The 288,358-nt window shown below is 43.2% G+C and overlaps 1 protein-coding gene across 4 annotated transcripts; it reads left to right on the top strand.

Moving 5' to 3' along the window:
• Positions 1-121,562: 121,562 nt before the first annotated feature.
• Positions 121,563-258,756, top strand: map3k7 (mitogen-activated protein kinase kinase kinase 7). Of its 4 annotated transcripts, XM_068025772.1 has the most exons (17): positions 121,564-121,845; positions 162,935-163,045; positions 168,834-168,899; positions 171,602-171,647; positions 192,147-192,285; positions 197,484-197,608; positions 199,411-199,539; positions 202,932-203,062; positions 204,220-204,301; positions 207,475-207,626; positions 212,470-212,635; positions 213,456-213,536; positions 236,718-236,782; positions 239,952-240,066; positions 248,506-248,567; positions 251,753-251,868; positions 255,596-258,756. In XM_068025772.1, the coding sequence occupies exons 1-17, from the start codon at positions 121,768-121,770 to the stop codon at positions 255,774-255,776; spliced, it is 1,845 nt and encodes a 614-aa protein (XP_067881873.1). In that variant the 5' UTR covers positions 121,564-121,767; the 3' UTR covers positions 255,777-258,756. The 4 variants fall into 4 exon arrangements, with proteins under 4 accessions (XP_067881880.1, XP_067881873.1, XP_067881878.1 ...); XM_068025779.1 differs by lacking the exon at positions 162,935-163,045 and having other exon boundaries at positions 121,563-121,845; XM_068025777.1 differs by lacking the exon at positions 213,456-213,536.
• The last annotated feature ends 29,602 nt before the right edge of the window (positions 258,757-288,358 follow it).

The following is a 288,358-nucleotide window of genomic DNA, read 5'->3' as shown; positions in this document are numbered from 1 at the left end:
GCTAAGCTTCGGGAAAATTCACAAACCTTGCTGGAGAGGTTGTTCCAAATAAGGAGCTAATCACATGATGAACCTGCTGGCCAACTTGGAGTTAATTAAATTGTGCTCACAGAACAGAAGGAAAGAGACATCAATTTGAAGACAACAGAGCAGGAAGGTCTCTCCCTGTCACTCTGTCTCATGCAGAGTTCCAGGGACCCACAGAAGTAACTTAAGCCTCAAGAAAGAAAACCATCAAAACAAGTTTGATAGCGTGCACTGGGCTCCAACGAGAACTGCAAGACTTAACTGCAATCAAAGACTTTACATCAAACCCAAAGCCAGTAACTGAACTCCAGCTATTGCTTCAAACCTTTTCTCTTTTGATTCTTTCTCCTTTTCTGTCTCTATTTGCATGTGTGTTTATCACGTATGTGTTGCTGCGTCACATATTTTTAGTAGTTTTAATTGAATTAGAGTTTTAAGGTTAATAAATTTGTACCTTTCCTGTTTAATTCTGAGAAAACCTGTCTGGTTGATTTCTTTGCCATTACAATTAGAGAGCAGTGAGCAAGGACTCACTGAGAGGAAAGATAAAACACGGTGTTTTAAAAGTTAAACCCTGTTATGGCCAAACCAAGAAAAGGCTGAGAGAGAACCCCGAGACTCCTTTCTCACCTGGTCGTAACAATGGGAAGAAGGATGAAGACCCAGCTTCCAACACTCCCAAGTACACTCAAACCACAAGTAAATGCAGAAGACTTGGAGAAAGTAAAGGAGAGAGAGGATAGAGAGCAGTCAAATCCATCAGAAAATTATGACAGACGTCACAGAGTAAGCAGCTTGTCAGACATGCAACTTAAGGGATCAGTTTGGGTTAAAACCCAAAGTCGGTTTGGAGAAATGATAGACAAATCACTACATCCACGATCATACATTGTCCAAACTGACCAAGGGATGATAAGAAGAAACAATAGGAGATGATACTAAAGAAGTAGCAAATACAAGAGTATCAATCACCTCAAAGGTTTGATGAACTGCTGCAATCATCAAGTAACCTGGCAACCTGAATGAAGAACCTGAGTCATCCAATCGTTCTACTCAAACACTGCAAAGTCAGAAGGAGGAGCGAGAAGACCTCAAACGCCTTTGAAAGAAAGAAGAATGCATTATGGCAGACTTGTGAAAATGCCACAGCGATTATCAATCTGAAGAGAAGTCAGAGACTTGGGGGAGATGTACCATAATGTATTATAAGGATGTTACAAGGCAGAATATGTAAATAGACTGAGCATCATTAGAGGAAGTGATGAAATGTAATCTGTACAGAACCTCATAGAAGAGTTGTAGTGGAAGCCTCAGAAACAAGACATGTGTAAATAAACTCCTGTAACTTTTACCCTCAGACTCATATATATATATATATATATATATATATATGTATGTCAATAGCTACCATAAACAGAGCTAAACAATCCCAAAACCAATGGATCAGATCAAAGCTCTGCACTCCTGCCACATCCAGTCATGAATGGTGGTGGACAATTAAACAACTAACAGGAGGAGGAGGCTCCACAAATATTCTCATCCTTAATGATGAAGCCCAGCACATCAATGCAAAAGAAAATGCTAAAGCATTTGTGACCATCTTCAGCCAGAAGTGCCAAGTGGATGATCCATCTCAGCCTCTTTCTGAGGTCCCCAACATCACAGATGCCAGTCTTCAGCCAATCCGATTCACTACACATGATATCAAAGCTATGGGTCCTGACAACATCCCAGCTGTAGTAGTGAAGACTTGTGCTTCAAAACTAGCTGCGCCCCTAGCCAAGCAGTTCTAGTACAGCTACAACATTGGCACCTAGCCAACAATGTGGAAAATTGCCCAGGTATGTCCTGTCCACAAAAAGCAGGACAAATCCAATCCAGCCAATTACCACCCCATCAGTCTACTCTTGATCATCAGTAAAGTGATGGAAGGTGTCGCCGACAGTGCTATCAAGCGTCACTTAAACAGCAACAACCTGCTCACTGATGCTCAGTTTAGGTTTCACCAGGCCACTCAGCTCCTGACCTCATTATAGCCTTTGTTTAAACTTGGACAAAAGAGCTGAATTCAAGAGGTGAGGTGAGAGTGATTGCCCTTGATGTCAAGGCAGCATTTAACCGACTGGGGCATCAAGGAGCCCTAGCCAAATTGAATCGGGGAAACAGGGGGAAAACCCTCCACTAGTTGGAGTCATACCTAGCGTAAAGGAAGATGGTTGTGGTTGTTGGAGGTCAATCATCTCAGTCCCAGGACATTACTGCAGGAGTTCCTCAGGATAGTGTCCTAGGCCCAATCATCTTCAGCTGCTTCATCAATGACCTTCCCTCTATCATAAGGTCAGACTGTACGCTGTTTAGTACCATTCACAACTCCTCAGATACTGAAGCAGTCCATGTCCATATGCAGCAAGACCTGGACAACATTCAGGCTTGGGCTGATAAATGGCAAGTAACATTCACACCACACAAGTGCCAGGCAATGACCATCTCCAACAAGAGAGAATCTAACCATCTCCCCTTGACATTCAATGGCATTACTATCGCTGAACACCCCAATATCAACATCCTGGAGCAGCCACATCAATACTGCGGCTAAAAAAGCAGGTCAGAGACTGAGAATTCTGCAACGAGTAACCCACCTCCTGACTCCCCAAAGCCTGTCCACCATCTACAAGGCACAAGTCAGGAGTGTGATGGAATACTCTCCACTTGTCTGGATGAGTGTGGCTACAACAACACTCAGGAAGTTCGACACCATCCAGGACAAAGGAGCCCGCTTGATCCCCATCCACCACCTTAAACATTCACTCCCTCCACCACCGACACAGAGTGGCAGCAGTGTGTAATATATACAAGCTCCACTGCAGCAATTCTCCACGCCTCCTTCGACAGCACCTTCCAAACCCGCGACCTCGTCCACCTAGAAGGACAATGGCAGCAGATGTGTGGGAACACTACCATCTGCAAGTTCCCCTCCAAGCCACACATCATCCTGACTTTGGAAATATATTGTCATTCCTTTAATGTTGCTGCATCAAAATCCTGGAACCCCCTTCCTAACAGCATTGTGGGTGTACCCGCACCAGATGGACTGCAGCGGTTCAAGAGGGCAGTTCACCACCACCTTCTCAAAGGTAATTAGGGATGAGCACCAAATGATAGCCTTGCCAGTGCCACCAACATCCCATGAAAGGAATAAAAAAGTCAGTATTTTCAGCAGACTTATTGACTGCACCTCAAAATATTTGTTCACTGCAACCTAGTACAACCTAGTCAATATGTTACAGGGAAAAGACCTAGGGGTCAATTTTAGCTGTACTCACCAGGCAGAAACTAGTTGGATAGGCAGCTCAATCAGTCAGGTGATTTAGCTGCTGATTTCTTGCCTGGATCTCACTGTCTTCCATTTTAACAAAAAGAAAAATAGTGCACATGCTGGCAATCTAAAATAAAAACAGAATGAAATGTCACTAAGCTGAAATGTGACTCTTACCTTCCTTTCTCCACAGATGTTACCTGACCTGCTGTGGACACATGTTTTTCTATGTGTTCCTGGAATTTAGGCAATACTGGCAAGAATGAACTTGCATTTATGTTACGCCTTTCACATTTTTAAGGCATCCCAAAGCACTTCACAGGCAATGAAGTATCTTTGAAATGCAGTCACTGTTGTTATATGTAGGCAAACTTGACAGCCATTCTGCATAGAATAAGGGCTCACAAACAGCAAAATGAGATCTATGGCCAGTTAATCTTCAAATTTTGAATAACACTTGCCATGGTGAGATTTACACTCATAACCTGTGGGTTACTAGTCCAGTGCTGTATCCACTGCACTTTTACACCCATAGCCTGGCATGTTAATGCTATTTTTTCTAGTTCATTGGAATAAAAGTAAATACACAAATATCAGGATTAAAACTCTCACCACTGCTTTTTGTATGCAACTCGGAGATGATGATATTCCCATATCTTTCTCTATGATAGAGATTGAAGGGAGGGAGATACTGTTGAAATAATCTTGATGAGTTGCTGCAGTGCATCCTATTCTCGAAGTGAATTTAGAGGAAGGTGGTTGATAAGATGTCTCACAGGAGGCTTTTTGCAGAACATCAGCTATATGGTATAAAAGGAAATATGGAAACATGGATATAAAATTTCTTGTTAAACAGGAAGTAAAGAGTTAGAGTTAGTGGCTATTGCTGAAATTAGAGAAAAGTTGGAAGTGGCTGTCACCCATGGGTCAGTGTTGGGTCTACTTTTGATCTTGGTAGATATAAATATTTTGGAGCTGCGAAATTTGCTGACACCACAGGAGGCAAGATGTTTGGCAAACAGTAAGGACCCTGTAAAAGCCTTCAGGAAGACATGGAGAGGTTTACAAAATAAAGAGACAGTGGCAGATGTAACTTAATAAATTTTGAAAGGAAAAACGAGAACTGGCAGAATGTGCTCAATCAATGGAAAGAGGTTGATGGCATGGATGAACATAGACACTGATAGCACAAAATTCGGATTGGTAGTATCTATTATGCATGCCATTTTGTGTCCAAAATGGTGTCTGTGGCATGCACACTTTTGGGACTAGTCTTGCTGGACGCCATATTGGTGAGGCTATTAACATGCACAGGGAACAGCCGCTGGAAGTGCAGAGCAGGCCGATCATGACGTCAATCAAAGTGCAACATTGATTTGACACCAACAGTGCCATTTTGGAGCTCAACTCTGCAGCTAACACCCTCTCTTTAAAAAAAGGAGGCTTATGGCAGATTCAGAGCGCTCAAAATAGCAGAGGCCCTAGAGGAGTATAGAAGGTGTTCGGGGGGTACTTAAAAAAGTAATTAGGAGAGTGAAGAGGGGGCATGAAAAATCACTGGCAGACAAGATAAAGGAAAATCCCAAGGCATTTTATAAATATGCTAAGGGCAAGAGGATAACAAGGGAAAAAGTGGAGCCCATTAGGGATGAAAGAGGCAATCTGTGTGTGGAGCCAGAGGACGTAGGTGAGGTTTTGAAAGATTACTTTTCATCTGTGTTCACTATTGAGAGGGACAATGTAGGTGTAGTGATCAGGGAGGGGGATTGTGATATACTTGATCAAATTAGCATTGAAAAGGAGGAAGTATGAGCTGTATTAGCGGGCTTAAAGGTGGATAAATCCCCAGGCCCAGATGAGATGTATCCCAGGCTGCTATGTGAGGCAAGGGAAGAGATTGCAGGGGCTATGACACAAATTTTCAAATCCTCTCTAGCCACAGGAGAGGTACCAGAGGACTGGAGGACAGTGAATGTGGTACCATTATTCAAGAAGAGTAGCAGGGATAAACCAGGTAATTATAGGCTGGTGGGTCTAATGTCAGTGGTAGGGAAATTATTGGAAAGAATTCTGAGAGACAGGATTAATCTCCACTTGGAGAGACAGGGATTGATCAGGGATAGTCAGCATGGCTTTGTCAGGGGGAGATCGTGTCTAACAAATTTGATTGAATTTTTCGAGGAGGTGACTAGATGTGTAGATGAGGGTAAAGCAGTTGATGTAGTCTACATGGACTTTAGTAAGGCTTTTGATAATGTCCCGCATGGGAGTTTTGTTAAGAAGGTAAGAGCCCATGGAATCCAGGGTAATTTGGCAAATTGGATCCAAAATTGGCTTAGTGGAAGGAGGCAGAGAGTGATGGTCGAGGATTGTTTTTGCAAATGTGGAGGCCTGTGGCCAGTGGGGTACTGCAGGGATCAGTGCTGGGACCCTTACTGTTTGTAGTATACATTAATGATTTAGACGTGAATATAGGAGGTATGATCAGTAAGTTCGCAGATGACACGAAAATTGGTGGTGTCGTAAATAATGAGGAGGAAGGCCTTAGATTACAGGACGATATAGATGGGCTAGTAAGATGGGCGGAGCTGTGGCAAATGGAGTTTAATCCTGCGAAGTGTGAGGTGATGCACTTTGGGAGGACTAACAAGGCAAGGGAACATACAATGGATAGTAGGACCCTAGGGAGTACAGAGGGTCAGAGGGACCTTGGGGTGCTTATCCATAGATCACTGAAAGCAGCAGCACAGATAGATAAGGTGGTCAGGAAGGCATATGGGATACTTGCTTTTATTAGCCGAGGCATGGAATATAAGAGCAGGGAGGTTATGTTAGAGCTGTATAAAACGCTGGTTAGGCCACAGCTGGAGTACTGTGTACAGTTCTGGTCACCACACTATAGGAAGGACGTGATTGCACTGGAGAGGGTGCAGAGGAGATTCACCAGGATGTTGCCTGGGCTGGAGCATTTCAGTTATGAAGAAAGACTAGATCGGCTGGGGTTGTTTTCCTTGGAGCGGAGAAGGCTGAGGGGGCACCTGATTGAGGTATACAAAATTACGAGGGACATTGATATGATAGATAGGAAGAAACTTTTTTCCTTAGTGGAGGGGTCAATAACCAGGGGGCATAGAATTAAGGTAAGGGGTAGGAGGTTTGGAGGGGAGGTGAGGAAAATTTTTTTCACCCAGAGGGTGGTTGGAATCTGGAACGCATTGCCTGAAGGGGTGGTAGAGGCAGGAACCCTCACAACATTTAAGAAGTATTTAGATGAGCACTTGAAATGCCACAGCATACAAGGCTATGGGCCAAATGCGGAAAAATGGTATTAGATTGGACGGGTGCTTGATGGTCAGCACAAGTGCATTGGGCCGAAAGGCCTGTTTCTGTGCTGTAAAACTCTATGACTCTATAACACGCATTCGACAGTGTGAAGGAACTCCACCAGCGCTATATAAAGGGATCCTCAACTACTTATGGGCTATATGCTGGTTGATCTCTTCTGGGTGCTTTGATTCTACAGTGTTTGGAGTTTTTTATAGTTGTTTCAAGTTGGCAAAGTCTACAGGGAATGCTCTAGGAGATGCTCAAGGAGTTCTGGCTGACTTCAAGACTTCTGCACAATCCAGTTGCACTAGTAACCATTCTCCTAGGAATACCACATGCCTTGAAGAAAGACAACGGCCACGCAGAGCAAAAGCTGTTGGAAGAGGGAGGAGGAGGATGAGGAGAAGGAGAGGCCATATTCACCTAGGGTGTTCAGGGAGTAGCTGTCCTACCTGAGCCTCAGCGAGGAACAATGTGTGGAACACCTGCACTTCAGTAAGGGCATCTTCACTGAAATTTGCCACCTACTGCAACCACAACTACAACCTCAGAGCAGGGCGCAGATGTCATTGTCAGTGGCTGTCAAGGTGACTGTGGCAATAAACATTTATATGTCTGTCTCCTCCCAGGCTGGATCTAGCGATACTTGCATCATCTCAAAGTTTTCCATCTACTGTTGCATGAGGGAGGTCACTGATTCTCTCTATTCATTGAGAGCCATCTACATTTCAGTCTCTCATGCCACACAAAAGTAGGCGGAGCAAGTATGTGACTTCTTTTAGGATTGCTGTGGTGCTGCCCATTGTGCAGGGTGTTATTGATTGCACACACATTGCTTATCCAAGCACCGCACATCAACTCTGCCCTATACTGCAACTGAAAGGGATTCGATTTCCTCAACATCCAGCTGGGGTATCAGTGTAGGTACTGAGTCATGCAGGTCAATGCCCGGTAGCCTGGCAGTAATCATGATGCCTTCATTCTACGGCAGTCCGCTGTGCCAGCTTCATTGGAACCACCACACCAAATGAAAGGGTGGCTATTGGGTAACAAGGGCTATCTGCTTACCACATGGCTGATGATTCCAGTGCACAAACCATGTGTATTATGCCACACAAAATGTGACAGAGCAGAGCATTAGCGCGCTAAAAGAGTGCTTATCTACCTGGACTACTCTGGACAGCCCTGCAGTACGCGCCAGAGTGAGTGTCAAGATTCATGGTGATCTTCTGCATGCTGCATAACCTCACCATCACGCGGGAACAGCCCTTGCCAGCAGCTCAATTGACAGGAGCTCAGGTGCAAGAGCACAGGAAGAAAGAGGAGGAGGAGAAAGAGAGGAGGCAACCTAGACAGCCCCTTTCTACCCAGGCTGGTGGTGAACTCATCTGAATGTGATACCACATTTCCTCATTCACTAACAGTCCCACACCTTCCCTTTCCTCTGTCATTGACCATCACAGCATCAACTTGGTCACATTGCAAAATCAAAGCAATCTCAAAGTAAACATTACAAACCAAATTTATATATGAAATCATGCCATATTGTATACCAAATCCAACCAATCACCCTTGTGCATTCCCTAGTGCCTGTCTTCCTTGTGTCTTTGCCTGTCCTAGTGCTCCTGCACAGTGCTACCCCAGTGGCTACAGCATAGCTGGTGGAAGGCTGCTGACTTTCAGTGGAGGAGACTGCAGATGCCCTTTGAAGACGATCTCCAGCAGCTCTGGAGCTAGAATGTCTGACTGCGATCTACACAATCTTGGCATGGGTAGCAGTAGTCTGGGCTAGCTGGCTGACTGGCAACAGCAATGGCACCGGAGTGGCTAGGTTGGGAGGACAAATGTTATCATCCTGAGAGAATACAAGAAGTTTGTGCTCCATGGAGCCAAAGCCACTTCCCCAGGGCAGCGCCACAGCAATCCTAATAGTGTGTTAGAGGAATAGATTGCTGGACTGCTGTAAAACCCTGCAAGCCCCTTTGCACAATGTAATCCACAACCATGATGGCAATAGTCTGAGCTTACAAGGCAGCAAGCTGACCTTGCATGACAGCAGTCTGAGCATCCACTGCAGCATTCAGACATACAGTGGAAGCTGAGATCTCGACCATCACATGATGAATCATGGTTCAGCCCACAAGTGTTCTCATGGAGTTGGCCACCATTTCCATGCTGAAAAGGATGGGCTCCCAGCTCTATGCAAAACCCTGTGCCAAGTTGATGCTATACACCTCCTTGTTCCTTGACAATGACCGCAGGTTTTATGGCAGGCTTCTGTATGCACCATTTAAATCTCCACCCCACTCCCACTTTGACCTCTGTCTTGAGCTCCAATGAAGCTCAATGCAAGTTCAACGAACAATACCACATTTTTCAATTAGGCAGTTTTCAGCCTTCCAGACTCAACAATTACAGATCATAAACTGTGACCCATTTTTCCACCCGGCAACTGTTAGTGATGATTCTGTTTTTCTCATTTACACCTCATCTAGATCCACCTTTTGCTTATTTATCCTATTACCATCTCTTTTTGCCTTGCACCATCCTCCCTTTTTTCTTTTAATCTCTCCTGCCTTCCACCCTATCAGGGACCTTCCCTTTTGTTCTTTCCCCCTCTCCCTGTCTCTGTACTTGCTTTAAACTTGTTACATCTCTAACTTTTAGCAGATCTGACCCAAAACACTAATGCTGTTTCTTTCTCCACGGACGCTGCCAGACCTGCTGAGTATTTGCAGCATTTTCTATTTTTACTTCAGATTTCCAGTAGCTGCAGTGTTTTGCTTTTGCACCAAGCATTTTGTTGTGCATACCCATCAGCCTTCTTCTGTAGGCTGCTCCATCGAAGGACTCTTCTGAATCCTCTGCAGCAGAACTCATGCATGACCTCACCCTCCTGCAAGATGGCATCTGTGCTATCCTTGCCCCCCTGCCCTGGCTGCAGGCCACTCATGGCCAATGCTTCACCACAGGCAGATCTCACCTCTTCTCTATCCTTTAAAAAGAAGTTACATGCGGAATCAGTATATGAGCTGATGGCTGCGAGTGTGAGTGACTGTGCTATATCTTCAATATCACTGCCCTCATGCTGTTCCTCCACTTCCTGGTTAAATTGCACTTCTTGGGTTTCTGAAAGGAGAAAGGCACAAGGGTAAGTTTGTGATGCAGGGGTAGGGAGAAAGTAACAGTTGCATGCTTGCACCATCAGCAACTTGTAATGTAGAAGAGAGTGTGAGTTGAGCGGGAGGTGGGATTTGTGAAGGACGATTAGGTGTGAGGATACTATCATCTTCGATGTTTTCAGCCCCACCAATGGCTACTGCCTCAGCAAGCAGGGTCCTAATAATGACCAGCACTGACTCCTCCACAGAACACACAGATTCACCTTTCCCCCACAGGTTAGCTACTGCTGCCTCTGGTTGTGCTCCACCTTATCCTGCAAGACAGAAGCAAGTGCATCAATGAGTAAGTGATGCAATCTGTTGGGCTGATGTGGCTGTTATGGTTGAATAGCTGGCAGTGTCTGCAAGCTTTGAGATGTGGGTGAGAGACTTGCAACAGTGCTAAGTATGTGAGTGTGCAGTGCAGCAGATGAATGTGACGTATGAATCCGGATTGATAGAGATTGTTGATGGGTGAGTGATGGGAATATGTTGAGTTGAGCAGTGTCGAGGCTAGTGGTGCAGGTGGTAGGATATGGCATTTGAAGATGCATTCACTGCCCTTGGCCACTTGCATGAGGGCATTGAACTTCTTGTGACACTGCATCCTGATCCTCAGGGCTTGACTCATGGCATTGACGTCCATAACTGCTCTCATTGCCTTCTGACCATGTATTTAGAGGGACTCCTCGCCCTCTGAAGATACAGGACATCTCCTACTTACCATCTCTTGCACCAAGGCCTCCAGTATAGTGTCCAAAATCCTTAGAGCCCACACTCTCCCATGCTATTTCACTCATGTCTTTCCCAGGTCAGATTTATCTCCCACAGGACTCCCTGCACCTGCTCCAGCCATAATACACCCTCCCTTTAACAATGCAGGCTAGTTTAAACTAGTGCTAGCCACTCCCAATATTGGCCACCTGATCAGGTGTCCAGCCAATCAACAGCCCAGTTAAAGCTGGCTGGCCACTGAATTTATTTAAAACAGCAGGCAGCAGAAGTCGGTGTGCTTCCTGCGTTGTAGTCAATGGGTGCAGGTTAAGCTTGCATCACAATCTCCGCACCCAGTGTCGAGTGCTATCGAATTCAGCCAAGTGTTCAAATACATAATCCCTTGAAATTGTGAGTGCAGGCACATAAGCCATAAAAAGATGTCAGCTGTGGCTCAGTTGGTAGCACTGACACCTCTGTGTCAAAAGGTTGGGGGTTCCAGAGACTTGAGTACAAATTTAGGCTCACACTCAAGTCTAGTACTGAGGGAATGCTGCACTGTTAGAGGTATCGTCTTTTGGATGAGATGTTTAAACTAAGGCACCATCTGCTCTTTCAGGTAAACGTAAAAGATTGCACGCCACTATTTAGAGAAAGGCAGAGAATTCACTCCAGTGTCTGGACCAATATTTATCCTTCAACCAACATCACAAAAACTGACTTCCAGCATTTCTTGTTTTTCTTTCACAAAAACTGATTATCTATTCATTATCACATTACTGTTTGTGGGAGTTTGCTGTGCGCAAATTATCTGACACGTTTCCTGAATTAAAACAGTGATTATACTTCAAAAGTACTTAGTGATGAAGTGCTATTGGATATGATGAGGTTGTGAAAAGTGTTAGATAAATGCAAGTTGTTCTTCCTTTTCCTTTTCTTTTTTTTATGAAAAGGCCAATAGTATTCTGGATTTGATGAATAGGGATATAGAGTTCATGCAAAAGAGGTAATGATAAATTTGTAAAAGTAATGTTTAGACCACAATTAGAGAACTGTGCACAATTTTGGCACCACATGATTGAAAGATCGTTAAACTAAAAAAAAGTTGCCAAAAGTGGTCTGTAAGGTGAATTTGTAGAATGCTTTTGTGACAGTTTTCTGGAACAATATGTTGTGGAACCAATTAGCGATAAAGCTATTTTGGGTCTAGTATTGTGCAATGAGGCAGGATTAATTCGTAATGGGATAGTAAAGGATGCACTGGCAAATAGTAATCATAATACATTGAAATTCCATATTAAGTTTGAACGTGCAGTGGAGGCAAATTCAAGCAAGGCTTTCAAAAGAGACTTGGATCATTATCTGGAGAGAAAAAAAAAGATGTTACGAGAGTGCTTTTTTTTCCGTAAAATATGTTTTAAGGACTGATAGTTGAATTATGGATATTGATTCATCTGGAAGAGATGCTGAACTTTGTGTTTTTTTAAAAAGAGGTTACCAGAAGACTTCCTGGACTTGGTTTGTAAACAAGCCTTTACTGGAAGGCACCTGTTTTCAGATAAAATACCAGCAGGAAGCTTGTTGTTTTGACTCAGGGAGATGTTTACAAAGAAGTGACAGGTCATGATTTATAGCGGTCGGGATACTTGACTTTTGGAATGTTTTTGGTTTCACTTTGAATTGTTAAAAATAAGAAAAAAAAGGGACTACTTTTCTGCTTTACGCTAAAATTCAAATAGTCTACAACGTATTGTTGCTCTGTTTAAACTTATCCCCTTTAAGGACCGCTGGTGAAACCACATGGATACCCAGTAATCCTGAATGCAGCAGGCCCGGTGCCGGATGCATTCAGGGCAGTCCAATTTCTGGAAAGGAGCCTTAAATTAGCGTTAGGCCTCCTATTTGCATATGCAAAAGGAATAACACCTGTGTTCCAGTTGCAGGTCCTAGACATCTATACTGGAGTACAGGAGCAGGGATGTCTTGCTGCAATTATACAGGGCCTTGCTGAGGCCACAGCTGGAATATTGTGTGCCGTTTTGATCTCCTTATCTGAGGAAGGATGTTCTCACTATAGAGGGAATGCAGCGAAGGTTTACCAGATTGATTCCTGGGATGGCGGGACTGATGGATGAGGAGAGATTGAGTCGGTTAGGATTATATTCGCTGGAGTTCAGAAGAGTGAGGGGGGATCTCATAGAAACCTAAACATTCTAACAGGACTTGACAGGGTAGATGCAGGAAGGATGTTCCCGATGATGGGGGAGTCCAGAACTAGGGGTCATAGTCTAAGGATACTGGGTAAACCTTTCAGGACTGAGATGAGGAGAAATTACTTCACCCAGAGAGTGGTGAGCCTGTGGAATTCTCTACCATAGAAAGCAGTTGAGGCCAAAACATTGTATGTTTTCAAGAAGGAGTTACATATAGCTCTTGGGTTTAAAGGGATCAAAGGGTATGGGGAGAAAGCGGGAACAGGCTACTGAGTTGGATGATCAGCCACGATCATAATGAATGGCGGAGCAGGCTCGAAGGGCCGAATGGCCTAATCCTGCTCCTATTTTCTATGTTTCTATGTTACCAATATGTCTGGCTGTGCACTCTTGGTATGGAATGCTTGCACTCATGCAGCCTGCCTTATTGGACAATTAAGGAGCCATTTTGCATCTGTAAAATGGACAGCGCATCAATGAATTTCTAGGCCATGGTTTCCAAGTGAGGTGAAGCAATCTCCAGCAGCTGCCACATTTATACCCAGCCTGCATTGTCCCCAGAGGACAGAACTGCCCATCAAAAATCAGAACAAAGGCACAATGACAAGTGTCAGCCTGCACACAATCTTGATTGCCAGTGGCAACAAAATCCTTGTGAGGTGTTTATCAATTGCTAAGGTAGGCTAATAAATTGCTTACAGTTTACAGTCTTTGGAGAAATAAGTTCAAAACCTAGATCATTAGTATTTTAACTTTTGTCTCAGTTCCTAATTTTGGAAAAACAGCCTTGTGTGTATGAATGCACATTGCTTCAAAGCACTGCTATTAATACTTTTCTCCAAAACCTTTCTGTGAAAATTCAGTCAAAAAATCCTGAAATATGACAATGCCCCTTCACTCTAAAAATGTTCACCATTATATGTAGCAGTGCCTGCAGTAGCATCTCCAAAGCAGAATCTTGCAATAGTACTGTTCTACTTCTGCTTTAGTTCTGCCATTTAAAAAAAAATGAGAACTCGATCGCAACGGTACAGAAACATTTCAGGAATGAAAACCTATTCTCACTTCTGAAGATGTTTATCGCAACTAGCCACATAAACAAAGACAAACTATAAGTTATTAGGAACAATTAGCATGAAGATACAAGTAGGTCCAAAGAAAAAAAGGCAGCAGTTTAAGCAGATTTTGGCAAAAGAAAATGGCAATCATGAAATTCCTTCCTCTGTCCGGTGATCTTACAGATATTCAATGATTGTGGAGCGGTGTCAAGTGTTATGTGCAATCAAATACAAACAGGAACTTACCTTTGGGATCCTCTTTGACCACGTATCCAGCTGATATAGGTTGGGTCATGCACAGTGCACGATATGCTCAGTTCAGACCAAAACTGTCAATTGGCATTGTACATGCACCATGAGGACTCCAATTAACATTTAAAATGGGCCGGTCACCTGAATCAGAGGACTGCTCTGACTATCCAGTGAGTTAGCTTTGCCACCGCCACAGAGCAGAAGGTTACTGCCCACTATTTTTGGAGTGCTGCCATCCCATTTCTGTTGGACCTGTGGCTTAAAATTTCAGCCCATTGCCACTAAAATTACCACCTTCATTAATTTTAGAAGAAAGTCCATCTCAGGAGATGATGGACTGTACCCGGGGTGTATGTCACTTCTGAGTTAAACATCGGCTGTTGTGGCTGTGGAAGCCGACTGGTGAGTGACAATCCCTTCCACAACTGGCACAGGTGAATATCGTTGGCCCGAGGTCGACTGATGTTTATTTTTCTTTCCACCGGGTTCTCTTTTCTGCCGACTGGTCATTTCTTTAGACCTTTGCTTTTTCCATGCCCTTCCTGACTGTCATTCTCCAGGAACTCCGGTCAGTAGCAAGGACTTCCCATGCAGCAACTGTGATCCCGGTCAACTTGAGGTTTCGCTTGCAGACGTCCTTGTATCACAGATGTGGCTGACCTGTTGATCTCGTGCCGACAGCAAGCTCTCCATAGAGCATGTCTTTGGCAATGTGACCGTTATCCATTCAGCACACACGACCCATCCAGCAGAGTCGCTGCTGACTTAAGGGGGCAAACACGTTGGGGATCCCGGCACACAGGTATATCTCTGATCCCTGCACACAGGGATACCTCTGTATTCGGCACTCTGTCCTGCCAGGAGATGCCCAATATCTGTCTTGGCTTGTGTAAGTTGTCCATGTTTTGCTACTATAGAGGGTGCTGAGAACACAAGCCTGGTACATGCTGAGCTTTGTATTTTCAGTTAGTTTGCTGTTGGTCCACACTCGTCTTCTCAATTTTGACATGACAGCTGCAGCTTTGGGAATCCTGGTGCTGATTTCAGCATCAAGGGACAGATTGCTGGTGATTGTTGATTCAAAGTTTGTGAAGCTGTCAACGACCTCCAAAGTGAGGTTGTCAATGTTGATGGAAGTTGTAGTCTCGACATCCTGGCCCATAACTTTGGTCTTCCTGACACTGATTGCCAGTTCAAACTCCTTGCAGGACCGGGAAAACCAATGCTGCAAGTGAACTTTATTATGGGATGTCAGCGTAGCATCATCAGCAACCAGCAACTCACGGACGAGGACCTTACGCGCTTTGGTCTTAGCATGCAGTCTTGCCAAGTTGAACAGCTTGCCATCAGCTCTGGCATGCAGATAGATACCCTCATTTAAGTCGCTGAAAGCTTACTATAGCAGCATGGGGAAAAATATGGCAAAGAGAGTTGGCACCAGGACACAGCCCTGCTTCACCCCACGGCTGATCTTGAAAGCCTCTGATGTTGCTCTATTGTAACCAACTGTGAAAGTTCTTGTGGAAAGAAGAGATGATGCCCAAGGGTCCAGGAGAGCAGCCTATTTTCCATAGCAGTTTGAAAAGTCCATGTCTGCTGACAAGATCAAAGGCATTGTGAGTCTATGAAGGCAATGTAGAGTGGTCTGCGCTGTTCCTGTAACTGCCGAAGTGAGAAAATCATGTTGACTGTTGATCTTCCAGCTCTGAAACTGCACTGAGTGCTGAAGGAGGGCACTATGGAGGACTCGAGCAGTGAGGCAATATGGGCAGAACTCAGAAATAGGAAGGGTGCGGTAACAATGTTGGGGCTGTACTACAGGCCTCCCAACAGCGAGCGTGAGATAGAGGTACAAATATGTAAACAGATTATGGAAAGATGTAGGAGCAACAGGGTGGTGGTGATAGGAGATTTTAATTTTCCCAACATTGACTGGGATTCACTTAGTGTTAGAGGTCTAGATGGAGCAGAATTTGTAAGGAGCATCCAGGAGGGTTTTCTAGAGCAGTATGTAAATAGTCCAACTCGGGAAGGGGCCATACTGGACCTGGTGTTGGGGAATGAGCCCGGCCAGGTGGTTGAAGTTTCAGTAGGGGACTACTTTGGGAATAGTGATCACAATTCCGTAAGTTTTAGAATACTCATCAACAAAGACGAGTGGTCCTAAAGGAAGAGTGCTAAATTGGGGGAAGGCCAACTATACCAAAATTCGGCAGGAGCTGGGGAATGTAGATTGGGAGCAGCTGTTTGAAGGTAAATCCACATTTGATATGTGGGAGGCTTTTAAAGAGAGGTTGATTAGCGTGCAGGAGAGACATGTTCCTGTGAAAATAAGGGATAGAAATGGCAAGATTAGGGAACCATGGATAACAGGTGAAATTGTGAGACTAGCTAAGAGGAAAAAGGAAGCATACATAAGGTCTAGGAGGCTGAAGAAAGATGAAGCTTTGAAAGAATATCGGGAATGTAGGACCAATCTGAAACGAGGAATTAAGAGGGCCAAAAAGGGTCATGAAATATCTTTAGCAAACAGGGTTAAGGAAAATCCCAAAGCCTTTCATTCATATATAAGGAGCAAGAGGGTAACTAGAGAAAGGATTGGCCCCCTCAAGGACAAAGGAGGAAAGTTATGCGTGGAGTCAGAGAAATTGGGTGAGATTCTAAACGAGTACTTTGCATCGGTATTCACCGAGGAGAGGGACATGACGGATGTTGAGGTTAGGGACAGATGTTTGATTACTCTAGGTCAAGTCGGCATAAGGAGGGAGGAAGTGTTGGGTATTCTAAAAGGCATTAAGGTGGACAAGTCCCCAGGTCTGGATGGGATCTATCCCAGGTTTCTGAGGGAAGCGAGAGAGGAAATAGCTGGGGCCTTAACAGATATCTTTGCAGCATCCTTAAACACGGGTGAGGTCCCGGAGGACTGGAGAATTGCTAATGTTGTCCCCTTGTTTAAGAAGGGTAACAGGGATAATCCAGGTAATTATAGACCGGTGAGCCTGACGTCAGTGGTAGGGAAGCTGCTGGAGAAGATACTGAGGGATAGGATCTATTCCCATTTGGAAGAAAATGGGCTTATCAGTGATAGGCAACATGGTTTTGTGCAGGGAAGGTCATGTCTTACCAACTTAATAGAATTCTTTGAGGAAGTGACAAAGTTGATTGATGAGGGAGGGAAGGGCTGTAGATGTCATATACATGGATGTCAGTAAGGCGTTTGATAAGGTTCCCCATGGTAGGTTGATGGAGAAAGTGAAGTCGCATGGGGTCCAGGGTGTACTAGCTAGATGGATAAAGAACTGGCTGGGCAACAGGAGACAGAGAGTAGCAGTGGAAGGGAGTTTCTCAAAATGGAGACGTGTGACCAGTGGTGTTCCACAGGGATCCGTGCTGGGACCACTGTTGTTTGTGATATACATAAATGATTTGGAGGAAAGTATAGGTGGTCTGATTAGCATGTTTGCAGACGACACTAAGATTGGTGGAGTAGCAGATAGTGAAGGGGACTGTCAGAGAATACAGCAGAATATAGATAGATTGGCGAGTTGGGCAGAGAAATGGCAGATGGAGTTCAATCAGGGCAAATGCGAGGTGATGCATTTTGGAAGATCCAATTCAAGAGTGAACTATACAGTAAATGGAAAACTCCTGGGGAAAATTAATGTACAGAGAGATTTGGGTGTTCAGGTCCATTGTTCCCTGAAGGTGGCAACGCAGGTCAATAGAGTGGTCAAGAAGGCATACGGCATGCTTTCCTTCATCGAACGGGGTATTGAGTACAAGGGTTGGCAGGTCATGTTCCAGTTGTATAAGACTTTGGTTCAGCCACATTTGGAATACTGCGTGCAGTTCTGGTCGCCACATTACCAAAAGGATGTAGATGCTTTGGAGAGGGTGCAGAGGAGGTTCACCAGGATGTTGCCTGGTATGGAGGGCGCTAGCTATGAAGAGAGGTTGAGTAGATTAGGATTATTTTCATTAGAAAGACGGAGGTTGAGGGGGGACCTGATTGAGGTGTACAAAATCATGAGAGGTATGGACAGGGTGGATAGCAAGAAGCTTTTTCCCAGAGTGGGGGATTCAATTACTAGGGGTCATGAGTTCAAAGTGAGAGGGGAAAAGTTTAGGGGGGATATGCGTGGAAAGTTCTTTACGCAGAGGGTGGTGGGTGCCTGGAACGCGTTGCCAGCGGAGGTGGTAGACGCGGGCACGATAGTGTCTTTTAAGATGTATCTTGACAGATACATGAATGGGCAGGAAGCAAAGAGATACAGACCCTTAGAAAATAGGCGACATGTTTAGATAGAGGATCTGGATCGGCGCAGGCTTGGAGGGCCGAAGGGCCTGTTCCTGTGCTGTAATTTTCTTTGTTCTTTGTTCTTTGTTCAAGCGGGCTGCTTTGTCTGGATGGTGTTGAGCTTCTTGAGTGTTTTTGGAACTGCACTCATCCAGGCAAATGGAATGTATTCCATCGCACTCCTGACGTGTTCCTTGTACTTGTTGGTGGACAGGTTGTGGGCAGCCCGGAGGTGAGTTACTCGATGCAGAATTCCCAGCCTCTGACTTGCTCTTGTCGCCACAGCATTTATATGGCTGGTCCTGTTAATTTTCTGGTCAGTGGTTAGCCCCCAGGATGTTAGCGGAGGGGTCAATAACCAGGGGGCATAGATTTAAGGTAAGGGGCAGGAGGTTTAGAGGGGATTTGAGGAAAACAATTTTCACCTAGAGGGTGGTTGGAATCTGGAACACACTGCCTGAAGAGGTGGTAGAGGCAGGAACAACATTTAAGAGGTATTTAGATGAGCACTTGAAACACCATAGCATACAAGGCTACAGGCCAAGTGCTGGAACATGGGATTAGAATAGTTAGGTGCTTGATGGCCGACACAGACACGATGGGCTGAAGGGCCTGTTTCTGTTTCTGTGCTGTATAACTCTATGACACTATGACTCTAAGTCTGAGGGTTGGAACTGTTTTAGAAACCATCAAAGGGCCACCAAAAAGTTGATAAAAAGGGAAAAAATAGAATATGGGAGCAAACTAGCCAGGAATATAAAAATAGATTGTAAGAGCTTTTACAAGTATATAAAAACAAAGAAAGTAGCTAAAGCAGAGGCAGGAGAAATTACCATGGCAAATACGGAAATGACAGTGACATTGAACAAATATTTTGTGTCTGTCTTCACAGTAGAAGACACAAATTACATACCAGAAGAAAGGGTAACCTAGGGGCTAATAAGGGTGAGGAAATTAAGGTAGTTAATATCAGCAGAGAAATAGTACTGGAGAAACACAAGAAACTATAATCTGACAAATCCCCAGGACCTGATGGCCTACATCCTAGGGTTCTAGAAGAGATAGCTGCAGAGATAATGGATGCACTGGCTATGTTTTTCCAAAATTCCCTGGATTCTGGAATGGTCCCAGCAGATTGGAAGTTAGCAAATGTAACACCACTATTCAAGAAAGGAGGGAGAGAGAAAACAGTGAAATATAGGCCAGTTAGCCTGACATCAGTCGTCAGGATAGTGCTGGAAACTATTGTTAAGAAAGTCTCAAAATGCACTGAGAAAAACATAGTATTATTGGAATAAGTCAACATGGTTTTATGAAAGGGAAATCTTATTTGATAAATTTATTAGAGTTTTTTGAGGATGTAACTAGTAGGGTAGATAAAGGGAAACCAGTAGCTGTTGTATATTTGTATTTCCAAATGGCATTCGATAAGGTGCCACACAAAAGGTAATATACAAGATAAGGGCTCATGGAGTTGGGGGTGTTATATTAGCATAGAGAATTGGTTAATGGACAGGAAGCAGAGAGTAGGGATAAATGGGGCATTTTCAAGTTGTCAGGCCACAAGGATCAGTGGTGGAGCCTCAGCTATTTATAATTTATACTAATGACTTAGACAAAGAGACAGAGAGTAATGTATCTAAGTTTCCTGATGATACAAAGCTAGGTGGGAATGCAAGCAGTGAGGAGGACATAAAGAGGCTGCAAAAAGATTTTGACAGGATGAGTGAGTGTGCAGCAAGGTGGCAGATGGAGTATAATGTGGGGAAGTGTGAGGTTATTCACTTTGGTCATCAGAATAGAAAAGCAAAATATTTTTTAAAAGGCATGGAACTTGTAATTGTTGATGTGCAGAGAGACTTGGGTATACTTGTACAGGGACACAAAAAGTTAGCATGCAGGTACAGCAAGAATTTAAGAAAGCAAATGGCATTTTGGCCTTTATTGCAAAGGGTTTGGAATTCAAGAATAAAAAAGTCTTGCTACAATTGTATGGAGCTTTGGTGATATCACAACTGGAATACTGTGTGCAATTTTGGTCTCCATATTTAAGGAAGGATATACTTGCATTGGAGGCAGTACAATGAAGGTTCACTAGATTGGTCCCTGGGATGAGAGTGTTGTCCTACAATGAGAGGGTCAATTGGGTCTATATTCTCTGGAGTTTAGAAGAATGAGAGGTGATCTCATTGAAACATTCAGAATTAACAAGGAGGGTAGATACTGAGAGGTTTTTTCCCCTGGCTCGGGAATCTAGAACAAGGGGGCACAGTTTCAAGATAAGGGCCAATTATTTAGGACTGAGATGAGGAGAAATTAATTCACTCAAAGGGTTGTGAATCTTTGGAATTCTCTACCCCAGAGGGATGTGGATGCACCATCGTTGAATATATTTAAGGCTGAGATAGAAAGATTTTTTGGTCTCTCAGGGAATCAAAGATATGGGGAGCAGGTGGGAAAGTGGAGTTGAAGCCCAAGATCAGTCATGATCATATTGAGTGACAGAGAAGGTTCATTGGGCCATATGGTCTACTCCTGTTCCTATTTCTTATGTTCCTATGTTCTTAAATCATAAAAGATGCACAAGGAGGATGCTGGGGTGAAAAACTACAGTATGAGGAGAGATTTGAGATACTGGGACTTCCACTTGAACAGAGAAGGCTAAGAACATAATTAACAGAGGTTTTTTAAAACTATGAAGTATTTTGATAGGATGAATAGTGAAAAATGATTTCCTCTGATTGAGAAGTCACTGATGAGGGATCATCAATTGAAACTATCACTAAGAGATTGAGGAGGCAGTTTAGAAACAATGTTTATGTTATAAGTTATTTGAGTATGGAGTGCTTTACTAGACACCATTGCATATTGTAAAGGAAAAATTGATATATATTTGAAGCAGAGTATGACAACAGGCTGTGAGGAACACAGGACAGCGAGATTAGTTTTGAATTGCTCTACCACAGAGCTGGCACAAATATGATGAGCCAACTGGTCGCTTCCCATCCCCTAAACTTCGAGGGCTCTACATAATTAGCATAGTGACACTTAAATAATAAACAATTTAAATAGGACAATATACATAGTTTTATGTTCCCATCTTCCTCCGTTTTATCAGAGGACTTTGACTGAAAATCTCCAGTAGGAGCCAAAATTAGTATCATCAGATAATTAGCAACTTTTCACCCAATTATATTCTTTTAAAGGTCTCATAATATACTGTTATGCCTCTAATTAGTAAATGTGCCAATTTGACAGGTGCTTTTGTCTCTAAAAATTTTAGAAAAATAAGGTATGCAGGCCTCACTTTGTATGATTTTCAACTGCCAACGAACCTGAGAACAGGATATTTCACTTGGTTGTCATGTTGTATGGGTTACTTTTCATAACAAAACTCTAACCAATTAAGCATACATTTGTCAACTCAATAATATGAATGGAATTGAATAATGATTGCTACAACAAAAAAAGAGAGAATGAAAAGCCATATGGTACACTCCGTTAATTAAAAAGCCATTCACAAATTCCATGTGGATCATAAATGAGATTAGTAACTTTTAATGGTTCCCATGCAAATATTATTTAATTTTAGCATGATAATACATACTGCAGAGTTACTGTGGGCAGATGTTTTCTGATTCATCGCCATTCCTCTGTGTTTGAACATAAGAACATAAGAAATAGGAGCAGGAGTAAGCCATACAGCCCCTCGAGCCTTCTCTGCTATTCAATAAGATTACGGCTGATCTGATCTTGGCCTTGCTTTCCTGTCTGTTCCCCATAACCCTTGACTCCCTCATAGTTCAAGAATCTGCCAATCTCAGCCTTGAGTATATTCAATGACTCAGCCTCCACAGCTCTCAAAACCCTGTGAGAGAAGAAATTCCTCCTCATCTTTGTCTTAAATGGGTGATCCCTTATTCTGAAACTATGTCCCCTAGTTCTAGTTTCCTCCATGAGGGGAAACATCCTCTCAGCATCCACCCTTGTCAAGCCCCCTCAGAATCTTATATGTTTCAATAAGATCACCTCTCATTCTTCTAAACTCCAATGAGTTTAGGCCCAAACTGCTGAGCATTTCCTCATAAGACAACCCCTTCATCCAAGGAATGAACCTAGTGAACCTTCTCTGAACTGCTTCCAATGCTAGTACATCCCTCCTTAGATAAGGAGACCAAAACTGTACACAGTACTCTAGGTGTGGTCTCACCAATGCCCTGTACAGTTGTCGCAAAACTTCCCTAGTTTTGTACTCGATTCCCCTCGCAATAAAGATAAACAATCCATTTGCCTTCCTAATTACCTGCTATACCTGCATGCTAACTTTTTGTGTTTCACATACAAGGACACCCAGGTCCCTCTGTACCGCAGATTTCTGCAGTCTCTCTTCATTAAAATAATATCTTGCTTTTCTATTCTTCCTATGAAAGTGGATAACCTTACATTTTTCCCCCATTATACTCCATCTGTCAAATTTTTCCCACTCACTTACCCCTATTTATATCCCTTTGCAGTCTCTTTGTGTCCTCCTCACAACTTGCTTTCCTAGTTATCTTTGCATCATCCGCAAATTTGGCTACAATGCACTCGGTGCATTCATCTAAGTCATTAATAAAGATTGTAAATAGATGAGGCCCCAACACTGGCACCCCATTAGTTACAGCTTGCCAATCTTAAATGACCCATTTATCCTGACTTTCTGTTCCCTGTTAGTTAGCCAATCATCTATCCATACTACCCCAACTCCATGAGCTCTTATCTTGTGCAATAATCTTTTATGTGGCACCTCATTAAATGCCTTTTGGAAGTCCAAATTCATTACATCTACTGGTTTCCTTTATTCAACCTGGTTGTTACATCCTCAAAGAATGCTAATAAATTTGTCAAAGACAATTTCCCCTCCATGAAACCACGGCCAGAATTTTACATTGGATGGGAGGTCCCTCCCACCAGCCAAAAAGTTGGGTGTGAGCCCGCCTCTGCCGAGCCTGGGAGCCACGCCAGGATTTTACGTGACCCAGGCCCTTAATTGGACTTGGGCGGGACCTCCACCCCTCTGAGGCGGGAAGCCCTGCCTCCAAGAGCTGCCGGCCAATCAGCAGGCTATCAGCTCTCAGTCCCAGCAGTGCTGGGACTGCACCCAGCCACAACAAGATCGTGGACACGACCCCAGAAAATAGATACGTTTTTGGGGCCTCGCCGGGGACAATCGGTCAGGCCCCGGCGAGGCAAGTGGGTCGGTTGGGAGGGGTGGACTTTATTTTAGTGGGGGCAGATGGGGCTTGCGGGGGTGGGGAGGTCCTCCATGGGGCACAGGGTACCCGATCAGGAGGGATCCCCTTAATCCACAAAGAGGCCGCCAGGTTTTAACTGGCAGCGTTCTGGGGGCCTGAGGTACCCACCAGCTGCTGGTAACGTACCTTTGATGGCGGGAGGAGACCCTTAAGTGGCAGTTAATTGGCCATTCAAGGGCCTTGATTGGCCTGCAGTGGGTGGGCCGTTTCTCGCCGCCGTCGCCGTCCCTGGTAAAATTGCAGCGAAGGCGGGAAGGCATCGGGAATGGCACCCCCTGCCTCCCACAAATTGTACGGCCCCCCCACCCCCCTCCCACCGACCACCACCAGCCCACTCCTGTGGGGGGGCGTGAAATTCCGGCCATGGCATGTTAACTCTGTTTGATTATATTCTGATTTTCTAAATGTCCTGCTAATGCTTCCTTAATAATGAGATTATTCCAGCATCTCCTTGATTTATATCACTCCCATTTCACCTCAAAGACAGTAGTTTTAAGTTGTTATGAACATGTGCCAAGTAGCATCATCTCAGTCATAGAGCTCAAGGCTCAGAGTACTCAGATTCTCCTCCTCCTGCCCTCCCCCCCCCGCTGACTTTTTAGTGCATTGCATTCAGTATTCTCATGCTCTAGGGAGTCAGTTTATACTGGTAAATCTGTGCAATTAATTGACAGCAATTAAACTGTTACTTGGAGCTTATGTAAGTTGACCACATTTTTTGTAAATGTAAAAATTCCTTGACACAAATTACATCAAGTGAAGATCTGAACATCAAAAATGTGTTATTACTCTAAAAACATATTCTGCGCTGCCTTTGCATTGAATTAATGAAAGGGAAACAAGATTTAGTCCTTGAAAATTATGCAAAATATTAAATTTTAATAAGGCAAGTTACATTTTCCATATCTCTGATAGAGATGTTCTAAGCCATGTAACTATGATACAGCCTATGAATCAATCTGGACTGTAAAACCATTTATTTTAAGCACCTGATGTGAGATGAGAGTGACTGTCCTTGACATCAAGGCAGCAAGGAGCCTGAGTAAAACTGAAATCAGTGGGGATCGGGGGAAAACTTTCCGGTAGCTGGAGTCATACACAGCTCAAAGGAAGGAGGTTGCAGTTCTTGGAGGCCAATCATCTCAGCCCCTGGCCATTTCTAAAAAATCTCCAACCGCTTCATCAATGTCCTTCCCTCTCTATCAAAAGGGCAGAGGTAGGGCTGTTCATTGATGGTTGCACAGAGCTCAGCTCTAATGGAAGTTCGTCTAGTAACAAAGCAGTCGATGCCTGCATGCTGCAAGGCCAGATCAACACCTATAAGGTACAGTCCAGGAGCGTAATGGAATACTCTCCACTTTCTTGGATGGGTACAGCTGCAACTACTCAAAAATCTTGACACCATTGCTACGATCAGCTGAGAAGAGGTCTAGGAGTACCCTCTCAGCCTTTTCCTGGTTTGGTCATAACAAGGTTTAACTTCTAAAAACACAGTGTTTTTAGCTTAACCCCTCAGTGAGTCCTTGCTCACTGCTCTCTAATTGTGATTTCAAATGAACCAACCAGACAGGTTTTCTTAGGTTTTAAACAAGGAATAGAAGTTTATTAATCTTAAATTCTAATCCGGTTAACAACTACGAATATGCAACCCGACCACACTAGCATGCCTTAGCGATACACACGCAGATAAAGACAGAAAAAGTAAAAGGAATAAAGGGGAAAAGTTTGAGGCAATATCTGGTAGTTACAGTCCTTTAAGTTCAATGTGGAGTCTTTGGTTGCCAGTAAGTCCTGCTATTCATTGGGGCCCAGTTCACGCTTCAGCTTGTTTCGATGGAGGAGTCATTTCTCTCTTGAGGTTTACATGTCTTCCGTGGGTCCGGTGGCTTGGGAGAAAGCGAGACAGAGAGAGGGGCTTCCTTGCTCCAGCTTCAGTTTCAATGGCCTTCTGCCTTTTTCTGTGGCACAATTCAAAAATCCCAGGTTGCCCAGCAGGTCAGTTATGTGACTAGCTGGTTTGACCACTTCTGTTTGTGGATTCTGCCATCTTAGCAGTCATCCGAGAATGTGAGCTTCCTCACCTTCAATGTCTGGTGATCGAAGTCCATTTTGGGTTAAGTGGACCAGGGAGCACTCCTTTTGTCTCTCCAAGCAGTGTCTGTTAGTATACAAATGTTTTTCCAGCCACTGCTGATCTGTTTAACATGTCATTTCCTCACTCCAGCAATTTTAAAATCAATGTTCATATGACAAAATTAAAATGCCTCATCCTTGGCAGGTGGGGCACCATCCATAATGAAGTAATCAATTTAATCAGCACTTCATCCACTAACCTAAATATCCAGTCCCTCCACCATCAGTCTGTCATGGCTGAAGTGTGTAAAGAATGCAGAAATTCTGACAGTTTTTCCACTTTAGCCCAGAGACACTGAGAGCTTTCAGTGGAGCACTTAGAACAAGGAAATTATCAGTTCCTGAAGCAAGAGTCTGTCGTCCCATGAAAGAACCATGTGGATAGATAAATATTTATACATATTATTCAGCATGTGTATTCTGACAAAATTACAAGTTTAATTAACAAGATTTTGGAATATTGGGGGGAATTTTATGATCTTCCCCATGGCAGGTTTGGAGGAGGGGAGAACATATAATCAGGTGGGATGGTGGCAGAGGAGGACACTGCAACCTTCCCACCTCCGCCAAAATTAAGTCCTGTGAACAGCCTCCCCACCTGCCACCAATTGAGGCCCTTACCTGAGCAATTAATGCCCATGTAAGGGCCTCATCCCACTGCCACAATTAACTGTGTGATGGGCAGCCTTGTCGCTGCATGGAAAGCACGGCAGGAAAAACCGTGCGGGCTGCTTCCTGGCTCCAGGGTGGTGGGGTAGGGCAGGGGCAGGTCCCTCATTAAAAGGCATTTAGTGCCTGAACGAGGGAGCCGGCATCAGGAAGTGGGGGGGGTGGGGGGGCGCTGAGAGCCAGCCCCCTGTCCTTGCTAACAACCCCCCACATCCACAACTCCCACCCTGCACGACCCCACCCGCCCTGACCTACCTGTGGCCTGGATCCAGCGCCTCTCCTGGGCCTTGGGTTGCTGCTCCACTGGCAGCAGCCAACACCTTCACGGCTGGCCTCTGATTGGCTGACAACTCTCAGAGGACGGGACTTCCGTCACCAGGGTCCTTGTTCCCATGGAAGGGCCGCTGCTGTCCAGTTAAGTGCCTAATTGGCACTTGATTTGGTGGCCCTCCCACAGAAGAGGTGACGCGGGCTTCTCGGTGCGCTTCTGCCGGATGCGAGACCCCCATTTGCCTGGATAAGATCCCAACCATTATGTGGGAAGCCATGTTGATAATTTAGACTTCATTTAATCACTCAAGTGAGACAGTTTATAGAATTGCAATGACTACACTTCAAAAGCAAATCATTGACTGTGGAGCGCTTTGGGGCATATTGAGAACATGAAAGGTGCTATATAAGTGAAACTTATGAAAATAGACCATCTCCACAGATATGGTAGCAGTATTCAGGTAGAATCACACAAACTAGAAAATTTGATCGCAGGCACTAAAAGTGAGATCAATTTTGCATTGTTAATTATGAATGCTTCCACTTTAATTGGCAGTCTTTTCATCTTTAGTATTTCATGCAAATTTGTCACAAAAGAAATGGCATGACAGATAATAGTTGATTATTTTACTAGACAATTAAGTAAAATTTAAGCTTCCCATCCGATGCCCAGCACTAAACATAAGCTTGCAGCTAAAAACTGGCAGTCTAGTAATCCCACACCAACGGATCAGATCAAAGCTCTGAAGTCCTGAAACATCCATTCGTGGTGGACAATGAAACAACTAATGGAGGAGAAGAATCATATAATCATAGAAAGTTTAAGGCACAGAAAGAGGCCACTTGGCCTATCGTGTCTGTGCCAGCCGAAAACGATCCTCCCATTCTAATTTCTAATCCCACCTTCCAGCATTTGGTCCGTAGCCCCGCAGATTAGGGCACTTGAGGTACATATCCAGACTCCTTTTGAATGAGTTGAGGTTTTCTGCCTCAACTATCCTTTCAGGCAGTGAGTTCCAGACCCCCACCACCCTCTGGGTGAAAAACATTTTCCTCAACTCCCCTCTAATTCTTTTACCAATCATTTTAAATCTATGCCCGCCAGTCACTGCTAATGTAAATAGGCCCTTCACCTCCACTCTATCCAGGCCCCTCAAAATTTTGTACATTTCATTCAGATCTCCCCTCAGCCTTCTCTGTTCCAAGGAGAACAACCCCAGCCTATCCAATCTTTGCTCATGGCAACATCCACAAACATTCCTATCCTCAGTGATGAAGCCCAGCAAATCATGAAAGCAAAAGTCAAGGCTGAAGCATTGGCAGCCATCTTCAGCCAGAGGTTCTGAATGGATGATCCATCTCGGCCACTTCTTGAGGTCCCCAGCATCAGAGAAGTCAGTCTTCCAACCAAGTGGAAAATTGCCCAAGTATGTTGAGTTCACAAAAAGCAGGACAAATCCAATCTGGCCAATTACCACCCCACCAGCTTAGTCTCAATCATCAGCAAAGTGACGGAAGGGGTCATCAACAGTGCTATCAAGTAGCACTTACTCAGCAATGACTTGCTTACAAATGCTCAGTGTCATGTAGGCCCCCACCTGCCAAGAATATGGCACACATTATTTCGCCACATGAACATCAAAACTTAAAATTGTTGCTGGGAAGAAAAGAGGGCCTATCACAAGGAATTGCCAGGCCCTTCACTGGAAAGACCTTTTTTGCATACTAGCAGACAGTGTTGGAACAAAGGAATCAGTCCCTGCTTCCCCAATACACAAATAGACATGGTCAGACCAGTTTAGTCACATGACTAACTGTTGGAGTTTTTTGAATTTGAACTTGCCACAGAGAATTTGAACTCAGAAATCTGTTTGCTCCTGGACTGAAAAGACCTCTCTCCTTCCTGTCTGCTCTCATCTCACTCTCACCAGTTTTGGAATCCATTGAAGACACAGGAACCCCAAGAGAGAAAAGTCTCCTATAGTAAACAAGGTTTAAGAAGAATACTGGGCCCCAATGAAAAGCAAGAATTACCTACAAAAGGACTACAGTGAGCTCGAAACACAGTAACAAGAAACTCTTCAGATATTGCCTCAAACCTCTCTACCATTTTGCTTCTCCTCTTTTCTGTCTCTATTTGCATGTGCGTATACATGCTAGCGTGGTGCACGGCGTGTATCCGTAGGCGTTAACCGAATTAGAGTTTAAGTTTAAGTTTTAATAAATTTCACTTTTTTTTAAACCTAAGGAAGCCTGTTTATGCTCATTTCTTTGCCTTATAATTGGAAAGTGGTGAACAAGGATTCACCAAGGGGGAGCTCAAAACACAGTATGTTTAACACAAAACCCTATTACAATAAGACCAGGTGAAGACTGAAAGAGACCCCTAGACAGCTTTCTCACCTGGTCGTAACATCGGTTTGGGTCCCACCACGACCACTCAGCTCCAGACCTTATTATAACCTTGGGCCAAATATCAACAATGGAGCTGAATGCCAGAGGTGAGGTGAGAGTGACTGCCATTGATATCAAAACAGTATTTGACCAAGTGTGGTATCATCGAGCTCTAGTAAAATTGAAGTCAATAAGAATCGGGGGAAAATTCACACTGGCTGGAGTCATACTTCGCACAAAGGATGATCATTGTGGTTGTTGGTGACTAATCATCTCAACCCCAGGACATCGGAGTTCCTCGGGATGGTGTCCTAAGTCCAACCATCTTCAGCTGCTTCATTCCTTCCATTATAAGGTAAAAATTGGGGATGTTCGCTGATGATTGCACAATCTTCAGTACCATTCGAAACTCCTCAGATAATAAAGCAGTCCATGCCCTCAGACAGTGAGATCCAAAAAACGTTCAGGTTTGAGCTGATAACTGGCAAGTAACGGACATGCCACACTGGTGCCAGGAAATGGCCATCTCCAACAAGAGAGAATCTACCCATCTCCACATGAAATTGAATAGCATTACCATCATTGAATCCCCCACTATCAACACCCTGAGAGAGGGGGTTCACCATTGACCAAAAGCCTTAACTGGATCAGCTACTTAAATACTGTGGCAACAGGAGCAGGTCAAAGGCTGGGAATTCTGAGGCAAGTAACTCACCTGTTGACTCCCCAAAGCCTGTCCACCATCCATAAGGCACGAGTCAGGAGTGTGATGGAATATTCTCCAATTGCCTGGATGGGTGCAGCTCCCACAGCACTCAAGAAGCTCAACACCATCCAGGACAAAGCAGCCCGCTTGATTGGCATCACATCCACCACCTTAAACATTCCTTCCCTACACCACAGTGGCAGCAGTGTGTACCATCTACAAGATGAACTGAAGCAACTTGCCAAGGCTTCTTTGACAGTACCTTCTAAACCTGCAACCTTTACCACCTTGAAGGACAAGGGCAGCAGACACATGGGAACACAACCACCTGCAAGTTCTCCTTCAAGGTACATACTATACGGACTTGGAACTATATTGATTGATTGTCACTGGATCAAAATCCTGGAAATCCCTCCCTAACAGCACTGTGGGAATAATTTCAGCACAGGGACTGCACCATTTCAATAAGGTGGCTCACCACTACCTTCTCAAGGGCAATTAGGGAGACACAATAAATGCTGGTCCTGCAGTATAATATAGGGAGATATAATGAATGCATGGAGAAAGAGAGAGAGAGAGAGAGAAAGTGACAGAAAGAATATGTGCAGACAACAAGGGAGACAAACTGAATTCTGCTAAATATACAGAACAGGCTGCTTAACAACAAAAAATTATAAAAGCAGATCCATAAACTTGAGAACTGGATTTATGTGGTAGAGTTAAGGACCGGGACCTCAAGTAACAACTACTAGCTTCATGCCAAAACCAGTCATGTGATATACTGTAGAATTGGACAGAACTAGTTTAAATCAGTTTGAGGCAAAGGAACAGCACATGATGATAGGGTTATATCATATCCCGTGACCAAAGCAGGCATATTATCATAAAAGTATAAATGTAGAATGCAATGGACCTTTTGGGCAGTACTTCTAAACAAGAACTGGCAAGGATTGATGATGCTCTTGATCCCCAACGGGTATCCTACTTGTAATAAATGTTTGCTTGTGATCAGTTATATGTTCAATAAATCTTGAAAATTAATTTGTCTCTATTGCCTGACCCTTTTTAGAACTAGAGTAGAATTCTTATATGGTATCAGTCCAACATTACCTTGTCCAAGGATGTTGAGATCGATTGTAGTTCCCTATTGGAGTTCAGAGCCAATCGACTAACTTAACACAAACTAGTGATCAAAACTAGGCATGGGCCAATGCCAGTTTTACTGAAAAGGTGTTAAGTTAAATTAGTAAATTTGAAGTAACATATGACATGGTGTTAAGAAAAGGTTAACAGATTTAAACTTAAAGCATAACTCAATTCAATTTATTCTAAATGGCTTAGGAAAATGGAAGAAGCCATATTTGAGATATTCGTAGCTATTTTCTATAGGTCATGGGGATGATTTCTAAGGATTGGAGGATGGTTTATATGGTCCCATTATTGACAAAGGAAAGACATTCGATCCTAGAAACTGGAGGTCATTGATTTTAACCTCAGTAGCAATAAAACATTTGGAAATTATTAAGCAATCTACTGTAAATAAACACTTCAAAAATAAAGCACTTATGGCAATTCTCGACATGGCTTTGGGAGAAACAAAATTGATTGAGTTTGTTGAGGAGTGAACGGTGAGTGAATGAAATCTAGTTAAAATTGTTTACTTGGATTTGTAGAAAGTTTTTGAAATAGTTCTGCATAAATGGTTATTAGAAAAAATGGGATATCGCAGTGGGGGTGAGGGGTGTGGTGGTGGTGAAATTCTGTGGGGGCTCTCCCATGGCCTGTGCGCCATTTTTTTCCTCGTTTCCATGGGTCTTCCACTATAGATACAATGGATCATTAGGAAAACGACAAATCGAAATTCACCCGCATGGTGCTTTTGGGGTAATAGTAGAATGGATTGGGTTTTGGTTAAAACTACATAAATGGATAGGGTTATTAATGGGAAGGTTAAGTTTGGACTGGATGACAAGCACAGTTCCTCAGGGCTTATTACTGAGTCTTTGGCTATTTTGAATGAACTTGAGTAGGATATCAATAATACTACTACCACATATTCAGATGATATAAAGGATATACTGTAAAATCCATCAGCTGCAGGGCCATTAACAGAAATTATGCAGAGAATGACAAAAACATTTAATTGACACCATTGAAAGACAAAGCTTTAACTCAAGACATTTAAGCTGCAAAATCCAACTCCACAGCACCATTGCTTTCAGCTCCACAGAAGCCAGGAGGTGAACAAAATGGCAGAAGGTGCACTCTCCACAACTTCCGACACGGCCAGCACCAATTGTGCTGGCAGCATGCAGAGTGGGCAGATTGTGACATCAGTCAGCGGCTAACACTGATTTGCCACACGACCTCAAAGCTGCAGCTGCAGAACAGGGTGAGTACGGCACTACCACTGACCATCAAGGTCACCATGCTGGCCCATTTCTACACCAGCACATCTTTCTAGGATGGAGCCAGTGACATCACCAACATTTCTAAATTTGCACGTGCATCGCTACATCCAGAAGGACACCAAGGCCCTGCATTCAAGGAGAGGAGGCAATTTTCTTCTCTCTAAGCAGTGAGAAGCACGAGGAACGGTCACATGGCTTTGCCAGGGTAGCAGTGGTGCAGGGTGCCATCAATTGCACGCATATGGCTCTTCAGGCATCACATTTCAAAGGGGAGATGTACTGCAGCAGCAAAGGGTTCCACGCCCTGAATGTGCAGGTGTGCAACCACGCAGAGTTCATCACGTTGGTCAAATCCTGTTTTCCTAGCAGCAGTCATGATGCTTTCATCCTGCACCAGCTAGCCATCCCCAACATCTACGAGCCACCATGTTGAAACAGAGGGTGGCGGCTCAGCGACATGGACTATTCACTGTACACTGAGCTAATGATACCCTCTGCCACCAGACCACATGTGGACAGTACTCATACAATGACAGCCATGCTGAGATTAGGGACATTGTGGTGCTGAACATCCTGAAATAATGCTTTCACTGCCTGGATTGCTTGAGAGGAGTCCTCCAATACTCACTAGATCATGTCTCCAAGTACAAAGTGGCCTGCTACGGCCTCTAAAACCTCACTCTCTTGAGGACACAGCCCTTGCCACCAGGCCTTCAGCCACTACCTCGGGAGAAGGAGTAAGAGGAGGAGGAATCCAGGATGTCATTGCCTCAGACAGGCTGTTCATGAGTGCCTCATCAGATTCATGTTCCCCTGAATAAATCCGCTGATCACCATTGCTCCAGACTTCCCCACCTTTCCATCCCACTGCTTTGGATCATCACAGCATCCTCTTGGCCAAAATCCTGAAAGAAAAGACACCACAAACCAACCATCCCATACTAACTTTATCCAACAACACTTCCAATAACATATATAAATAATACTCAACTATTGTGATTTCCCTTAGTGCCTGTCTTGCAGGTGCCTTTGCCTGTCCTACTGCTTCTACGCAGTACTACCCCAGTAGCTGCAGCATGGCTGGTTGAAGGCTGCTGACTTTCAATGGGAGAAACTGCAGATGGCCTTGATGGACATCCTTGAGTAAGTCTCGGCCTTGAGCACCCAGCTCCAGACTTCATCACCTTGAGATGGACAACAGTAGGGTTGGCTGGCTGGCAACATCAGGGGCCATAGCAGAATCGCTGTGGTGAGGTCATCTGAGACAGGACAGCAGTTTTGTGCACCACAGAGTCACTGCTACTCCCTCAGGGTGGTGCCTCAGCAATCCTAGTAATCTGCTGGAGTATAGGGAGCGTAGAACAGCGTGAGCAGTGGCAGTGCCAGTTGGGAGCAGGGACAAATGTTCCAGCACGGTGTGGGCATACTGCTTGAGTGCCATCCTGAGCATGCCACTTGAATGAACAGAGCAAGATTGAGGGGGTGGTGGTGGTACAGCTATCTACCATGGGCCTCATTCACTCAAACTTCGTGATCTTCAGTGAGGAGGAGCATCAGAGAGGGAGAGAGCTGCAGCCACAAGCAGCAGGCCAGCAGAAACCTGAGGGCCACCAGGAGCTTTGGCCTTGGAGGGGGCACAAAGGAGGAGGGTGCAGAGGGGGAAGCAACCAGCATCTTATGTGCAGAAAAGGTTAACCACCAGAGAGGTTCTACCGTCAGTGGTTCAACTTCCTGCAAATGTCAGAGCAGCAGTGTCACCAAAGACTGCACCTTTCCAGGGAGGCAGTCACCGAGCTGTGTGCCATGAGAGAGGGCAAACTGAGCACTATGGGAAGGGGTGGCCACCCAATGCCTGTGGCACTGAGGGTCACCATGGCATTTAATTTCTATGCCTCAGGATCATTCCAGGGATCTGCTGGACACAAGTTTGGGATCTCCCAGTCTGCTGCTCATCACTGCATCAAAATGGTCACCAATGCCTTCTCCAACAGATCCAGCCAATGTGTGCACTTTCGTATCAATCCAGAAAGTCAAGCTGAGAGGGCTATAGGGTTCAAGGCCATTGCTGGATTCCCCCAGTTGCAGGGTGTCATCGATTGCACCCATGTGGCCATCAAGGCTCCCTCGGATCAGATAGTGGCCTTCATCAACAGGAAGGGATACCACTCGCTCAATGTACAACTGGTCTACAGCCACCACAAAACGATTCCTTCAGGTGTGTACACGGTTCCCGGGAAGAAGCAACAATACCTATGTACTAAGGCAGTCCCAGGTGCCAGCCCTTTTCAGGCCCCCGACACACCTTCAAGGATGGATTCTGGGTGTTAAGGGCTACCCATTGAAGACATGGCTATTGACACCTGTATGGCACCTAAGCAGTGACGCAGAGAAGAGATACAACACCTGCGACAGGACAACTCGAGTGATCATCAAGCAGGCCACAGGGCTTCTGAAGATGCGATTCAAATGCAATTCAGTGCAGCCCTTCAGTATGTCCCAGCAAGGAGTTCACTTATCATGGTGGTGTGCTGTGCTCTGCACAACCTGACATTACAGAGTGGAGAGGCTTTGAACAATGAGCGCAATACTTCCTCCGAGGATGATGATATGGAGGAAAATGTTGACCAAGTGCAGCATGATGAAGAACCCCAGGCACTGTAGGCAAGACACAATGAGATATGCACAAGGGAGGCTCTTAATGCACTAATACAAGCACTTTTCAGATGATCCTTACTGACAGATCCATGCAATCCAATAACGTTCTGCAGCCCTGTTACCATTTCCTTGATAGCCCTTACCATTTGCCTGCACGCATTAACACACTAGACAGCGGAGTGGGGAATGTACTGATCTCATGCAGTGTGGTCCATCCCATTACGCCCTATGAGGGTGCTAGGGTAAAGGCCCAGTGGCTGTCAAGAAATGGAATGATTTCTCTTGCCTTGCAACGTTCCACATTTATTGGAAAGCACAAAGATTGCAAGGTAGTATGAATTGACAAAAAATAAACCCGTGAACCACAAGTGCAGCAAGGTGCTCTTTTGAAATTGCTTACGGATGCTCCTATGTGGTGCTCCTCCTGCACCGTCAGCTGAGGTCGAGGCAGGCTGCTTACCTTGGTGCCCCGTGGATTTCGATGACCTTGGCTGTCATCCTCTGCCTCCTGCACAAGTGAAGTACCCTCCTCTGTCATCGCGGCTACAAGAGGCGCCAGTGTCACTGGCAGAGGAGCTGAGGAACCACAGTCCACGCCAAGAGTGCCCTGAGTGGAGCCCCCGCATGCATCAGGCAGCCGCTCCTCTACCCTTTCAGGGCACACTTGTCCCTCCCTGCTCACCTGAGGAATCTGAGGACCTGACAGTGAGTCCAGGCACGCCCCCATCACACCCACACCACACATCCATTGCTCCATAGAGTTCATGCAGGTGGAGATGGCATGCAGGTCTGTGCACATCTCCGACTTACACTGAGTGCTACTGGATATGGCTCTCCAAGCTGGTTGCCATTCTCTCCATCGAGGAAGCCAAGCACACACACAACAGAGACATAGTGGCACTCGTGGCCTGGATGGACTCCTCCACCATCCATGCCAGGTTGTACATAGCCTCTGGAAGCTTCACCCACCTCATGCTGCAGCTCCAGCATCTGCCGCTTTGCTGATGCCTCCAGAGGCAAGTCATCAGCCTGAGGCTCATTGTTGCCCTGGCCTCCCACAGTCCTTCAAGTGTGAGTGGCCTCGGCTGTCACAGTCTCCGTCAGCTCCTCAAGCACAACTGTGGTGCGCTCACCGGGTTTTGACCCAAATCTATGCACAAAACAATACCCACCAATGTGACAGTATACACGCTGGTGTAGGGTGCAAGGGAATAATGTGATAGCGCACATTCTGAGGTCCCCTCCTCCTCCTCAGAGGTGGACGGCTGTCCTCCAGTCACTCAGCTGTCTGCTCTTGTCTTTCACCTACGTGAGAGGGAAGAGTGCTTACAGGGTAATGCGCATTCCATCACGCCCTTCACATACTCCTAGTATGGAGCTCCATGTGACCAGTGGTGTACACGTGAGCACTACGCCTCGCGGTCCCCAGAGGCTCTCGTGTGCCCATCTATTAGACCACTCACTCTCTCGGGGCCCCACTCCCATATTGTCATCAGCTATGAACTGGCAGCATGCTGGCCTCTGAGGTCCAGAGCCTCTTCCTCCATCGGCATCAGGAAGGCCAGGAAAGGGATGCCGCTGCCCGTCTTGGCCATTTCCTTTGTGTTTTGCACTGTCTTCTCCTGCAAGCGCATAAATGTCCATTGTTAGTCGCCCACAAAAGACATACACACGCCTCTGCTGGTGGCAGACTGACTGTCCATGATGGTACCGTAGGAATGCCTCCTACATGCAGCCACCCGGTAGCAATAGAGCAGGAGTCAACTCTGACTGACCAGAGCCCTTCACAAAGAGGCTGACATATCTCCGACAGGCAATGCTGCTGCCTTGCCATTGCCAGTGACTTGGTGGGTATGCCCTTTCTACCAATCTCTCATTCATGCCTAGTGTTACGACCTCAGTAGAGACCATTTACTTTAAAACACGAGATATGAACTTCCCAGACTGATCAAAGAATTACACGACAAGATTTCACATTTTAAGACTTTTATTATAACTAAAGATCAACATTAACGAAAACAGTACTTATTAGGTAGCTAATACACTAAATTACAGAGCAAGGTATTTATCATTAACTTATTAACACACTTGAAAACCCCACACCACATTTCTACATTACACAGTGTTGTCATCGAATCAGTATTGTTACGAACTCAGTGAGACCATTAATGTTAAAAAACGAGATAGGAACCCTCAGATCAATTTTGAGAATTACACAAGATTTCATGTTTTAAGACTTCTATTCTAATGGCTAAATTAAAAGAAATGCCCAGTAACTAAATACCCCTGCAGTCTCTGTTTCTTCAACAAAAGTCTTTGATCCATGTTTCCTGATGTCTTGGTAAGCAGAGTTGATGTGAGGTGACCTGACTTCTCTGACTCCATCTTAAACTTTTAAAAATCACAGTTTTTAAAACTTAATCATTTTACAAAGTCCAGCGTTCATAACAATATCTTTGCTGTTAAAAGTCCCAAAATACTTCCAGTTGCTATTGGTTAGATCTCCCAGTCCTTCTTAAAAACCAATGTCCTCTTCACTCACTTCTCCCAAGCACATTCAGCTTGGGCTTCTGATGAGAATGCAATCTCTTATGACCGCTTTGGTCTTTTCTTCTCCGCAAACCTCAACTTTTGAATCGGGTTCAAGTCTTAGCAGCCTTTTTTTGTATCAGTATCCTGAGAGCAGTTGTTTTCTCTCTCTTTCTCTCTCTCCCTCTCTCTCTCTTTGTGGCTGCCCATACTGGTCTTTGTCTCTTCCTTTCTTCCTGACAGCCTCTCAGACTTCGGAATTTATCCAGAATGAAAAGTTAATAGTTGTTTTCCTTTTACAATATTCAGAGTCCATAAGTCTGTCCTTACCACAACCACCTGGGCCTTCCTTTGTTTCCAAGTGTTAGCAATTGCAACTTGAATTTGCATTTCTCAAGCCCCTGGCTCCCTGTTTACAATCTGAGTGTCTGGGAGAGGGAAACCCATTGTCAGTCAGGTGTTACAACCATACTCTGCTTTCAAAAGAGTCTGTGATCTGGGTTTTTTGTTTGCATGGTAACCAACACCTCTGGCTTGTTTCCGGGCAGACTTGGTATGAGGTCATATGTCTTCTCTAAATTCTTTTCACACTGCATTAAAAATCACAGTTTTTTAAAACATAAACGTATTCCAAAATCCAGCATTCATAACACTAGTCACATGTAAGGCTGTAAGGTGAGCAATGTGTGGTGCACTCACCTTGGTGGATCACATGAGGTCATTAACCCTCTTGCGACACTGCTGTCAGGTTTGAGGGATGACCGCAGGACTACTGACCTCCTCTGTGATCTCCATCCAGGCTTGCTTTGTCTGCTGGGCTGGTCTCCTGCTCCGGTCCCAGGAACAGAGGGCCTCCCTCCTTACCTGTGCAGCCTGGATGAAACCTGCAGGGAGGCATCAGTAAACTGTGGGGCCAGCCTGGGTCGCCCTTCCTCGTGTTGCCTTGTTCTGCAGGGCTTCCCCTGTGCTGCCTTTGTGGATGGATTGTTTTGACAGAGTGCTGGCAGCCCTTTAAATATGGCTTCAGCACTTCCAGCAGTGTGATCTCACCCCACCCGTGCTGCCTGAGTGGACAGCATCTTCACACCCTGCAGTTAATTGGCCAGCTGTGAGAGAATTGCAGACACTAGCATGTCCCCACCTGCGCGGCAATGGCTCCCACTTCCAGTTCCGATGGCAGGACCTCAGGCCTTTCCAGACAATCCAGCCAGACTGCGGGATAAGGGTGAAGTAGGATTTCAGAAGGTGAATAAGGCCAGCAAAGGTGGTTGCCATGGCATCAGTGATGGCCGCTCCAATGACGGCGATCACTGTCTCCTCCAAGTGGGTAAGGACATGCAGCCATGCCAATCCCCCACTGGTTCATTGCTGCTGCCTCCTGTTGTGGGCCATATTGACTTCCAGGAGAGTGGGAAGAATGTCAGTGAGTGTGTGACAATGCGTTTGGGTGATGTGACTGTCATAGCTGAATAGATTGAAGTATGTGTAAGCTGCCAGCTGTGGATGTGAGGCATTCAGCAGTGCTAAGTATGTTGGGCAAGGTGGTGCATATAAATGTTATGCATGAGTCCTGATTGCTAGAGGTTGTTGATGGGTGAGTGAGGGGGTGTGGTTCACTGAGCTGTGTGTGAGTTTGATGGTGCAATGGGTAGAAAATGGCATTTGAAGACACGTTCACCGACCTGGACCACTCATGTGAGATCATTGAACTTTTTCCAGTACTGTATCAGGTCCACAAGACCAGACTCCTGGCATTGACCTCCGTGGCTATCTGCTCCCACTGCCTTCACAGCCTCCTGCCCCCTCCTGCAGAAAGATGACCTTTCCTCTCATTTCCACCTCCATCACCAAGGCCTCCAGCACTGCATCTGGGAGCTCTCTCTCTGGTCTGCTGTTCTAGCTTCTTCCTGCTGAGAATGTCTCTCCCATCCACCACCAGCACCTGCTGCAGCCAGAATGGACCTCCCCTTTAAGAGATGCAGACTGACTTTAAGAAGTACAGGCTAGTTTTAATTGGTGTTAGCCTTGTACGAACCACTGTGGAGCATGCAGTCACTTAGCATCATGCTTGATGCTGGGCTGCATCGAGATGATGAGGTAGTATGTAGCTTGCATGCTACTTGAATTACTTCCACTGGGCACGAGATAATCGCACATCGGGATCCCTGCATCTGCTAACGGGTCTTATCCAATTATTAGCCCTAAACTTTCACCATTTAAAGCAAAAGTGCTTCAGGTTTGTATATTGTATGAGCAAAATATCATAAAATCATAGAATGATACAGTAAAGCAGGAGGCCGTTCGACCTGTGCTAGCTCTTTGAAAGAGATATCCAATTAGTCCCATTCCTCTGCTCTTACTCCATAGCCTGACAATTTTTTCCCCTTCAAGTATTTATCCAATTCCCTTCAGACAGTGCAATCCAGATCATAACAACCCACTGAGTGAAAACAAATTTCCTCGTGTCGCCTCTGGTTCTTTTGCCAATTACCTTAAATCTGTATCCTCTAGATACTGTCCCTTCTGCTAGTGGAAACAGTTATTTACTCTATCAAAATGCCTCATAATTTTGAACAATTCCATTAAATCTCCCCTTTACCTTCTATGCTCTAAGGAGAATCAGATTCTCTAGTTTCTCCACATAACTATAAAACTAAAATTCCTTATCCCTGGTATCATGCCAGTAAATCTGTTCTGCACCATCTCCAAAGCCTGTCATCCTTCCTAAAGTGTGGTGCCTTAATTGGACACAATACTCCAGCTAAGGTCTAATCAGTAATCTAGAAAGATTTAGCATAGCTTCCATGCTTTCATACTCTATGCCTCTATTGATAAAGCCAAAGATCCCATATGCTTTTTTTAACAGTGTTATGACCAGGTGAGAAAGAGGTCTTAGGGTTCCCGTTCAGCCTTCACCTGGTCTTATTGTAAAAGGGTTTAATTTTAAACAAATCGTGTTTTAGCTCCCCCTTGGTGAATCCTTGTTCACTGTTTTTTTACGTTTAAAGAAGAAAAGTGAAATTTTTATTAAACTTAAACTCTAATTCGGTTAATGCCTAAGGATACACAACGTGCCCATGCTAGCATGTATACACGATACACACATGTAGAAAAGGACAGAAAAGAGCAGAAGAAAAAAAGTGGAAAAGTTTGAGACAGTATCTGAAGAGTTTTTGTTACAGTTCTTCGAGCTCACTGCAGAGTCCTTGCTTGTAGGTAGTTCTTACTTTTCGTTGGGGCCCAGTATTCTTCTTAAACCTTGTTCACTGTAGGAGACTTTTCTCTCTTGCGGTTCATGTGTCTTCAGTGGGTTTTTGGAGTTCCATGAAAAAGAGATGGGAGCAGGCAGACAGGCAGGAGGTCTTCTTCAGTCCAGGAGCATACAGCTTTCTGCCAGTTCAAACACTGTCTCTATAATTTAAAATTCCCCAAGTTGGCCAGCAGGGTAGTTACGTGACCGACTGGTATAACCACTTCTGGCTTTATGGATTGTCTTGTCCTTTCAAGCACCATCTGTTAATATGCAAATGCCTTTTTTCCAGCCAAAGTCTGGTAGTCCCTATAACAGGCCTACTCTTCTTCCCAGCAACAATGTCCATGTGGCAAAATTAATATATCTCATTCTCGGCAAGTGGGGGTCTGCATGACAACAGCTTTATCAACTTGTCCCGCTACTTTCAAGGATTTGTGTGTATAAATGTCTATAATCATCTCAAGCTAGAAACCAATATTAGAGCTTATAGTTCACAAAGCTATCACAGTTCTTTGGTTTTCTTAAAGCCTTGTCACAACATCTCACCCATCATGGCATCTTTAATTCTACATGTAACACTATTGGCTAATTGCTATTTTATAATTTCTACACAGCCAGCTGGCACTTTTACCTTTTCTGGAATATATGAACGAAGGAGCAGAACTGAAACCAAAGAAAGCTTTTACCTTAATACTTCAAAACAATAGCACCAAATTGCAAAAAGGTTTATCCATGGCTGTTCAATAGAAAGGCAAATGAAAGTTCAGAGATGTAAGCAGAATCTTGTGGACTTAATCCCTCCCAGAACAGCGGCACCATTTTCATGTTGGGAACCCGATGAGCAAATTTGTGTGCCTCATAGTGGCTCTTTCCAAGAGCAACTTAAATATCATCCCGCCTCCAGGTTCCCTCACCAATCAGGGAGAGTGGATGGCATGACAAGTGTAAACAAGCATTGAAGGATCTCTTTTTAAGGGGACCCTGGCAGGACTCACAATGGCAGCACCGATTGCAACATTGAGGACACCAGTGGGAAGGAGCAAAGAGCTGCAGAATAGAAAGAATACATGGAAAGGCTTCCCTATCATCCTCAGTCTCATCTCTGGAGGTGATGATTGATGCAGTGAGGGCACAGAGAAAATTTGTCTTCCTAAAGGATGGCAGGAGGAGACTAGCCACTGTCACCAATTACGTCACAAAGGCTATCAGCAGCAGGAGTGTGGTGAGAAGGACCTGGATCCAGTGCCGGAAAAGGTTTAACGACCTCATGACATATGGCAAGTTGAGTGTCCTACAACTCTCAGCTGGCATCCATCACTCTTTCACCTCCCTGGCATTCTCCTGCACAGCCCTCCTCTGAATGACTCACCTTGCTGTTACACACATTCCTTTCTCTCTAGCCACCTCCTCAAATCTCCATCTTAATAGACAACACTCACTCTCATCCTCATCCTGTTACCCTCTCGCACCCATTTCTTTCAGTTATCTTCCTCAAATGTTCACCGTCCATCCTCATCTTTCATTTCACTTGTCATACTCATAACTCTCTGCCTTTTCTCATTGCAGGAGAACAGAGTTCACAAGTCCACAGAACCGGGGTGAACCTGAATTACCCCGACCGCAATGGAGGAGGAAGCCCTGGAGCTCTGCAGGTTGGCAGCAGTACAGGCCTTTGGTGATGGAGTGAGGGGGTGGCCCAGAGACCTGGTGACAGCATTAGATGAAGCACTGCTAGTTGGCACTTAACTGTCACCAATACATTAAATCTCATGATCTGCACAATGGTAACTTGGAACCCAATTTCACGTACTTTCAGCACTAACTCATGTCTTTCATCTCCCATAGGTGCATTGCTGGTGCCAATGGAGAATATGAGGGAGGACCCTGAAGAGTTGGTTAGGCCACAACTTGAGTACTGTGTGCAGTTCTGGTCACCTCATTAAAGAACGGATGTAATTGCACTATAGAGGGTACAGAGAAGATTTACGAAGATGTTGCCAGGACTGGAGAAGTGCATCGATGAGGAAAGATTGGATAGGCTGGAGTTGTTCTCCTAGGAACAGAGAAGGCTGAGGGGAGATCTGATTGAAATGCTCATGGCAGTGGGACCTCTTCCCAAGGCACCCCCATTTTTCTGTCCTTGCCGTCCCCCGTCCCCCGCCCCCATCCCCACACAGACTGAGTCGCACACACTGCCTGCTGCCCCAAAGACCGAGTTTGCCCTGCAAGGATGCAGATGGGGCAGTCTTTCGTGGGGTTGCAGGTTCAAAAACCCAGAGGATGCCCAAGACCCAGAGGACACCCCCCAGAGGCATCTCATGAGTCAGAGAAGGAGAACGAGCAGCCTGTCTCCAGCTCGCTGAAGTCACAGGAGTAACACGATGTAGAAGTAATAGAAAGCATAGGAGGAAAATGTCTTGGTTGCATAAAGGGATTCACTTGGGTGCTTGTTACAGTGTTACTGTTTCATTGATGTTCTTTATTTGAATGAAAGAATGAGTTTATGTGAACTCCTCATTGTCATGGCCTCTACTTTGTTGTATCTGCCATTGACCCTGATCGGTTTCATTCAGGTGAATGAATGAGCGGCCTCGATGAGGAGGAAAGGGTGTGACTGTGGTAGTTGGCTGGGTGACTGTATGGAGGAAGTTTGTTGGGGGAGGGGTACGTTTGCACTGGGGTCTTGATGGAAAGCTTACAATTGAGCAAGCACACTTTTCAAGTGAAGCATGGCTGGATGAGGCTGGTGTGGGCTTCTCTGGCAGCCAGATGTGCAGTTGCAGGTACCAACAGCACATCTGGCTGCTCCTTCTCCTCATCCAAGGATGCTGGGTGCTCTCCATGTTCCTCCTGCGCCAGCTCCAGTCTTCTCTACAGCGCCATGTTGTGAAGGACCAGCACAGGCAGATGGGGCCTCGGTTTAACATCTCATCCGAAAGACAGCACTTCCGACAGTGCAGCGTCCCCTCAGTACTGTGCTGGAATGTCAGCCTTGATTTTTTTGTGCTCAAGTCCTGGAGTGGAACTTGAACCTATGACTCAGAAGCGAGAGGGCTACCAACTGAGCCACAGCTAACACATGCATGAGGTTCTTGTGGTGGTCATAGACCACCTGGAAGGAGCTCGACACGAAGAAATTGAGAGCTGTGGTCACCTTGATGGCCAGGGGCAATGCGTGGCCACCTGCTACTCTTAGGCAGTGGTCTGCTTCCAGCAGGCTGCAGATGTCTGCAACTACCTACCACAAGAGCCTGAGCCTTCGAAAGCACTGCTGTTCAGAGAAGTCAAGGAAACTGACCCGTGGCCTGTAGACCCAATGCTGGGGGCTTTCGTTTCCTTCTAGGTGCAGCCCTGAGTCCGTCCCCTCTGTTACATGTAGCTGCATGTGGCTGTGGAGAAGACAGTCACTTCTGCTGCTGCTGGAGTTGCTGCCCCTGTCACTGTTACTGCTGAACTGGAGCAAGCTGCACCTATTCCTCAGAGATCCAAATAATTGCACAATATGTAGCCCCCATAGTGTTGGGGGAGGTGGTGGTGTAGTGGTATAGTGGTAATGTCACTAAATTACTAACCTAGAAAGCCAGGCTACTATTCTGGTAATATGAGTTCAAGTCCCACCATGGTAGATTGTAAAGTTTGAATTTAATTAATCTAAGCTAGTCAAATGTTGAGCATGAAGCCACTGTTGTAAAAACCCATCTGGTTTATTAATGCCCTTTAGGGAAGACTCTTAAAATGGCCCAGCAAGCAATTCAGTTCAAGGGCAATTAGGGATGAGCAATAAATGCTGGCCTAGTGATTGATGCCCACATCCCATAAACAAATTTTAAAAAACTCACAGGCAAGATGTTGAGACTGACCTCAGTGGAATCCATGATGCTTGGTAAATTGGTGATCACAAAGAAATCAGTGAATTTAGGCTGAAAGACCTGCTCCTGTAAACACTAGCTGTGGCTCAAAACAAGCTTGCCAATTTCAGGCTTTATGCTGTTGATATCAGGTAGGTTTCACTCAACAATGACTTTCTGCTGTGCACTCGCCTTCTCCAACCTGGTGAGATGCAGACACAGCATGTGTGCTATGTGGGAAAGAGTGAATCCAGGGTTAAAGAGGCTCTGTTGCCTTTTTAACTGGCTCAGTTGGTTTCCCGCCTTCCCTGCTGGCCTCAGAACCTGCCCTGGCGAAAACCAGAAGAGGACGGAATGACATTGGGATCCCGAGCTGACGTCAATTTCAGGGATTTAACTCCCCTCGCACACCAAAGCTCACCTCCACTTGGCTGGGAAAATTTCCCCTATGATATCTAATGATATTATGAAGACTAACATTGTTTGTTCAAAAACCCCACCATTTACGTAAAGAAAATGCATTTAATCCAGCAGCTCGTGTGGGACCAACGGAGGTTATGTTGTTGAATGAGCCACTTTCAACCATTTCTATTTGATACTTTGGGCTGTTCATGGTTTAAAAAAGAAGCTGATATTTGTGCTGAATTTTCAATTAGTATGAAGGACTTCAATTTCATTGCTCTTCTCCCCTGCACACTGCGGGCTGAAATGAAAGCAGGCACACCAGAGACAGGGTAGGAGGCAGGGAAGCCCATAGAATTGTGACGAGAGGCGGGGCGTTGGGGGGGGGTTGCTGGTTGATAGAGGGCCCATCGCCATCCCGTCAAACTGGAATTTAGTTGGGGGTGGGATAGGCCAAAGACGGCCTTCCTGCCCAGAGGTTAATTCAGACCTATTATCAGACACTTAAGGGCCTCTTCCTGCCACTGCTGGAATTATGCCAGTGGCTTGGGGGTGGGGGGAGTACCTCCACCATGAGGGGAGGTTGCCCAGTAAAACCAGGTGACCTCCCTGTGGGCTTGGGGGAACTCTCCTCCATGGGCACCAGCAGAAAACCACCCACACCCCTGAACCCTCTTCCACCTGCACTCAATGTCCACCCTTCTTCCCCACATCGCCAGGGCCTGTCGGACTGGCCCCAGCAACCCTGCCTCACTTACCTCTGGTCTGGGACTCCAGCCCTGGGCCTGGTTCCAAGGCCTCTTGTAGTACTGGCAGTGACCACTGAGTTGCAGGCCCTCTGATTGGCTGGCAGTTCTGGGAGGCGGGATTCCCCCTCTTTGAAAGGCTGTTGATTGACCTGGCACCATTAAATAGAGCCGGGGAAGGTGGGTGGCTCCGAATGGCCGAGGCGGGGTTCCCACCGCCGAGAGCTTCATCAGCTGCACTAAATTCTGCCCTGCATTGCTGAATATACTATTAGGATTATATTTTTCTATCTATAAATCAGTATGTGGTACAGGATACATTTTATTTCAAGTACCAGATGTTAAGACTTTAGTTAGGATTCTTGGAGCATTGAAAGACTTAATTGTAATTCAGCTCCCCCAATTCAATTATTTTCAAAAACTCAATCCAACTAACATTGGGATGAAATTTGCCACTTGACAAGTTGATGAGCTCTGCAAAGTTATATATGGTACCAGTGGGATTCAGTGTGATATTGAGGTCCTATATTACAGGGGAAAAGAATGTAGTATCTTTTTAAAATTGCTTTAAACTCAGCTTTTCCATTGAATTCAAACTGAATTAAGAACTGGGAAAAAAACAAATAAATACTGTAGTGTTCCTTAAGTAAGACTGAAGGAAAATCAAAAGCTTATATTTCACCCTGCTTTAGAGATAATTTCAATTTATATTCTACCTATACAGACTGATTAAGAGTCCATCTCAATTTCTGTGTACCTCTGCCACCCTGATATTGCATATAAGTGTTGACACTTGCATTGCAGGTATCATGAGTGTTTCTCTTCCACAGTTGTTGAAGAAGAACTAAACTGGATTGTGTTGAGTGAAACTGTTTCCTTTAAAATAGAGAAGCCTACCATTACTAAAGAGTAGTGAACCACTCATATCTGACTCTCTCCTTTAAGGAGCAAGTTCTTTGATGTACCGTTTTGGATCCATTGCATTACTTCTAATTTGGATAATCGGTGGTACAGATGAAAAACAAAACATCAAAAGACTTGCTTTAAATGAAATTTAAAAAGTCAACGCATCCTGAACAGTTAATTGCAATCATAAATTGAAATTAAATTATCCAATATATTTTAATTGGTATCTTACCGGCCAGAATATTCTAATCTGCTAGTTTCTTGTCCAGTCCTGATCTTTCTTACCTGTATCAGTGCAAGTTAGTTGCTGTTCCAACATATTTTTGGTTGCTTTTAAAAGGGCACGCCAAAATCTAACTAAAATCCAAAGAAAGCTTTTCAATGGACAGCTCCTAAGTTGTTTACATGCCTAAAAATGAATGTACCTGTTGAATAAAAAAATTATAACATAAATGCTAGAAATATGAAAATAGAAAATGTGTGCACCTAAATTCCGTGTATGCGCAAAATTCAGTGTCCTGAGTGATAAAGATGAAAATGATCAAGATGGAATACTCTCCACTTGCCTGGATGGGTGCAGCTCCAACAACACTCAAGAAGCTCGACACCATCCAGGAGAAAGCAGCCCGCTTGATTTGCACCCCATCTACAAATATTCACTCCCTCCACCACCGACGCACAGTGGCAGCAGTGTGTACCATCTACAAGATGCACTGCAGCAATGCACCAAGGCTCCTTAGACAGCACCTTCCAAACCCGCTACCTCTACCAACTAGAAGGACAAGGGCAGCAAATACATGGGAACACCACCACCTGCAAGTTCCCCTCCAAGTCACACACCATCCTGACTTGGAACGATATCGCCGTTCCTTCACTGTCGCTGGGTCAAAATCCTGGAACTCCCTTCCTAACAGCACTGTGGGTATACCTACCCCAAATGGACTGCAGTGGTTCAAGAAGGCAGCTCACCACCACAATCTCAAGGGCAATTAGGGATGGGCAATAAATGCTGGCCTGGCCAGTGACACCCACATCCCATGAATGAATAAAAAAAAATGTACCCCAAACAGTACTTGCGAGAGGTATAATGCCTGAGTCTTTCGGAGTCAAGGCTGTGTTCATGCTATTTTTAATTGACATGAATGGCCTAGATACTGAAATCAATTGTAAGCTTGATATATAAAATCATGAAAAATAGACACAAAGACCTAGAGTTTCCGTTAGTTTCTAGAAATAGGTAAAACCACTGAAAACGATCTTGGAATTTTAAGTGCAACATTTATGTTGAGCATAAATCGAGTTTCTGGGATTTTTAATGCTGGTTTAAAAAAAACTGTGCTGGTATCTAGACCCACCCACAGATCTGGCCACGTCCCCAGATCAAAATAATGAACATTACGGGTTTCCACTAATTGTGCCCATTTGCGATCATTCAAGAAGAAATTTTAAATTATGCTGGATTTTTTAGGTGCAAAGACATTAGTAGGCACATTTTAAAGGTTTTAAATATTAAAAAATATTTAATTTACAAAGAAACTGGCTGCTGTACACCAATGAAATGAATAAATGTTTCAGTATATTTTTTTAAAGCCATTTTTAGTGTTTTAAAATCAGGTTATTCAGTGGTGGTGGAGTAGACACTCATTAAAAATGCTTATACTTTGTGAGAAACCAATTTTAAACTGTATTAATAAAACTGCATCGAGTTACCACTCCTAATTACATCAATGAATATTTTCTAATGCAAGGAGAAGAAAATAAACAATTACATCCTATTGCACTGCCCAATTGCACTGATACATTGAAGATTTCACATTTGTGTTTATGCAAATAAGTTTGAACAGAGATTTGAACCATAAGGTCACTTCAGAAAACCAGCATAGTTTCAAATGCAATTTGTGCCCAGATTGCCAATTGTGCTCAAAGAGGAAACTTTACCCCAAATTGTGCATAGAAAAATCTGCAAAGGACATGCAATTAAGCCGCCAAATGTTAAATGAAGCTTTATGTTGAAAAATGTAAAGTGCACATTGATTAAAATGTGTTTCATAATTGAATTTTCACAGGAATGTTTAAAAATGAACTTGGGAGCGATAGTAGGCTTTCCAACTCCACAAAATGTGGCATAGCAAGTAAAACAACTAATAGAATATTGGGATATATATATAGCCAGAACGGTAGAGGTTATGCTGAGGCTTTACAATGCACTGGTAAGAGCTCAGTTGAAGTATCAGTTCTGACCACCATGTCGTTAAACAGAAAAACAGATATCAAAAAAATTACATAGTTGACATATCCCACATACAAAGACATATCTCAAGCACAAAGAAGGTTAGCTCCCAGGAAAAATTAATGAAGTACATATTTTACATTCTAGAAGACAACTGAAGGGGAATTCATCAAGCGTTATGAAATAAAAACAAGAAATGCTGGAATCACTCAGCAGGTCTGGCAGCATCTGTGGAAAGAGAAGCAGAGTTAACGTTTCGGGTCAGTGACCCTTCTTCGGAAGCGTTATGAAATGTTATGTGTATGAATAAGGTAAACTCAGAATGATACCAGAGCTAAATTACATAGACAAGCCTGTTTTTTGCTTGAATATAGAAAATTAGGCAGTGACCTAATTGAGATGTTTAAGATGATTAAAAGATTTGATGGGAGTAGATAGAGAGAAACTATTTCCTCTGGGGGAATCCAGGAATAACCTTAAAATTAGAGCTATGCTTCTTCACACAAAGTGTAGTGGAAATCTGGAATTAGTGAAATGTACATTTTCAGACATTGTGATTTTTTTTTTACTCAGTGTCACGAACTTATGAACTATAAATATGAACTTAGGAAGTATAAACCCGAAATGGATACTTTCTTGTAAAACAAAATGGTGTTGAGAGGTCAGGCGACCTTTACTTTCCTTCCAATACACACGGAACTGCAAGTTAGTTTTCATGTCTGGACAAGTCTTGGTGAAGTCATTAAAATGCTAATGACCCATCCTGTGGTAATGGCTGCATTTTTCCAACTAATTAAAAACTGGGTTGCAGCCTCTTCAACTCCAAACTTGAAATCCAGAAAATGGGTGTGAAAAGCTCTATTTTATCAAGAAGGTATGTGGATGAGTGATACCCAGACTCCGTTGTCTTACAATAGCTGAACCACCAGAAACTATTTATGAAGACAATGGAAAGAGATGCTCTGGTCACATGACAGAAATGAGGTTTCTGATAAGGGGTTTTAATAGGGAATTTTCTGAGCAGACAGAGAAAGAAACATCTATGCCAACGAAGAGAAAAAACCCTGCCTAAGAGCACCAGCTTTAAGACACATGTAGGCAGAGACTGCAGTTGGCCTTGAACTCTCCACCTGAGGAATCGTAGCAGGGCTTTGCAATTGACCATTGACTGGGGTATAACAAGAGAAATGTGCTACTGTGAACATAATACAACAGCGAATCCATCTTCCTAGACCTCCAGAGCTTTTCTTCAGTGGACAAAAAAGGATTATAGGCCTGCATCGTTTCATGTCTTCATCCCCGGGAAAAGCAAGTGTACCAGAGAACTATTGAAATCGTAAGATGTTACTTTTATAATTGCAATCTTTTCTTGAGACTGCGTGCATCTGTATGAGTGTGAGAGTGGGCATAGTTGCGTATATTCGGGTGTTGAACATTAAACATTTATCTTTCTTTTAGAACTCATGAGAAAACCTGTCAGTTGTCTGTTCCTGATGATTAAAGCTCTCAGGAGTTAAAACACCTTTTTTAAAAGATGCTGTCGTCGGTCAGTCGAGCGGTGGAAAAGGGGGAGCCATCCCTATCATTTCTCATCTGTCTGTAACATCAGTAATAAATATTTGGAATAATCTGCCAAGCAGAGTACTAACAGACAAAAATATTAGAGATGCCCAAAATTATGTTGGATGCTATGATGGTGTTAGCGGGAATGAATCTAGAAGAATCACTCTAACTCAGGTCTGCTCCAATGTCAAACAGTTTATTACGCCAGCAGGGAGCAGGTCACTGGGCTGTCCAGATGCCTCTCCACCGAACAAAGGAAAATCATCCATACTTATACATTTTTCAAACAGTTACTCAGCCCATCCTGGCTGGACATGATCCAATCATAACGGTTATTGATTACATACATTACACATATTACCAATTAGATTACTCATTAGGCATCATGTGGCTACGTGATCAGCTCATAGCAGGCCCCCTGATCATCTTGTGATGTTTCCCAGACCCCCTTATCAACTATCCTTGAGTCTTCACAATGAATCCTTCTACCTCTATCAAGCTTGCATTCCTGATTGCTTCGTGCAGTCTGCAGTTACACAAAGCAGCTGTCTTATACACTGATATGAGGGGCCCTCCTTGGTCAGGCTAATTGCCTGTGCTAAGCAGTACCATGCTCAAGGCTGCAAGCTAACTAACTTGTCCCACAATGCCTTGGGTAAATACTCCATTTTGTAACAATACATGGCTATACTTTCATCTCATCTTTTGGGCCTCCTTATCTCGAGAGACAATGGATACGCGCCTGGAGGTGGTCAGTGGTTTGTGAAGCAGCGCCTGGAGTGGCTATAAAGGCCAATTCTGGAGTGACAGGCTCTTCCACAGGTGCTGCAGAGAAATTTGTTTGTTGGGGCTGTTGCACAGTTGGCTCTCCCCTTGCGCCTCTGTCTTTTTTCCTGCCAACTACTAAGTCTCTTCGACTCGCCACAATTTAGCCCTGTCTTTATGGCTGCCCGCCAGCTCTGGCGAATGCTGGCAACTGACTCCCACGACTTGTGATCAATGTCACACGATTTCATGTCGCGTTTGCAGACGTCTTTATAACGGAGACATGGACGGCCGGTGGGTCTGATACCAGTGGCGAGCTCGCTGTACAATGTGTCTTTGGGGATCCTGCCATCTTCCATGCGGCTCACATGGCCAAGCCATCTCAAGCGCCGCTGACTCAGTAGTGTGTATAAGCTGGGGGTGTTGGCCGCTTCAAGGACTTCTGTGTTGGAGATATAGTCCTGCCACCTGATCTCATCTTATATGTATATATATATATATATATATATATGTGTATTTATTTAGCTGCATCGGCCACAATTTGTTTCCTTCTACAATGGTCGAACAAGAAGCTGTAATGAGCCAAAATCCTTTTTCTCATCCTTGGCTTTTCTTGTAATTTCTGACCTGTTTTTGTAGTGGGGGAAGGAGGCAATCCAGATGCACAATGAGAAGTCAGTGAGGACGGATAACAGCTGAGATTAAGGTCAGGAGGACAGCCTCAAGGGCCCGGATGCAGAGATGCAAGAAGATTTCACACGAATGGTCAAGGTCAGTGAATGCATCTTCAAATGCCATATCCTACCAACTGCACCACTAATCTCAGACACAGTTCAATTCATCACACCATCACTCACTGACAATCTCCATCAATCAGGACTCACATCTAACATTCATATAATCCACTTCATCTTCACATAGTTAGCACTGTTGCAGTCCTCAACCCCCACCCCCACATCTCATAGCTTTCACTCACTGCCAGCTATTCATCTATGGCAGCCGCATCTCCCAAGCAGATTACACAACACTCACTGACACCCTTACCTCTCTCTTGCAGGAGAAGATGGCCGACAGGCAGAGGCAACAGGAACTAACCGGAAGGAGAGAGGCACGCCTGCATGTTCTAACCCCCCATGGAGGAGACAGTGCTGGTGATCATGAGAAGGGCCTTTGCTGAGGCTGTGCCCACCAATGGGGCTGAAGCCATTGAAAACCTCCTTAGTGAAGCACACATGTCTCAAATATTGTTCGATAATTTTCAGATAAGAAAACTGCTCCCCGAGCACCTTTGGCAGATATGGCCTCCTGTTGAGAATCATTCTCCATTTCCTCTGCCTCCCTCTTCTAGCAGCTTGTCCTGCTCTGTGTTACCCGTGCTCATTCTCCCTGCCATGCTCAATTCCAAGCGGAAGGGCCTACTTGGCTACCAATATCTGGAAGCAACTGGTTTGTGCATAAGCCTTTAAATTACCAAAAGGTACTTCAGCACCAGTCAAACCACTCCCTGTAGACTATTGAAGCTTAACAAATAACCATGTAGAATTGCAGCTACAGCCAGAAGAAATAAACCAGAAAATAACCTGTAAGTAGTTAATGATCCCTTTAAGATAGCTCTGGTGGGAGTCCTTCATGCCATTGAAGGCATGTTCAGATTTGAGAGATTAAAAGATGGCATAGGTTGGAGCATGGAGCTCCAAAATGGCAGCGCTGGTGTCAAATCAGCATTGCACACTGATTGACATCATGATCTGCCTGCTCTGCATACTTCCAGTAGACATTAGGTATACACAACTACCCCTTTACCAATAAGACGCTTGGCACATTTCGCATGTACACACTTACACTGCAGACGCCATTTTGGAACCTTAAGGGGCCTTGTAGAGCCCAGAAAATGGCGTGCTACCAAGTACAATTTTTCCTCTTGCAATAGTTAACATAAAACAGTAATGGGTTCAGCAGCATGTTGACTGCAACCCGACATGAGACTGCTAAGGATGAAGACCTAATATAAAGAATTAGGTTCTAAGTAAAAGTCATTTGATCTGACCTTTAAAAAAAGAACCAATATTGTTTTTTCACCTTTTGAGCGCAGATCACAACAATAAATTGAAAGTAGTTTTAAGTCACTTAAAAGTAAGCATTAGGTGAAGCACACACAAAGCTAAATTGAAAAACAGTGCTGCAATACCCAAGTATACTATTGATAGGACTCATGATACATGCATTGACTTATCAGCAGACCCTGGATGGTTCCCTGGAGAAGGAAGACTGTCAATAAGAAGATATCTAGGGTCAGTCATTGTACAAAAACAAGTCCATATCCTGTTCTTTTCCCCTTCCCAAGTACCTCTCCAGTGATTCTACTATACTGACAATGGGAAAGCTATTTCAACTGATATCACAGCAATCAACAGAAAATAAAAGAAACTTTTATTCAGCTTGTTACCCAGTCTGGAGGGTATTAGCTATGAGAGGTTGGATAAACTTGGATTGTTTTCACTGGAATGACGGAGGTGGAGGGGTGACATGATAGAGGTTTACAAAGTTATGAGCGGCATGGACAGAGTGGATAGTCAGAAGCTTTTTCCCAGGGTGGAAGAGTCAGTTACTAGGGGACATAGGTTTAAGGTGTGAGGGGCAAAGTTTAGAGGGGATGTGCAAGGAAAGTTTTTTTACACAGAGGGTGGTGAGTGCCTGGAACTTGCTGCCGGGGGAGGTGGTGGAAGCAACAAGTTCGATCGCGACGTTTAAGAGGCATCTTGACAAATACATGAATAGGATGGGAATAGAGGGATACGGACCTCGGAAGTGCAGAGGTTTTAGTTTAGGCAGGCATCAAGATCGGTGCAGGCTTGGAGGGCTGAATGGCCTTTTCCTGTGCTGTACTGTTCTTTGTTCTTTATCTATTAGCATTATTGAGGTCAATTGATGGATTAAGTAATTGTGTTAGATGCACAGCCATATTCTATGTTGAAGCCAGAAATAACAAATAACCAATGCAATCTTTGCAACCAAAAAACTATTTCCTTTTGCTTTACTTTTTCACATTCCATTATCTCCAATATCTGTTAAACTCTACAATGGCTGTAATAGTTGGAAAAGAGGTGAAGATAACTGACATACTCATGAAGTAGTTCAACATTTCATGAGAATCTGATCGCTGCACAATGGGTAGGATTATAAGAAGCCCTCAATGTCGTGATCCGTGGCGGGGGAGGGGGGGGGGCCTGAAGATGGCTCCGGATGAGGCCCACCATGGACCTCGATGCCAGCAGGGCCCGGCCCAATCCTCCCGTTGGCGGCAAGGCTCCATGGCGCACCCCACCCCATCCCCCGCCGCTGGACGATGGGACCACAATTTGAATATTCAAATCAATAAAATCAATTAATTTTCATACACTTACCTTAGATCTTGAGGTCCCGCTGTGATCTTCGTCACAGGGGCCGGCACTCCCGCACCTTCAGATCCCTGTCCGGGGAAACGAGGCATGACACTGGTGGGGAGCGGGAAGGAGGTAAGTTTGTCAGTGCGGGTGAGGTGCGGCAAAACAGGGTCAAATACATGTAATGGGTGCAGGGGATGATAAGACGTCTTGAACCTTAAATATTGTGCAGTTTGTGTGGGGGAGGTCAGATGTAAAAGGTAAGTGTTTTGGGGGGTAAGGACAAATAGTTATTATAATTGTTATTGTGGAGAGATGGTGCAGGAGGGAGGGCTTCAGATTTCTGGGGCATTGGGACCGGTTCTGGGGAAGGTAGGACCTGTACAAGCTGGACAGTCTGCATCTGAACAGGACTTGGACAAATATCCTTGCAGGAAGGTTTGCTAGTGCTGATGGGGATGGTTTAAACTAGTTTGGCAGGGGGATGGGAACCTGAGCGCAGTCTTAGATCGAATAATTTCAGGGCAGGGAACAGGAGGCAGAAAATTAGCGAGTAACTCTGAAAGACAGAAGAAGCAAAGGTTAAAATGTGTGCAGCACAGGAATTTGACAATGATAAAGGGTATTTATTTAAATGCAAGGAATATATTAACCTGAGGGCACAGATATATACATGGCAACATGATATCATTGCTATAACGGAAACTTGGCTTAAGGAGGGGCAAGAATGGCAACTCAACATCCCTGGATATAGAGTTTCCAGGCAGAATAGAGAGGGAGATAAAAAAGGAGGGGGTGTAGCATTATTAGTTAAGGAACCAATAACAGTTTTGAGGAGGGTGATATGCTAAATGAATTATCAAATGAGGCCAAATGGGTGGAGCTCAGAAATAAAAAAGAGGCAGCTACAATACTAGGAGTGTACTATAGATCCCCAAATAGTGAGAGGGAGATAGAAGAACAAATATGTAAGCAAATTTATGAGTGCAAAAATAATAGGGCAATAATATTTGGAGATTTCAACTACCCCAATATCAACGGGGATACAAGCAGTGTGAAGGGCACAGAGGGCACAAAATTCCTGAACTGCGTTCAAGAAAACTTTTTTAGCCAGCACGTAACAAGCCCAATGAGAGGGGGCGCAAATCTAGATTTAGTCTTCAGTAATGAAGCTGGGCAAGTGGAGGAAGTAACAGTGGGTGACCATTCTAGATATAGTGACCATAATACAGTAAGTTCTAGCCTAATCATGGAAAAGGACAAAGATAAAATAGGAGTAAGAGTTCTAAATTGGGGAAGGCAAATTTTAAGAAGCTGAGAGGTGACCTGGCAAAAGTGGACTGGATGCAGTTCTTCTTCTTTGGCCTCCTTATCTCGAGAGATAATGGATAAGCGCCTGGAGGTGGTCAGTGGTGTGTGGAGCAGCGCCTGGAGTGGCTATAAAGGCCAATTCTAGAGCGACAGGCTCTTCCGCAGGTGCTGCAGAAACATTTGATTGTCGGGGCTGTTACACAGTTGGCTCTCCCCTTGCGCCTCTGTCTTTTTTCCTGCCAACTGCTAAGTCTCTTCGACTCGCCACACTTTAGCCCCGCCTTTATGGCTGTCCGCCAGCTCTGGCAAACGCTGGCAACTGACTCCCACGACTTGTGACCAATGTCACAGGATTTCATGTCGCGTTTGCAGACATTTTTAAAGCGGAGACATGGACGGCCGATGGGTCTGATACCAGTGGCAAGCTCACTGCACAATGTGTCTTTGGGGATCCTGCCATCTTCAATGCGGCTCACATGGCCAAGCCATCTCAAGCGCCGCTAACTCAGCAGTGTGTATAAGCTGGGGATGTTGGCCACCTCGAGGACTTCTGTGTTGGAGATACGGTCCTGCCACCTGATGCCAAGTATTCTCCGGAGGCAGCGAAGATGGAATGAATTGAGACGTCGCTCTTGGCTGACACACGTTGTCCAGGCCTCGCTGCCATCGAGCAAGGTACTGAGGACACAGGCTTGATACACTCGGACTTTTGTGTTCCGTGTCAGTGCGCCATTTTCCCACACTCTCTTGGCCAGACTGGACATAGCAGTGGAAGCCTTTCCCATGCGCTTGTTGATTTCTGCATCTAGAGACAGGTTACTGGTGATAGTTGAGCCTAGGTAGGTGAACTCGAACCACTTCCAGAGCATGGTCGCCAATATTGATGGATGGAGTTACTTGAAGGAAAATCAGTGGCAAACCAGTGGGAGGCATTCAAAAGCGAAATTCTACAGGCACAGTGTAGGGATGTCCCCACAAAGATAAAGGGTGGTACTGCCAAAGCTAGAGTCGCCTGGTTATCTAGAAGTTTACAGGGTAAGTTAAAACAGAAAAAGAAAGCTTATGTTAATCACAAAAATCTTAATACTTCAGAAAAACTAGAGGAATATAGAAAGTGCAGGGGTGAAGTAAAAAGGAAATTAGAAAAGCAAAGAGAGGACATGAAAAATTATTGGCAGGTAAAATCAAGGAAAACCCAAAAATTTATCAGTTCATTTCGAGCAAGAGGATAACTAAGGAAAGGGCAGGGCCTATCAGAGATGTACAAGGGAACTTATGTATGGATGCAGAAGATGTGGGCAGGGTTCTTAATGAGTTTTTTGTCTCTGTCTTCACAAAGGAGAGGTTTGATGTAGACGTTGTAATTGAAGAGGAGGAGTGTGAAATATTAGATACGATAAGCATAATGAGAGAGGAAGTACTAGAGGATCTGACATCCTTGAAAGTGAATAAACCACACGGGCCAGATGGATTGCATCCCAGGTTGTTAAAGGAAGCCAGGAAGGAAATATTGGATGCGCTGAGGATCATCTTCAAATTCTCACTAGACACAGGAGAGGTACCAGACGATTGGAGGTCTGAGAACGTTGTACCATTGTTTAAAAAGGGTGCGGGGAATATGCCAAATAATTGTAGGCCAGTCAGTCTGACCTCGATGGTGGGTAAATTGTCAGAATCTTTTCTGAGGGACAGGATAAACTGCCACTTCGAAAGACATGGATTAATCAGGGATAGTCAACATGGATTTGTTAGGGGAAGGTCATGTCTTACTAACTTAATTGAGTTTTTTGAGGAAGCAACAAGGAAGATTGATGAGGGAAGTGCAGTGGATGTGGTCTACATGGATTTTAGTAAGGCATTTGTCAAGGTCCCACATGGCAGACTGGTCAATAAAATGAAAGCCCATGAGATACAGGGGAATGTGGCAGGTTGGATCCAGAATTGGCTCAGGGACAGGAAACAAAGAGTAGTGGTCGACGGAGGTTTTTGTGAATGGAAAGCTGTTTCCAGTGGCATTCCACAGGGCTCAGTGTTGGGTCTCTTGCTGTTTGTGGTATATATTAATCATTTGGACTTAAATGTGGGAGGCATGACAGGGAAATTTGCTGATGCCACAAAAATTGGCCCTGTAGTTGATAGTGAAGAGGATAACTGTGGATTCCAGAAAGATATCAATGGTTTGGTTGAATCGATGGAAAGGTGACAAATGGAATTCAATCCAGATAAGTGTGAGGTAATGCATTTGGGAAGGGCAAATAAAGTGAGGGAATACACAATAAATATTGAGAGGGGTAGAAGAAGTGAGAGACCTTGGAGTGCATGTCCACAGGTCCCTGAAGGTGGCAGGACAGGTAGATAGAGTGGTTAAGAAGGCATATGGAATGCTTTCCTTTACTGGCCGAGGTATAGAATTCAAAAGCAGGGATGTAATGCAGGAACTGTATAAAACGCTGGTTAGGCCACAGTTGGAGTATTGCATACATTACAGAAAGGACATAATTGCTCTGGAGAGAGTATAGAGGAGATTTACAAGAATGTTGCCAGGGCTCAAAAGTTGCAGCTATAAGGAAAGATTGGATAGGCTAGGGTTGTTTTCCATAGAACAGAGGTGGCTGAGGGGTGACTTAATAGAGGTGGAGAAAATTATGAGGGGCCTAGATAGAGTAGACAGGAAGGACCTGTTTCCCTGGTGGAGAGGTCAATTACCAGGGGGCACAGATTTAAGATGATTGGTAGAATGATTAGAGGAGACATGAGGAAAAACTTTTTCACCCAGAGGGTGGTGGGTGTCTGGAATTCACTGCTAGGAATGGTGGTGGAGGCAGAAACCCTCAATTCTTTTAAAAGGTACCTGGCCACCTGAAGTGCTGTAACCGGCAAGGCTATGGACCAGGTGCTGGAAAGTGGGATTAGATTGGGCGGCTAGTTTTTTCGGCCAGCACGGACACGACAGGCTGAATGGCCTCCTTCTGTGCCGTAACTTTTCTATGCTTCTATGGTTCTATGGGGATAGGAAAGGGGCAAAAGAAATGTATTTATTTAATATTGGTGTATATTTCTTTAAATATTTAAATAAGCCAGCAGGGCCGGTTGCCTTTAAAAATGGCGCCAGCGCCAGCACCTGCACACGGGCAGCTAACGCCATTGATGGAATGGACAGCCCAACCCCTCCATGTGAATGGGGGAGGGGTGGCAACCGCCCCGACTATTTAAATTATCCACTGCGCTTAAGTTCGCTTTAATGGCAGGCCACCATTTTTTCAGCTCTCCGCGGTGGACTCACAGAAACCAGCCCAATTGTTCACTTTATTTAACATTATACATCTGATAATCTACTACTGATTAACATTTGCCAGGCAAAAATCATACAGAACTTAATATTCTCCAACTTGTCCAGTCCTTCTTTGCTTTTCTGTTCTTTGTTATTTCACTTTTTTTTACTTCTTATTTAATTTTGCAATTATTTATCTTCTTTTTTCAATGTTCCCATTGCTGTTCATTATTTGCTGATTGAGGAAGCAGAGAAAAACACTTCCAAGATTTTGCCAGCTACAACTTTAAGCTTTAAATTTTGCAATGGTAGCACCAACACCATTCGGCGATCATCTTGGGTGCCTGCCTTTTCAAACATGCCAGAAAATCCAGTAAATGGTACTGTATCTGGTGGACAATGCTGGGAATTCCTCCAAAAGCCTAGTCATCCCGTTTGTAAGGAATTTGTATCTAAATAACAAAAAAAATGGCCTTACAGTTTCTTTGGAGCTGCAATTTAAAAAAATTCGAGGGAACATTGCACATGATCCCAGTTTAGCCCCTCAAGTGGCCTCTACATTTACCCTTTGGCAGGCTAGCACATCTGGTCTCACCAGAGGCAGCAAGTATGAATCCTGCCCCCATCGATTGCAAGGCCAGGAATGAGGGAAGTCCCAACATTGGGAGACCCTATTTCCTTTGAAATACGGGCCTGGTAAGGGATCAATGGAGGTTCCACTCTTTCCCAGACCCATGGATTCTTTGTCATTAGGCCCAGTCCCATCCTAATTCATGGCCATGTTCATAAACTCCCAGCCAAAGTTGCAGTTGGAGTGTACTGGAAAGACAAAGGATTATTGGCTCCAAGAAATTTAAAAAACAGTTGCAATTAAAATTCATGTCCCAGTCTAACTTAATATTAGCATTATGATTAGTTGCTTTTGACTTTCTAACTGAAAGGTCATAAGGTAGATCAGAGCCACTTTCAAATAAATACCTAGATCTCGAAATTCAATCGCAGTCAAAACAGGTACACGGAGGAAATATAAAACAAAAGCAAAATACTGCAGATGCTGGAAATCTAAAATAAAAACAAAAACATGCTGGAAATATTCAGCAGGTCTGGCAGCATTTGTGGAGAGAGAAGCAGAGTTAACGTTCCAGGTCTGATGAAGGGTCACTGACCTGAAATATTAACTCTGCTTTTCTCTCCACAGATGCTGCCAGACCTGCTGAGTATTTCCAGCACTTTTTTGTTTTTATTACATGGAGGAAATATGTTTGGTAACAGTGTAAATGGTGACAGATAATCTGTCAAATGCAGAGACTGGTGAGGTGACAGTTGAGGACAAGGGAGACCCTATCATGGTTCTGAAAGGGGAGAGGAGGGTTGACGGCAAATGGACGGGAAACAGGATAGACTCGGTCAAGTGTTCAGGGAAAGCCTTGGTTGAAGATAAAGGAGAACATTTCAGAAGGTCGGATGGCAACATCTGAGTAGATGTGAAGGAGACAGGGAATGGAGTTCTTCTAGGAAGCAAGCTGGAAAGAAGTGTAACCTAAATAGTTAGGAGGGTCAATGGGCTTCCAATAGATGGCAATGGATAGACTCTGTCCAAAGATAAAAATAGAGAAGTCCAGAAGGCAAGATTAAGAGATGGACCACTTAAAGGCACGGGAAGGGCATATATTTCAAGCAAGGTTAATGAAGTTCTGTAGATCAGAGTAAGAACTGGAAGTAGCACCAACATAGTCATCAATGTAACAGAAAAAGAGATCAGGGAGAGAATATGAGGACTGGAACAAAGACTATTCAACATATCCTACAAAAAGGCAGGCATGGCTAGGATTCCTCTGAGTTCCCCTAATGACACCTTTTATTTGGAAAAAATGATGGGGTTGAAGGAGAATTTGTTCAAAGAGAGAAAAAGTTCTGCCAGGCACAAGAGGGTGGTGGTGGATGAGGACAGATTGAGCTTTTGTTCAATTAGTAAGTGGAGGACCCACAGGCCATTCTGATGAAGCATGGAGGTGTAGAAGGACTGTACGTACATAGTGAAAAGGAAACAGTTAGAGCCAGAAAGCTGGAATTTGTTGAAGTAGTAGTGGGTCAGCAGAGTCGCAGATTTAGGTGGGCAGAGACTGGACAAGGGGGAGAATATAGTAGTGGTGACCTGCCCAATGGCAGGTCCTCTAATCATTTCTGCACGTCTCACAGCCCTGCACTTTCCTCTTCAGTTGCTCGTACAAGCCTCCCATTTTTTAACTTCCCTGAGAAATGAGCAATATGACTAGGGAAACAGTACATGAGGTAGTTTCCCGTTGCCTTCCTCATGTGCGCTTTAAAGGAAACACAGGTCCGCTTCCCGAAGGATCCTCCGCCTATAAGCAGCCATTGTCCCTTGAGTTTCAAGCTCTTCCGGGATCACCATAAAAATTTGTTGGTTCCACCATTAGCTATGATTCATAACCCTGAGCATGGGACCCTTAGCTGGGCATGGGGAGACTTACAAAAGGGCAGGGACAACCACCCCCTGAGGTCTCAAATGACCTTGCTACCCAAGAGAATATAGCTGAAAAGAAGTGTTTGGTTGGACAGGAACAGACTGAAACAAAGGGTGAATTTTAAACCTCACAAACAAATTAGTTGGAATCAGGTCAGATGCTAGAATTTTTAAAATCTCACGCCTGATCCCAACCCTCCTCCAATTCAAGCACTTCCCCGTTTAACAGAGACGAGACAAGGGGCAGCCAGCCAATGGATTGGCAATTTAAATATTATAATGATATAGTGCTATGCTTAGTAGAGATAAGTCTGGATGGCTTGCATCTCAGGTTACTAAAGGAAGTGGGAATGGAGATAGCAGAAGGGCTTACCATAATCTTCCAATCTTCCCTGGATATAGGGGAGGTTCCAGAGGATTGGAGAGTGGCAAATGTTATTCAAGAAAGGGTGTATGGACAGTCCCAGCAACAACAGGCCAGTTAGTTTAACATCAGTGGTGGTATGGTTTTAGAAACAATAATCAGGGAAAAATCAACAGAAACTTGGAGTGGTTCGGGTTAGTTAAGGGTAGCCAACATGGATTTGCAAAAGGCAGACCAACCTTGACTAATCTAATTGAATTTTTTGATGAAGTAATAAAGAAGGTTGATGAAGGGAATGCAGTGGATGTAGTTTATATGGACTTGAGGAAAGCATTTGTTAAGGTACCACATAAAAGGCAGGTTAACAAAATTGAGGCTCATGAAATAGGACGAGCAGTGTCCAATTGGTTGAAAAATTGGCTTAAAGACAGAAAACAGCGAGTCGTGGTAAATGATTGCTTTACAGATAGGAGGATGGTGCACAGTGGTGTTCCCCAAGGGTCAGTGCTAGGACCACTGCCTTTTTTGCAATATATAAATGACTTGAACTTGGAATACGGAGTAGAATCTTAAAATTTGCCCATGACACCAAACCTGGAGGTGAGGCAAACAGTGAGGATGGTATGAACCACCTGCAACAGGACATAGATAGACTTGCAGAATGGTCAGAGAGGTGACAGATAGAATTTAATACTGGCAAGTGTGAGGTGATGCATTTTGGCAGAAGGAATAGAGAGAGGCAATATATATTTAATGGCACAGTTCTAAAGAGTGTGCAGGAACAGAGGGACCTGGGGATGCATGTGCAACGATCTTTGAAGGTGGCAGGACATATTGAGAGAGTGCTTAGTAAAGCATATGGGATCTTGGGCTTCATAACTAGAGGCATTGAGTACCAAAGCAGAGAAGTTCTGCTGAACCATTATAAAGGCCTGGTTAGATCCCAATTGGAGTATTGTGTCCAGTTCTGGTCACTACCCTTTAGGAAGGATGTGAGGGTCTTTGAGAGTGTGCAGAGGAGATTTACCAAAATGGTTCCAGGGATGGGCAATTTTAGTTACAGGGTTAGGTTGGAAAAGCTGAATTTGTTCTCCATCATTCAACAAGATCTGATTGTAACCTCAACTCCACATTCCTGCCTACCCCTAATAATCTTTCAACCACTTGCTTATCAAGAATCTATCTACCTCTGCCTTAAAAATATTGAAAGACTCTGCTTCTACCGTCGTTTGAGGAAGAGAGTTCCAAAGACACACAACCCTCTGAGAGAAAGAAATTGCTCCTCATCTCTGTCTTAAATGGGCGACCCCTTATTTTTAAATAGGGACCCCTAGTTCTACATTCTCCCACAAGGGGAAACATCCTTTCCACATCCACCCTGTCAAGACACTTCAGGATCTTTTATGTTTCAATCAAGTCACCTCTTACTCTTCTAAACTCCAGCAGATACAAGCTTAGCCTGTCCAACCTTTCCTCATAAGACAACCCACCCATTCCAGGTATCAGTCTAGTAAACCTTCTCTGAACTGCTTCCAATGTATTTGTATCCTTGCTTAAATAAGGAGACCAATACTATGCACAGTACTCCAGATGTGGTCTCACCAATGCCCTGTATAACTGAAGCAATACTTCCCTACTTTTGTATTGAATTCCCCTTGCAATAAATGATAACATTCTGTTAGCTTTCCTAATTACTTGCTGAACCTGCATAATAACCTTTTGCGATTCATGCAGTAGGACACCCAGATCCCTCTGCATCTCAGAGCTTTGCAATCTCTCACCATTTAGATAATATGTTTCTTTTTTATTCTTCCAGCCAAAACGGACAATTTCACATTTTCCCACATTATACTCCCATTTGCCAGATCTTTGTCACTCACTTAACCTATCTTTATCCCTTTGTAGCCTCCTTATGTCCTCTACACAACTTATTTTCCTACCTATCTTTGTGTCATCAGCAAATTTAGCAACCATTCCTTTGGTCCCTTCATCCATCCAGACATTTATATAAACTGTAAAAAGTTGAGGCCCCAGCACTTTGATCCCCATGGAACACCACTCATTACATCTTGCCAATCAGAAAACGACCCATTTATGCCTACTCTCTGTTTCCTGTTAGCTAACCAATCTTTTAGCCATGCCAATATGTTACCTCCTACACCATGAGTTTTTATTTTCCGCGATAACCTTTGATGTGGCACTTTATCAAATGCCTTCTGGAAATCTACGTACAGTACATCCACCGGTTCCCCTTTATCCACAGCACATGTTACATCTTCAAAGAACTCCAATATATTGGTTAAACATGATTTCCTTTTCACAAAACCATGTTGACTTTGTCTGATTACCTTGATTTTTTCTAAGTGCCCTGCTATAATGTCTTTCCTAATAGATTCTTACATTTTCCCTAAGACAGACCTTAAGCTAGCTGACCTGTAGTTTCCTGCTTTCTGTCTCCCTTCCTTTTTGAATAAAGGAGTTACATTTGCTATTTTCCAATCTAATGGAACTTTCCCCGAATCTAGGGAATTTTGGAAAATTAAAACCAACGCATCAACTATCTCCCTAGCCACTTCTTTTAGGACCCTAGGATGAAGTCCATCAGGACCCGGGGATTTGTCAGCCCACAGCTCCAACAATTTGTTCAGTACTACTTCCCTGATGATTGTAATTTTCTTGACTTCCTCCCTCCCTTCCATTTCCTGATTTACAGCTATTTCTGGGATGTTACTTGTATCCTCTGTAGTGAAGACCAATGCAAAATACCTGTTCAATTCATCTGCCATCTCCTTATTTTCCCTTATTAATTCCCCAGACTCACTTTCTATCGGACCAACACACACTTTGTTAACTCTTTTCTTTTTTGAATATCTATAGAACTCTTATTATTTGTTTTTATATTTCTAGCTAGCTTTATCTCGTACTCTAATTTTTCTCTCCTTTTAGTCAGTCTTTGCTGTTTTTTATGTTCTGTCCAATCTTCTGATCTGCTACCCATCTTTGCACAATTATATGCTTTTTCTTTAAGTTTGATACTATCATTAACTTTTTAGTTAACCACGGATGGTGGGTCCTCCCCTTGGAATATTTCTTTCTCGTTGGAATGTATCTATTCTGTGTATTCTGAAATATCCCCTTAAATGTCAGCCACTGCATCTCTATTGACCTATCCCTTAATTTAATTTGCCAGTTCACTTTAGCTATCTCTGCTTTCATGCCCTCATAATTGCCCTTGTTTAAGTTTAATATACTAGTCCTGGGTCCATTCTTCACTCCCTTAAACTGAATGTAAAATTCAATCATATTATGATTGCTGCTGTCTAAGGACCCCCTTACTATGAGGTCATCAATTAATCCCATTTTGTTGCACAATACCAGGTCTAGTATAGCCTGAAACAAAATAAAAAAAGTGCTGGGAATACTCAGCAGGTTTGGCAGCATCTGTGGAGAGAGAAGCAGAGTTAGCGTTTCAGGTCAGTGACCTTTCATCAGAACTAGTATAGCCTGTTCTCTGGTTGGCTCCAGAATGTGCTGTTCTAAGAAACTATCCTGAAAACATTCTCCGTACTCCTCATCTAGGCTACCTTTACCCATCTGATTCTGCCAGTCTACATGTAGATTAAAATCCCTCAAAATTATCACCGTACCTTTCTGACAAGCTCCCATTATTTCTTCTTTTATACTCTGTCTTACCTTATGGCTTCTGTGTGGGAGCCTTTACACCACTCCCACAGGTGACTTCTTACCTTTATCATTTTTAATCTCAACCCAAAATGCTTCTACATCCTGGTTTCTTGAATTTAGGTCATCCCTCTCTAATTTGCTAATACCATCATTAATAAATGGAGCCACCCCTCCACCTTTTCCTAGCTTTCTGTCTTTCCTAAATGTTGTGTCCCCTTCAATATTCAGGTCCCAATCTATGTCATCCTGTAGCCATGTCTCTGTAATGGCTATCAGATTGTACTTATTTATTTCTATTTGCGCAATCAGTTCATCTGCTTTGTTTCAAATGCTATGTGCATTCAGATACAGAGCCTTTAGTTTTGTCCTTTTATTATTATTGTAACATCTAGCCTTGACTGCTCATCTACTCTTAGATTTGTACTCTCTATCCCTTCCTGTCATGGTCTGTTTATCATTTCCCATATTAACACCTTTCTCTCTTGCCTTGTCTCTACTCTTTGATTTACCACATCTTCCCAAATTTGATCCCTTGCCCCCACCAAGTCTTGGGAAACCTGGAGCTGAAGGGATGTGAGCATAGCACAGTGCCTTCACAGCACTGTTTGTGGCCAGGAAGAGCAGAAGTGCTTTCCCACAGCCCCAAGCTCTTTCCCATCAGACCACCACCAATATTCCCATTAGCAGCTGCAAGCTCCCTACCTGCTCCTGGGGCCTGTTTTGGAGTCCTCTCTGCCCAAATGTAAGCCAAGCCTGTCAGTCAGACTGATCTCCAGGTGGGGAAGTGCGAAGGAGAAACATCGCATGCTGGGGAGGTAAAATCCAAAGCATACAGAAAAAACCCTCTGTATTACCCATTGGAAAATCCACTTTCCCTGCCTACGTAACCCAGCCCTGTCAATATCGGGGCCTGCAGGTCCGTCAGGACCATTTCTTTTGTGGATCAGGAGAGGAAGTAGAAGTGGTCTTTGTGGGGCACTTTGAGGTGGGAAAGATCTCCAGAGGAGATGAGGTCAGTAATGGTCTGGGAAATGATGATGCAGAGGAAGGTGAGAGGAGTTGTCAGATAGTAGGCGTTCAGTCTCAACTGATCTGTGTATAACAGTTAGTTGTTTCTGAATGTGTCTGACAGTTATTCAAATTCATCAAACCCTGACTTTGGGAAAAGTTAATGAGCTTAAGCTGTCCAATAAGCTAAATGAAGTTGAGCTGAAGAGTCAGTTGTAACCTTCAGAAAAAGAAAAGTTATGCTAGCTAGGTCCCACAGTTAGAAAAGACTGTAAGAAGTAAAAATTACCTGTGCACGTAAATGTTAATAACAAAAGAATAGCTTAGCATATAGATTACAACACTTTGTTGTTTTTCATTTCAAAATAGGTAGTATAATACTTAATGTAAATATATAAATTATATGATATTACAGTTATATATTTCCATTTTACCTTTTGTACAATTCACTTGGTAAATAAAAATCTAAAACAGAGTCTGTTGGGAATCTCCAATGCTTCTTGAAAATGTGGACTCAGAATAAATTCACTCACTAAAGTAATTCATAGAAAGATTTTCCACTTGTTATCCAAGTTACCAGAAACTTACCTAGGTATCCGGGCCAGCAAAGCTACTTGAGATTGTAGGAAGCTAAGATTCACCTAAGAGAGTAATCAAAAAAAAAAATACAAAAACTAAGCTATCTAGTATAAGGGAGGCAAAAAATAATTCTCCTGTTCGGCCATAAATTCAAAATACTTGGGCAGTCCTGGCTTAAATGGACAGAAATAGAATATAACATAATTCCATGTCCTGCATTTTCACTTATTTTGTTTGTACATTCTTTCTCCCCCCATTTGTTCAACCATCCGCCCTGGACAGCAGTTTTCCTGAATGCAAACTGAGAACACAGGAAAGTTGAAGCTACAGATTTCTCTGCAACTACTAATGGCTCCTCTTGTGGCTGCAAATACTTGCAGTAAATCAAAATGGGAAATGTCTGTTTCTTGCTCAACTGAACCAAGTACATATTAATTCAGAAACATTCCATTTCATAGCTTGAAAGCCTCTATGTTAATATGTAAATTATTGGAAAAATTCTGAGAGTCAGTATTAATCAGCATTTAGAAAAGCATGAATTAATCAAGGACAGTCAGCATGGATTTGTTAAGGGAAGGTCATGTCTGACTAACTTGATTGAAGTTTTTGAGGAGGTAGCAAGGAGGGTCGATGAGGGTAGTGCATTTGATATAGTCTTCGTGGATTTTAGCAAGGCTTTTGATAATGTCCCATATGACAGACTGGTCAGAAAATTAAAAGCTCATGAGATCTAAGAGAAAGTGGCAAGTTGCATCCAAAATTGGCTCAGTGGCAGGAAGCAAAGGGTAATGGTTGATTGGTGCTTTTGTGACTAGAAGACTGTTTCCATTGGGGTTCCATTCAGCTCATTATAAGGTCCCTTGCTTCTCATGGTATATAATTAATGATTTAGACTTAAATGTAGGCGGAATGATTAAAAGGCTTGCAGATGATAAAAGATTTGGGCATGTGATTGATAGTGATAAAAAATTTCCCGGCGGAGAAGCAGGAGAAGGTAGCGACTCTTCGGTGGGTAAGTGAAGGCAACAGGAGCTGTGTTTTAAAAGTTGTTTTAAAAGTTGTACTTACTGTTTTCCTTGTGTTCAAGTTACTTTTGGCGCGGGAGGAACCGGAAGCTGGACGGCAGCAAGGACTCCTGGGTAGGTATTTTCTTTAAAGGTGCGGAGCTCCGTGGACTCGGCCTCATTTCCCGGCGGAGAAGCAGGAGAAGGTAGCGACTCTTCGGTGGGTAAGTGAAGGCAACAGGAGCTGTGTTTTAAAAGTTGTTTTAAAAGTTGTACTTACTGTTTTCCTTGTGTTCAAGTTACTTTTGGCGCGGGAGGAACCGGAAGCTGGACGGCAGCAAGGACTCCTGGGTAGGTATTTTCTTTAAAGGTGCGGAGCTCCGTGGACTCGGCCTCATTTCCCGGCGGAGAAGCAGGAGAAGGTAGCGACTCTTCGGTGGGTAAGTGAAGGCAACAGGAGCTGTGTTTTAAAAGTTGTTTTAAAAGTTGTACTTACTGTTTTCCTTGTGTTCAAGTTACTTTTGGCGCGGGAGGAACCGGAAGCTGGACGGCAGCAAGGACTCCTGGGTAGGTATTTTCTTTAAAGGTGCGGAGCTCCGTGGACTCGGCCTCATTTCCCGGCGGAGAAGCAGGAGAAGGTAGCGACTCTTCGGTGGGTAAGTGAAGGCAACAGGAGCTGTGTTTTAAAAGTTGTTTTAAAAGTTGTACTTACTGTTTTCCTTGTGTTCAAGTTACTTTTGGCGCGGGAGGAACCGGAAGCTGGACGGCAGCAAGGACTCCTGGGTAGGTATTTTCTTTAAAGGTGCGGAGCAGAGTTAACCCGAGACCCTTTTTACCCTCCTCCTCTAGCCAAAAAGGACTGAACAGGTAAGCTATTTCACTGTTTTTGTTAATATCTATATTTGTACTTAATTAAGGGGTAATTGAGTAAAAGAAATGGCAGCCAGGGGAGTGCAGTGCTCCTCCTGCAGTATGTTCGAGGTGAGGGGAACCTCCGGTGACCCTGCCGACTTCACCTGCTGGAAGTGCATCCGTCTCCAGCTCCTATCAGACCGTGTTAGGGAACTGGAGCTGGAGCTGGATGAACTGAGGATCATTCGGGAAGCTGAGGGGGTGATAGATAGAAGCTACAGGGATGTCGTTACTCCACAAAACAAAGGCAGCTGGGTAACAGTTAGAGGTGGGAAGAGGTCAGTGCAGGGATCTCCTGTGGTCGTTCCCCTCAGCAACAAGTATACAGTTTTAGATACTGTTGGGGGGGACGGCCTATCGGGGGCAGGCTGCAGTGAACGGGCCTCTGGCACGGGGTCCTGCACTGTGGCTCAGAAGGGAAGGAGGGAGAATGGGAGAGCACTAGTCATCGGGGACTCGATGGTGAGGAGTACCGACAGGCGGTTCTGTGGGCGCAAGCGAGACGCACGGATGGTTTGTTGCCTACCTGGTGCCAGGGTCCGTGATGTTTGTGATCGCGTCTTCAGGATCCTTAAAGGGGAGGGGGAGCAGCCAGAGGTCGTGGTGCACATTGGCACCAACGACGTAGGAAGGAAGGGTGGCACAGATGTTAGAAGTGAGTTTAGGGAGTTAGGCTGGAAGCTGAAAGCTCGGACGGACAGAGTTGTTATCTCTGGTTTGTTGCCGGCGCCACGTGATAGTGAGGCTAGGAATAGGGAGAGAGCACAGCTGAACACGTGGCTGCAGGAATGGTGTAGAAGAGAGGGCTTCCAGTTCTTGGATAATTGGAATGCATTCTGGGGAAGATGGGACCTGTTCAAACAGGACGGGCTGCATCTGAACCAGAGGGGCACCAATATCCTGGGAGGGAGGTTTGCTAGTACTGTTCGGGAGGGTTTAAACTAGTTTGGGAGGGGGATGGGAACCGGACGTAGTCCAGGGACCAGTGGGTCCACTCAGAAAGACAAAGAGTGTAGTGAGGTATTGGGGAAGGTAGCACTGTCGCAGAGGACAGATGGGCACGGAGAAGGGTTAAAGTGCATATACTTCAACGCAAGAAGCATCAGGAATAAGGTGAGTGAATTGAAGGCGTGAATGGGCACTTGGGACTACGATGTTGTGGCCATCACTGAAACGTGGATAGGTGAGGGGGAGGAATGGTTCTTGGAGGTACCTGGTTATAGATGTTTTCATAAGATTAGGAATGGTGGTAAAAGAGGTGGGGGGGTGGCATTGTTAGTTAGAAATAGTGTAACAACTGCTGAAAGAATTTTCGAGGAGGATCTGCCGACTGAGGCACTGTGGGTTGAGGTCAGGAACAGGAAAGGAGCAGTCACCTTGATGGGAGTTTTCTATCGGCCCCCCAATAGCAGCAGGGAGGTGGAAGAGCAGATTGGGAAACAGATTTTGGAAAGGAGCAGAAGTCACAGGGTAGTAATTATGGGGGATTTCAACTTCCCAAATATTGATTGGCAACTCTTTAGATCGAATAGTTTGGATGGGGTAGTGTTTGTGCAGTATGTCCAGGAAGCTTTTCTGACTCAGTATGTAGACTGCCCGACCAGAGGGGAGGCAATATTGGATTTGGTACTAGGTAATGAACCAGGGCAAGTGATAGAGCTGTTGGTGGGCGAGCACTTTGGAGATAGTGATCACAATTCTGTAGCATTCACTGTGGTAATGGAGAGGGATAGGTATGTGCAACAGGGCAAGGTTTACAATTGGGGGAAGGGTAGATATGATGCTGTCAGGCAGGAACTGAGGAGCATAAGTTGGGAGCATATGCTGGCAGGGAAGGGCACGGTCGAAATGTGGAACTTTTTCAAGGAGCAGATAGTAGGGGCCATTGATAAGCATGTCCCTGTCAGACAGGGAAGGGATGGTCATGTGAGGGAACCGTGGTTGACAAGAGAGGTTGAGAGTCTTGTTAGGAAGAAGAAGGATGCGTATATAAGGTTGAGGAAAAAGGGCACAGGCATAGCTCTGGAGGGATACAAGATGGCCAGGAAGGATCTGAAGAAAGGGATTAGGAGAGCTAAGAGAGGGCATGAAAAATGCTTGGCGGGTAGGATAAAAGAAAACCCCAAGGCCTTTTACGCGTATGTCAGAAATATGAAGATGACTAGGGGGACCATAGGTCCGGTCAAGGACAATAGCGGGAGACTGTGTGTTGAGCCGGAAGAGATAAGTGAGGTTTTGAATGAGTACTTCTCTTCGGTATTTACGAATGAGAAGGGGTGTATTACTGAAGAGGACGTTGTGAAACAGACTGGTAAGCTCGAGGAAGTGCTCGTTAGGAGGGAAGATGTGTTGGGGTTTTTGAATAACTTGAAGATAGACAAGTCTCCCGGGCCTGACGGGGTATATCCAAGGATGTTATGGGAAGCAAGGGATGAAATTGCAGAGCCGCTGGCAATGATCTTTTCATCTTCTCTGTTGACGGGGGTGGTACCAGGTGATTGGAGGGTGGCAAATGTTGTGCCCCTGTTCAAGAAAGGGAATAGGAACAACCCTGGGAATTACAGGCCAGTTAGTCTTACTTCGGTGGTAGGCAAGTTGATGGAAAAGGTGCTGAGGGATAGGATTTCTGAGCATCTGGAAAGACACTGCTTGATTCGGGACAGTCAGCACGGTTTTGTGAGGGGTAGGTCTTGCCTCACAAGCCTGATTGAATTCTTTGAGCAGGTGACCAAGCAAGTGGATGAGGGTAAACCAGTGGATGTGGTGTACATGGATTTTAGTAAGGCATTTGATAAGGTCCCCCATGGTAGACTTATGGAGAAAGTCAGGAGGCATGGGATAGTGGGGAATGTGGCCATTTGGATTAAGAATTGGCTAACTGATAGAAGGCAGGGAGTGGTCTTAGATGGTAAATACTCAGCCTGGAGCCCAGTTACCAGTGGCGTGCCACAGGGATCAGTTCTGGGTCCTCTCCTGTTTGTGATTTTTATTAACGACTTGGATGAGGAAGTCGAAGGGTGGGTCAGTAAATTTGCAGATGATACAAAGGTTGGTGGAGTTGTGGATACCGAGGAGGGCTATTGTCGTCTGCAAAGGGACTTGGATAGGTTGCAGTGCTGGGCTGAAAAGTGGCAGATGGAGTTTAACCCTGAAAAGTGTGAGGTCGTCCATTTTGGAAGGACAAACACGAATGCAAAATACTGGGTTAACGGTAGGGTTCTTGGGCATGTGGAGGAGCAGAGAGACCTTGGGGTCTATGTGCATAGATCGTTGAAAGTTGCAACTCAGGTGGATAGGGCTGTGAAGAAGGCATATGGGGTGTTAGCGTTCATTAGCAGAGGGATTGAATTTAAGAGCCGTGAGGTGATGATGCAGCTGTACAGGACCTTGGTAAGGCCTCATTTGGAGTACTGTGTGCAGTTCTGGTCGCCTCATTTTAGGAAGGATGTGGAAGCCTTGGAGAGGGTGCAGAGGAGATTTACCAGGATGTTGCCTGGAATGGAGAATAAGTCTTACGAGGAAAGGCTGAACATTCTAGGCCTCTTCTCATTAGAACGGAGAAGGATGAGGGGTGACATGATAGAGGTTTATAAGATGATCAGGGGAATAGATAGGGTAGACAGTCAGAAACTTTTTCCCCGGGTGGAGCAAAGCGTTACAAGGGGTCATAAATTTAAGGTGAAGGGTGGGAGATATAAGGGGGATGTCAGGGGAAGGTTCTTTACCCAGAGAGTGGTCGGGGCATGGAATGCCTTGCCTGGGGAAGTTGTTGAGTCAGAAACTTTAGGGACTTTCAAACGGCTTTTAGATAGGTATATGGATAAAGGAGAATGATGGGGTATAGATTAAATTGTCCTTGACAGAGGACAAAGGATCGGCACAACATCGTGGGCCGAAGGGCCTGTTCTGTGCTGTATTTTTCTATGTTCTATGTTCTATGTTCTATGTAGACTATAGGAAGTTATCAATGGACTGGTCAGGTGAGCAGAATTCAATCAGGAGAAGTGTGAGATAATGCATTTAGGGACGGGAAACGTGGCAGGGAATACAAAATAAATGTAAGTTACTGAGAAGTGTAGAGAAGCAGAGGGACTTTTGAGTGCATGTCCACAGATATGTGACGGTCGCAGCACAGGTAGATAAGTTGGTTAAGAAGGCTTAAGGGACGGCTTCCTTTATTAGCCAAGGCATATAATATAGGGGGAAGGAGGCTATGCTAGAACCATATAAAATATTGGTTAGGCTACAGCTAGAGTACTGCATATGAGTCTAGTCATGACATTACAGGAAGGGTATGATTGCAGTGGAGAGGAGAGGGTACAGTGGAAATTTACAAGGATGTTGCCAGGACTAGAAAATTCTAGCTATGAGGAAAAATTATATAGGCTGTGGTTGTTTTCTTTGGAACAGGGGAGGCTGAGGGGAGATTTAAAATGATATGGGGCCGAGATAGAGTGGTTAGGAAGGACCTATTTCCCTTAGCAGCGTAGTTAATAACCAGAGGGCATAGATAGAAGAACGATAGGGGAGTTGAGGAGAAATTTTTTCACCGATTGGGTGGTAGGAATCTGGAACTCATGGCCTGAAAGATTGGTTGAGGCAGAAACCCTCATCGCATTTAAAAAGTACTTGGATATGCACTTGAAGTGCAGTAACCTACAGGGCTACGGACCAAGAACTGGAACATGGGATTAGGCTGGATTGCTTTTTTTTTGCCAGGCATTGATACGTTGGGCCGAATGGCCTCTTTCTGTGCCATAAATTTCTATGATTCTGTAATATGTTGAATTGTGTACTCTTACTTGTAGAGCTATTTCAATTGATTTATTCTGTGCTCAATGTTTAGTTATGTTATCTGTGGTGAATATATTTAGGAGCAAAGAGTTTAAAATTAAAATCTCAATATCAGAATACAAAGTGTCATTTTCCCTGGTGAAATTTATCATAGCATTCAGTTTTCTGATGATCCTCCAGGAACTATTCCATTTCTGTTTGCTTTCAAACAATGAAAACTGTGTTAAGTGAAAATATATAACCTATGTCAGTTAATCAAATATACTCTTACTCTTTGTTTCCCTTTAGAGTGAAATGCTTTTACACAAACCTTTAGCCAAACCTTCAACATACTTAGTTATCTGTTTCCTCTGAGACATTAGAACACACTGAGGATGAAATTGGATCACACTGGCCTACTGGCGCAAACTGGGTGCAGGAATGAACCCTGCACTGGAACAAGCTGAGATCTGATCATAATTGGGCCTCAAATCTCATCAGACTCCAGGATGGTATGTTGCCTCCCTGCTGCTAGGGTCAAGGATGTCTCGGAGCACCTGAAGGACATTCTGAAGGGGGAGGGTGAACAGTCAGTGGTCGTGGTTCACATTGGTACCAATAACATAAGTAGAAAGAGGGATGAGGTCCCGCAACAGGAATTTAGGGAGCTAGGTAGCAGATTAAAAAGCATGACCTCAAAGGTTGTAATCTCTGGATTACTCCCGGACCCATGTGCTAGTGAGTATATGAATAGGAGGATAGAGCAGATAAATGTGTGGCAGAAGAGATGGGGGGGTGGGGGTGCAGGAGGGAGGGCTTTAGTTTCCTGGATCACTGGGTCAGTTTCTGGCGAAGATGGGACCTGTACAAGTCAGATGGGTTGTACCTGAACCGGAACAGGACCAACATCCTTGCAGTGAGGTTTGCTAGTGCTGTTGGGGGGGGGGGGGGATTAAACTAATTTGGCAGGGGGGTGGGATACAGAATGGAGGTACAGTAGGGGGTGATGCACAGCCAAATATAGAAGAGAAACTGAGTCAGTCTGGAAGGCAGAGCAAATATATACCTGTTAAGGCACAAGTGAAAAATGCAAGGCTGGATTGCATCTATTTTAAAGCAAGGAGTCTTACTAGTAAGGCAGATGAATTGAGGGCATTGATTAGCACATGGCATTATGATATTATTGCTATCACAGAGACATGGTTAAGGGAGGGACAGGACTGGCAGCTCAGTATTCCAGGGTATAGAATATTCAGGTGCGACAGGTAGGGGGTATAAGAGGAGGTGGCATTGCACTGTTGATCAAGGAGTCAATTACTGCAGTAAGGAGGGATGATATCTTGGAGTGTTCCTCAAATGAGGCAATATAGGTAGAACTTAAAAACAAAAAGGGGACAATCACTTGGCTGAGAGTGTACTACAGGCCTCCAAACAGTCAGGAAGAGATAGAGGAGCAGATATGTAGGCAAATCTCAGACAGGTGTAAAAATAATAGGGTAATAATAGTAGGGGATTTCAACTTCCCCAGTATTAACTGGGATAGTCTTAGTGCAAAAGGCTGAAAGGGGGCAGAACTCTTTAAGTGAATCCAGGAAAGCTTTTTTGAGCCAGCACGTAGTCCTACAAGAGAAGGAGCGGTACTGGACCTAATCTTAGGGAATGAAGTCGGACAAGTGGAAGAAGTGTCAGTGGGGGAGCATTTGGGGGATAGTGACCAGGGCCGGAATTTTACAGTGGGCAGGCAGGAGCTGGACTCCGACGTAAATGTCGGTGGCAAACCCGCTTCCGCCCAGCCTGGGGATCCGTCCCATATTTCATGGATCCCCAGGCTTTAATTGGCCCGAGGTGGGACTTCCACCCACTTGAGGGAGGAGGTCCCGCCTCAGTGAGCTGTTGGCCAATCAGCAGCGCCACCAGGAGCAGTGGCCATTGCTGGGACCGCAGCCCAGCCGACTGAGGATACCAAGGAGCCGGGACTGAAGGTAAGTTTGGGTTGCCTCAGCAGGGGAATCGGTTGTGCCCTGGTGAGGCTAGGATGGTCATTTGGGGGGGAGGGGGCGTCTTGGATCCCGGGGTTGGGTTGGGAGGCGGGGACAGCCTTAAATCGGGCACCCTGAGCCTGATTGCCATGCCCCCCCCGCCCGGGGTGCAGAAAGGCCGGCAGCTATAGCTGGGCGGCCTTTCATGTCCCCGGCACACCCGCTTGCCATGGGTAAAATACCTGTGGAGGCTGGCAAGGGCCCTTAAGTGGATGTTAAGTGGCTACTTAAGGGTCTTGATTGGTCTTGGGCGAGCGGACCGTTTCCCACCCCCCCACCGAACCTCCGTAAACTTGGTGAGGCGGAATCGGGGTGGATAGGCCTCCTGGAGCCTGCTGATCAATTTTATGCCGCCCCCACCCCCCCACCACCATCCGACCCACTGGATCGGTGTAAAATTCCGGCCCATAACTCTGTAAGATTTAAGGCAGTTATGGAAAAGGACAAAGATGTACCGGAAATAAAGGTACTGAATTGGGGGAAGGCCGATTTCAATATGATAAAACAGGATCTAGCCAAAGTGGACTGGGAGCAGCTACTTGTAGGAATGTCTGCATCAAACCAGTGGGAGTTATTCAAAAAGGAAATAGAGTTCAGGGACAACATGTTCCACTAAAGGTGAAGGGTAGGACCAACAAGTCCAGGGAACCCTGGATGTCAAAGGATATAGAGAATTGGATAAGGAAAAAAAAGGAGGCTTATGGCAGATTCAGAGGGCTGAAAACAGCGGAGGGCCTAGAGGAGTATAAAAAGTGTAGGGGGATACTTAAAAAAGTAATTAGGAGAGCAAAGAGGGGACATGAAAAAACACAGGCAGGCAAGATAAATGACATTCGCAAGGCGTTTTATAAGTATATTAAGGGCAAGAGGATAACCAGGGAATGAGTAGGGCCCATTAGGGACCAAAGTGGCAATCTGTGTGTGGAGCCGGAGGATGTAGGTGAGGTTTTAAATGATTATTTTTCATCTGTGTTCACTATGGAAAAGGATGATGCAGGTGTAGAGGTCAGAGAGGGGGTATTAGCAGTTTTAGCAGCCATAAAAGTGGATAAATCACCAGGCCCAGATGAGATGCTATGTGAGGCAAGGATGAAGTTTGCAGGGGCTCTGACACAAATTTTCAAATCCTGTCTGGCCAAAGGAGAGGTACCAGAGGATTGGAGGACAGTGAATCTGGTTCCATTATTCAAGAAGGGTAGCAAGGATAAACCAGGTAATTAGAGGCCAGTGAGTCTAACATCAGTGGTAGGGAAACTATTGGAAAAAATTCTGAGGGACAGGATTAATCTCCACTTGGAGAGGCAGGGATTAATCAGGGATAGTCAGCATGGCTTTGTCAGGGGGAGATCGTGTCTGACTAATTTGATTAAATTTTCGAGGAGGTGACTAGGTATGCAGATGAGGTTAAAGCAGTTGATGTAGTCTACATGGACTTCAGTAAGGCTTTTGATAAGTTCCCACATGGAAGATTGGTCAAGAAGGTAAGAGCCCATGGGATCCAGGGTAATTTGGCAAATTGGATCCAAAGTTGGCTTAGTGGCAGGAGGTAGAGGGTGATGGTCGAGGGTTGTTTTTGCGAATGTGGAAGCCTGTGATCAGTGGTGTACTGCAGGGATCGGTGCTGGGACCCTTGCTGTTTGTAGTGGCGCAGTGGTTAGCACCGCAGCCTCACAGCTCCAGCGACCCGGGTTCAATTCTGGGTACTGCCTGTGTGGAGTTTGCAAGTTCTCCCTGTGTCTGCGTGGGTTTCCTCCGGGTGCTCCGGTTTCCTCCCACATGCCAAAGACTTGTAGGTTGATAGGTAAATTGGCCATTATAAATTGTCCCTAGTATAGGTAGGTGGTAGGGAAATATAGGGACAAGTGGGGATGTGGTAGGAATATGGAATTAGTGTAGGATAAGTATAAATGGGTGGTTGATGGTCGGCACAGACTCGGTGGGCCGAAGGGCCTGTTTCAGTGCTGTATCTCTAAACTAAACTAAACTAAACATGAATATAGGAGGTATGATGAGTAAGTTTGCAGATGACATGAAAATTGGTGGTGTCATAAATAGTGAGGAGGAAAGCCTTAGATTACAGGACAATATAGATGGGCTGGTAAGATGGGCAGAGCAATGGTAAATGGAATTTAATCCTGAGAAGTGTGAGGTGATACATTTTGGGAGGACCAACAAGGCAAGGGAATATACAGTGGATGGTAGGATCCTAGGAAGTACAGAAGGTCAGAGAGACCTTGGTGTACTTGTCCATAGATCACTGAAGGCCGTATCTCCATCACAGAAGTCCTAGAGGCGGCCAACACCCCCAGCTTATACACACTACTGAGTCAGCGGCGCTTGAGATGGCTTGGCCATGTGAGCTGCATGGAAGATGGCAGGATCCCCAAAGACACATTGTGCAGCGAGCTTGCCACTGGTATCAGACCCACCAGCCGTCCATGTCTCCGCTTTAAAAATGTCTGCAAACGCGACATGAAATCCTGTGACATTGATCACAAGTCGTGGGAGTCAGTTGCCAGCGTTCGCCAGAGCTGGCGGACAGCCATAAAGGTGGGGCTAAAGTGTGGCGAGTCGAAGAGACTTAGCAGTTGGCAGGAAAAAAGACAGAAGCGCAAGGGGAGAGCCAACTGTGTAACAGCCACGACAAACAAATTTTTCTGCAGCACCTGTGGAAGAGTCTGTCACTCTAGAATTGGCCTTTATAGCCACTCCAGGCGCTGCTCCACACACCACTGACCACCTCCAGGCACTCATTGTCTCTCGAGATAAGGAGGCCAAAGAGAAGAGACGGATACAGCATCAACAAACTTCTAGGCCACTGTTTGTCAAGTTTAGCATTCAAGTGGACTATTTTCATCATTCTAGATATTAAAAACATTTCTGTACCCACCCAGCAAATGGATATTTATAATGAAAAAAATTTCTGGCACTGCAGCAACAAGTCTATGCTGTATCTTATTCTGCTTCTGCGGTTGCAGATTAATTTTTTTCTTGTGGGTAGAAGCAGGCTGTTTGACTTCGACTGAGAAGTAGAGGACATGGGTTTAAAATGAACAAGTTTCAAGTGAGACTGGAGATTCGTATGAACTGGGGTATAAATTGGGTTGTGTTGTCCCCATTTTGGGGGCTTAAAATGAGCAAAATAATATCAAATTTAACAGTGGGACTGCCCACACGCAACTTGTGCATGCATGTGGGTTACTGCTAAATTCCTTGGATCCATTTTTTAGGCATTCAGGCATTCGTCTACAAGAGGCTTTAGGCACATATTCATCTTATTAAAATAAGTACTCTGCCTGTGGAGGCACTGTGACTTACACCAAGAATGATAATGAGGCCCAAGGTGTAATGTTGGGCTGACCTCGGGCCTCCTGGTTGGGGCATGAGCTGTCGGTACACCACTGTTTATGGACCCATAAATGAGCCATAAACAATTTCCACCCCACCATTTTTCTCGCTGCGTATATAGAAGAAATATGGAACAGACTGCCTCAAAACCAGTTGAGGCTCAGAGAATTAACTCCTTTAACAAGGAATTTGATAAATATCAGACTGGGAATAAACACAGAAATCACAAGGATGTGATATTGGTTCTTGTGCTGCTGGGAGAGGAGGAACAGGAAAGGAAATACTATCCATGGACTGTCAGGTCTGCATTGAATAGTGGAGATATGGAGATGGACGAATATTACAGATTTTTATTTGATGGCATTTTTGGATCAGGGAGAATTCATGCAGTTTTTAATTTTCAGAGATTAATGGATGGGGTAGACTCCTTCGCGGAGGTTGTAAATGGATGTATATTCTGGTCTGTGTAGATATTCTGCGAAAATTGATTGGATAAATGGCCATTTCTCATTCCATCATTTGTTAAGCTTTGCAGTGTGGAGTTAACAATCTGATCGCTCAGCTAGAGGACAGTGTATATTGAATGAAAAGAAATGTATAAGGAAAAGAAAGAGCTGGGTATCAATAGTAAATATTTCATAGGCTATGAAAGAAAGGCATGTTATTCTATAACACCTTATTTTAGTTTCAATCACTTATACTGGTACTAAAATTATATTAACTAGAGTATTCTATATTTCTTCTCATTTCTTGCATTTTCATTTTCACATACATGTGACCTACTCTCAGCATTCTACCAGTGCTCATCTTGCGCCAGCTGTTAGGACGTGCATGAGAGCAGCCTGAGATGACTGGGCTGCTACAATTTTTCCCTCAAAGGAGTTGCCTAGCTTCCACTTTGTGTCTCCTCCCTGATAACATGAGCAAGATCACAAACGTACTGAGTGAGGAATCATGAACCAGCACCCTTCATAGCATGTCAGAGCTGTAGCACTGTGTCCTACTCTTTCCATTTAAGAATAGAAACTTCTGCATGATATAATTTTAACAAAACCATCAAATAATCTGCCTGTGCATTGTAAACAAAATGGATTCCAATGTGATTATATAATGGTTGCCAAAGCACCCACTAGTTGGGCTAGATTTTGTGCTGGAGATGAGGCTTCCGGTGCCGGGCTGAAAAGGTGGGGGGAGCCCCATCTCTGCCTTTTGGTGCAGTTAATAGGCCACTTAAGGGCCTCAATTGGCCTCTGGGCAGGAAGGCCAACGGTGGCCTATCCCGTCCCCATAAAGATCGCTTGGCGACAGGGAGACAACGGACCCTTCGCCCCACCATCCCCCCCACCACCCATTCGCAATACTCTGTTCCCCCCCACCTCACCTCCAATCCCAACTCAGGGGGGCCAGTAATATCCTGGCCCTTATATCACTACTTCTGGTGTCATTGTCAGACAAATTAACTCTATTTTCAGTCCAGTTAGAAAGGGATTTATCTACAAGCTTGCATTAAAAGCCACTGCATAGAGGCAGAACTGAAAATAACAGTACTAACTATAATATGTTTGCAAATCTGTTCATATCCCAAATACAGCAATACCATAGGAAGAATTCTGACAGTGAGAGTACTTTGTATTTAAGCCCCAAAAACTGATTTTGATTGACTTGCCCTTTGCCATTATCACATATACTGTATGTTCTCTATGTTTTGACAGGTAGCTGTAATTCTGTCAGGAATATATTGATTTTGCAGAAAATCAATATTAGGCAAACACAGAACTGCCTTCTTAGAGTAACTAATTTATTGCTTTTACATGAACAAATGTTCCCAGAATTCTTAGTAAAATATATATAGTAGCTGTTTTAATGAATTTATTTGGTGCTGGGACATATTTTTTTCTCTGAGTACCTGAGTGTCAAGTTACAATATGACCTATTCTGATGCTTTTGTTGAAGCTGACTGATATTCTCATGTTACCATCATCAAATAAATAGCTGTTTCCTTGTCTGACCCCCAATATTTGTGTTGTACTGCAGTCAGTCATGCACTGCCTAAAGGGTCCAAACATCCTGAAGTTAACCAATATATCAGTATGACAGATAACGAATGCCCTGATAAAGGGAACTGTAAACCATTTCTCTGCATGGATCTTATCTCTGTACATTCTTTCGGGTAGATCTTGATGTTATGCGATAGTGTAAATAGATGATAGCTAATTGGCAGCCTGTTTTAGATCTGTCCCGATTTTTATTTCTGTCAATATTAACATCATCTGTATACACAATGTCAGCTTCCACATGTATGTTAAAGACACCCAGATCTTCCCTTTCACAGTCCTCCATGACCTCTCTACTGGCTCAGTGCTTTCAGACTGTTTGTCCAATATCCTGTCCTGAATAAGCCATAATTTCCTGCAGCTAAATATTAGGAAAACCAAAGCCATCATCTTTGTTTGGCTCCCACCATAAACTTCATATTCTTGCCACTGATTTCATCCCCTTTCCTGATTACTGCCTCTGTCTAGGTCAGACTATTCATAACCGCCCCATCCTATTCAATCTTGAGCTCATCGTACAATGCCTTTTCCATCACAAAGGCTGTTGATTTTCATCTCAGCAGCATCGCCTTCTTCCACTCCTACCTTAGCTTATCTGCGACTATAACTTTCATTCACACCTTTGTCATTTCCAGACTGAATTCCTTCAATGCTTTCCTGGCTGGCCTCCCATCCTCCACTTTCCAAAAATATCAGCTCCTCCAAAACTCTGCTGTCCATATCCTATCCACATTAAGTCCGGCTTGCCCATCAGTCCCTGTCTTTGCTGATTTCTATTTACTCCAAGTATCATAGATTCATAGAATGATACAGCAGGGAAGGAGGCTACTCAACCCATCACACCTGTGCCAGCTCATTGGTTCAGTTACAGACAGTTACCAGGGAGAGAGATGAAGTCAGTGGCAAGTGATCGATCACAATGGTTTATGTTGTGAAAGTTCTGCTCACCCAGCAGTGGATGTCAGACAAGCAGTCTGGCAGTGTAGGGTTCATGAGAGAGTCGTCATCACACATGGGGAAGCTAACACTATATTTTCAGATGATGTTGCCAAAGGACAGCATGTAGATGAGAAATGGGAGGGGGCCAAGAATAGATTAGTTTAGTTTAGTTTAGTTTAGAGATACAGCACTGAAACAGGCCCTTCGGCCCACCGAGTCTGTGCCGACCATCAACCACCCATTTATACTAATCCTACACTAATTCCATATCCCGACCACATCCCCACCTGTCCCTATATTTTCCCTACCACCTACCTATACTAGGGGCAATTGCTAATGGCCAATTTACCTATCAACCTGCAAGTCTTTGGCTTGTGGGAGGAAACCGGAGCACCCGGAGGAAACCCACTCAGACACAGGGAGAACTTGTAAACTCCACACAGGCAGTACCCAGAATTGAACCCGGGTCGCTGGAGCTGTGAGGCTGCGGTGCTAACCACTGCGCCACTGTGCCGTTCTTGGGGAACACCAGAGGTAACGGTGCGGGAGCAGGAAGAGAAGCCATTGCAGTTTATTCTCTGGCTACAACTGTATAGCCTAGAATGAGAGTCAAGGCAAGTGCAGTCCCACCCAGCCGGATGACAGTGGAGAGGCACTGGAGCAGAATTTCATGGTCAACTGTGTCAAAGGCTGCAGGCAGGTCAAGAAGTCTGAAAAAATGTATCTTTGTCATAGTCAACTAGGATGTCATTTGTGACTTTGGTAAGAGCCATTTTGGTATTTTGGCAGGGGCAGAAACCTGATTGGAGGGATTCAAACTTGAAGTTCCAAGAAAGTTGGGCATGGATTTGGGAGGCAACAACATATTCAAGGATTTTGAAAAAGAAAGTGAAGTTGAAGATGGTATGGTAGTTTGCAAGAATGGAGGGATCAAAAGTTTGCTTTTTGAGGAGAGGGGTGATGATGTCAGATTTAAGGGAAGAGGACAGTACCTGAAAGAGAGAACAGTTAATAATATCAGCTAGGAGTCAGGAAAGGAAGTTGGGTGGTCAGCAGTTTAATAGGAATATGGCCTGGAAAGAGGTGGGTCTCATCTACAGGATGAGATTGGAAAGGGAATGAGGGAAGATAGGACAGAACTAGAAAAAGATGCAAATTCAGGATAGGCGGGGGGGGAGGCGGGGGGGAATCTTAGAATAAGTTAGGACCAGAGGCCCAGGGGAAGGGAAGGATGCAGCAGAGGCAACTGAATGGAACTTTGTTACAAAAAAGTCCAAGAACTCCTCAAACTTTTGTTGGAGTTTAGGGTGGCTTAAGAAGATGGTTTGCGGTAGAGAGGAGAAGCTGGTTATTATCTTTGCCTTCATGGATGATCATTGACTAGTGGGCAATTTTAATAATGGAGAGCAGGACCCGATAAGGCAATATGATCCAGCCGGATATCGAGATGGATGGTTAAACCAGTTGTTCACCAAAGACTGCATATCTGCAACCCTTAGACTTAAGTGAATGAACATTGTGGAGTATAACAGGGGAATTGATGTTGTGAGAATTCTATGAGGATCAAACTACAGCTGCAAATATACCAACAAGGTAAACATCCGACGGCCATGGTCGCTGCTCCCACTCACTCTGCCCCGCTGTGTATATCCGGATCTCCCCCGTTCAACCTTGCCCATCTAAGAGCGAAGACCAAAGTACGGAAAGTCCCCATCAGGGAACTCCTCTTTGCTGATGATGCTGCATTAACATCCCATACTGAAGAGTGTCTGCAGAGACTCATTGACAGGATTGCGACTGCCTGCAATGAATTTGGCCTAACCATCAGCCTCAAGAAAACGAACATCGTGGGACAGGACATCAGAAATGCTCCATCCATCAATATCGGCAACCATGCTCTGGAAGTGGTTCAAGAGTTCACCTACCTAGGCTCAACTATCACCAGTAACCTGTCTCTCGATGCATGGAAGATGGCAGGATCCCCAAGGACGCATTGTACAGCGAGCTCGTCACTGGTATCAGACCCACCGGACGTCCATGTCTCCGCTTTAAAGACGTCTGCAAACGCGACATGAAATCCTGTGACATTGATCACAAGTCGTGGGAGTCGGTTGCCAGTGATCGCCAGAGCTGGCGGGCAGCCATAAAGGCAGGACTAAAGTGTGGCGCGTCGAAGAGACTTAGTAGTTGGCAGGAAAAAAGACAGAAGCGCAAGGGGAGAGTCAACTGTGAAACAGCCCCGACAACCAATTTTATCTGCAGCACCTGTGGAAGAGTCTGTCACTCTAGAATTGGCCTTTATAGCCACTCCAGGTGCTTCTTCACTCACCACTGACCACCTCCAGGCACTTACCCATTGTCTCTCGAGACAAGGAGGTCAAAGAAGAAGAGGAAGAAGATGTGGTGAGAGAGTACAATGTTTTTTTATTGAGGATAACAGCATCAAAGATGGTGGAGAGGGCGTGATTTAGCAGATTAGTATGGCAAGATGTCATTATGAATTGCAGGTCAAAGGCTTGATAGTTTGGAACTTGAAAGTGCAGTGCTAAGAGACTTGAGGGAGAGATTTCTGGCATGGGCATGGAAAGAAATGGGGTTGGAGGGGGAAGGGAATTTGGGTAGAGAGCAATATCAAGAAATAATCAGAGATTGCCTTATCAATGATAGTTATGATGGGAGCAGCGAGGCCGTGTGAGATGATAATGTCAAGGCTGTGAATATGGGTAGGAGAGTTTTATATAGAGGGAGAGATTTAGAAATGCAAGGAGGGCAATGCACTCAGAGGAGAGAGAGCAAAAAGAGTTAAAATGGAGTTTGAAATTACTGAGAATGAGAAGCTGCTCAGCTCAGAGGCTGAGGGAGAAAAGCAAAAAGATTTCTCACTGAGAAACTTGGTGTAATACTCAGTTGGGTGGTACAGAACAATGATTTTAAAAGAGAGATGTGAGGGGTTGGATAAGGTGAGATGCTCAAAAGAGAAAAAGTTGCCAGAGGAGTTAGAAAACAGACCAAGTATGATTTAGAGCAGGGTTTTCCAATATACGGCCCACAGGCCAGAACTCAGCTCACCAAAGTTTTCAATCCGATCTGCCAATCCTTCATAATTTGTGAATAGAAAGGGACGTGGTTGATTTTGTTCCATTTGTGTCCCGCGGTTGTTAGCAGTAAGTGAGTGGAGAGTTGGTGCAGTGCAGCCTGTATCTGAGTAGTCAATAGTCTTCGATTCCTGCAGCGAGCGGCAGTAAAGGGTAGGGGGGGCCAAATGACGCTCGCGCGATTGACGTCGAAGCTCACTAATCAAAAGCGTGAACAGTTTGCCTGCGCATGCACTGACTGCACTGGTATATTTTGTAGAGTCAGTGAGAGAGCCCCTCATTTGCATGGACCATGCAGACGCAAGCGCAATTTTGGACGCCTTACTGGTGCTCGCCTGCCCGTAACTGTTGGAAACCCAGAAGTACAATCAACTCTTACTCAGAAGTGCCATTGCACTACTGGGTGTGTTCTACAGGCCACCAACTAGTGGGAAGATATAGAGGAGCAATTTGCAGGGAAATTACAGAGAGGTGCAAAAACTATAGAGTAATGATAATAGGGGATATTAATTATCCTAATATAGACTGGAATAGTAATAATATAATAGTAATAGTAAAGGGCAGGGAGGGGGACGAGTTTCTGAAGTGTGTTCTGGAGCATTTTCTTGATCAGTATGTTTCTGACCCAATGACCTAGCTGCATCTAGTTCTGGGAAACGAGGTGGGTCAAGTGGATCAAGTGTCAGTGGGGGAACAGTTTGGGCGTAATGATCATAGGTTTAGGTTAGCTATGGAAAAGGACAAGGAGCAATCTTGACTAAAAATACTTAATTGGAGGAGGGCCAATTTCAGTAGAGTGAGAATGGATCTGTCCCAGATAAACTGGAATCAAAGACTGCAAGCAAAACTGTCACAGAACAATAAGCTGCCTTTAAAGAGCAGATAGTTTGGGTACGGTTGAGGTACATTCCCACAAGTGATAAAGGTAAGGCAATCAAAGCCAGAGCTCCCTGGACGACAATAGAGATGGAGGCCAGAATTTTACTCCCCCCCCACCCACCAAAGGAGCAGGCTGGTGGCGGGGATGGTGTGGGGGGGGACGTAAAATTGATTGGGAAGTGGGGGGATGCTGTTCCTGGTGCCTACCCACCCACGCTGCAATTGTACCAGGAGTGGCGAGAAATGGTCTGCCCGCCCCAGGCCAATCAAGGCCCTTAAGTGGCCAATTAACTGCCGACGATGCTGCATTAACATCCCTCACAGAAGAGTGTCTGCAGAGACTCATCGACAGGATTGCGGCTGCCTGCAACGAATTTAGCCTAACCATCAGCCTCAAGAAAACGAACATCATGGGACAGGATGTCATAAATGCTCCATCCATCAATATCGGCAACCACGCTCTGGAAGTGGTTCAAGAGTTCACCTACCTAGGCTCAACTATCACCAGTAACCTGTCTCTCGATGCAGAAATCAACAAGCGCATGGGAAAGGCGTCCACTGCTATGGCCAGACTGGCCAAAAGAGTGTGGGAAAATGGCACACTGACACGGAACACAAAAGTTCGAGTGTATCAAGCCTGTGTCCTCAGTACCTTGCTTTACGGCAGCGAGGCCTGGACAACGTATGTCAGCCAAGAGCCATGTCTCACCTCATTCCATCTTCGCTGCCTCCAGAGAATCCTTGGCATCAGGTGGCAGGACCGTATCTCCAACGCAGAAGTCCTTGAGGCGGCCAACATCCCCAGCATATACACCCTACTGAGCCAGCGGCGCTTGAGATGGCTTGGCCATGTGAGCCACATGCAAGATGGCAGGATCCCCAAGGACACATTGTACAGCGAGCTCGTCACTGGTTTCAGACCCACCGGCCGTCCATGTCTCCGCTTTAAAGACATCTGCAAATGCAACATGAAGTCCTGTGACATTGTTCACAAGTCGTGGGAGTCAGTTGCCAGTGATCGCCAGAGCTGGCGGACAGCCGTAAAGGCAGGGCTAAAGATTGGCGAGTCGAAGAGACTTTGCAGTTGGCAGGAAAAAAGACAGAAGTGCAAGGAGAGAGCCAACTGTGTAACAGCCCCGACAACCAATTTTATCTGCAGCGCCTGTGGAAAGTTTATCACTCTAGAATTGGCCTTTATAGCCACTCCAGGCGCTGCTCCACAAACCACTGACCACCTCTAGGTGCTTACCCATTGTCTCTCGAGACAAGGAGGCCAAAGAAGAAGGGCTTTCTCCTGCTGCTGCTGGTATTTGCGCCATAGGCCCCACAGAAGGCCGACAGGTAAAACCTGGCAGCCTTCTTGCGAGCTGAGGGGGCCCTCCTGATCGGGCACTCTTTGCCCCATGGAGGCCCACCCCCAAAGCCCCAACCGCGCCCACTGAAATAAAGCTCCCTGCTCCGCACTCGGTGGCGCTGCTGGGAGTGCGAGCTGCCGTCCCGCTGATTGGCCAGCAGTGCTTGGAGTTGGGGCTTCCTGCCTCAAGGAGGTGGAAGTCCTGCCCAAGTCCAATTCAGGGCCTGGGCCACATAAAATCCTGAAGTGGCTCCCAGGCCCAGTGGAGGCGGGCTCGCCTCCGACTTTTTGGGCAGTGAAGGTGGCCCACTGCCCAATGTAAAATTCTGGCCAGTAAGTAAGGTGAAGCAGTAAAAAGGTGTGTAGGACATCAGCTTGATAGTACAACTGAGAACCAGGCTGAAAATCGAAAATTCAGAGAGGAAGTGAAAAATGAAATAAGAGAGACAAGGAGAGCATATGAAAAGAGACTGGCAGTTAACATCCAAGGGAATCCAAAACTATTACATAGGCATATCAATAGTAAAAGGGTAGTAAGAGGAGAACTGGGGCTGATTAGGGACCAAAAAGGGGATTTATAATATGGAGGCAAAAGGCATAACTGAGGTACTAAATGAGCGTGTGGCATCTGTCTTTACCAAGGAAGATGTTGCCAAAGTCATAGTGAAACAGGAGATAGCTGAGATACTGAAGCAAAATACTGTGGATGCTGGAAATCCGAAGCAAAAACAGAAAATGCTGGAAATACTCAGCAGGTCAGGCAGAATCTGTGGACAGAAAAACAGAGTTAACATTTCAGTTCTGTTCTGATGGGCTAAAAATTGATAAAGAGGAGGTATTCAAAAGGCTGATTATATTTAAAGTTGATAGGTCACCAGAACTAGATAAGATGCATCCAAGGATACTGAGGGAGGTAAGGGTGGAAATTGTGGAGATGCTGCCCATAATCTTCCAATCCTCCTAGTGATGCCAGAGGACCAGAAAAGTGCAAATATTACACTTTTGTTCTCAAAAGGGTGTAAAGATAAACCCGGCCTAGTAAATTTAACCTCAGTGATGGGAAAGCTTTTAGAAATGATAATCCGGGACAAACTAAGCAGCCACTTAGACAAGTGTGGATTAATTAAGAAAAGCCAGCATGGATTTGTTAAAGGCGAAATGTGTTTAACTAATTTGATTGAGTTTTTGAAGAGGTAACAGAAGGTTGATGAGGGAAATATGGTTGATGTGGTGTACATAGACTTCCAAAAGATGTATGATAAAGTGCCACATAAAAGACTTGCCAGCAAAGTTGAAGTTCATGGAATAAAAGGGACAGTGACAGCATGAATTCAACGTTGGCTGAGTGACTGGAAACAGAGACTAGTAGTGAATGGTTGTTTTTCCAACTGGAGGAAGGTATACAGTGGGGTCCCCCAGGGGTCAGTACCAGGACCATTACATTTCTTGAAGTATATCAGTGACCTAGACTTGGGTGTACAGGGTGCAATTTCAAAATTTGCAGATGACATAAAACTTGGAAGTATTGTGAACTGTGAGGAGGATAGTGAAAAACTTCAAGAGGACATAGACAGGCTGGTGGAATAAGAAGACACATGGCAGATGAAATTTAATGCGGAGAAGTGTGGAGTGACACATTTTGGTGGGAAGAATGAAGAGAGGCAATATAGAACAAAGGGAAAATCCTAAAGGAGCAGAGAGCCCTGGAGGTATTATGTGCACAGATCATTGAAGGTAGCAGGGTAGTTTGAAAAAATGGTTAAAAAGTCATACTGCCTTTAGAAACATAGAAACATAGAAAATAGGAGCAGGAGTAGGCCATTCGGCCCTTTGGGCCTGCTCCGCCATTCAAAAAAGATTATGGCTGATTGTCTAACTCAGTACCCTGTTCCCGCTTTCTCCCCATATCCCTTGATCCCTTTGACATTAAGAAATATATCTATCTCTTTCTTGAATATATTTAATGACGGCCTCCACAGCCTTCTGCGGTAGAGAATTCCACAGCTTCGCCACCCTCTGAGTGAAGAAATTTCTCCTCATCTCGGTTCTAAATGGCATACCCTGTATCCTGAGACTGTGACCCCTGGTTCTGGGCTCCCCAGCCATTGGGAACATCCTCCCTGCATCTAGCCCGTCTAGTCCTGTTAGAATTTTATAGGTTTCTATGAGATCTCCTCTCATTCTTCTAAACTCTAGTGAATATAGGCCTAGTCAACCTAATCTCTCGTCAAACGTCCATCCTAGGAATCAGCCTCGTAAATCTTCGTTGCACTCCCACCAAGGCAAGAGCATCCTTCCTCAGATAAGGAGACCAAAGCTGCACACAATACTCCAGCTACTGCACAAAATCCTCCAGACAGATAAATAGAGGTATAGAGTACAAAAGCAAGGAAATTATGATGAAGCTTTATAAAACACTAGTTCAGCCCCACGGGGAGTATTGTGTCCAATTATGGGAAGTTTTATAAAGCTTCAGAAAAGATTCTCGAGAATGGTTCCAGGGATGAGGGACTTCAGTTACATGGATAGATTGGAGAAGCTGGGATTAGGGTGGCCATAACAATATTGTTGTCCAGCTTTTTCCAGTTATTTTTTAGATTGGCATGTATGCGCCGAATTTGTGGATAAAGGGTATTGATTCACTGCAGCAGAATAATGCTGCCACCTTGTGGGAAAGAACAGCACTTTCCATATATAATATTTCTCAAGGACTGTTTCCAGCGGAAACTACTTTTTCTTTAGAGGTGTCATTAGTTTGTTTATAAAAGTTGATACCATGTTAGTAGATGAGGGGCAATACATAGATATGTATCTATATCACATAAAGGCGGCCTTATGGACACATGAGAAGAAACTACTGAGGGAAGTGGATATACAATTTTGGGGCAGATAGGATCTGAACTGGGTGAGGGCAGTGCTTAAAGGTAGCCCATGGAAGAGCGAGAGAGACACACAGTGGAGAAGGATGGAGTGGTCAACCAGCGAAAGGGAGGCAGGAACTTACGGCTCTTCGAGGTAAGTGTCTTTTACAGAAATCCTTGTGGGCCAAGAGGAGCAGGGCCCTCAAGGAAGCCTTCGGCTCCCCGCACGATCATGTTCTCTCTCTCCCTTCCTGATTGGGGAATGGTCCCTGGCTGCAACCTCCTGCCACATGTCCTCTCTCTTGGCTGCCAGCCAGGCTGTCAATTTATCATAAAATCATAGAATCACATAATGGTTACAGCACAGAAGGAGGCCATTTGTCCTGTCAGTCCAACCTGCACTCTGTAAGAGCAATTTGGTTGGCTACGAAGCAGGAAAACAGATCTAAAATTGATGATGAGGGTCTGCCTTTAAGTTCTGCAGGGCCTTCACATCCCTGGCCTCGCTGGATTCTTTGGCTGTTTTCAGCCTTCCTACATCCTCCCCAACTGCCCAAAATTTCTTTATTAATCTTTCATGGGGTGGGGGTATTGCTGGCAAAGCCAGTGTTTGTTGCCCATCCCTAACTGCCCTTGACAACTGAATGACTTGCTCAGCCATTTCAAAGGGAAGTTAAGAGTCCATCACATTGCTGTAGGTCTGGAGTCACATACGCACATATGAATTAGGAGCAGGAGTAGGCCACTCGGCCCCTCAAGCCTGCATCGCCACTCAATAAGATCATGGCTGATCTGACTATAATCTCGATTCCACATTCCCGCCTACCCCCAATAACCTTTCAACCACATGCTGAACAAGAATCTATCTACCTCTGTCTTAAAAATATTTGAAGACTCTGCTTCCACTGCCTTTTGGGGAAGAGAGTTCCAAAGACACACGACCCTCTGAGAGAAAGAATTTCTCCTCATCTCTGTCTTAAATGGGTGACCCCTTATTTTTAAATAGTGGCCCCTAGTTCTGGATTCTCCAACAAGGGGAAACATCCTTTCCACATCCACCCTGTCAAGACCCCTCAGGATCTTATGTGTTTCAATCAAGTCACCTACTATTCTTCTAAACTCCAGCGGATACAAGCCGAGCCTGTCCAACCTTTCCTCATAAGACAACCCACCCATTCCAGATATTAGTCCAATAAACCTTCTCTGAACTGCTTCCAATGCATTTACATCCTTCCTTAAATAAGGAGACCAATACTATACACAGTACTCCAGATGTGGTCTCATGCCCTGTATAACTGAAGCATAACCTCCATACTTTTGTATTCAATTCCCCCCGCAATAAACAATAACATTCTATTAGCTTTCCTAATTACTTGCTGAACCTGCATAATAACCTTTTGCGATTTATGCACTAGGACACCCAGATTCCTTTGCATCTCAGAGCTCTGCAATCTCTCACCATCTGGATAATATGTTTTCTTTTATTCTTCATGCCAAAATGGACAATTTCACATTTTCCCACATTATACTCCATTTGCTACTGAGACTAACTTTCAATTCCAAATTTTGTATTCATTTAAATTCTACCAGCTGCCATTGTGCCATTTGAACCCGTGTCCCCAGGGCATTAGCATGGGCCTCTGAGTAACTAACTCAGTGATATTACCACAACACCACCATCTCCCCAGGCCAATGATTCTCTTGCAGGCTGGGAGAACATTGGAGAAAAACTAGAGTTTTGCAAAGTGGAAGGGGTAGGGTACTAGCTGAGTAGTGGTCTGAATACCCTGAATTTTGGATAGAAAAGGTCCAAATTTCCACAGATTTTCTGCTGCACACTTTCCATCAGTTTGGTGGGATCACAGCAGAATGCTGGGACTCAAGTTCATCTGGATATTGGCCTGTTCTGCTAATTCCACTGTGCCTTGTTTACCACTAAATTCCATCTTCCCCACTTTAGCCACTTCAGAGGGAGCATGGCCTGCGGCATGAGAACCCCCTGAGAACGGAATTTCCTTGTCCCAACCTGGTACAAGTGGGGCCCACCTGGGGTCCTAGGTCCGAACACAAGCTGCCAAACATAAGGGGGCTAATATGCCCTAACAAGGATTTTGACCTAGGTTTGTTATGTTCCCTTGATTCAGCAGGCCTCCACCTGTCTCCCCACATACCACTGTGAGAACCCAATATTCCCCAAAAATGCAGGTGCTAGCTGGCAATATTGAAAGAATGTAACTGCCACTGCCAACACCCACTGCCCCTCCTCCCACCACAACCCTAAATGCTCTTCATTGTCTTACTGCTGGAAAGGATGTCACACTATGCAGGAAAAAGTACAATGACCTAACAAGGATAATGCATATCCAAGTTTGCTGTCAACACTGTCATGCATGATGAAATAAACAATGAAATTGAAGAATTATGTATTTTTAAAAATCAACTGTTAAACAAAACTCCAAGAACAAGGCCACTTGTACCATTGTCAAAATGGAGTAGCAGTCACGTAACCCATCCTGTACTTGAAATCAACAAATCTGTCTACAAGAATGAAACCCATTAACCTCATCTGAAATAGCTCTGGAGAGACCCCCTTTGAAATTGTAAAGAGCACTATTGTATTAAGGACTCTTATCAACATGAATGAACTAACAGCATGAACCAAAATTGAATAGATGTGAAATAGCACCTTGTTAACAGAAAGTCCCCCATTCAAACATCAATCAATAACCATGGTCCAATATGTGGTCATACCAGGGGAGCGAGCCATGTGTCTCCTAACAGAAACTCTAATGTGATGGATTTTTACCTTAAAAAAGTAACCCTCGGGACAGAGAGAGGGAGATCAAGCCAATACCTTCAGAAAGCAGTCCAGCCAGGGACTGTGAAAGAGATGCAGCCAAGCAAGGAAGAAGCCTTGCTGCTAATGCTACACTTCAACTTGCTGCAGCAGAGAACTTAAAGTAACCATCACGTCCAGTCGGAAGTTTTAATCACCAGAAAATCTACAACATCTCAACAAGTTCAAGACTACAACCACCCAGGCCAGCACCTTTAAAAGAGACTGTCATCCTGAGAAAATTCAACAGGTTTACCGTAAACCATGAACACCTACCTCATTTTGAACTTTAGACCACTTACCCTCTTCCTCTCTATCTATTTATTCTTGTGTATGCATGTGTGAGTGAATGTGTGCATGAGTGAGGTTACGACCATTTCGGGAATTACGTGAAAATAAATTGTTATCTTTTTTTAACCTATGAGAAAACCTGTCATTTGCCTGCTTATTTCACCCTAAAATAAATACTCAGGGATTTTTAACAAAACACGGTTGCGGTCAGTTGGGAGGTGAACAGTGGAAACCACCCACACCCCTTTCTACCTGACCATAACAACACTAACTGTCCCTCTCCACATCATCAAATCCCCCACTCTCCCAATCACCTCCCCATTACCCAGGTTTTGCCTGAGGGGTACTGTCAGCTATGCAGCCACGCAACATTTTAATCTGCTTCACCAGCAAACTGTTTAGGGATGCACAGCAGATGTCTGCAGCTTGCTGTTCTAACTTAAATGAGGCTCAAGGCCTGATATCAGGTGTGTCACGGGTCGACCAATTTTGACGCTGTACGATAATTAAAAGTGAAGGAAGCTGATTTGATTTTTGGAGGGAGACACAAAATGAAATAGTCTAACATGAACTAACAATAGGGGTCTACTCCAGAAACTGCAGGACAGAATTATATGCATGGCCTCAGACAAACATGGGGCCACGTTTTATGGTCAGTGCTGGATGCTACCTTCAGGCAGAATTGGAGTAACTATTGGGATCGTAACTTGATTTATGAGTCTAGACGAAAATTATTTTGCTGATCCATTGGAGAACACAAATTTTAAAACATAGTATAACAGCAAAACCTCATAATGCCAAAGTGTTAAGTACAAGAGAACATTTGGTGAAATTACTTCGACAGCTTGCTCCATTATTCAGTTGGCTCTTGAGCTAAAAAAAAAGTAATGTGAGAAAAATATAAGAACAGAACTTAAAAAGTAAAGGTTTTAGCTGATGCATCATCCCCAGTACTACAAAAATACATATACAGCTTATTTTCCAATTTTTTTGAAAATCAAAACACCAGTGGAATGATTCATGTCCAAGTTATGCTACATGATTTTGTTTTGTGTGAATTTTAGCAATGCAATATAATAATATAAGGGAAAATTTCAGTGGGGTTTGCCCATTCATTTGCCATAATTTCAATGGAAGAGCCGTAGAGACTCCAGAAAAACAGGGTGGACCTGTTACACCACCTTTCTAGAGCTTCTGCAACTGTAGTTACAGCGGACAAGTAAGAAAACTTCTGCGGAATTCACCCTCTTTGTGTCAATAACGAAACCACATGGAAGAAGTCTGCTGGCGTGAAGCCAAGAGAAAGTTTAAAAATAACTCATCCATCTTCTAGGACCAGCATTTAATCTATTGTTTTAGAAGAGCAGATCATCCCATTAGTTCTTTCTTAAGACCAGTGAACAAACCTGTGTGCCTTTGGTTTAGTATGCATCTACAAAGCTCTGATTTCCTCAAATCCATGGTTTCTTCCAGTTCTGTATTGCCCTATGTAACTAAGGAAATTGGGACATGTTGGGATAAGAGGAAAGTCATTGTCTCTCATAGCTTAGATGATATGATTAGAAGTTCGGGTAGGAATTTTGTAAAGTTTTTCCTGAGGTTCGACGCATTTTCTTCTCCCTCCCCTTTACTCGTGACAAAGAGGTTGGTGTGCTATCTAATAGATGCCTCTTCTTGATCTTTTTATACATTCATAACGCATCAGTTGTGTACGTGTGCAATTGCACCAGTCAACTCACAACAGACTGAGAAAATCCCAGATACTTCACCACTTCATAGAAATGGGGTACTACAAACATACATGGGGAAGAGGTGGTGTAGTGGTAATATCATTGGCCTAGTAATCCAGAGGCTAAAGCTCTGGGAAATTGGGTTCAAATCCCACCACAGCAACTGATGAAATTTGAATTCAATTGATAAAAAATTAAGAATTAAAAACTAGTCTAATGGAGACCATAAAACTATTGTCAATTGCGATAAAAACCCAATTCGTTCACTAATGTCCTTTAGGGAAGGAAATCTGCTAGCCTACATGTAACTCCAGACCCACAGCAATGTGGTTAACTTTTAACCGCCCTCTGAGATGGCCTAGCAAGCCACGAAGTTCACAGGCAATTAAGGATGGGCAACAACTGCTGGCCTGCTAGTGATGCCCACATCCCACGAAAGAATAGGAAAACAATGTGCCATGAATTCAGATTTTTACAGTAACAAGCAAATTGGATCAAATGTCAACAGAGAAGATTACAAGAGCAAATTTCCACATTGGATTCTACTGCTCATTTGCAGTAACTTCACCAAACATTCATTTACGCAATTTTTTCTGAGGTTTCCATGCCTCATCTGCCAAAGTTTGAAGTTACAGCAGATGAATGTAAGGTTATTAACTACCCCTCTCCCTCCCCACCCCTGCCAGAAATTCACCACTAGGATTTGAGTGATATTCCTAATTTTGTTTACTCATGTAATGTCTGCAAGTTTGTTGTAGGCTCAGCAAGCTTTTTAAGGGTCAGATGTAAAACATCAGTGAATTTTTGTTTGGACTATTGATGCCCCAGAAAGCTTAGGAGCTGTGACGGTAAGAATGTTGTCATAATTATAAGCAATATTGACAGATGCTGAAAAGGACCACTGTAAGTTTAGATCAGTTATGGAGAAGGCCAAGGAGCAATCTAGAATAAAAATACTTAACTGGAGAAGGCCTGATTTCAGCAACTGAGGTGAGAACGAGACTGGGTAAATTGGAATCAAAGACTGGGAGGCATAAATGTAACAGAGCAATGGGAAACCTTTAAAAGGGAGGGTAACCAAAGCTAGAGCTCTGGATGACAAATTACTTAGGGAGTAGGATGAAACAGAAAACGGTGTGTGGCAGATGTCAGCTTGACGATACATGGAAGAATCAGGCTGAACATATAAAGTGCAGAGAAGAAGTGAGAAAGGAAATAAGCAGGCAGAGACACAGTATGAGAGTAGATTGGGGCTAACATAAAAAGGCAATTCAAAGGTCATCGATAGGCATATTCACAATAAAAGGGTTGGCAGAGGGTTGGTGGAGCTAATTAGGAACGAAAACTAGAGATCTATTGCTGGAGGCAGAAGATATGGCTGAGGTACTAAATGAGTACTTTTCATAGGTGTTTAGCAAGGAAGAGGACTTCACCACAGCTATGATAAACAAGGAGGTTGCTGAGATACTAGATGAGATAAAAATACATAAAAATTAGTTACTAGAAAGGGTGGTACTGCATATTAAAAAAGAAAAAGTACGAAGAAAACTAATGGGACTAAAGGCTGACAAGTCCCCTTATCCTGATGGCCTGCAATCTATGGTCTTAATAGAAGTGGCTGCAGAGATAGTGGATGCATTGGTTATAATTTTCCAAAATTCCCTAGATTCTGGGAACGTCCCAGTGGATTGGAAAGCCACAAATATAACAGCTCTATTCAAGAAAGGAGGGAGAAAGAAAGCAGGAAACTATAGGCCAGTTAGCCTAACATCTGTCATTGGGAAAATTTTGGAATCTGTTATTAAAGAAATAGTAGCAGGACATTTAGAAAATTATAATGCAATCAGGCAGAGTCAATACGGTTTTACAAAAGGGAAATCATGTTTGACAAATTTATTAGAGTTGTTTGAGGATGGAACAATCAGGGTGGATAAAGGGGAACCAGTAGATGTAGTATATTTGGATTTCCAAAAGGCATTCGATAAGGTACCACATAATATGTTACTACACAAGATAAGAGCTCATGGTGTTGGGGGTAATAAATTAGCATGGATAGAGGATTGACTAACTAACAAGAAGCAGAGGTGGGATAAATGGGGCATTTCTAGGTTGGCTATATGTAACTAGCGGACTGCCACCAGGATCAGTGCTGGGGTGTGAACTATTTACGATCTATATTAATGATTTAGTTGAAGGGGCAGAGTGTATTGAGGCCAAATTTGCCAATGATACAAAGATATGTAGGAAAGCAAGTTGGGAGAAGGGCATGAAAGAGTCTGCAAAGGGATATAGATAGGTCAGGTGAGTGGGCAAAAATTTGGCACATTGAGTATAATGTGAAAAAAGTGAGGTTGTCCACTTTGGCAGTAAGAATAGAAACGCAGAATTTATTTACATGGAGAGAGACTGCAGAATGCTGTGGTTCAAAGGGATCTGGGTGACCTTGTACGTGAATCACAAAAAGTTAGTATGAACGTGCAGCAAGTAATTAGGAAGGCAAATTTAATACTGGCATAGTGTTGGCATTAATGATGGAGCATAGAAGTAGGGAAGTCTTGCTACAACTGTTTAGGGCATTGGTGAGACCGCACCTAGAGTACTGTATACAGTTTTGGTCTCCTTAGTTAAGGAGGGATTTACTTGCATTGGAAGGAGTTCAGAGATGGTTCACTAGCCTGATTCCTGGAATGAAGGGTTGTCTTACGAGGAAAGGTTGAGTAAGTTGGGCAAATACCCATTGGAGTTTAGAAGAATGAGAGGTGTTCTTACTGAAACTGTCACGCTCACAAAAGGAACATTGATGAAATATGAAATGAACTGGAGGAATTATGAAATAAAAGTCAACAGTTGAACTGAACTACAAAAAATTGAACATTTGTGCCACAGACAAAATGGAGTAGAGATCAGGTGACCCCCCTCCAGTACTGTCAATAAACATGTTTGTCTGTTGAAGGAGAAACACAATATCCATGTCTGAAATAGCTCTGAGGAAAACACATTGAAATGGAAAAAAATCCCATTCCTTGCTAACAACTCCTATCCGCAGGATTGAAACTAACAATGACTTTTACAGACAGACTCACTCCAAAGCCAAGGCCATAATAACAGGTGTGAAATAACACCTATTTAACAAAATGGACCACATTCAGTTGCCATCAAGTAACAATGGTTCCCATATCCTGGAATATTATATGAATCACCACAGGGGAGGGAGCCCTTTGGCACCTGACCGACACCCCAACCTGACATGTTTCTACCTTAAAAGGTATCTCTCTGGAGAGGAGAAGAACAGCTAGAGAGCAGCCAAAGAAGGTCTTTTCCAGCCAGAACAACTGTGAGAGAGTTCCAGCTAAGCAGGAGACATCTGATAACATATTTAGCTACTGCAGCAGAGAAATTGCAAGGTGATTTTGGAATTCCCCAGGTGCAAAAGTGAACCAGAATTTCCACCATTGACTTCGGATGGAGGCTTAACCACAAGGAGCTTGCTACACTTCATTCTTTACAAGATAAAGAACATTCATGCCTGCACCTCTGAAAGATTTCCTCCTGAAAGCTTCTAAAGGTTTTTTTAAAAAAAAATAAACCTTTTACAACAATTGGACTCTAATTGCATATTACATTCTACTCTCTGTCCTTTCTTGTGAACCGCGTTAGGGAACTGGAGCTGGATGAACTTCGGATCATTCGGGAGGCGGAGGAGGTTATTGAGAGGAGTTATGGGGAGGTAGTCACACCTCAGGTAAAAGAAGTAGGTAGATGGGTTACCGTCAGGGGAAGGAGAGGGAACCAGCAGGCAGTGCAGGGATCCCCTGTGGCCGTTTCCCTCAACAACAGGTATACCGTTTTTGGATACTGTTGCGGGGGACGACTTACCAGGGGTAAGCAATGGGGTACAGGTATCTGGCACAGAGTCTGTCCCTGTTGCTCAGAAGGGAAGGGGGAAGAGGAGCAGAACATTAGTCATTGGGGACTCCATAGTTAGGGGAACAGATAGGAGGTTCTGTGGGAACAAGAGAGACTCACGGTTGGTATGTTGCCTCCCAGGTGCCAGGGTTCGTGATGTCTCGGATCGTGTTTATGGGATCCTTAAGGGGGAGGGGGAGCAGCCCTAAGTCGTGGTCCACATAGGCACCAACGACATAGGTAGGAAGAGAGATGGGGATTTAAGACAGAAATTCAGGGAGCTAGGGTGGAAGCTTAGAGCGAGAACAAACAGAGTTGTTATCTCTGGGTTGTTGCCCGTGCCACGTGATAGCGAAGCGAGGAATAGGGAGAGAGAAGAGTTGAACACGTGGCTGCAGGGATGGTGCAGGAGGGAGGGTTTTGGTTTCCTGGATAATTGGGGCTCTTTCTGGGGTAGGTGGGACCTCTACAAACAGGATGGTCTTCACCTGAACCAGAGGGGTACCAATATCCTGGGGGGGAGGTTTGCTAGTGCTCTTCGGGGGAGTTTAAACTAATTCAGCAGGGGAGTGGGAACCTAAATTGTAGTGCCAGTGTACAGGATGTTGAGAGCAGTGAGGTCAGGGATATGGTTACAAGGACGCAAGAGGGCACTGGCAAGCAAGAACCTGGTTTAAGGTGTTTCTATTTCAACGCCAGGAGCATCCGGAATAAGGTGGGTGAGCTTGCAGCATGGGTTGGTACCTGGGATCTCGATGTAGTGGCCATTTCGGAGGCATGGGTAGAGCAGGGGCAGGAATGGATGTTGCAGATTCCGGGATTTAGATGTTTCAGTAAGAACAGAGAAGATGGTAAAAGAGGGGGGGGTGTGGCATTGTTAATCAAGGAGAGTATTACAGCGACAGAAAGGACGTTTGAGGACTCGTCTACTGAAGTAGTATGGGCCGAGGTTAGAAACAGGAGAGGTGAGGTTACCCTGTTGGGAGTCTTTTATAGACCTCCGAATAGTTCCAGAGATGTAGAGGAAAGGATAGCGAAGATGATTCTCGACAGGGGCGAGAGTAACAGGGTAGTTGTTATGGGGGACTTTAACTTTCCAAATATCGACTGGAAATACTATAGTTCGAGTACTTTAGATGGGTCAGTTTTTGTCCAGTGTGTGCAGGAGGGTTTTCTGACACAGTATGTAGACAGGCCAACCAGGGGCGATGCCACATTGGATTTGGTACTGGGTAATGAACCCGGCCAGGTGTTAGATTTAGATGTAGGTGAGCACTTTGGTGATAGTGATCACAATTCGGTTAGGTTTACCTTAGCGATGGGCAGGGACAGGTATATACCGCAGGGCAAGAATTATAGCTGGGGGAAAGGAAATTATGATGCGATTAGGCAAGATTTAGGATGCGTAGGATGGGGAAGGAAACTGCAGGGGATGGGAACAATCGAAATGTGGAGCTGATTCAAGGAGCAGCTACTGTGTGTCCTTGATAAGGATGTACCTGTGAGGCAGGGAGGAAGTTGTATTGCGAGGGAGCCGTGGTTTACTAAAGAAGTTGAAGCGCTTGTCAAGAGGAAGAAGGCGGCTTATGTTAGGATGAGACGTGAAGGCTCAGTTAGGGCGCTTGAGAGCTAAAAGCTAGCCAGGAAGGATCTAAAGGGAGAGCTAAGAAGAGCAAGGAGAGGACACGAGAAGTCATTGGTGGATAGGATCAGGGAAAACCCTAAGGCTTTCTATAGGTATATCAGGAATAAAAGAATGACTAGAGTTAGATTAGGGCCAATCAAGGATAGTAGTGGGAAGTTGTGTGTGGAATCAGAGGAGATAGGGGAAGTGTTAAATGAATATTTTGCGTCAGTATTTACAGTAGAGAAAGAAAATGTTGTTGAGAATACTGAGATTCAGGCTACCAGGCTAGATGGGATTGAGGTTCACAAAGAGGAGGTGTTAGCAATTTTGGAAAGTGTGAAAATAGATAAGTCCCCTGGGCCAGATGGGATTTATCCTAGGATTCTCTGGGAAGCTAGGGAGGAGATTGCAGAGCCTTTGTCCTTGATCTTTATGTCGTCATTGTCGACAGGTATAGTGCCGGAAGACTGGAGGATAGCAAATGTTGTCCCCTTGTTCAAGAAGGGGAGTAGAGACAGCCCTGGTAATTATAGACCTGTGAGCCGTACTTCGGTTGTGGGTAAAATGTTGGAAAAGGTTATAAGAGACAGGATTTATAATCATCTTGAAAAGAATAAGTTCATTAGAGATAGTCAGCACGGTTTTGTGACGGGTAGGTCGTGCCTCACAAACCTTATTGAGTTTTTCGAGAAGGTGACCAAACAGGTGGATGAGGGTAAAACAGTGGATGTGGTGTATATGGATTTCAGTAAGGCGTTTGATAAGGTTCCCCACGGTAGGCTATTGCAGAAAATACGGAAGTATGGGGTTGAAGGTGATTTAGAGCTTTGGATCAGAAATTGGCTAGCTGAAAGAAGACAGAGGGTGGTGGTTGATGGCAAATGTTCATCCTGGAGTTTAGTTACTAGTGGTGTACCGCAAGGATCTGTTTTGGGGCCACTGCTGTTTGTCATTTTTATAAATGACCTGGAAGAGGGTGTAGAAGGGTGGGTTAGTAAATTTGCAGATGACACTAAGGTCGGTGGAGTTGTGGATAGTGCCGAAGGATGTTGTAGGGTACAGAGGGACATAGATAGGCTGCAGAGCTGGGCTGAGAGATGGCAAATGGAGTTTAATGCGGAAAAGTGTGAGGTGATTCACTTTGGAAGGAGTAACAGGAATGCAGAGTACTGGGCTAATGGGAAGATTCTTGGTAGTGTAGATGAACAGAGAGATCTTGGTGTCCAGGTGCATAAATCCCTGAAGGTTGCTAACCAGGTTAATAGGGCTGTTAAGAAGGCATATGGTGTGTTAGCTTTTATTAGTAGGGGGATCGAGTTTCGGAGCCAAGAGGTCATGCTGCAGCTGTACAAAACTCTGGTGAGACCGCACCTGGAGTATTGCGTGCAGTTCTGGTCACCGCATTATAGGAAGGATGTGGAAGCTATGGAAAGGGTGCAGAGGAGATTTACTAGGATGTTGCCTGGTATGGAGGGAAGGTCTTACGAGGAAAGGCTGAGGGACTTGAGGTTGTTTTCGTTGGAGAGAAGGAGGAGGAGAGGTGACTTAATAGAGACATATAAGATAATCAGAGGGTTAGATAGGGTGGATAGTGAGAGTCTTTTTCCTCGCATGGTGATGGCAAACACGAGGGGACATAGCTTCAAGTTGACGGGTGATAGATATAGGACAGATGTGAGAGGTGGTTTCTTTACTCAGAGAGTAGTAAGGGCGTGGAACGCCCTGCCTGCAGCAGTAGTAGATTCGCCAACTTTAAGGGCATTTAAGTGGTCATTGGATAGATATATGGATGAAAATGGAATAGTGTAGGTCAGATGGTTTCACAGGTCGGCGCAACATCGAGGGCCGAAGGGCCTGTACTGCGCTGTAATGTTCTAATTCTAAAAAAGTTCTGGAAAGAACAGACAGCAACTGCCTTGAGGAAAATCAGCCACATTGCTGCATCGTGGAGAACCACCGAATTAGCCGCCCGCATCTTCAAATCGGAAGCCGATGAACCACTGAATCTGCTGTCCACATCTTCAAACCGGAAGCCTCTGGACCACCAAAGGAAAGTCATGCAATCACTGAATTCAGCCTGCAGCCAGCTGAGTCACCAAACTCCATAGACTGTATGCCCTTTTTATTTCTCTGGACTCGATCAATCTATCCTTTCCATTCTGTAACCTATTTTTGTGTGTGTGTGTGTGAGAAAGTTGGAGTATATTTTATTATTTTACTTAGATCAGTTTAAGTACAATAAAGATAACCTCTTTCTTTGTTAAACTTGAGAAAAGCTGTCCAATTGATTCTTTTATGATCACAATGCTTAAACAGTTAACATTCACTGAATTGGCAAGTATGTCCACTTAAAAAAGAAATAAACTTGTTGTGGCCAAACAAGGAGAGGGAAAAGAGAGGAGTCCTTTGACACCTCCTCACCTGATCGTAACAACATAAAGACTCATTGCTGCCATGGTCGATGATTATGAGCTCACTCGTAAGTCCTTTTATCAAGGAAAATCCTTCCCTGGTAATCCCTAGAGGTCTAGGAAGGACAGAAAGTGAGATAGTGAGAAAAGATGGGATGCTAGTGAAAAGTGAGAATGCAGCGAGCCCTCCACAAGACAGGAAAGGAAGTGCAGAGGGTAGGAATGTTTTCCACAGACCAGTGTGTTCCCATTGTAGCAAAGCAGGGCTTGGAAAAATCAACAGCTGGAGATTGAAGGGAAAGCCAGTGGATTTTGTGAGAGTTCACAAGGCTAGCCTAGAAAAGCAGGGCAGACAAGCCTGTGGCCCTAACCACAGTGATGGACCCCTCAAAGAATACCACCATAGGTGTGGCAGAAACAGAAAAAATTCCTGAGTGTTACCAGGATTTTGTTTTAAATGGAAAGATGTCCCCATACCCCTCTGATGAGACAGGCAAGTCCATTGTCCTGCTCAGAGGTTTAGGGGCCATTCAATCCTTAATGCTGGATAAAGGCATGACCTTTCCACCTGAGAGCTCGCTAAAGGCGAAGGTTCTGATAAAAGGCACTGAGGGTGGGTACATGTCCATACCCCAATATCGGGTCCATTGCAGTGTGACCTAGTTTCTGGACCAGTTACAATAGGGATTGTTCATAGTCTGCCTGTGGCCGGAATAGATTTGTTGCTCAGCAATGATTTGGCTGGAGGTAGGGTGATAGCAGCCCCAGTGGTCTTAGACCAGTCAAATGAGGCCAGGGAGACAGAGCGAATACAGGAAAAAGTCCCTGGAATATTACCTGACTATGCGGTAACCAGCTCCATGGCTAAGCAAGCTCCACCAGAGCAAGCTGAGCCAGTAATTCAGTCAGATGACCCCAAGGTCTGGCTTACTGAAAGATTTTTTGGAGATTTGGAGGGGGGGGAGGGGTTAGAAGGAGGTATATAGTAAATCCTCTTTAATTGAAGCCGAGCAGGCAGACCCTTTTTAAAAAGACTAGCACAGACCACCTGTTCTGAGACAGAGGCAGAGAAAATATCTGAATGTTATTATGTTAAATAATGTAATAATGAGTAATAATGAGGAAATGGAGACCTCCACAGTGACCTGCAGAGGTGGAGTGGACAGTGGTCCAGCAAATTTTAGTCCCCCTTAAATATCGTAGGGAGATCTTGAGGATTGCCCATGAAATCCCTATGGCTGGGCATGTGGGTATCTAAAAGACCCAGGCCCGGATAAGCCGACACTTTTACTGGCCTCAAATCCACAAAGATATGGTTAAATTCTGCAGGATATGCCATACCTGCCATGTTGTTGGGAAACCACCGCCTACAATCAAACCTGCTCCACTATTCCCCATTCCCACTTTCGAGGAGCCCTTCAGCAAAGTTCTGGTTGATTACGTGGGACCCCTACCTAAAATTAGTACAGGTTACCAATACCTCCTAACCATCATGGTTACGACCACCTAATTCCCAGAACCCATACCCTTGAGGAAAATTTCAGCTAAAGGCATAATCCAGGGGCTGACCCAGTTTTTCACCCAATACAGACTGCCCAAAGAAATTCAGTCTGATCAAGGAACTAATTTCATGTCCCGAATGTTCCAAGAGGTCATACACAGCCTTGGTATTGACCAATTTGCCCCTAGTTGGGCACTTAATAGCTGCTAATTAGCTACCCACCACTGCCGGATAGAAGACCCGATGCACACTTTTCAAATGTCCCCGCCCTTCCACCTCCACAGCTTCCTCCGTGCAGCTGATAGGAATCTGTCCCAAATGTCAAGCATTCCTGCAACCCCACACCTTCTTTGGAAACTGGTGCATGGTCACGTGTAGCATCTAATCCCGTGGTAGTTCAGGAGCTCTGGACCCGTAAAGACTAAAATTATTTTTAATGATTTCAAAATGGGTTCCTTTGAACATAGAACATAGAACATAGAACATACAGCACAGAACAGGCCCTTCGGCCCACAATGTTGTGCCGATCCTTTGTCCTCTGTCAAGGACAATTTAATCTATACCCCATCATTCTCCTTTATCCATATACCTATCCAAAAGCCTTTTGAAAGTCCCTAAAGTTTCTGACTCAACAACTTCCCCGGGCAAGGCATTCCATGCCTCGACCACTCTCTGGGTAAAGAACCTTCCCCTGACATCCCCCTTATATCTCCCACCCTTCACCTTAAATTTATGACCCCTTGTAACGCTTTGCTCCACCCGGGGAAAAAGTTTCTGACTGTCTACCCTATCTATTCCCCTGATCATCTTATAAACCTCTATCATGTCACCCCTCATCCTTCTCCTTTCTAATGAGAAGAGGCCTAGAATGTTCAGCCTTTCCTCGTAAGACTTATTCTCCATTCCAGGCAACATCCTGGTAAATCTCCTCTGCACCCTCTCCAAGGCTTCCACATCCTTCCTAAAATGAGGCGACCAGAACTGCACACAGTACTCCAAATGAGGCCTTACCAAGGTCCTGTACAGCTGCATCATCACCTCACGGCTCTTAAATTCAATCCCTCTGCTAATGAACGCTAACACCCCATATGCCTTCTTCACAGCCCTATCCACTTGAGTTGCAACTTTCAATGATCTATGCACATAGACCCCAAGGTCTCTCTGCTCCTCCACATGCCCAAGAACCCTACCGTTAACCCAGTATTTTGCATTCATGTTTGTCCTTCCAAAATGGACGACCTCACACTTTTCAGGGTTAAACTCCATCTGCCACTTTTCAGCCCAGCACTGCAACCTATCCAAGTCCCTTTGCAGACGACAATAGCCCTCCTCGGTATCCACAACTCCACCAACCTTTGTATCATCTGCAAATTTACTGACCCACCCTTCGACTTCCTCATCCAAGTCGTTAATAAAAATCACAAACAGGAGAGGACCCAGAACTGATCCCTGCGGCACGCCACTGGTAACTGGGCTCCAGGCTGAGTATTTACCATCTAACACCACTCTCTGCCTTCTATCAGTTAGCCAATTCTTAATCCAACTGGCCACATTCCCCACTATCCCATGCCTCCTGACTTTCTCCATAAGTCTACCATGGGGGACCTTATCAAATGCCTTACTAAAATCCATGTACACCACATCCACTGGTTTACCCTCATCCACTTGCTTGGTCACCTGCTCAAAGAATTCAATCAGGCTTGTGAGGCAAGACCTACCCCTCACAAAACCGTGCTGACTGTCCCGAATCAAGCAGTGTCTTTCCAGATGCTCAGAAATCCTATCCCTCAGCACCTTTTCCATCAACTTGCCTACCACTGAAGTAAGACTAACTGGCCTGTAATTCCCAGGGTTGTTCCTATTCCCTTTCTTGAACAGGGGCACAACATTTGCCACCCTCCAATCACCTGGTACCACCCCCGTCAGCAGAGAAGATGAAAAGATCATTGCTAGCGGCTCTGCAATTTCATCCCTTGCTTCCCATAACATCCTTGGATATACCCCGTCAGGCCCGGGAGACTTGTCTATCTTCAAGTTATTCAAAAACCCCAACACATCTTCCCTCCTAACGAGCACTTCCTCGAGCTTACCAGTCTGCTTCCCACCGTCCTCTTCAGTAATACACCCCTTCTCATTCGTAAATACCGAAGAGAAGTACTCATTCAAAACCTCACTTATCTCTTCCGGCTCAACACACAGTCTCCCGCTATTGTCCTTGACCGGACCTACGGTCCCCCTAGTCATCCTCATATTTCTGACATACGCATAAAAGGCCTTGGGGTTTTCTTTTATCCTACCCGCCAAGCATTTTTCATGCCCTCTCTTAGCTCTCCTAATCCCTTTCTTCAGATCCTTCCTGGCCATCTTGTATCCCTCCAGAGCTATGCCTGTGCCCTTTTTCCTCAACTTTATATACGCATCCTTCTTCTTCCTAACAAGACTCTCAACCTCTCTTGTCAACCACGGTTCCCTCACATGATCATCCCTTCCCTGTCTGACAGGGACATGCTTATCAATGGCCCCTACTATCTGCTCCTTGAAAAAGTTCCACATTTCGACCGTGCCCTTCCCTGCCAGCATATGCTCCCAACTTATGCTCCTCAGTTCCTGCCTGACAGCATCATATCTACCCTTCCCCCAATTGTAAACCTTGCCCTGTTGCACATACCTATCCCTCTCCATTACCACAGTGAATGCTACAGAATTGTGATCACTATCTCCAAAGTGCTCGCCCACCAACAGCTCTATCACTTGCCCTGGTTCATTACCTAGTACCAAATCCAATATTGCCTCCCCTCTGGTCGGGCAGTCTACATACTGAGTCAGAAAAGCTTCCTGGACATACTGCACAAACACTACCCCATCCAAACTATTCGATCTAAAGAGTTGCCAATCAATATTTGGGAAGTTGAAATCCCCCATAATTACTACCCTGTGACTTCTGCTCCTTTCCAAAATCTGTTTCCCAATCTGCTCTTCCACCTCCCTGCTGCTATTGGGGGGCCTATAGAAAACTCCCATCAAGGTGACTGCTCCTTTCCTGTTCCTGACCTCAACCCACAGTGCCTCAGTCGGCAGATCCTCCTCGAAAATTCTTTCAGCAGTTGTTACACTATTTCTAACTAACAATGCCACCCCCCCACCTCTTTTACCACCATTCCTAATCTTATGAAAACATCTATAACCAGGTACCTCCAAAAACCATTCCTCCCCCTCACCTATCCACGTTTCAGTGATGGCCACAACATCGTAGTCCCAAGTGCCCATCCACGCCTTCAATTCACTCACCTTATTCCTGATGCTTCTTGCGTTGAAGTATACGCACTTTAACCCTTCTCCGTGCCCATCTGTCCTCTGTGACAGTGCTACCTTCCCCAATACCTCACTACACTCTTTGTCTTTCTGAGTGGACCCACTGGTCCCTGGATTACAAGTCCGGTTCCCATCCCCCTCCCAAACTAGTTTAAACCCTCCCGAACAGTACTAGCAAACCTCCCTCCCAGGATATTGGTGCCCCTCTGGTTCAGATGCAGCCCGTCCTGTTTGAACAGGTCCCATCTTCCCCAGAATGCAGTCCAATTATCCAAGAACTGGAAGCCCTCCCTCCTACACCATTCCTGCAGCCACGTGTTCAGCTGTGCTCTCTCCCTATTCCTAGCCTCACTATCACGTGGCGCCGGCAACAAACCAGAGATAACAACTCTGTCCGTCCGAGCTTTCAGCTTCCAGCCTAACTCCCTAAACTCACTTCTAACATCTGTGCCACCCTTCCTTCCTACGTCGTTGGTGCCAATGTGCACCACGACCTCTGGCTGCTCCCCCTCCCCTTTAAGGATCCTGAAGACGCGATCACAAACATCACGGACCCTGGCACCAGGGAGGCAACAAACCATCCGTGCGTCTCGCCTGCGCCCACAGAACCGCCTGTCCGTACTCCTCACCATCGAGTCCCCGATGACTAGTGCTCTCCCATTCTCCCTCCTTCCCTTCTGAGCCACAGTGCAGGACCCCGTGCCAGAGGCCCGGTCACTGCAGCCTGCCCCCGATAGGCCGTCCCCCCCAACAGTATCTAAAACTGTATACTTGTTGTTGAGGGGAACGACCACAGGAGATCCCTGCACTGACCTCTTCCCACCTCTAACTGTTACCCAGCTGCCTTTGATTTGTGGAGTAACGACCTCCGTGTAGCTTCTATCTATCAACCCCTCAGCTTCCCGAATGATCCTCAGTTCATCCAGCTCCAGCTCCAATTCCCTAACACGGTCTGATAGGAGCTGGAGACGGATGCACTTCCAGCAGGTGAAGTCGGCAGGGCCACCGGAGGTTTCCCTCACCTCGAACATTCTGCAGGAGGAGCAAGACACTACACTGGCTGCCATTTCTTTTATTCAATTACCCCTTAGTTAAGTACAACTATAGATATTAACAAAAACAGTAAATAGCTTACCTGTTCAGTCCCTTTTGGCTAGAGGAGGAGGGTAAAAAGGGTCTTATTATTAGGTTAGAGGAGGAGGATGGGTGGGAGACACTACATGTGTAGTGGCTCGGGTTTACTCAGCTCCGCACCTTTAAGGAAAATACCCACCCAGGAGTCCTCGCTGCCGACCAGCTTCCGGTTCCTCCGGCGCCAAAAGAAACTCAAAGACAAGGAAAACAGTAAGTAAAACAGTAAGTACTTACTTTTAAAACACAGCTCCTGATGCCTTCACTCACCCACCGAAGAGTCGCTACCTTCTCCTGCTGCTCCGCCGGGAAATGAGATTGCCAGATTGCCTACAGTTTTCTTGCAGAGGTGGTAGGCAGCATCCCACCCTTGGGCCCAGGACTGTGCAGTGGGTGGGGTATCCCCAGCCTGCTGGAAGCATTCAAATTATGAAACCTTCCCCTGACCCCATGCAATTTGGCAAATTTTAAGGGGTCCTGATCTTGTGTGAGGAATTTCAGTTGCTAAGAAAACCCTAGCAGCCAAAATTATTTTCAAAAAGCCTACATAATTCATTTGCCTTTCTCATTAAGGTTTTATAGGTATGACAGCCAAATTGTTATATAGGAGTGCGAAGTTCAACTTTGATGGCAGCAGAAAATGTGCAGGAAAATTGAGCGGGACACATAATAGGCACCAAATCCAATCCTGCCCATTTTGTAACTCTATCAAAATGAAATTTCACCCCAGCGTGTAACGTTGCCAACATGACACCGGTAAATGCTGACTGAAAAATAATGGCAGAGGAAGTATACACATTATGCAGGACATATATATCTAAGGTTTCTCTGCTTAAAAAGAGAAGAGAAAAACAAAAGCAACTTACAAAAGGAATTAAAATTTTTCCAACTGTATTTTTTAAAAGTAAGCAGGCTTTCTGCAACAAGTACCGTGAAATCTCCCTGCTCAGCATAGTGGGGATAGTCTTCGCTCGAGTAGTTTTAAATAGACTCCAGAAGCTGGCTGAGCGTGTCCACCCTCAGGCAAAGTGTGGCTTCCGAGCAGAGAAATCCACCATTGACATGCTGTTCTCCCTTCACTGGCTACAGAGAAATGCCACGAACAATAGATGCCCCTCTACGTTGCTTTCATAGATCTCACCAAAGCCTTTGACCTCGTCAGCAGACGTAGTCTCTTCAAACTACTAGCAAAGATCGGATGTCCACCAAAGCTACTAGGTATCATCACCTCATTCCATGACAAAATGAAAGGCACAATTCAGCATAGCGGTGCCTCATCAGACCACTTTCCTATCCTGAGTGGTGTGAAACAGGGCTGTGTTCTCGCACTTACACTGTTTGGGATCTTCTTCTCACTGCTGCTCTCACATGCGTTCAAGTCTTCAGAAGAAGGAATTTTCCTCCACACAAGATCAGGTGGCAGGTTGTTCAACCTTGCCCATCTTAGAGCGAAGACCAAAGTACGGAAAGTCTTCATCAGGGAACTCCTCTTTGCTGACGATACTGCATTAACATCCCACACAGAAGAGTGTCTGCAGAGACTCATCGACAGGATTGTGGCTGCCTGCAACGAATTTGGCCGAACCATCAGCCTCAAGAAAACGAACATCATGGGACAGGATGTCAGAAATGCTCCATCCATCAATATCGGCGACCACACTCTGGAAGTGGTTCAAGAGTTCACCTACCTAGGCTCAACTATCACCAGTAACCTGTCTCTCGATGCAGAAATCAACAGCGCATGGGAAAGGCGTCCGCTGCTATGTCCAGACTGGCCAAGAGAGTGTGGGAAAATGGCACACTGATACGGAACACAAAAGTCCGAATGTATCAAGCCTGTGTCCTCAGTACCTTGCTCTACGGCAGCGAGGCCTGGACAACGTATGTCAGCCAAGAGCTACGTCTCAATTCATTCCATCTTCGCATCCTCCGGAGAATCCTTGGCATCAGGTGGCAGGACCGTATCTCCAACGCAGAAGTCCTCGAGGCGGCCAACATCCCCAGCATACCCACCCTACTGAGCCAGCGGCACATGGCTTGGCCATGTGACCCTCATGGAAGATGGCAGGATCCCCAAGGACGCATTGAACAGTGAGCTTGTCACTGGTATCAGACCCACCGGCCGTCCATGTCTCCGCTTTAAAGACATCTGCAAACGCAACATGAAGTCCTGTAACATTGATCACAAGTCGTGGGAGTCAGCTGCCAGTGATTGCCAGAGCTGGCAGACATAAAGGTGGGGCTAAAGAGTGGCGAGTTGAAGAGACTTAGCAGTTGGCAGGAAAAAAAGACAGAAGCATAAGGAGAGAGCCAACTGTGTAACAGCCCCGACAACCAATTTTATCTGCAGTGCCTGTGAAAGAGTCTGTCACTTTAGAATTGGCCTTTCTCGTCACTCCAGGCGCTGCTTCACAAACCACTGACCACCTCTAGGTGCCCACCCATTGTCTCTCGAGACAAGGAGGCCAAAGAAGAAGAAGAAGCAGGCTTCAGCTGTACTTCTTTCCATTAAACATAATACATCAGATAATAATTCATAAATATATGTGTAAGAATAATCACACTGGGCTTTTCAGTCATATTTAAGAGAATCATAAACATCTGCAAGAAATTTTATGTCCTAATTAAAAAGTACAAGCTAATAATGATTTCAATGGTGTTCATTCTGCAGGTTTTAGCGAGAAACAAAGCAAAATGGCAGATCTAATCCCTGGTGTGCAAAAACCCAGGAAAAGCATAATGGAAGACTGATACTTACTGACAACAAACCATTGAAGGCTGCCATGTAATTTTTAACAAAAACATTCAGAATTTATTGCCAACCTTTTCACGACAATAAAAACTGAATGCCTAGGAGGTTCTCCCATAGCGCATATGCCATTTTTGCACAATTTTTCACAGAATCGTTACAGTGCAGAAGGAGGTCATTCAGTCCATTATGTCTGAACCAGCTCTCTGAAAGAGCAATTCACTCAGTTCCATTCCCCCGCCTTCTCCCCATAACCCTGCAAATTCCTCCTTTGCATATAACAGCCTAATTCCCTTTTGAATGTTTCAGTTGAACCTGCCTCCACCACACTCTCAGGCAGTGCATTCCAGACCTTAACCACTCTCTGTGTGAAAAAGTTTTTCCTCATGTCACTTTTGCTTCTCTTACCAAATACTTTAAATCGGTGCCCTCTTGTTCTCGATCCTTTCATGAGTGGGAACAGTTTCTCTCCATCTGCTCAGTCCAGACCCCTAACGATTTTGAATATCTCTATCAAATCACCTCTTAGCCTTCCCTTCTCCAAGGAAAACAGTTCTAACTTCTCCAGTCTATCTTCATAACTGAAGTTCCTCATCCCTGGAACCATTCTCATGATTTTTTTCTGCACTCTCTCCAATGCCCTCACGTCGCTCCTAAAGTGCAGCGCCCAGAACTGGACACAATACTCCAGCTGAGGCCAAACTGGTGTCTTAGACAAGTTCAACATAACTTCCTTGCTCTTGTACTCTATGCCCCTATTAAAAGGTCCAGGATACTATATGCTTTATTAACTGCTCTCTCAACCTGTCTTGCCGCCTTCAATGATTTAAGCACATATACACCCAGGTCCCTCTGCTCCTGCACCCCTTTTAGAATTGTACTCTTTATTCCATATTATCTCTCCATGTTCTTCCTACCAAAATGAATCACTTCACATTTCTCTGCATTGCACCTCATCTGCCACCTGTCTGCCCATTTCACCAATTTGTCTGTGTCCGTTTGGAGTTCTACACAATCCTCCTCACAGTTCACAAATGTTTTCAAGTTTCATATCATCTGCAAACTTTGAAGTTGTGCCCTGTACACCAAAGTCCAGGTCATTAATATATCAGGAAAAGCAAGGGTCCCAACACTGACCCCTGGGGAACTCCACTACAAACCTGCCTCCAGCCCAAACAACGTCTATTAACCACTACTCGTTGTTTCCTGTCACTCAGCCTATTCCATATCCATGTTGCTACCATCCCTTTTCTTCCATGAACTATAAGTTAGCTCACAAGTCTGTTGTGTGACACCTTATCAAACGCCTTTTGAAAGTCCATGTACACCACACCAACAACATTGTCCTCATCAGCCCTCTCTGTTACCTCCTCAAAAAACTCCAGCAAGTTAGTTAAACATGATTTTCCCTTAAGAAAGCCATGCTGGCTTTCCTTAATTAACCCGCATTTGTCCATGTGACTATAATTTTGTCCCGAATTATTTTTTCTAGAAGCTTCCCCACCACTAATGTTAAACTGATTGGCCTGTAGTTGCTGGGCTTATCTTTACACCCTTTTTTGAACAAGGGTGTAACGTTTGCAAATCTCCAGTCCTCTGGCAACCATCCCCAAGTTTAAGGAAGACTGAAAAATTATGGCCAGTGCCTCTGCGATTTCCATCCTCACTTCCCTCAGTATCCTTGGACACATCTCTTCCAGTCCTGGTGTCTTATACACTTTAAGTACAGACAGTGCATCTAATACGTCTATCAATTTTAAACCCCTCTAGTCTGAATTACCTCCTCTTTCACCATTGCCTGGGTTGCATCTTCTTCCTTGGTAAAGACAGATGCAAAATATTCATTTAAAGTTCAGCTATGACCTCTGCCTCCATGTGTAAATCCCCTTGTTGGTCCCTATCGGCCCCACTCCTCCTTTTACTGCCCTTTTACTATTTATATGTCTATAGAAAACTTTGGGATTTCCTTTAATGCTAGCTACCAGTCTCATTTCATGCTGTCTTTGCTTCTCTTATTTGCTTTTTTACTTCCCCTCTGGACCTTCTATATTCAGCCTGGTTCTCAATCGTATTTTCTACCTGGCATCTGCCATAAGTACACTTTTTCTTCTTTATCTTAATCTCTACTTCTTTCGTCATCCAGGGAGCTCTGAATTTATTTGCCCTACCTTTCCCCTTCAAGGGAACATACCTTGACTGTGCAGGGATGAGCAGGAGAATTGGCACAGAAATTCACGTTCATGATAGCAATGAGTTCCCCTTGACGAAAAAACCTTGAGGATCTTTCACAATGTGCTGTACACAGTATGCTGCTGGTGGACAAACACAAATCAAAGTAGGCAGGATGAAAGCAAAAGACTTTGGATGCTGGAAATCTGAAATAAAAACGTCAAATACTAAAAATACTCAGCTGTTCAGGCCGTATCTGTGGCGAGAGACAGGTCATTGACCTGAAACGTTAACTCTGTTTCTCTCTGCACAGATGCTGCGTGACCTACTGAGTACTTTCCACATTTTCTGTTTTTATATCAGAAGTAAGCAGGAGTTGGTTTGACTGCAGAATTTATTACATAATTAATATAATGCCAATCACCTTTATCAGTTAGGTCCAATATAATTTCCGCCGAGTAGCCTGTCTGACTGATGTCACACAAGATACTTTCCTATTAGTAGGCAGTCTGACTGATGTCTCATAGACGCACATGATTCACACTATCAGTTACAAACCTCCTGTTAAAGTCTGTTTTACTCATAAGGAAATGAAGTGTCAGGAAGAAAGCATGTGCCTGCTGAGTAGCTACCATTCTGAACAGAAAAGGATCTCAGATCCAGGGATCATATTTTACTGACTTGGGGCCAATTCAACAATCCTCTGTTTAGCTCCTGGACCCAATGAAAATTTCTGTAGAGACAAAATTGGTTTTATGACTCATTTGGTCCACGTCAGTGCACAGTAATAAACAACCTGACTATATGTTGAACCCATAATGCCTTGATACCTCTTGGCAAACCACCTGGACCACCTGTGCTTCAGGCCTCTTATTTCAGTTCAACTATGTGCAGCATTTCCAGCATTGTTTTTAATACTTATAACTGCCAGTTGCCTCTGCAACATTCATAATTGTTACTGCAGTTCAGCCACATCGGAACTAACATTTATTCAATTTCCTCAGAAAAGATACTGTCAACATGGCAACATTGGTTGCAAGTATCAACATTCTCAGTAGACAAAAAGGAGTTTGTAATCATTTTTAATGAACTTTTTATACTACCAGAACAGCATTACAATGCTGTCATTTTCAGTAACTTCCCTGCATTAATCCACTACGAACTATATAAATTCCTGGTTCTTTTACCCTGTAGTAAAGGCCTTTGATATTTTTCTCCTTCTAGAGAATATATTTGTTGTGTTTTTTTTCTGAAAATTTCCAGTTTGGTTTTGTTTTTCACCTTCACATCCTCAGAGTTCTCCCACTCTGCTTCCATAACTTTAGTGGAAGTTCGGCAGAATTCTGTTTGTGCATGTTTGCAGAAGCTCTGAGGGAAATGACCTCCAGTGTTGTATTCTGTAATGGTTTGAAAAGTTACAAATATAAAGTTACATTGTCCCCTTCACTATGCCTAAGGAATCAGAAATAAAGGACAGAGACCCATTACTTCAGGTCTCTGCACGACTACATTGTCCTAGGGTATCCTCTACCTTCCCAGCAACAAATCACTGATTGGAATATAATCAGAAAATGCTCAGCAGGTCTGGCACTTGCTGAGTATTTCCAGCACTTTCTGTTTTTATTTCAGATTTCCAGCATCCATTGTATTCTACCTTTGTATCACTGATCTGGAGTAGCTGCAGGGCTGCTGGTGGACAAACACAGATCAAAGTAGGCAGGAAGTCAAAACACTTTTGATGCTGGAAATCTGAAATAAAAACATAAAATGCTAAAAATACTCAGCATCTCAGGCAGTATCCGTGGAGAGAGACAGGTCATCAGCTGGAAATGTTAACTCTATTTCTCTCTCCAGAGTTGCTGTATGACCTACTGAGTCCTTTCTACATTTTCTGTTTTTATATCAGAGGTAAGAGTGAGTTGGTTTGACTGCAGAATTCATTACATCATTAACATAATGCCACTGTTTTAACAAAAAAATCCTTGAAAGTCCCTGGATTGCAAGTGTTGACATACATTATGAGACAGCATTGAATCCACACCCAGCTGTACATTGATACAGTGATACCCTTTCTTGTTGAGAAAGTTGGTATCTTTCTCTAAAAGTGAATTACTAATTGCACCTTAGTAAGAAATTCTGTAACTCAATAAATATTGACAATTCTCTCATGCTGATGATGAGGTCATAGGAAATGTCATAAACTGGGAAGATTGCACAAATAATGTACCAGTCCCTTACTTGATGCATCGTGGATAACCAATTGATCAATTCTATAAGGTGGCTCTTAGCATCATGGGCCGCATACTCATAAGGATGAATAAAGTGTCCATGCCACTCACATTCTTTAACATGGGTTCTCTTACTGCAAAGGAAAAGATTATGCATAACCTGCACTAGACAAGTGCAACTAAAGAAGGGTCATCACTACTAAAAGGTCAAGTCTGCATGAAGAGGAGGCTCAGCAGATAATAGGCAGATAAACAGGGATTGGATGCGAGGTGGAAAGAAAAGGTTGGTAATGACTGAGCCAGGATCACCATAGGTAATAAAAACAAGAAATGCTGGAGATACTGAGCAGGTCTGGCAGCATCTGTGGAGAGAGAAGCAGAGTTAACATTTCAGGTCAGTGACCCTTCATCAGAACTGGCAAAGGTTAGAAATGTAATAGGTTTTAAGCAAATAAAGTGGGGGAGGGGCAAGAGATAACAAAAGTAAAGGTGTTCATAGGACAGGGTCACAGAGAATAACTGACCACTTGGTCATGGAGCAAAGGCAAACGGTATGTTAATGGTGTGTGGAAAGACAAAGCCTTCGTGCAGAGAGGGTGTTAATGGAAAGAAAAATGAACAGCCTGGCCCAAAGCACAGTGGGCAGGCACATGGTAAGACAAATGAATGATGAAACAAACTAAAAAAAAAACTGAAACTAAAAAGGGGGGCCCATCATGCTCTGCAATTATTGAACTCAATATTTTGTCCGGCAGGCTGTAGCGTGCCTAATCGGTAAATGAGATGCTGCTCCTCGAGCTTGCGTTAATGTTCACTGGAACACTGCAGCAAGCCCAGGACAGATATATAGGCATGAGAGCAGGGGGTCTGTTGAGCAGGAAACGGCACTGATACAGTCAATGCTTAAAACATTTCTAACCTTTTCCAGTTCTGATAAAGGGTCACTGATCTGAAACATTAACTCTACTTCTCTCTCTACAGATGCTGCCAGACCTGCTGAGTATTTCTCTTGTTTTTATTTCAGATTTCCATCATCTGCAGTATTTGCTTTCACCATAGGTAATGTCAGTTTTATGTACTTTGTCGAAGTATCATAATGTCCTGACACTCAAGAGGAATTGTCAAGGAGCAATCAAGCTCTTCTGTGTTTCACATCATAGAGGTGCTTTGGAGGAAGCTCCTGGTCACTCCAATGATTACCCAGGCATTGCTCAACTGTTCATTTCATTCAGAAAGCATGTCATCAAAGTAGTACATTAGGAACTAGAACAAGTAAGTTAATTGGAACAGAGGGTAGATACACTATTAAGAAATACCTTCAGATATGGATTTGTTGCCATATTTTGGTAAATGCAGTTATGGAAAGTAAACAGGGGCTTGACCACATAGAGCTCTGATCCAGCTCTGTGCATATTTTCAGATTTTTAGTGTTGGATAATGGCAAGGAAAATTGAGATAGCTTCCAGGGAATTTGACATTAACATGCAGGGTAGTATGACTGGTATTATACATAAGCTGCATATTAATCACATTGAAGCCTTTTCTAAAAGTATATCATGACTTAAAAGGAAGAGGAAATCAAGCAAAGTATAACATGGACTACCCATTCATTATCACCTGTGTTGTGCTGTGCTGCTGCCCAAGATGAATGTCACCCCCAATTTTTCTGCAGAAAAATATTCAAGAAATCTCAAACTGTGACTTCTCACTCAGATGACATGACCATTTTTGTTAGATCCATTGTACAACTGTTCATGATGTACCTTTAGCTGAATATGGTTTGCCAGTTTACCTGCTATATGTCACCCCATTTCTATCTGGTGCAGATAGAAGCAGCTTCAGCTTTCTAACTTGGGTGATGTTCAGTACAGCACCATCTGCTCCTTCCTATGAATTTATACTTGTGATAGATGCCTCCTGTCAGTTTGGAGTGCACGATTAATGAGTCGAGGTTCAGTAGATAACTTCCAAGTCTACTTTCACATCAATCAACTCAAACTACAAAGAAATTGGCTCACTCTTCCAACATTTTCATTCTCTGATGCAAAGCAAATTGCTGCATCTCTGGACAGACAGCAGCATCTCTGGACAGACAGCATACAAAGAAAGAAAGCTGGACCCATTCCATGTTCCAATGTCAAATGGCAATACTGCTTGCATCTTGGCGAACATTCTACCAGTGTGGGCAATTCAAAGGCAGACATCTTTAATTAGAATCATAAAGGTTACGGCACAAAATGCGATCACTTGGTCTATCAAGTCTGTGCCAGTGTTTTCTTAATGTGATCCACCTAATCACATCATGCTGCTCAAAGAAAGACTTGCAGTTATATAGTGCCTTTTACAACCACAGGATGCCCCAAAGTGCTTTATAGCCAATGAAGTATATTTGAAGTGTAGTCACTTTCTTTTATTCTTTCGTGGGATGTGAGCATCACTGGCATGGTCAGCATTTGTTACCGAACCCTAATTGCCCTCGAGAAGGTGGCGTTGAGCTGCTTTTTTGAACCACTGCAGTCCATCTGTTGTAGATACACCCACAATGCTGTTAGGCAGAGAATTCCAGCTTTTTGACCCAGCGACAGTGAAGGAACGGAGATATAGGTTCAAGCTACATGTCCTACATTACAACAGTGACTACACTTCAAAAGGTACTTCATTGGCTGTAAAATGCTTTAGGGCATCCAGAGGTTGTGAAAGGCACTATGTAAATGCAAGACTTTCTTTTCCATTATGAAAGTGTACATTCCCATACAGATCTTATGAAGTTATTGTACACTTTATTTGCAAGAGGACTACATTGGTACAACAAATCTTCTTGACAACACTGCACTTGCACTGAGGTCTCTGTGAGTCGGGGATTAGGCAGTTTGTTTGATCTTGATATCAAGGTATTAAGCAAGTCTGGAATGAGGGAAGAGGGTCTTGCTTAGTGGTAGTCAAGTTGATTGGGTACAATGTCCTTCATGGCCTGTCGATGGGATGCTGTGCAGGGGGGTTGGGGTGACCATTTTGTATTGAGCGAGTCTCCAAGGCCAGGCCCCACATTGCTTTGCATTTCCCCAGTTCCAAGCAGAGATCAAATACTGCTTCTCCTGATTGTCACATGTGCTTCCGTCATTTTTTTTTTATAGATGAGCTCCTGGTGGTGGGGGGAGGGGGGGTGATGGTCATCTTCTTGTAGCTGGTCATGAGAGTTATGCTAGTCTGGTCATTATAAGGGAACTTTTCTCTTCTGTGGGGAAGTTACTCAGACACGGAGCTGAGTCTTATGGGATTGTAAGATCAGTCATGTTCCTAATAATTATCTCAACTCCCAACCAGAATGGTTGGAATCTGGGGCATGTCCAGAATAAATGGAGGAGGGTATCCATCTGGCCATAGCCTCTCCAGCTGTTGTCTGGTAAGGAGGGATAAAAATGTGGCGCTACAGAACATGATCAAGTTACCCTTCACAGATATTGCTGCAGGTGATTGTTGAGAATCTAACTCCACAGCACTTCTCACTCCTCTTCCCTTAATAGTTGGTCTAGGTCTCATTCCCAGGCTTCCCTCAAGCTTCTGTTCAGTCCTTGATCATGACATATGATACATAGGGTGGAGATGAATCTGAAGAAAGCTGTTTGGGAGTAAAGGAAAAATTTCAAGGGAGCTGGGTCAGGTTGAAATCAGCAAAGTATTTCAGGATTCTGGAGCTAAGTTTTCATTTGCAGGTAGTGTCACTGGCCATACTGGGAGAGGTGAAATTGTCAGTTAACTTGGTGGAAGAGCATAATCTTCCATCAGAAAAGACATTACAAATAAATTAAATTTGCTAGCGTTGCAGCCGGACAACTGGAAGCAGACTACAGCCAAGCAACATGAAGAGGAAACAAGATGGTGCTGGTCTCCCTTCTCCATTGTAGCCATTCTGAAGTCAGAGAGACAAAGACTCCAGTGTGGCGATGCAGAATTTATCACTGCAGACTAAAAGGGTTGCAAGGAGGCACTGTGGTCTTTTCTGCATGCTCCAATTTTGCTCTCCTAAAAGTAGAATTCTCAAGGGCAATTAGGGACAGGCAATCAAGGCTGGCCTTGCCAACAATGCCCACATCCCATGAACGAATACAAACAAAATTGCTAAGATTTGAAAAATGGAAGACAGTTAATTCACTGCCATCTGCCCATAGCTCACTAATATCTTGTTTAATAAATTGTTTATACTAAGCGTCCTCTCTCTTCATAACACCCATGCAACTAAAGACCACTTAGTTTGATATAAAAACAAGAAATGCTGGAAATACTGAGCAGGTCTGGCAGCATCTGTGGAGAGAGAAGCAGAGTTAACATTTCAGGTCAGTGACCCTTCATCAGAACTAGCAAATATTAGAAATGTAAAAGGTTTTAAGCGAGTAAAGCGGGGGTGGGGCAAGAGATAACAAAGGAGAAGATGTAAATAGGTGAAGATCACAGAATAGCTGACCAGAACGTCGTGGAGCAAAGGCTTTTTTTCATGTTTGTACTTGTGGCTGTTCAATTTTCAGTCCATTAACACCCTATCTGTACTAATGCTTTGTCTTTCAACACACCAGTAACATATTGTTTGCCTTTGCTCCATGACCTTCTCGTCAGCTATTCTGTGACCTTGTCCTATCTACACCTTTTCCTATGTTATCTCTTGCCCCGCCCCTGCTTTACTTGCTTATAACCTATTACATTTCTAATATTTACCAGTTCTGATGAAGGGTCACTGACCTGAAACGTTAACTCTGTTTCTCTCTCCACAGATGCTGCCAGACCTGCTGAGTATTTCCAGCATTTCTTGTTTTTATTTCAGATTTCCAGCATCCGCAGTATTTTGCTTATAAATAGTTTGATAACGTGTCCCTCTTGTCAACAAACTGAACGTTTAAATCGATTTTCACTCCTGCTTTTGACTAATGTGTGGCTGTCAGTTCCTCTTCTAACTGTGACTTTCCGCTTCCACATACTTCTTTTCAAATTTAAACTTCACGCGAAGCCCTTCCCACCCCACGCGAGCACAGCGCCTTCCATAGGCGCGCTGAGACCGCCGCCGCTGGCGATGATTTCTTGTGACGCTTCGGATCGGCCCTCTTTCTGCCACTAGTTACGCCTGCGTCCGGGGAAGGGGGGGGAGGGGGGGGGGAATGGAATTGGGGACGGGACGTCAGTTCCGGCAGCAAAAACCGCGCTTCCCCGGATGTTTGCGGGCCGGATTAACCCCGGAAATGCCGGATGAAGCCGGTGGGAGCGGAACGCTGCAGGAATCGCGGATCGGCCTCCATAAGCTCCGCTTTTGACACCGGCGGCAAACTCGAGCGGCCGAGTGCGGCGGGCGGGTGGGCGAGCGGCCGGCCTGGGCCAGGGGGCTGATCGCCGTTGCCGGGTGCAGGGATGTCGGCGGAGATCATCGATACCCCGCAACCGCTGCACTTCGAGGAGATCGACTACAATGAGATCGATGTGGAGGAGGTGAGAGAAGGACCGGGAGAGAGACAGAGCTGGGGGACAGAGGGAGGGGGGCCCAGCCTGGGACGGGAGTTCTAGCCGTAGCCCCCGGCCTCCGGCCTGCCCTTTTTAGGAGAATAAGGAAATAGGTTAAAGTCCGGCAGTGAACATTCAGTCAGATTGTAAACAGGTTACTTAAAGGTACATCCTGTCCTGTATAATGTTCTCCTGGTAATCTCACTCTACTGCAGTACAGTGTATGAGTTATGGGGAGTTTTATTGTGTAGTTTAATTTGAAATGTTTGTTCCCCTCTTTCCCCCTCCCCCCGCCCCCAACATAAAACAATTAGCAAAAATGCCTATAAAATTTAAATTTGTCAGGTGAGGCACACTTTTTTTTTATTTCAATCCTTGTTTTATTTGCATGCATTTGATTATAATCCCAGCATAAGCGTATTGTCAGAAGTTGTTATTTCCCCTTGCGGTTTTCAAACTGTTTTCAGTATTATTGTTAATAACTTGTTGTCCAAGACAAAAATTTATACTGGGTTTATATGTTTTATGTAACTTGCTGCTAAGTTACGTGCTGCAGTGAAGAGTTACCAGGAAGTGATGAGTTTTGTCGCTGCAGACATTCCAGGATTCTAAAACTTGATTCAGGTTGATGGGTTATTAGGTTCCCCAGAAGTCTTTTGCATAATTTGGTTCAAAAGTTTTTTTAAAAATTCCTTTAAATGCTTAAGGAAGCAATAGAGAATTTTGACAGATCTTTAATATGCCATGTGGAACAATGCAAATATCCCAACTTTGGTTGACCTTTTTAAATGCTGTGCTGTCGCAATGTTGTATTCACGATGCATTAGCACCTCCCTCTATTTGTCAAGGAGCAGAAATTCTTCAGTGTTCTGATTAGGTTTGGTAGTCCTTAGTACAGAGCAGTCTGCATTTTGTAACTTGAGCACGAAATGCACATACCTGGTCTATTGTGTTGGGTAAATGGCCATGAACTTCAGCTACTATAGTTAGTATAATTTATTATTGTGTGAATTAAGTAATATTTAAATTGATATTTGGGAGTGGAAAGCTAATTGGCTTTTGTGTTTACTCTATCTCAATCCATAGGAAACGCTAGATAGACACCAAATTTTGTGTACACTGAAGTGTTTTGGGAGAATTGCATAATGTGTGGTATATTGAAAGTGTGCAATAATTTTCCCCCAAATAATGCTCATCACAAATTATTAAGTGGAAAAATTAAAGTACAAAAAGGGTATCCTAAAAGGTTCTAAATGTTTCAAACAATGTTGAAACATTTTAAACCTGAGAAATGATAGTATAACAGTATACTGCAGAACCCAATCCAATTCTTGCCCAATGTGAACTTCCAGCAGAGGTCACTGCACAGCAGTCAGGAGCAGGAAACCCTGGACTGTTTCATTCCTTGTCCCTGGAAGTACCCTGACTGACATACAAACATACGAATTAGGAGCAGGAGTAAGCCAATCGTCCCCTTCAATCCTGCTCTGTCATTTAATAAGATCATGGCTGATCTGATTGTGGCCTCAACTCCATTTTCCCACCCATCCCCAATACCCTTTGACACCTTTGTTAGTCAAGAATTTATCTACCTCTGCTTTAAAAATAGTCACCCTGCCTCCACCATTCTCTAGGGAAAAGAGTTCCAAAGACTCTCAACCCTCTGAGAGAAAAAAATTCTCCTCATCTGTTTTAAATGGGCGGCCCTTTATTTTTAAACTGGGTACCCTAGTTCTAGTCTGTCAACAGGGAAAACATCTTTTCAGCATCCACCCTGTCAAGTCCCCTCAGGGTCTTATATGTTTCAATAAAATCACCTCTCATTCTTATAAACTCCAGTGGATACAGACCTAACCTGTCCAACCTTTCCTCATAAGATAACCTGCTCCATCCCAAGGATCAGTCGAGTGAACCTTCTCTGAACTGCCTCTAATGCATTTATATCATTTCTTAAATAAGGAGACCAAAACTATACACAGTACTCCCGATGTGGTCCCACCAATATCCTATACGACTGTAGCAAAACGTCCCTATTTTTATATTCCATTTCCCTTGCAATAAATGACGATATTCCATTTCCATTTTCTGACAGTGCGTTCCCATCAAATTTTTTTTATCCATTCATGGGATGTGGGTGTCGCTTGCTAGGCCATCATTTATTGCCCATTCCTAATTGCCCTTGAGTAAATGGTAGTGAGCTGCCTTTTTGAACCGCTGCAATCCTTGGGGTGTATGCTGACAGTGCTATTAGGAAGGGAGTTCCAGGATTTTGACCCAGCGACAATGAAGGAATGGTGCTATAGTTCCAAGTCAGGATGATGTGTGGTTTGGAGGGGAACTTGTAGGTGGTGGTGTTCCCATGTATCTGCTGCCCTTGTCCTTCTAGTTGGTAGAGATTGCGGGTTTGGAAGCTGCTGTCGAAGGCAACTTGGTGAGTTGCTGCAGTGCATCTGGTAGATGGTACAATCTGCTGCCATTGTGCGTTGGTGGTGAAGGGAGTGAATGTTGAAGGTGGTAGATGAGGTGCCAATCAAGCATGCTGCTTTATCCTGGATGGTGTCGAGCTTCATGAGTGTTGTTGGAGCTGCACCCATCCAGGCACGTGGAGACTATTCCATCACACTCCTGACTTGTGCCTTGTAGATGGTGGACGGGCATTGGGGAGTCAGGAGGTGAGTTACTTGCCGCAGAATTCCCAGCCTCTGACCTGCTCTTGTAGCCACAGTATATATGTGGCTGGTCCAGTTCAATTCTAGTCAATGGTAACCCCCAAGATGTTGATAATGGGGGATTCAACAATGGTAATGCCGTTGAACGTCAAGGGGATACGGTTAGATTCTCTCCTGTTCGAGATGATCGTTGCCTGGCACTTGTGTGGCGCGAATGTTACTTGCCACTTACCAGCCCAAGCCTGGATATTGTCCAGGTCTTGCTGCATCTGGACACTGGTTGCTTCAGTATCTGAGGAGTCACGAATGGTGCTGAACATTGTGCAATCATCAGCGAATATGCCTACTTCTGGCCTTATGATAGAAGGAAGGTCATTGGTGAAACAGCTGAAGATGGTTGGGCCTAGGACACTATCCTGAGGATCTCCTGCAGTGATGTCCTGGGACTGAGATGACTGACCCTCCAACAACCCACAACCATATTCCTTTGTGTTAGTTATGACTCCAACCAGTGGAGAGTTTTCCCCGATTCGCGTTGACTCCAGTTTTGCTAGAGCTCCTTTATGCCATACTCGGTTAAATACTGCCTTGACATCAAGGGCAGTCACTCTTGCCCCACCTCTTGAGTTCAGCTCTTTTGTCCATGTTTGGACAAAGGCTGTAATGAGGTCAGGAGCTGAGTGGCCCTGGCAGAAACAAAACTGAGCGTCAGTGAGCAGGTTATTGCTGAGCAAGTGCCACTTGATAGCACTGTCGACGACCCCTTCCATCACTTTGCTGATGATTGAGAAGTCAACTGATAGGGCAGTAATTGGCCGGGTTGGTTTTGTCCTGCCTTTTTGTGTACAGGACATACTTGGGCAATTTTCCACATTGCTGGGTAGATGCCACTGTTGTAGCTGTGCTGGAACAGCTTGGCTCGGGGCGCAGCTAGTTCTGGAGCACAAGTCTTCAGTACAATTGCCAAAATGTTGTCAGGTTCCATAGCCTTTGCAGTATCCAGTGCCTTCAGCTGTTTCTTGATATCACGTGGAGTGAATCGGATTGGCTGAAGACTGGCATCTGATGCTGGGGACCTCAAGAGGAGGCCGAGATGGATCATCCACTTGGCACTTCTGGCTGAAGATGGATGCAAATGCTTCAGCCTTGTCTTTTTCACTGATGTTCTGGGCTTCTCCGTCGTTGAGGATGGGGATATTCATGGAGACTCCTCTTCTGATTAGTTGTTTAATTGTCCACCACCATTCACGGCTGGATGTGGCAGGACTGCAGAGCTTAGATCTGATTCTTTGGTTGTGAGATCACTTAGCCCTGTAGTGATGTCCTGGGACTGAGATGCTTTTGCTGTTTTGGCATGCAAGTAGTTCTGTGTTGTAGCTTCACCAGGTTGACACCTCACTTTGACGTATACCTGGTGCTGCTCCTGGCATGCCCTCCTGCACGCTTCATTTAACCAGGGTTGGACCCCCAGCTTGATGGTAATGGTAGAGTGGGGGATATGCCATGCCATGAGGTTACAGATTGTGGTTGAGTACAATTCTGCTGCTGATGGTCCACAGCGCCTCATGGATGCCCAGTTTTGAGTTGCTAGATCTGTTTGAAATATCTTTCTTTGGCCTCGTTGTCTCGAGAGACAATGGGTAAGTGCCCAGAGGTGGTCAGTGGTTTGTGGAGCAGCGCCTGGAGTGACTGTAAAGGCCAATTCTTGAGTGACAGACTCTTCCGCGGGCGCTGCGGATAAAATTGGTTGTCAGGGCTGTTACACAGTTGGCTCTTCCCTTGCACTTCTGTCTTTTTCCCTGCCAACTGCTAAGTCTCTTCAACTCGCCACTCTTTAGCCCAGCCTTTGTGGCTGTCCGCCAGCTCTGGCGATCACTGGCAGCTGACTCCCACGAATTGTGGTCAGTGTCACAGGATTTCATGTCACGTTTGCAGACGTCTTTAAAGCGGAGACATGGACGGCCAGTGGGTCTGATACCAGTGACGAGCTCGCTGTACAATGTGTCTTTGGGGATCCTGCCATCTTCCATGCGGCTCACTTGGCCAAGCCATCTCAAGCACCGCTGGCTCAGTAGGGTGTATATACTGCGGATGTTGGCCGCCTCGAGGACTTCTGTGTTGGAGATACGGTCCTGCCACCTGATGCCAAGGATTCTCAGGAGGCTGAGAAAATGGAACGAGTTGAGACGTCGCTCTTGGCTGACATATACATTGTCCAGTCCTCGCTGCAGTAGAGCAAGGTAATGAGGACACAGGCTTGAAACACTCGGACATTTGTGTTCCGTGTCAGTGCGCAATTTTCCCACACCCTCTTGGCCAGTCTGGACATAGCAGCGGATGCCTTTCCCATGCGCTTGTTGATTTCTGCATCGAACAACAGGTTACTGGTGATAGTTGAGCCTCGGTAGGTGAACCCTTGAACCACTTCCAGAGCGTGGTCGCCAATATTGATGGATGGAGCATTTCTGACATCCTGTCCCATGATGTTCCTTTTCTTGAGGCTAATGGTTAGGCCAAATTCGTTGCAGGCAGTTGTAATCCTGTCGATGAGTCTCTGCAGACACTCTTCAGTGTGGGATGATAATGCAGCATCATCAGCAAAGAGGAGTTCCCTGATGAGGACTTTCCGTACTTTGGTCTTTGCTCTAAGACAGGCAAGGTTGAACAACCTGCCATCTCATCTTGTGTGGAGGAAAATTCCTTCTTCTGAAGGAATTTAGTATGGTGGTAGTGCCACACAACACGATGGTGGGTATCCTCAATGTGAAGACGGGACTTAGTTTCCATAAGGACTGTGTGGTGGTCACTCTTACCGATACTGTCATAGACAGATACATCTGCAACAGGTAGATCGGTGAGGACAAGGTCAAGTGGGTTTTTCCCTCTTGTTGGTTCCCTCGCCACCTGCCGCAGACCCAGTCTAGCAGTGTCTTTTAGGACTCGGCCATCTCAGTCAGTAGTGATGCTACCGAGTCACTTTTGGTGATAGACATTCAAGCCCCCCACCCAGAGTACATTCTGTGCATTTGCCTCCCTCAGTGCATCCTCCAAGTGGTGTTCAACATGGAGGAGTACTGATTCAGCTGACAAGGGGCGGTAGGTGGTAATCAGCAGGAGGTTTCCTTGCCCATGTTTGACCTGATGCCATTGGACGTCATGGGGTCCGAAATCGATGTTGAGGGCTCCCAAGGGCAACTCCCTGCCTCCCGTATGCTACTGTGCTGCCATCTCTGGTAGGTCTGTATTGCCGGTGGGACAGGACATACCCAGGGATGGTGATGGTGGTGTCAGGGATATTTTCTGTAAGGTTTGATTCCGTGAATATGGCTATGTCAGGCTGTTGCTTGACTGGTCGGTAGGACAGCACTCCCAATTTTGGCACAAGCCCCCAGATTCCCAATTTCTGACTCTCTTTCTTTTAAGCCAGAGGTAACGCGAGGGGTGGAAATGGCTGTCAGTGGGGTAGTATGCTCCTCTTGTGAAATGTGGGAGATCAGGGAGAAGTCAAATGTCCCTGACGAATACGTTTGCAGGAAGTGTGTTCAGCTGCAGCTCCTTTCAGATCGCATGGATCAGTTGGAGCGACAGTTGGACTCACTGAGGAGCATACAAGAGTCAGAAAGTATCATAGATAGGAGTTTCAGGGAGGTGGTCACACCGCAGGTTCAGCCAGATAGATGGGTGACCGCCAGGAGGGGCAGGCAGGTAGTGCAGGAGTCCCCTTTAGCTATTCCCCTCAATAACAAGTATGCTGTTTTGTATACTGTTGGGGGGGGGAGATGGCCTCTCAGGGGAAAGCAGCAGCAGCAGCAGCCAGGTCAGTGGTACAGCAGAGAAGGTCAAAGTGTAGGCGAGCGGTAGTGATAGGGGACTCGATAGTCAAGGGCACAGACAGGCGTTTCTGTGGCCGCGAGCGAGAATCCAGGATGGTGTGTTGTCTCCCTGGTGCCAGGGTCAAGGATGTCTCTGAGCGGGCACAGGGCATTCTGAAAGGGGAGGGTGAGCAGCCAGAGGTTGTGGTGCATATTGGTACTAATGACATAGGCAGGAAGAGAGATGAGGTCCTGCAAAGTGAATATATAGGGAGTTAGGCAGGAGGTTAAAAAGCAGGACCTCTAGGATTGTAATTTCAGGATTACTCCCTGTGCCACGTGCTAGTGAGGGTAGGAATAGAAGGATAAGGCAAATGAATGCTTAGCTGAAGAGTTGGTGTAGGCGGGAGGGCTTCAGCTACTTGGACCATTGGGATCTCTTCTGGTGCAGAGGTGACCTGTGCAAGAGGGACGGGTTGCATCTGAACTGGAAGGGGACCAATATCCTTGCGGGGAGGTTTGCTAGTACTACTCGGTAGGGTTTGAACTAGTCTGGCAGGGGGGTGGGACCCAAAGTAGTAGTCTCTCCGATGAGATAGTTGAGGCAAATGTAGAAGTTAAAGCAAGCAAGTCCAGTAGGCAGGCCGGGCAGGGGCAGGACAGGTCTGGTAGGCTAGACTGCATTTACTTTAATGCAAGAAGCCTTACAGGTAACTCAGAGCATGGATCGGTACATGTGATTGTGATATTATAGCTATTACGGAAATGCGGTTGAGGGATGGGCAGGACTGGCAGCTCAATGTTCTGGGGTACTGATGCTTCTGGCGTGACAGATGTGGAGGTAAGAGAGGAGGGGGAGTTGCACTATTGATTAGTGAGGATATCACGGCAGTACTTAGAGAGGATATCCCGGGGGGAATGTCCAGCGAGGCCATATGGGTAGAACTTAGAAATAAGAAAGGGGTGATCACTTTGATGGGATTATACTATAGGCCCCCCAATAATCAGAGGGAATTGGAGGAGCATATATGTAGGGAAATCACAGATAGGTGTAGGAATTATAGGGTTGTAATAGTAGGTGATTTTAACTTCCATAATATTGACTGGGACTGCCTTAGTGCTAAGGGATCAGATGGGGAAGAATTTGTTAAATGTATCCAGGATAGTTTTCTGAAGCAGTATGTGGATGGCCCTACTAGAGAAGGGGCTGCACTTGACCTCCTTTTAGGAAATGAGGCTGGGCAGGTGGTTGATGTGTTAGTGGGAGAGCACTTTGGAACCGGTGACCATAACTCTATTAGCTTCAAGATAGTTATGGAAAAGGATAGGACTGGTCCTCAGGTTGAAGTCCTAAATTGGGGGAAGGCTAATTTCGATGACATCAGACAGGAACTCTCAAAAGTTGATTGGGAGAGGCTGTTTACAGGTAAAGGGACGTCTGGCAAGTGGGAGGCTTTTAAAAGTGAGCTAGGAAGAGTTCAGGGCCGGCATGTTCCTGTTAAATGGAAGGGCAAGGCTGGCAAGTTTAGGGAACCTTGGTTGACGAGGGATATTGAGGGTCTGGTCAGGACAAAGAAGGAGGCATATGTCAGGTATAGGCAGCTGGGATCCAGCGAGTCCCTCGAGGAGTATAGGGGATATAGGAGTACACTTAAGAAGGAAATTAGGAGGGCAAAAAGGGGCCATGAGATTTCCCTGGCAGATGATAAAGGAGAATCCTAAAAGATTCTAAAAGTATATTAAGAGTAAAAGGGTAGCTAGGGAGAGAGTAGCTCCCCTTAAGGATCAGTGTGGTAATCCATGTGTGGAGCCACGGGAAATGGGCGAGGTCTTAAATGAATACTCCTCGTCTGTATTTACCGTGGAGAAGGTCATGGAAGCTAGTGAGTTCAAGGGAGGGAACAGCGATATCCTGGAGCATATCAACATTATAAAGGAGGAGGTGTTGCAGGTTTTGAAGCGCATTAAGGTGGATAAATCACCAGGGCCTGCCCAGGTGTATCCTAGGATGCTGTGGGAAGCAAGGGAGGAGATTGCTGGGGCCCTGGCAGAGATTTTTGTATCATCGTTAGCCACCGGTGAGGTACCGGAAGACTAGAGGATAGCTAATGTTGTGCCTTTATTTAAGAAGGGCAGCAGGGATAAGCCAGGGAACTATAGGCCGGTGAGCCTTACATCAGTGGTGGGAAAGTTACTGGAAGGGATTCTGAGAGACAGGGTTTATATGCATCTGGAAAGACAAGGTCTGATTAGGGACTGTCAGCATGGCTTTATGTGTGGGAAATCATGTCTCACGAATTTGATTGAGTTTTCCGATGAGGTGACCAAGAAGATTAACGAGGGCAGGGTGATGGACGTTGTCTACATGGACTTTGGCAAGGCTTTTGACAAGGTCCCTGATGATAGGCTGGTCCGGAAGGTTCGAACACATGGGATCGAGGTGATCTAGCCAATTGGATACAAATTGGCTTGGTGATAGGAGGCAGAGGGTGGTAGTGGAGTGTTGTTTTTCAGATTGGAGGCCGGTGACCAGTGGTGTGCCACAGGGATCGGTGGTGGGCCCTCTGTTGTTTATCAGATATATTAATGACTTGGATGAGAATGTAGGGGGCATGATTAGTAAGTTTGCAGATGACACCAAAATTGGTGATATAGTGGACAGTGAAGAAGGTTGTCTAAGGTTACAACCGGATATCGATCAACTGGGAAAGTGGGCAAGGGATTGGCAAATAGGATTTAACGCCGACAAGTGTGAAGTGATGCATTTTGGAAAGTTAAACCAGGGCAGGACATATGCAGTAAATGACAGGGCCCTGGGGCGTGTTGTTGAGCAGAGAGACCTTGGGGTGCAAGTCCATAGTTCCCTGAAAGTTGCAACATAGGTAGACAGGGTGGTGAAACAGGCGTATGGCATGCTTGCCTTCATCAGCCGAGGCATTGAGTGCAAGAGTTGGGATGTCGTGTTACAGTTGTACATAATGTTGGTTAGGCTGCATTTGGAGTACTGTGTGCAGTTCTTGTCACTGCTCTGCAGGAAAGATGGGATTAAGCTAGAGAGGGTGCAGAAAAGATTCACAAGGATGTTGCCTGGTTTGGAGGGCTTGAGTTATAAAGAGAGATTGGATAGGTTGGGTCTGTTTTCCCTGGAGCGAAGGAGGCTGAGAGGGGACATGGTAGAGGTGTATAAAATTATGAGAGGCATAGATAGGGTAGAGAGCCAGAGTCTGTTTCCCATGGTAAGGGTGACTAAAACTCGAGGGCATAGATTTAAGGTGAGAGGGAGGCGGTTTAAAGGGGATCAAAGGGGTAAATTGTTCACACAAAGAATAGTGGGTATCTGGAAGGAGCTGCCAGAGGAGATGGTGGAGGCAGGAACAGTAGTGACATTTAAGAGGCATCTGGACAGGCACTTGAATGAGCAAGGCATAGAGGAATATGGAATTAATGCAGGCAGGTGGGATTAGTATAGATAGGCATTATGGTCAGCATGGACGTGGTGGCCAAAGGGCCTGTTTCTATGCTGTACAATTCTATGACTCTATGTTAGACTTTGCAGAGCTGGGTATGCTGTTGGCGTTTCCAGTGCCAATGGTAGAAGTTAGTTAATTTAGCTGGGGCTGTAGATTAAACATTTGGTTTTTCTTGTCTGTAAATATTCATTTTATGAATACATTTTAATCAATCAGTGCTCAGAACTCCATGTTTGCTTGAAAAGCCTATTTGTCAAAATACCAAATAAATACTCTGAATTTAGTATTGAAGCTTCACATTCTATAGTTTCAGCTAATACTTTTATGAAGTTGGTCATAAATTTTTCATAGTGTTAAGGCCTTACTCAATGTACCATAGTCTCAAGTTCAGTCCATCTGATTTGAATGCTCGCAGTGTAATACCAGTACTGAGTGTACATAATTTCTGTTAAGAGCAAATGTGTTTGACTGAATTGTCATATCAATGGTTTAACAGTGTCACAGCTCGTTACTGGCCTTACAGCTACTGGGTAGAGGCAGACCTTTGGTCTAATGTTCTCCCTCCAGTGGCATTGTGAAATTGTGTTTCAGGGATGACATAAATGGGGAATTCCATCCACACTGCCTGTTCGTGATGTCAATTGAGGAGATGTATGCAAATTGTGTTGAAGCTGCCTCTAATTAGTAGTTGGAAAGCATCACGTGGTGACTTGAGGGCCAATAATAAATCTGCAGATTCACATGATTTATCATTTGGGGTTATGGGAAATAGTAGACCACTCCTTTTCTGTGATATATGCACAATGCATACCTTGGGAGTCCTGCATTTTGCAGATTCTCAGTGCCATAGTGTTTGGCGTATTTACCTAGTGATAATGTAGAATAAAATGTAATCTGAAGAAGGAAGGAAAAGAAATAGTATTGGGGTCTGTTGGTCTTGTATATGTGACAATATTCTACCTGACAGCTTTTTTTTAGTATTATAGGATGGGGTAGGTGCGTGTTTGTGTGTGTCAGTAGCTATATGAACTGCACTTACAGTATATAAAATACATATTAAACTACTGACTAGTTGATGTATAAGGGTGAAATTTCATTAATTGTTAACTGATTTCAGCATTACACTGCATTACTATATATTCTTACTATATATTTTAAAGATTATTCAGGCTAACCCATTTAGATCAATTGCAGATTGTCTTAAGAAAGTGATAGTTGATTTTGTTAAAGATTTTGTTGGAATGGTAAAGGAATTTTTAAAAAAAATATTACAGTTAATAGAGATGATTCATATAGTACTGGTGATGTTACATACCTTTGGTTCCTGTATATTTTTTCATCCATCTAGTATTTTAGAATATGCCCACCAGTACAAGAGGGAAGGGAAGTAACTTGTGTGGATTAGTAGCAGTCATATGTTTGATTTGGAAATCTGGTCATGGAGTTCCCACTTCTGAACAGTGCATTTTTCCAAATTGGTATTAAGTTTGCAAAGCAGAGTCTTGGGTGAGTTTGGGCAAGAATTTAGAATATAAGATGGACATTGGATTAATTTGGATTAGAACACAACTCCTTTTGCATTCTTAATGAGATTTAAGTCTGGGATCTGCTGACCATCTCTGATGTCATCTGAATCATGTGGCAGCATCTGTTATCATATTGACATTCTTCCTTTAAATGTATGCATTTTCATAAGGGTGAAAGGAAGTCTGGAGGGCAGTGATTTTTGTTCTATGGTTACAAAAATATATTATTTTAGCAATATATTTTGTACTATTGGGGCAAAAAACTTTGAATTTCTCCAAATGCCAGCTTGTAATCTCTTTTCCTGGAGTTGATCTGTTTAAGATTGTCTTTGAGGCCAGTCCAAAATTGTGATCTCTATTAAACTGAATTGAGCTGCAGAGGGAATGGGAAATTCTAACTAATTTTTCAAGTGCAATGGAATGTACTTCTAATAACATTTTTCAACATAAGGAAATAGCATATTGAACAAAAGACACTTTTAAACTTTCTTTTCCCTTTATGCATGTCCCGTTTAATATTTTAAAAATACTTCAACACTTCCATGAACCTTGCTTACAATAGATCTTGAAGCTGATTTCTAAGTATGGTACAGTGAGCTAAAGGCTTGTTTCTGTCATTCTCAAATACCATGACACTTGCACTGGTACTTGTGCAAGTATGGTTTTATTTTTCTCAGCTGTACTCATGATCAATCCTGAGCTGCTTTGCATTTTCTAAAACATTTTGCTTAAGATCATAATACAAGCAGTTTACTTAATTTTCTCTGACACACGCCTTTAATCAGTAAATCATTAGCTGAAGGGTGTCAGCATTGTGTAGCACATGAGATCTCTACTGTGCTGTGCCATGGAATAGTTGGATTTAAAGTCATTTCCACAGTTCCCTACTTGGAAAGTTCCCAGTTTTGTCAGAGTTATACAGCACAGAAACAGGCTCTTCGGCCCATTGTGCTGGACAGAAAGCCCAAAGGTGAATTTCCTTCCCTGCTGGTCTCCTTTTGTGCACCTCCTTGTGGTCAGTTACAGTGTGGCATTCAAGTACCTTCTCATTTGGAAAACAGCATGGAAATGGAGACAAAATAACTGTTAAAAAGGCATAATACAATATGTGTTCATTTAAATGGTCATTGTATGCCGTTCCATGTTCTTTGGAATTTTGTAGCCATATTTTAAAGCTAACTTTTCTAAAAACAATTTTATCTTGGAAAAACTTGGAAAAAAGTGAAATTAAAAATGCTGTTAGCAACTTGTACTTGAATATTATATATTTGTTCATTACTAGTAACGACAATTTGGAAACTTTGCAGTGTTTACCTTTTATTTGAAGAGAAGTGAGCATACTTCTGCTTTTCAGCAACAGTGTTCAAGGGTTTTTGATACCTTTTCAGTGACACCCAATATTTCACATTTAGAAGTAAACCTGAAGATGTAGAAATCCATGTATTTAAAAAAAAATTTCAACTCTTGAGTCTGTAAACTGCCCAAACCATATATGAACCTTCATACTCAGTCTTGAATATATCTGGGTTCCATGACAAACATTTTATAAGGATTCTAAACTCAAATGGGAAAGAAGTTGCATTCAGCATTACCTTTTCTATGATTTGAATTTTTCCCAGTCTTCCTCCATCACCTCTTCATTTGCGCCAGCTTGTTCCCTCATCTGTTAATTTTTTATCCATTTGCATACTTTGGAAACTAATGGATACTTGGATACTTCTGGACAACATTCCGAAAGCTGTGGTAACTGGAAGGAACTATCGGAGTGGGTGCAGTGCTGTAAGAGGTTCTTTCAGATCCCCAGTCTTGCTTGCTAAAAGGGAATACCCATTATGGAGAGGGAAAAATAAGTTTTTAAAACATTTCTTGTGATTGTACCACAGTTTGAGCATTTCATTTCCATCATGACTCTTGGGAATATCTATTGAGTTTGTATCTTGTTTATCCCCAACACCCTACCCCCAAATAGCCAAGTTTATGCCTTTGCATTTGTATCTGAGGTATATAATTAATTAAAGATCTTGTTTGTCAGTTCCTGTTTTCTGTTACTTCCATGATAACCCAAGTTTTGTTTTTCAATGTGGCTCCATCGCATGGCTGTTGGGGCATGTTACCTTGAATTTGAACTCTGAAGTGTGAGCAACTAACCTGTGTGAGATTCTGTCATCTGGCAGCTTAGCAGAGGCACTAGCCCATTTAAAGAAAATGTATTTGCTAATTTCTTTTCAAAAAATTGGCAAGCAAAGAATTTTCATGTGAACGCAGTATTTGAAGTGGCCAATTTCAAGACAATTAACTCTAAAACTGAACTACTGGGATCAGCTGTCAGGAAAGGGGAGTTTAAGTAACTGTGGTGTTCTTGCACAGTATGTAAGATGTACTCACATTTTCAGAGCTGTCTTTTCTAGTTAGCTCTTACCACTATTTCTCCAGAATCACGGGGATGTCACTCTCTGTCTTATTGTAAAAATTGTTGGATTTTTCAGACTGCAATTACTTTAAGTGCCTGCATTTACTGTGTAGGATGTGCTCTTTATCAGCTGATGTAGAATAAGTTGTGTACAAGTGAATGGGTTAATCATGAAGTCAGCCAAAAGCTCAACTGAAATTTTTATGGCTTGCTTTGAAAACAGACTGTAGAGATGTGCACGGTTTCATGTTAGCCATCTTAAATCTGTTTACATTAGTGACTTGAAAAAAGAACAGATGAGAAACTTAGAGAAACAACTAAAAACTTTCCATGTTAAACCTTCAATAAGGTCCAAGAGATTCGCTGAGGTGATTTTTGCATACAGAAAAATGACCATGATTGCTGTAAAAAAAAAAATCCAGCCTGTTTACGAACATTCTTCAGCAAAAGGAACCTGCCACCCCTGACCTGACCTACACATATCTTCTTACAACTGCTTTTAACTAGCCAGTGACACTCAGAAGAGATTAATCTTCTTACAGTTGGGGTGATGTTTGGAGTTGGAATGAAGGCACATTGGGTACTGTATAATTGATTTAGAAGTTACATAATACAAAACAGCATATTCTGATTGTCAGCAACACCACAGCAAGTTCATCAGTAATGTTATAAAATGTATTGGATGCATTCGGCATATAACTGGTAAAAAGGTGATAAAAGTGGGGCCGATTAGGGACCAGAAACAGGATTTACACATGGTGAAAGAGGGCATAGCTGAGGTATTAAATAAATACTTTGCATCTGTCTTTACCAAGGAAGAAGATGCAACCCAGGCAATGTTGAAAGAGGAGGTAAGTCAGACACTAGAGTGGTTTAAAATTGATAAAGAAATAGTATTAGATAGGCTGTCTGTACTTGAAGCAGATAAAGCACCAGGACTGGATGAGATCCATCCAAGGATACTGAGGGAAGTGAGGGTGGAAATCGCAGAGGCACTGACCATAATTTTTGAGTCTTCCTTAGACTCGAGGGTGATGCCAGAGGACTGGAGAATTGCAAATGTTACACCCTTGTTGAAAAAGGGTGTAAAGATAAGCCCAGCAACTACAGCCAGTTAATTGAACTTTGGTGGTGGGAAGATTTCTAGAAAACATAATTCAGGACAAAATCAATAGTCACATGGAAAAAAGTGAGTTAATTAAGGAAAGCCAGCATGGATTTCTTAAGGGAAAACTAACTTGATGGAGTTTTTTGAGGAGGTAACAGAGAGGGTTGATAAGGGCAATGCTGTTGATGCGGTGTATATGGACTTTCAAAAGATGTTTGATACAGTGCCACGCAATAGACCTGTGAGCAAACTTCTAGCTCATGGAATAAAAGGGACGGTGGCAACATGGATACGAAATTGGCTGAGTGACAGGAAACAAAGAGTAGTGGTTAATGGATGTTTTTCAGGCTGGAGGAAGGTTTGTAGTGGAGCTCCCCAGGGATCAGTGTTGGGACCCTTGCTTTTGCTGATGTATTAATGACCTAGAACTTGGTGTATAGGGAACATTTTGAAGTTTGAAGATGATATGAAACTTGGAAACATTGTGAACTGTGTGGAGGATAGTGTAGAATTTCAAAAGGACATAGACAATTTGGTGGAATGGGCAGACAAGTGGAAAATGAAGTTCAATGCAGAGAAATGTGAAGTGATTCATTTTGGTAGGAAGAACATGGAGTGACGATATGGAATAAAAGGTATAATTCTAAAGGGGGTGCAGAAGCAGAGGGACCTAGGTGTATTTGTGCATAAGTCATTGACGGTGGCAGGACAGGTTGAGAGAGCGGTTGATAAAGCATACAGTATCTTGGGTTTTATTAATAGGAGTATAGAGTACAAGAGCAAAGAAGTTATGTTGAACTTGTATAAGACACTAGTTTGGCCTCAGCTGGAGTATTGCGTCCAATTCTTGGTGCCACACTTTAGGAGAGATGTGAGGGCATTGGAGAGAGTAAGGAAAAGATTCACGAGAATGGTTTCAGGGATGAGGAATTTCAGTTATGAAGATAGATTGGAGAAGTTAAGACTGTTTTCTTTGGAGAAGAGAAAGCTGAGAGGTGATTTGATAGAGGTATTCAAAATCATGAGGGGTCTGGCCAGAGTAAATAGAGAGAAACTATTCCCACTCATGAAAGGATCGAGGGCACAGATTTAAAGTATTTGGTAAGTGAAATAAAAGTGACATGAGGAGAAATTTTTTCACACAGTGAGTGGTTAAGGTCTGGAATGCACTGCCTGAGGACAGGTTCAATTGAGGCATTCAAAAGGGAATTAGATAGTTATATGAAAAGGAAAAATGTGCAGGGTTATGGGGAGAAGGCAGGGGAATGGAACTGAAGGAGTTGCTCTTTCAGGGAGTGGGTGCAGACCTGATGGGCAGAGTAGCCTCCTTCTGTGCTATAACAATTCTGTGATTTCCTGTGTATCACATTTCAAAGAAAAGTAAAAGGAAACATAGGACCTCAACTGGATCTCTCAGTATCTCAAAATTATGTCTGAAGTCTCATGTATGAATTGATATATATATATATATATATATATATATATATATATATATATATATATATATAGATATATAAAATACAGCATTTACTTAACAGCAATTAAACTTCTCTACCTGTTTCTGCTCCTTTAAGACGCTCCTTAAAACCTACAGGTTTGACTGGCCTTTTAGTCACCTGACCTAATATCTCTTATGTGGATCTGTGTTCAATTTTGTTTGGTAATCTAATCGTAGCCAGAGAATCACTTGCAATGGTTTCTCTTCCTGCTCCTGTTTTGTTACCTCTGGTGTCCTCTAAGGATCTGTCTTTGCCCCTCTCCTATTACTCGTCTAAATGCTGCCCCTCAGCAACATCATCCGAAAGCACAGCATTAGTTTACACAAGTATGCTGATGACACCCAGCTCTACCTCACCACCACTTCTGTCAACTCCTCTGCTGTTGCTAAATTATCAGACTGCTTATTTGACATCTGGAACTGGATAAGCAGAAATGTCCTCCAATTAAATATTGGAAAGACTGAAATCATTGCGGTGGGGACCGAAAACAAGCTCCCGACTCCATTCCTCTCCCTGGCAACATTCTAAGATCAAGCCAGTCTATTCGCAACTTTGGTGTCACATTTGACCCCAACATGAGCTTCCGACATCATTCCTGCCATCACAAAGACTGCCAATTTGCACCTCCGTAACATCACCCCACTTCGCCCCTGTCTCAGCTCATCTGCTGAAACCTTCATTCATGCATTCGTTATCTCTAGACTTGAATATTCCAACGCACTCCTGGCTGGCCTCCTACATTCTACTCTCCATAAACTTGAGGTCATCCAAAACTCTGCTGCCCATGTCTTAATTCTTACCAAGTCCTGTTCCTATCACCCCTGTGCTCATTGGCCTACATTGGCTCCCGGTCAAGCTAAGTCTTGATTTTAAAATTCTCATCCTTATTTTCAAATCTCTCCATGGCCTTGCCCCTCCCTATTTCTGTAATCTCCTCTAGCCCCACAATCCTCCAAGATATCTGTGTCTATTTAATTCTGATCCATTGTGCATTCCTGATTTTAATGACTCCACCATTGGTGGCTGCACCTTCATTTGCCTAGGCCCCAAGCTCTGGAATACCCTCCCTACGCCGCTCCATCTCTCCAACTTACTTTCGTCCCTTAAGACTATTCTTAAAACCTACATCTTTGACCAAGCTTTTGGTCATCTGACATATCTCCTTTTGTGGCTCGGTGTCGTACTTTGTTTTATAATGCTCCTGTAAAGTGCCTTGGGACGTTTTATTACATTCAAGGTGTTATATAAGTATAAGTTGTTGTAATGCTCCTGCAAAGTGCTTATGGGATGTTTTACCATGTTAAAGGCACTATTTAAATGTAAGTTGTTTTGTAGCCTGAATGGAACACAAACTTGTATTCTACATGATGAAGAAGAAAAAAATTGCAGGGAAAGGGGGAACAAGCAAAGGAGTGGGACTAACTGGATTACTCTTTGAAAGAGCCAGTGCGAGCTTGATGGGCTGAATGGCCTCCTTTTGTGCTGTACTGCTCTATGATAATGAGCAGGACCTAAAAAACAAAAAGAAATCTGAAATCAAGTTGCAATAAGATGGGTACTGTTAAGCTACCACTAATAGGCTGGCTGGGATAGCTTTCGTAGCACTTTCTGATGGATAAATAAAATAAATGACATTCCTTATAAGGAATGCATGGTGTAATACTAGGTCTTTCTGTGGCACAACTTCAAGCGTACTGTTGATCGTAATGGAAGATTTTCCAAAATGGTTATATCCTATAGGGACAGGTGGGGATGTGGTAGGAATATGGGATTAGTGTAGGATTAGTATAAATGGGTGGTTGATGGTCGGCACAGACTCGGTGGGCCGAAGGGCCTGTTTCAGTGCTGTATCTCTAAACTAAACTAAACTATCGTTTTGCAATTTTATGATATCGAAGGGAAAATACATTCTGCAAAGTATTTATATCGATGTATATAATGATTCCTGTAATGGCTTAGGAGTAAATGCACCATGTCATGTAGTATTAAAGGGCATATAGGCCAAGTTTTATCTGTGTCTGTGGCAAGTCAACAGATCTCAACCAGGGTATTATTTATGGCGCTATAGTTTGTCAATAGGGACATAAAACGTGGGCTAAGTATCTGCTCCTGATCGCTGTAGGTCAGCAAGCGCAGGAATGATGAGTGAATGGGAAGTGGTGCGTTAGGATACAGGCAGCAGAGTTTTGGTGAGCTCAAGTTTATGGTGGGTTGTAGGCCAACCAGGAGAGCATTTGAGTAATTGAGTTTGGTGTTAACAAAAGCATAGGTGAGAGTTTCAGCAGCAGGTGGGCTGAAGCAGGGCGGTAACGGGTAATATTATGGAGATGGATGTAGGCAGTCTTTTTAATGGAGCAGATTATAGGGTTGGAAGTTTATCTCGGGATCAAAACAGGACGGCAAACTGTCTGTCAGCCTGAGACAGTGGCCAGGGAGGGGGGGATGGAATCGGTGGGTAGATAATGGACTTTGTGGTGTAGACTGAAGGAAATGGTTTCAGTCTTCCCAATGTTTGGAGGAAATTTCAGTTCATCCAGAACTGAATGTTGAGTATGTAGTTGGACAAAGATACAGTGCAGGTGTCGAGTGCGCAGTGGTGAGGTAAAACTGGGTGTCATCAACCCACTTGTAGAGCCTGACATTGTGTTCATGGATGATGTTGCGAAGGGCAAAATATAGATGAGAAATAGGAATGGACCAAGGATGGAACCTTGGGGGACTCCAGAGATCATTGCAGGAGATTCTTTCACTAGCAGTGGAAAGGTAAGAGTGCAACCATGAGATGATACTCCCTCTCAACTGGACAATGGAGGAGAAATATTGGAGGAGGATGGTGTGGTCAGTGGTTTCAAAGGCTGCAGCCAGTTGAGAAGAATGAGGGATAGTTTATCATGGTTAGATAGGATTTCATTTGGGACTTTGATTAGGGCTGTTTCAATGCTGTGTTGGGGTAGAAACTGGATTGAGAGGTTGAGATATGGAGTTGCAAGAAAGGTGGGTAGCAATTCAGTCAGGAAAAACTCCTTCCAAAAAAAAACTGTAACATTTGTGTGCTATTTGTATTCAAATATAAACTATGTAAAATTATTTGTATTGTCAGATTGATTAATTTTATAATCTTGGTCAGCATTAGTTTAGCCTGAGCTGATCTTCACAGCTAACTTTTCCAAACTCATATGGTGCTAAATGATTTCTTAACTATAAAAATGTTTTTTTAAATTAAATTCTTGCTAAGTTTAAGAACTATTTTAAAAAAGGAACTTTATACAGTGGGTTAGGACACAGCTTTTTCATCTTTGGATCGTGTTTAAATCCAACCCAGACTGGGATAAAAGTCCATTGAGTCTTGTCAGATGTAAGAGTCCCAAGTGAAGTTGATTTGGTCAGTGGACACAATCTTCCAACACAAAATTGACCATATTTTGACACTAAATTGGCTGCCTCAGTGAGAGAGGCTGCCTGGTGACAATTTCACAAAGTAGACAATTTAGTAATAGTGCATCCCAATTCCTCATCCAGATTCAATTAGATAGCTCTGTTACACAACTCAATAAGGCAAGCGTAGGAAATGAGAGAAAATGCTGCACTGTCGCTGCCTCCTTCAAGTTAAGCCATCTAACCCATGTTATTTTTCACCAGGAAGTGCTTGGTGACTACAAGGTTTTTAAAAAAAAAAATGAATACAAAAATAAATCTTCCAACCTAAGTTTTTATTTGTAGTTTCACTTACTAGGTTAAAGCTTGTCAGAGAATACCATATTTACTAATTCACTACTTGCATTTACTGTAGACTTTGACCCTGCAGCAGTCTCTGATCACCAAGAGGATGCTCCGTACATGATGGTAGTTGTGCAGGGTGGTTGTCAGCTGTATCTAGTGACCTCACAGTGACATTGTGTGTTGAACTATTGTTAGCTTTAGAATATTAGAATCATTTGGTTCTGTGCTCACAGTGTCTTTTCTCCCCTATTGTACTACAAAGTACTAACTGTTTCCATAAAATGCTGGAACAAATCGAGGAAAGAAAAAACTTTCCAACTAACATCCCTAATATACTCAAGGGAGATGAAGCTTTTCCAGGTTCAACAATTTAATTATTTACATTTGCCATCTTAAAACAATTAAACCTTCCATTCTTGAAAACTTTCTCCTTTTTCGCAGCTGAATGAATTGCCCATGGGAAATAAGCAGCATGAACATAGCATGTTGATGCATGTTCTGTACATCTTGCTATTGGACTTCAGTGTATGTTCAAAAGACCAGTCTTTAAATTTGTTGAGAAATGTTCTGATTCACTGTCCTTTTAGGTCTTCGAATGCTATCATTCTGTCATTCTAAACTGTATAATTGCCTATTTTCTTCACAAAACTTATGGAAAACATATCGAAAGAATGATTTGCTCAAGATGTATAGAGAATACATTTTGTTGTCATTTTTATTTACTATTTCTTTCCAAATAGCCTTTTATTCACTAGAAGGCAAGGTGTTGACTGCATAATTATTGTGGCATGTGCTTTTGCACCTTTTTCTTTGCTTCCTTTTTATCAAAGGCCAACTGTAGTTTTTTGTTCCAAAATTATTTAGTAGATTATGGATGCTATCTGTAATGTAGTGTAAATTTTTTTAGTTTAGTTTAGAGATACAGCACTGAAACAGGCCCTTCGGCCCACCGAGTCTGTGCCGACCATCAACCACCCATTTATATACTAATCCTACACTAATTCCATATTCCTACCACATCCCCACCTATCCCTATATTTCCCTACCACCTACCTATACTAGGGACAATTTATAATGGCCAATTTACCTATCAACCCGCAAGTCTTTGGCATGTGGGAGGAAACCGGAGCACCCGGTGGAAACCCACGCAGACACAGGGAGAACTTGCAAACTCCACGCAGGCAGTACCCAGAATTGAACCCGGGTCGCTGGAGCTGTGAGGCTGCGGTGCTAACCACTGCGCCACTGTGCCGCCTGTTTTTGTTTAATAGATTATCCTAAACCAAAATTAATTCTTGTTTTGTTGCTTATTAATCTCTTCCCCTCACTGTAAAATGGCTGAGTTCTGAAATAGGTATTTAACTTCTACACCATTTTCATAAAGTTCTGCATACTCTCTTTAACACATTTCGAAGTCTCTTGTGCAGTTTAGGTTTCCTCCCTAAGTTATCATATAACTAAAACAACATTGAGGCTTCTGTGATATTAATAGCACTGGCTCCATGCAAAGTGAGTTACAATTGGCATAGTTTTTGTTGCATGGCAGGGATCTGTACTCTGTGCTTGTTGACCTCACAGAGGCCTTTGACAATGTCAGCAGTTTAGGCTTCAGAAGTTATTATCCAAGTTTGGCTGCGTGGTCATCAGTTGCAAGATGACATCCTTGGCAAAGTGATTGTTCTCAGTGCTATTTTTGCTGAGTATGTTAAAGTAAGATGTTAACGAATATTTTCAAACTCCATCTGAAAACTTTTCAAAGTTTATGTGTAACAGTGTGAAGGGTGGACATTCGAACACTGGTCACAAAGTACACAGAGAAAGCTCCAACTCATTGACTTGCCACAGATACAGTCCACTGCTGAATAACAATCAACCTCAAGCAAACAGGATAAACATCACCCAAACTCTCTGTTCCTCTGACAATTGTTATTAATAGAATCCTGTTAAATGTGGTCATGCAGTTTACCTCTTTGATAATGGCATGCTGCACCAAGAAGTTACCATCTGCATCAAAATATGGGTGTGTCCTTGAACTCAGGAAGTTGGTGTTTAGTCACGATTAATCCATCCTCATTTACATTATATTGTATGACTTGAGTCTTGAACCTGCAATATAAAGCTTATCAAAGAACTGAGCAAGTTTCACATGCACCTGTGGACCATCTAGAGCATCTGATTATGGGACAAAGTACGAAGATTGAAAAAGCTTAATTGGCATTGAAGCAATGCAGATACAGGCTTGTGCTAGTTTGGTCATGTGTTGAAAATGAACAAGGATTGAAACCAAAAACAAATCTTATAGCAAGCTCATGAAATCAAAAATCTAAGTATGACAGTGCTACGACCAGGTGAGGAAGGGGACTCAGGCTCCCCTCTGGCCCCTTTCCTGGTTTGGCTGTAACGGGGTTTAACTTTTATAACAGTGTTTTTAGCTTCACCTCATAGTCCGTGCTCACTGTTCTCTAATTGTAAATGAATCAACCAGACAGACTTCCTTAGGTTTAAATAAGAAAGATGTAAGTTTGTTAACCTTATCATTCTAACTCAGTTAACATCGCTAAAATACGCGATGCAACCATGCTAGCATGCATACGAGATAAACACACACATACACAAACAAATAGATACAGAGGGGAAAGAAAGAATAAAGGCGGGGGTGGTTTGGAGTAGTAAATGGAATTCAGTTAACTGTCTTTAGTTTTGGATGTAAAGTCCTTGATTGGAGTTAAGCCTTGTAGTTCTCATTGGGGCCCAGTGCACACTTTCAAACTTGTTTCACTGGTACCGGAAGGCTGAAGAGGCCCATTGTCCTGAGGCTTAATCTGCTTCTCTGGGTCCCTGGGACTTTTTGAGAGACAGAGAGAGACAGACAGGGCGAGCGCGGTGCTTTCTTCTTGAAGTTCATTTGCAGTCTGCCCTTTCTGTGTGGCACAATTCAAAAAGTCCCCAGGTTGGCCAGCAGGTTAGTCATGTGACCAACTCTTTGTTTGAAACAGCATCACCTGTGAGAATTTTTGATTTCAAAAGATCTCCAGTCACACTCAGTCGGCGGGGGGGCGGGGGTGGGTGGGTGTTGGTGGAGTGCTGGCTCTTAAACAAACAATGACACTCAATGTCTTTTGATCATCACTATTGACAAAACCCACCTCGCTAATTGAATCAGGGAGCACTTCCATTGTCTCTCTACTGAATTGTCTCTCCGAATGCAAATGTGCAGCCATGTTTTCAGCCGTTCAGCTCTGTGCTCTTTTTAAACAAGTTATGTTCAATGTCCAGTAAAAGTTCAAATAGTGTTCCATATGACGAAATTAATATGTTTCCATTTGGCTGGTGTGGTTTCCATCACAACAGCCATCAAGAACTGTTCAAGAATATTCCTCAAACAAATTATGATACATTCAGCATGTTGGAGGATTGGAAACCATGCTGTCATGGACCAGTTTGTTTGATGTGCCACTGTTCGCAAGAAGTGGCACAGCACAAAAGAGGAGAGTAGCCTTCTATAAAAGTTTTACCTGCAGGTATGGACAAATGACAATGGGATTTCCATATACATGTTATTATTGGCTACCCGTGTGCACATACACAACAGAAAAAGCAAGAAACGCAAAATACTGCTGGAAATCTGAGGAAAAGAACGAACTTGCATTTATCTTTCAGGATATCCTAGAGCACATTACATCCAATGAATTACTTTTTGATGTGCAGTCAACAGTTTACCTACAGGATCCCACAAGCAACATTTGATATCAGTTAATCATTTTTAGTTTTGATTTCAAGAAACTTTGGCTACATTACCAGAAGAACTTTCAGGCTTTCTTTGAAAATCCCATGGACCCTTTTATGTTTGCCTGACACACCCCAAGCAGGCAGAAAAGGGCTCTGTTTAATGTCTCATCAGGAACACAGCACCTCTAACAGCACTTCCTTAGTACTTCACTAAGTGTCAGCCTAGATTATGTGCTCAAGTCCTGAAGTGAGGAATGAATTCTGTCTTTAACTCCAAAGTAAGAGTCCTACCAACTAAGCCAAGTTGACACAAGGGAAACACAAATGTCAATAATACCTGAGACACTTCATTGAGTTGATGTTACGCGATTCAGTAACACTAACAGTGCTGGGTTTCAATCTCATCTGTGCTGTCGTGTAACTGGTTCATGGTTATTTTACAGCAATGTTTTAGTAATTAAAATTTAAATCTTTCTTCATGGACTACCCGTTTCTCTTAATCCCTCCTCCGGCATGGACTCGATGAGCCGAGTGGCCTCCTTTTGCACCATAAATGATTCTACGACCATCTTCCTTGAGGAGAGGTAAGGTAGGATACTTTTTGGAGTTGGTATAGCTGCCAAATGGCCTTCCTGACGATGGAAGATTGGCACCAAGACAACATTCATTGATAGAGTTGGAGGAAGCACTGAGAGTGGCAGGGGCGCCGAATGTACTCTGTGGGGGGCTTCAATGTCCATCACCAAGAGTGGCTCGATAGCACCACTACTGACCGAGCTCGCTGAGTTCTAAAGAACATAGCTGCTAGACTGGGTCTGCAGCAGGTGGTGGGGGAACCAACACGAGGGAAAAACGTACCTGACTTCGTCCTCACCAATCTGCATGCCGCAGATGCATCTGTCCATGACAGTATTGGTAGGAGTGACCACCGCACAGTCCTTGTGGAGACGAAGTCCCGTCTTCACATTCGAGAATACCGTCCATTGTATTGTGTGGTACTATCACCGTACTAAATGGGATAGATTTTGAACCGAACTAGCAATGCAAAACTGGGCATCCATGAGGCGCTGTGGGCCATCAGCAGCAGCAGAATTGTACTCAACCACAATCTGTGACCTCGTGGCCCAGCATGTCCCCCACTCTACCATTACTATCAAGCCAGGAGACCAACCCTATGAAGAGTGCCAGAGGGCATGCCAGGAGCAGCACCAGGCATACTTCAAAATGAGTTGTCAACCTGGTGAAGCTACAACAGAGGACTAGCGTGCCAAACTGCGTAAGCAGCATGCGATAGACAGAGCTAAGTGATCCCATAACCAACAGATCAGATCTAAGCTCTGTAGTCCTGCCACATCCAGCCGTGAATGGTGGTGGACAATTAAACAACTAACTGGAGGAGGTGGCTCCACAAATATCCCCATCCTCAATGAAGGGAGAGCTCAGCACATCAGTTCAAAAGATAAGGCAGAAGCATTTGCAACAATCTTCAGCCAGAAGTGCCGAGTTGATGATCCATCTCTGCCTCCTCCTGAAGTCCTTAGCATCACAGATGCCAGACTTCAGCCAATTCGATTCACTCCGCGTGACATCAAGAAACGACTGAAGGCACTGGATACTGCAGAGGCTATGGGCCCTGATAATATTCCGGCAATAGTACTGAAGACCTGTGCTCCAGAACTTGCCGCGCCCCTAGCCAAGCTGTTCCAGTACAGCTACAACACTGGCATCTACCCGGCAATGTGGAAAATTGCCCAGGTATGTCCTGTACACAAAAAGCAGGACCAGTCCAACCCAGCCAATTACCGCCCCATCAGTCTACCCTCAATCATCAGTGAAGTGATGGGAGGTGTCATCAACAGTGCCATCAAGCAGCACTTGCTTAGCAATAACCTGCTCAGTGATGCTCAGTTTGGGTTCCGCCCGGGCCACTCAGCTCCTGACCTCATTACAGCGTGGTTCAAACATGGACAAAAGAGCTGAACTCAAGAGGTGAGGTGAGAGTGACTGTTCTTGACATCAAGGCAACATTTGACTGAGTGGGGCATCAAGGAGCCCTAGCAAAACTGAAGTCAATGGGAATCAGGAGGAAAACTCTCCACTGGTTGGAGTCATACCTAGCACAAAGGAAGGTGGTTGTAGTTGTTGGAGGTCAATATTCTGAGCTCCAGGACATCACTGCAGGAGTTCCTTGGGGTAGTGTCCTAGGCCCAACAATCTTCAGCTATTTCATCAATGACCTTCCTTCAATCATTAGGTCAGAAGTGGGGATGTTCGCTGATGATTACACAATGTTCAACACCATTAATGACTCCTCAGATACTGAAGCAGTCCGTGTGGAAATGCAGCAAGACCTGGACAATATCCAGGCTTGGGCTGATAAGTGGCAAGTAACATTCGCACCACACAAGTGCCAGACAATGACCATCTCCAACAAAAGAGAATCTAACCATCTCCCTTTGTCATTCAATGGCATTACCATCGCTGAATCCCCCACTATCAACATCCTGCGGGCTACCATTGACCAGAAACTGAACTGGAGTAGCCATATAAATACTGTGGCTACAAGAGCAGGTCAGAGGCTAGGAATACTGCCGCGAGTAACTCACCTCCTGACTCCCCAAAGCCTGTCCACCTTCTACAAGGCACAAGTCAGGAGTGTGATGGAATACTCTCCACTTGCCTGGATGGGTGCAGCTCCAACACACTCAAGAAGCTCGATACCATCCAGGACAAAGCCCGCTTGATTGGCACCCCATCCACAAACATTCACTCATTTAAAGCAGAGGAGCAATTTGAATTCCTCCAAACTATAGTAGATACATTAATGGGGGAACTGTTGCACAAAGTAAAAGTGTAAATATGTTCTTGGACTTACAATTTTGTTACAGCTAGTACACAAAGAAACCACCATTTTCTTTTTGGTCTCTTGCCCATCCCCAACTTGTATAAGACTTAGTTTTATATCTGTTGGTATTGTGCCATATCGCATCATCCTTAATTTAAATGGATGCAAAAGATGGAACTGTGTGATCATGTTGTGAGGAAAATTCTCAACTTTCATGCTGCACAATATTTGTTATGGTATGAGGATCTGTCTGGGATCGCTCAGTGGCTCCGTAAATAAATGCATTGTGTGATTGATACTGAACATTAGCAAGGTTTTAACTCTTGAATGTGTGAATTGACTGGTAGCCCAGTATCTCCAAGTGGAAGAGCAGAAAAAGTTCCAAATCTTCTTTTGGTAATTCTGTTTAGAAAACAATGCACAGATGTGGACTTTGAGCAAGGTCAGACCCCTGATTCCCCTTAATTTAAACAGCTTGCTGCCCAGTACTGTCTAGGCTCACATGTGAAGGTATGGCAGGGCTCTTGGTGCTGTTACGCCGATGCTTTTTGTTGAATGATAATTTTCTTTGGTCCACTGACTGGAGATCTGAATTTTTTTTAAAAGAAATTTTAAAAGAACATTTAAAACAAGAAGACTACGAGCAGCTGAAGATGATCACTGAGCTTTCTACACTGTATCCTACATCCTGTGTCCTCAGTACCTTGCTCTATGGCAGCGAGGCCTGGACAACGTATGTCAGCCAAGAGCGACGTCTCAATTCATTTCATCTTCGCTGCCTCCGGAGAATACTTGGCATCAGGTGGCAGGACCGTATCTCCAACACAGAAGTCCTCGAGGCGGCCAACATCCCCAGCTTATACACACTACTGAGTCAGCGGTGCTTGAGATGGCTTGGCCATGTGAGCCGCATGGAAGATGGCAGGATCCCCAAAGACACATTGTACAGCGAGCTCGCCACTGGTATCAGACCCATCGGCCGTCCATGTCTCCGCTTTAAAGACGCCTGCAAATGCGACATGAAATCCTGTGACATTGATCACAAGTCGTGGGAGTCAGTTGCCAGCGATCGCAAGAGCTGGCGGACAGCCATAAAGGCGGGGCTAAAGTTGGCAGCAAAAAAGACAGAGGCGCAAGGAGAGAGCCAACTGTGTAACAGCCCCGACAATCAAATTTTTCTGCAGCACCTGTGGAAGAGCCTGTCACTCTAGAATTGGCCTTTATAGCCACTCCAGGCGCTGCTCCACACACCACTGACCACCTCCAGGCGAAAAAATCCTACATTGCAAAGGACTGAACCGAGGGTGACGAAATGTCTGTATATTTCCCAGCAAGAACCAAGACCAAAAAAGTTTAAGGAAACTGTTCATTTTCTTTTAGCGGAAGAAGAAATAATGCTAAATGCTATGTTTGAATCACTGAGTGATTGTCCTGTGACAAGCCACTCCCCATCTGAGGTTTTAAGCTGGTGTTTTCTCTGCAGCAAAGGAGAAGCAAACTGAAGTGTGACTTGAACAGACCCTAAGTGGCGCAGTGGTTAGCACCGCAGCCTCACAGCTCCAGGGACCCGGGTTCGATTCCGGGCACTGCCTGTGTGGAGTTTGCAAGTTCTCCCTGTGTCTGCGTGGGTTTTCTCCGGGTGCTCCGGTTTCCTCCCACAAGCCAAAAGACTTGCAGGTTGATAGGTAAATTGGCCATTATAAATTGTCACTAGTATAGGTAGGTGGTAGGGAAATATAGAGACAGGTGGGGATGTTTGGTAGGAATATGGGATTAGTGTAGGATTAGTATAAATGGGTGGTTGATGTTCGGCACAGACTCGGTGGGCCGAAGGGCCTGTTTCAGTGCTGTATCTCTAATCTAATAAAAAAAAATCTAATCTAAGTGGGCCCCCTCTCCCCTTGCTCCCCTCCTTCCCCCCCTCTTCTCCCCCCTTCCCCCTTTCCCCCTCCTCACTTCTCCCCTGCCCCTTCTCCCCCCTTCCAGCTTTCAAATCCTGCCTGTTGACCTTTGCATACTCCGGCTACAATCAGAAACCCTGTTGGAGGAAATCATCCGCACCGCTGTTTCCACGAGACCGAACCAGTCATCTACCTCTTCAAACTGAAAGCCTCAGGACCACTGAACCCCGCTAGATGCCAGCCGAATCGCCAAACTCCACAGACTCTACACCTTTTTTATGGACTCTAACTCAACCAATCTATCTTTCCCCACTCTAACCTATTTGTGCATGTGTAAACCTCCAGAGTGTGTGTGTCAGAGTGAAAGTTGGTGCCTCGATTATTATTTTATTAGTTTGGTTTAGGTACAATAAAGTTAACCTCTTTCTTTGTTAACTCAAGAAAACCTTTTGATTGGTTATTGTTCTAATCATAGCAAGTAAGTAATCAAACACCTACTGAATTGGCCAGTATATCCACTTTAAGAAAGAATTAAACCTGTTATGGTCAAACAAGGAGATGGAAAAGAGGGAAGCAGTTTGACCCCTCCTCACTTGATTGTAACAGCAAAGCCTGACTCGGGTATAAAATTAAAGCCCGACCCGACACGAATCTCCTTCATCTGTTCCGGCAGCAAGCTATTCCTGCAGCTGGAGTTGTGGGGAATCATGGGTAAGCCTGATCCAATGACTTCCCAGAAGCAGTGTCCAGCCCAACCCGACCCAAGCCCGAATGCTGGACTCGGAATTTCAACCCGACCCGAACCCGACACATGTAGTCGGGTCTAGTCGGGTTCCGGTCGGTTAGCCAGGCTTTACGTAACAGTGCTTTTGGCAACATATGTCAGTACAAGAGGGGAGAAGGTTGGAGACGAGCTGGGTTTTGGAAAGAAATCCACAGCCAAAGTGGAATTAGCACATGCTATTTAATTGGTACGAGTTATGTACGATTGAACTTCATTTGGTGCATTGCCTGTACAACATTTGTATAGCAGTATGTGTGTAGTTTGCACAGTTAAGCTTTCTAGTGGTACTATGAGCATGATGTGGCCGATTCTAGAACTGGGGATCGCTATTTAAAAATAAGGGGTCGCCCATTTAAGATAGAGATGAGGAGAAGCTTTTTCTCTGAGAATCGTGTGTTTTTGGCACTCTCTTCCTCAAAAGGCAGTGCAAGCAGAATCTTTGAATATTTTTAAGGCAGAGGTAGATAGATTCTTGATAAGTAAGGGGGTGCAGAGGCCCAACCAGTCCCCATCAACCACCACCCTCCTTCGCCTGGCTGAACTTGTTCTCGCATTGAACAACTTCTCCTTCAACTCCGCTTACTTCCTTCAAGTAAAAGGTGTTGCTATGGGTACCCGCATGGGTCCTAGTTATGCCTATCTTTCTGTGGGATATGTCGAACATTCTTGTTCCAGTTCTACTCAGGCCCCCTCCCCCAACTCTCCGGTAAATTGATGACTGCATCGGTGCTGTTTTCCTGCTCCCACCCTGAACTGGAAAACTTTATCAACTTTGCCTTTAAATTTCCACCCTTCTCTCACCTTCACATGGTCCACCTCCGACACTTCCCTTCCCTTCCTCGACTTCTCTGTCTCAATCTCTGGTGATAGGCTGGCCACTAATATTCATTATAAGCCCACCGACTCCCACAGCTACCTCGACTACACTTCTTCACACCCTGCCTCCTGTAAGGACTCCATTCCATTCTCCCAGTTTCTCCATCTCCGACACATCTGCTCTGATGATGCATCCTTCCACAACAGCGCCTCTGATATGTCTTCCTTTCTCCTCAACCGAGGACTTCCCCCTGCCCCCCACCACTGTGGTTGACGGAGCCCTCATCCATGTCTGTCCCATTTCCCGCACCTCTACTCTCACCCTTCCCCGCCCTCCCAGAACAATGACAGGGTTCCCCTTGTCCTTACTTTCCACCCCACCAGCCTCCACATCCAGAGGATCATCCTCTGCCATTTCCACCACCTCCAGTGTGATGCCACCACCAAACACATCTTCTCCTCCCCTTCCCTGTCAGCATTCCAAAGGGATCATTCCCTCTGTGACACCCTGGTCCACTCCTCCATTACCCCCAACACCACCTCCCCTTCCCATGGCACCTTCCCTGCAACCGCCCTTTTATCTCTTCTCTCCTCACTATCCGAGGCCCCAAACACTCCTTTCAGGCGAAGCAACGATTTACTTGTGCTTTCAATTTAGTATACTGTTTTTTGCTGCTCACAATGTGGTCTTCTCTACATTGGGGAGACCAAATGCAGATTGGGTGACCGCTTTGCAGAACTCTCCGTCAGTCCGAAAGCATGACACCAAGCTTCTGGTTGTTTGCCATTTCAATACTCCCCCCTGCTCTCATGCCAACACTTCTGTCTTAGGCCTGTTCCAGTGAACATCAATGCAAGCTCGAGGAGCAGCACCTGATATTTTGATTGGGCACGCTACAGCCAATAACTTTAGAGCATGACTGGCCTTTTTATAATATTTTATTTTTTAATCATGTGCCTGCTTTCATGTAGTCATGTAGCTGCTCATTATTCTGCTATTAACAGTCTCTCTGGACTAATGCTTTGTCTTTCACCACAAGCATTAATACACGCTTTGCCTTTGTCCCAGGATAGCTTTGTTATTTAATCACCTTCTGCCCTATCAAACACCTTCCCCTTAGTTCTTTCCCCCACCCCCCTCCCCTTCACTTGCTTAAAACCTAATTCTTTTCTAACCTTTGCCAGTTCTCATGAAAGGTCACTGACCTGAAATGTTAACTTTGCTTCTGTCTCCACAGCTGCTGCCAGACCTGCTGAGTATTTCCAGCACTTTTTGTTTTTATTTCAGATTTTCAGCATCTGCAGTATTTTGCTTTTATCAAAGTTATAGCGCCTTATGTCTCGAGGCTTCGCAAAGCCATCACATCCACTGAATTACTTTTTGAAGTGTAGACACTGTTGTGGCCATCTATTTACACACAATGAGGTTCTGCAAATGGGAAATTAGATAAGTCACCACTAAGTCATTTTTTTGATATTGCTATTTGAGGGAGAAATGGTGGCCAGAACACTTGCTTTCAAATGGTGGATGTCCCGTGTCAGTAAAGCAAGCAAATGGGAAATGGGAGCTGCATCTTTCTTAGCTGAAAGATGGCACCTCTGATAATATGGCATTTTCTTAGTAGTGCCCTGAAGTGTTAGACTAGGCTACCTGCTCAAGTGGGCTTGAACCAACAATCTTATCACTTAAATGCAGGTACGCCCACCTGAGCCAAGCTGACACTAAATTCAGATCTTAGCAGTGATTTGAGCAAGGTGATAAACCATCCATCTATAGTATAACTACAGTTGGTTTGCTTTAACAGAAGAGGTGGAAGATACCTCGGAAATTGTTGTGCACAACTTTTGCAACCAGTGCAAAGTGGACTTTTTATGAACGTTTTTCAGTTTGGACATTGAGTTTTAGCCTCCAGTGCTGATAAAAGTAGTCAAAATCTAATAATTTTGCAAAATCAGTGGAGTACAAGACTGGCACTGAAACTGAATTAGCACCGTGCCAGCAGCCATATCTTGGCCCAGCATTTGCAGTAGTGATGACGGCAAAATTGTCAATGTTCGCTGCCATTACTCCTTTGAAACTGACAGCAACTTCTGGAGGCTGCATACGCACAGTTAAATGTAAAAATCCAGAAGTTGCCATCAGTGATTCTATGCTTCGCTTGAGGGTGTGCGGTTGAAGTTCCTGCAGACTGAAATTAATTAGAAATCATTGAACTGACGAGAAATTGATCTTTTATGCTACTAGTCTTGCTGTAAAAAAGAAACCTTGAAAAAGTTACACATTATTGAATGAGATGTAACTAGGTTTTTAATGACATTCTGAGTTCGTAATTACTGCTGAAAAACCTCTGGCCCAAAAAGTCTTCATTTTATATTTTGTTGAATGTCAAAATTCTCCATCATAGTCATTTACAGCATAGAAGGAAGCTATTCGGCCCATTTGAGTTTATGTCGGCTTTCCAGTCAGTCTCACTCCCCCGCTCGATCCCCGTAACTCTGCAAGTTTATTTCCTTCAAGTGACTTCATTATGATAAATTCTGCACAGTTTTAAAGTAGTTTGTTTATGCTATTTCAGCAACTGTTTACTTCCATGTGCATGTCCCATATTACAGGGGAGCTGGTGGCATAACAGTAATGTCACTAACCTAGTAATCCAGAGGCACAAGTTAATACCCTGGGGACATGAGTTCAAATCCAGGGGGTGGAATTTAAGTTCAATGAATTGATATGTTCAATTAGTTAATTTTTTAAAAAAGGAATTAAAAACTAGTGTCAGTAATAGTGCCGTGAAACTATCATCAATTGCCATACAAACCCATCTTGTTCACAAATGTCCTTTAGTGAAGGAAATCTGCAGTCCTTACCTGGTCTGGTCTACATGTGACTCCAGCCCCACACCAATTTGGTTGACTCTTAACTGCCCTCTGAAATGGCCTAGTAAGCCACTCAGTTGTCAAGGGCATTAAAGGATGGGCGATAAATGCTGGCCTTGTCAGTGATGCCCACATCCCATGAAAGAATAAATGATTTTTCTCTTTATAAAATGTAATTAAAAGTGAAGAAGAATCAGTGCATTTTACTTGTCTGTGAGAATGTATTAATGCATTTAGCTGCTTACCTTGCCTGATGACATCATCTTCTTCTTTGGCCTCTTTGTCTCGAGAGACAATGGGTAAGCGCCTTGAGATGGTCAGTGGTTCATGGAGCAGCGCCTGGAGTGGCTATAAAGGCCAATTCTAGAGTGACAGACTCTTCCACAGGTGCTGCAGATAAAATTGGTTGTCGGGGCTGTTACACAGTTGGCTCTCTCCTTGCACTTCTGCCTTTTTTCCTGCCAACTGCTAAGTCTCTTCGACTCGCCACTCTTTAGCCCCGCCTTTATGGCTGTCCGCCAGCTCTGGCGATCACTGGCAACTGACTCCCACGACTTGTGGTCAATGTCACAGGACTTCATGTCGCATTTGCAGACGTCTTTAAAGCGGAGACATGGACGACTGGTGGGTCTGATACCAGTGACAAGCTCGTTGTACAATGCGTCCTTGGGGATCCTGCCATCTTCCATGTGGCTCACATGGCCAAGCCATCTCGAGCGCTGCTGACTCAGTAGGGTGTATATGCTGGGGATGTTGGCTGCCTCGAGGACTTCTGCATTCGGAGATACGGTCCTGCCACCTGATGCCAAGGATTCTTCGGAAGCAGCGAAGATGAAATGAGTTGAGACGTCGCTCTTGGCTGACATACGTTGTCCGAGCCTTGCTGCCGTAGAGCAAGGTACTGAGGAGACTTGCTGGAAATCTAAAAACCCTTGACGTGCCAGATTCAAACAAACCCTTAGGAAATAGGAATCCATGCCATAGGGATCGCTAGACTTTTTTTCATTTATGGGATGTGGGCGTCACTAGCTAGGCCAGTATTTATTGCCCATCCCTAATTGCCCTTGAGAAGGTGGTGGTGTGCTACCTTCTTGAACCGCTGCAGTCCATATAATATAGGTACACCCACAGTGCTGTCAGGAAGGGAGTTCCAGGATTTTGACTCGGCAACAGTGAAGGAACGGCGATATAGTTCGAAGTCAGGATGGTGTGTGGCTTGGAGGGGAACCTGCAACTGGTCGTGTTCCATGCATTTGCTGCCCTTGTCCTTCTAGTTGGTAGAGGTCACGGGTTTGGAAGGTGCTGTCTAAGGAGTCTTGGTGCGTTGCTGCAGTGCATCTTGTAGATGGTACACACTGCTGTAAGTGTGCGTCGGTGGTGGAGGGAGTGAATGTTTGTGGATGGGATGCGATTCAAGTGGGCTGCTTTATCCTGGATATCGAGCTTCTTGAGTGTTACTGGAGCTGCACCCATCCAGGCAAGTGGAAAGTATTCCATCACACTCCTGATTTGTGCCTTGTAGATGGTGGACAGGTTTTGGGGAGTCAGGAGGTGAGTTCACTCAGCGCAGGATTCCTAGCCTCTGACCTGCTCTGTCTTTATGTGGCTGCTCCAGTTCAGTTCCTGGCCAATGGTGACCCGCAGGATGTTGATAGTGGGGGATTCAGCGATCATAATACCATTGAATGTCAAAGGGAGATGGTTAAATTCTCTTTTGTTTGTGATGGTTATTGCCTGGCACTTGTGTGGCGCGAATGTTACTTGCCACTTATCAGCCCAAGCCTGGATGTTGTCCAGGTCTTGCTGCATTTCTACACTGACTGCTTCAGTATCTGAGGAGCCATTAATGGTGCTGAACATTGTGCAATCATCGGTGAACATCCCCACTTCTGACCTTATGATTGCAGGAAGGTCATTGATGAAGCAGCTGAAGATTGTTGGGCCTAGGACATTACCTTGAGGAACTCCTGCAGTGATGTTCTGGAGCTGAGATGATTGACCTCCAACAATCGCACCATCTTCCTTTGTGCTCGGTACGAGTCCAACCAGCAGAGAGTTTTCCCCCGATTCCCATTGACTTCAGTTTTGCTAGCGCTTCTCAATGCCATACTCGGTCAAATGCTGCCTTGATGTCGAGCAGTCACTCTCACCTCACCTGTTGAGTTCAGTTCTTTTGTCCATGTTTGAACCAAGGCTGTAATGAGGTCAGGAGCTGAGTGGTCCTGACGGAACCCAAACTGAGCGTCGCTGAATAGGTTATTGCTAAGCAAGTGTCGCTTGATAGCACTGTCGACGATGCCTTCCATCACTTTACTGATGATCGAGAGTGGATTGATGGGGCGTTAATTGGTCGGGTTGGACTTGTCCTGCTTTTTGTTTACAGGACATACCTGGGTAATTTTCCACATTGCCGGGTAGATGCCAGTGTTGTAGCTGTACTGGAACAGCTTGGCTCAGGGCACGTCTAGTTCTGGAACACAGGCCTGGAGCAAGGATCGCTCGATCTTTGTAGACAGCTTTCTTTGAGGTCATAGGAGAGTGCTGTCTCTTCACTGCTGGTTGCAAAATACAGACTATTGAGTGCAGGTTCAGTTCTGGTCACTGAAATATAAAGGAAAAACCTATACTTTTGAAGTCAATGTGGAGAAGAGATATAAAGCTGATTCCTTCATAAAGAAAATGTATTTATATAGTACCTTTCATGTCCCCTGGATGTCTCAAAGTGCTTCACAGCCAATAAAATGCTTTTAAAGTGTAGTCACTATTGGAATTTAGGCAATTGGGGCAGCCAATTTGTGCACTGGAAGGTCCCACAGACAGCAATGAGATAAGTGATCGGATACTGTGCATTTGGTGGTTAAGGGATAAATGTTTGTCAGTATTCCAGAAGAGCTTCCCTGCTCCTCTTGATTAGTGCCTTCGGGTCTTTTACATCCAGCCAAGCGAGAAAACCGGGCCTCAGCTTAATATTTCATCCAAGAGACTGCACCCCGAGCTGCAGCACTCCTTCGGAATTGCACTCAAGTGTCAGTCTGGATCGTATGTTAAAATTTCTGGAGAGGGTGTTGAAGTCGTGATCTACTGGTTCAGGCAAGAATCCTACCCCTGAACCAAGACTGACATCTAGTACTGGAGAACAAATTGAGGATAGATTAGCAAAGATACGACACTTCACCCATACAAAATTTGGAAGTGAGCAAATGGAATTTCAATATTGACAAATAAAAAGAAAAATATATTTTAATATTGACAAATGCAAGAGCATTTTACTTGGATAGTAAGAATGGAAGATACACTTGAGCAATGGTGTTGGACCAGGTAGAGGAGAGACCATAAGAGCTGTATACCCAACACTTAAAATATCTAGTTATTGCAGAGGAAGAATCCATAAAGGTAACAGAATGTTGAGCTATAATGTCAAATCAGTATTGTACAAGTAAGAACCCATTATGCAGAAGTTGGGCAGTGCCTTTGTCAGATTGAAATGTTGAGTACTGTGCCCCAGTCTCAGACAAGAGAAAATTCCAGCTGATAGAGCTGAAGCAGAGAAGAGCTACAAAGTTAATCCTATATGATAGACGGGAAGAACTTCACTCATCAAAGGAGGTGAATGGGTCAGGACTGTATAGAGGTATATAAGGTACCAAATAAAAAAAAAGCAACTGCAAAGCACTATTTTGATTATCAACCATATTTCAAAGACAAGGAGGCATTGGCATGAATTGGTGGTACTTCACACAAAAAGTGATTTGATTCAGAGGTGAATGATCTGATAGGGTAGAAGAGGCAACAACTCTGGAACCATCTAAGTTGCAGTTGGAAGAAACAGTAGATTTCTATGGAAGGATGAGTTAGTTGAATTTTTTCCCTCATCTGTTATTGTCTCTGTGAAGTATCATGGCTGTTTTAAGCTGAATTGTGTAATCTTCACAGTATGGCTATTTGAAATTTATTTCCTAATTCTAGTCTACTGTTAATCTGGATGGCCACATTTCATTTAACGCTAGTGCAATTTTTGATAAAGATTTACCCTTAACAAATAAAGCGACTGAAAAAGACTTGACCAACTGTTGTACCAATACCTTCCTCACCTGAATGTACTGGGCACTTAGAGTCGTTTACAGCATTGAAGGAGGCCATTTGGCCCATTGAGTCCCTGTCGGCTCTCCACGGAGCTATCCAGTCAGTCCCAACTCCCCTGCTTGATTCCCATAGCACTACAAGTTCACTTCCTTCAAGTGGCCATCCAATTTCCTTTTGAAGTCACTGATTGTCTCCACTTCCACCACCCTTGTGGGCAGGGAGTTCCAGGTTATCACCACAGTTTCAGGTCATTATCTTCCACCCCCTTTGTCTCCAAAAGGGTTTCCCTGCACCATCATTGGCTAAAAGACTAAGTGGTCATCCTTATACCAATGAGAAAAGATGAGGAAAAACTTGGCTTCCATCATATGCCTCTGCCAGGTAGCATGTCTGAGACTCGCTGGAGTGTGGTTCTGTGGCTTTCCAGTACTCTATGCAACTGCATATTGCACATTTTTGATCCAGACAGTAAATGACAAGCTATTCAACTTTGGGAGTGTTTTGCAGCTGAGCGCAATCCAACTGGATCCAGTTTTTCAGCATGAGTCACTAAGCAATAATAGTGAATGAGAACCCTAATATTTCTGCTTCATAGTTCATAACAGTGAAACATGTTGTAACATGTGCTCTACTACTCCAGCTGTGATCAGCTGAATGGCTTCTGTACTGTATTGAAACTTGTACACAACATCCAAATATGCCTTGCCTATAGATATTTTACACTAGCCTGAAAAAAAAATTGAAAATTGTGGTGAAACCAGACTTACTGGTCTATAAGAGACAAAGTTATAAAGGTGAATTGCTCAATGATTAAAACCTTAACTGCAATTTTGTCCTCCAGCTGAAAGTAAAATTAAAATTGTGTCAATCCTATTGGAAAGAGTTCCCATTATGTGATGCAGACAGAATGCTTGACCAAATTGGTTTTATAGAAAATGTATGGAACATTTGCAGTATTAGGTTGCTACATTACATTAATGTGTGCAATGTGGCTCAAGGTTTATTTTTTCAATTGGTTGAGGGAAGTGCCTGGCCACCACACTGTACCTTTGCTATTTCTAAAACAGCAGTCGGGGTCAGTTTGTATTGAGTTATAGCCCACGACTCAGTCTGTGCAACAGTAGCGTGACTGATAGGTGACCACCAAGCATTCTCTGCCTTCGTAATGTTCAAGTGTACTTAATTAGTAGGTGAGAGGGGCGGGGGTGTGGGAGGAGGCATTGCAGTGAATCAGACATCTTGGGATGGACTGAATCAGACATCGTGCCACAGGGGCGGGGGCAATCAGATGATTGCAGGGGTCCAATTGTATGGAGATAGCTTGTTGGGCCTGGGGGAAACATTCCTGCTCCTCCTGACCCACAAGCAGTGCAATGCAGGCACTAAACCGTATGGTTCTGACTGGCCCTTTTGCTGCCTTTTATGTGCTGGAATTTCAACAGCCCAGAAATGCTAGGCGCCATGTGTTTAAAAATTTAAATTGTTAAAATGGAGGCATGCAGCGTCCTTGAAAGGTTTTCGCAACCAACCTGTCTCTCTCAAACTGAAGTGGGTGAGTTGGGGTTAGGTTTGGCAGTTGAAAAATTTTAATTCCCACCATCGTCAACTCACTTATCCTTCGGGGTTAAAATTATCCCCCATTTTTCAGTATTTATTATTTTCATAACATAAAACATAAGCCCATGCAATGAATACATTAGTGCAATAGATTGCTGAGTTGGTGACAAGCCAGTACCTTGATTAAGATCCATATCTTTCTTTCCATTTCCTGGAATGAAAACATGCTGATAAACCTGCACTAAGGTAGTTCATTCAGAAATGCCAGTGCCCTGTAACTGTCTATCACTGGTCATAGTTTCAAAAAGTAAATTGTGATTCCATTCTCTCTTTTCTTCATTAGTGGCTTCTGTGTTAATTATAACTTGTTTTGAACCCTTGTACATTTATTTTTATTTGTTTGGAGGATGTGGGGATGGCTGGCTAGACCAGCATTTATTGCCCATCCCTAATTTCCCTTGAGCAGGTGACTGCCATCTTGAATCACTGTAATCCTTGGGGTGTAGGTACACCAACAGTGCTATTAAGAAGGGAGTTCCAGGATCTTGACCCAATGACAGTGAAGGAACCACGATATAGTTCCAAGTCAGGATGGTGTGCGGCTTGGAGGGGAACTTACAGGTGGTGTGTTCCCATGCATCTGCTGCTCCTGTCCTTCTAGGTGATAGAGATTGTGGGTTTGGAAGGTGCTGTTGAAGGAGCTTTGGTGAGTTGCTGCAGTGCATCTTGTAGATGGTACACACTGCTGCAACTGTGCATCTGTGGTGGAGGGAATGAAGGTGGTGGATGGGGTGCCAATCAAGCTGGCTGCTTTGTCCTGGATGGTGTTGAGCTTCTTGAGTGTTGTTGGGAGCTGCACCCATCCAGGCAAGTGGAGACTGTGCTCCTATGTTCCATGTACACTCCTGACTTGTGCCTTGTAGATGGTGGACAGTCATTGGGGAGACAGGAGGTGAGATACCTGCCGCAGAGTTCCCAGCCTGTGACCTGCTCTTGTAGCCATGGCATTTATGTAGCTGGTCCAGATCAGTTTCTGGTCAATGGTGACCCCCAGGATGTTGATGGTGGGGAGTTCAACGATGATAATGTCGTTGAACATCAAGGGGGGATGGTTAGATTCTCTCTTGTTTGAGATGGGCATTGCCCAGCACTTGTGTGATGCAAATGTTACTTGCCACTTATCAACTCAAGCCTGTGCTGCATATTAACCTGGGCTGCTTCAGTATCTGAGGAGTCGCAAATGGTGCTGAACATTGTGCAATCATCAGCAAACATCCCCACTTCTGACATGATTGAAGGAAGGTCATTGATGAAGCTGCTGAAGATGGTTGGGCCTAGGACACAACCCTGAGGAACTCCTGCAGTGATGTCCTGGAGCTGAGATGATTGACTCCAATAACCACAACCATCTTTCTTTGTGCTAGTTATGACTCCAACCAGCAGACAGTTTCCCCCTGATTCCCATTGACTCCAGTTTTGCTGGGACTCCTTGATGCCATACTCAGTCAAATGCTGCCTTGATGTCAAGGGCAGTCACTCTGGAGTTTAGCTCTTTTGTCCATGTTTGAACGAAGGGTGTACTGAGGTCAGGAGCTGAGTGGCCCTGACGGAACCCAAACTGAGCATCGGTGAGCAGATTATTGCTGAGCAAGTGCTGCTTGATCACACTGTCGACGACCCCTTCCGTTTGAAGAAAGGCATCCAAGCAACTGAGATTTAAGTGTTGCTGAGTTATTAGTCCCTTTACAGTGTATTAGCACAGTCCAGCACATCATCTGACACATGGAGCAAATACACTGATGACACTCCTGAATCTGGATTAAGTATACGATGAAAGTGAAAGCGTCTTGTGTGTATTTCTGATCACTTCAATCCATTTGCTGTTGTATATCAGGAACTATTTATAAAAAGAAAAACATAATCAACCTAGTCATTGTTCGAACTACATGATTTTACATGATTTACTTCATACCCCACTGCTTCCAAACCCAACTTGACTGGAAGCACTTTTACACTGTGTGAGACCTCTAGTGCAGTCTGATTCCTGAAGTGCAAGTCTTACAGAGATGGCCACGTGCTAAACTTCCAGAACTGAAAAATCAGTATTTGAAGAATTGTATTGGAAATACTCTTTGTATTTTCAGTGTAAAATATCTTGAATAAGTTTTGAAGTAAATTAGTAACACTTAGGTTGAATGGACAATTAAATGAAGGACGAATAAGGAATTTGTGGAAACCTAGTTTATTTATTTTTTTCTTTGTTGTGTCCTGCAGGTTGTTGGGAGAGGAGCCTTTGGAGTTGTGTGTAAAGCAAAATGGCGTGGAAAAGATGTAGCTATAAAGCAAATTGAAAGTGAATCAGAGAGGAAAGCATTCATCGTAGAGGTAATTTCATTACGTATGCCTTCTTTTCATCTTGGAGATTGAGGCCGAAAATCTGGGATTTCATTCAGGTTGTTTTTTGTTAGAGGACCAATTGGCCCGAAAGTACCCGGTGATGGATTTCTACTCTTCCAGACACATCGTTAAAGCAATTGTCTGACTGGTCTAGTTCCATAATAATTGGCATGGACTTGCCTGGCTAAGAGACAGGTTTCTAGCTGCTATTTCCCCATGCAGTGTAGTTTTAGCCATACCATGAAGTAGAGGGAAAACATTTCCCAGAAAGCCACCTTGGACCCTTCTCCCACACATCTTGGTATTTAGAGCAATGTTAGCAAAAGGCTGGTAGCAGGTTGCCTGCAAACTCTTTTGCTTGGAAGATGTGTGTTACATTTAAAAGTCTTGGGAGAAGGTTTGTTGTTTTGGGAGGGAATGGAATTAGTACACTGAGAAAGCTCTCTGGATAGAAAACCTTGAATTCAAAATATTTTTGAGATTTTGTTTTAAGTTGACATGTTTTCATGCATTTGCAGCTCAACATCTTACAACCCTGCTATTTAAAATAGAGAGGTGTTTCCAGTGAGGAAAGATGTATATACTTTTTATAAAGTTCTCATTCCCAAATGCATCATGGGTAATTGAGCAATCCTATGCTTCCAACAGGGAGTTATGGTCTCACAGCGTAGGTCAGAGAATTGGGACTGCATTGTACAGCTGTATTCCCAATGCATTTAAAATAAATGAGTTTAATACCTGTTAAAATAGCTATGAAGAATTTCAGATGAACACATTAAGCATTCATACACTGATATTCTAATTTAATGCCCCAAATTTTTATATTACTGTTTTGTGAATATATCCTGTGAATGGGTGTTTAAAAAAAATTAAGTGTATGTGTTACATTTTTAAGCTTTTTATTCTACCTTTTCTAGGATCGCTAACTACATGTAAGCAGGTCTCTTTTCCCATGTGAAGTCACTGTACTCCAGCTTACTAGATTGTATCACATGTTGTCATGTGATCTCCTCTTCAGGTTAAAGAATCTGCTCAGTTTATAAAGCATTGGACAAATTCATTGAATATTAAACAGATAAATGAACAGTACTCAGTCCAAACAGTATATTTACAGCAATATACTGCATGTGTCTGCATGCAACCAAGATAAGGCCCCAAATAATTTTGAAGATATCCTATAACAAAATAAATTAAAGACTCTCTCTTAACCACTTTAGGTGGTCAGTCTGTCTCAAGCTGTCAAACAAGTGCGCTGTAAGCAGCTGCAGGAAATGTTTGAATTTGAATGGCTTAGCTTGATTTTAGCAGTCGTAGCCGGAGAAACCTGTCTCTAGATGCAGAAATCAACAAGCGCATGGGTAAGGCTTCCACTGCTATGTCCAGACTGGCCAAGAGAGTGTGGGAAAATGGCGCACTGACACGGAACACAAAAGTCCGAGTGTATCAGGCCTGTGTCCTCAGTACCTTGCTCTACGGCAGCGAGGCCTGGACAACGTATGCCAGCCAAGAGCGACGTCTCAATTCATTCCATCTTCGCTGCCTTCGGAGAATACTTGGCATCAGGTGGCAGGACTATATCTCCAACACAGAAGTCCTTGAAGCGGCCAACACCCCCAGCTTATGCACACTACTGAGTCAGCGGCGCTTGAGATGGCTTGGCCATGTGAGCCGCATGGAAGATGGCAGGATCCCCAAAGACACATTGTACAGCGAGCTCGCCACTGGTATCAGACCCACCGGCCGTCCATGTCTCCGTTATAAAGACGTCTGCAAACGCGACATGAAATCGTGTGACATTGATCACAAGTCGTGGGAGTCAGTTGCCAGCATTCGCCAGAGCTGGCGGGCAGCCATAAAGACAGGGCTAAATTGTGGCGAGTCGAAGAGACTTAGTAGTTGGCAGGAAAAAAGACAGAGGCGCAAGGGGAGAGCCAACTGCAACAGCCCCAACAAACAAATTTCTCTGCAGCACCTGTGGAAGAGCCTGTCACTCCAGAATTGGCCTTTATAGCCACTCCAGGCGCTGCTTCACAAACCACTGACCACCTCCAGGCGCGTATCCATTGTCTCTCGAGATAAGGAGGCCCGAAAGAAAAGAAAGAGCCGGAGAAAGGAGAGTTGAGCAACAGGCTCACCCGCCCAAGTTTAGGCCTGGTGCCATGCTGCTCTTGTGTCTCTCACAAACACACAAATATCTCACAAAGTATCTCAGTTTGAAAATATTCAGGGAACGAGCTTGTCTTCTTGCTGTAGGCCAGGAGGAACAGCTTTCAGTGACACCAGTGGCACTAAGTAAGGCAGCACCAATCAGTATCCTATGACCCTTGCTGAAGTTTGTAGGAATGTTAATAGAAGGATTTCGGTAGTATTTTGTCAAGTTAGCTTCCAGATGTGGCAGGCTGCCCTAGTGAAGGTCACATGGACACCGTTTTGTGATGCTCCGCACTTCTGAGAAACTTAACAGCTGTAAAATGCTCTGTGTTGTGTTTTCGAGAGAGAAAATGTTGTCTCTTGCAAGCAAGGACATTGTTACTTGCTTGTTGCATTTGGTCCCAACTACCTGACTGATTTTGTCGGTGGTAACTTGACAGGATTCATTGGTGCAGTTTAATGCAGGACTGACCTTCCCACCCACAGATGTGCCATCCCTGTGGTAGAAGTTGTCTGTAGATCAGCTTCAATGAGATACCATAGCTTTCATATGGCACAGAAGCACTAAACACAGATCTCTTCTGATATACCCAGTAATAACTTTCTAAGCCAGTAAATGCCAGTAGTGGGGACAGTAGCACAGTGGTAATGGTACTGGACTAGTGATCCAGAGGCCTGGACTAATGCTCCGGCGACATGACTTCAAATTCTACCATAGCATTTGGGGGAATTTAAATTCAATTAATTAATAATTCTGGAATAAAAAGCTAGTCTCAATAATGATGATGATGAAACTGCTGGATTGTCATGAAAACCCATATGATTAATGTCCCTCAGGGAATTAAATCTACGTGTGACTCCAGAACCACAGCAATGTTGTTGACTCTTTAATTGCCCTCTGAAACGGCCCAACAAGCTACTCCGTTGTATCAAACAGTTACAGAAGAAAAGTACTGTGGGTGTACCTACACCACATGGACTGCAGTGGTTCAAGAAGGTTGCTCACCACCGCCTTCTCAAGGACAATTGGGAATGGGCAACAAATACTGGCCTTGCCAGTGACGCTCACATCCCATGTGCGAATCTAAAAAAAAAATTCTTGGATAAGGAGAGTTGGATACCAAGTGCTTGTCATATCCCTTGAGAACTGTTTTTCATGCTCCAATTCTGAAAATGCCATTAGAGATCTCAAAGCGATTTCCATTTTGGTGATTTTGCTTGTGACAAGTGAAATTGCAGTTGAAGTAAGACTGTTGTAGGAAAATGAGTTAGAAATGAAAGTATTGCACTGCAAAAGATCAGTACTCAACAGCAACAATAAGTCTTGCGCCAATGAAAAATGCAGATAAGGCAATATAAGAAGCAGCAGAAGAAACTGCTTCCTTTTATTTAGCCAACTCTTCAAGGTGAAGCCTTCCAAACACTAGTGTGTCCATTTTATATGAGCAACCTGCAGAGACAAGAGGTCTTGCAAAAGAAAATGAAATACCATATGGGATCAATTTGCATAAAATCTACATGTTTGTTAACCTGTTTTTATTGTGAAATGCTGCCGTTGTCATTTCCGGTGCCTAGATCGATGCCGGGTGGTCTGTTCTGTTTCATTCCTTATCGACTTTGCAGCGGTTTGTTACAACAGAGTGCTAGACCACTTCAGAGGGCAGTTAAGAGTGAACCTCATTGCTGTGGGTCTGGAGTCGTATGTAGGCCAGACCAGATAAGGATGGCAGATTTCCTTCCCTAAAGGACATTAGTGAACCAGATGGGTTTTTACGACAATCAGCAATGGTTTCATGGCCATCATTAGGCTTGCTTTTAATTCCAGATTTATTTAATTAAATTCAGTTGAATTGAATTAAATTCAAATGCACCTTCTGCCATGGTAGGATTTGAACCAATGTCCCCAGAGCAATACCCTGGGTCTCGGGGTTACTATCCAGTGACAATACCACTGCACTACCTCCCCATTTAAGATTATGGCAAGCCCTTCAGCTATCTCCACCCCCACTTCCTGAGTAACCTGGGTTGCAAGTGATACCCACTCTTTCCTGTGCATCCTGCCTACCAATTTTCACCCCGCTATTGCCTCTACCTTCTCTGCTTCCAGCAATATGTTGTCAGCATCATCCTCCTTACTAAATACCAATACAAAGTACTCATTAAGTATTCCAGTCTATCCCTGCTCCTCTGTCCCTAAAAGGCCCCATCCTGCCTCTTACTACTCATTTATTATTTATGTGCTGGTAGAAGATTTTTGGTTCCCTTTAATGTTAACAGTCATTCTATTCTCATATTCTCTCTCTGCCAGTCTTAATTTCCTCTTCATTTCCCCTCTCAACTTATTGTGTTTGGCTTGGTTCTTGCTTGAAGAATTAATTTGACATGCATCATGCACCCTCTTTGTTTATTTTGTTTCGTCATATTCTCTATCTCCCTCATCATCCAAGGAGCCCTGGCTTTGGTTCCCCTACCTTTTGCCCTTGTTGAAATGTACCTAGCCGATACCTGAAACATCTCCTCCTTAAAGATCACCCATTGTTCCTTACAGTTTTTCTTGTCAGTCTTTGGTTCCATTTTATCTTGGCTAATCTTCTTTCATCCCACTGAAGCTAGCTGTCTTCCAATTTAGAAGTTCCACTTTAGATTGTTCCTTTCTCTTCTCCATTACTAATCTAAACATGATATGCTGATCGCTCTTACCCCAATGTTTCCCCACAGGCACTTGCTCCACGTAGCCCACCTCATTCCCCAGCACCAGATCAGCAATGCTTCCCTCCTATTTGGACTGACAACATACTAATCAAGGAAGTTCTCCTGAACACACTTCAGAAATTCCTCCCCCTCCTTTCCCTTTTACTCGTTCCCAATTGATATTTGGGTAATTAAAGTCACCCACTATCACCACTCTATAGTTCTTGCACAACTCTGTGATTTTCCTGCAGATTTGCTCCTCTATCTATCGATCTTTCTCACTATTTGTAGGCCTATAGAATAACCCCTGGTGCTGTGGTTTGAGAAGAATTTTATTAAATTTTACTTAATTAAAATGGGTTTCCCTTGACATAATAAGGGGGCAAAGTTTTATATATAAAAATGTACAAAATTCTAGCTGACATAATTTATTCCACATTAATTTTTCATCAGTATGTTTTCTAAACATCTAACATTTTATGAATATGCTATGGAGCAGATTTATAGTTGTGTGAATTGCACAAAATTGGAAGAGCATTACAAATTAGAATGTAGTGGAACCTTGATTATTTGCCTTCCTGACTATCCAACAGACTTTTTGCAGACAAAACCTTGCACAAGACTTTGCCTCGCTACACAGGACTTAATCCAATCTATTCCTGTCCAGCATAAATAGATCTTGAAGACCAAGAAAGATTAAATTCAGCTTTACTTCATTTGTATTGTAATTGTCTTCATTCCCATGCGTAGGGTATTGTTTTACTGTCTGTGTAACAACACATTTGGGGACATTTTAATCTGCTACTTTCCTTTCTCCATCTTGTGGGCAGGGTATCCTTCCACTGCAGCAGCAAATGCAAGTTCCACTTCATAGGTTTGTGCCGTAACTCTTTATTTTGTTTTCATGACTTTTTTTTTCTCTCTTCTCTTACAGCTTCGGCAATTATCACGTGTAACGCACCCCAATATTGTGAAACTGTATGGAGCCTGTCTAAATCCAGTATGTAATTCAAATCCTACGTATCATTCAAGGCTGTGTAACCTAATTGTGTATTGCTATAGAGTGGTGATACTATTGTTTGATCAAAATATTGTGCTTTATATGTTTTATTTTGATTTTAAATTTCATAAAGATAGCTCACCTAATTATGATTGAGTTATGATCAGAGCTAAAATCGATGTCAGACCCTTAAGCCGTGAATCTCCTCTTAAATACCTCTGTCTTGATACCTCTCTCCCCACCTTCTAGAGCTTTCTTTAAACTTCTTGACGAAAACCACGACCAAAACTACTCACTACTCTAGGATTATCCTGGAGAGCAAAGACTTGGCTTTTTCCACTAGCAACCATCTACACTACTATGATGAAAACCTGCACTTTCATAGCACCTTTAACTTTTAAAACCATTCCAAACCCCTGTACAGAGGTCAAAAAGATAGATTTTAAGGAGGACTTAAAGGAGGATGGGACGATGAAGAGGCCAAGATGTTTAAAGAAGGCATGCCAGAACATGGCACCTAGATGACTAAAGACACATTCAGCATTGTTGAGCAAAGAAGGGGATGCACAAAAAACCCGAGTTAGAGGAACAAAGAGTTTGGGTTATGTTGTAAGCTCAGCTCGGATTGAAAAGGGGCTGGAATCAGTGGCAGAATGTGGAGTTTATTACACGAGGCAACATTGGGAAGATTGAAACCACCAATGTTTAAACGGAAGGAATTGTAACTTATCCACAACTGGATATCGGACAGCAATCTGACAAAATTCAAGGAGGTAGAAGTCATGCTTCAGCTGTACAAAGCCTGGTTAGACCACCCTAGTCCTGGGCAGCACACCTTAGGAAGGACATATTGGCCTTCGAGGGAGTGAAGTGTAGATTTATCAGAACTAACTTACAGGATTTACTTACAAGGAGAGATTATGCAAACTAGTGTTGTATTCCTGGAAATTTAGAAGATTAAGGGGTAATTTAATTGAAGTTTTCAAGATATTAAGGGGAACAGATAGGATAGAAAGAGAGAAGCTATTACCCCTGGTACTGTAGGACTCGGGTGGGGGGTGTAGTCTAAAAATTAGAGCCAGACTTTTCAGGAGTGAAATTAGGAAACACTTTTACACACACAGTGGCAGAGGTTTGGAACTTTCATCTGCAAACAGCAATTGATGCTGGATCAATTGTAATCTGAGATTGATAGCCTTTTGTTATACAAAGGTATTAAGGGATATGGGGTTAAGTCATAGATCAGCCATGATCTCATTGAATGACAGAACAGCTTGAGCTAAATGGCCTATGTCTGTCCCCATGTTCTTTGGACAATCATGGAAGAGCTGAAAAAGATTGAGGTTGTCAGTGTACATGTGGAAGCAGACCCTATGTCTGTAGATAATTTCACCAAGGACCAGGATGTAGATGAAGAGGAGGGATTCTGGATAGATCTTCAGGGACTACAGAGTTAATGGTGTGGGACGGAAGAAAAATCACTGCTGGTGATGATGTAGCTACTCGGACAACTAAGAACGAAATCAAATGAGCAATATCCCATGAGGTGGATAGTGGAGCAGATGGTGGTGGTGTGGTTCACTGTGTCAAAGATTGTAGGAGGGGAGACAACCATATTGAAGAGAATCGAGAGGGGATTTGGAACAGAATGTTTCAGCCTGAGACAGTGGCTGAAAGGGGCATGGAATTGATAGCAAGGGTATGGAGTTTGTAGTGGTGAGAAGAAGATAATTGCATCAGTCTTCCCAATGCTTAACTGGAAGAAATTGTGGTTCATCAAGACTGGTTGTCAGATAAGCCATCTGACATTAGTAAAGGGCTGAGAGGGGGAGTGGAGAGAAGGATCTGGGCCTTGTCGATATTCATCTGGAAGCTGACCCCATGTCTGTGGAAGATGTGGCCAAGGGGGCAGCATATAGAAGAGGAGGAGGTCAATGATAAATCCTTGTGGACTCCAGAGGTAACAGTGTGGAGAGAGACGGGAAACCATTGCTAGAGATATATTGGCTCCAATCCGGTATGTAAGAGTGGAACCAGATAAATATTCTTTGTTTCTTCTCCCCTGCCCCCTCAACCCCTCATGACAGTGGATTATGTAGCTCAAAAAAGCGCTGGAAGGATTTTTTTTAATGCAGTAAACAGCTAACATTTGCACAGCTTGGCTTTTTTTTTAGGTGGGAGATAAACTTCCCAAGATGAGAGCGAGATGTTACAGCTAAGACGGTTTCTTTTTTTTTTCTCATCAATTTCTAGCCTTTTTCAAATATTTGGATGGAGTGATTTTACTGAAAAGATTCAACATTGTTGCACTGACAGTGTATTGTGCTGATATCTCTGCTGGTCTGTTAATGCTGAAAAATATGAACCTGAAGGAAAAACAGAATCGACAAGTAGAGATTGTACAGTAACAATTTTAGAGTAGGTAAATCTAACAAGATGTTAATTTAAAAATTGCTTTTTACTCTACATGTGACAATTTTTTGTCATAAAATTTAGGATATTCAGTATATTAAAAAGGTTTCAGCGGTTGGGTTAAAATGTAGACCCATGATCTGTTAGTTCAGTTGAACGTTTCAGGTTTTAATTTTGTAGGTTTTTTTTGAAGTCAGGTGATAATTCTTACTCAAGAGAAAGACAGCACAATATTTTCATGGGAAATGGCAAGATCAGTTCTCTTAACTCAATGTGATGCTTCCTTCCAGGTCTGCCTTGTTATGGAATATGCAGAGGGAGGCTCCCTTTACAATGGTGAGTTGAAATCCAAGTTCGTGTTACTATCCCAATAAGACGGTAACACTTGCATGCCTATTTTTGCTGTGTGTATGCAAAGTTTCCTCTGGCTTTTAAAATTAGAAATGGAAATGGTGGTGGGTAAATTGTTAGAATCAATTCTGAGGGATAGGATAAACTGTTTCTTTTTTAATCAGGAATAGTCAGCATGGATTTGTTAGGGGAAAGTCATGTCTTACTAACTTAATTGAGTTTTTTGAGGAAGTAGCAAGGAGGATTGATGAGGGTAGTGCAGTGGATGTGGTTTACGTGGATTTTAGCAAGGCATTTGACAAGGTGCCGCATGGCAGACTGGTCAGTAAAATGAAAGCCCATGAGATACAGAGTAATGTGGCAGGTTGGATCCAAAATTGGCTCAGGGACAGGAAACAAAGGGTAGTAGTCGACGGATGTTTTTGCAAATGGAAATCCGTTTCCAGTGGTGTTCCATAGGGCTCAATGTTGGGTCTCTTGCTGTTTTGTGGTATATATTAATGATTTGGACTTAAATGTGGGAGGCATGACTGGGAAATTTGCTGATGACACAAAAATTGGCAGTGTAGTTAATAGTGAGGAGGAAAGCTGTGGACTCCAGAACGAAATCAATGGTTTGATTGAATGGGCGGAAAAGTGGCAAATGGAATTCAATCCAGAGAACTGTGAGGTATTGTATTTGGGGAGGGCAAATAAAGCAAGGTAATACACAATAAACGGGAGGATATTGAGAGGGGTAGAAGAAGTGAGAGACCTTGGAGTGCATGTCCACAGGTCCCTGAAGGTGGCAGGACAGGTGGATAGAGTGGTGAAGAAGGCGAAGGGATGTGATGCTGGAACTGTATAAAATGCTGGTTAGGCCACAGCTTGACGGCATTCAGCTCGGTTCCCTCGATGACAATGCTTGGTGGTCTATATTCTTAGGGTGCAGGCTGATGCAGGACTTCAGTTTTCTTTAAACTGAGTTTCAGTCCGAAGAATTGTGCCACCTCGGAAAAATATGTTATACGTTGCAAGTCTGACTGACTGTGGGCCAGGAGACCGCAGTCATCGGCGGAAAGAAGTTCACGGATGAGTTTTTCTTGTGTCTTTGTGTGAGCCTGAAGACGCCGGGGGTTGAAAAGGACTCCATCAGTCCAGCAGCATACGTAAACTCCCTCCTTAAGGTCTTCCGTTGCCCGCTACAGCATCATGCTGAAAAAGATGGTGAATAAGGTCGGGGCCAGCATACATCCCTGCTTCTCGCATTGGAGATAAAGGAAAGAACTTGAGAAGTCGCTGTTTTGCTTGACTTGCTCATACTGATTTTCATGAAACTGCTTCACCATGGCCAGGAACCTGGGTGGGCATCTAAGTTTTTCAAGGATTTGCCAAAGTCCATCTCTGCTCACAGTGTCGAATGCCTTGGTGAGGTCTACGAAAGTGATGTACAGGCCTTTGTTTTGCTCACAACACTTTTCTTGTAATTATCTTGAGTGCAAATACCATGTCTGTGGTGCCTCTGCTTGCTCTGAAACCACACTGGCTCTCTGGGAGGTTTTCTTCTGTAATGGTAGGCACAAGTCTGTTCAGAAGTATTCTAGCCAGGATCTTCCCGGCAGTAGAAAGGAGGGTGATCCCACGGTAGTTGGAGCAGTCTGATTTTTCTCCTTTGTTTTTGTACAAGGTGATGATAACTGCCCTGTTCCCAGCAGATCGTGAAAATCTCATGGAGCTTGGTGTATAGGGCAGAGCCACCATGCTTCAAGGCGTTGGGTGGAATTCCATCAGTACCGGGGGCTTTGTTGTTCTTCATCTGGTTGATGGCAGTCACAGTTTTCTCCAGAGTTGGGCTCTCATCCAGTTCTTCTTTGACAGGCTGCTTTTGGATGCGATTGATGGCAGTATCATGCACTGTGCACTTGCCACTGAAAAGAGTTTCAAGGTGCTCCAACCAGCGATCCAGGTCTGGCTCCTTGTCGGTGTGTAGGGTCTTGCCACCGGCGCTTCTTAGGGGGTTTTGGGTTTGATGTGTTGGTCCATAGATAGATTTTAGTGCTTCATAGAAACTTCTTGTGTCGCCAATATCAGCATGGAGTCTTTTCCGCAAATGCAATCTGCCAGTCATTTTGGATGTTCCTCAGTTTACTTTGAAGGGTGCTGCATGCTTGACAGTAGGCTGTCTTTTTCTCTTGGCTGGCTGGCTAAGCCAGGTGAGCCTGATGAGCTGACTTTTTTATTTTTAGCAGAACTTGAATTTCCTTGTCATTTTCATCAAACCAGTCCCTGTTTTTCTTGGTGCTGGGTCCGATGACCTTGTTGGAAGTATCCAGTCCTGTAGCTTTATGTGTTCCCCAAAGTTCTTCTGGAGTGGAATCAGCAAAGAACAAAGAACAGTACAGCACAGGAACAGGCCATTTGGCCCTCCAAGCCTGCACCGATCTTGATGCCTGCCTAAACTAAAACCTCTGCACTTCCAGGGACCGTATCCCTCTATTCCCATCCTATTCATGTATTTGTCAAGATGCCTCTTAAACGTCATTATCGTACCTGCTTCCACCACCTCCCCCGGCAGCAAATTCCAGGCACTCACCACCCTCTGTGTAAAGAACTTGCCTCGCACATCCCCTCTAAACATTGCCCCTCTCACCTTAAACCTATGTCCCCTAGTAACTGACTCTTCCACCCTGGGAAAAAGCTTCTGACTATCCACTCTGTCCATGCCGCTCATAACTTTGTAAACCTCTATCATGTCACCCCTCCACCTCCGTTGTTCCAGTGAAAACAATCTGAGTTTATCCAACCTCTCCTCATAGCTAATGCCCTCCAGACCAGGCAACATCCTGGTTAACCTCTTCTGTACCCTCTCCAAAGCCTCCATGTCCTTCTGGTAGTGTGGCGACCAGAATTGCATGCAATATTCTAAGTGCGGCCTAACTAAAGTTCTGTACAGCTGCAGCATGACTTGCCAATTTTTATACTCTGTACCCCGACCGATGAAGGCAAGCATGCCGTATGCCTTCTTGACTACCTTATCCACCTGCGTTGCCACTTTCAGTGACCTGTGGACCTGTACGCCCAGATCTCTCTCTCTGTCAATACTCCTAAGGGTTCTGCCATTTACTGTATACCTCCCACCTGCATTAAACCTTCCAAATGCATTACCTCACATTTGTCCAGATTAAACTCCATCTGCTATTTCTCCGCCCAAGTCTCCAACCGATCTATATCCTGCTGTATCCTTTGACAATCCTCATCACTATCCGCAACTCCACTAACTTTTGTGTCGTCCGCAAACTTACTAATCAGACCAGCTACATTTTCCTCCAAATCATTTATATATACTACAAACAGCAAAGGTCCCAGCACTGATCCCTGCGGAACATCACTAGTCACATCCCTCCATTCAGAAGAGCACCCTTCCACTGCTACCCTCTGTCTTCTGTGACCGAGCCAGTTCTGTATCCATCTTGCCAGCTCACCTCTGATCCTGTGTGACTTCACCTTTTGTACCAGTCTGCCATGAGGGACCTTGCCAAAGGCTTTACTGAAGTCCATATAGATAACATCCACTGCCCTTCCTTCATCAATCATCTTTATCACTTCCTCAAAAAACTCAATCAAATTGGTGAGACACGACCTCCCCTTCACAAAACCATGCTGCCTCTCGCTAATAAGTTCATTTGTTTCCAAATGGGAGTAAATCCTGTCCCGAAGAATCCTCTCTAATAATTTCCCTACCACTGATGTAAGGCTCACCAGCCTCTCATTTCCTGGATTATCCTTGTTACCCATCTTAAACAAAGGAACAACATTGGCTATTCTCCAGTCCTCTGGGACCTTACCTGTAGCCAATGAGGATGCAAAGATTTCTGTCAAGGCCCAAGCAATTTCTTCCCTTGCCTCCCTTAGTATTCTGGGGTAGATCCCATCAGGCCATGGGGACTTATCTACCTTAATGCTTTGCAAGACACCCAACACCACCTCCTTTTTGATAATGAGATGACTGAGACTATCTACACTCCCTTCCCTTGGCTCATCATCCACCAAGTCCTTCTCTTTGGTGAATGCTGATGCAAAGTACTCATTTGGTACCTCGCCCGTTTCCTCTGGCTCCACACATAGATTCCCTTCTCTGTCCTTGAGTGGGCCAACCCTTTCCCTAGTTACCCTCTTGCTCTTTATATATGTATAAAAAGCCTTGGGATTATCCTTAATCCTGTTTGCCAATGACTTTTCATGACCCCTTTTAGCCCTCCTGACTCCTTGCTTAAGTTCCTTTCTACTGTCTTTATATTCCTCAAGGAATTCGTCTGTTCCTAGCCTTCCAGCCCTTATGAATGCTTCCTTTTTCTTTTTGACGAGGCTCACAATATCCCGCGTTATCCAATGTTCCTGAAACTTGCCAAACTTATCCTTCTTCCTCACAGGAACATGCTGGTCCTGGATTCTAATCAACTGACATTTGAAAGACTCCCACGTGTCAGATGTTGATTTACCCTCAAACAGCCACCCCCAATCTAAATTCTTCAGTTCCTGCCTAATATTGTTATAATTAGCATTCCCCCAATTTAGCACCTTCACCCGAGGACTACTCTTATCCTTATCCACAAGTACCTTAAAACTTGTGGAATTATGGTCACTGTTCCCGAAATGCTCCCCTACTGAAACTTCGACCACCTGGCCCGGCTCATTCCCCAATACCAGGTCCAGTACAGCCCCATCCCTAGTTGGACTATCTACATATTGTTTCAAGAAGCCCTCCTGGATGCTCCTTACAAATTCTGCCCCATCTAAGCCCCGAGCACTAAGTGAGTCCCAGTCAATATTGGGGAAGTTAAAATCACCCACCAGTGCAACCCTGTTACCTTTACATCTTTCCAAAATCTGTCTACATATCTGCTCCTCTACCTCCCGCTGGCTGTTGGGAGGCCTGTAGCAAACCCCCAACATCGTGACTGCACCCTTCCTATTCCTGAGCTCCACCCATATTGCCTCGCTGCATGACCCCTCCGAGGTGTCCTCCCGCAGTACAGCTGTGATATTCTCGTTAACAAGTAATGCAACTCCCCCACCCCTTTTACATCCCCCTCTATCCTGCCTGAAGCTTCTAAATCCTGGAACATTTAGCTGCCAATCCTGTCCTTCCCTCAACCAAGTCTCTGTAATAGCAACAACATCATAGTTCCAAGTACTAATCCAAGCTCTAAGTTCATCTGCCTTACCTGTTATACTTCTCGCATTGAAACAAATGCACTTCAGACCACCAGTCCCGCTGTGCTCCGCAACGTCTTCCTGCCTGCTCTTCCTCTTAGTCTTACTGGCCTTATTTACTAGTTCCCCCTCATTTATTTCACTTGCTGTCCTACTGCTCTGGTTCCCACCCCACTGCCACACTAGTTTAAACCCTCCCGAGTGACATTAGCAAACCTCACAGCCAGGATATTTGTGCCCCTCCAGTTTAGATGCAACCCGTCCTTCTTGTACAGGTCCCATCTGTCCCTGAAGAGAGCCCAATGGTCCAAATATCTGAAACCCTCCCTTCTACACCAGCTGTTCAGCCACGTGTTTAGCTGCACTATCTTCCTATTTCTAGCCTCACTGGCACGTGGCACAGGGAGTAATCCCGAGATTACAACCCGAGAGGTCCTGTCTTTTAACTTTCTACCTAACTCTCTAAACTCCCCCTGCAGGACCTCGTCACTCTTCCTGCCTATGTCGTTGGTACCGATGTGTACCACAACCTCTGGCTGTTCACCCTCCCCCTTCAGAATGCCCTCTGTCCGTTCAGAGACATCCTTGACCCTGGCACCAGGGAGGCAACATACCATCCTGGAGTCTCTATCACGTCCACAGCAGCACCTATCTGTGCCCATGATTATAGAGTCTCCTATAACTATTGCTCTTCAAGCGCTTTGTCCCTCCCTGCTGAACAACAGTGACAGCCGTGGTGCCACTGCTCTGGCTACTGCTGTTTTCCCCTGATAGGCCATCCCCCTCAACAGTATCCAAAATGGTATACTTGTTAGAGAGGGGGATAGCCACAGGGGATTCCTGCACTGACTGCCTGCCCCTTCTAGCGGTCACCCATCTATCTGCCTGCACCTTGGGTGTAACCACTTCTCTAAAACTCCTGTCTATGACGCTTTCTGCCACCTGCATGCTCCTAAGTGCATCCAGTTGCCGCTCCAACCGATCCATGTGGTCTGTGAGGAGCTGCAACTGGGTACACTTCCTGCAGATGTCGTCGTCCAGAACGCTGGAAGCGTCACGGACCTCCCACATCTCACAGGTGAAGCACTTCACCCCTCTAACTGTCATTTCTAGCACTAATTAATAAATTAATTTAAGATAAATAAATACTTATTAAATCCTTACTAAATTGTTATAACTATTTGGTCCCTAGTGCTAGATTCCTACTATAAAGATTAAATGCTAACTTAATACAGTAATCTCCGCCCTCTGGCTTAGTTACTCTACTTATTAATTAGTCAACCAGCCAATCAGGTCACAGCTTTCCTGTGACGTCACTGTCAGTTTTTTACCAGAGGTAAGTTTTTTATACTTACCGGTCCAGAACTCTGCCCTCCGAGTCTTCTCCCAGTCAGCTGTGCTCTTTGGAAGCTCTGGGCTCCCCTCTCTGAGGACAGGTGGGAAATGAAAGGAGCTCCTCGCTCCCTCCTTACCTAACTTCCTCACTTACCAAACTTCCACTGTAGCACTCTATTGCAACCCAAGTCAGCACTCCAGTGCAAACAAAACAGTGAGATCAGGATGTTCCAGTCTCGTCTGTATGGTTGCTTGATCTCTATCTTTGCGAGATGAGGTTTGCAGGTTGCTGACTCGAAATTTCTGTGATGGGTTGTCTCTCGGCCTGTTCTTGGGCTTAGGCTTGAAGTAGAAGTTCAGCTTTGAACGAACGAGCCAGTGGTCTTTATGACAGTCAGCACTGGGCATGACTCTAGTATGTTGGACGTCCTTTAAGTCACACTGGCACATCAAGATGTAATCTATCAGGTGCCAGTATTTAGAGCGTGGATGCATCCATGTGGTCTTGAAGCGATCTTTTTGTTGAAAGAAGATGTTGGTTATGGACAGCTGCTTTTCTGCACAGTTCCAAGAGTAAACGTCTGTTTTCATTACGGTTTCCAATGCCATGGTTTCCTAGCACTCCCTTCCATGCCCTCGACTGTGTCTTATCTATTTCACGCACTTATGCTCTTACCCCTTCCCTTATGCCTTCTTCACCACTCTATCCACCTGTCCTGCCACCTTCAGGGACCTGTGGACACGCTCTAAAAGGTGGCTCATTGTAATTGCCAATTTCAACAGTTTTGTCCTCGGGAGGGGCATTCTAGATAAGTTCAGTGAAACCTGTGTAGAATTTCTCTTTGTCAGCTGGGTTAGCCTTCAGGGTTGAAGCAGAAATGCTGATGAGGGGTAGGCACAGGGACATGATACGTTCGGAATGGCTGATTGGCAGGCTTGAGAGTTTAGTGGAGATAGTCATCTTCAACACAAAGCCGACACCGAAGAGGCGTTGCTCAGCATGAGGTCTACCTGACCAGTAGAGGGTGCAGCCGGTTTTGTGTTATGTTAGGCTGCCTTGCTCTGAGAAGCGGACCTCACTCAGGGCCGCTATATCATTGTCCAGTATGGCTGGCTCATGGGCCACCAGGGCTGAGCCTCACTGGGGGCAGCTGTTGTCATCAGAGTCGAGCATTGTTCTCCCGTTCCAGCAGGTGAGTTTCAGAATTTTTCTTCTTTTCCCACCTTTTTGAAGCAAGGTTAGGAGTTTGTGTTTCCTTCTCTGTCATAGTTTGACTGCATTAGGAGATGCCGGTTGACAGCGGCAAGTCAACTGGGTCGTAGGGAGGCGAGCATTTGTTTAGGCCACCTTTTCTAGGCCCCTCTCCAATTTCAAAGCAAGCAGTGCTGTACTTAGAAAGGCTGCTTGGTCGCTCAGGGTGTCTCTCGGTCATCATCAAAATGAACAATATCCTGAGCCGCCTGCATACAGGATTGGAACTGCGGCTGCCAGTGCCATCTTGCACCTGCCGTTTTCGCTCCTTTCCCGTCGGCTCCTGGACTTGTTGAGTTATAGTTGGGTGGATGGATTTCCTTCCTGCCTGCGCAGTGGTGCTGTAAGGTGGAGTACAGTTTGCGCTGACTGACCCCATCTTTTAAGCCTGGAGCTCATCTGTCGTGGCTCAGTGAACTGGGACGGCGGCAGCGAGATCTCCAAGCCGTAGGTTTGGATTTAGAGTTTCCCTCTCCTAGGTGGGTTGCCGACTAAGGCTTGAAGGGACCCTCCTTCCCTTGCTATTTTCTCCATAGCTGGTATACCAACATTCATAGTCCACGCAATATGGTGTGGCCTGCCTTTGGTCCAGAACTCCCAGGGATGCAGTGTTTGGGGCACATCTTGGGGAAATATGAATGTTTCCCCTATTAAAATGGATCAATATCCACCTATGACTTGCCAAGATGCTTGCTGCAAGAAGTGCCATAGTGCGACATCACCCCTAAAGTTCCCTATATATCTTCTAGTGTAGTTTTGGGTAACAGTTGCTTGGTGCAGTTTCAGTTAGATGTTTAAAAAGCAGAATAACGGTATCCCCATACCTTATTTATCAGTGCAATACTGGATGCTGCCACTAGGTGGACCAGTTGAGCGAGAAATGTTTTTGTACGTTGAACTGTTTTCAACAGTTTCTATTGCTTTTCAAAGGAAAGCCTTGGCCACAATGAGTTTGCTTTAACCTTACAATCAAGGTAGCAGAAATTATAGCTGACTGGTTATACTTCTTCCCTGAAAATACTGTTCAAACAGTGTTTTTTCCTTTTGTTTATTTACTAGTTCTGCTTCATGCTTAATTACCTCTACAACACTTACTGATCCCAAAAATTGCTTTTCAAGGGTTACACATTTGTTTCTGGTTTAGCCACTCGTGTAATATCAATTCAAATTAAACAATGATCTGTAGTGTTCTGCTACTTATAAGTTCAGAATCACAGAATAACAGAGTGCAGAAGAGGCCCTTCGGCCCATCGAGTCTGCACCGATGCATTAAAGACACCTGACCTGTCTACCTAATCCCATTTGCCAGCATTTGGCCCATAGCCTTGAATGTTATGACGTGCCAAGCGATCATCCAGGTACTTTTTAAAGGATGTGAGGCAACCTGCCTCTACCACCCTCCCAGGCAGGGCATTCCAGACCGTCACCACCCTCTGGGTAAAAAAGTTCTTCCTCAAATCCCCCTTAAACCTCCCGCTCCTCACCTTAAACTTGTGACCCCTCGTAACTGACCCTTCAACTAAGGGGAAAAGCTGCTCCCTATCCACCCTGTCCATGCCCCTCATAATCTTGTACACCTCGATCAGGTCACCCCTCAGTCTTCTCTGCTCCAGCGAAAACAACCCAAGCCTATCCAATCTCTCTTCATAGCTTAAATGTTCCATCCCAGGCAACATCCTGGTGAATCGTCTCTGCACCCCCTCCAATGCAATCACATCCTTCCTATAAGTTATTAATCAATTCTCATAAGGTTTGGGTAACAGTCAGTATATCATTCCTGAATAGTTCAGCGTTTGTTCGTGTCCAGGCCAACATTTATCTCTCCAACATCAGGTCATCTGGCCATTTATTTCATTCCTGTTTGTGGGACCTTGCTGTGCACAAATTGGCTGCTGTGTTTTCGATATCATACTAGTGACTACACTTCAAAAGGTTTTCCGTAACCAAGGATTCCCCCCTACCGTGGTTGACCGAGCCCTTGACATGTCATCTATTTCACTCACTTATGCTCTCACCCCTTCCCCTCCCTCCCAGAACCATGATAGGGTTTCCCTTGTCCTCACCTTCCATCCCCCCTCCCCCACAACCTCCAAATTTGACAGGTCATCCTCTGCCATTTTCCCCACTTCCAGCGTGATGCCACCTCCAAATATGTTTTCCACTCCCATACCCTTTCAATATTCCGAAGGAACCGTTTCCTCTGCAATGTCCTGATCCATTCCGCCATCACCCCCAACCCTTCCCCCCTTTCCCATGGCATCTTTGCATGCACGTGCAGGAGGTGTAACATCTATCCTCTTAGCTCCTCCCTTTTCATCATCCATGCCTCAAACACTCCTTCCAAGTGAAACTGCAATTTACGTCTACTTTCAATTTAGTATACTGTATTCACTGCTCACTTTCCTTTGAGGAGACCAAACCCAGATTGGGTAACTGCTTTGCAGAACACCTCCATTCAATCCGCAAACGTGACCCAAGGTTCCTGTCACTTGTCATTTTAATTCTCCACCTTGCTCCCACTCTGACCTGCCCTTAGCCTGCTGCAGTGTTCCACTGAAGTTCAACACAAGCTTGAGGAACAGCACCTCATCTTTCAGCTGGGCACTTTACAGCCTTCCAGACTCAACAAAGAGTTCAATAATTTTAGATCATAACTTTTGTCCCCTTTTTTTCCCTTTTTGTGTTTTTGCTGGTTCATTTTTTTTCCCCTCTCGTTTCTTTCCCAATCCCTTTACTTTGGTGTCCTGCCATTCACATCTCATCCCAACACACCTTTTGTTTCTCCACCTGTTCCATTACGTTTCCCTTTGGCTTTGTACCAAGAAACCTTTTGTCATTTAAGTGTTCTCCACCCAATCACAGACCTTCCCTTTTGTTCTTCTTTCCCACCCCGCACCTTTCACTTGCTCAAAACCAATTATATTTCTAACTTTTCACATTTCTCGTGAAAGATCACAGATCGGACCTGAAATGTTAACACTGTTTCTCTCTCCACAGATGCTGCCTGACATGCTGAGCATTTCCAGCATTTTCTGTTTTTATTTCAGATTTCCAGCATCTGCACTATTCTCCTTTTGTCAAAAAGTACATGATTGACTGTAAGATACTTTTGGGATGCTTCTGTCTGTCTCTCTCTTTGTCTCATGGCCGCTTTCTGGCGACCTGCTTTCTGCCGGCCTGCTCTCTATCTCTCATGATAGGAACAGCCTACTACCGTGTGCAGTTCTGGACAAGACAGTTTGGCTGTGGTGTTAGCTGCTCTGTAGGTTCCATAATTTTAAAACGAGCAGTAAAATTCTTATTGTCATTTTTCAATTTGATGGAATTAAGCACACTTTCCTCTGTGTGCCAACAGCTGTTGCACCAGCATAGAACTTGCAAGGCATAGAATGATGCAGCACAGAGGAAGGCTGTCCAGTTCTTTCCCCTTTCCTGCCCTTTCCCCATCACTCTGTAATTTTTTTCCCTTCAAATATTATTCATTTCTTTCACCACCTTTTCAGGCAGTGCTTTCCCGATCACAACAACTCACTGTTTAAAATGATGTGTCTGCATGTCGCCTTTGGTTCTTGCCAATCACCTTTAATCTGTGTCCTGTGGTTACCGACCCACCTGCCCCTATTTACTCTATCAAAACCCTTCATTATTTTGAACACCTCTATCCAATCTCCTCTTGACCTTCTCTTGCTCTGTGTGTCAGCTGTGGCTTACTTGGTAGCACTCTCATCTAAGTCAGGAGGTTGTTGGTTCAAGTTCCACTCTAGGACTTGAGACCCAAAATCAATGCTGACATTCCAGAGCAGTATTGAAGGGAGTCTTTTGGGTGAGATGTTAAACCAAGGCTCCATCTGCCCTCTCTGGTGGACGTTAAAGATCCCATGGCATTATTTTGAAGAAGAGCAGGGGAATTAGCCCCGGTGTCCACGTCACTCTCAATCAACATCATAAAAACAGATGATCTGGTCATTATCACATTGTTTGTGGGAGCTTGCTGTCTGCCATTTGTCTCCTGCGTGTCCTACATAACTACACTTCAGTTGTCTGTAAAGTGCTTTTGGGATGTCCTGTAGTCATAAATGGTGCTATATAAATGCATATTTTTCTTGTTTTTCTTTCTCTAAGGAAAACAGCCTCAGTTTCTTCATTGTCACCACATAACTAAAGTCTCTCATTCCAGGTGCCATTCTAGTAAGTCTCTTCTGCATCCTTCTTAAAACGTGGTGTCCCAGAATTGAACACAGTACTGCAGCTGAGGCCTAACCAGTAGTTTATAAAGGTTTAGCATAACTTCCTTGCTTTTGTACTCTTTGGCTCTGTTAATAAAGCTAAGGATCCTGTATGCTTTTTTTAAACAACCTTCTCCGCCTAATAGTTTTGATGAAAAGTCATCGTCCCGAAACGTTAACTGTTTCTCTCTGCACAGATACTGCCTGACCTGCTGAGTATTTCCAACATCCACCATATTTTGCTTTCATATTAGTGTTTAATTCACTGCCACTTTTCTTTCAGGAATGCCCATCTTGAAGTTCTGCTGTCTTCTCCCGATGGCATTTCCACTCATCTCATTTACCTTGTTCAGCTTCATTGCTTTCTATTTTCCTTCTTATGTTTGATCAGGTATCTACCAAAAGTCGCTTTCACAGCCACATCTTCTTCCTCAGCAACTGTCTCCAGTTCCAGCAGTTCTGATAAAAACAATCATCGATCTGAAACGTTATCTCTGTTTCTCTCTCCACAGATGCTGCCTGATCAGCTGAGTATTTCCAGCATTTTCTGTTCTTATTATCTATTCTGTGGTACTTTATCAAATGCCTTTTGAAAGTCCATATACATAACATCAACTGCACTGCCATCACCAATCCTTTCCATTTCTTCATCCAAGAGCACGATCAAGTTAGTCAAACTCAAGTTGCCTTTTACAAGTTAATGCTGATTTTCATTTATTGGCCTGATAATTTTCCAGTGCCAATTAATTTTGTTTTAGATTATTGTCTCTCAAAGTTTCCTCACCACTGACATTAGGCTAACTGGCCTGTAGTTGTCAGATTTATCACTCTCCCCTTTTTTGAAGATGGATTTGCAATCCTTCAGTCCTCTGGCAGGCCCCTGCATCCAGGGAGGATTGGAAGATTGTGGCCACAGCTCTGCAATTTCCACCCTTGAGTCTCAGCAATGGAGAATGTATCCTATCCAGACCGGGTGACTTTTCTACTTTGAGGCAGCCAACTTTTTAAGTTTTTTAAAATCTATTAGTTTATCTTGCAACTCCTCAGATTCTGAAGCAGTCTGTGCCCAAATACAGTAAGACCTGGACAACGTTCAGGCTCGGGTTGATGTGTGGTGCGAATGTTACTTGCCACTTAAGTGCCACACAATGATCATCTCCAACAAGAGAGAATCTAACCATCTTGATGTTCAACAGCATTACCATTTTTGAATCCCCCACCAACATCCTCGGTGTTACCATTGACCAGAAACTTAACTGGACCAGCCACATAAATACTGTGGCTACAAGAGTAGGTCAGAAGTTGGGCATTCTATGGCGAGTAACTTACCTTCTCACTCCCCAAAGCTTTTCCACCATCTACAAGGCATAGTTCAGGAATGTGATAAAATACTGCCAACGTGCCTGCATGAGTGCCACTCCACACACTCGAGATTTGATAGCATATAGAACAAAGCGGGGCACTTGATTGGCACCTTAAGCATTTACTCCCTCCACCACCGGTGCACTGTCACAGTGGTGTGTACCATCTACAAGATGCATTGCAGCACCTTGCCAAGGCTTCTTCAACAGCCTCCTCCCAAACCCACGACCTCTGTCAGCTAGAAGAACAAAGGCAGCAGACGCACGGGAATACCACCACCTGCAAATTCCCCTCAAAGTTGCACACCATCCTGACTTGGCAAGATATCCTTTCATTCCTTTCCTTCACTGTCACTTGGTCAAAATCCTGCAATTCCCTACCTAACAACACTGTGGGTACAGCTGCTGCACACAGACTAACAGTTCAAGAAGGCAGCTCACCGCCACATTCTCAAGGGCAATTAGGAATGGGCAATAAATGCTGGCCTAGCCAGCGACACTCACATCCCCGAATGAATAAAAAAATCTATTTTTATCCTATCCAATATCATGCCCTCTGCCTTCACAAGAAGATCGAATTTTTGATCCCTAATAGGCCCCACCATTCATCTGACTACCTTTTTGCTATTTGATAAGAAGCATTTATAAATGTTTTGGTTGCTGTAGTTGACTGGATTAAGATAAAAGTACCAATTTGAAAATGTAAGCAAAATCATGGCTATGCTTGCCTGTGAAATGGACAATGAGGGTTCGCCTCCCTGAATTTTGTGAGGTTCGCTCCTTCTACTCAATATTATTAGCTCCCTGTGCAGGTAAAACAGGCACAGGAATCCTGGCCAGCAATATTGTTGCCTGGAGCAGGGGTAGTGGGGGTGGACGTGGTTACCGGAATTTCAGCTAGCCAGCAGCTCTTAATGGCCTGTTGCTTAACATTAAAGGGAAGCTTTTTCATGTGCCAAAACTATTGTTTGTTCACAAACTGGTTAGTAATTGATTTAATTATGCTGATGTCTGGAAGGAGAAATGTTGGGCAAACTTTCCTATTTACAGGTGGCGCTTTGGAACTTCTGTTCCAAAAGGTGCTGCAAAGGGGGATGGTCCTCGAGCAGTAAGTCACCCTGCTGTGAAGTCCTAGCTGCAGGGTACATGAATGGACAAAGAAATCCATGAGCTCCTCTCATTTGCTGTGGGAGGTGAGGATGGAGAAGACAGGGGAGAGGGGTTTAAGACAATGTTTTGCAGTACCGAAAAGAAGCTTTAGGTTAAAGGAGTTACATATGGTAGTTGCTTCACCCTTGGGGACACAATACAAGCCATGGAAATGATCTGTCAACATTCTTAGTGCACGTAAAGTATAGGACACCAAGGACTTGTACAGAAACACATAAACGTTCAAAGCTGTGGTCTGAACCAGTACTATCCTCTGGAATAGCATGCAAGCTACAGTCCATTGCCCTCACACAAGCAGTGGTAAAGACTCGCACCATGAATGCCATTTATAATGTCTTAGACTCTTGGGGAATTTTTTTTTTACATGGGAAAAGTGAAGTTCCCTCTCCAGCTGCTGCCTCGTTTGCACTTGGAAAATTATAAAGATGTTGGCACTACTTATGCATCCATGAACATCCGTGACTGGCTGATATGGGAGATAACCTGGAAGGATCCTATAGTGTAGAACTTTATTGCAGTGAGCCTTCACAACTACGGGGAGTACTGTGGCAGCATCTGTGGAAAGAGAAGCAGAGTTAACATTTCGGGTCAGTGACCCTTCTTCGGAACTGACAAATATTAGAAAAGTCACAGATTATAAACAAGTGAGATGGGGGTTGGGCAAGAGATAACAAAGGAGAAGGTGCAGATTGGACCAGGCCACATAGCTGACCAAAAGGTCACAGAGCAAAGGCAAACAATATGTTAATGGTGTTTTGAAAGACAAAGCATTAGTACAGATTAGGTGTGAATATACTGAATATAGAACATCAGCAAGTGTAAACCTGAAGAAAAACAACCTGAAAAAAACAGTGGGTAAGCAAACCGAACAAACTAAGATGAAATGAAATAAATGCAAAAAATGTAAAAAGGAATGCAAAAAAAAGGAAGAAAAAATAACTAAAAATGACTAAAAATGAAAGTAAAGTGGGGGGCTGTCATGCTCTGAAATTATTGAACTCAATGTTCAGTCCGGCAGGCTGTAGTGTGCCTAATCGGTAGATGAGATGCTGTTCCTCGAGCTTGCGTTGATGTTCACTGGAACACTGCAGCAATCCCAGGACAGAGATGTGAGCATGAGAGCAGGGGGGAGTGTTGAAATGGCAAGCAACCGGAAGCTCAGGGTCCTGCTTGCGGACTGAGTGGAGATGTTCCGCAAAGCGGTCACCCAGTCTGCGCTTGGTCTCCTCTACATTGGGGAGACCAAGCGCAGACTGGGTGACCGCTTTGCGGAACATCTCCGCTCAGTCCGCAAGCAGGACCCTGAGCTTCCGGTTGCTTGCCATTTCAACACTCCCCCCTGCTCTCATGCTCACATCTCTGTCCTGGGATTGCTGCAGTGTTCCAGTGAACATCAACGCAAGCTCGAGGAACAGCATCTCATCTACCGATTAGGCACACTACAGCCTGCCGGACTGAACATTGAGTTCAATAATTTCAGAGCATGACAGCCCCCCACTTTACTGTCATTTTTAGTTATTTTTTCTTCCTTTTTTTTGCATTCCTTTTTACATTTTTTGCATTTATTTCATTTCATCTTAGTTTGTTCAGTTTGCTTACCCACTGTTTTTTTCAGGTTGTTTTTCTTCAGGTTTGCACTTGCTGATGTTCTATATTCAGTATATTCACACCTAATCTGTACTAATGCTTTGTCTTTCAAAACACCATTAACATATTGTTTGCCTTTGCTCTGTGACCTTTTGGTCAGCTATGTGGCCTGGTCCAATCTGCACCTTCTCCTTTGTTATCTCTTGCCCAACCCCCACCTCACTTGTTTATAATCTGTGACTTTTCTAATATTTGTCAGTTCCGAAGAAGGGTCACTGACCCGAAACGTTAACTCTGCTTCTCTTTCCACAGATGCTGCCAGACCTGCTGAGTGAATCCAGCATTTCTTGTTTTTGTTTCAGATTTCCAGCATCCGCAGTATTTTGCTTTTATTATACGGGGAGTACTGTCCTAGTTTTTGAAGTAGTCTGCAAGTGATTTGATGTGAATGGCACAGCTTGGTCAATACCTTCCAGTTTTAGGCAATAGCATTATAGAGTATATCCTGATTATTCGGGACTATAAATAGAACCAGAGAAGTTTATAGCACAGAAGGAGACCGTTAAGCCTGTTGGGTTTTTTTTTTAGAGATACAGCACAGAAACAGGCCCTTCGGCCCACCAGGTCTGTGCCGACCATCAACCACCCATTTATACTAATCCTACACTAATCCCATATTCCTACCACATCCCCACCTGTCCCTATATTTCCCTACCACCTACCTATACTAGGGGCAATTTATAATGGCCAATTTACCTACCAACTTGCAAGTCTTTTGGCTTGTGGGAGGAAACCGGAGCACCCAGAGGAAACCCACGCAGACACAGGGAGAACTTGCAAATGCCACACAGGCAGTACCCAGAATTGAACCCGGGTCGCTGGAGCTGTGAGGCTGCGGTGCTAACGACTGCGCCACTGTGCCGCCCTGGTTGTTTGGTAGTGTAATCCAAAATTAATTGTACTGCCCTGCCTTCCCTAGATCTGTATCTTCCTCTGCTTCAGAATGCTAATAGGTGCATACCTACCTATTACGATACTTTTGTAGCTGCATGTGATGTCCCCTCAGATACTATCCTCATCTAATTCATGCAGCGAAATGGGAAGACACGAAGGGATTCCCATTGTGATTGCTTTGTTAACTGTACATTACAATGCAGCAGCAAGAGATAAGACTGCAGATAAGTCTTGTGTGCCAAATAAGGGTCCTTGCAAAAATGGCAAATGACAGAGACGAAAAAAACTTGACTACAAAATGCACCATATGGAAATAGAGTCTCAACAATTTTCAAGTTCCATTATCTGAGCAACAACTTAGTTTTAAGAAACCAAGTAAGACAAGTTCAGCCAAACTTCATGGAGGTTGCCATGAGATTTATCTTGAATAATTATTCTGTGAGATTAGGTTCTTTTTGCCAACCAAAACTGCAGTTCCATAATCAATCGTGTTGCATATGCTTCATTTTACAAGTCTTGCATTCCCACAGTGAAGGTCCGTGCCAACAACAGAACCTCATTAAATTGGGATAAAAGTTAATATTGCTGCAATTAAAGATGTAGGATAAATTACTTCATATGTGCTTAAAATACTTACAAATAGCTGTTGAGGCCTAGAGTTTCCGCTGCATTTGCAGCCACGTACATCCGAATTTGGGTTGAAATGATTGTGGAATTTTGGGCATAGGTGACTACGTGTGTAACTACAATACCTCCAGTCTTCCCAATCTTTTATGTCTGTCGATCAAAATGTCAGTTCACACAACTGGCCACACATCTGACTCTCGTGAGTATTCTCCAGTTGCTCTTTGTGGGACAGCGGGTGGCCTATCAGCGTTGTGACCAGATTTTCAGGAGCAGCAGGAAACTATCGTTTTTCTGAACTTTTAATTGCCATTTTTAAATATGAAAAAAACCATCCTAAGATGTGCTCTGTGCTTGCTGTTTTTAGTTTATTTTTATGCTATAAGTCTTGTCAAAATTTAATTCGCAAAGCTTCCCGATTGCAGATTTCGAAACAGGCTGTGCTTGGTGTGCAAGAATGATTGTTAACTGAGTTGAAACTTAAATTTTAATACTCAACAAAGAAATATACTGATGTGGATTTGACATTTTCCTTGAATGCCGACTGTTTACACTGATTCATGCCCATTTATGCCAATTTTAAGTTAGAACGTATTCCATTGGAATTGGACAGATACTTGGGTATAGCATGTCATCAGCAGAATGAGGGTGTATTTTCAGGTCTGACTTTTGGGGTTACACCCAGGGAAGAAACTCCAGGCCGAAGTATCCTCTATCCAGTATTGAACATGCAAAAGGCCTACTGTTTACCATGAATGGCTTCATATGGGATAAAGAAAGCCAGGTAATGCTTTGTGAAGGTAAAGCCAAAGAGAAACTGCAGCTCTTCTCTAATCTCTCCCAGTCAAGCAAGTTTTCTCTGGCTTTATATTCGGATAGATCTCGCACAGACTGAGGCAGCAATCATTGTAATACCTTTGTGGGAAGTCTGTTAGCTTTAAGGAACTTAATTTGTTATATTGCAGTAATACTGTAACTATATTTTGGGACATGGACACTCTAATGGCCTCCCTAGTCCACATACCCACATTTTTTACACTTCCATCCATCGCTGTTCTCTATCAAGCACTGAGTAGAAACTGAGTTGGCAAAAATATGGTCTTCCATTGCTGACAGAACAAGGTATAACTCAGCAAATTTCTATTTAAAGCTGCAGCCGGCAAGGAGAGAACTGCACATTTGTCAATCTCTACAGCCTTTAAATGTGAAAGCGCCTTTAGTCTTCTACAGTATTCTATGTAATGACTGCAGTAGATTTGAAAAGGAACTTTTAGGACCTCATTAGCTGAACAACAGGAGAAGATCTCTTGTGATCAATAGGCCTTAAAAACAATTGCATATTATATTACCAGATTAGCAGTTATATTTGCTGCAAGGGATGCACTTTGATTTTGGCTTTTCAGTAAGGGACTGAAAATATTACAGAACCATTTCAGAAATAGGAAAAGCTGACTTTGCTAACTAGCCTTCTCCCTTTTTCTTGATCTTCCTACTTTTTTCACCATATTCTATAATGGCCTGTTTCTCCAGAGACACCCCAATTATCTCTTGAAAATCTTTATACTGTTATGACCAGGTGAGAAAGGTGTCTAAGGGTCTTTCACAGCCTTCACCTGGTCTTACTGTAACAGGGTTTAATTTTTAAACAGTGTTTTGAGCTCCACCTTGGTGAATCCTTGCTCACCGCTTTCCAGTTACAAGGCAAAGAAATGAGCACAAACAGGCTTTCTTAGATTTAAAGAAGAAAAATGAAATTTATTAAAACTTAAACTCTAATTCGGTTAATGCCTGCAGGTACACGCCGCGCCCCACGCTAGTATGCATACGAGATACGCACATGCAATTAGAGACAGAAAAGAGCCGAAGAAAAATAGTGGAAAGGTTTGAGGCAATCTCTGAAGAAGATTTTTTGTTACTGTACTTCGAGCTGGCTGTAGTCCTTGCTTGTAGGTAGATCTTGCTTTTTGTGGGGCCCAGTATTATTCCTAAACCTTGTTCACTGTAGGAGACTTTTCTCTCTCAGGATTCATATGACTTCAATGGAGTCTGACGCTGGTGAGAACGAGATGAGAGCAGACAGGAGAGAGGTCTTTTCCAGTCCAGGAGCAAACAGCTTTCTTTGAGTTCAAATTCTGTTTCTTCAATTTAAAACTCCCCTAGTTGGCCAGCAGGTGGTCATGTGACTGACTGACTGGTTTGACCAGGTCTCTTCTGTGTATTGGGAGCATTTTAGCAGTTAACCTGGAATGCTAGCTTCTCCACCTTCAATGTCTGGTAATCAAAAGTCCATTGTGGATTAAATTGGAGCAGGGAGTGGCCCCTTTGTCCATTCCAAGTACTGTCTGTTACTATGCAAATGTCTTTCCAGTCAAGGGTCTGGTGTTTTTAAAAAGCAAGTTCTTTCTTTACTCCAATAACAGTTTAAAAATCAATGTTCATGTAGCGAAATTAATGTGTCTCATTCTTGGCAGGTGAGGGCCTGCATGACAATACTATTTGATCTAATTAATTTCTATGATAAATTATTCTATATGTTGTGAATATCAAACCAGTTCCATTCAGGATACAGTGGTCACTTGGACATTCTAAACAAACTTGACCATTTCTGTAATTTTTTGTGCCAATTGCTTGCTGTTATAACTATCAATTTCTGTTGGTAGTTAAACATGCTTGGTGGATTTGGGCCATCCAGTTGAATTTCTAATATTGAACTAAAAATGTCAAATAGTTAAAAAGAATGTCTTTCAATATTGTCTCATGATGAGCCCTTGTTGATTAACAGTGCTACATGGAGCTGAACCCCTACCATTTTACACTGCGGCCCACGCAATGAATTGGTGTTTACAATGCGCACAAGGAGTGGCGTACCTACATGGCATGAAACCTAAGGCTTTAATCCACAGGGACCTCAAACCACCAAAGTAAGTTCTTTGTTAATAGATACAAGTATGGCAGTTATTATAGATTGTAACCATGAGTAACGTTATTATGATATGCATAAGATGAGAAATACCAGATTGGGGCACGCTAGAGAGAGCTTTACTTAGTATCTAGCTTATCATATGCGTTAGTGAGAATGCTTAATGTTGCCATCCGATTGTCAAAATGGAAAGAATTCCATTCCTCAGCACAAGAAAAAGATTGTCTGAACTATGGCCAAACCTGACCCTACCAAATAAGATGCCATCAGACATTCACAAAATTACTGTGCACCCCAGTGACCAACCTTGCCTCCTTTACTGAGACCTTGCAACAGTCAAGACCCTCTTGAGCTTCATCCTAATCAGCCTGTAGGTGCATCCCACTGGGTGAGAACAGGAGGATCCCTCCGCCCAATGTGGATTGGGGCACTGGAAGAAAGCTGAAAAGATTATGCATTTCCATGAGAAATTATTCTAAATTTGGCCCCTGTTCTTCGTTTGTTCTGAGCAGCAGGATGGTATTCTGTCATTAGCCTCTACATAAGCATTGCCCAAGCACCAGAAGCGCACTCTGCCTTGCCTCTGTCGAACCACTAGTGACATAATTAAACCTACCTAGTGCTAGCACAGTGCACAATGCTTGATGTAAATACCTTAGTTGCTGTGTGACATCAGTTGCTTGATAGGATCAGTCACTAGTGCTCATCTGCTGCTGAAACCCTCATCCATGCTTAGTTACCTCTAGACTTGATTATTCCAATCGATTCCTGGCAGGCCTCCCATGTTCTATCTTCTTGGGCTTGAGGTCATCCTAATCTCTGCCCATGTCCTAACTTGCACCAAGTTCCGTTCACCCGTCACTCCTGTGCTCGCTGTAAGCAATGCCTCCTTTTTTTTTCTTGAAAGAAAAATTCTCATCCTTAATCTCTCCACGGCCTCGCTCCTCCCCATCTCTGTAACCTCCTCCGCCCTACAACCCTCCAAAATCTCTGCATTCCTCCAGTTCTGATCTGTTGAGCAGCCTCAGTTTTAATTGCTCCATTATTGGTGGCTGTGCCCTCAGCTGCCAAGGCCCTAAGCTCTGGAATTCCCTTCCTAATACTTCTGTGACTCAACCGCTCTTTATTCCTTTACGATGCTCATAATACCTACCTTTTTGATCAAGCTTTTTGCCACCTGCTGTAATATCTCTGTGGCTTGGTGTCAAATGTTGCTTTATAATGCTCCTATCAAGCACATTAGGACATTTTATTACATTAAAGGTGCTATATAAATACAAGTTACTCTTGTTGGGTTTGGTGATTTCAGTCTCCGTCTTATCTCTCAAATAAAAGCAAAATACTGTGGATGCTGGAATCTGAAATAATCAGAACTAATGAAAGGTCACAAACCTGAAACACTCTCTCGTCACAGATGCTGCCAGACCTGCTGAGTATTTCCAGCACTTTCTGTTTTTATTCCATCTCATCTCTGCTTGCCTCCTCCTTTACCCTATCCTTCCATTATGAACTCTCCAGTCATATTCCTGACCACACTATTTCATATGGCCTCTCTACTTCCATGGTCTCGATCACGGCAAGACCATCTCTAACTATTTCCTTGCATCTCCTCATCCCCTACTGTCTTCCACTTCCTTCCATGGCCGCCTTGGAAAAGAAACTCCTTCAAGTGACTTACGGCATCAAATTCCCAACTGTCTAGCCTTTAAAGAACCATTCACCATGAAATAAATGCAGTAAGAGCTGGAAATACTCAGCACGTCTGGCAGCATCTGTGGCAAGAGAAACAGTTAATGTTTCAAGTCGATGACTTTGCACCAGAACCCACCATGATATTTCTGCAGCCATCAATTTGCTCAACTACTCCACCTTTAACACCCTTGTCTCCAGCAAAATCTTGATTCTACCCCATCCCTTGCGTTTCCCCAGTGCAGCCCCCATCTTCAGTCCGAAAGTTCAAGGATTCACAGACCTGAACATGTGTGGGTCACAACTGGTTTAGCCATCCCTCACTAGATACGGCTGGATCACATCAAGTGCTATTGGGCCTTATTCTCCTGTGCCAAAACTGCATACTACTCCAGAATCATTTGAAAGAGCAAAGATAGTCCCCTTTCTCCATAACCAACTATCCCTTTAAACCTCTCTCTCTACCCCCTCAATTCTCGCTTCCAAGACCTATCTTCTCAGCTGCTTCTGCTGATTTTTATTTTTCTCCCTTCCCCAGTAAATGAAACTTCTACCCAGACTTCCCCGAACTAAACCTTAGTCCACATCTTCCTCTAGTTTCTCGCTTATCTTCCCTCATGCCCTCTCTGCGCTTATCTTGTCCATCAGACCCACCTCCTGGCTCCCATGTCAGATGACAATGGAAATGGTTCCCTGTCTTCAAACCAAAAACTCACCTAATCCCCTCTGTCCTTACAAACATCTCCACCACTATCCCCCTCCCAGCCATTTCTTTTCAAGTCTCGAACATTTTTCCAGTAGGAAGATTGAAGCCATCTACTGCCCCTGCACAAAAGCTGCACCCTTGCAACCAAATCTAAGCCCCACTTCCCCTCTTCAACCATTGTCCTAAGCTTAACCAGACTTTTCACAACCTTGCTGACCTTTTCAACTCTATTCAGAGCTTCTGACTTCAAACTGAGCTTCATGCATCACAAAGATTACCTATTTCCATCTCTCTAATATCAGTCATCTCCACTCCCTGTCTGAGCCCATCTGCTGCTGAAACCCTTATAACTCCAGACTCAACCATTCCAGTCCTTTCCTTGCTGACTTCCCACATTCAAAAACTTCCTCATCCAAAACTTTGCTGTCCATATCCTATCTTGCACGATCCCAGTCACCTATCGCCCCTGTTCTTGGTGACTTGCATTAGTTTCTGGTCCCTGAACATCTCCAATTTAAATTTCTTTTCCTTGCCTTTAAATCCCTTCACAGCCTCATCTTGTCATACATCTGTAACCTCCTTCAGCTCTCCCTCCCACTTGAGCAGTGTGTCTCTGACTTTAACCTTTTATGTATCTCCGCCGTCCTTCACCCTGCCATTGATAGCCATGCCTTCAGCTGCCTAGGCCCCATGTTCTGGAATTCCCTGCCGAAGCTGCTCCACACCCCTCTGCACTGAGCCCTTCCTTAAAATCCACCTGTTTGACCAACTTTCTGGTTATCCCACATAATACCTTTTCCTTTAGCTTGGTGTCTATTTCTAAATACACTTCTGTGAAGTACATTGGGATATTTTGGTCGTTAAAAGTGCTGTATAAATGTAAGATGTCATTTTTGTTGTTTGTAGTCCTGGGCATTCAATAAAATGTATTGTCATAATGTACATGTATGATATACCAAGTACAACGATTGATATTTCTGTTGCGCTCATCACATACACAAAGACATCCCAAAGCACTTTACTGGATGCCGAGTGAGAAGGAAAATTAAACCAGATGAGTAAAGAGTTAAGGTGGGGTGGGGGCTAAGCTCTAGTTGGAGTAAAGGGTTTTTAGGTGGCTGTTGGAATCAGAAATAGGTCTTGAAATCAGTTTACTGTGTATGGGATAAGGAGAAAAGTTATGGAAATATTTGAGTTAGTATGGGTGGAGTCATGAACTGCATCATTCTGAATGAGTTGTCATTTATGGAGTGTGAATTATTCTAGGAGAGCATTAGGTGAACCTTAAATGATCAGCATGGATTAGAGTTTCTCCAGTAGTGATAAGGAAGGTAGGGGCAGAGATGTGCAGTGTTGGAGTTGGGGGGGAAAAATAGTTCTTGGTAATGGAACAGACCAAAGTGTGCATTTTCACATCTGGGATTACCTATAGGACTATTCGAAATGTGTGTGTTTTTTTAATTTAATTGAACAGGTTTAATACAGAGATGTGTGAGGTGATGCATTTTGGCAGAAGGGATAGGGTGAGGCAATATAGACTTAATAGCACAGATCTAAAGAGTGTGCAGGGGCAGAAGGACCTGGGGGTGCATGTACATCGATCTTTGAAGGTGGCAGGACATATTGAATGGGTGGTTAGCCTAGCACATGGGATGTGGGACTTCATAAATAGAGGCATTGAGCACAAAAGCAGGGAAGTTATGGTGAACCTTTTTAAAGCTCTAGTTAGGCCCAGCTAGAGTATTGCATCCAGTTCTGGTCATTACACTTTAGGAAAGATGTAAGGGTCCTTGAGAGGGTGCAGAGGAGATTTATCTGAATGGTTCCAGGGATGGGGAATTTTAGTTAAAAGGTTAGGTTTGAAAAACTAGGGTTGTTGTCCTTGGAGCAAAGGAGATCGAGGAGAGATTTGATGGAAGTGTCCAAAATTATGACAGGCTTCGATAAGGAGAAAAACTGATGGTACAAGGAGCAGGGGTCACAGGTTGAAGGTTTTGGGCAAGAGATGCAGGGGGGAATGTGAGGAAGGACTTTTTGATACAGCATGTGGTAATGACCTGGAACACTCTGCACACAAGGGTGATGGAAGAGGAAATTGAATGGGCACATGAAGGAAGTAAACTTGTAGGACTATGGGGATCAAGAGGGGAAGTGGGACTGATTGGATTGCTCTGCGGAGAGCCCACATGGATTCGATGGGCCGAACAGCCTCCTTCTGTGCCGTAAATGACTCATAACTTTTAAGGAGAAACTCATCCTGCACTGCTCATTTCAATTTGGCTCATCTAGCATCACTCTTGCCTCTGAGCCAAAAGATTGAGTTTGCTTCTGTTCCCAGAATTTAAGTACATAATTTAGATTGACACTCCAGTGCAGTAATGAGGAAGTGCTGCATTCTTGGAGGCAGTATCCTCCTGCTGGAACTTAAATGTCTGCCTGATCTGATGCTTTAAGTGTGGACATTAATTATCCCATTGCATTAGCTGAAGACCAATAGTTCCGTGTGCTGGCCAATAAATAGCTTTGTCAAAAACAGATGAACTGAGCATTCATCATACTTTTATTTATAGGATCTTGCTGTGTGTAATTGGTTGCCATATTAGCATATGTAATAGTGACTAGACTTCTGTGTAGCGATTGTTTGTGAAGCACTTTGAGATTTTTGAGCGGTGATATTGTGCTGCCTTTTACAGCTATTGTTTTACATTATTAACATTTTTTATTGTGCTAAATACTGAAAAGCATGTTCTGAATCCCTGAATATAGATTGCTGATATTTCCAGTCCTGTGTTTTACTATGACAGCTTGCTGCTGGTTGCTGGTGGGACAGTTCTGAAGATCTGTGACTTTGGCACAGCCTGTGATATTCAAACTCACATGACCAACAACAAGGGAAGTGCTGCTTGGATGGCACCAGAGGTTTTTGAAGGTGAGCAATTGGGATTGAAATTTGTTCAGACATCACTTTACTTTTTACCCAAATGGTCCAGTGGGTAGAGGCATCACCAGCGGTAATAAGCCATAAGAATCAAAGACACAAGCCTTCATCCTTATTCTGTGCTGAGTTAATTGATCCAATGAGCCCACTGTAATTGTCCTTGAGGCCCAGATAAGCAGGGTTGGGATGGGGGTAGGGGGGGCAAGATGCTGAGTGGGGGAAGAGAATCAATTGGGTTTTCCACCATAGGCAGGATACATTGACTCCTGCTGGAAAGCATGCATGTATGGATATTTCACTGTATAGGATCACGCCTGAAAAGTGGCTACTTAGTTCAATTTGAATTGTCCCTCCTTCAGGAGAGGAAGGGAGAAAATTCTAACACAAAACAGGCAAATTTAGTAGTTGGCTCTGATATTGGATTCTCGTGAAACTAGTTTAGGCCAGGGTCAAAAATGAATTCTACAGACAGATGTATGCTGATGCAGTCTGTCTTGAATAGGGACAGATTAACATGCAACATGGTTGTTTTGTTTCATTCAATTTAATTGATCTGATGAGAGAACATTTATCTTTTGAAAAAGGTTTAACTAGAGATTTTGGAAACAGTAATTCTACATATTAATTGCCATTAAAAGTGGGTTCCAAGAAACCTCTCCTAGATAATATTAGGACTGGATTCGAGTACCAGGACTACCTCACCAGGAAATCTCACTCTGCTTCTCTTCTGGTCTCTGGCCTTAACCCCGGAATTACAGTACCACTTCAGTGCCAGTACAAAATGGAAATCTTTGCACTCTAATGCTCGACTAACTGTATAAATAGACTCTAATCCTGCTGAGTATGGATAAAGCCACATTTAACAAGACCAAGTGCTGGATCCCAAGCCTTTTTTTTTAACTGGACAGCTTAAGTGCTTAGTATTGGCATTGGTACAGAGATAGATAATTCCATTTGCCAACAGTAACAGTCCTCGCCTTTATTAAGCAGAGCAGATATTTTTGGAAAATCTTTACTCAAGTAGAACATAAGAAATAGGAGCAGGAGTAGGCCATTTGGCCCCTCAAGCATGCTCCACTATTCAATAAGATTGTGGCCTCAACTCCACTTTCCTGCCTGCCCCCTTGACTCCCTTGTAGAACAAAAATCTGTCTAATTCAGCCTGAAATATATTCAATGACTCTGCCTCCACTGCTCTCTAGGGTAGAGAATTTCAATGATTAATGACCTTCTAAGAAGAAATTCCTCCTCATTTTGTTTTAAATAGGAGACCCCTTATTCTTAAGCTAGTTATTGATTCCCCCATGAGAAGAAACATCCTCTCAGCATCTACCCTGTCAAGCCCCTTCAGAATCTTGTATGTGTCAATAAGGTCACCTCATTCTTCTAAACTCCAATGAGTATAGGCCCAACATGTTCCATCTTTCCTCATAAGACAACACCTTCATCCCCGGAATCCACCTAGTGAACTTTCTCTGAACTGCCCCCAAGGCAAGTATATCCCTCCTTAAATAAGGAGACCAAAACTGTATGCACTACTCTAGGTGTGGTCTCATCAATACCCTGTACAGTTGTAGAAAGACTTCCCTACTTTTATACTCCATCCCCCTTGCAAATGGAAAGTAAAACTGGGTCAAATGTGCAGAAATGATAGATGCAACATATTGTCAATGTATTAGTCGTGCTGAAACACCCTTGCAGATCTTAATGGGTTAAGCTTAAAATAATTTTATTTTTACTCAATCTAGCACCTTATTGTGATGCTGTCAGTGACTGTTGAATTTGTGTCACAGGTAGTAATTATAGTGAAAAATGTGATGTCTTCAGCTGGGGTATTATTCTTTGGGAAGTAATAACTCGCCGAAAACCTTTTGATGAAATTGGTGGCCCTGCATTTCGCATCATGTGGGCTGTCCACAATGGTAAGCTTATATTTGAAAAATGTTCTCTTGTCTTACTCTTGATTTGGCATTATTACGGTAACTGAGTTTGGAAGCCTCACCTGTTCTGATGGTAACTGTGATATTCTTGCATCTGTACTATTGGGAAATTATAGAATTAAGTTAAACTTGATGCAAATTCATTTAATATTTTGAATTTAGCGGAATTATTTAGTGTATAAATTTTGAGAGAATTTTCATTTGTATCGCATTTTTCATGACCTCAGCATGTCCCAAAGCCCTCCAAAAGATCCAGAGCCAGAGGACACTGATTTAAGGTGATTGGCAAAAAAAGCAACCGGGACATGAGGAAAAAAAATTTTACGCAGCAAGTGGTTAGGATCTGGAATGCACTGCCTGAGAGTGTGGTGGAGGCAAATTCAGTTGAGGCCTTCAAAAGAGAATTGGATAATTATCTGAAGAGAAAAAATTTGCAAGACTGCAGGCAAAAGGCTGGGGAGTGGGACTGGGTGAGTTGCGCTTGCACAGAGCCGGCATGGACACAGGGGGCCGAATAGCCGCCTCCTGTGCTGTAACCATTCTATGATTCTAAGTATTATCAGTGTTGTAATGTAGGAAACAAGGCAGCCAATTTGCACACAGCAAGTTCCCACAAACAGCAATGAGGTAAATGACCAGATAATCTAGTTTTTTGATGTTGGATGAGAGATAAAGATTGGCCAGGACATCAGGGAAGAGCTCCTCTACTGTTCTTCAAATACTGTCATGGGATCTATTGCGTCCAACTGAGAAGGCAGATGGTGCCTCGATATAGTGGTTCATCTGAAAGTCGGTCCCACCCTTAGTGTAGCTCTCCTCAACTGCACTGGAGTGTCAGCCTAAATTATATGCTCAAGTCTCTGGAGTGAGACTTGACCCCATAACCTCATGTCTTCAAGCTAATAGTGCTAGCACTGTGCCAAAACTGACACTTTCTTCTTTCTTGTATCTTGTACAACTGTTTATAATGATGCAATAAGTGTTTTGAGATGTGGGTTCTTGATTTTGCAAGGCAGGGAGGAAATGTGCCATGCCATGTCAGTATTGCCAACCTCCAAAGTGCATGAATCCTGAAATGGCACGACATGCTCCCTTTGTGCAGGTACTGTACTCCCTTTGAATTTTCGTACTGTTTCAGGATTCCAGTATTTTTGCAGTACTACTAGAAAAATTGTCTGTTTGCTATTCAGCATTTACTTAAAATTTAAAATGTTCTTTGCCCTGATCATGACTAAGTAAGAATTTAATCTCAAAGATAAATCGGGAATTTGCCACTGCCATTGGGTATCCAGGCAATTTTACTTTGTATATTCACATTGTTTCATCTGACAAAGGTGGTGCAGCATTTTAAGAATAAACAATTGTCCATAATTGAAATAAGTGACCTAATAAGAATAAGAGTCCAGTATTGGATTTAATAAATAATTTAGATGTACTTCAACAACATTAGTAGCTGTCTGTGAAGTCCCTAGGAGTCTAAACTTGTTTCTCAAGCTCAAGAATTACTTTGTTTTAAAAGAAGGAATGTCAGAACTTCAAGTCTCACAATATAACTACGAAAGGTGACAGGGCTGCAATGTTAGAGCTCAACTTTTCCTCATTGTTCCCCCACAGAAGATCCTAATTCATATCTGGAGGGTGGGAAAGGAGAGAATCGGGGGCATATACAGTCACGCCACTCTTACACCTTCTAGTGGCCAGTTATATTTTGGCATTGACTGTGATCAGAGAACAGATTACTTCCCTCAAATTCATTGAACTATTTGTGGTACTTTGAAAATTGGCAGGACAAGAGACATGAGATAAAATATCTTGATATAACTTATTTGTTAACATTTAGTGTCTGCAAAGTTAACCCAGTAAAAGGTTTGAAAAACATTTCATACACTCGAGGTTCTCAATTATCTTTATATTCATATTCATTTGAGCATAAGTTCAGCACTTTAAGGATATGCTTACACTGCAGCTGGCATTTAGAGGTGAAAAGCACATTCTGCTTTGCTCTGGAGTATCCAGGCCCTGATTTGCATAACATACTTATCGTCATTGTGTAGCTAAACAGCTTTATACCAAAGCTGCAATTAAAGAGTAATTGTAGTTTAAGGCCATAAGAATAGATTCTGCTTACAAAAATAATTTAAAATAATTTAAGTTCATGGTTATGCCTTTTTGATCATAAAATGTATGGGTTTACTTAGACACTTTGTGGGGAGTCAAATCCATTGTACATTGCTTGAGGAACAGGCTCGAGGGGCTAAATGGCCTAGTCTCGTTGGCCGTAATTGAACATAGGACCTGGATTTTTTTTAAAGATATCCTCACAAAATGCACTGTAAATGAGGTTTAAACAGTTATGTGGTAGTTAATGCTATACATATGAAAGCAATATTATTCTGATTTCATTGAAAATTTCCTTCCAGAAGTACTGTATAAATACCTTCCTGAACTTTGTTTTCCTTGACAAAAATTGGCAATGCTGATTCATTGCAAGAAAAAATATGCTGACTTGCTCAATAAAAGATTATTGTTAAAATCTCTTGAATGAAGGGGCAAGCCTTGGCAAAATAATTTTGTAAAATCTCACATGAAGAGCAAGACTACTTGTGCAAGGAACCAACTCCATTAAAAGCTGTAATCAGCAGAACGGAAAAATGATTACCCAGTATTTTATCCAAGGCTGTCTACATACAGGGAGTGCTTCGTTATTGGGAGTCAATGTTCCAGTGTATTTACCAAAAACAGAAACATCTAGTTTTAAATAGTTTAAGTCCTGCTTCTGCAACAACTTTTTAAATTTTGTGCAGAGGGGGAGAAAGAAGATTGCTTCAAATTTTTTCCTTGATAAATCCAGATTGATTTAAAAATGATACCACTATATGCATTGTTAAGACAGTAACTTCAAACTGTATTTTATGATACAAGATTTTGTTTCTGCTTCATTGTTTGCCTTACCGATTTTGGTGAAAGTGGTGACAATGTGGAACTTGCTACTATGTATTGTGGTTGAATCAAATAGCATAGATGCATTCAAGGGGAAGCTGGATAAGTACATGAGGGAGAAAGAAATAGAAAGATATGTTGATGGGGTGAGATGAAATAAGGTTGGAGCGTACTTCCATGGAGCATAAACAACCAAATCTAGGGAAATTCTTCCAACTCTATACATTTCTTTTTTCCCTCACTCACCCCTTCACTAAAAAATGTTGAACTTCTCATTTAGGAAATTAGAATGAAGAATTAATTTTTGCAATTTTTGTTCAATGGCAGTAATACTTTGATGCTGGGCTATAATTTTGGTATTGTAAAATTGATCAAATAATATGTCTTAAATCTATTAGGATTTTTTCGGATTTGTTCCATTAATGTTGTTTTAGGTACTCGACCACCTCTAATCAAAAATCTGCCTAAACCTATTGAGAGTTTAATGACTCGCTGTTGGTCGAAAGATCCTGCACAACGCCCCTCAATGGAGGAGATAGTAAGGATAATGACTCATTTAATGAAGGTAAGGTTCTACATTTAAGGTTTAGTACCAACGATGTTCCAATAGCATATATGTTCAAGCATATCTGATGGCATGCTTTTTTACTTAACTGCTATTAATAAATGTAGGGTACTTCACATCGGAGCACAGGAATAGAAGTTCTAATGTTCGCTTAATTTATGCGCTCACTCGAGTGGAGTGTGAATCCATAATCCTCTGCCTAAAGTTAAAGGTGCCACCAACTGAGCTGAATTATCCCTTTAATGATCTGTTGTGCTATTTGAGAAGGGTGTGTCGAAATGATGGTTGAGCGGTGGCATACTTCAGTCTTCAGGCAAAAGCTTGAATTTCCTTTGTTCTGTTTGCAACCTTGATCCTGATGCAGTCAGGATCAAAACATCTGGGATCGCTCTGAGCATGTTGCCCCTGGAGTTCTGAATCATACTGTTACAACCAGGTGAGAAAGGTGTCTAGGGGTCCCTCTCAGCCTTCATCTGGTCTGTAACAGGGTTTTATTTTAAACGCACCCATGTTTTTAGCTCCCCCTTGGTGAATCCTTGTTCACCGCTTTCCAATTATGAGGCAAAGAAACCAGCACAAACAGATTTTCTTGGGTTTAAAGAAGAAAGGTTTAAATTTATTAAACTTAAACTCTAATTCGGTTAATACCTATGGATACACGACGCGCCCACGCTAGCATGCATACATGGTACACACATGCAGATAGAGACATAACTGAACAGAAGAAATAAAGTGGAAAAGTTTGAGGCAATCTCTGAAGAGGGTTTTTGTTACAAATCTTCGAGCTCACTGTAGAGTCCTTGATTGTAGGTAGATCTTGCTTTTCGTTGGGGCCCAGTATTCTTCTTAAACCTTGTTCACTGTCGGAGACTTTTCTCTCTTGGGGTTCGTGTGTCTTCAGTGGATTTGGAGTTTGGTGAGAAAGAGATGGGAGCAGACAGGAGAGGCTGTGGCGAGCCAGCCAGGAGAGGTCTTTTCAGTCCAGGAGCAAACAGACACCCTTTTTCAAACTCTGTGGCTAGTTCAAAAATCACTGGATTTTTGCCTCATTCTTGGCAGGTGGGGGCCTACATGACCATGCTTAATATAATGTTGATGGGGTAATTTGTGAATATATCACCCAAAGCAACAGTCTGCTTTAATTCTTTCATGTTTAGTATTTCCCAGGAGCTGAAGAACCGCTTCAGTACCCATGCCACTACTCAGATGTGAGCCAGAGTAACTCTGCTACAAGCACAGGTATGAAACAATAATAATTTGAAAAGGGAAAGAAAAATAAGTTTCTTCAACTGTTTGCCACACTGCCTTATGGCAATGTATAATTAAAAAAAAGGAATAACAGATTTTCGTCAGTGTTCCAGTGGAAGCTTACTTACCATCCAGGATGCATGGTAATGAAATCTTTCTTTAACCAACTTCTGAGGTAGAACAACAGTCTCTTCAGCCTCGACTGTCAGATTCTCCTAACATTTTATGAAATTTTATGTAATAAGTGGCAAGGCCGATGTAGCAACAAGAGTTGAGAACAATTTTACATTGAAGAAGTGCTATCTGTGACAGAAACACACTACTATAAACCATCCTCTGTAATGTAAAGGACCTGATATTTGAAGACCCGATGATACTTTAGCGGGTCTCACAGGCTGATGCGGTTGGGTCTCCTTTTAAAAGTTTAAATCCACAGGGTCAGATTCCTTCCCTTTTAGCAGTGGAACTTATAGGTGTCTGCCCCACCCCACACCACACAGGCCTTTATTTAAGAGCAGTATCACTAGCTAAAGGAAGTATGTGAGAATATCACACAAAGATTGCAGCTATCTGCTTGAGCACGGCTCCCCATAAACCTCTTATGAGAGGTAGTTCAACAAAGATATTTTATGAATATGATTCTGGTGGTTGCGTGGTAAATGGGATCAAGAGGAGGTGCCAGAGTGAAAAGCCCATAGTCTAGTGCAAGTTCTGGTAACTCTGGTCAGCAAATAACTAACTGACATTGAACTTCTGGATGAAAGAGTCAGCGATGCCAACAATAGTCTTTATAAAAGTGTCCTACAGACATCAACAGATGATGCTTGAAAATTCATTGTTGGTATACTTTTTGGATTGATGTGGAACAAAAGGGGGACTACATTAACTCCTACATTCCTAGCATGAGTGCTGAGATATGTTTTATAAAAGTTGCTCAGGTTGGACACTGATGTGCGATAGGTTATCTTCACCTAATCCATAGGGTTTTGTGCTTTTGAACTTTGAAGTGTACCTGATCAAAGAGAAAGATATGGACTTTGTCTACAATCTGCTAAACAGGACCACGGTATCCGATCACTGAGTGAGTTTGGTACCCAGAATAGAGGTGAAGTGACAATATTTTAGTCATGCTTTATTCATAAAATCATGGAATGATGCAGCACAGAAGCAGGTCATTTAGTCAGTCATTCCTGTGCTGGGTATCGGCAGTCATAAATTGATTTTGTAGTCCTTACATCGAGGATAATGCAGCATTTGAATACTAGTGGCTGTCTTCCGTCTACCTGCTTGTAATTATTCAGTGCATGTTTATTTATGATTTTGGAAGTTAACTGTATTGTAGGGGATTTTTTGTTGACATCCAGGATATTAACAAGAACTAGGAATAAATTATGGGCAAATTTGCTTGTCACAAAATTAAACCTTTGTAACGACAACAATAACATAATAAAACATCCCAAGGTGCTTCACAGGGGCATTATAAGGCAAAATATGATACCAAGCTGCATAAGGAGTTATCAGGGCCAGTGACCAATAGCTTGGTCATTGATAGGTTTTAAAGAGTGTCTTGAAGGAGGGAAGTGAGTTAGAGAGGCAGAGCAGTTTAGGGAAGGAATTCCAGAGCATAGGGCTCAGGCAGCTGAAGGCACAGCCACCAATGATGGAGGGATTAAAATCAGGGATCCTCAAGAGCCCAGAATTAGAGGAATACAGATATCTTGAAGGGTTGTGGGGCTGGAGGAGATGTGGGAGAGGGAGAGAGGTGACGCCATGGAGGAATTTGAAAATAAAGAATTTTAAAATCGAGGCATTTCTTAACCAGAGCTAATGTAAGTCAGGGAGAGTGATGTGTGAATGGGACTTGGTGGTAGCAGAGCTTTGGATGATGCCAACTTTACAGAGGATAGAAAATGGGAGGCCAGCCAGGGGTGCGTTGGAATAATCAAGTCTAGATTATTTTTCTGGCTTCTATTCAAGATTTTTTGTCATGACATTTATAGTTTGTTGAATATATTTTAATCAGCTTGTAATGGAAAAGCTGATGTAACCCTTTTCCTCTGCTGCTTAATCCATTGATGGACCAATATAGCATAAAGATAAAAGTCTAGAACTGATGATAATCCCAGAATTTAACCAACTGCAAGTTGCTTAAATGTGTTCAAGGTGTTTGGTGTCAAAGCAGCGATTATTTAACGTTGAATTTTCTTCAAAGGAAGGAGCTTGAACCTGTTTAATTGTGTGTTTAAAACAATATTGGAACATTTCCTTGATACTTTTTCCTCAATTTTTTAAGTGCATCATTGAAATATTTACTTGTCTGAATACATTGAATAACAAATCACTTCCCATAGTTGCTGGCAGCCATCCCCTCCTCATCTAAGTGGCCAGTCTTCATGTGTACTAATCGTCGAATAGAGGGTAACATGGCTAAGCCCAACGTTATCCTTTTCCGACCGCCATATATGAACTTGTCAGCTAGGGTCATTGGATACCAATCAACAATGCAAACCCTGATTCATCCCCTTCCTCCACCTCAGTAAATCCACACTTTTCCCAACAGAGGCTAATTGTCGCACCCCAACTGCAGAAAATATCTAATTCAACACAGACCATGATTATGCTTTGATCTCTGGTCTGTGTGGTTATTGTCACCTCAAGCAGTGCATTTACCCACTATGTCACATAGAAAACTAGATTGACATGTTTTTAAATAAAGTACGTTCACAATTAGCTGATTAAATTTGCTAATTTGGACTGTAATATAAAACTTATTAAATATTAACAAAAGATTGCTGTACCAATTAAATGTAGCGCCACTTTGGTGATGAATACTACTGATTAAATTCTAAGTGTCTTCATGAATCCAATAGTGAGATTTATGGCAATATAATTCCACTATCTTTCTTCATTTAGTTCAATTTTAGTTTATATAAATTCGTTGGCCCTTTGAAAGGAGTGTATCTCAGTTGATGCATTGGGCATTTTGGAAACTAATGTCTGTCATGATTTGTGATCAGTTTGGAAGGTGAAGTTCTTTCTTCATTGTTTTTTGTTCTCTCTTCTCCCACCCACCAGCCAAAATACTCTCATAGAAGCCAAATTGCTTGTGGTTGCAGGAAGTGCTTTTCTTGAAAATCATATAAATTGTACTGATTGTTTGCTAGGATCTTTCTTGGAAATTACCTCTACAAATACCAGTAACAAGAGTGATGCTAATGCAGAACCTAGTGACTTACATGCAAATGCTACCAATGACACAATTAAACGTTTGGAATCGAAGCTGGCCCAGCAGCTTAAACTCCAGCCCAAGCAGGCGGTGAGTAAATTGTTCTCTTCAAGACTTTATTTCACCCAAGTTGAAAAGTCTCCATTATTTTTTTTTTTAAATCTATCTTTAATCTTAAGCAGCATATGAATATCAATGGCTTCTGCAGTGCCAAAGTTTAGTTTTTCTTCTCTACTGCTATGCTATTTACAATGACACAACGTATAAGCTCTGATGGGGGCAGGTTGGACTCGAGTTGAGGGATGTTAATCTTGTGGATTAGAAGCATTTCTGCACTTTCACTCACTGTCAGCATCAAGCAGTCACAGGTATACAGCAAAGCTCCCTCTAATGTGCTCCAACAATTTCTGCCTCCTAAGAGCACTGCATTTCACACACAGCTATCCTTGTGCCTTCTCTGAAAATTTGTTGGATTGTAGGTGTCTGACCTCTAAGCCTTGGATTGAGACTGTGCAAACTCATTTCACATAGAATCCTTATAGTTGACAGAGAAGGGTCAACTTTATCATGAAGCTCTGGATTCATACTCAAATGACTGTTGCACTATTCTCTTCATGCCAACATGTCACCAAGAGCCATCTATTTTATAATCTATGTATTTTCAGTGAGTAATATTTGTGAAGACTAACTACACAATTGCTACACGACTCTACAAAGGGTAATTAGTAATGCAATAAATTATAAAGTTAATGTTTTTATCCCAAGTGTTATTTAATAGTTCAGCATTGCATATGTCTGTATAATGTGATGAAAGGGAAACATCTAGAGTTAGTCTTGCCACTGTTTTCTAAAACTATTCAATTCCATATATAGAGCTCGATGCTATCTTACTCAATGTGTTGTAAAAGCTGTACCATAAACATACATTCTAACAATACGACTAAGTATGTAAAAAAGATAATTAAATGTACTTCTCTACAGTGTTTATATTAAAAAGGGTACAGAAAAAGCAACAAGCCTAATCCCAAGTGTAAAGGAGATGAGCTATGAGGAAAGATTAAAGAAGCTCTGGATTAGTGGAGCAGTATTATATGTATTATACTGAGGTGAGAGGAATGCACTGTCTTTTCTAGTTCCACTTCTCCACAAATCACAGCATATATTTAAATTTTTACCCAGTTAATCGATATGGTCAATCATATACTCTACGCTTTATCCCCAAATAAAATACACCAACCAGGTTTCTTCAATAAACAACAAAACTATCAATTTTTTATAAAACAAGACTTATCTGGTAACGAAGCAAAGCATCAACACACCAATTTGAAATATGAAAATTCCCTTTTTAAATACCCCCCCACCCCACTGACATACACTCAACGGTTAACTAAAAAATAGAGATTTTTCTCTGCAGAGCTCTTCTACAAAAAAAAACAAAAAATTTAATACTTTAGCCAAATGCTTGCTAATTCTTGAAGAAAAAAGACAAGATATGGAAGGATGTCAGTTGTCCCTTTTGGTCTGGTGTCTGGGTATACACAAACAGATCACTGGGATCTTTTCTGGATCAGTTTGTTCTGGAGATATCAAGAAGTAATCTGGTAGGCTTTCCAAGAGAATTGTTGTATCAGGGGTTTCAGTTATCCCACTCTGGATTCACAGGCTTTTTCAGAGGTTGAAAAAGAGGAGCTGACACACTGGATTTCTCCAGCTCTCTTAGAGAGGTGCAGGAAAGATGAGCTAGGTGTTTTTGCCCTTGGCAGGTTGATCTCCAACAGCTTTTCAATACAGTCCACACCCCAACTGAACCAAAATATTTCAAAAATGAAACCCCAAACAGCAAGTCAGAACCTCCTGACCACTATAAATTGTGACATGTCACTTCTCTGTAAGCATCTCCCCCAAGTCACCAAATTGTCTGTTTATTGAGCTTAAGGCATGTGACAGACAGTGAAGGTTTCTTTTCAGTTTTCACAAATAAACCAATGTCCATAATTCTGAAATATGAGTTCTCAAAGAAAAAAAAATTAAAAATAGAAGCACTTTCATAAAGTAGACAAAATAATAGTATACCAATGCATGCAGTGAGTATGGAATCACCGCAGATACTCAAAAGGGAGGAAACGATTTCAAGTAAATAGAAGACATCTTGAGTAATTAGCTTGCATTAATGCAAATATTAGTGATGGAATTTAATATTTACAAGTGTGAGGTGATGCATTTTGGCAGAAGGAATAGGGAGAGGCAATATATACTTAAAGGCACATTTCTAAAGAGTATACAGGAACAGAGGGGCCTAGGGGTGCATGTGCATAGATCTTTGAAGGTGGAAGGACATATTGAGAGAGTGGTTAGTAAAGCATATGGGATCTTGGACTTCATAAGTAGAGGCATTGAGTACAAAAGCAGGGAGGTTATGCTGAAATTTTATAAAGTCCTGGTTAGGCCCCAGCTGGAGTACTGCGTCCAGTTCTGGTCACCACACTTCAGGAAGGATGTGAGAGTCCTTGAGCAGGTGCAGAGGAGAATTACCAGAATGGTTCCAGAGATGGAGGATTTTAATTACAAGCTTAGGTTGGAAAAGCTGAGTTTGTTCTCCTTCGAACAAAGGTGATTGAGGGGAGATTTAATAAAAGTATACAAGATTATGACAGGCGGAGATAAGTTTGACAAGGTTAACAAATGGTACAAGGACTAGAGGACATAGATTGAAAGTTTTGGCAAAAGATGCACGGGGACTATGAGGAAGCACTTTTTTTTACCCAGCGGCTTGGTACTTGATGGGCCGAACAGCCTCAACCTGTGCCGTAAATGACTCTGACTCTTTGACCTCAATCATCATGTTTTCCTGGAGTTTGGAGCTGGAGAAAAATTTCCAGAATATTTTTATCTTAACTGACCAGTTTTTATTTCTCTCTTTTTGGCCTCTCCCAACAGAGTGCGTGACTGTGGGACAGGGGAGCAAGATGGGATTGATGGTGTGTATATGCTGTGCCATACACACATGGGACAGGCTTGATAAATCAGCAGGTTTTTTCCTGTATGTTTCATAAATGGTGTAGATACGATAAACCCAGATTATTACATCACTACATTGAGAAAGTAGGACTAGTTAGACATAAATGTGAAGTAACACAGATTAGGCTGCATAGCAAAATGACCTTCATTACTTTAAAGGATAAATGTTTGGAATAATCTGCAAGCAAATTAATGGGGCAAAACATTTTTTTAATGAAATTAGCTACCATAATGGCAAATTTAATGTACTAGAGGGATGAGTTTCGGTGACCGAAATCACTGTTCTCATTCCTTACTTTGCTTGTATTCTATTCGTCCATTGTAGTGAAAAAGATACCTTTTATTCTTTTGTAAAAGATATTTGACATTCTTTCCTTGTTTGCAAAGATTTGATCTTGTATTTATTATTGCCTGCCAAGGAGATCTGTTTTGTGGTAGGGAATGTGAAAGTATGAAATTGTCTTGGAGCAGAATTATTGATGCATTGTGCAACCTGAACAAGACAAAGTAGGTGGAGCAGAAAACACGTTAAATAAAATAACGTTGGTATTGATCCATGGGAATCTATGGCTGAGTAACAATGTTAAGATTTTTCAATAGCTTAATTAAAAATAAAATATAAAGATATAAGAAGACAAATAATATGAAATATAGGCAGTAGCGGATGGGAATTAACAACTGTTGAAGCGAGTGACTATCTTTAAAAAGGAATTGGAAATGAAATTTAGGCAGCAGCAACAGGTGGACCTTTTCAAGTCTGGAGCCAATGTTCTGAAGAACCTTAATTTCCAACTGCAGAATAGGCCTTAAACCTTGCTGCAGCAGAAACATGGCTATAAGTCAGTACTGGCTTCAGAATTTTGCAAATGGTTATCTGGTTACCAAGGCCCAATAAGCAATTGCTATGGACCAGTGATAGGTGAAAAATCTGTTCCCAAAGTACTCAAAATCAATGATCAGTTAATATGGAAGCAATCACATGATTTCCATGAACTAATGCAGAGCTTTTACAGTCCCATTGCTCCCACAGACCAGTTGCCTGGCTGAAAAACAATACTGCTAGTTGCAAACATGACGTTCAATACTAATTTTAATCATGAGTTGGAAGAGTAGGAAATTTCATCGTAAATAGCTTGGATGTGGAATAGAAGTAGAGAGGGGTAGGAGTAACTAGTACTAGGAGTAGAATTTGATTTCAACTATGCTAATTTTGCAGTACTTCGAATAGATAAATTAGTGTTGCAAGGTGCAGTGCTGGTTTAGTTTTCTGTATGACATTGTTGATATCGGCTGCGCTGCTGCAGCAAGGTGTCAAACAAAGGTGGGAAAAACCTATGGAGAATCATGCCCAGGCCACTCTTGCATATCAGCACTGTCATAGGCATAGATCATATTGCCTACCTTGCCTGTCAACCACAGTTAGTACATTCACGCGAGAAATTAGCATTTCCTAACTCCTCTCAAAAAATGCTTGATGTATGCTGTCTTGGTAAAAAGGAAGCTAAACATTCAAATGTTATTGTTGCATTTTTTGTTAGAATGTGCAAAGTTACAAATAGATCTGTTAAAAATCTGTTGTTCATAGCAAACATCTCTCCAAACATTTTCATATAAATTTTGTACCAACATCTTGAACTCCAGATGGACGAGCAAGAACATACTAGAAAATGAGATGCAATTACTCGGCGGGTTCTGTGGAAGGGAATGGTGTATTGAATGAAAGAAGATTTATTCAGTTTCTAATGCTTGCCATCAGGCCTGTGATACTAAAACTTGCAGTGGATAATATTTGTAGAATGTTTTAAAAATTGCAAATTCGCTGTAAAGAGATTTGCTAATTCTGAGAAATCTGCATCATTGTTTTCGGAAACTTCTTGTACTTGTGCACATTGCTATAACTTTAGTTTTCTAACAGGGTGACTCTGCACGATTAAACCTGCCACTGTCTCGAGGGAGCAGCGTGGAGAGCCTGTCTGGAGGACGCACACAGTCTGCTGCTGGTACTCTGGAGGGAAAAAGATTGAGTGCTGACCTCAGCAATTATTCTGAATTGGAGGCCAGAATCATGAATGCTACCACAGGTAAAAATCTAGAACAAAAGGGTCAGAGCTACATAAAGCATACTAATAATCTTAAAGATTAATATAGTGGATTGAACATTTTTAGACTTGCAGTTGATTGAAAACATAGATTTAATTTCTGGCTTCTAAAGGTAGCTGTTTTGTTTTATTCCTCTTCAAATTGTCAGGCTAATATTAATTAATCCAAGTAATTGTGTGTTGTTTTTTTGTTGGCATTTTTGGTTGGTAATCCTTTGTATAAGTGGTTACATATTTTATCCATTGTGTTGGGAATGCATTAGCTTAATATTTGCTAATTTCAAACATAGGTTTAAGAAAATAAATTATTTCACCACAGCTAAATGAAGTACCTGGCATGATTCCAAAACTAATACAACACTGAGGTTGTCAAATGGATTTTAGGCAACTTGCTAAGTTTTTTTTTTTCCCACATACTTCCTCCATGCACTAGCTATATCATTACTTATGTGGTACATTGTACTACACTTGTCTTAAACTTTGCTATTTGAGTTTAACAGTGTGGATCGTGTATGTATGTTTAAATTTAAGCAGTCTTTTGGTGTTTCTCAAAGGGCTTTTCAATAAATTTTTTTGTAATCCACAAAATTCTAAAATGCTTTTAATTGTGCTTTTCCTGTGCGATGTGTCTGGGTAAAATGTAACATTTTTGCTTTTGCATGGTGCCTTGTATTGTGCATGACTGGTCCCATACAATTATTTTTGTTTCTGTGAAGAGGACGGCATTGTTCTAATTTGTAATGCGCTTCGTACCCTTTTTAGCTATTTGTTGCATGCGTACCTGTGTGTGTGTATTTTGCAGCCCGTCCAAAGCCAAAACAAGGCCACCGTAAAACTGCTTCATTTGGCACCATACTGGATGTTCCTCAGATCGTCATATCAGGTACCAGTTCTAACTACTGGGCTGGCTAGCTGGCTGGCTAACTGCTGACAAATAAATATGGTGCTTGAATGCTCGTTGCTCCAGATTGCAGAGAGCCTTGTAGAATCCACTTAAGCAGTAAAAGGTTCTAATTTAATCTTCCTTAAATAAAGTGTTGGAAACTAGGAGGTAGTAGTTTTATTGATATCCAAATTACTTGAACTGTACACAATTTCTCTCTGATTAAAATTTTAAGTGCTGGCAAAGATTTGGCAATGCTATTTGTGTAGTCCTGTATTTAAGGACCAAATTATGAACACTTTATAGTGGAGGAGGAGGAGGGAATGACAGAATTTGGAACATAAGAGGCACAAAAGAAATCTACCTCTCGTTCTTTAACCCATCAAGATGTACAAACTTTTCCACTTGTTCAACTGCATATCCTTCAACTGTAATGTGTGCATTTTCCTGATTCAAATAACATGACCTTTGCCATCTTTGTATTATTCACATAAAGCTTCTGAAACAGAATGAAGAAAGAATAAGATACTATAAATCATAGTTGCCAATATAAATTTGATAATGTAATAACTAATGTAAGAAGCAAACTATTAACATGAAATAAAAACAGAAAATGCTGGAAAAACGCAATCAGGCAGCATCTGCAGAAAGAGTCGCTGTGCCATCTGCAGTCGCTGTGCCATCATTGAATGCATGCAATGAGAATCAATTGACAATATAATTTGCAGGACTATTGCCTACTTCTTTCCCAATATTGGAAAACTCCTCTACCTTTTGCTTAAATCTGAAAAACCTTGAAACTGTTAGAATATTGACACCAAATATGGATGCAACAAAAGTGTTTTTACGGTGTTTGACCATATCCATATACACACAATAACTTAAATATTTATTTACCAGAAATAAATAATACCCTGTTTTCTTTTCATGGGCAGAGAAGTAATACTCATTGCTGTTCCATCCAGTTCTGATTTTTCTCTGCAACTTGTTAAAGAATAGCTTGAAATCTTGTACTCTGTTTCTCACAAAGCACTGTCATTGCTCATTGATTGTAGCATGACAAGTGTTAGTGTGAACAAGGCCCCCAGAAAGGATGTATTTCCTTCAAAATAAAGATGCCAACTTGTTGCCATCCTATCCTTTGTCTCACTCCTTTCCTGCAAAATTTGGATGCATAGCGCCTGTATTTCCGACGCTATAGGTGCCATTTTGGATCTAAAATAGCATCAGCACCACGCGTGCACACTTTTGTGGGCCGCACCAGACTCCATTTTGGTGAAGTCATTGGCGCAGGCACTGGAAGCGTGCTGGATGTATGCAGAGAGGGCATACTGTGAGATCAGTGTGCAACTGAGTTGACAGCAGCAACGTAACCCCAATTCAACAACTGTCCAGCGGCTTGCCATCCCTCTGTACGGACCGTCACGGCATCCTCTTAGTCATAATGCTGAAATAAAAACCACCACAAAACAAATATTCCAAACCAATATTATCAAATAAACATCCAATATTCCACTCAAAAGTCAACCAATTACCCTTGTGCATTCCTTTAGTGCCTGTTTTGTGTGTGCCTTTGCCTGGCTCAATTCTTCTACACAGTGCTGCCTCAGTGGCTGCAGCATGGCTGGCAGAAGGCTGCTGACTTTCAGTGAGGAGACTGCAGATGAACCTTGGAGGATGACCTCGCACAGCTGTGGGCCTAGAAGACCTGGCATTGGATGCACCACCTCGGCATGGGCAGCAGCAGTCTGGGTTGACTGGCTGGTGGCAAGGGCGACGTGGTAGTGATAAGAGCACGAATGCTGTCATCCTCAGAGAGGACAACAGATTTGTACTCTACAGAGCCTTTGTCGCTACCCCAGGACAGCAGCTCAGCGCTCCTAGTAATCTGGAGAAAAGACAGCTGGACTGCTATAAAGGATTTACTGCACCTTTACTCCTAGGCAACAAAAGTTGATTCCAGCCTGAGTTAGGTGAAGTGAAAGACATTAAATAAGAGATAGCTAGGCCATTCTGAAATTTCATGAAAATTTTTATGGTAGGGCGCAAATGCTTATAGCCACTTTTTGACCTGTGTTTTGAATTAAGTTATCTTAGTATTTCAGTAAATTGTAAGCAGAAAATTGAGGTGTTCCTTTGCTCTGAAAGTGGCCAGCATGAGCAAGCATTCCAAGAGGAATTTAAGTTTGTTCTTAATGTTCTTTTTGAAGCTGTGATAAAGATTAACTTTAAAATTGAGCTATAGGTGTAAAATATTGCACTCTGTCTTCATTGTGAATTAATTTGGGATGGATCATGATCTTGCTGAGCATTTCTTTTAAAAATCTTAATGTCCTTAACCATAGCAATCATAACTTTGTGTCAATAACACAAGGCATTACAAGATAAAATCTACAATATGATAACAAGCGAGCTTAGATGGTAGTTCTGTTTTAAATGTGGTTGTCCCAAATTATTTAATCTATGGTTCTGCTGCAATGAAATTTATTCTGGAGCAATAAGTATTTTCCCTCCACCTTAATTAGGCTTTACTCTGCTTGATGTTTGAGCTAATAGCAACTATACCAGCTAATGTAATGACCAAATTATTTGAGTGTGTCTGTGCTGCACCTGCATGGCCTTCGTGCTGTGTATTTTATGATTTGCTTTGCAATATTATGCTGTGAATTGTGTAAGTATGTATTCACAAAAGCTGTTAAATTGTCGAACTGAGTACTGTGGCAACGTTTCTACATCTGTCTAAAGAAGTGTTATTTCTTTTCTAACAAATTAGCCAGATATAAACTACAAACAGATGCATGCTTACTGTGCCTGTACTTACTTTTTTATGTGAATTCAACTTTTTTCAAAAGAAAGGGGTGAAGAACATAATTGTTTATAGAAACAAAATAATCTTTCATTCTGAGAAAATTGTGTGGTGCTGACCTTAAGTTTGCATATTTTTCTTTTGTGAATATATGGTCCCTGTTTCAGGCATATGATTTGGAATGCGAATTCTTTATTTCTGTGTTTTGTAGCTTTGTATTTGATTTGCTAATATTTTTGAGTTGACCATGAATGTTCATTTTTCTGTCTGATCGCAGACATAAACACAATTTTTATTGATGTGGTCTGTTTGAGAAACTTATTAATACGTCCATAGTATTGACTATTGCAAAGCTTCCTTTCCAATCGAAGCCTAAGTATATCATATCACTTTGTCTTACCTTGAAAGTACTTCCTTCAAACTTTATTTATCAATTTAACATCTGCTGATATTCTGTCTTCCACACAATAGTGTGTGAACTAAAATTGAGGTGCACAGAATTGCAAAAACCCTTGAGGCATTAGTAAGGAACGAGTTAGGAGGTCGGAAACAGAGATGGGGACTTTCACTATTTACTGGGCAGTGAAAAGTGGTCTGCTGCCAGAATGTTTTGAAGGTAAAGCCTGCATTTGATAGATTTTATCCAACTAGTCGGATTACGCTAAGCTACGAGGTATTGTGAAGAAGAAATCCGAAAATTGTAAACTGCATAAGTTAAGAATGGGTGAAATGATGGCAGGTGCAGATAAACAACCAAGTATAAGGCAGTGCAGTTTGAATGCAAAAAAATGGCAGATGGAACTATGGAACTGATTGTGATCCAGTACTCTCAGCCAGAACTTGCAGGGAGCACATCTCGGGGAATTCTGGACTCTCAATTCATGAGCTCAGAGGTCTGCTGCAATCAAGTGCTGGATTCTGCAATTACTACTTGTAATCTAAATTGAATGTTACTAGGCATGTAACTGAACAAAGCAATTCAAGAGCTCTAGTGTACAAGTCATTAGACATAAAGTCATTTTAGTTCTACACTACAAATGAAATAACAGGCTTCATCACACGAGGGTTGGAATGTGAAAGCAAGGACTTACTAGCCCTAGGTAAAGTACAGTCACTGTCATTCACAGGATGACTAATGTGAACAAGTAACTGATTTATGATGAGAGACTGGGTAAACTTAAGTTATATAGTCCCTGGAAATGAGAATGGTGAGGGTGAGCCAATTGAAATGTTTTTTTTTTAAAAAGGATGAAATTGGCTGGGTTTTCTTTACTCAGAATCCAATGCAAATAGTCAAGGAATTCTTTTGAAGAAATATAGTGGATAGGGGAAATACATTGGATGTGGTGCACATGAACTTTCAGCAAGCCTTTAGTTTGGTGCCACGCAGGAGACATTTGAAGACAACTGTGGAATTGAGAATGATAGAAAATTGTGTTTAAAAACTGATTAGAAGGAAGGAACTGCTACTGTTCACTGTCAACATCGGTGATTTCGATATGGTGTACAAGTTTATAGATGATACTAAAAGGAACCATAGTAAATAATTTTGAGCCCCAAAGGAAACTGCAAGGAAAAATTGACATGATGGAATGGGCAAGTAAGTGACAGATGGAATTCAATATCAGTAAATGTGAGATGGTATATTTGGTAATAATCTGTTTTTAGGGATCTGGTAATGGGGCACTTAAGAAAATCAGAGAATGATTGGGCAGAGTCAACATGAATTATGAAAGGGAAATCACATTTGACAAATGTGTTGGAATGGTTTGAGGTTGTAACTAGCAGGCTAGATAAGGGGGAACCAGTGGATAGTGTATTTGTATTTTCAAAATCATTCAATAAGGCTCTTGTACAAAATTCAGACTCATGGGTTTGGGGGTAATATATTAACATAGATTGAGGATTGGTTAATGGAAACAAAGAGGAATAAACATGTAATTTTCATGTTGGCATGCTGTAACTAGTAGGGTACTGCAAGGATCAGTGCTTGGGCCTCGGTTATTTACAATCTGTAACTATGACTTAGATGAGGGGACTGAGTGTAATGTATCCAAATTTTTGCTGAGGTTGCAAAGTTAGGTGTGAAAGTAAGACAGCAAAGGAAAGTTAAGTGAGTAGGAAAGAATGTAGCAGATGGAATATAATGTGGAGAAATATGAAGTTATCCACTTTGATAGGAAAATTAGAAAAGCCAAATATTTTTTAACAATTGAGAGACTGGGAAATGTTGGGACTCAGAGGGACCTGGGTGTCCTTGTACATGATCACAAAGTTAACATGGAGGTACAGCGAGCAATTAGGAAAGCAAATGATATGTTAGCCTTTATTACAAAGGAGTATAAGAGTAAAGAATAAAAGCCAAATACTGCAGATGCTGGAAATCCAAAATAAAATCTGAAAGTACTGGAAGTTGTCGGCAGGTCAGGCAGCATATGTGGAGAGAGAAGCAGAGTTTACGTTTCAGGTCTGTGACCTTTCGTCAGAACTGTTCTGAAGAAAGGTCACAGACCTGAAACTTGAAATCTGCTTCTCTCTCCACAGATGCTGCCTGTCCTGCTGAGTATTTCCAGCACTTTCTATTTTTATGTAAGAGTAAGGAAGTCTTATTGCATTTGTATAGGCCTTTGGTGAGACTACACCTGGAATACTGTGTAGTTGGATTTCCTTGCCTTAGGAAGGATACAGTTGCCTTAGAGGAGTGCAATGACTGGTCACTAGACTGATTCCTTGGATGAAGGGATTGCCTATAAGGAGAAATTGAGTAGACTGGGCCTATATTTTCTAGAGTTTAGAAGAATGAGAGGTGATCTCATTGAAACATATGGGGGGGGGTGGAAATTTGAAGTGGCGCTTCGCAGCCTTGCGTCAATTCACCAGGGCAGGCAGTGCCACAGGCCATCACCTGCTAGGGCTGCACTTTATTCTTCAATGAAGCCAAACAAGTAAATTTAATGGTAATCCTTATTAGTTCTTGATCAGGTTTGGACCATTGGATGCAAGTTCTGTCATTGAAATTAATGAAGTTGTAATTAAAGGTGAACTTTCTAGAATGTGCTGTATGTAATTAAACTAACCAAAATGTTTATTATCATGGAAGTATGGAGCATGCATTTAATCGAAGAGTAGTTAATGCAAAATTTTAACCTTCAATCCTTTGGCTGTCGTAAGTCATTACGAAACAAATTATGGAATGCAGGCAGCACCCCTATGACAGCCTCACAGGATTAAGGGACAGTTTCTGGCAAACAGTTCTTGACTGCAGAAATCTTGCGTTATTGTGCAGTTCAGACAGTTGCCTCTGACTTGAGTGCAAAAATACAGGGATATCTCTTTTTTAAAAAAATCCAAGTGCAAGCTAACAGTAAAATTGGATAAAAGATTCAAAGTGAGACATCAAAGGACAGAAGTTGAGATGCAAGAGATTCTTTGAGAAAATAATTCTCAAAGAGAAAAAAACTAAAATTAGTTATAATATCAGAGAGAGTAAAGTGGACTTTTTTTTTAAATGTTTGAAGGTGTGACAGGGTAAGTAAAATATCTTAAAGTTTCAAAATTCTGACTCTTAAATGACTCATAACTTTATAGTTTTATGCCTTGCATTATATCCCATTAATCTGGAATAATGCCATGTGTTGCTGTTGGTCAGATTAAATGTGATCATTTGCTGTAATGTCCTTAGCTGCATCATCTTGGCACTTCTTTCATCTTCACGGTACTGTGTCATTGAAAATTTCCTTGTGGGCGATTACAGCTATCAGCCTGCATTTTAACATTGTGACACAGCATAAGCAGTATGTTTTTGCAACACTGATTTATGTTTTTGATTTTCAAATAGTTGCTGAAAATATCATTGGAATACCCCAGGCATCTCCGAGGCATCATTGTGCTTTTGATAATAGCACCTATTTAAAGTAATGCAAGGTGGCAGACCTGAGTTATACTGCTGTTCCACCTCACTATCTTCCAGGAAAAAGGTCTGTGAATGGTTGCTTACTCTAGTGTGAAGTTCCACTCAACAACATCCAAACCCTGGTTAAATGTTAATGTCTGCAGAGAGCTGATGGTAGGCTCTTAGTTAATACTAAAAAGATTCAAAATCTTTTTTTTTAAGTTCCTGGCAGTACTTTGATGCTCTTGAAAAATTTTTAACCTTCAGTTTGCATCAGTTGCATTTGTATTACAACAGATGTGAACCTGAAGTGTTGTTAGACTGTCTGTCCCCTTGCTATGCACAATTCAGCTGTTGTATTTGCCTGAATAACAGTGACTAGCCTTCAAAAATAATTCATTGACTATGAAATGCTATAGGATGCCCTGAATATGTAAAATGTGCTATATAATCCTTTCTTGCTTTTATTACTTTGGCAGGAGACATAAGAGAGATGAGGGCTTATTGGTACTGAGTTTCAGCAGTAGTACAGCCTGCGCATGTTTAGGAAGACAGTGGGAGTACTGCAGATGCGTCAGCTGTGCATAGCAAGATCCCATAAATGGCAATGTGGTAAATGACTGATTAAACCTTCCTAGTGGTATTGGTTGCAGGATAAATGTTGGCCAGGAGATTGGGAGAACTCCTCTGCTTATCTTGACATGAATAGGCAGATGGGGCCTCCAGCAGTGTAACACTCCCTCAGTACTCAAAGGTGCTAGGTTAGTTTCTGTGGTTAATAGCTCAAGGCTGTAAATAGAGTTTTTTTAAAAATTCCAATTGTACACAACAGTACCAGACCCTCATACTTCTATCTGGAAAAACCCCATAATCTATAATGAGTTTGTATTTGATATTGCACAAATTTTGTATAAGTTCATAAAGTTAAATCTGAAAAATGTAAATAATTTGTGATGTTTTCCATGTGTGTAACCCTATTAGTTTGAAATTACTCAGTTGCTGATTTCACCCATATAGATAAAATGTTAAGGCTTTTTATGCATTTCTTTTAAGGTGGGGTTATTATTGTGTGTGCTTACAGACCTCCCCACAACCACAGTAGTGTTTTCTAAATCTGGCCAGCTTTTCAACTGCCAGTGGATATATTTCTAATGAGAACCAAAATAACACTGCCATCTCATTACAAATGATCATTTTAGTGTTTAACTTCCAAAAGAGTTGTTCAGTTGTGCTATACTGAAAACACTGCAGTGTAAAAAAAAACATGTGTTTTAGATTCCTGTTAATGTCATCTTTTATACTAGTTTTTAAGTCTTTGAATAATTTGTTTCAATTCTATTACTTGCCTTCTGTGGTAACTACTTTAGCAGTTTTCTGGTAGTGTAAATGCTTTAGCATTTAGGAATGTAGGAGCAGGGGTAGGCCATTCAGCCCATCGAGCCTGCTCCACCATTCAATAAGATCATGGCTGATCATCCACTTCAATGCCTTTTTCGCAGATCATCGCCATATCCTTTTATGTCATTTGTATTTAGAAATCTGTCAATCTCTGCTTTAAACATACTCAATGACTGAGCTTCCACAGCCCTCTGGGGTAGAGAATTCCAAAGATTCACAACCCTCTGAGTAAAGAAGTTTCTCCTCATCCCTGTCCTAAATGGCTTCCCTCTTATTGTGACATTGTGTCCCCTGGTTCTAGACTCCCCAACCAGGGGAAACATCTTACCTGCATCTACTCTGTCTTTTTCTGTAAGTATCTTGTAGGTTTCAATGAGATCACCTCTCATTCCTGGAAACTCTAGAGAATATATGCCCAATTTCCCTAATCTCTCTTCATACGACAGTCCTGCCATCCCTGGAACAAGTCTGGTGAACCTTCGTTGCACTCCGTCTGTGCCAGTAATATTTTTCCTAAGGTTAGGGGACCAAAACTGTACTTACTCCAGGTGCGGTCTAACCAAGGCTCTATACAATTGAAGCAAGACTTTGCTACTCCTGTACTCACATCCTTTTGCGATAAAGGCTAACATAGCATTAGCCTTCCTAATTGCTTGTTGTACCTGCCTGTTAGCTTTCAGTGACTTATTGACATGGACACCCAGCTCCCTTTGTACATCCACACTTTCTAGTCTCTTATCATTTAAGAAATACTCTGCACATCTGTTCCTCCTACCAAAGTGGATAACCTTACATTTTTACACATTATATTCCAGCTGCCATGTTCTTGCCCACTCACAAAGTCTGTCCAAATCCCCTTGAAGCTGCTTTGCATCTTGCTCACAACACACATTGCCACCTAGTTTTGTGTCATCTGCAAACTTGGAAATATTACATTTGATCCCACATCCAAATCATTGATGTATATTGTGAACAGCTGGGGCCCAAGTACTGGTACTTGTAGTACCCCACTAATCACAGCTTGCCAACACAAGAATGACCTGTTTATTCCTACTTATTTATTTTATTTATTTAGAGATACAGCACTGAAACAGGCCCTTTGGCCCACCGAGTCTGTGCCGACCAAGAACCACCCATTTATACTAACCCTACAGTAATCCCATATTCCCTACCACCTACCTACACTAGGAGCAATTTACAATGGCCAATTTACCTATCACCTGCAAGTCTTCGGCGGTGGGAGGAAACCGGAGCATCCGGCGAAAACCCACACGGTCACAGGGAGAACTTGCAAACTTTGCACAGGCAGTACCCAGAATTGAACCCAGGTCCCTGGAGCTGTGAGGCTGCGGTGCTAACCACTGTGCCGCCCAACTCTGTTTTCTCTGCCTGTTAACCAATCCTTAATCCATGCCAGTATATTATCTCCTATCCCATGTGCTTTAATTATGCTAACCAACCTCCTGTGGGGGACTTTATCAAAAGCCTTCTGAAAATCCAAGTATACCATGTCCACTGACTCCCCTTTATCAATTCTGTCCGTAACATCCTCAAAAAACTCCCAACAGGTTCGTCAAATGTGATTTCCCATTCATAAATCGATGTTGACTATGCCCAAGATAATATCCATGTGTCCACTTATCACATCCTTTAGAATAGATTCTAGCATTTTCCCTACTACTGATGTAAGGCTAACAGGTCTGTAGTTCCCTGTTTTCTCTCTCCCTCCTCCCTTAAATAGTGGAGTGACAGTTGCTATCTTCCAATCTGCAGGAACCGTTCCAAAATTCTATAGATTCTAGAAGATGATCACCAGTGCATCCACGATCTCCTTAGCTACCTCTTTCAACACTCTGGGATGTAGAATATCAGGCCCCTGGGGTCTTATCAACTTTCAACCCCATTAATTTCTCCAATAAAACCTTCTTACTAATACTAATTTCCTTCAATTTCTCATTCTCCCTCGTCCCTTGGATCTCTAATTCTGGGAGATTTCTTGTATCTTCCTCAGTGAAGACAGACACAAAGTAATCATTTAGCTTCTCTGCCATTTCTCTATTCTCCATTCTAAATTCTCCTTACTGCCTGTAATGGACCCACGTTTGTCTGAGCCAAACATTTCCTTTTTACGTATCTATAGAAGCTTTTACAGTCCGTTTTTATGTCCTTTGCTAGTTTACATTCATATTCTGTTCTCCCTTTCTTTGTCAGTTTCTTGGTCCTCCTTTGCTGTATTCTAAGATCCTCCCAATCCTGAGGTTTGCTACTATTTCTGGCAACTCTGTATGCCTTTTCTTTTAATCTTATACAATCCTTAACTTGCTTTGTTAGCCACGGTTGACTCCCTTTTCTTTTGGGGTTTTTGTGCCTTGAAGGAATGTGTAGTTGCTGTAAACTATGTAATAATTCTTTCAAGACTATCAATTGCCTATGTACTGTCATACCTTTTAATGTATTTTCCCAATCCACCTGAGCCATTTTGCGCCTCACACCTTCATAATTTCCTTTGCTCAAATTTAATACCTTGGCTTCAGATTGAACTACCTCACTTTCAAACATAATGTAAAGTTCTATCATATTTTGGTCACTCACCCCTAAAGGGTCTTTTTGCAACAAGATTATTAATTAACCCTTTCTCATTACATACTAAATCTAAAATAGCCTGTTCTCTAGTCGATTCCTCAACATACTGCTCTAGAAAACCATCCCTATCACACTCCAGAAACTCGTCCTCCGCAGCATTAGTGCTCATTAGGTTTACCCAATCAGTATGCAGATTGAAGTCACCTATGATTACTGTATTACCCATGCTACATGCTTCTCTTATCTCCTGATTAATACCATGGTCCATACTACCACTACCGATTGGTAGCCTATAAACTCCTAGCAATGTTTGCTGCCCTTGCTGTTTCTTAGCTCCATCCAAACAGATTCCACATTTTGTTCTTCCGATCTGAGATCCTCCCTTACTAATGTACTGATTCCATCCCTTATTATCAGTGCAACACCACCTCCTTTTCCCTTTTGCCTGTCCTTCCTAAATGTCGAATATCCTTGAATATTCAGTTCAGTCTTGGTCACCCTGTAGCCATGTTTCTGTAATGGCAATTAGATCATGCCCATTTACCTCCATTTGTGCCTTTAAATCATTTATCTTGTTGTGAATGCTGCGTGCATTCAGGTAGAGCCCTTAACCTTGTGGTCTTGACATTATTCTGCATTCTAAGCCTAGTTGATGCTTGCCTTTGCTTCGCCTGCCTTCTAATGTCGCTTGCTGCTTTACTTCCTTCCAGTTTGAGCTACCCATAAGGTTCCTATCCCCCTGACAAGCTAGTTTAAATCCTCCCCAACAGCACTAGCAAATCTCCCTGCGAGGATATTATTTCCAGTCCTGTTAAGGTGTAGCCCGTCCATCTTGTACAAGTCCCACCTGCCCCAGAACCCGTCCCAGTGCCTCAAATAGTGAGGAAGGATATTAGCTCTGACGATGTGCAATCTGTGTGGGTAGAGCTGAGTAACACTAAGGGGCAAAAAAGTGGAGGGTTGTATGTAGACCCCCAAACTGTAGTGGTGATGTTGGGAATGGCGTTAAACAGGAAATTAGAGATGCATGCGATAAAGGAACATCTGTAATTATGGGTGACTTTAATCTGCATATAGATTGGGCAAATCAAATTAGTCACAATATCGTAGAGGAGGAATTCTTGGAGTGGATACGGGATGGTTTTCTGGACCAATACATTGAGGAACCAACAAAACAACAGGCCATCCTAGACAGGGTATTGTGTAATGAGAGAGGAATACTTGACAATGTAGTGGTGCGAGACCCCTTGGGGATGAGCGACCATAATATGATAGAATTCTTCATCAAGATGGAGAGTGACGTAGTTGATTCTGAGACTTGGGCCCTGAATCTTAGTAAAGGAAAATCTAAAGTAAAGGAAACTACGAAGGTATGAGGCGCGAGTTGGCCATGGCGGATTGGGAAATGTTAGTTAAAGGGATGACAGTGGATAGGCAATGGCAAACATTGAAAGAGCGCGTGGATGAACTGCAACAATTGTTTATCCCTGTCTGGCGCAAAAATAAAACGGGAAGGTAGCCAAACCATGGCTTTCAAGGGAAATTAGAGATAGCATTTGATCCAAGGAAGAGGCATATAAATTTACCAGAAAAAACAACAGACCTGAGGATTGGGAGAAGTTTAGAATTCAGCAAAGGAGGACCAAGGGATTGATTAAGAAGGGGAAAATAAGAGTATGAGAGCAAGCGTGCAGGGAACAAAAAAACTGACTGTAAAAGTTTCTGTAGGTATGTGAAGAGAAAAAGATTGGTGAAGACAAATGTAGGTCCCTTACAGTCAGAAACAGGGGAACAAAGAAGTGGCTGACCAACTAACTGCATATTTTGGTTCTGTCTTCACAAAGGACGACACAAATATCATACCAGAGATGTTTGGGAACACAGGGCTCAGTGAGAGAGAGGAACTGAAGGAAATCAGTATTAGTAGAGGAATGGTGTTGGGAAAATTGATGGGATTGAAGACTGATAAATCCCCAGGGCCTGATGGTATGCATCCCAGAGTACTTAAGGAAGTGGCCCGAGAAATACTGGATGCATTGGTGGTCATCTTCCAAGATTCTATAGACTCAGGAACAGTTCCTACAAATTGGAGAGTAGCTAATGTAACCCCACTATTTAAAAAGGTAGGTAGAGAGAAAGCAGGGAATCATAGACCAGTCAGCCTGACGTCGGTAGTGGGGAAAATTCTAGAGTCCATTATCAAAGATTTTACAGCAGAGCACTTGGAGAACAGTGGTAGAATCGGGCAGAGTCAGCATGGATTTATGAAAGGGAAATCAGGCTTGACAAATCTACTAGAATTCTTCGAGGATGTAACTAGTAGAGTTGATGAGGGGGAGCCAGTGGATGTGGTTTATTTGGACTTTCAGAAGGCTTTCGACAAAGTCCCACCCAAGAGATGAACAAGTAAAATTAAAGCGCATGGGATGTGGTAATAGTGTATTACGATGGATAGAAAATTGGTTGGCAGACAGGAAACAAAGAGTAGGGATTAATGGGTCTTTTACCGAATGGCAGGCAGTGACTAGTGGGGTACCGCAGGGATCGGTGCTTAGGACCCCAGCTATTCACAGTATACATTAATAATTTAGATGAGGGAACTGTAAATGTAATATCTCCAAATTTGCGGATGACACAAAACTGGGTGGGAGGTGAGTTGTGAGGAGGATGCAGAGAGGCTTCAGGGTGATTTGGACAAGTTGAGTATAACATGGATAAATGTCCACTTTGGTAGCAAAAACAGGAAGGCAGATTATTATCTGAATGGCTATAAACTGAGAGAGGGAACTATGCAGCAAGACCTGGGTGTTCTCGTACACCAGTCGCTGAAGGTAAGCATGCAGGTGCAACAGGCGGTGAAAAAGACAAATGGTATGTTGGCCTTCATAGCGAGAGGATTCAAGTACAGAAGCAGGGATGTCTTGCAGCAATTATACAGGGCCTTGGTGAGGCCACACCTGGAATATTGTGTGCCGTTTTGGTCTCCTTATCTGAGGAAGGATGCTCTTGCTATAGAGGGAGTGCAGCGAAGGTTTACCAGACTGATTCCTGGGATGGTGGGACTGACGTATGAGGAGAGATTGAGTCGGTTAGGATTATATTCGCTGGAGTTCAGAAGAGTGAGGGGGGATTTCATAGAAACCTAGAAAATTCTAACAGGACTTGACAGGGTGGATGCAGGAAGGATGTTCCCGATGGTGGGGGTGTCCAGAACCAGGGGCCATAGTCTAAGGATATGGAGTAAACCTTTCAGGACTGAGATGAGGAGAAATTTCTTCATCCAGAGAGTGGTGAGCCTGTGGAATTCGCTACCACAGGAAACAGTTGAGGCCAAAACGTTGTTTGTTTTCAAGAAGGAGTTAGATATAACTCTTGGGTCTAAAGGGATCAAAGGGTATGGGGCGAAAGCGGGAACAGGTTACTGATTTGGATGATCAGCCATGATCATAATGAATGGCAGAGCAGGCTCGAATGGCCTACTCCTGCTCCTATTTTTCTGTTTCTGTGTTCGAAATCTGATACCCTCCCTCCTATACCAATTCTCCAGCCATGTGTTCAATCGATCAATCCTCCTATTCCTATGCTTACTAGCATGTGGCGTTGGGAGTAATCTTGAGATCACTGCTCTTGAGGTCCTGCTTTTTAATTTCCTTCCTAACTCCCTAAAATCTGCTTTCAGGACCTCATTCCTCTTCCTTCCTATGTCATTGGTACCAATGTGGATCACGACCTCTGGCTGTCACCCTCCCCCAGAAGGATGTCTTGCAAACATTTTAGAAATGTTATAGTTGTTGTTTGAAGCCAAGTTCGATGGAGCTAAATGCAGTTGATTTCTGGTTGAAGAAAATGTCCATGGGCATATTTTGTGCATATTGTTCTCGCAAAAAATGGTAGAAGTAGTGGGGGTTTATATATCATATGAAAGATCATTCCGAGGAGACTCATGAATGATAGGGAAAGTCAACTTTATTGAACTTCTCAAATTACAACATATGATGTAATCTTGTAAAACTATATATAAGATAAAGGAGAATCCTAAAACATTCTATAAGTATAATGAGTAAAAGGATAGCGAGGGAGAGCGTAGCTCCCCTTAAGGATCAGTGTGGTAATCTATGTGTGGAGCCACGGGAAATGGGCGAGGTCTTAAATGAATACTTCTCGTCTGTATTTACCGTGGAGAAGGTCATGGAAGCGAGTGAGTTCAAAGGAGGGAACAGCGATATCCTGGAGCATATCAACATTACAAAGGAGGAGATGTTGGAGGTTTTGAAGCGCATTAAGGTGGATAAATCCCCAGGGCCTGACCAGGTGTATCCTAAAATGCTAGGTAAGCAAGGGAGGAGATTGCTGGGGCCCTGGCAGCGATTTTTGTATCATCGTTAGCCATGGGTGAGGTACCGGAAGACTAGAAGATAGCTAATGTTGTGCCTTTATTTAAGAAGGGCAGCAAGGATAAACCAGGGAACTGCAGGCCAGTGAGCCATAAATCAGTGGTGGGAAAGTTATTGGAAGGGATTCTGAGAGACAGGATTTATATGCATTTGGAAAGGCAAGGTCTGATTAGGGATAGTCAGCATGGTTTTGTGTGTGGGAAATCATGTCTCACGAATTTGAGTTTTTTGAGGAGGTGACCAGGAGGATTGACGAGGGCAGGGCGGTGGATGACACAACTGGGAAAGTGGGCAAGGGATTGGCAAATGGAATTTAATGCAGACAGGTGCGAAGCGATGCATTTTGGGAAGTTAAACCAGGGCAGGACATATACAGTGAATGGCAGGGCCCTGGAGAGTGATGAGCAGAGAGACCTTGGGGTGCATGTACGTAGTTCCCTGAAAGTGGCAACACAGGTAGACAGGGTGGTGAAGAAGGTGTATGACATGCTTGCCTTCATCGGCCGAGGCATTGAGTACAAGAGTTGGGATGTCATGTTACAGTTGTACATAACGTTGGTTAGGCCGCATTTGGAGTACTGTGTGCAGTTCTGGTTGCTGCACTACAGGAAAGATGTGATTAAGCTGGAGAGGGTGCAGAAAAGATTCACAAGGATGTAGCCTGGTTTGGACGGCTTGAGTTATAAAGAGAGATTGGATAGGCTGGGTCTGTTCTCCTTGGAGCGAAGGAGGCTGAGAGGGGACATGATCGAGGTATATAAAATTATGAGAGGCATAGATAGGGTAGGTAGCCAGTCTGTTTCCAATGGTAGGGGTAACTAAAACTAGAGGGCATAAATTTAAGGTGAGAGGAAGGAGGTTTAAAGGGGATCAAAGGTGTAAGTTTTCACACAAAGAAGAGTGGGTATCCGGAATGAGCTGCCAGAGGAGATGGTGGAAGCAGGAACAGTGGCGACATTTAAGAGGCATCTGGACAGGTACTTGAATGAGCAAGGCATAGAGTGATATGGAATTAATGCAGGCAGGTGGGATTTGTATAGATAGGCATTATGGTCGGCATGGACGAGGTGGGCCGAAGGGCCTGTTTCTGTGCTATACGACTCCATGACTCCAGATCAATAAGTTGCAAAAACAGTGACAGGAGCGGTGGAAAAAAATTGGAACTTTATAAGTAATCATCAAATGTGTCAGAGTAGGGAGACAGCCGGTATCTTTTGCACAATGCTGATTCATTAGAACATTACAGCGCAGTACAGGCCCTTCGGCCCTCGATGTTGCGCCGACCTGTGAAACCATCTGATCTAGACTATTCCATTTTCATCCATATGTCTATCCAATGACCACTTAAATGCTCTTAAAGTTGGCGAGTCCACTACTGTTGCAGGCAGGGCGTTCCACGCCCCTACTACTCTCTGAGTAAAGAAACTACCTCTAACATCTGTCCTATATCTATCACCCCTCAACTTAAAGCTATGTCCCCTTGTGTTTGTCATCACCATCCGGGGAAATAGACTCTCACTATCCACCCTATCTAACCCTCTGATTATCTTATATGTCTCTATTAAGTCACCTCTCCTCCTCCTTCTCTCTAACGAAAACAACCTCAAGTCCCTCAGCCTTTCCTCGTAAGACCTTCCCTCCATACCAGGCAACATCCTAGTAAATCTCCTCTGCACCCTTTCCAAAGCTTCCACATCCTTCCTATAATGCGGTGACCAGAACTGCACGCAATACTCCAGGTGCGGCCGCACCAGAGTGTTGTACAGCTGCAGCGTGACCTCGTGGCTCCGAAACTCGATCCCCCTACTAATAAAAGCTAACACACCATATGCCTTCTTAACAGCCCTATTTACCTGGGTGGCAACTTTCAGGGATTTATGTACATGGACACCAAGATCTCTCTGCTCATCTACACTACCAAGAATCTTCCCATTAGCCCAGTACTCTGCATTCCTGTTACTCCTTCCAAAGTGAATCACCTCACACTTTTCCGCATTAAACTCCATTTGCCATCTCTCAGCCCAGCTCTGCAGCCTATCTATGTCCCTCTGTAACCTACAACATCCTTCGGCACTATCCACAATTCCACCGACCTTCGTGTCATCCGCAAATTTACTAACCCACCCTTTTACACCCTCTTCCAGGTCATTTATAAAAATGACAAACAGCAGTGGCCCCAAAACAGATCCTTGTGGTACACCACTAGTAACTAAACTCCAGGATGAACATTTGCCATCAACCACCACCCTCTGTCTTCTTTCAGCTAGCCAATTTCTGATCCAAAGCTCTAAATCACCTTCAATCCCATACTTCCGTATTTTCTGCAATAGCCTACCGTGGGGAACCTTATCAAACGCCTTACTGAAATCCATATACACCACATCCACGGCTTTACCCTCATCCACCTGTTTGGTCACCTTTTCGAAAAACTCAATAAGGTTTGTGAGGCACGACCTACCCTTCACAAAACCGTGCTGACTATCACTAATGAACTTATTCTTTTCAAGATGATTATAAATCCTATCTCTTATAACCTTTTCCAACATTTTACCCACAACCGAAGTAAGGCTCACAGGTCTATAATTACCAGGGCTGTCTCTACTCCCCTTCTTGAACAAGGGGACAACATTTGCTATCCTCCAGTCTTCCGGCACTATTCCTGTCGACAATGACGACATAAAGATCAAGGACAAAGGCTCTGCAATCTCCTCCCTAGCTTCCCCGCGAATCCTAGGATAAATCCCATCTGACCCAGGGGACTTATCTATTTTCACACTTTCCAAAATTGCTAACACCTCCTCCTTGTGAACCTCAATCCCATCTAGCCTAGTAGTCTGTATCTCAGTATTCTCCTCGACAACATTTTCTTTCTCTACTGTAAATACTGACGAAAAATATTCATTTAACGCTTCCCCTATCTCCTCTGATTCCACACACAACTTCCCACTACTATCCTTGATTGGCCCTAATCTAACTCTAGTCATTCTTTTATTCCTGATATACCTATAGAAAACCTTGGGGTTTTCCTTGATCCTATCCGCCAATGACTTCTCGTGTCCTCTCCTCGCTCTTCTTAGCTCTCCCTTTAGATCTTTCCTGGCTAGCTTGTAACTCTCAAGCGCCCTAACTGAGCCTTCACGTCTCATCCTAACATAAGCCTCCTTCTTCCTCTTGACAAGCGCTTCAACTTCTTTAGTAAACCACGGCTCCCTCGCTCGACAACTTCCTCCCTGCCTCACAGGTACATACTTATCAAGGACACGCAGTAGCTGCTCCTTGAATAAGCTCCACATTTCGATTGTGCCCATCCCCTGCAGTTTCCTTCCCCATCCTACGCATCCTAAATCTTGCCTAATCGCATCATAATTTCCTTTCCCCCAGCTATAATTCTTGCCCTGCGGTATATACCTGTCCCTGCCCATCGCTAAGGTAAACCTAACCGAATTGTGATCACTATCACCAAAGTGCTCACCTACATCTAAATCTAACACCTGGCCGGGTTCATTACCCAGTACCAAATCCAATGTGGCATCGCCCCTGGTTGGCCTGTCTACATACCATTGCTTGGTAGACTGGCCATGCTCTTGGAAATCTTCACCACTGCTCTTGGTTTTATCCCCCAACTCCTCCTTGTCCCTTGTTGACCTCAGGTAACAAGCTTTCTTTGAGCTCAGAAAAGCTGCTGCCTGTTGATGTTTTTTGGGGGTACTTTTGAGTTTTTTTCTTTTCACTTTTACAACAGACACGCATTACCTTCATTCACCTGGAGCTCATCTCCAAAGGCTCTATTGCTATGCATGGCAGTGTACTGAATATTGATCTGGATTTAGCGATAAAAATGATGGAGACGCAGTCTGCGCTCACCATTTTTAAAAAGCAGAGAGCAACTTCTGTTAATCACACGTGCACAGAAGCAAAAATGAGTAAGATGCTGTTAAAATTACCCTACTCCTCCAAAAGCTGTAATGTAACAGTATCTCACAGAGAGACTCTATTGAAACGCATGCAGCAGCGAAGTTGTGGTGCTTACGTGATACCCACTAAACACCAGAAAATCTTGGGGCTTTTCCATTCCAATATGAATGAATTGTGAACAGTGTGATGAGTCTTAATTACCAAACAACCTGTATGGGTCAGAAAATTAGCTTTTACAATTGTGGAGTCTCGTTAGGCTGGATTTTTCCAGCTCGCCGCCGATCTTGGGGATTTGCCCCGCTGAGACGCCGCAATATTTAGCGCAGCGGCTCATTTACATGGAGGGGGCGGCATGCCTGCCCCCAATGACGTAGAGGGGAAGGGCGTTCTGTCCCCGGCAATGACATCCAGCGCCACCGCGCAGGCGCCAGTGCCATTTTTAAAGGGCTTCAAGCCCTTCAGGGCCATTAAAATTTTAAAGGTCCCAGTCTGCAAAAAAAAAATTAAAACCTTTAATAGCAGTTTGAATCCCCTCTCCCGTTTCTCCCCCCCACCCCCCCCCCCCCCCCACCCGCAATGACTAATCAATCTATAAATTGCCCTCTCTCCCCAAAAAAACTTTTATTCCGATCCCAAACACCCACCGTCCCCCCCTCCAACTTTATTAACTCTGATCCTCAACCCCTTCTCACCATCCTCTTCTCACCATGCCCTCAACTAATAGCATGAGTTTTCCCCCCGCTCACGCTCCCCCCCACCCTGAAAACTTCACTTTTTTCCCCCCCACCCCCTGCCCTTTGCCAGCAGTGTTCTGCCACAGATTTCCAAATGGCGATCCAAAGGCATGGAGGTTCCAGCAGTCGGCCGGAATATCGGAGCGTGACAGCGGTCGTGAGAAATAAGTCTTTATTCATGTAATTTAAAGTAATTAACATATTTTAATTATGCCCCTGTCGACGAACTGTAGGGGGTCTGCCGCAAGGCCTCACCCCCACCGGTAATAAGGGGTGGAACCATAGAGCCATAGAAAAATTATGGCACAGAAGGAGGCCATTCAGCCCGTCGTGTCCGTGCCAGCTGAAAAAACTAGCTGCCCAATCTAATCCCACCTTCCAAAACCTGGTCCATAGCCTTGCCTATTACAGCACTTCAAGTGCATGTCCAGGTACCTTTTAAAATAATTGAGGGTTTCTGCCTCCACCACCACCATTCCTGGCATTGAATTCCAGACACCCATCACCCTCTGGTGAAAAAGTTTTTCCAAAGTCCCCTCGAATCCTTCTACCAATCACCTTAAATCTGTGCCCCCTGGTAATTGTCCTCTCCACTAGGGGCAACAGGTCCTTCCTGTCTACTGTTGGCCCCTCATAATTTTGTAGTTTAGTTTAGAGATACAGCACTGAAACAGGCCCTTCGGCCCACCGAGTCTGTGCCGACCATCAACCACCCATTTATACTAATCCTACACTAATCCCATATTCCTATCACATCCCCACCTGTCCCTATATATTTCCCTACCACCTACCTATACTCGGGGCAATTTATAATGGCCAATTAACCTATCAACCTGCAAGTCTTTGGCATGTGGGAGGAAACCGGAGCACCCGGAGGAAACCCACGCAGACACAGGGAGAACTTGCAAATTCCGCACAGGCAGTACCCAGAATCGAACTCGGGTCCTTGGAGCTGTGAGGCTGCGGTGCTAACCACTGCGCCACTGTACACCTCTATTAAGTCACCCCCTCAACCTCCTCTGTTCCAAGGAAAACAACCCTTGCCGATCCAGTCTTTCCTCATAGCTGCAACCTTCCTGCCCTGGCAACATTCTTGTAAATTTCCTCTGTACTCTTTCCAGAGCAATGATGTCCTTTCTGTAATGTAACCAGAACTGTACGCAATACTCCAACTGTGGCCCAACCAGTGTTTTGTACAGTTCCAGCATTTTGAAGTCTACCTCTCCTGCCACCTTCGGGAACCTGTGGACATGCACTCCAAGGTCTATCACTTCTTTTACCCCTCTCAATATCCTCCTGTTTATTGTGTATTCCCTTGCTTTATTTGCCCTCCCCAAATGCAATACCTCACACTTCTCTGGATTGAATTCCATTTGCCACACTTCCGCTCACTCAACCAAACCATGGATATAATTCTGAAGTCTATAGCTATCCTCTTCACTATCAACTACCCGGTCAATTTTTGTGTCATCAGTAAATTTCCCAATCATGCCTCCCACATTTAAGTCCAAATCATTAATATATACCACAAAGCAAGGGACCCAACACTGAGCTCTGTGGAATGCCACTGGAAACAGCTTTCCATTCGCAAAAACATCTGTCGACCACTACCCTTTGTTTCCTGTCCCTGAGCCAAATCTGGATCCAACCTGCCACATTCCTCTGTATCCCATGGGCTTTCATTTTACTGACCAGTCTGCCATGTGGGACCTTGTCAAATGCCTTCCCGGTGTCGAGGCCCATGACAGGCCTCCCGGCGATATTTTCCAGGCCCCCCCACTAAGACTGCTGATGGCGGGGTGGGGGGTGGGGGCTGGTAAAATCCAGCCCATTATGTCAGATTTTAATGATTGTTGGAGATTTTTTAAAAATCTTTCTCATATTCATTTACGGCTCAGAGGGAGGCCATTTGACCCATCAAGACCATGCCAGCTCTCCGACAGAGCAATCCAGTCAGTTCCAATCCCCTGCTCGATCTCCATAGCCCTGCAAGTTTATTTCCTTCAAGTGTCCATCCAATTTCCTTTTGAAATCATCTTTCCTAAAATTTGTGGCCTACAGTAGGCAAGTGTTTATTATCTATAGGGTACTACTTATACTGCCAAGATTCATGGTAAATGTTGCTGTGTTAGTTGTAAGTTGGCTATCTGTTATAGTCATGAGGGTTGTCCTTGTTGCTGTACCATGTGGTCCCTTTTATTTTAATCAGTTTAGAAGAAGTGTCAGTAGAAAGCTGAATTTCACATTTGAGAAAAACTTCAAATCATGAAAATCACCTGTGAAAGAAAAAGATTATTATATTAGTCTGTGAAAACAATATGGGCAAGCTAAGATGCATGTTGTTAGTCAGCTTAGCAAATCAAAAGCTGACTCAGATCCCTTATAGTTTTAAGCAACTGTAACAGTCTCTTGTGTGTCATGGGTTAATCTTATCTTGTCCAGTACATTTCCCAAAAGAAATCTTCTGTGATCCAGACTGACAGCCATTTGGCACTATCTGTCATTTTTTGTTTACCAATTAAGCCACTATGAAACCTTGGAGACCTGAAAAGCTGATTGACATTTAGGCACCACGAAAGATTCTGGAACGTTTGTGGTCTGTTTTAACACAAACTGAACTGTTTTGTTCAAAGAAAAGTTAATGATCACCTGCTCATTGTACAAAAGTTATTGTGACCTGATGAGGCAGCGTCAAAAAAAGCTGCTAGCAATGTTTTAATTCAAGGAGTTTTGTAAATATCTTGGTGTGCAAGGTTTAATTTCAGTGAGATCTGTCTGGTTGTTTAGAAGAAATACATTTATCTCCAAATATAGTGTCTATGCAAGATTGATGATTGCTGCTGTTTGGCCCGAGAGAGAAAATTAATGTTTTTCTGTTTGATGCATTGATGCTGAAATGAGATTTTTTTCTCTGTTTTGGGGAATGGTTTTACAGGAGCTTTTCTACTGAAAGCACTGGGCTAAATGCACTCTTTTTTTTAATCACATACTGTTTACGAGTTAAGTTGCAGAAGAATCTTTTTCTTTCCCAAGTGTAAGTTGAGATGACTGGAGCAGGAGGCTATGGGAGGAGGTCTCAGAGCAAAGAAGCAAAGATTAGCACAAGTAGGGGCTTATGTCAGCAGTCCAGTTCTTGCAAACCATAACGTAAGAGCCCTTAAATAGTTGCCGTCATAAGCTCTGGCCTCCAGCATTTGGTCTATTTGAACACGTGACAGAAAATGGCGGAGGAATTGAAGTAGCTATTCATGTGGTAGGAGTGGTCACTGTATTAGGTTTTAGTTTATGTTGACAAGGCAGTGTGTTCCTAGTTAGATCATTGCAGCTGTTTTCTCTCCCTCTGTCTCTGTCTCTCTCTCTCTCTCTCTCTCTATGTGTAGAGATTCTGGACTCCACCTGCAGCAGTTGTGCTTGTGCTATTTTGTGCTGGATACTTATTGCCCTTTTTTTGTTTGACAGGCAGCGAACAGCAAAGGCGCAGGTCAATCCAGGACCTAACAATCGTTGGAACGGAATCTAATCAGGTAAGACTTGTTCAATTTTTAAAAAATTGTCTGACAGCATCTCGAAGGCCTACTATGCATGAAAATGGTCTTGAAACTGTTAAAGTTTTGTGTAATAATTAAGAAAATGTTAGAATATTGGATACTGGATCTGAAAAGAAAGGTGTGTTGTATACATTTAAGAGGGACACAGTGTACAAACTTTGACTTGGTACCATGGACAATTTCCCTACATGCTTGATAGACAGAAAATGAATTATGGACTTCAGTAAAGAGCCACCGATTTCGTGCTCCTCTTTCAATAAGAGCAGGGGAACGAAGACCAATGCATCCTTTAAGAAAATATTAGAATAAATGTTTGAGCCAGAGGCTATGGGCTAGTTGATATTAACCTCTTCAGTTCCTGAATTCTCCCATTAGAGCTTTCAGCTCCATTATGGTAACCCTAATGTTTTTGTTTCTATTATCCTACCAATCTCATTCTAAAAATCTTCTTTCCAATACCTATTTTAACATTTAATTTTCACTTACTTAAATTCACTGTTATATTCTGGTTTTAACTTACCTATGTCATTTTTTATATTTTAGAAAAAATAAATTTCATGTACTCATTGTGACTCTGCTCTTTAGACAGCAGCTACATGTTTTTTAGTTTTACAAATCAAGGTAAACAAATATACCTGAGAGTGTTGGTTCATAATTGAATCCGATGTCTTTTAACATGTGAACCCCAAGATGATATAAGTGATATTGCTTTTCAAGTAGCACTTCTACATATTTGTTACAATGTGTGTTTTGGAAGAACAGTCCTTTCTTCCTAAAGTTGACCAATGCAAGCTAGCATTTATTTGGTGTGATACTGAAGAATTAATGTTTGCTGTGTAATTGCTTCAAATTTATTAAATAATGATCAATCATCCAAATATCAAGTAGGATGTGCATTATAAAATGATGAGCTTGGGGTGATTTGTTTATAGATGTGTTGATTTCTGCAATACTGCTGCAGTATTTTTTTGACTTAACATTAAGGTTTCTTGACTGAGTTGAAGGAATACTCCATGATTTTGTGTAATCTAGATTTTTGGTATAATTACAAAATTTAATTCAGAAAAGTGATAACCATGGTTTTATTTCCATTCCCATCTCCCTGAAAAGCATTAATTTCACAGGTACAAGCCACCCCCGATACCTCACCAAACTACTGGCCCATCATGGCTGAATAAGTTAAATTCCATTTTTATTAGAAGGGAATCCAAGTCTTCAACCCATATTTTGGGGATTGCTATACATTTTTCCATGAAAACTGCAAAATGCTTTTGTTATTATTAAATATGGTGATTGATAGAATGCTATTCAGCTTTGGTAGTATCATAACCAGGCCCAAACTTGCACTCGCCTGATGCCCACACATGCTTACTTCCAGCAGGGGTCACTAGATAGACATCAGGCTCAGGAAACATGGCTAATTTTCTTTTTCACAAGAGGATTGAAGCTGACTGTTGCACCTCCTTACACGCCCATTGACGCCCAATATCAAACAGCTCATTTCATACAGAATGGCAATTCAACATGGGACTTCCTAGTCTCTATGGTTCAGCCAGTCTGAATAATCTCACTGAGCCATTGGTGAAGTGTAAAACATGGGGCTGGATTTTGCAGTCAGTGGTGAAGCAACTGCTCACAAAGACCTAATGATCTCTGTGGCGCTTACTTGCCCTTTCCCGACATCTGTTTAAATCAGCCGCCAAATCAAGGGGATTTCCAGGCGTTCAGCAACAGTGATGTCATCAATCAAGGTAGGCAGCCAATAACATTGAAGTATTCTCACAGACAGCAAACCAGGAAGTAAAAACCACTGAATCCCTTCACTTTTAACTTTTAAACTTTAGAGGTTGTGAAATAAATGGGACATACACATGAGATTAAGGTAGAATATACCTAGAATATACATTTTTTAAATAAATTATTTTAAAATATTTGTGGAATTCTTACAATGGAGACATTTGACATTTAACAAACAAAGTTATTGTTTCAGGGCCAATGAGGCTGTTTAGCAGTAGTTATGAACTTAGTACGCTATTCAAACCCAGTTATACCTCATTCAACAAGGCATAACTTTTTCAAGGGTGTTTACAGTGAGACCCAAGAGGGGACGTTCTTGTCAGTTCAGTGATTTTTAATTGATTGCAGTCTGGGGAACCTCAACAGCACACCCACTGGAAAAGCATAAAATCACTGATGGCTACTTCTGGAGTTCTGCAGAGCGTGTGCAGACTTCAGAAGTTGCTGTCAGTTTGAGTGTAGTAATGATGGCAAACACAGTTTTGCTGTCATTTGCTATCGCAAAATCCATGCCATTGTTTTTAATCAGTTCTATTATAATTAAAATAATTGTTCTACTCAGTCTTATCACATTTTCTAAACCAGCAGCCTGCTGCTTTTACCCTATCCCCAAACCTACCCTTTATATTTTTATTTTGTAATCCTTGCAGTAGGTCAATAATTTTTTGCTGTGCTATGTACTAGTTACAATTGGCACAGATTGCCTCCCCGAGTACTAACGGGGAGTAGGTCACATAGATGGGATCACTCAGAGGTGTGAAAACATCATACGCTCATTCACTGAACAGGGCACTTGTGTTCTGATGAAAGGTCACAGACCTGAAATGTTAACTCTCCTTCTCTCTCCACAGATGCTGCCAAACATGCTGAGTATTTCCAGCACTTTCTGTTTTTATTTCAGATTTCCAGCATCCGCAATATTTTGCTTTTGTTTTGTTATACCTCATTCTCATTCTTTATTCCAATTTGTTTTTCCCTCTGACAATAGAAAACATTTCCTCATGGATTTTAACCCTGTCGTAGAGTAATAGTCTTGAATATTTGAATGCAAAACTGGTCTAAACATTTTCAAAACATTGAAGTCAGTTCAGAAAATCATTTTGTTAGCCACACCTTTCAAAACAGCTGAAGACTGCTCATAAAATAGATCCAAATATGGATCTGTTTGGACAATCATTTCGGAAAGTTACAATATCCTGTAGCTCATATTGTATATTGAATAAAGGTACCAATTTGATTATCTGAAGATAGTGATTACTTTTCACATTTTAATTGTTTATTAAAAAGTAAATATAAAGGTTTATCTTGTGGAGAATTTTATTCTGACTTCTGCTGTTCATATGTCCAGGGCAGCAGAAATAGCAGCCGCTCATCTAGCCCTAGTGTGAGGATGATCACTGCCACAGGAACTCCTTCTGAGAAAGCTACACGCAACTATGCATGGACACCAGATGAATCAACAGGTTCGCTTTGGCTTTTGTTTTACAATGAAGTTGATAGGATGAATTTCCTCTGGCAGAAACAGCATGAAAAGAAACATGGTTTAATTTCAACCTGAGGTGAATGTACATTATATAGGGAAACTTGGAGCATACGGACAGTGTAATGACTACATTTTGTATGTCTGTCTGCATGATGTATATCTTTTTAAAAAGAGTCCTACATGCACTTCTGCTCTGTAACATTTGATCCTCTGTTGTTCTGCTTCTGTCTCATTTTATTTCAGTTTTTCTATTCTAGTGTCTTGATGCAGCCAGACCCCCCCTGCCCTTTCTTATCTCCCCTGTGCTGCCAAGTGCCTGGAGATGTAGGCCAGTGCTTGACTTGCTTTGAATGGAGGTATATACACAGCTCCCTTTCACCTTCTACCCCAATCTCTTCCCTATCTCTCGCTTCCCCCTTCACTCGCTTCCCCTTCACTCGCTTCCCCCTTCACTCCTTCCCCTTCACTCGCTTCCCCCTTCACTCGCTTCCCCCTCCTCTCGCTTCCCCTCCTCTCGCTTCCCCCTCCTCTCGCTTCCCCCTCCTCTCGCTTCCCTCTCCTCTCTCTTCCCTCTCCTCTCTCTTCCCCTCTCCTCTCTCTTCCCCTCTCCTCTCTCTTCCCTCTCCTCTCTCTTCCCCTCTCCACACACAACCCCACTCCACAACTCTCCCTCTCCACACTCTTCCCACACACTCACTTCCCCCTCCACTCACATCCCTCACCACACACATCCCCTCCACTCCTCCTCACCTCCCACACCTCTCTCCCCTCACCTCTCTCTTCCCCTCTCCTCTCTCTTCCCCTCTCCTCTCTCTTCCCCCTCTCCTCTCTCTTCCCCACACCACACTCTTCCCCACTCCTCACTCTCCCCTCTCCCTCTCCTTCCCTCTCCTCTCTCTCCCCTCTCCTCTCTCTTCCCCTCTCCTCTCTCTTCCCTCCCCTCTTCCCCTCTCCTCTCTCCCCTCTCCTCTCTCTTCCCTCTCCTCTCTCTTCCCCTCTCCTCTCTCTTCCCCTCTCCTCTCTCTCCCTCTCCTCTCTCTTCCCCTCTCCTCTCTCTTCCCTCTCCTCTCTCTTCCCTCTCCTCTCTCTCCCCTCTCCTCTCTCTTCCCTCTCCTCTCTCTCCCCTCTCCTCTCTCTCCCTCTCCTCTCTCTTCCCCTCTCCTCTCTCTTCCCCTCTCCTCTCTCTTCCCCTCTCCTCTCTCTTCCCCTCTCCTCTCTCTTCCCCTCTCCTCTCTCTTCCCCTCTCCTCTCTCTTCCCTCTCCTCTCTCTTCCCCTCTCCTCTCTCTTCCCCTCTCTCTCTCTTCCCCTCTCCTCTCTCTTCCCCTCTCCTCTCTCTTCCCCTCTCCTCTCTCTTCCCCTCTCCTCTCTCTTCCCCTCTCCTCTCTCTTCCCCTCTCCCTCTCTCTTCCCCTCTCCTCTCTCTTCCCCTCTCCTCTCTCTTCCCCTCTCCTCTCTCTTCCCTCTCCTCTCTCTTCCCTCTCCTCTCTCTTCCCCTCTCCTCTCACTTCCCCTCTCCTCTCTCTTCCCCTCTCCTCTCTCTATCTTCCCCTCTCCTCTCACTTCCCCTCTCCTCTCTCTTCCCCTCTCCTCTCTCTTCCCCTCTCCTCTCTCTTCCCCTCTCCTCTCTCTTCCCCTCTCCTCTCTCTTCCCCTCTCCTCTCTCTTCCCCTCTCCTCTCTCTTCCCTCTCCTCTCTCTTCCCCTCCTCTCTCTTCCCCTCTCCTCTCTCTTCCCCTCTCCTCTCTCTTCCCCTCTCCTCTCTCTTCCCTCTCCTCTCTCTTCCCCTCTCCTCTCTCTTCCCCTCTCCTCTCTCTTCCCCTCTCCTCTCTCTTCCCCTCTCCTCTCTCTTCCCCTCTCCTCTCTCTTCCCCTCTCCTCTCTCTTCCCCTCTCCTCTCTCTTCCCCTCTCCTCTCTCTTCCCCTCTCCTCTCTCTTCCCCTCTCCTCTCTCTTCCCCTCTCCTCTCTCTTCCCCTCTCCTCTCTCTTCCCCTCTCCTCTCTCTTCCCCTCTCCTCTCTCTTCCCCTCTCCTCTCTCTTCCCCTCTCCTCTCTCTTCCCCTCTCCTCTCTCTTCCCCTCTCCTCTCTCTTCCCCTCTCCTCTCTCTTCCCCTCTCCTCTCTCTTCCCCTCTCCTCTCTCTTTCCCTCCCCTCTCTCTTTCCCTCCCCTCTCTCTTTCCCTCCCCTCTCTCTCTCTCTCTTTCCCCCTCTCTCTCTCTCTCTCTCTCTCTTTCCCCCTCTCTCTCTCTCTCTCTCTCTCTCTCTTTCCCCCTCTCTCTCTCTCTTTCCCCCCCTCCCTCTCTCTCTCTCTTTCCCCCCCCTCTCTCTCTCTCTCTCTCTTCCCCCCCCCCCCCTCTCTCTCTCTTTCCCCCCCCCCTCTCTCTCTTTCCCCCTCTCCCTTGAATGACAGTGGCTGTAAAAGTCAAACTACATTTTATTGTTGGAGTATTGATGATATCAGGTTTTTATATTTGAGTAGATGCTGCAAATCAGTGGCCTTGATTACTTTTAAATGTTAGTATTAACTATGTAGTTAATATTATGTGTTACATTTTCTTTAATAATACAGGATATCGAGGATGATGGTGGGGAATATTGGTTAAAGGTAGATTATAAAAACTGTTTATAGTAATATTGGGGGCCATTATGAGTGCAGTGACTTGTTCACAAAGTAGATGCAGAGTATGGACACTTTGGGAAAACTTTGCTATTACAATTAAACTTATCTGTTCATTTTACTTGCCTATGGTTGAGTCTAGTTGGGCAAATTCAATTGTAACAGAAAAGCTTGGCAGACAGGTGGTGGTAGAGTTTCTGCTTGTTAACACTAGTAATATGAGCACAATCCAGCAGAATCTACCAGAACAGTGCAAAATATCAAGGAATTTTAAACATTAGTTATGTCCAAAACTGCTTTTACACTAGTTCAAGATTCAATTCACCCAGATCAGGCCCTGCCTATAAAGCTGGCAACACTCCTAAGTCAGAATTGCGTGATTCTGCTGATTATGCTGGTTCAGGAAGAATCTTCAAGTTATGCGAATTTTCATAGGCCCACAGGCACTGGAAGACACTTATTAAAAATATTTTCCTCCCAAAAAATATTTCATTTACTAAGAAACTGACTAGTCTGCATGAGTTATACTATTAAATGGTTCTGTATAGTTTTGTAAAGTCAATTTGAGTTATTTTAAATCGGGTTACTCACTCATAGAGCTTGGACACCGTTATTCAAATCCTTATTTTTACTGTTGAACCTATTATCAGTTGTATTCATTAAACTGCACCAGGTTACCATTCTTAAATGCATCAAGGAATTTTTTTTTATGGTAAGAAGAAAAAGAAGTGAGTATCTTCTATTACGCAGCCCAATTGCACTAGTTTATAGATGTTTCTACCTTTGTGATTATGCAAATGAATCTTAGTGGGAGCTTGAACTGTTATCTATCCAGTGCAATCTCAAGTGTATTTTAGTTTGCCCAATTTATGTGTCAGCCATAGCTCAGTTGGTAGCACTCTTACCTGAATTACAAGGTTCTGGATTCAAATCCCACTCCAGGACTTGAGCATAAAAATCAAGGCTGACACTTTAGTGCAGTACTAAGGGAGTGCTACACTGTTGGAGGTGCTATCTTTCAGATGAGACTTTAAACCGAGGCCCCGTCTGCCCTCTGAAGTGCACGCAAAAGATCCCACGGCATGATTTTGAAGAGCAGGGACGTTCTCCCCAGTTTCCTGGCCAATAATTTTCCCTCAAGCAACATCACAAAAACACATGATCTGGTCATTATCACATTGCTGTTTGTGGGAGCTTGCTGTGTGAAAATTGGCTGCTGCATTTCCCACATTAAAACAGTGGCTACACTTCAAAAGTACTTCATTGGCTGTGATGTGCTTTGGGACAGCTGCTGGTAGTGAATAATACTATATAAATGCAAGTCTTTTTTAAAGCTGAAACTCTACCCTGTATAATGCAAATAGTGTGACGGGAGGAAGTAATTAAGTATTATTTTACAGGAAGTGCATATATGTACAAGATTTTCATAATACAGATACCTTTTTAGTCAAAAATTTTTTTGGAGTTGTGTAACTTGAGTAACTCTAGAGAGAAGGTGGAATTGTTTAGAATCATCTGAAACTTCCGCTTATTGTACCCAAAACTCACTATTTGTTTTATAATATTTACAGTTTAGTTAGCTTTATCATATTTCCCTCCTTGCTAAAGTGTACATGCACCTAAGCAAGATTGCAGCACACTTGGCAGAAATCCTGCATAAGCCATTCTGTTGTATATTAATATGTTTTGAGTACTGGTTTACTGCTGCATGTAAAATGTGCTTTCTTCACAGCAATGTTACAAATGGCACAATTTCTAGCCTATCTTCAAACTTGTATGCTGAATATTGCAGTCAAATTTGCTAACAAAATGCACTCGCCAAGGTTAGCGCTAGGGTTACAATCTGAAAATTGCACTAGTTTTGCCAAGGTGAAGTTACACCGAAGGTTCTGCTTAAACTCATTTGCATATGATCAAATGTAAAATCTATTCCGCAATCAAGTAGCATAATCAATCATAATCACTTAGAACAGCACTTCCAATTTCTCAACTGCCAAGGCTCTGAATGCAATCATTTCCCAGTCTCTCACCATTGAAAAGTTATTCTTCTACATTTTCTTACCAAAATGGATAACTTCACACTTCACCACATTGTATTCCATCTGTCATGTTCTTGCTCACTCCAACCTGTCCATATCCCTCAGCAGCCCCTTTGCATCACCCTCTCCACTTACTTTCCCACCTAATTCTGTATCATCAGCAAACTTGGATATGTTACACTCACTCCCCTCATCTAACTCATTAATGTAGATTGTAAATACTGATCCTTGCAGTACCCTGCTAGTTACAGCTTGCCGGCCCATAAATGTCCCATTTATTCCTATCCTATTTTCTGTCCATTTAAATCCTCAATCCATGCTAATATATTACCCCCAATCCTATGTGTCCTAATTTTGTATAACAAACTCTTGTGTGGCACCTTATTGAATGCTTTTTGAAAATCCAAATACCGTACACCCACTGGTTACCCCTTATCGATCCTACGGGTTACATCCTCGAAAAACTCTTAACATATGTGTCCTTTTCATAAATCCATGTTGACTCTGCTTAATTATGTTATGATTTTCTAAGTACCCTGGTACCACATCCCTAATAATAGAGTATATCATTTTGCCTACTACTGAGGGTGGTATTACCACTACTACTCTCCTGGCTAGTTTCCCACCTTGCACGCACCATAAACTTGAGCTCATCCAAAACTCTGCTGCCTGTTTTCTAACTTACACCAAGTCCCATTCACCCATTACCCTGTGCTGACTGAACTACATGATCTCTCTCTCAATTTCAAGTGTCACCCATTTTCAAATCCCTCTGTGGTCTCAACCCTCCCTATTTCTGTAACTACCTCCAGCCCCACAGCCGCCTTAGATCTGTGCATTTCTACAGTTCTGACCTCTCGTGCATCCTGATTTTCATGGCTCCACCATTAACAACCCTGCCTTCAACTGCTTAGGCTTTAAACTCTGAAATTCCACCCCTAAACCTCTTTGCATTTCCACCTTTTCTCCGCCTCTTAAAATCTACCTCTTTGACCAAGCTTTCGGTCACTTGTTTTAAATATCCCTGATGTGTCAAATTTTGTTCGATAACACTCCTATAAAGCGCCTTGGGGGGTTTACTATGTCAAAGGCACTATATATAAATGCAAGTTGTTGTAGTCAGTTATTGACTGGAATATGACCAATGGCGCTTCAAGATTACTGAATTAAACTCATTGAAACTGAAAATGTGTTCAAATAATTAGTCTTTTTCTTCAGCTGCAGCAGTTGGTGATTTCAGTTGACTGTCAGTCATAGATCTTATGCACCAAGTCAGATCAGTTGACTGAATTTGAACTCATTTAAACTGAATTTAGTTAACAAAGTAATTGTAGCATCAATATGGAAATAGACCTGCTTGAGTCTTCAATTAACTGTAGCTACAAGTCAGTAACAATGGATTAATGTGACTGTGGGTGCCTCTGCACCTGAAATTCTGGGTGCAATGTGATAAATACTCTGAAAGGGTGCAATTGCAGACTCGACATGCCGACTGACCAGGCGCTTGGCCAGTTTTGTGGGCGGGACTGCTTTGATCGAATTGACTTTCGAACCCAGCGTAAAGAAAAAATTGCAGAAACACAAGTGCAGGTGGTTTTGGGCATAACCCATTTGTGTTTAAGTTCCTCATTATTTTGTGTTGATTCTACACAGTTTGTACTGATATCAGAGCAAAAAAAAAGCAGAATCTCCAAGTCACTTTCTTTCTAAACTCCGATGTGGCTCTAAAAATGACTCTTTAACCATGGGTAGACTGTTGTTTCTGAAATCCAATATTTTGTTGAGTCAGTATTTTTTCTTTACCATTTAATTACATCTCTGGTATTTTTTGATATGCCCTGTGGAGCTTTATAGATTTTTTTTGAGACAAAGTGTGAAATTGAATCAAAATATTGATGACCTTAGCTTTTGGTAATGAAAGCATTTAAATGTGATTGATATCTGTAACTGTACAACAGGCTGTAACCTACCATGTGTGGCTGGGTGAGATACATCAAGAATTTTACCAGTCAATTGGCTGAGCTAACCACAGAGATGACATTCAGGTCAAAGGTTCACCTCTCAAATCAACTGACAGCAACAAAATTGATGGAATGGACCACATTGCATGTGCACTGGAAATGATAGCCAACAGGCAACATTGTGTATTTTATACAAGTTATTTTGTGAATAGAGATGAGGTTATTGGGTGTTGTAATTATATGTTTAACTATCTGTTAGTCACCATCACATATTCTGTTTTAATTTATTTGACTGACAAAAACTGAAAAGCAGAAATAAAATTTGTGATGTGCAATTGGAATACTATGAAGTAGGTATGTGCCAATGTGTTTTTTTTTAATAACACCTTTGTAGCAGTTTGCAATATTTTCCTGTTAAAGGTGCTCTATAAATGCTTGCTATTACAGCTAAAAAAGGTAATTTTGAGCCTAATTTTGTGCTCTTCTATAGATATTGTGCTTTTGACCTTGTTTATATACATTTCCTCCCACTTACCAATAACTTCCTTTCAAAAACAAAATATTGTAGCTTTATGGACAGCCCTTTGCGAGCTGCCAGCATTTAATACTGTGGTTCCCAGCTGCCACTGTGCTCTCAATGTATCCATGTGGTCCACACTGAGAGTGCAACAAGAATGTTTAACTAAGCTGAGCTCACATTGTTTGGTAATAATCAGCCCACTGAGGCACAGATGCAAGCAGTGCATATAGAATAGTTCCAGTGCACTGTGCTGGAATAATATCCGCCGAGTGTGTTAACTATCTGCACCTTTACAGATCTTAGACCAATGTTTGTTTTTTATATTTTTATATATATATATGTCTAGGTTCCAAGACAAGGTTACAATAGAATAGTGATGCACATTTTAAAATCACTTTTAAAAGCACATTTTGAAGACAACTGTTGTTTGTAGGTGATACCAAATTATGTTTACCTGCTGCCACCTCTTCACTAAATGGTTAATTCCAGTGTGGAATTCCAATATGGAAAGGTATCACGCCTTGATCAAAAGTGGTATATGCAGTTTTGGAGCAGAGCAAATATTACTGAAAGAAAGCTGAACAAGGGAAAGAAGAAAATGACTTAAAGCGAAAGCTTTCCACCGATTAAAAGCATAAGTTATGGAGGTTATTAAACATCATTTGGTATCGTTTACAGTCAACAGCTGTTTTTACCCACCTTAAATATTGTAATTTATTTTCTCTTTAAAGCCAACGGTGTCACAAACTGCTGTAAGAAGGAGGCCCACTCTAAGGCCACTTGCTAGTTAGTGGCATGTGTAGTGCTGGTTAATATCTCTTTCTTTCATATGTCTCCCCATCCCCTGCACTGGACTTGCTGCTGCTCACCATTGCCCCTGAATTGACCAGCTAAGCTCAGGATCTCACCCTGAGGAGAATTAGTAATAAAAGTCCATGCTCTACCTCCTTGTGTTTTGGTTACCGCCAAAATCTGCGGACCTTATTAAAGACTGGAAAAAAAGTAGTCCTAAGGCAAAGGTTAGACAATGAAGAGCGAACACAATGAAAAATCTTCCCTTGGTTGGGTAGTATGCATAGAGCTATAGATAGCAGAAATCCACTTGAACAAACAGCTGATCTGTTGAACTTGTTTTATAAGTGATGATCCTAACCAGACTAAGCAAGCAGCTGCCCTCTGCCAGCTGGACTTTGACAAGTTTTGAACTCAGTTCCCATAAATAAACATGAGAAAATATACTATCACACCACCTAATAATTTGGGTTAATGCTTTTCTATTTATTTTACAGATACAAATGGTTCTGATAATTCTATTCCAATGGCATATCTGACCCTGGATCACCAGTTACAGGTAAGAATTTTCAAGATTTGCCCAAAGCAAGTTTGATTGATCACTTCAAATACTGAACCATTACTCATTGTGAAGTTCAATACTTCAGTGGCTTTCTGCTTACTTTCTGTACGATTTGGTTTCTAAGGGGCTAATTTCTATTAATTCATACAGTGGATACGCTGTAAGATAAATGCTTTTTTTTAAGTATGCAGTTATAAATTTAAAGCTTCACATTTCTAAAGTAGCTTGTGTCGACTTTGAATTCCGGTTGAGTGAAGAGAGAAGGATTTCCCTTAGCACTTGTTCCTACACTACAACAGTAACTACATTTCAAAGAGTACTTGATTGGTTGTAAAGCGCCTTTAGATGTCCAGTGGTCATGAAAGGCACTTAATAAATTCAAGTCTTTGTTCTTTTGGTTGTTCTCTTGGCAATAAAAACAAAATATTGGAAGTACTCAGCAGGTCAGGTAGCATTTGTAGAGTGATAAACAGACTTAATATTTTAGGCTGATGTGTGCAGCTTCTTGGGTGTATCACTTTGTATAAACCATTCCTAAGGCTGGTGGGAGCAGGATTATTGCTTTGTTAATGGATTATGCACAAGTTTCTGAAGTGCACGAGATGTTCCTGACTCTGACTTGGTGTATTTTCCACACCCACGTCTGTGCACTGGTACAAATAGAATTTGGCAAATTTATGCCCCTCTCCTATCCGTTCTAATATATATGTACCGCAAGGATCAGTAACTGGGCCTTAGCTATTTACAATCTATGTTAATGACTTAGATGAGGTGATTGAGTGTAACCGATCCAAGTTTGCTGATAATACAAAGTTAGGTGGGAGAGTAAGTGTTGGTTAGGATGCAAAGAGACTGCAAAGGAACATAGACAGCTTGAGTGAGTGTGCAAGAACATGACTGTTGCAACCAGGTGAGAAAGAGGTCTAGGGTTCCCTTTCAGTTTTCACCTGGTCTTGCTGTAACGGGGTTTAATTTTAAACACACTGTGATTTTAGCTCCCCCATGGTGAATCCTTTTTCACTGCTTTCCAATTATAAGGCAAAGAAACCAGCACAATCAGGCTTTCTTAGGTTTAAAGAAGAAAAGTTGAAATTTATTAAACTTTAAAACTTAAACTCTAATTCAGTTAATGCCTACGGATACACGACGTGCCCCATGCTAGCATGCATACGCGATACACACATACAAATAGCAACAGAAGAAAAATAAAGTGGAAAAGTTTGAGGCAATATCTGAAGAGTTATTACGGTTCTTCGAGCTCAGTGGAGTCCTTGATTGTAGGTAAATTTTGCTTTTCGTTGAGGCCCAGTATTCTTCTTAAACCTTGTTCGCTGTAGGAGACTTTTCTCTCTTGGGATTCGTGTGTCTTCATTGGATTCAGAGGCTTGTAAGAAAGAGATGGGAGCAGACAGGAGAGTGATCTCAGTCTAGGAGCAAACATCTTTCTGCCCAAACTATTCGTATAAATTCAAAAAACTCAAGTTGCCCAGCAGATTAGTCATGTGACTAGCTGGTTTGACCATATCCGTTTGTGTATTCAACCATCTTAACAATCAACCTGGAATGCGAGCTCCCCCACCTTCAATGTTTTGTGATTAAAAGTCCGTTTTGGTTTGAATGTAAGGGAATGGCTGCTTTGTCCTACCAAACACTGTCTGTTAATATGCAAATATATTTTCCAGCCACAGCTGATCTGTTTAACAAGTCTTCTTCACTCCAATAACAGTTTAAAATTAATGTTCATGACAAAATTCATGAGCCTCATTCTTGGCAGGTGGGGGCTTAGCATGACATGACAGATGGAATACAATGTGCACAATGTGAAGTTATCCACTTTGATGGGAAAAATAAAAAAGCAGAATATTTTTTGAATAGTGAAAACTGGGAAATGTTTGTATTCAGAGGGACCTGGGTTGTCTTGTACACGAATTATAGAAAGTTAACATGCAGGTAGTGCAAGAAACCAGGAAAGCAAATGGTATGTTGGCTTTTGTGACAAAGAACTTGGAGTATAAAATTAAAGAAGTCTTAGTACAATGATACAGGGCATTGGGTGAAGCCACACCTGGAGTAATGTTCCCTCTAAACTGCGTGATCACGCAGCAACCCAGAAGTTCCTGCACAGACCGAGCAAGAGTCAACCCATTTAAGTTACCGTGTGTGCACGACTGCGCAAGTAATATGTAAAGGGCCCTTGCACTTAAATGAACAAGCCGCCAAAAAAAAATTAGAGGGAAAGTTGGCCTGGAGTACTGCGCCGTTTTGGTCTCCTTACCTAAGGAAGGACATATTTGCCCTAGAGGGAATGCAACGATTGTTCACTAGACTGTGTCCTGTGATAAGGGAATTGTCGTATGTGGAGAGATTGAGTTGTCCAGACCCACATCACCTGGCGTTTAGAAGAATGAGAGATGATCTAATTGAAACAGATAAAGTTCTGAAGGGACTTGACTGGCTAGATGCCAAGAAAATGTTTCCCCTGGTTGGGGAATCAAGAACACTGGGAACACTCAGAATAACAGGCCGCCATTTAGTACTGAGGTGAGAAGAAATTTCTTCAATCAATGGATTGTGAATCTTTTTGGAATTCTCTACCCCAGAGAACTGTGGATGCTCAGTCGTTGAGTATATTCAAGACAAAGGTTGATAGATTTTTGGGTACTAAGGGAATTAAGGGATATAGAGAATAGTGTGGGAAGGTGTTGAGGTCAAAGATTAGCCATGATCCTGTTGAATGCAGAGCAAGCTCAAAGAGCCAATGGCCTACTCAAGCTCCTATTTCTTATGTTCTTATATATGCTGAATTATAACTGTCCTGTATTCCTGGAACCACTCAGCAGGTCTGGCAGCATCTGTGGAAAGAGAAGCAGAGTTAACGTTAAGGGTCACTGACCCGAAACGTTAACTCTGCTTCTCTTTCCACAGATGCTGCCAGACCTGCTGAGTGGTTCCAGCATTTCTTGTTTTTATTTCAGATTTCCAGCATCCGCAGTATTTTGCTTTTATTGTCCTGTATTCCTGACTGTCCAAGTCAAGTTTCCTGACAGCTCAGTTGAACCTTCTTATTTACTTTTCTAACTGTGGTTTTTAGATCCTGTCTTTTTGTACTGTTTTGAGATCAGTTTGCAAAGACACATTTTAGGATATTAAATGTTACAGTCTGTTATTAAATTTCTTAACAGCCACTAGCTCCATGTCCAAACTCCAAAGAATCCATGTCTGTATTTGAACAGCATTGCAAAATGGCTCAGGAATACCTGAAAGTTCAAACAGAAATAGCATTGCTACTACAGAGAAAGTAAGTGAGAGTTATTTGTCTTTGCTTTGTGTACCAGAGATTTGGTTAAGTGAAATGATACCCAAATTACAAGATTTTGTTCTTGGTAGATCCAATGATGCAGCATTATTAAGAACATCTCCATGGCTAGAGTGGGAATGAGAGAATTACTTGTTACAAATTCAGCTGTTCCACATTTTTTAAATAAATTTTTTGCTGTCAGGTTGTTGACAGTAAGGCTGAACTTATTGCCCATTCCTGGCTGCCTTGAGATAGTGATGGTGGGCCAGCTGTAACTCTGTGGCTGTAAGAGCAGGGCAGAGGCTGGGTACTTGGCTCACCTCTTAATCCCTTCAAGGCTTCTCCCCTATCTACAAGGTTCAAGTAAGGAGTGGGATGCAATATTCACATGGGTAGAATCATAGATTGGCATGGAAGGAGGCCATTCAGCCCATCGTGTCCAGGCCTGCTCCCTGGAAGAGCAACTCACCTAGTCCCACTTCCCCTGTCATTTCCCTGTAGCCCTGCAAATTTTTTCTCCAGATAATTATCGAATTCTATTTTGAATTAAATCTACCTCCACCTCACTCTCAGGCAGAGCATTCTTGATCTTAACCATACTAACTAGATCAGTCATGAATGGTGAACAATTAATCAACGAACAGGAGGAGGAGGCTCCACAAATATCCCCATCCTCAATGATGGGGGAGCCCAGCACATCAGTGCAAAAGATAAGGCTGAAGCATTTGCATCCATCTTCAGCCGGAAGTGCCGAGTGGATGATCCATCTCTGCCTCCTCCTGAGGTCCCCAGCATCTCAGATGCCAATCTTCAGCCAATCCGATTCACTCCATGTGATATCAAGAAATGTCTGAAGGCACTGGATACTGCAAAGGCTATGGGACCTGACAACATTCCGGCAATAGTATTGAAGACTTCTGCCCCAGAACTAACTGCACCCCAAACTACAACACTGGCATCTACCCGGCAACGTGAAAAATTGCCCAGGTATGTCCTGTTCACAAAAAGCAGAAAAAATCCAACTCAGCCGATTACCACCCTTTCAGTCTACTCTCAATCATCAGCAAAGTGATGGAAGGGGGAGTCGACGGTGCTATCAAGCAGCAATTATTCAGCAATAACCAGTTCACTGACGCTCAGTTTGGGTTCCGCCAGGGCCACTCTGCTCCTGACCTCATTACAGCCTTTGTCCAAACATGGACAAAAGAGCTGAACTGGTGAGGTGAGAGTGATTGCCCTTGACATCAAGGAATCCTAGCCAAACTGTAGTCAATGGGAATCAGGGGGAAGATGCTCCGCTGGCCAGTGTCGAATCTAACACATGGAGGTCAATCATCTCGCCCAGGACATCACTGCAGGAGTTCTTCAGGCTAGTGTGCTAGGCACAGCTGCTTCATCAATAACCTTTCCTCCATCATAAGGTCAGAAGGGGGATGTTCGCTGATGATTGCACAATGTTCAGCACCATTGGCGACTCCTCAGATACTGAAGCAGCCTGTGTCTAGATGCAACAAGACCTGGACAACATCCAGGCTTGGGCTGGTAAGTGGCAAGTGACATTTGCATCACACACTTGCCACGCAATGACCATCTCAAACAAGAGAGAATCTAACCATCTCCCCTTGACATTCAATGGCATGACCATTGCTGAATCCCCCACTATCAACATCCTGGGGGTTGGCATTGACCAGAAACTGAACTGGACCAGCCAAAAAATGCTGTGGCTACAACAGCAGGTCAGAGTCTAGGAATTCTGCGGCAAGTAACTCACCTCCAGTCTCTCCAATGCCTCTCCATCATCTACAAGGTCCAAGTCAGGAGTATGATGGAATACTCCCCACTTGCCTGGATGGGTGCAGCTCCAACAACACTCAAGAAGCTGGACACTATCCAGGGAAAAGCAGCCCGCTTGATTGGCGGCCCATTGCAAACATTCACTCCCTTCACCACCGACGCACAGTGGCAGAAGTGTGTACTATCTACAAGATGCAATACAGCAACTCACCAAGGCTCCTTCGACAGCATCTTCCAAACCCACAACCTCTACCACCTAGAAGGACAAGGGCAGCAGATGCATGGGAACACCACCAAGTTCCCCTCCAAGCCACACACCATCCTGACCTGGAACAATATTGCCGTTCCTTCACTGTTGCTGGATCAAAATCTTGGAACTCCCTTTCTCACAGTGCTGTTGGTGTACCTGCTGTCTATAGGTGTACCTAAGGTCTGTGTTAGTTCGAGAAGGCAGCTCACCACCACCTTCTCAAGGGCAATTAGAGATGGGCAATAATTGCTGGCCTAGCCAGTAATGCCCACTTCCCATGAATGAATAAACAAAAAAACCATGTAAAACAGCGTTTAAAAAAAAAAACTTTACCTCATGGCATCTTTGGTTCTTTTGCCAATCGCCTTAAGTTGATGTCCTTTGGTTTTTGACGCTTCTGTCAACAGAAGTTGTTTCTCCCTAACTACTCTGTCCAGACCCCTCATGATTTTGAACACTTCTATCAAACAGCTTCTCCAATCCACCCATGTAACTGAAGTTGTTCATCCCTGGATCTATTCTCATGAATCTCTTCTGCATCCTCTCTAATGCCTTCACGTCCTTCCTAAAGTGTGGTGCCCAGAATTGGACACAATACCCCAGTTGAGGCTGAACCAGTGTTTTGTACAGGTTCATCATAACTTCCTTACTTTTGTACTGTATACCTCTATTTATAAAATCCAGGATCCCATATGCTTTATTAACCACTTTCTGAACTTGTCCTGCCACCTCCAATGATTTGTGCACATATACCCCAGGTCCCTCTGCTCCTGCACCCCCTTTAGAATTGTACCCTTTAATTTATGTTGCTTCTCCTCATTCTTGCTACCGGATTGAATCAGTTGATACTTCTCTACGTTAAATTTAATCTGCTACTTGTCTGCCCATTCTACCAGCCTGTCTAAGTCATTTTGACGTTTATCACTATCCTTCTCACAGTTCACAATACTTCTAAGTTCTGTGTCATCTGCCAATTTTGAAATTGTGCCCTATACACCAAACTCTAGGTCATTAATATAGATCAAGAAAGCAATGGTCCCAACACTAAGCCCAGGGAACCTCTCTATATGGGCAGAATTTTACCAGCCCCTTGACGTTGGGGGTCGTGGCGGGCGGGCCCCTATGATACTGCCAGGTGAGGCCTGCCTGGACCCACGACGTCGAGAAGGCCCCTCCAAATTTTACTGGCAGTGGCAAGGCCTCAGTGCGCACCCCCCCCCCCCCCCCCACCACTTGGTGGCGGGGCCTTTGTTTAAATATTAAAATCGATTAAAACAAGATGCAAATAAACCCACCCGGTCCCGGCAGCCATTCCACGCCGATTTTACATCCACCAGCCGCAACTCACGCACCTTCGGAATTCCGTTTGGCGTTCCAAGGTGAGACACTGGTGGGTGGGTGGGGGAGGGGGAAACACTTCTTATTGGCTGTGGGGAAGGTGGGAAGGTACCAAATTGCCTGTTAACCTTCTCTGTTCCAAGAAAAATAATGCCAGATTCTCTCATCTTTCCACACAACTCAAGTCCCCTCATCTTTGGTACCCTTCTGCTAAAGCTCTTCCGTGCCCCTCTGATGATTGATTCAGAGACATATTTCATTGCACAATACTATCATCAGCTCTATTAAAAGATCTGAAATTCAGTAACTTTTTTCAAAATTGTTTTTCTCACTGTATATTTATAGGCAAGAACTAATAGCAGAACTGGACCAGGATGAGAAAGATCAACAGAATACCTCCCGGCTGGTTCAAGAACATAAGAAGCTTTTGGAAGAAAACAAAAGTTTATCTACATACTATCAACAATGTAAGAAACAGCTAGAATACATAAGAGCCCAGCAGCAGAAGCGGCAGGGCACATCATGAGGCAATGGAAAGCATGGGCCGTCATTTCTGCGCTACATGCCCCAAGACTATTGCTTATTCACACAAGACTGATCTTAATGGAAGAAGGCCTGTTATGGATAACTTAATTCAGTGTTTGGGCCTCTTGTGTTCTGTAAGTGGATTTCTGTACATCTCCATTGCAGCCTTGTACATCTGACAAACTTTGATTTTAGTTGGTTTTTTTTAATAGGTTAGTATTTAATTTCATTCCATGCATATTTTAGTTCAATCACCAATTAGATTTGAGAAACATTTTAGATAAAGTTGTGGCAATAAATTATTTGTATGAAACTACAATTCAGTTAAGATGTTACAAGGAGGGAAGGGAAAATCTGAACCAAAACAAAACGAGTGTTGGGCCCCACTGATCATTTGTACCTGTTATGGACTAAATTGCTCATAATGCCAGATGTTAACTTGTGCCTTGGAGGCTAGCAGTATTTTCCCTTGGTCACCATATGTTAACTATTCTATTCTTTAATTGGGTCAGACCTGCAGTAAAGGTTGTTGTCCGGAGCTCAATGCTAATTAAAAAAAATACATTGTATGTGCTGAATATTTTAGAGAGTTCTGCAGTAGCATCCAGCAATATTAATTGCTGAGGTTACTGTAACATGAAAGCAAGTGGAGTGCATTGAGCGTATTTATTCCATACTGTTCTTGCACAAATTGTTTATCCTACAGTAAGAGACTTTTTTTAATTCCAGGAGTTTTTATAAAAAGTACAGCAGTTAACTTGACAATTATCTTCAATGTGGTGTCACGACAGTACTGTTTTACTTTGATATGGATGATATGTGGCACTCAGCCTTGAAGTTTTAAATGTTAAATCGATATATAATAGATAGATAATCACGTTGGGCATAGCAGTTATACTAGAAAGCTAAATCTGAAATAATAGATAACATCCATGAAACATATGGAATGATCCAGCACATGCAGGGAACAGTACTCCCAATATGCTCATCTCGAGAAATCATGGGTGTATGTCTTTTTATTTTTTGTGATGTGTTTCCTGAAGCACTGGATCATAGAATTACCCTTATGTGTCTTTTTATCCTGTCCAAAAGATCAGCTCTACAGTTTATCTGCAGGAGAATTTCAGATTTATCCAAGACATGAGTACAGATTTGTTGGAACATCAACATGTATTACTCTAAATAACCTTTCGAAAATTTCTTCTTTAATGTTGATTTGGCGACCACAAAATAACCCCCTTGGGATTTTGGCACAGTGATATTCTTCCAAAATTCAAGCTTGAAAGTATGTTCTCATAAATGTAATGGACCTTGTTTGACAACAAGTCAGACAAATTGCACTTTATTTTTTTTCTTAGCATGCAGCATGGATGGATTTTTGAGAGATGCAGCTGGGCCAGATGGAGTTAACAGTACTGTAATTGTTTACATTCTCTAAATTAGCATCGGCGAAGGTTCCACAAAGAATTTGATAATGTGACATAAATGATATGTTGGTTACTATGATAAGTTCAGTGCCAGGCTGAACATCATAATCAGATGCTTAGCCAAGTGCACACGCCCTCTCTCACTCACTCTTTGGTGGGAGGTAGGTCATTCGAATTGTGGAAGTTACAAACATGATGTCAAAACAAGTATTTTTGTTAAGAGATGGTATCCTTTTTAAAGGATGTATATAAGCTGGATTAAAACAATCGGATAAGAACTCTGCTGAGCAGCTTGTTTTACTTGTTTGGGTCAAAAGAAAGCTCATTGTTTTTTAAAACAAAATATCAACTATCATGTTCAGCGGTTCCTATAAAACTTTAAGCGGTGGATCCTTTTGAAGACTGCAGGAGCATATCTACATCATAATGTTAGGATCAGTTTTCTTGTTCAGTTTATTACAATATGCGTTGAACAAACAAATGTTCTGTGGTATTCTCTATTTCGATAATTCACTCTATTTTCATTAATGCAAGAAATTAGTCCCTGCTGATTTTATATGAAAAAATTTCAACCGACTCTGTAAAGCAACAACTGTATATACATATCTATATTTATTTGAAAGAATGGCTTGCTTTGAATGGTGTTTTGTAGGTCTAATTTTATTTGAAGGGTAGGGATGGGTTATATTGTGGCATACATTGGTCAACTAATAGGGATGCTGACTCTTGAGATTTATGCCAGAGTTGAAATACCTCAACAAAAATACAATGGAGTCTGCTTATTATCAGGCTACTCCAGCAATCATGTTAGAATACAAAAGATCCACCAATCCCATGTTAATTTATGTACAGTTTAGCATGTTTTTTAAATTTCTGGATAGGCTCCTTTCCCAGTGTCTTTAGAAATTATGGATTTTGTTTCTTATATATCCTTCCACCTGCCTGTCCATCTCTATGGAAACTCTCTTGTCACGGTATTAACTTAAAAGCATTTCACCTGTAGATAAATGTTCCTTATAAAGTACCATGCGTACAGAGCAGGAATTTTCAAGATATGATCCATGGTCTGTATTGAGTTTGCTGATCTCAGTCAAGGTTGCTATAATTGGTCTCCTTGACCTTAGGCGAGGGAAAGGAATCTCACTCCTGATGACTCTGCAGGAAAGTGACTACGTTCAGATGTGGGGTGAGAATAGGATTCAGTTCAGTTGTGATATCCTCCCCACATTTGAATTGCCTACCAATGCTCACAGCCTAAGCTCTAGCATGAAGAATGGCAGCATATGCAAGTTACCAGAGAACTGTCTGCAGCTGTAGAAATGTGTACCAGCATGAATTAGTGCCATCAGAAAAGTTACAAATAAAATTGGTATAGGCGAGGGAACGGGAGAAGTACTTCATCAGAAAACAGCTTTGTTTGAAAAATGGATTGTGAATGTATTTGGTTATGAGGCCTGTGTTTTTGAAATATGTTTGCTGTTATTGAATCTGAAAGGGGAATTCTTGGAGAATAGCATTTATGAAGGATAATAAAGTTTAGCAGTTTTTCATTTACGTCGATGAAATATTGTCAGTTAACAAATGTGCTGGTGTGCCTGAGATTTAATTAAAGGTGAACTATTTTTACAGCTAAGCTGCAATTACAGCTTCAAGTATTGACCTGCATCTTCTAAAGAAGGGTCCAGTAAGTACTTCAAATCTTTGTTTCATTTCTAAACTCTGGAACAGTTCAAATTTTTGTTGAAAATAATGTAACTAAGCAAATGTTTGTCAGCTGATTTTAAAAGAGAATATGAATTATGTCCTATATTTAATTTGGCTCAGTCACTATGACCCTGCATTGTGCGAAAGTTTGAAGTCTTGCGTATCAGGTTAATAAAAGCCCTCTCAAAAAACAAACTCCAAATGACAAAGCAAGTCTCCCATATTTACTTGAAAGGTAAATATAAATGAATATTTTGCTGTGCTTTGCACATGGCTTGCAGCGTTACATATGTTTCCAAGCTACATGACTTAATTCTGTGCTCAGATTGTGGAGAGCTGAGAAAGGAAGTTTAAGATTTTATAGCAGTACATGTATATGTTCTAGTGCTATTTACATATTTGTTTTTCTAATATTTTGACTGCTTTTTTGAATGATTTCTCATACAACTTTTCATACACTTTGGCCAGGACTTTGTGTGGCCCCCTGAGGCGGGATCGGAGACGGTGATGGGGGCACAGAGTATTGTGACTGGTGGTGGGGCGGGAGGCTGGGGAGGGGGTCGGAGGGACCGTTGCCGAGCAATCTTCCCGGCAGCGGGATCGGCCAACAACGGCTTTCACACCCAGAGGCCAATAGAGGCCCTTCAGTGGCCTATTAATGGCCTCTTCCCGCCACCACTGGAATCGGTGGTGGTGGGGGGGGGGGGTGGGCTTCTGCCGCATGGGGAGGATGCCTTGCAACATGAGGCGCCCTCCCTGTGAGCTTGGTGGGGGGTGGGTGCGGGAGGGCCTCCTTCCTTCATGGGCAATTTGTGGCCCATGGAGGACCCCGACTGGGAACAACTTTACCTCCCGGGACCCACCCTCTCCCTGGACTACACAACCACCCCCCCTCACCTACCTCTGGTCCAGCGTTCCTGCGCTGGGCCTTGGTCCAAGACCTCTGCAGTATCGGCAGTGGTCACTGCTCCCAGTCGCACTGCCGGCCCTGTGATTGGCCAGCAGCTTTTGGAGACGGGGGTCCCCATCTTTAAAGGGACGAGGGTCCCAGCTCCTGAAACTTTGATTTAAAAAGACCAGAGAATCACTGCGGGAGGCACGAAAAGGCAGAGGCGGGGTTCCCCCTGCCTTTTGAGGCTGGTGCTGGGAGCCTTGGCTCCAGCACAAAATCCAGCCCTTTATCTGCAAGGAACTTACTGACATTGCTTAGTTTCCTAGATCTTAAAATTCTATGTAATTAAAGATACAAGATTAAAGAGTGTCCGATGGAACATAGGAACAGGAGTAGGCCATTTAGCCCCTGGAGCCTATTCCACCATTCAATAAAATCTTGGCTGATCTGCGATCTAACTCCCTATCCCTTAATACCTTTGATTAGCAAAATCTATCGATCTTAAATTTAAGATTAACAATTGATCTAGCATCAGTTGCCTTTTGCAGAAGAATTCCAAACTTCTAGCCCCCTTTGTATTTAAAAGTGTTCCTTAATTTCACTACTGAAAGGTCTGGCTCTAATTTTTAGACGATGCTCCCTAGTGCTAGACTCCCATCTATCCTATTTTATGCTTCTCAATAATATCTTGGAAGCTTTGATCAATTCACCCCATAACCTTCAGAGTTCTAGGGAATAGAATCCTGGTTTGTGTAATCTGTGTAATTTGTAACAAGATAGATGAGTTGACGGCACAAATAGAAATTAATGAGTATGACTTGATAGCTATTACAGAGACATGGTTGCAGGGTGACCAAGACTGGGAACTCAATATTCAAGGGTATTCGACATTCCGGCAAAATAGGCAAAAAGGAAAAAGAGGTGGGGTGGCTTTGTTAATAAAGTAAGGTAACAGTGCGGTGGTGAGTAGTGATACAGGTGCAATAAATGGTGATGTGGAATCAATCTGGATGGAAATAAGGAATAGCAAGAAGAAGTCACGGGGTGGGAGTCGTCTATAGGCCCCTGAAGAGTTGCCTCACTGTAGGCCAAAGTATAAATCGGCAAATCACGAAGGCATGTAAGAAGGGCGCTGCAATTGTCGTGGATGATTTTTATCTACATGTTGACTGGAGAAATCAGATTGGCAGAGGTAACATGGAAGATGAATTTGCAGAGTGTATCAGGGATTGTTACTTGGAGCAATACATTGCAGAACCTACCCGGGAACAGGCTGTTTTAGAACTAGTAATGTGTAATGAGGTAGGATTAATAAGAGATATCGTAGTGAAGGATCCTCTAGGGGATAGCGATCACAACATGATAGAATTTCAAATTCGGTTTGAGGGCGAGCAACTCTGTTCTCAAACCAGTGTCCTCAACTTAAGCAAGGGCAATTACAAAGGTATGAAGAAAGAGTTGTCTAAAGTAGAGCATGGCTACCTGACACAACTCGACAGGACCCGACGATATGTGTCGGGTTCGGGTTGGGTCGCTCTTCCATGTCTGGTTTTCGGGCTCGGGTCCGGTCGGGCCGGGTCGGACACACTCTATCACCACCTCCGGTACGTGGCTCCAATGTTAATGTACTTTCTGGACTTGAAAGGTTGTTTACTTACAGTTTTTTAAGCTTGTGCAGATAAGCAACAAAGTGCAAAACGGAAGCTAGGTTAGCTGATGGTCAGGTTGGGCGCGAGAAAAAATGAAAGGACTCAGGCCGGGTCGGGCTCGGCTCAGATGTGGTTCTGTTGGGCCTGGGTCGGGTTTCATTTGCAGACCCAAGCTGGTCTTTAGTCTAAAGCGGGCTGGGAAAATAGACTAAGGGGAAAGTCAGTGGATGAGTAGTGGCAGACATTTAAGCAGATATTTCATGACGCTCAGCAAAAAATTATCCCAGTCAAAGAGAAGGACTCGATGAGAAGGATGAACCACCCGTGGTTAACAAAGGCAGTCAAGGAAAGTATCCAATCAAAAACTAAGGCATACAAAGTGGCAAAAAACTAGTGGTAGGCCAGAAGATTGGGATCTTTTTAGGAGCCAGCAGCAGATGACTAAAAAGCTAATTTGTCTTTGGCCTCCTTATCTCGAGAGACAATGGGTAAGCGCCTGGAGGTGGTCAGTGGTGTGTGGAGCAGCGCCTGGAGTGGCTATAAAGGCCAATTCTAGAGTGACAGGCTCTTCCACAGGTGCTGCAGAAAAATTTGTTTGTCGGCGCTGTTATACAGTTGGCTCTCCCCTTGCGCTTCTGTCTTTTTTCCTGCCAACTGCTAAGTCTCTTCGACTCGCCACACTTTAGCCCCGCCTTTATGGCTGCCCGCCAGCTCTGGCGAACGCTGGCAACTGACTAAAGCTAATAAAGAGGGAGAAAATTGATATGAAAGTAAATTGGCAAGAAATATAAAAACAAACAGCAAGAGCTTCTATGGGTATATAAAAAGAGAGTAGCTAAAGTGAGCGTGGGACCCTTGGAGGATGCGACTGGAGAATTGATAATGGAGAACAGGGAAATGGCAGATAATTTAAAGCAATATTTTGCATCGGTCTTCATGGTGGAGGACAATATAAACATCCCACAGATATCAGATAAGCAAGGAACTAATGGGAGGAAAGATCTTGTAACAGTCTCTATCACAAGGGACAAAGTATTTGACAAACTAATGGGACTAAAGGCAGACAAGTCTTTGGATCTAATGGCCTACATCCAAGGGTTTTAAAGGAAGTACCTGTAGAGATAGTGGAAGCATTGGTCAAAATATTCCAGAACTCACTGGATTCCGGGAGGATCCCAGCAGATTGGAAAAATGCTAATGTGACACCCCTGTTCAAGAAGGGAGGGAGACAAAAAGCAGGAAACTATAGGCCAGTCCGCCTAACATCGGTCGTTGGGAAAATGCTACAGTCCATTATTAAGGAAGAAATAGCAGGACATTTAGAAAAACGTAACGCAATCAAACAGAGTCAACATGATTTTGTGAACGGGAAATCATGTTTGACAAATTTGCTATAGAGTTCTTCGAGGATATAATAAGCAGAGTTGATCAAGGGGAACCTGTAGATGTAGTATATTTGGATTTCCAGAAGGCATTCGATAAGGTGCCACATAAAAGATTATTGCACAAGATAGGAGCTTATGGTATTGGGGGTAATGTATTAACATGGATTGAGGATTGGTTAACACACAGAAGACAGAGTGTCGGGATTAATGGGTCTTTTTCAGGTTGGAAAGACGTAACTAGTGCCACAAGGATCAGTCCTAGGGCCTCAATTATTTATGATTTGGAGGAGGGGGCAGAGTGTAATATATCAAAATTTGCTGGCAATACAAAAGTAGGTGAGAGGGTATGTTGTGATGAGGACATAAGGAATCTGCAAGGGGACATAGATAGGTTGAGTGAGTGGGTAAAAACTTGGCAGATGGAGTTTAATGTAGGAAAGTGTGAGGTCATGTGCTTTGGTAGGAAGAAGCAAAAGACAGACTATTATTTAAATGGAGAGAGACTTCAAAAAAGTGCAGCACAGAGGGATCTGGGTGTTCTTGTGCACAAAACACAAAAAGTTAGCATGCAGGTGCAGCAAGTAATTAAGAAGGCAAATGGAATTTTGACCTTTATTGCGAGGGAGTTGGAGTTTAAAATTAGGAAGTCTTGTTGCAACTGTATAGGGTGTTGGTGAGGCCGCACCTGGAGTACTGTGTACAGTTTTGGTCCCTGTATTTAAGAAATGGTATACTGGCATTGGAGGAAGTTCAAAATAGATTCACTAGGCTGATTCCTGGGATGAAGGGATTGACTTATCAAGAATGGCTAAACAGGTTAGGCCTTTATTTTTTAGATTTAGATTTAGAGATACAGCACTGAAACAGGCCCTTCAGCCCACCGAGTCTGTGCCGACCATTAACCACCCATTTATACTAATCCTACACTAATCCCATATTCCTACCGCATCCCCACCTTCCCTCAATTCCCCTACCACCTACCTATACTAGGGGCAATTTATAATGGCCAATTTACCTACCAACCTGCAAATCTTTTGGCTGTGGGAGGAAACCGGAGCACCCAGAGGAAACCCGCGCAGACACAGGGAGAACTTGCAAACTCCACACAGGCAGTACCCAGAATTGAACCCGGGTCGCTGGAGCTGTGAGGCTGCGGTGCTAACCACTGCGCCACTGTGCCGCATTAGAGTTTAGAAGAATGAGGGGTGATCTTATCGAAAAATACAAGATTCTGAGGGGGCTTGACAGGCTAGATGTTGAGAAGATGTTTCCATTAGTGGGGGAATCTCGAACAAGGGGACAAAGTTACAGAAGAAGGGGATACTCATTTAAAACTGAGATGCGAAGGAATTTCTTCTCTCTGAGGGTAGTGAATGTCTGGAATTCTCTACCCCAGAGAGTTGTGTAGGCTAGATCACTGGAAGTATTTAAAGAGGAGGTATTTAGATTTTTGAAATATCGGGGAGTTGAGGGCTATAAGGAGCTGGCAGGGAAGAGGAGTTGAGGTCTGGGGCAGATCAGCCATGATCTTATTGAAATGCGGGGCAGGCTTGAGTGGCCGTATGTCCTACTCCTGCTCTTATTTCTTATGTTCTAACTCACCTCATAATTTAACTGTTGGAGTCCAGGTATCATTTTGGTTAAATCAACGTTGCAGACCCTCTAAGGCCAACTCCGAGGGTGTTGTGCTCAGAATTGATCACAGTACTCCAACTTCTGTTCTCCCTGATTATACTTAGATGCAACACGTGCACATAAACCTTAACACTTCCACAGCAAGCCTACTTAAACCTGTTTCCTAGTCTTTACTTTGTAATTTGAGCAGCATTAAGTAGCATTCTTTCTTAAACTTTGGCCTAGAAATTGAAGCTACCCATTTTTGTGTGCAAGACAGCAATAATGGCACCTGCATAAGGAGGCCCGAGATGCCCCTGGTATTGGGCCTCAGGCCTCAATTCCATCAAGCTGCAGAAAGTAACAGGCAGCTTGCTCGTGAAGCGCAATGCAATTTCAGGCTGCTGCTGGTGGCGCAGTTGCCATCTGCTAAGTGAGGAAGGGGATATTCGGGTCAACAGGTAGAGATATTTATTGGAAGGGGGATCTTTGCCCATCGGAAAGGGTAGTGGCAGCCATCGGAAAAGGTGTGGGGTGGGGGGGGTGGGGGAGCGCTGATCATGGACGGCAGCAGCCTTCATTCTTTGAAAGTGGCGTTTGGAGGAGCACTCCTGCTCCACATTCAGATAACTATATTTTTAAAACTTACCTTTTTGATGGCAACCTGCAGTGGTTCCTTTTAAGGACTGCTTGTAGGTCTAGGTTCCCTGAGTGCAGCCAGCTGCCTCAACAAACCAATCTTGCCGTCGGGATCTCAAACAGGAGTTAGGCTCTTTGTGCAAATAAGGAACCTAACACTTGTTTCAGGCATGGGCACTGCACACCGAATTTTTGGCCTTTACCAATATGGCAAATTACGCACTTCTGCCTCGAAATGAGGTTCTGCTTCCTACCGCCATATTGGAGGCTTGAAGCCATTTCACATCCAACAAGCAGGCACTGTGCAGCCAAATTTCTAGGCCTTTGGGTCCCAAAATGGAAATGGCATTCATGAGAGGGTGTATTCAAATTAATTAAACTCAAGGTTGTACCGGGCTTGCATGAGCTAACAACATTTTCATAAGCATCATTATTTACTGCATAATTTGATTTTCCTACTCCATTGACACATAGAGCTTGACATGTGACAGTTTTGCACATTAGCTTTAACAGCTCCTGACCTGACCAACTTCTATGCTAGCAACTAATACAACTATTGCTGTTTTAATATTTATTTACTTTCCTTACGATTGCAGATCTGCTCAGTGAGCTCCAATTATTGTCCATGAAATACTTTCTGTCCTCATTGGGTCTGTATGTCTTTTTCATCTTTTGCTAAATTGATGAGTCCACTGCACAGAAGTAATGGGTAAGAAATATAAAATGATTTTTGGGAAAAAACATTGTTTTAAATTCAGCTGAACGAAGTAAACATGAAATGCATTGAATCTAGACTGGGATGATAATTACGAGATACAGCAAACTAAAGGTGATCTCCAAATTCAGATTCCTGTCTAAATCATCCATATGTTGCTGAGGATTGCTCTGAGGTGATTATAAAACAGTCTTTTAAGCATGCCAGAAATATATTCCTCATAGTTCATCTGAAAGTAATTTAAAGTTTTCACTTGTATATGCAAAATTAAGGGCTTTGGTTACAATTCTCAGCAGACCTTTTGAGAGCGAAATGTGGTGACCAAGCTCAATAGAGCACTACACTAGGGCTATTTCTGGTAAATCCTGTTAAGAAAGGTATCCTAATGAAAGAACAGGTAAACATAACTCCGTTTCTGCTGTAAGAAGCAAAACTTGACAAAAGGATCGGAAGTATGTGGGATTTTCTTTTGTTTCAGAAAGCTGCTATGCTTTCCTTGATTCACAATACAGTAGATTGCAAGGTAATGAGGAAATTAATGATTACCATGCATCTGAGGACAAAGGCTGCCAAAAGAGGGTTTCATCATTGCACAGATCTAAATCTTTACCTTTCATGATGCAGCTCACAACATAATTGTGGAACTATGCATTTCTGGAAACTCAATTTTACAATCAAATATGCAGGGTCCTTGGACTCCAGCTACAATGAATTGAGGTTCTGCTTTCAAACAATACTCCGTGGTTTTTTTTTTCAATATTGCTCAATATGGTTTATCATTTTTCAACAAAGCAGAGACTTGTACCATAACTACATTCCAAAGATCAAGTTATTTTAAATTTACTGCTGAATTCATAAGTTACCTACTGTTTTCAGTAGAAGTGCTTATAATCCAATTATAAAGTAATCCTAAGCATGTCACATTTGCCTGTGAATCTGTATGTCTTTCTCCTCTCTGCCCCCTACCAAAAACCCCAGCCAGGTGCTACATCTCTTTCATCTCTCATTCCCTATTTTATATGTGCGTCTATGTAAGTGTGTGTGCATAATGTCATTTCTGATCTTATTGAGGTAGAGGAGCTTCACATTCTAAGGCATTTATTCAGTACTGCTGGCTTTGTCTCTTGCCTTAGATCGCAGCAGACTTTCAGTTTGTTCATGGTCAAACGTTCTGATTTTTAAGAGTTTCCATGGAGAAAATACTTCAATCAGTCGCTTTTAGTTAGCAGAAAGAAATTGTGTGAATCTAGCTCCAAATATGGAATGTTTTCCACCTATTTCAAATAAAAGAATATCAATGTGATGGTCATTTTTTGACATTGTGTGAGTGATTTTTTTTTCCTAGTTTTTTTTTCAAAAGAATAGAAATTGTGATAAAACCCCACAAAGTGGCTATACCTTCAACAGTAAAAATTGGTGTTCCAACCTCAGGGTAACGGATTTTTTTTTTCCTCTTTGAGCAGGAATCAAATAAAATATTAAATGTTTATTCGTCACTACCTATTTCTACAATATTTGAAATGTTTGTAGCTGGCCTAGCAGGCGCTCTCATGATAGAGCTTTGGGCACCCCACTGGCTGGAATGATGTCTGAGCCTTGTCCCACAATTTCCTAGACCCGATTTATTTGTCAGACTACTTTTTTTTATTCGTTCATGGGATGTGGGCGCTGCTGGCTAGGACAGCATTTATTGCCCATGCCTAATTGCCCTTGAGAAGATGGTGGTGAGCCACCTTCTTGAACCGCTGCAGTCCATGTGGGGTAGGTACACCCACAGTGCTGTTAGGGAGTTCCAGGATTTTGACCCTGTGACAGTGAAGGAACGGCAATATCATTCCAGCTCAGGATGGTGTGTGGCTTGGAGGGGAACTTGCAGGTGGTGGTGTTCCCATACATCTGCTGCCCTTGTCCTTCTATGTGGTAGAGGTCACTGGTTTGGAAGGTGCTGTCTAAGGAATCTTGGTGCATTGCTGCAGTGCATCTTATAGATGGTACAGAAAGAACAGAACAGAAATCTATTTGTGACAATCCTCCCCCTTACCTGACAGAACAAAGTGAAAAGGCTGTTGTTTAGCTCTGTGTATAAAGAGACCTTTTGGTTTGATTTTTTTTTAATATTCAGATTGCTTTCACTGCGAAAGTTATAACATCAAAATGAAATATAATATTGAAATATAATATTTTGACCCTAAGTGAGGCCATTGTGAAGTAAGGGCTAGTAAAGCTTGTATACAAACATATAGAAAAATGCAAGGATTTAGCCTTTGTTAATCAGTGAAAGGAATTCTGTAACAGCCATTGTAAACAAGTAACACATTAAAGCAACAGTTTTATGAAGTAACCAAGGAGAAGGGACAAGATCTGTACTGCAGGAAACACCAAGGCAAAACAATCATAGTGATGAGAAATGTCTAAGTGATTAACCAATGCCAAGTTTGGATATTAAACGCTTGAAGGTCCTGGAAGAAGGAAAATATGAGGAGGCAAGCTGTATTGGAGTATTGAAGTACTCGGAAAGAATGAATTCGAGTTTGTTATGAGTTCGAATTTCAACACAGCATGGATGTAAAAACAGTGACACAAAAAGTTCTAACTGAGGTTGGAGACAGGAAGTGAAAGTGATCCTCTGTCATGACAGTTTTTGTTTGTTCTATCCAGGGCTGTGAGTGAGGTGATAGAACAAACTCTTCAGTTATGAGAGGAGTTTGCACTTGGGACTCATTTGAGCATTATAGAGACTTAATGGTTGAGGGTGCTTAATGGATGTGTTGGCACAAAAGAGGAAAACCAGCTTCTAAAAGTTGATGTGAAAGTGTCACCTGAGATCAGAGGAAGTAGTAAAGTCAAGAATGTTATAAGGATTAAAGTTGAAGCCATCAAAGGTGCAAGGAGGTAATGGTGAAGGTTACTAAGTTGGATGATCAGCCATGATCATAATGAATGGCGGAGCAGGCTCAAAGAGCTAAATGGCCTACTCCTGCTCCTATTTTCTATGTTTCTATGTGGTTGGACTTGGGCATGAAGAAACTTAAATATAGGGCCAAAGGTTTTCATTGCTTCATTAAAGGGCATTGGGTTAGTACCAAAAGAGTCAAATGATCCATCAACTACAGAACAGATGGCTCCAGTTTCTTTTTTGCAGTAAGGGATGAGCTGTCCGACACTCTGCCAGTTGGACACAAAAAGTTAAAATCCACCCCAATGCATGATATTTCCCAGTATTGAGACTATATTAATCCTTCAGTACCAAAATGTTGGGCTGTTGTGCACACATGCCAGTTTTGGCTGTGAAATGTTAGCCTAGTTTAAGTGATGATTTTTGATCTGTTCAATATCTAGTGATATGGGCATAGAAAAGTGGATTTGTGGTAGATGATCAATCACTATATTAGTGAATGACGGAGCAGGCTTGAGGGACCATATGGCCTATGCCTGCTCCTTTTATGCTCAAACTAAATTGATGAAGACCTCAAACATCTGTAATTTCCCAATTGGCCGAAAACTACACGATGGGCAATGTCCTCATAATGGAAACAAGGCTTTGTCTTCTCAAGGACTGTGTGGTGGTCACCTTATTCATTGACAGATGTGCAAGTTGGTGAGGATAAGGTCAAGTAGGTTACTTCCTTGTGCCAGTTTTCTCACCACTTAGTTCAAGCCAATCTGGCAGCTATGTCCTTCAGGGCTCAACAGCTTGGTCATTGATGGTACTGCCAAACCACAGGACATTGAAGTGCTCCACCCAGAGCCCCTTTTGCTTTGTCAGTTGATGGTAGGTCATGATCAGTAGGAGATTTATTTTTCCTGAAGGCATGAAACTTTGTGAGTTCCCAGAGCTGCTGTGCCCCCCACCTCTGGTGGGTCCAGTCCTACTGACAGAATAGGACATCCCGAGGGATGATGATGGAGGAGTCTGGGATGTTGACTGATAAGATATCATTCTGTGAGTACAAACCATGTCAGGCTGTTACTTGATGAGCCTGTGGAAAGCTCTTTGAACTTGGGAATCATCCCCAGATCCAAATGTTGGTGAGGATTTTTGCAGGGCCACGTGTCTTTGTCTTATCTTTATAGTAATGCCTGGTCATCGCTGATAAGTCTGCCCATTTTTTTTTATCATTGAACTTTGTAGTAATTGTTTAGAATTGGATTGCTTTCCAGGTCACTTCAGAAGGCATTAAGGGTCAACCACTTAGTGCAGGACTGGACTTACATGTAGGTCAGATTGGTCAGGGGTGGGGCCTTCTTTTCCAGTAAAGCTTGAATGAACCAGTTGGATTTTTACATCAAAACATCAAGAATTTTTCATATTTATTTTCTGGTGCTAGCTCAAAAATTACCAGATTTAGTGAATCCATTTTCAAAATTTGCTCTAATAGGAGTTGAACTCATAATCTCCAGTTGCTAATCCACTAGGCTGCTGTATCATATGTTGTAATATAAAAGCTATGCTCTGTGGTTAATGTATACTGGTCACATTAGACGATTAGTAATTGTGGCAGCACTGCGTGTTATCAAGAAATAGTCTGTGGTTTGTTGGTGGGAAGTTCTAGATTTTAATGAGAGTAATGTTGCATCAGTGACTGTAGTGAAAGTAATTGCACCATAATAAGCAAGGAATAACCCTCTAAATGGCTCCTATCGATACCATAATTCCTAAACAATAAAAGCAAATGCTAACTATCTGATAAAGAGCCACCGGATTGATTGATCGTAATAAAGAGAAAGCCGCATGATACTAATCTTGAAGTTTCGTTTTTACATTCGTGCTCCACATATACTAGCATAATGTCTGATTCTATAAGATGAAGAGACTTGCGTTCAAAAGGAAAAACCCTGTAAAAGTTGGTCATCTTACTGCCTGAGTCATAACGGAAACCAAAACCTGATTTGTCAATTCCGGAATTAGCTGTGGGTGGAGCGCACGCAATACCAGTGGCTGAGGCTCAATCTCATTTAACCATGGTTTATGTACATAGAATTGCATAGAATATAAATTACTGAAATAGACCATTTGGCCCAACCAGTCCATCCGAGTATTTATGTTCCATTTTGAAACAAAAATGGAATGACTCTGAGCAATAGCTACTTTGGAAAGAACAAAGAACAGTACAGCACAGGAACAGGCCATTCGGCCCTCCAAGCCTGCGCCGATCTTGATGCCTGCCTAAACTAACACCTTCTGCACTTCCGGGGCCCATATCCCTCTATTCCCTTCCTATTCATATATTTGTCAAGATGTCTCTTAAACGTCGCTATCGTATCTGCTTCCACCAGCTCCCCTGGCAGCAAGTTCCAGGCACTCACCACCCTCTATGTAAAAAGCTTGCCTCGAACATCCCCTCTAAACTTTGCCCCTCGCACCTTAAACCTATGTCCCCTAGTAACTGACTCTTCCACCCTGGGAAAAAGCTTCTGACTATCCACTCTGTCCATGCCGCTCATAACTTTGTAAACCTCTATCATGTCGCCCCTCCATCTCCTTCGTTCCAGTGAAAACAATCCGAGTTTTTCCAACCTCTCCTCATAGCTAATGCCCTCCAGACCAGGCAACATCCTGGTAAACCTCCTCTGCACCCTCTCCAAAGCCTCCACGTCCTTCTGGTAGTGTGGCGACCAGAATTGCACGCAGTATTCTAAGTGTGGCCTAACTAAGGTTCTGTATAGCTGCAACATGACATGCCAATTTTTATACTCTATGCCCCGACCGATGAAGGCAAGCATGCCGTATGCCTTCTTGACTACCTTATCCACCTGCGTTGCCACTTTCAGTGACCTGTGGACCTGAACGCCCAGATCACTCTGCCTGTCAATACTCCTAAGGGTTCTACCATTTACTGTATACTTCCCACCTGCATTAGACCTTCCAAAATGCATGACCTCACATTTGTCCGGATTAAACTCCATCTGACATTTACCCGCCCAAGTCTCCAACCGATCTATATCCTGCTGTATCCTCTGACAATCCTCATCATTATCCGCAACTCCACCAACCTTTGTGTCGTCCGCAAACTTACTAATCAGACCAGCTACATTTTCCTCCAAATCATTTATATATACTACAAACAGCAAAGGTCCCAGCACTGATCCCTGCGGAACACCACTAGTCACATCCCTCCATTCAGAAAAACATCCATCCACTGTTACCCTTTGTCTTCTGTGACTGATCCAGTTCTGTATCCATCTTGCCAGCTCACCTCTGATCCCGTGTGACTTCACCTTTTGCACCAGTCTGCCATGCGGGACCTTGTCAAAGGCTTTACTAAAGTCCATATGGACAACATCCACCGCCCTTCCCTCATCAATCATCTTCGTCACTTCCTCAAAAAACTCAATCAAATTAGTAAGACACGACCTCCCCTTCACAAAGCCATGCTGTCTCTCGCTAATAAGTTCATTTGTTTCCAAATGGGAGTAAATCCTGACCCGAAGAATCCTCTCTAATAGTTTCCCTACCACTGTCGTAAAGCTCACCGGCCTATAATTTCCTGGATTATCCTTACCACCCTTCTTAAACAAAGGAACAACATTGGCTATTCTCCAGTCCTCTGGGACCTCACCTGTTGCCAATGAGGATGCAAAGATTTCTGTCATGGCCCCAGCAATTTCTTCCCTTGCCTCCCTCAGTATTCTAGGGGAGATCCCATCAGGCCCTGGGGACTTATCTACCTTAATGCTTTGCAAGACACCCAACACCTCCTCCTTTTTGATAATAAGATGACTGAGACTATCTACACTCCCTTCCCTAGGCTCATCATCCACCAAGTCCTTCTCCTTGGTGAATACTGATGCAAAGTACTCATTTAGCACCTCGCCCATTTCCTCTGGCTCCACGCTTAGATTCCCATCTCTGTCCTTGAGTGGGCCAACCCTTTCCCTGGTTACCCTCTTGCTCTTTATATATGTATAAAAAGCCTTGGGATTTTTCTTAATCCTGTTTGCCAATGACTTTTCATGACCCCTTTTAGCCTTCCTAACTCCTTGCTTAAGTTCCTTCCTACTGTCTTTATATTCCTCAAGTGCTTCATCTGTTCCTAGCCTTCCAACCCTTACAAATGCTTCCTTTTCCTTTTTGACTAGGATCACAATATCCCGTGTTATCCAAGCTTCCCGAAACTTGCCAAACTTGTCTTTCTTCCTCACAGGAACATGCTGGTCCTGGATTCTAATCAGCTGACGTTTGAAAGACTCCCACATGTCAGATGTTGATTTACCCTCAAACAGCCGCCCCCAATCTAAATTCTTCAGTTCCTGCCTAATATTGTTATAATTAGCCTTCCCCCAATTTAGCACCTTCACCCGAGGACTACTCTTATCCTTATCCACAAGTACCTTAAAACTTATGGAATTATGGTCACTGCTGCCGAAATGCTCCCCCACTGAAACTTCGACCACTTGGCCGGGCTCATTCTCCAATACCAGGTCCAGAAATGGCCCCATCCCTAGTTGGACTGTCTACATACTGTTTCAAGAAGCCCTCCTGGATGCTCTTCACAAATTCTGCCCCATCCAAGCCCCTAGCACTAAGTGAGTCCCAGTCAATATTGGGGAAGTTAAAATCACCCACCACTACAACCCTGTTACCTTTACATCTTTCCAAAATCTGTCTACATATCTGCTCCTCTACCTCCCGCTGGCTGTTGGGAGGCCTGTAGTAAACCCCCAACATCGTGACTGCACCCTTCCTATTCCTGAGCTCCTCCCATATTGCCTCGCTGCATGACTTCTCTGAGGTGTCCTCCCGCAGTACAGCTGTGATATTCTTCTTAACGAGTAATGCAACTCCCCCACCCCTTTTACATCCCCCTCTATCCCGCCTGAAGCTTCTAAAGCCTGGAACATTTAGCTGCCAACCCTGCCCTTCCCTCAACCAAGTCTCTGTCATACCAACAACATCATAGTTCCAAGTATTAATCCAAGCTCTGAGTTCATCTGCCTTACCTGTTATACTTCTCGCATTGAAACAAATGCACTTCAGACCACCAGTCCCGCTGTGCTCAGCAACATCTCCCTGCCTGCTCTTCCTCTTAGTCCTACTGGCCTTATTTACTATGTCCTCCTCATTTCCTTCACTAGCTATCCTACTGCTTTGATTCCCATCCCCCTGCCACACTAGTTTAAACCCTCCCAAGTGACGCTCGCAAACCTTGCAGCCAGGATATTAGTGCCCTTCCAGTTTAGATGCAACCCGTCCTTCTTGTACAGGTACCACCTGTCCCTGACGAGAGCCCAATGGTCCAGATATCTGAAACCCTCCATTCTACACCAGCTGCTCAGCCACGTGTTTAGCTGCACTATTTTCCTATTTCTAGCCTCACTGGCACGTGGCACAGGGAGTAATCCTGAGATTACAACCCGAGAGGTCCTGTTTTTTAACTTACTCCCTAAAATCCCCCTGCAGGACCTCATCACTCTTCCTGCCTATGTCGTTGGTACCGATGTGTACCACAACCTCTGGCTGTTCACCTTCCCCCTTCAGAATGCCCTCTGTCCGTTCAGAGACATCCTTGACCCTGGCACCAGGGAGGCAACATACCTTCCTGGAGTCTCTTTCACGTCCACAGAAGCGCCTATCTGTGCCCCTGACTATAGAGTCCCCTATAACTATTGCTCTTCTGCGCTTTGTCTCTCCCTGCTGAACAACAGTGCCAGCCGTGGTGCCACTGCTCTGGCTGCTGCTGTTTTCCCCTGATAAGCCATCCCCCGCAACAGTATCCAAAACGGTATACTTGTTAGAGAGGGGGATAGCCACAGGGGATTCCTGCACAGACTGCTTGCCCCTTCTAGCGGTCACCCATCTATCTGCCTGCACTTTGGGTGTAACCACTTCTCTAAAACTCCTGTCTATGACGCTTTCCGCCACCTGCATGCTCCTAAGTGCATCCAGTTGCCGCTCCAACCGATCCATGAGGTCTGTGAGGAGCTGCAACTGGGTACACTTCCTGCAGATGTAGTCGCCCGGAACGCTGGAAGCGTCACGGACCTCCCACATCTCACAGGTGAAGCACTTCACCCCTCTAACTGACATTTCTATCACTAATTAGTTAATTTATATAAAATAAATAAATACTTATTAAATCCTTACTAAATTATGATACACTTATGAAAGGATTTACTGTGCAATTTTTATTGACATTATTTTCAATAAGCTGGTAATTATAATAGAATTGTAACTAAAAGACTTGAGGTTGAATGCTGGACAGAGCTTTGTGCTTCCACTAAATACCAGCTATCCTCAGGGAAAGGGAACTGGTACAAGTCAGTGAAGAAACGGCTCGCAGCTCTTGGACAGTCACGGGAACTTTGACGCTTTCAGTGCATTGGATTGCCGGTTCCTCACTATTGAGGATAGCTGCAATGGAACAAGTAAACAAGCAAGATATTTAGAAAAATAAATAAAGTTAATGAAAGGCTGGAGCAAATCTATCCAGTTATTCAATTTGTGAGATAAACAAGTTCACTATTAAGGTTTTATGGCCTTGTCACAGTGGGGGTTATTTTCAACTTCACTGTATGGGTGCAGAGGTTGTAAAGTACCCCCCCCCCCCAGTATATTATGTTACAACCAAGGTGGGAGGAGTGCACTGTCTTTTCTAGTCCCACTTCTCCGCAGGTCATAACATATATTTTAAAAATGTTTACCTAGTTACCGATTCGGTCTATCATATATTCTACTCTTTATCCCAGAATGAAATACACCAACCAGGTTTCTTTAATAAACTGCAAAATTATCAGTTTATTATCAAAACAAAACTTATCCAGTAACAACAGATTGAAATATGAAAGTTCCATTTTTAAATTCCTCACACACACACACTCTGGGGGAAAAAATACAGAAATTCCCTCTGCAGAGGTCTGTTACAAAAACAGAATACTTTGGCCAAATACTTGCTAATTCTTGAAGTAAAAAAGAGAAGATATGGAGGGAAGTCAGTTTTCCCTTTAGGTCTGACATCCGGGTTTTGAGTAATGATATATGAATTTCAATGCCAATGTAATGCTAGATATGTAGGCCGTATGTCCTAAAGACTGGTGGATTGTATCAAGCAACATGTCCCTTCTGCTGTTTGCAATGGGCAAGGTACGTGCCGTACCCAACAGCGCATGCTTGCAGAACTCAAAACACAGTGTCCAACATTAATTAGATGTGATTCCGTGATTGAACAACATTTGCTAAATAATCCACGGTGTGCTCAGAATTACTCTGACAACCAATTTAAGATTGCCAGTTGGGCTCTCAGTGTGGCACATTTGCGCATACTGGAAGCTACATGTTCTTTGAATATGTACAAATGTTGCGCCTGTTTCAGCTGAACAAAATAAGTGACAGCCATTTGCTGGTTCATTCCTCAGGCCAATGCCTTGACCAATCAGAGTCAAGCTGCCTGGTTTAAATTTCAAACAAAGCTTGGCAGTTAACTGTCAATCATTGTAAACTGGTGCATTCTCCATGGCAACGCCTCTACCAATCAGAGTTCACTTGTCAACCAATTAGCAGTCTCTTCTCATGCAGTATAAGTTTGTTGTTTTCCCTTACATTGGTTATTCTTGCGAATTGTCCTGATGAGTGCAAGATGAAAAGTTTCGACATGTCTCTATTTTCAGCAATACTCAAGTTCTGTACTACCCAAACGAGCTTAGTTTTGAAATAATTTTCAGGTAGATGTAGTCCATTCAACCCAACATCTTTGTGCTGCCTCTTTGCTAGTCAAAACTGATTTCTCAGTCCTGCTCTCTTTCCCCATAGCGCTATATCTTCCTCTGCTTCAACTATTTTTTTTCCTTTAAAGATTCTCTGCCTCAATTATTCCATGTCAAAGCCTTCCATTCTCTGACAACTTTTTCCAATTACTGTGGAAATTTTAAATTGTTAACTATTTATCACTGGCTCCTCAACTGGAGGAAATAGTTTTCCCCTATTCACTCGAAGGGAGTTCTTCACAATTTAAAAATTGCTATTAATTTTTCTTAGTTATCGTCGCACCAGGTACGTTAGTCCCAGTATTTTAAGTGTCTCCTCATAACTATGCTTTCCTATTCCTGTATCATCCTGGTGAATCCATGTTGTATGCTTCCGATGATTTTAATATTCTTTCTATAGTGAGGTGTCCAAAATGGCATACAGTACTCTTAACTGTGGCCTAACCATTATCTTGTATAAATTTATCATTAACTCTTTGGTCTTTTAGGCAATGCCCCTAGTTATAAAACTCAAACAATACAAAGGAATACACAATTAAAGGGAGAATACTGAAAGGTGTAGAGGAAGTGAGGGACCTTGGAGTGTATGTCCACAGATCCCTGAAGGTAGCAGGACAGATCGATAAGATGGTAAAGAAGGCATATGGAATCTTTTCCTGTATTAGCTGAGGTGTAGAATATAAAAGCAGGGAGGCTATGATGAACTGTATAAATCATTAGTTAAGCCACAACTTGAGTACTGTGTGCCATTCTGGTCACCTCATTACAGAAAGGATGTAATTATACTAGATAGGGTACAGAGGAGATTTACGAAGATGTTGCCGGGACTGAAAAAAGGTAGCTATGAGGAAAGATTGGATAGGCTGAGGTTGTTCTCTTTGGAAGGGAGATTTGATTGAGATGTATAAAATTGAGAGGGGTCTTGATCGAGTGAATGGGAGGGCCTCTTTACCTTCGCAGAGGGGTCAGTGCCTGGGAGCATAGATTTAAAGTGATTGGTAGAAGGATTAGAAGGGAGGTGAGGAAAAAAAATTTTCACCCAGAGGGTGGTAGAGTCTGGAACTCCCTGTCTGAGGGTAGTTGAGGCAGAAACCCTCAAACTCATTTAAAAGGTGCTCGGATGTGCACCTGAGATTCAGTAACCTGCGGGATAACAGACCAAATGCTGGAAAGTGCAGTTAGGATGGGTGGCTCCTTTTTCGACTGGCGCAGACCTGATGGGCCAAGTGGCCTCTTTCTGTGCCGTAAACTTTCTATGATTCAAAATTGTCCTTTTGTATGGATTTATCCACCTGCACTTAAACATTCAAGCAATTATGTACTTGAACCACTAGGTCTCTCATTCCCATCAATTCCCTAAGGTGGATGTAAAGGATGCCATGACATTGTTCCTTAGTGTCTTGGCCAATACTTTTCCCTTAACCAACTTCACTAAAACGAGTAATAAAATAAAAGCAAAATACTGTGGATGCTGTAAATCTGAAATAAAAAACAAAGTGCTGGAAATACTCAGCAGGTCTGGCAGCATCTGTGAAACAGACCTAAAATGTTAACTCTCTCGCTCCACAGATGTTGCCAGACCTACTGAGTATTTCCAGCACTTTCTGTTTTCAGTAAAAGGATTATCTGGTTTGTCTTTTGCTGTTGTTGAATATTTTGCAGTTTGTAAATGGTTGCCATTTTCCCCTGCACTACAATAATGACTGCACTGCAAAACAACTTCATTAGTGAAGTGATTTGAAATGTCCTCAAATCAAGGCGCTATATAAATGCAAGTTCTTTTTTCCAGTATATGCTAGCATTACTGCTTTTTCCTTCCAAAAAGAATTACCTGACAATTCTGCCAAGTTAAGTTGCATCAAGCGCACATCTATCCATTCTGCTAGCATGGTTATGTAAACTTAAAAAAACTTAAGTGACAGTGAATCTTTGTTTCATCCATCTGCCCAAGCAATAATGTACCTTCCCGTTATGAAAATTTTCTGCATCTGTTCATGTGGTTAAAATTCCTGTGGCACATGTTGAAAATGCTCCTTGATTTTTTTTTAACCTCTAGGGTTAAGCCTGTAATCCATTGAAAACTCCCAGTGTGCATGGCTGGATGGTGTTGTTTCAATCAGAATAACTTCATTAGTAGATTAATTTTAGACTGCAGTTGAAAGCTGAAAGAATCTCAGTACCCCTCCCTCACAGATGTAATGGTTAAAATGTGTGTGGAACAGAGAAGAAACTTGCTGAAGAAATCATAAGTATATGAACATTTTTACACTACAAGCATTCATCTGCATTTGTTATTCTGCTATTTTGAAGAGACTGTTAAGATCAATGAGTGGTTAATCTAATCCACAGATTGCAGCAAGTAGGCTAATTGTAACCCTGTTAGTCATGCAATTGTGTTAAAGCAGATTACTGAACAAGCACGGCAACTGGATCATAAGGGACAAGGTCTGCTGGGAGAAAATACTGTGAAACTGCTGGGAAAGAGAAACCTGACAGTGTAATAGTGATTACTGCCTTTTTCAATTAAATAAGCTTTTAAAATGATCCTTTGTTTTAGAATCCAAAACAGAACTCTTTTGGATCTTTCAAATTGCTTTAAATGAGGAATGTGATGGACAACATGGATTTTATTTTAACTTGTTTTTAACTCCAGGTGTTTGTAAAAGAAGCTGTAATTGCCTCTCCTTCTGTTTCAGCAGCGTATTTTCAATCAATTTAACAGTTTCCATTGCATATTTGGGACATTCTGCAACATATCCTAGTAATGGTATCCAATCTTCTTTTCACTTTGTGCCCACAAAACATGTATTGCTTTTTCCTTACAGAAGGAAATTGTGGCATGCAAAATGGAACTTTGAAGTAACATGGACAACATGCACATTGGACCAATATTGCAAACCATTTGTATTAAATTTTCTGATTTTAAGTAAGAGTAAACAAACTTTTTGTCAGAGAATTGCACAGATGTACAACACAGAAACAAACAATTTTGCCCAACCAGTCCGTGTTGGTAGTTATCCTCTACACCAGCAGTAGTCTAATCACATGTACCTGTCCCATTCCCATATCCATTTATCCCCCATCCTTCAATCAAAATTCCTGATTAAGTAAGTAACACTCAGTTATATGTCCTCTTTTAGACATTTATTATCATGGTGTTCTATTTATATTTTCTGTCTCTTTATATACTGTTTTGAGGGTTTCCATTTAAAATTGACAATGTATTCCATTTTAAAAGGAAGATACTCATAAATAACCTGAAAAGTCATGTCAGACCCTGTTTTGAGACACTGATGGCTCAGCATCAGGTCTAAGTGGCAGATGGTTGATTCTAGAATGTAAACAATATTAAAAAAGGGCACTGACATCAGAGAATGTTTTTTCAGTTGATACGGAGGCAAGAATAGACTCGTCAGTTGGCAATCCAATTACATTTAAATAGAACAGGCTGTAAATTTGAATCCTATTATACATTACTGAGAAACGTATCATGTAATAACGGTCTATTTGTAATTATGTAGTTTAATTACCAAGATTTCTTAACTGCAATCACCCTCATTGATATAATGTATGAAGACAAATGCAACCTAAACTCCATTGTTAAAATGCCATCTTCAATATGCACATCTTCTTTGGCCTCCTTATCTCGAGAGACAATGGGTAAGCACCTGGAGGTGGTCAGTGGTGTATGGAGCAGCGCCTGGAGTGGCTATAAAGGCCAATTCTAGAGTGACAGGCTCTTCCACAGGTGCTGCAGAAAAATTGTTTGACGGTGCTGTTACACAGTTGGCTCTCCTCTTGCACCTCTGTCTTTTTTCCTGCCAACTGCTAAGTCTCTTCAACTCGCCACACTTTAGCCCCGCCTTTATGGCTGCACATAAAAGCAGTGTTTTACAATGGAGAAGCGTAGTGTTTCTCTTGTAGGAGGAAAGGATGTTGTTCTGTGGATGTGGTTACTAATAATGAGCAGTAATGCAGACAGCATCTTGATAAATTGTTAATGTCAGTGATAGAAATAAATTGAACCTTTGCTAAAAGAGCACATAACAAAACATCTAGAGATGAATATAAAATAGCTTGAATTTCTACAATGGTGCTTGTTAAACAACCTTATTGAATTCATTGAACAAATAGCAAAGAGTGGTTGAGCAATACTTTGGATACAGTAGAAATGGACTTCCAGAAGGCCCTTAAGGCACCATATAAGAGACTCGCTCATGACAAACGTCAGGGCATGCTGAGTTGGGTCAGGTCACAGAATGTTATAAAGATGGTGGCAAAACAGAAAAGACACTAGGAGTTAAGGGAAGTTTCTCAAATTGGCAGAAAGTGAGAAGTGGTATCCTGTAGGGATCTGTGCTGAGACTACTGTTCGCCATATGCATAAATGGATAGGGCTCAGAAATTGAAAGTATACCAAAATATGCAGATGATATCCAGTTGAAGAGTATAGTTAATAACATGGATGACTGCACCAAAATATAGGAAGATGTGAACAGGCTTGCAGTGTGGGTGATGGTAAATTAAATTAAATATAGTAATGTCTGAGGTTTTTCTCTTTTTGAAAAATAAGGAGACCCCATTTTCCTCTGGAAGGTAAGAAACTAAATGGGGTAGAGGGGCCAAGAGATCTGTGAATACAGCTACATAAAATTGCTAAAAGTGGCAACATTTGTTAAGGTCATAGAAAATGCAAAAAAGTACTGAGTTTCATTTCAAGATTAACTTCTTCTTGCTTTTGTATTTAAAGTTCATAAACTTTAGTTCAACCAAATTTGAAGTACTTATGCTGTTCTGTTTTCTATACTAAAAAAAGGAAATGGAAGTGCTAGAGAAAGTGGAGAAAAGATTTACAAGGATGTTACCAAAATTAAGAGAGGGCATCTATCAGGAAAAACTGAGCAGGTTAAGTCCCTTATCTGGAAAAAAACAAGAAATTGTAAGAAACCTGATAGAGGTCTTTAAATTATGAATATGTGCAATAGGGTGGAGAAATGGTTTGCATTTGTGGGCGAGTTCAAGACAAGGGGTCATAAATATATGTAGCCAGTAGCAAATCAAATAAATTATGAGCAGTGTTTTTTTTTTGCATAGTGATGAGAATGACAAACCTTTGACAGGCTGGAAGACCGAATGGATCAGGGTTTTTAGTTGCATCATGGATGTCTGTTAGAGTCTGCTAGGACTTCTGAAGATCAATTATGCTACTGAGCTACAGAAAGATAGTGAGGGCAATTGTGCAGTGGGAATGGAACATGGTGCCATATATCAGGGTGGCTGAATATCTTGACTCCTGTGACCCCCTGAATCAATGCCAGCCCTAGTGCCAGAAAGCCAGCTGCAGCCAGGCCCCTTCAGGCTCATTTTTCTTGTAGTTGGCAACCATGGATATCTCAAGGCCTTGACTGAACCATAGCAACCTTCCACCTTTTGTGTTACAGCTATGGGGGTAGCACTTCATGAAGCATAAGAGTAGTAAGAGAGCACTTAAAACGAGCATAAGGGGTTCACACCAAGGTAATAAGTGTGTATGTGACGGTAAAATGATGATCTGGAAGGGTGGGAAAGATGCTGAATATGTTTATTAATTCAGGAGAGCAGGAATTGTTCAGCTAAAGTGGACTACAATGCTCCGATTGATCCATTGATCTGATTTTAACAGTTCAGCCTGAGAGTAGGTGTTTGAGAGGAGGTAAAAGCCAAGTGCTGCAGGAGGTAAATTTTTCACCAAATAGCCAACCTCTTACTTTTTTTTTATTCATTCATGGGATGTGGGCATCACTGGCCAGGCCAGCATTTATTGCCCATCCCTAATTGCCCTTGAGAAGGTCGTGGTGGGCTGCCTTCTTGAACCACTGCAGTCCATGTGGGGTAGGTACACCCACAGTGCTAGCGGTTAGATACAACTGAGTGGCTTGCTAGGCCATTTCAGAGGGCATGTAAGAGTCAACCACATTGCTGTGGGTCTGGAGTCACATGTAGGCCAGACCAGGTAAGGACAGCAGATTTCCTTCCCTAAAGGACATTAGTGAAGCAGATGGGTTTTTACAACAATCGACAATGGTTTCATGGCCATCATTAGACTAGCTGTTTAATTCCAGATTTATTAATTGAATTCAAATTCCACCTTCTGCTATGGTGGGATTTGAACCCATGGCCCCAGAGCAATACCCTGGGTCTCTGGGTTACTAGTCCAGTGACAATACCACTACACCACTGCCTCCCCCATTGTGCAGAGGCAAAGAATATGGGGTGGTTGGCGGGGTGCTGGGGGGGACAGGAGATGGTGGTAGTGCTGACGGAAGATTGCCACAATATAAAAGCTTCAAGGAAACTTCCAGAAAAGTGGCACAGACCTGCAAGACGTGCTGCTAGTGATCATATACCAGTTGTAGATTCATAGAGTGGAAAAGCTTGTAATTCCTGAAGGCCGTGTAGTCATGTGAAGGAGCCCCCAGGGCAAGGTTGGTGCAGTGTATGATGCCCTAGACTTGGGGAAAACCCACAATCTCTGCAAACCCCAAGACCCAATCCAACACTTTCCAATTGTCTGCAATAAAGGCAAACGTGGTATCAGTCACTTAATGCGAGCATGAACTGCAGGCTGTTTTTTTTATTATTTATTCATGAGATATGGGCATCGCTGGCTAGGACAGCATTTATTACCCATCCCTAATGACCTTCGAGAAGGTGGTGGTGAGCTGCCTTCTTGAACTGCTGCAGTCTGTGTGGGGTAGGTACACCCACAGTGCTGTTAGGGAGTTCCAGGATTTTGACCTAGATATGTCCTCTGGCAGCCCAAAAAGGGCTTTATTGGTGTTTGTGAAGCTCTGGCCAAGTTGGTGTTACAAAATAGTAACTACATTACAAAAAGCAGTTGTGAAGCGCTTTGGGACATTCCAAAAATGCAGGGTTTTTTTTAATAAGGGGAAGTACTCAAGACTTTAACCACAACAATGTAGATTTGGTTCTTAATCGCAAGAGGAAACACAATTCTATCACAGCCTCCCAAGAGATATAAAAAGCTTTCTTACACACAGTTTTGGACCTATAAACGCTTTTGAGAGGGTAAGTACACCTCCTCTTTGGCCTCTCTGCAGCAGCAGCTCTGCTCCTTTCTAATGTTGTTGCTTTTCCTCCTGTCAAAATGAAATCTGTCAGAAGGACTCCCATGAAGAAAAAAGTGCACTGGCAAATGCCCTTTGAGGTTTCAGAATGTTCTACACTACAGCAACTGAAAGCACTTTGGGGAGAAAAAAAAACACTATTTTATACAAGCAAAATATCTCCCAAAACATTCTAGAGCTTTACCTGAGAACAACTGAGGATCAATTTTAAATATTACTGAAAATAGCCACATCGTGGCATAATGTCCATAGATTGTGTAGCATTTACAGCATAGAAATGGGTCATTCGATCCAAATGATCGAGGAGTATTTATGCTCCACATGAGCCTCCTCCCACTTTCGTTACTTAATTTCATCCTATCAATATATCCTTCAATTCCTTTCTTCCTCATGTACTTATCTAGCTTCTGCTTAAATGCATCTATACTAATAACTTCAGCTACTCCATGTGATAGCAAGTTCCACATTCTCACCACTCTGAGTAAAGTTTCTCCTGAAATCCTTATTTGGCTTATAGCAGGATCAGGAACATTGGCACATACAGAAATGATGTTGGGTTGTAACTACATCGTCAGACTCTGATTTGCATTTATTAATTTGACTTCTGGCAGGAGCTATGATTACATAGATCAAAGTTAAACCTGAAAATCAGAATGGGGAAAAAGTCAAGTGGTATGTCTTCAGTTCAACTGTATGTACAGTTTAACCCCACTATTAGGTGTTAACAGGGGTAGGAATACAAAAATAACTCTGCCCCACTCTCTTTCCCCCCCCCCCTCCCCCTCCCCTCCTCCTCTTCCGATGTCAACATTTAAGAATATGTTTGATTTGTGGAAGGGAATGGGGCAGGCGCATGGATTTGGGTCTGCTGCTCATGTGGAAGATAAACAACACAATCTGGTACAAACTGGTTGTTTACCTCCTGTAATTTCTATGTAATGTTCATGTCATGATAATCAAAAGTAGTTTGGCCCCATTTGCTCTTGTTTCCAATGACCAGATCACCCATAGCAGCAGAGAGTTGGAAGAGGTGGCAGTCTTCCAAGCCACTTATGAGGAGGAACTGCTTCAAATCCTGAGGCGCAAAGCCAGCAGATGATGTCAAGATGGTGTGTGGGGGAAAAGGCAGGGTTTGTGATGCAATATTTCTTGCATATTTTCACAGAATTGTTACAGCACAGAAGAAGGCCATTCAACCCGTCATGTCTGTGCTGGCTCTCTGAAAGAGCAGTTTAGCTAGTGCCACTCCCCAGCCTTCTCCCCATCGCCCTGTACATTCTTCCTTTTCAGATAACAATCCAATTCCCTCTTGAATGCCTCGACTGAACCTGCCTCCATCAAACACAGGCAGTGCATTCCAGATCTTGCTGCATGAAAATGTTTTTCCTCGTGTCGCTATTGCTTCTTTTGCCAATTACCTTAAATCTGTTCTCTTTTGTTCTCGATCCCTCCTCCAATGGGAGCAGTTTTTCCTTTTATCTACCCTGTCCAGACCCCTCATGATTTTGGATACCTCTATCAAATCTCCTCTCAATCTTCTCCAAAGAAAACAGTCCCAACTTCCCCAATCTAACCACAAAACTGAAGTTTGTCATCCCTGGAACCATTCTCGTGAACCTTTTCTGCACTCTCTCCAACGCCTGCACATCTTTCCTAAAGTATGGTGCCCCAAACTGGACACAGTACTCCAGTTGAGGCCAAACCAGTGTTCTGTACAGGTTTAACATAACTTCCTTGCTTTTGTCCTCTATTAACCAGCTACGCTCTCAACCTGCCCTGCCACCTTCAATGACTTATGCACATCTGCACCCGCTTTAGAATTTCACCTTTTATATTGGCAGGTGGGGGCCTGCATGACAAGAATGAGGCATATCAATTTCGCCACATGGACATTAAATTTCAAGTTGTTGCTGGGAAGAGAAGGGGTTGCCAAGCCTGGCTGGAAAGACATTTTTGCATATTAACAGACAGTATTTGTAGACAAAAGAACATTCCCTGACCGACCCAATATGCAAAGCCAGAAGTGATTATACCTGTCATGTGACTACCCTGCTGGCCAACTTGGGGAGTTTTAAATTGTAGAGACAATGTTTGAACTGGCAGAAAGCTCTTTGCTCCTGAATTGAGAAGACCTCCACCACTCCTGTCTGCTCCCATCTGTTTCTCACGGAACCTCAAAACTTCCTGCAGATACATGAAACCCAAGAGAGAAAAGTCTCCTACGGTGAACAAGGTTTAAGAAGAATACTGGACCCCAACAAAAACAAGATCTACCTACAGTCAAGGATTCTACAGTGAGCTCGAAGCACAGTTTTAAAAAAAACCCTCTTCAGAGATTGCCTCAAACCTTTCCACTTTATTTTTCTTCTCTTTTCTGTCTATTTAGAAAGTCAAAACGCAATCCATCAGAATCAGCATGGTTTTATGAAGGGTAAATCGTGTTTGACAAATTTGCTAGAATTCTTCGAAGCTGTAACAAGCAAAGTGGATAATGGGGATCCTGTAGATGTAGTTTATCTGGTCTTCCATTTGATAAGGTGCCGCACAAAAGGTTAATACACAAGGTAAGTTCACATGGGGTTAGGGGCAATTTATTAGCTTGGATAGAGGATTGGCTAACCAACAGAAAACAGAGTCAAGATAAATGCGTCTTTTTCTGGTTGGCAAGATGTAACTAGTGGGGTGCCACAGTGTTCGGTCTTCGGGCCCCAACTATTTACAATCTATATAAATGACAGGGATAGAAGTTACTATAGCCAAATTTGCAGATGACACTAAAATAGGTGGGACAATAAGTTGCAATAAAGAAACAAGAAATCTACAAATGGATATGGATAGATTAGATAAATGGGCCAAAATTTGGCAGATGGATTTTAACGTGGATAAGTGTGAGGTTATCCATTTTGGTTGGAAGAATAGAAAGGCGAATTATTATCTAAATGGAGAGAAACTTCAGAGTGCTTCGGTGCAGAGGGATCTGGGTGTCCTCGTGCATGAATCGCAGAAAATGAGTTTGCAGGTACAGCAGGTGATAAGGAAGGTAAATGGAATTATGGCATTTATTGTTAAAGGAATAGAATATAAAAGTAGGAAAGTGTTGCTGCAACTGTACAAGGCATTGGTGAGACTGCACCTGGAGTACTGTGTACAGTTTTGGTCCCCTTACCTGAGAATGGATGTAGTTGCATTGGAGGCAGTTCAGAGGATGTTCACTAGATTGATTCCAGAGATGGGGGACTTGTCTTATGAAGAGAGATTGAGCAGTTTAGGCCTTTACTCTCTGGAGTTTAGAAGAATGAGAGGAGATGTAATTGAGGTATATAAGATGATTAAGGGGATTTACAAAGTAGACATAGAGAGGATGTTTCCTCTTGTGGAGCAATCTAGAATGAGAGGTCATAGTTTTAGGATAAGGGGTAGCAGATTTCAATCCGAGATGAGGAGAAATTACTTCTCTCAAAGGGTCGTGAATCTGTAGAATTCACTACCCCAGAGTGCGGTGGATGCCGGGATATTGGGTAAATTTAAGGAGGAGATTGACCGATTTTTAATTAGAAATGGGTTGAAGGGTTATGGAGAAGAGGCAGGAAAGTGGCGTTGAGGCCAGGATGAGATCAGCCATGATCGTATTGAATGGCAGAGCAGGCCCGAGGGGCTGAATTGCCTACTCCTGCTGCTAGTTCTTATGTATTTGCATGTGCGTATCACGTATGCATGCTAGCGTGGAGCGCGGCATGTAGCCGTAGGCGTTAACCGAATTAAGTTTAATAAAATTTCACCTTCTTTAAACCTATGAAAGCCTGTTTGTGCTTGTTTCTTTGCCTTATAATTGGAAAGCGTTGAACAAGGATTCACCAAGGAGGAACTAAAACTACAGTGTGTTTAAAAAAAAAACCAAGTTACAGTAAGACCAGGGAACCCTAGACCCCTTTCTCACCTGGTTGTAACAATATTGTCTCTTCACTTTCTTTCCACCAAAATGAATCACTTCACACTTTTCTGCATTAAATTTCATCTGCCACTTGTCTGCCCATTCTACCGACCTCGCTATGTCCTTTTGAGGTTCTACACTATCCTTCTCATAGCTCACATTTCCAAGTTTAGTACCATCTGCAAATTTTAAAACTGTGCCCATACACCAAGGTCTAGGCCATTAATATATATCAGGAACAGCAAGTGTCCTAACACAGACCCTTGGGGAGCTCCACCACAAAACAACCATTAACCACTATTCTTGGTTTCCTGTCACTCAGCCAATTTCATATCCATGTTGCTGCTGTCCCTTTTATTCTATGAGCTGTAACTTTGCTCACAAGTCTGTTGTGTGGCACTTTATCAAATGCTTTTTGGAAAGTTCATGTACATCAGCGTTATCCTGATCAACCTTCCCTGTTACCTCATCAAACAATTCTAGCAAGTTAGTTAAATATGATTTGCCTTTCACAAAGCTGTGCTGGCTTTCCCTAATTAACCCACATTTGCCCAAGTGACTATTAATTTTGTCCCGAAATATCATTTCCAGAAGCTTCCCCACCAACCAGGTTAAACTGACAGTAGTTGCTGGGCTTATCTTTGCACCCTTTTTTGATTAAGGGTGTAACATTTGCAATTCTCTAGTCCTCTGGTACCACCCCTGAATCTAAGGAATACTGGAAAATTATGGCCAGTTCCTCTGCAATGTCCACTCTCACTTCCCTCGGTATCCTTAGATGTATCTCATCCAGTCCTGG

Source organism: Heterodontus francisci, chromosome 3 (genome assembly GCF_036365525.1).
Source record: "Heterodontus francisci isolate sHetFra1 chromosome 3, sHetFra1.hap1, whole genome shotgun sequence".
NCBI lineage: Eukaryota > Metazoa > Chordata > Chondrichthyes > Heterodontiformes > Heterodontidae > Heterodontus > Heterodontus francisci.
This window is presented reverse-complemented; position numbering and strand designations above follow the sequence as displayed.

Coding starts and splice junctions, on each gene's coding strand:
- map3k7 (XM_068025772.1), top strand. CDS start 121,768: ATGTCGGCGGAGATCATCGATACCCCGCAACCGCTGCACTTCGAGGAG. Junction 204,302..207,474: donor TAACTCTGCTACAAGCACAG/GTATGAAACAAT, acceptor ATTGTTTGCTAG/GATCTTTCTTGGAAATTACC. Junction 248,568..251,752: donor CCCTGGATCACCAGTTACAG/GTAAGAATTTTC, acceptor ATTTCTTAACAG/CCACTAGCTCCATGTCCAAA.